Source organism: Pseudorasbora parva, chromosome 2 (assembly GCF_024679245.1).
Source record: "Pseudorasbora parva isolate DD20220531a chromosome 2, ASM2467924v1, whole genome shotgun sequence".
NCBI lineage: Eukaryota > Metazoa > Chordata > Actinopteri > Cypriniformes > Gobionidae > Pseudorasbora > Pseudorasbora parva.
Genome location: NC_090173.1, coordinates 43,263,126 through 43,485,386, shown reverse-complemented (window position 1 = coordinate 43,485,386; position 222,261 = coordinate 43,263,126). Strand labels below are relative to the sequence as shown.

General features: G+C 39.2%; 6 protein-coding genes and 1 long non-coding RNA gene across 19 annotated transcripts in view; 3 read left to right on the top strand and 4 right to left on the bottom strand.

The window, feature by feature from the left end:
- The first annotated feature begins 6,165 nt into the window (after positions 1-6,165).
- LOC137044567 (uncharacterized) lies at positions 6,166-8,730 on the top strand. The gene is made up of 2 exons (XM_067420624.1): positions 6,166-8,032; positions 8,559-8,730. Exon 1 carries the CDS (start codon positions 6,308-6,310, stop codon positions 7,697-7,699), a length of 1,392 nt encoding a protein of 463 aa, XP_067276725.1. The 5' UTR covers positions 6,166-6,307; the 3' UTR covers positions 7,700-8,032; positions 8,559-8,730.
- Positions 8,731-14,341: 5,611 nt separating this feature from the next.
- On the bottom strand, positions 14,342-34,856 carry LOC137044581 (intercellular adhesion molecule 1-like). Of its 3 annotated transcripts, none has more exons than XM_067420666.1 (5): positions 34,719-34,856; positions 18,164-18,424; positions 17,742-18,068; positions 15,221-15,277; positions 14,342-14,921 (listed from the first exon to the last, which is right to left on the bottom strand). In XM_067420666.1, the coding sequence occupies exons 2-5, from the start codon at positions 18,318-18,320 to the stop codon at positions 14,851-14,853; spliced, it is 612 nt and encodes a 203-aa protein (XP_067276767.1). In that variant the 5' UTR covers positions 18,321-18,424; positions 34,719-34,856; the 3' UTR covers positions 14,342-14,850. The 3 variants fall into 3 exon arrangements, with proteins under 3 accessions (XP_067276767.1, XP_067276749.1, XP_067276758.1); XM_067420648.1 differs by having other exon boundaries at positions 34,602-34,808; XM_067420657.1 differs by lacking the exon at positions 34,719-34,856 and adding an exon at positions 19,266-19,429.
- An 8,204-nt stretch (positions 34,857-43,060) lies between these two features.
- Positions 43,061-60,275, top strand: cdip1 (cell death-inducing p53 target 1). 6 transcript variants are annotated; one of them, XM_067420609.1, is made up of 5 exons: positions 43,061-43,214; positions 51,428-51,548; positions 52,236-52,394; positions 55,168-55,435; positions 56,450-60,275. In XM_067420609.1, the coding sequence occupies exons 2-5, from the start codon at positions 51,464-51,466 to the stop codon at positions 56,559-56,561; spliced, it is 624 nt and encodes a 207-aa protein (XP_067276710.1). In that variant the 5' UTR covers positions 43,061-43,214; positions 51,428-51,463; the 3' UTR covers positions 56,562-60,275. The 6 variants fall into 6 exon arrangements, with proteins under 6 accessions (XP_067276710.1, XP_067276707.1, XP_067276711.1 ...); XM_067420606.1 differs by having other exon boundaries at positions 52,233-52,394; XM_067420610.1 differs by having other exon boundaries at positions 43,062-43,214; positions 51,455-51,548.
- An 80-nt stretch (positions 60,276-60,355) lies between these two features.
- On the bottom strand, positions 60,356-62,334 carry polr3k (polymerase (RNA) III (DNA directed) polypeptide K). Its single transcript, XM_067420613.1, has 3 exons — positions 62,078-62,334; positions 61,041-61,128; positions 60,356-60,602 (listed from the first exon to the last, which is right to left on the bottom strand). The coding sequence occupies exons 1-3, from the start codon at positions 62,186-62,188 to the stop codon at positions 60,475-60,477; spliced, it is 327 nt and encodes a 108-aa protein (XP_067276714.1). The 5' UTR covers positions 62,189-62,334; the 3' UTR covers positions 60,356-60,474.
- A 175-nt stretch (positions 62,335-62,509) lies between these two features.
- snrnp25 (small nuclear ribonucleoprotein 25) lies at positions 62,510-70,071 on the top strand. Of its 3 annotated transcripts, XM_067420602.1 has the most exons (7): positions 63,462-63,480; positions 64,376-64,413; positions 64,586-64,770; positions 64,911-65,021; positions 65,158-65,211; positions 69,184-69,331; positions 69,452-70,071. In XM_067420602.1, exons 3-7 carry the CDS (start codon positions 64,626-64,628, stop codon positions 69,558-69,560), a joined length of 567 nt encoding a protein of 188 aa, XP_067276703.1. In that variant the 5' UTR covers positions 63,462-63,480; positions 64,376-64,413; positions 64,586-64,625; the 3' UTR covers positions 69,561-70,071. The 3 variants fall into 3 exon arrangements, with proteins under 3 accessions (XP_067276705.1, XP_067276704.1, XP_067276703.1); XM_067420604.1 differs by lacking the exons at positions 64,911-65,021; positions 65,158-65,211; positions 69,184-69,331; positions 69,452-70,071 and adding exons at positions 62,510-62,942; positions 63,062-63,152; positions 63,226-63,331 and having other exon boundaries at positions 63,406-63,480; positions 64,586-64,723; XM_067420603.1 differs by lacking the exons at positions 64,376-64,413; positions 64,586-64,770; positions 64,911-65,021; ... (1 more) ...; positions 69,184-69,331; positions 69,452-70,071 and adding exons at positions 62,510-62,942; positions 63,062-63,152; positions 63,226-63,331; positions 63,555-64,149 and having other exon boundaries at positions 63,406-63,480.
- A 1,343-nt stretch (positions 70,072-71,414) lies between these two features.
- On the bottom strand, positions 71,415-136,029 carry mrtfbb (myocardin related transcription factor Bb). 4 transcript variants are annotated; one of them, XM_067420589.1, is made up of 17 exons: positions 135,893-136,029; positions 117,846-117,897; positions 108,906-109,143; positions 91,812-91,877; positions 90,063-90,118; positions 89,302-89,377; positions 89,016-89,156; positions 87,194-87,354; positions 86,792-86,917; positions 80,846-81,093; positions 79,062-79,230; positions 78,244-78,984; positions 78,026-78,157; positions 74,977-75,123; positions 74,051-74,185; positions 73,310-73,370; positions 71,415-73,212 (listed from the first exon to the last, which is right to left on the bottom strand). In XM_067420589.1, the coding sequence occupies exons 3-17, from the start codon at positions 109,057-109,059 to the stop codon at positions 72,755-72,757; spliced, it is 2,871 nt and encodes a 956-aa protein (XP_067276690.1). In that variant the 5' UTR covers positions 109,060-109,143; positions 117,846-117,897; positions 135,893-136,029; the 3' UTR covers positions 71,415-72,754. The 4 variants fall into 4 exon arrangements, with proteins under 4 accessions (XP_067276690.1, XP_067276691.1, XP_067276692.1 ...); XM_067420590.1 differs by having other exon boundaries at positions 74,051-74,149; XM_067420591.1 differs by lacking the exons at positions 108,906-109,143; positions 117,846-117,897; positions 135,893-136,029 and adding an exon at positions 97,590-97,857.
- A 7,185-nt stretch (positions 136,030-143,214) lies between these two features.
- The window catches only part of LOC137044478 (uncharacterized), a 379,696-nt gene continuing 300,649 nt past the window's right edge, over positions 143,215-222,261 (bottom strand). The window contains exon 3 of the long non-coding RNA XR_010898610.1: positions 143,215-144,139. This is a non-coding gene — a long non-coding RNA (uncharacterized lncRNA). The remainder of the gene's footprint in view (positions 144,140-222,261) is intronic.

The window sequence follows — 222,261 nt, the reverse complement described above, 5'->3', positions numbered from 1 at the left end:
ATATTTTAAAATATTGAATTTGATGTTTTGAATTTCTTCTTCATCTAAAATCTTGAATCTGTATTTTTAAAAACTGATTTTTTTCAGTTCATTAATTCAGAACAAAATATCTGCTGTTTGAAAATACATCTCTATACAATTTCAACATAAAAACATTTTAGATGTATTCAATTTCAAATGTTCTACATTCAACATTTAAAAATTCAAAATAAAAACTATGTAAAATGCAACATAATAGGCCTATTCAATTTTGTTAGATTACACTTGTCAGTAATTCAGAAAATTAGCTGGAAAGTAAACCGGAGATTGTAATTAATAAAACGCGACCTTTTATTGTAATAAATGCATCTCCGTGCGTGCTTTTTGAAGGTGTATCGGGAGAGACTCCACCACTTACCTCAAAGCAGAGGTGGTAAAAGTACTCAAAAGTTATACTCGAGTGAAAGTATATATACCTAAATAAAAAAATACTCCAGTAAAAGTAGAAAGTCCTCCATTCAAACATCACTTGAGTAAAAGTACAAAAGTATCAGATTTAAAAGGTACTCAAGTACCGAAAGTAAAAAGTAAATATTCAAATTAACTGTAAATATCAATAAGCAGATAAAATCTTTTGGGACTGATATGCAATGCTTTAATTGAACAAATGTTAAGATTAGATACTGCAAATACGAATTTGTTAGATTTGCAATTAATAGGAGACAATGAAGCACCTTAACGCAGTATAGGGGTTAAAATTAAAATAGACATGCTCCATAACATTAGCTCCATCAAACAGATGAGGAGCAAGATACTATTAACTAATTCAAAATTAATTCAAAAGCCATAACCACAATGACATATTACGTAACAATTAGTTAATAGTCATGTGCCTCAACAAAAAAGTTATGATATAATTTTGCCAATTGTTATGATTAATGATTAATTAAACAGACAACTGAGAGTTGGAATGCATGGCTTTGAATACAAAAATTTACATTATTTGTAAAAAAGGCTATGTTTTGCTGTCACTAAACTCTCTCTCTTAAATCTCCCCCTCTGTATTCTGAGGCATACACGCATACACCACACCTTGCCTGAGCCAATCAGCAGCCGGACACATGACCAGGTGATCTCCCCCACCCTCACAGAGACGGCAGTCCAGTGCAGCGGTACACACGAGACGCCTCGCTTGAGTTATGCTGAAGTTTAATAACTTGATATCGCCTTTTTGGTCAAAGTGTTGTGCGTGAATACAAAAGTAAGTTTGCTCTTTTTAATTATATAGTCGATGAGACCTGTATTCGTTCCTGTAAACAAGCTAAAACGCACGTGAGGTGACGATGTAGATGCGTGTATTCATGTCTATAACTTGCTAGATAGTATGCTTGTGTACAAATCTTTATCATCGTCAGTGCTAGTGTTACTTTTCATTATTATTACATGTTATGTTCCTATTTGAGGCAAGGTTCGCAGTGATACTCTGTATATAACGGGAGACTTGTTGTAAACAAATTGCTTTGTGCATGCGCACTCAGACCTGATAATGCGTTGCTCTCATCGAGCTTTGCAGCACTAACAAGGTGTCAGGTTACAGCTGTGCACCGGCAATAATGTAGAAGTTATAGCTGCTTTACATTTTGCTTCCAGTTTTGGGACTAATGTTCATGTTTAGTTATTAATCTTAATTTATTGTCCTGTATTATGGTCAATATGTTTGATTATTGTAATTCAGTGCTATTATTGTTATGTATATTCATGTTTATGTTACTGTTTGTATTTTATAGAAAACCACAGATTAACACATTAACACGGCCCAACCAGCCAGTCTGTTGAGTGGTGAAAATAAATGGGTTATTCCCGGAAACACCTGAATCTTCGTGTGGTCTCTAATCGGACCGTCTTTGGTGGGTCAGTTCCCTGAGCCGGCAACTTGGCGTATAGAGTGACGAGCCACTTAAATCTAGAAACATTTTTTCATGGTCCTTCGAGCCGGAGTGTGGACTTACCAAAGAGATAGAAGATGTCACATGCTACAGATGTTGAGCCAACTGTGCGAGTCAGGAGGAAAAGCGTCCTTCCCACACGTTATGATCAGTATGATCTCACTGGCTTCACCATCCATAAGCCTGTTTCACAACCCATGTCATCACTCACTCATTCAACCAGACTGGCTGATGGCGATGAAGAAGATGAAGGTGCCACAGGTTTTACACCGCTGCTACCAGGATACGAGGCCGACAGCCCTCTACAGTGGTCCGATGAGGAGTGCGAGTCTACATCAGACATTGTACGGAGAGAGAATAAGGATCTCCGCCAAGCCCTGCATATGATTCAGCAGGAAAGGGACACAGTGCAGAGTGCAAATAACCAATATGCAAATGAGCTTTCTCAGCTTAAGCAACAAATGAAGCGGCTACAAATTCAAATGGACCATCAACGTCCTGGAAGTACGCCCCTTTCACCTGTCACCTCTCCAAGGCAGTTTAGCTCCAGTCCTATACCTGCACCACGCACCCAACAACAGGAACGTTCTGATGATACAAGCTTCAGACCTGTACCAGCTCCTCGTTTCAAACTTCAAGGAGAGCACCCGACTGAAGGCAAGCTTCGAAGTCTTCCACACCCCCCACCTCCAGCATTTGCCTCCATTATCAAACCGAGCTCTTCCTACCATTATATGCCACAAGGGGGTCAGAGATCAAAGGTGCATTACTCCCACAGAAATGATTCCTCAAATTCTCCTTACAGAGACTCTCAAGACCCTGCCAGGCATCCACAAACGCCACGCCGGTCGCTTACTCCACCACCTTCCCCTGAACAGGAACTGATTTATCGAGGTCCAACTCCCACGATTCCTGATTTCATACATCCCAACCCAAGAGAGTTCTCACGATTGAAAATTGCTCTGGATAATATCCTCCCAGCTCATGCAACGGAACGGTTCAAATTTCAGGTACTGATGGACCATCTGAAATTAGAGGAGGCTCTACTAGTTGCTGACTCGTACTGCCATTCGCAACACCCTTACACCAGGACAATGGCTGCTTTAGATCAGCAGTACGGCCAGCCGCATCAACTAGCTCTACAACGGATTGCAGAGTTAATGGACGGCCCAAACATTTCTAGTGGAGACCAGAAGGCCTTTAGACTTTTCGCTCTCAAAGTCCGTTCCCTGGTTGGCATGTTGGAGCAATTAGGTAGGAAGGGCACTTTTGAACTGCAGTGTGGGTCTCACGTGTCTCGGCTGCTTGGGAAGCTTCCACACGATCTGAGATCAGGGTTTCGGAGGTTTGCACATCCGCATCGTGTACCCATACCTACACTTCTGGATTTTGCAGAATGGTTAGAGTTCGAAATTCAAGTTCAAGAGGACACGACCAGGTATGCAAGCAATCAACGTCGAGGGCCTTCGACACGTACAAGAGAGATTATCAGAGACTCTAAGCCAGCCACTAAAAGCACTACGATCTTTCTGGGCACTGAGAATGTGATGTCAGAGTCTACACAGTCTGCTCCACCATCTAAGACATCTCTGAGACCCTACTGCCCCTACTGCGACAACAGTAAGCACTCTCTCAACCAGTGTACCAACTTCAAGCAGCTTACTAAAGACCAGAAACGAAGCTGGATCAAAGACAACAACAGATGTTGGCGCTGTGGTAGAACTCATAAGTCAGCAGAATGTAACTTAAAAATGCGTTGCAGACAGTGTAACAGTCGACACCTCCTGGCTCTGCATGACATCAGTACTGGAAAACCAGAGAATCCAAGGCCGGTTCAAGATGAAACTGCTGATACCAACACCTGTCTGCTCAACACCATGAATGAGATTCTCCTGATTCATAAGCCACCTACCAGCCGAAAGGTTCTACTTAAAATCAGCAAAGTGATTCTCAGAAATGGAAAGAAGAGGATGAACGCATACGCAATCCAAGATGATGGATCCGAGAGAACGATTCTCCTCCATAGTGCAGCTCAGCAGTTGGGCCTCAAAGGCCAGCCTGAAGACCTTCCGTTAAGAACAGTCAGGCAAGAGTTACAAGTTCTCAGAGGAGCAGCAGTCTCATTTACTATCTCCCCTACCGCTCAGCCCGCTAAACGGTATCACATCAAAGGTGCCTTTACTGCTCAACAGCTAAGCTTAGCAGAACACTCACACCCAGTGAAGAAGCTGAAGGAGAGATATCGACACCTTAAAGGGCTTCCATTGCACGATTTCGAAGCGGTCTGTCCTGTGCTGCTCATTGGGTCAGATTACCTCCATCTGATCACTCCTGTGGAACCAGTAAGGCTTGGCCCTCCAGGGGGACCAGCAGCTATAAAGACACGTCTCGGCTGGACATTACAGGGCCCGGTCCAACACTTGTGGAAGGACTTGACTGAACAACACTGTTTCTTCACTTCAGTTTCATTCCCCGAATCAGATCTCTACAAGCAAGTGGAGAAATTGTGGCAGATGGACATACTACCCTGGCGCAATGAAAAGATTTGCATTCGGTCCAGGCTGGATCAGGAGGCGGTGGAACTTCTGGAAAGGAAGACAGTAAGGGTCGAGGTGGATGGCATCAAGCGATACGCCACCCCTCTTTTACGAGTCAAGAACATGCCCGAACTCAGAGCACCGAAAGAAGCAGTCTTGTCACAGCTGAGGGCAACAGAAAGGAGGCTGACAAGGATCCCAGAGCAAGCAGCCGCTTATACTGCAGAGATTTCAAAACTGGAACAAGCAGGCTATGTTAGGCAAGTGCCACAGAATGTTGAGACAGACTCTTCCTGCTCCTGGTACATCCCGCATCACATGGTGCATCACAATGGGAAAAACAGGATTGTCTTCAACTGCTCATTCCAATATCAGGGACAAAACCTGAATGAGCTTTTGCTCCCTGGACCAGTGTTAGGCCCATCCCTACTTGCTGTTCTGCTCAGATTTAGGGAACATTCGGTGGCAGTCAGCAGCGACATCAAGGGGATGTTCCACCAAATTAGACTGCTCTCAGAAGATAAACCGCTCTTGCGCTTTCTCTGGAGAGACTTAAACACACAGGAACTACCCCGAGTGTACGAATGGCAAGTCCTCCCTTTCGGGACTACCTGCAGCCCCTGCTGTGCCGTCTTTGCACTTCAGAAACATATACTTGACCATAGCCAGCCTGGAGATGATGTCCAGAATTCTGTGCGAAAATCCTTTTATGTAGACAACTGCCTACAAAGTTTCACCTCAGCAGAGGAAGCAAGATGTTTCGTTGACCGGATAAGGAACCTGCTGGCAGACGGTGGCTTTGAGTTGAGGCAGTGGTCCAGCAATGCTCCTTCAACAATAAGTCACCTGCCCCAAGATGCCATATCAGACAGTGCAGAACTCTGGATCTCACAAGGCCAAACAGACAGCAAGGAATCGACATTGGGGCTTCTCTGGAACCATCAGTCTGACACAATCTCCTACAAATACCGTGCCAAGGGCAGTAGTGAGACTACCATGCGCAACATATACAGAATCTTAGCCAGCCAGTACGACCCGTTGGGTTACCTCATCCCTTATACCACTCGTGCCAAGATAATTGTACAGCGACTGTGGGACAAAAAACGGGATTGGGACGATCCACACTTGCCCACAGATCTGTTACAAACTTGGATTGAATGGGAGGAGGAGCTACCAGCCCTACCAAATATTGTTCTTCCACGATGCTACTGTAGCCCCACCAAAGACACTGGAACAAGCCTACGAGACATACACGTTTTCTGTGATGCCTCCGAACGTGCATATGGCTCTGTGGCATATCTTCGAACAGAAGATCAACATGGGCAAACAGAGGTAGCCTTCTTAACAGCAAGATCACGTGTAGCACCAAAAAAACAACAATCTGTTCCCAGACTGGAATTGTGCGCTGCATTGACAGGAGCTCAACTTGCCAAATTGCTCAAAACCGAGTTGAACCTGCCCATACGGCAAATAATCTTGTGGACCGACTCCACCACCGTCCTAACGTGGTTACAATCTGAATCTTGCCGATTCAAAGTATTTGTAGGGACCCGGGTAGCAGAGATTCAAGATCTCACAGAGCAACACAGTTGGAGATACGTACCATCCGCAAGTAATCCAGCCGATGACATCACTCGGGGAAAGAGTCTACTCGAGCTCAACACAGGAAGCCGCTGGTGCCAAGGACCGCTGTTCCTGAAAGATCCACCCAATCTGTTGCCGGAATGCCCCAGTCCAAAGGTACTAGACAATAAAGAATTGCGTAAAACAGATTCTAGTACTCTGGTCTGCTTTACATCAACTAATTTCAGTCAGTTTAAGACTCTGAAGGAGCTAATCGAGTCCATGGCTCTTCAAGGGGCGGCCGATGGTAAGCCCACAGCCAGTGACTACCGAAATGCTGAGATTGGTGTTTTGCAGCAAGCACAACAGGAATGCTTTCCATCAGAATTGGAACAACTAAAAACCAGTAAACCGCTTGCCCGCAACAGTAGACTAAGAGCACTGTCCCCAGAACTCGATGTAGAAACTAACTTGATCAGAGTTGGCGGACGTTTACGACATAGTCCCTACCTTGAACCTGACAACATACACCCTATAGTACTGGACCAAAGGCATCCCATTACCAAACTTATCATCCAAAGTTATGATTCCAAACTTTGCCATCCAGGTCCTGAGAGGGTGTTCGCTGAACTCCGGCGGAAGTACTGGGTTCTGCGTGGTAGAGAGGCCATAAAGCATCTGCAGCGAGGGTGTGCGCAGTGCCAAAAATGGAGAAAAAACCCAGAGGTACCTAAAATGGCGGACCTTCCCCCAGCGAGACTACGTCTTTTCAAGCCCGCCTTTTACTCCACTGGTGTGGACTGCTTTGGTCCCTATGCTGTCAGAACGGGTCGACGCAGTGAGAAAAAATGGGGGATAATATTCAAATGCCTCACCACCAGAGCAGTATACATCGATATCCTCCATAGTCTGGAAAGTGACTCCTTCCTTATGGCCCTCAGACGGTTCACAGCTAGACGAGGGAAACCCCATGAGCTCTGGTCAGATCAAGGCACAAACTTCAGAGGAGGTGAAAGAGAGCTAAAGGAAGCTTTTGCAGCTCTTGTTCCAGACCTTCAGAGACAGTTGGCTGAGCAGCAGATTGAATTCAATTTTAACCCTCCAAATGCGCCACACTTTGGAGGTTGCTGGGAGCGAGAAATTCGCTCATTGAAAAACGCACTGAGGGTTACTCTTGGAGCTCAATCGGTGACTATTGAGGTCCTTCAAACTGTGCTGGTGGAGATTGAAGGAATCTTGAACTCCAAACCACTGGGATATACATCATCTGATGTCTCTGATCCTGATCCGATCACTCCAAATTGTCTCCTGATGGGGCGGCCAGATGCTTCGCTTCCCTTGACAGTATACCCCCAGTCTGAGCTTGTCAGTCGGCGACGCTGGCGTCACAGCCAAATCCTAGCGGACCAATTCTGGAGGCACTACCTCAAATTCTACCTCCCTGGCCTTCAAAGCCGTCAAAAATGGCAAAGCGACACTCCAGAAGTCAAGGTTGGCACTACGGTTTTGATCGTGGATCCTCAGCTACCCAGAGCTCTCTGGCCAGTGGGGAAGGTGTCAGAAGTTTTCCCTGGAGCTGATACCAGAGTGAGAACAGCAAAGGTTCAGGTGGGAGAAAAAACTTACACTCGGCCAGCTGCACGCCTTATACAATTACCTGCCATTCCTGACTAAAGTAATTGTAAATCCATAGTAGATTAGAAGCCCTTTTGCAGATGTACATATTTCCTTGTGGAAATCTGGGGGCGGCTGTAAAAAAGGCTATGTTTTGCTGTCACTAAACTCTCTCTCTTAAATCTCCCCCTCTGTATTCTGAGGCATACACGCATACACCACACCTTGCCTGAGCCAATCAGCAGCCGGACACATGACCAGGTGATCTCCCCCACCCTCACAGAGACGGCAGTCCAGTGCAGCGGTACACACGAGACGCCTCGCTTGAGTTATGCTGAAGTTTAATAACTTGATATCGCCTTTTTGGTCAAAGTGTTGTGCGTGAATACAAAAGTAAGTTTGCTCTTTTTAATTATATAGTCGATGAGACCTGTATTCGTTCCTGTAAACAAGCTAAAACGCACGTGAGGTGACGATGTAGATGCGTGTATTCATGTCTATAACTTGCTAGATAGTATGCTTGTGTACAAATCTTTATCATCGTCAGTGCTAGTGTTACTTTTCATTATTATTACATGTTATGTTCCTATTTGAGGCAAGGTTCGCAGTGATACTCTGTATATAACGGGAGACTTGTTGTAAACAAATTGCTTTGTGCATGCGCACTCAGACCTGATAATGCGTTGCTCTCATCGAGCTTTGCAGCACTAACAAGGTGTCAGGTTACAGCTGTGCACCGGCAATAATGTAGAAGTTATAGCTGCTTTACATTTTGCTTCCAGTTTTGGGACTAATGTTCATGTTTAGTTATTAATCTTAATTTATTGTCCTGTATTATGGTCAATATGTTTGATTATTGTAATTCAGTGCTATTATTGTTATGTATATTCATGTTTATGTTACTGTTTGTATTTTATAGAAAACCACAGATTAACACATTAACACGGCCCAACCAGCCAGTCTGTTGAGTGGTGAAAATAAATGGGTTATTCCCGGAAACACCTGAATCTTCGTGTGGTCTCTAATCGGACCGTCTTTGGTGGGTCAGTTCCCTGAGCCGGCAACTTGGCGTATAGAGTGACGAGCCACTTAAATCTAGAAACATTTTTTCATTATTAGTTCATGTAATATGTTATTAGGGAATTAATGATGTCATATTTAATTAATAGCAATTCATATATTACTTAATCTATTAATCATAGAGAATGTTCAATAGTTGCTGATGCAGTAATCATTAATAAATGGTTTAGTTCTTCATTAGTAATACATTAACTCATGATTATCTGTGCATTAGTTAGGCATGAATTATAATAGTGCACCTGTATTGTAAAATGTTACCGATGTTTTCATAGTAAATTGTGTGCCGCAAAATAAAAAAGTTGGGGAAACACTGAGCTAACGTTAGTGTGGCAAACCTGACTTGTCAGCTTTTCCAAGTCTATACCCGACTGGATCATCAATGACCGACCTGACCGGTTTGGAAATCAAGTGTAATAAATACTTAATACTTGGAGCGGGCATGGGGAAATGTATTGGAGTAAAAAGTACACTTTGCCTTTAATATTGTAGTGGAGTAAGAGTAAAAGTAGATGCAAATAAAATATACTCAAGTAAAGTACAGATCCCCGAAAAAAATACTTAAGTAAAGTATCAAAGTATTTTTACTTGAGTACTTACCACCCCTGCCTCAAAGGGCTAAACAAATTGAAAACCAAGACTAGCCTGAACATATATATATATATATAATCACGCCAGGTTTTTACCTTCTTTGGCGGAAGTATAGATATTTGTCTGCACCTCAGTGGTAAAACCATAGGATAAAACCTAAAACTTGTGCATTCAGATTGTGATTTATTCACCCACGGTGGAGGAAAGAGTTTTGTGATAGGGACCGCGCCGCTCACGTGGTCCGGAACATGATTGTTATGGTGTAAGATCACTTTCAAAAAGATGTATGCACAACTTTAAGCATTCGTATTTTTAAACATTTGTGCGTTAATTAACTTTTTTTAAACGCAAAATTAAGTTTTCATACATGCCAGTCAATAAAATTACATTTGTGTTTTATGTGAGTGTGGCTCTAAAAGCGATGACTGTAAAACGACTGTGAAAAATTATACGACTACGAATTCTTATATGAACACAAATTCAAGTTTGTGGGTACGAGTAAAAAAAACACTGAAATGACGTCACTGCTGTCCCAGGGCAGGTAATCGAACCTCGATTCCATCAAACGTGTATGCGTCAAACTGTTTATAAGACATTCAACATTTTTATAAGATTTTACTATTTTGATAGCACTTTATAATGGTATACATTTCTGCAAGTCATAGACGTTATACGTACAAAGACGTAACGTTATAGTTAGTGATGTTAGAACTAAACTGCTCTGTTATCATATGTGTAGCAATGTCGAACAAATCAGTAAAATAGTAAAATCGTATAAAAATGTTTAATAAACACGTTATTTACTTTACCTGTGATGCTGAGCCTAGGCTAGCAGCCTCAGGTCTGTTGACGCATGCGGTTTAGATGGAATCGAGGTTCGATAACCTGCCCTGGGACGGCAGTGACGTCATTTCAACTGTTTTTTTTTTTACTCATACCCATAAATGTGAATTTGTGTTTATGAATGAATGAATGAGGCATTTATATAGCGCTTTCAAATGTACTACTGTACAACCAAAGCGCTTCACACTCATGTCAGGGGTCTCTCCTCAACCACCACCAGTGTGCAGCATCCACTTGGATGATGCGACGGCAGCCACAGTACAACGGCGCCAGTGCGCTCACCACACACCAGCGATAGGTGGAGAGGAGAGAGGGTGATAGAGCCAGTTCAGTGGATGAGGATTATTAGGAGGCCATGATTGGTAAGGGCCAATCGAGGGAATTTGGCCAGGACACCGGGGTTACACCCCTACTCTTTTACGAGAAGTGCCATGGGATTTTTAATGACCACAGAGAGTCAGGACCTCTGTTTAACGTCTCATCCGAAGGACGGTGCTCTTTGTCAGTATAGTGTCCCCATCACTACACTGGGATGTTAGGACCCACACAGACCACAGGGTGAGCGCCCCCTGCTGGCCTCACTAACACCTCTACCAGCAGCTACCTGGTTTTCTCAGTTGGTCTCCCATCCAGGTACTGACCAGGCTCAGCCCTGCTTAGCTTCAGTGGGAAACCAGTCTTGGGCTACAGGGTGTTTATAGTGAAGAATTTGTAGTCATAGTTGTTTACAGTCATCGCTTCTAGAGCCACACTCACATAAAACACAAATGTAATTTAATCGTGTTTGAAAACTTAATTTTGCGTGCCTAAGTTAATTTATGCACAAATATTTAAAAATACGAATACAAATGTTTAAAGTTCATGTTGCATTCATCTTTTTGAAAGTGATCTTACACCATAGATTGTATGCTGTAAATAAAATGTCATATGCTTGGTATGATAATAAATGCTGCTATAATCCGAATGAGGCTTCAGCCAACTCCTTCAACCACTAATGGAGCGAGATGGAAAATCAAACTCTTTCCGAATTCCCCCTGTTGGGGAGGAGGGCCACAACATCATGGCCACCAACAAACCCCAGCAAAGATTTGTATTGCTCCGGCTTTAACTTCTGGACATTCGACAGCGGTGCTTTTGTTCGCATCTTTCTCCGCCACCGTTACTGAACTACAACTCAAACTAGCGCACGACATCAACGTCATCGTTCTCAGCCACTCCCTCTGTTCGCTGATTGGACCGCTAAAAATTTGTTAAAAGCCTAACAATACACCGCAGTCCCAGACTCCCAGACTACAGGAAAATGAACATTGAGTGGAAGTACGTAGGAGGGCAGAGCCAAGCTAGTCTAAAACCAAGGGGGTAATCTAGCGCTCGGAAAGCGTTCCACCCCTAGGGGCTGCCATTGCTAACCAAGCCATCACCTGCTGTTAGCATCCCATTGACTCCCATTCATTTTTGAGTCACTTTGACAGTGAATAACTTTACATCTGAGACGTTTAAAGACTCCATTTGTCCATTGTTTATTTCTAAAGAAACACGACAATGCATAAAAGGCTCCGTTACCTTGTATCTTACACTATCGCCCCGCATAAGCTGTTTTTGTAAAAATAGGCTAACGATTGCGTCATAACCAACGCGACTCTGTCGCACAGTTGAGAAATTACCGTATAGACCTGAGGAGACGCTCGCAGGCAATCTTTTACTGTCTATGAGACAGTCGGGGGGACGTGGAGACATAAAGTCTGATAAAGTCAAGGGAGAAGAATGGGGAGAAGCCCATAGTGAGCCAAAAGCAACGGGAGAAAATATTTAAACAACGTGATTCAGCTTTCACTTTCTACAACTACTAGAAGACCTACAGCTGTCCGACAGGAGGCTCACGTCACATCTACGTCCTCAAGCTCAGTCTGAGCCTGCGCAGTTCGCTCAGCCATCAGGAAGTGAGTGCCCCTAGGTTGACTTCATTATTTAGCCGTTGACGTCAATGGGGTCGCTGTGTCCATTTCTTTTACTGTCTATGTCTAAAACACTGTTTAGGTGAATTTAAACAATGGCTATCCGTGGCTAAATGCATCTAGTTGTAATGTGAGGTCCCTGTTCATATTTGGACAGACATTTTAATTGCATTTTGTGTCTGTTAGAGGAACTAAGGCACCCTTTACGTGTATGTCCCCATAGCTGCCATTTTAGCTTAGGGGGGGCTCTGGGCATTAACTGTAATAACTCTGTGTTGCAAGGACCAATCCGGTTCGTTTTTTTCTATAGACTGTACTCACAAAGATATAACGATCAAGATAAACCCAAACATTGGCCGGAGTTGTTTAACCCGTTTAATCCCACCGGTCACAATTGTGACCGTAAATTTTCCTCGAATATTTTAGTGTTGTATTAAAAAGCAACTTCGATTATGAAGCAAATTTTCATTTATAATACCCATTTAAGATGTCTACATGAGTTCTGGGCAGGTTTAACATTGCTGTGTAGTTTGGTCGTGTGACCACACACACTTATTTCTTGGTACTGCCATCTTAGCACAATGACAATGTGAAAGCACAGAAATGACAGGAAAATTTAATGAATTAATCAAAGTTAATTTTTGAATAGCTCATTCATTTTTTGCACACATCATCATGAAAGGGTCATCTATACATACATATTGAAATTATATGAATACATAGTTTATTCTGCTGTCAGGATGCATATAAAAGAAGACGGTCACAATTGTGACCGGTAGTATAACACAGAATATGTCCCCTCTATGTCATTCTGTGTTATTCATATAAACTCTCTCACAGACTGAACTGAAAACTATCCATCCGTCCATCCATCCGTCCATCCATCCGTCCATCTATCCGTCCATCTATCCATCCATCCATCCATCCATCCATCCATCCATCCATCCATCCATCGTACTTCTGTCTGTACTTCTGTCTGCTATACCTTTGTCTAGCTATACTTCTTTCTGTCTGTCTGTCTGTCTGTCTATCTATCTATACTTCTGTCAGTCTAACTAACTAACTATACTTCTGTCTGTCTAACTATACTTCTGTCTGTCTATACTTCTGTCTATCTATCTATCCATCTATCTAAACTTCTGTCTCTCTGTCTATACTTCTCTCTGTCTGTCTATCTATACTTCTGTCTGTCTGTCTGCCTGTCTATCTATCTATACTTCTGTCTGTCTGTCTGTCTGTCTATCTATACTTCTGTCTATCTGTCTATCAGTCTATGCTTCTGTCTGTCTGTCTGTCTATCTATATCTATGAGATATACCTTATAAACCTTATAAGATATACCTTGTAAACTTCCAAATTTCGGATTTACCAATTGGTGCTTCAATGTTCAAAGTTGCTCTTCCTAATATTTAGGAGTAATAACAACATGTATGTGCCTAGATCTTTTCAAGGTTTGTTGGTCACCTCTTCCCCTCTCTTTGGCCAGACATGTTATTCAGTGAAAATGAACGTGTTACCTAGATTTTTGTATTTATTTCAATGGGCTGCAATTTTCATACCCCCAATTTTTTTTTTTTATTGTGTATCATGAACAATAGAAATAGTTTTGAAGTAAATCCTAATCATATCTCATTCTTATATGTTGGATATTTTATTGTTATTTTAAGTTTCAAACCGGTAAATAGGTCTAATAGAAGAATTTGTATGAATTCTGTCTATGCTGTTTCCCACCGGTCACTATTGTGACCGAGTATAAAACCTAATATTTCACTAACTTAACCAACATAAAATCAAAGAAGGCATACCATTTGTGTGTTAGGGAGGTCTAAGGAGTAAATTGCATGTACTCACATTGCAGGAAAAAATTTGGGATTAAACGGGTTAAGTTAATTGAGTAAATTAATACAACATTCACATCAACATATAAAACTGAAGAACAAATAAAAAAAGCCCAAGTTTAGTTTGCCGGAATTGTCCTGTGTTCTCGAAAACATCATGTGCAGAGCTGCAATAGCTTTCACAATCTTTGAATTCTGCTTACAGGAAGTGGCAACTGAACTTGTGCTCAGCTCGCACCCACACCCACACAGAAAAAAATGTAAAAGATGTTCTGAGCAATAAATATTGCTTAATACCTTAAAATGAGGTATTACAAGGTGACAAACAATCAAATATACTTGAATACTGATGTTATGAACAGTAATGTCAAAAAATACAACTGATTAATTATTCCAGCTTTGTTTTTATTTTATCAGTGTCATGTACATCAGTGTGTCATGTACATCAGTGGTTCCCAGTTGCTTTTTCTTTCTTTAGGATCCATATTTCACATTGAACCGACCTCAATACTACTAAATTTGTTTATCATATTATATATTTGTGACGGATAAATGTTTTTAAAAATTAAACAAATGATATATAAACATAAAAAAACATTGGTTTAAGGCAATACTATTTTTATGTCCAATAGTAAAAAAACAAAAACAAAATTCACAACATTTTTTAATGAATGTTCAAGAAAATGTACTTTTCAGTCACTATCATATGTTAAATTTCATGGTAACAATTAAAGGCAGGATTTTATTTATAATTAAAAGTGATGTGTAATAGCAGTTTTCCTGAACATGCATATCAAGTCATTAATTTATATTGAATTCATACTCATGATCGGTAAAGCACTACAAGTCAACAGAATAATACAGATTCCATGCAGACTAAAAATACAACACTGTGTTTAAATCTCTTCTAAATGGCAATCATTATTGCAATTATCAACTGGACGAAGGTAAAAACGGTGCAGAATGTGGGACGACTACCTGTGGAAGAAGAGCAGTGTTAATTAATGAGGGTACACTAAAAACAGAAACACACACAATGTTTTCAAAATTATAGATACAGAAGAGTGCTTCAGTGGTTTTACACTCAGTGATGAAATGTATGTGTCATAAATCAGCACAAAGGACTCAAGTCATTAGATATTTCACATGTACTCAAATTCCTTCCTCATTTTCAAAGAGAACAAATTGACTAAGCTTAATTATTTTAAATCATTATTATTTTTTAATTATAGAACAGACAGAGGATATGCAGTTAATTTTTTTCATCTATAACGGACCTGTGGATTCGAGGATGAACACTTTTCTGCCTTGTCCCTGAGAGTTTTTGCCTTTATCTGAGAAGGACAGAGAAACATTTCTCAGCACGACAGCACCATGATGAGCAGCTCTCATTTATAGATCAGCAGAAATCTTTTTTGTATGTAAATTCCCTTCACACTAATCCTTAAAGAGCATATTGCAGGTTAAATTTTTTTTGAGATAAACATATAACCTTGTATGAAAATGCCATATGAAAAGGTAATGCAGGATTTAAAATGTTTTTAAAAGACATAAGAGCACAAATTTAGCAGATAAAGTGGCCGTTTCGTTGGCTGTTTGTAAAACCGCAGTTTTTTTCAACATCGCGTCATATTACGTCACGAGAGGGAGTCGTCTGCCAAGCTCTGCATTGGCTCAGTGCAGAATAGGTTGGTATTCTGTAGTAATCAGTGTATTTTCGGTAGTTTTTCTATTTAAATTTATCATTGTCATGGAAAATGATAGTGTCCAGCCTGTCAGGACATTGAGTCCACAGGTTTCCTAAAAAAAAAAAGTAAGAAAAGCTGCATTGTGGCGTTTTGTGCAGGTGAAGAGACGGTACTTCACTTCTGCATCTGCTTTGACACACGCGGCGGTGTGTGTGTGTGTGTTCACTTTACACCGCGGATTATCAGCGATATGATGAAGTTTAACATTGCAATACTCATGTAGTTAAAGGATAATATTAAATGATTAAATACTCACACGCAATGCTTCTTGGCTATTGTTTTTACATTAATCAATTTCAACATTGATTAATACAAAGTATGTAGGCTACATAAACACACATGCATAGTCTCACACTTTTAAAAAAAAGTCTGGAATTATGTGCTGATAATGTATATTTTATTCAAGCGTATACATCGTTCATTCAAATACATACTCAAAACGTCATACACCCTCACACTATCGACGGTGAATCATCACAAAATAAACCCATAACACAGAATGAGTGAATAAAGGATCACAATAACACGTTATACTGTCTGTGGCTCGGCAGCGGCGGAGTGTGGCGGCCGGTCGCGGATCCGTCAGACGATCAGCTCGGAGAAACCGCGTGAACTGAGCACTGTAACTGAGGCGATCCGGGCGAACACACACACACACACACACACACACACACACACACACACACACACACACACACACACATGTTGGTCTATGTGGTTTACAGGGACTCTCCATAGGCGTAATGGTTTTTATACTGTACAGACATTTGATATGTCCTCATAAACCACATTTATAGTGTAATACCAGTGTAATACCCATGTAGTTATACAAATTTGTGTCCTCATAAACCACATAAACAGGCTCACACACACACACACACACACACACACACACACGAGCGTTTGCGTTAAACAGAGACTAGAGACTCAAACCAGAGACTCAATGTTGCTGCTAGCTTTAGATAGAAAACATTACTTGTGTGCAAAACAACCAGAGAAGGAGTGAGGGCGCACGTGCGTATGTATGTGTGTGTGTCATGGTGTGTGTGTGTGTGTGTGTGTAAAAAGTCACTGTAATGGTTGCAGCAACTGAGCTATAGCATAATAATACTCATAGATCTAGCCTGTGACATTGTTGTGCATGATTTGGCAATAGGGGACAGCCATGCTGGTGAAAATCAGGCCGACTTCCGATTTTTTTTTGATTTTGTATGTTTAAAAAATATCGTGAGAGAGGGAGGTGCGAGAAACGTGCTCGGCTCGTCGTGTTTTTCCTCACATGCTGCGAGCACGACCATACGAGCATCCACAATGTCCACGCGAGGGAAAAACATCGTCTGCGAGCTCGTAAGGTTATATCAGCAAAAACAGCACCGGGTAACATTACGCCCCCCGCGCCTGGCTTTAACATCTAATGTGGACGGCGAGTGTGACTTAACCAGATGGTCTGAACTTATTATCAGTTTCTGTTATTGGTATCAATACTCCTAGATGACCAATAGCAGCTTTGCGATTGCCTGATACATGATAATTATCTGCGAAGTATTGTAATCTGAGCACAGTGTTAGCGTATAATGTTATGAGCCGACTCTCTCACCTGCTCTGTTTTCCACTGTTTCTCCTCACACAACAACTCAAATCCTCTCTTCTGATCGTTGTTCTGTCTAATCCTGGCCTGTCCCTTATTGTGTGTCATAATTGCATGGCTGTGGTCTGCTATATGAGTATTAATAAACATTTATAATTTCCTCAGCGTCCGAGCTGCCATGGCGATCCATTGTTTTCCTATGGTTGAAAGTCACGGCACTCCCTCTCGTTATGTCACTTCCGGTTTGCGCATTTTTAGATGCGGAAGTAAAATTTTCTCACAAAAACGACTCAAAAAGCCTTATTAGCGTATTTACAAGTATATTTTAAAGAAATTCTAGGTACTACATTAGTTTTCTATACACTGACTCACTGGAGTCTCTAACCTGCAATATGCTCTTTAATCAATCACACTAGCAGGACTTTCAGAAAATATTAAATAAATAGCAATAAATACACTTACAATGAACTTCAACACTGAGTTTTGATGTGACTTTAGGAGGAGGTTGAGGTCCTCCTTCTCCCAGTTCCAGCTCTGCTTCACACCTGTACTGAGCTCTATCATCAGCTCTGTCTGGACGGATCAGGAGTTCAGATGTTTTATTGACTGGAGTCTTGATGGTGTCATTGAAGGTGGTTTTATTCACCAGAGTCGGTCCTTTGTACCATCTGACAGTGAGATTCTGAACAGGAGCCACATTGAGAACGTCACACTGGAGCTCATACTGGTTTCCCTCTATCATCGGTCCGTTGTGATTCACAGTGTTGATGGACACACTGTCTGGGGTCTCTGTGGAGGAAGATTTACACACACTGCAGTCATGAATGTACATGTTTGATATTTCTGAAAATGAAAACATAAAAGTATCAATAACAGAAACTCACTGTAAACAGTCACTGGGAGATCTAATTTGCACTGTGTATCATTGTAGTTTATGAAGCAGAATGGCAGAATCTCCCATTCTCTCAGGTTTGAGACTGTCCATGTGATCAGACTGACTTCTCTCATAGGCACTGCTCCCTCACTGGCCTCCCATCCCATCCCATCATGCAGGACGGAAGTGTTACAGTCGGCGGAAACAGAACTGTTGTATCTCACAACAACTCTCTGTGGGTTCAGCTGAACAGGACATGCAGCATGTGTACCTGTTAAACACATTAAGAAGGATGTGGTTTGAAAAGGATGAAGATTCAGCATTAAAGTATTAGATTACAAGCAGACACAAACTGGTGCACAGGCCTGTAGAGTTTTGTATTTTATTAAGGGTGGCCGATAACATTTACTTAAAGGTACCCTATGCAACTTCTTTTTTTGTCTTACCCTGATTCACGGTTAATCAGCTTGAGATGCTTTCCATCTAAACTAGTTATTCTATCTCTTAAGCCCAGTAATATTTTATGAGCAGTAGCAATAATCTCTCTCTCTTAGAGAAACACATTCATCCACACAAAACAGAGCTAAGCATAACCAAAACAATGTTCTAAGATTCATGAAAAGTCAGTAAAAATACAGTATAATGTACTGTATTAACTCGAAGGAATTTTCCGTATTTGTTTTACACAAATCTCAGTCGGCGGGAAACGCATGAGAAATAGAGTGCGGATCGGGCCGCATTTTTCTGTCCGAGCCCGGCCCGCGTCCGACAGAGCAGTTACCGAACTCAACCCGAGCCCGACAGGCATTAAAATATTTATCTCCGAGCCAGACCCGAGGCCGACAGTTAAAATCTATTATTTCCCTCATATACTAATGACACGTACGTTTGTTTGTGTGGAAAGCCCGCTTTTCTTAAGCAACTGTAAGGCATTCTGAAATGTTTACAGACGAGCGCATCAGCACGCGCATGGGGCATCAAACGTTACACAGAGCCCAATCAAATAGCCAACTGAAATTAAATGAACAAAGGTCAAATAAAAATGGCCCAAGCTAACAGAACAAAACATTGTAACAAAATTAAAATGCTTATTGAAATAAAAGTCATCTTACCAATTTTCTCAAACTGTCTGGTTCCTAAACTGCAACATGGGATCTATTTACACAATCCATCCATCAAAGTTTAGGATAATCGAGGTTTTATTCAGAAAAAGTATTGCATCAACTGTGGATGGCTTCAAGGCTGTCCTGCTGCCAGCAGCGCTGAAGTTGCGCTCATGACAAGGATGCCGTGGGCAATGCACTGGGCAATGCACTCACGTGTTGCGCGTTGTTGTCATGGTGACATAAACAAATTTCCGCACGCAGGAAGACGGATGTTAGGGTAATATTTTACATTTATTTTAATCACAAAAACAAACCATTGCGTCAAGTTAAACAGGCCCATCGGCTACTTGCATAATAAGCAGTTTTAAATTTAAAAGGTTCAATGCCTTATCGCGCTGACGTGACCGAGCCTGACCCGAACCCGAACGTCATTTCTAAATATCTGTCCGAACCTGGCCTGACCCGTCGGGTACCGTCGGAACCCGTCGGGCTCGGGTCGGGTATCCATCCTCTAATGAGAAACACATTTCTTTACACACACTAGGCTGCAACATATTTCGCAAGAACAGAGAAAAAAGTTCTCGCTCCCAGGGCTGCGAGAACAAAATGACGTCATGTTGTTCTCGCAGCCCAGGTATGGAGGTTCTCAACACATAGGGTGCTTTCACACCTACCTTGTTTGGTCCGGATTTTCGGACTTTTCAGTTTTTTCAAACAGACGAAATTTGGTCCGACGAAAAGAGGTAGTCTCGGTCCGGACCAAACAGAACAAAGGTTCGGTTCGTTTCTTGTGTGAAAGCATTTTCTGTATAGTTCGGACTTTCAGACCATTTACACAAAATACAAAGCTTTCTACAAAACAAATCTTAATGAAGTGGTCAAAATTATTTCTGACTCGATGTCTTTGACATATATTGCACATCTGTGCAGGTTACATCAATAGAGAGAGAAAGAAAAGCATAATGATAAGGTTAAGACATATCTTTGAATTATTCTTCATAATGCATCAAAAAAGATTCACTTTTTTTTGTTATTTATGAGTTTAAGGGATGAAATAATAGAGTTAAATTCAGTAAGAAAGAGGGGAAAGCTTAAAGGAGATTTAAGCCATCTTTGCTTGTGGATGAAGAATTTGGCATACAAGATACAGAAATTAACGATATATTCAAGGGACAGCAATTTTGGGTTTTCATAATAAAAGATAATCTCTTTGTGTATAAAGTTGTGAGTTATATTTTTGGGGGTAAAAAGGAAAGAACTTAATTCAGTCCAAAAAAGATTGGTTATATTACAATCACAAAATAAATGGGTTATTGTTTCTTCAACAAAACCACAGAAAGAACATGTTTCATCAATATCAGAATATTTAGAAATAAAAGAGTTAACAGGATAAATCTTATGAGGGATTTTATAATGAATTTCCTTGACTTTGTTAGATATGCAAAATTTACTTGGTAAAAGCCAGGCTTTTCTCCAGTTTATATCTGTTACAAGAACTCCAATAGAATTTAACCCTTGGAGTAATCTTTCTCTTCATTTGAAAGGTTTTGCGTATATGTTTTTTGTTGCACTTCTGATCTGAAATGTCAATACCATCTAAAGATAAAGCCGGATAAACGCTGTTACCTTTGCTAAACTTAAGGTGATTTTTAATTAATTGGATTAAACCCATTGGGATTGCTTTTATCAAGGTGTTGTATTCCTTTGGCGGAACTGGGAAATTATGGAGGATCAAAAATTGCTTAGAATCCAAAATATTACCAAAGTCATCAAGAATGGATAGAATGCAATTAAAGTTATTATTAAACCATCTATGGAAAAAAGGACAAAACACAATTTCCACGAGAGAAGACATTGTTGATGAAAGTTAGATAAGGAAATGGGTAATTTGCCTGGCAAAAAGTTACATTTTAATAGGAAGGATAGACCACCAAGATTGTTAAAGATCTTATTTTGAATAAAAAAACATAATGACATTGGGTTCATAAGGCATCTTTTCAGCCAATTCACTTTAAATGTGTTTATAGTATCTGCGAAGTCCAAAAAGTCAAGGCCACCTTCACTCCTGGAGTTGGAGAGTACTTCTCTTTTTAATTTGTGAGGCTTATTTTTCCAAACGAAATCCAAAAATATTTTGTTAATTTCTCTTATAGTTTTATCATTTATAAACAGAGAGAGAGCAGGGTATACAAAGCCCTTCCACCTTCGATAAAAGGACTCTACCGTATAAAGAAAGATCTCTCTGAAGCCAAATGTTAAAGATGCTTTTGGTTTTTATCATTTTATCAGAAAAATTTAATTGATGTCTGTTAACTGGGTTTTTAGTAATATAAATGCCTAGATATTTTACAGTACTTTTAACTGGGATACCTTCCAATGATGTCTCAACCATATCATGAATTGCAATAATTTCACATTTTAGAATATTAAGTTTTAGACCTGAGGCGCATGAAAATTGTTCAATCAAATTCAGAGCATTAAGTAACTGTTTTTTATCTTCTAAGAATAATGTGGTGTCATCGGCTAGCTGTGCAATTTTAAATTCCCAATCAAATATAGAAATTCCTTTCAACTTTTCATTTTGGTTAATCTTTAGGCAAAGCAGTTCTGTGGCTAAAAGAAATAAGAAAGGTGAAATCAGACAGCCCTGTCTGACTCCACGATGGATATCGAACCTTTTGGACGTCTCAAAGTTAACGATCACTGAGCTGTTAATACCTCTATAAAACATTGATACAATATCTATAAATCACTTACCAAATCCGAATAACTCTAAAGTATGAAAAATAAATTTGTGTTCTATGGAGTCGAAAGCTTTGTGAAAGTCAAGAAAGAGTATGAGACCATCTGAATGAATAAAATCAGAATAGTCTAGCATATCTAATACTAATCTAATGTTATTAGATATGTGACGGCCTTTCATGAACCCCGACTGAGATTCTGCGATAATGTGATCTAACCCAGTATTTAATCTTTTAGCATAAACGGAAGCTAATATTTTATAATCTAATGTTAATAAAGTAATAGGCCGCCAATTGTCGATTAATAAAGGGTCCTTACTTGGCTTGGGTATAAGGGAGATAACTCCCTGTTTCATAGTAGCAGTCATATCTCCCTGACTGATACATTCCTTGTACGTATGAAATAAAGGCAGTTTAATAATCTCCCAGAAGTGGAGATAAAATTCTACTGAAAGCCCGTCAATACTGGGGGATTTACCTTTTTTCATAGATTGCAAAGCTTTCTTAATTTCATCTAATGACAAATCAGCATCACAAATTTGACTATAATTACGATCAATAACTGTAATACTATGTTTAATTATATCAATAAATTTTTCACAGATGTTAGTGTCAAATTTAGAGGTATAAAGATTGCTATAAAATTTGGTAACAAATTCTGATATTTTTGGGGGGTCTTTAGAGATAATTCCATTATTTATGTGCTGAAAGAGCTTTTCATTGGCCATTTCTTTTTTTCCAGGGCAAAAAAATAACTAGAATTTCTCTCACCCTCCTCGAGCCATTTAGCCCGAGACCTTATACATGCACCTTTAGCCAACTCTAAATATGCTCTATCAAAGGCCATATTTAATTTTTTTATTTCCAAGTGCTCTTCATCTGTAATCTTATCTTTAGCTAGTAAAACATTAAGTCTATTAGTCAAGTCTGAGTCATTTTTATGTTTAAGATTTTTAAGCTCCTTACTTCTTTTAACTGCTATGTATCTGGCTTTGTATTTAAAGAACTCCCAATTTTTTTTATAATCTCCATTTAATCCGGTAAATAATTCACGGGTAAGATTAATGATACTGTCGTAAATTTTTTTGTCTTTTAATAAGGCATTATTAAGCTTCCAGTAGCCTCTCAGTCTCGGGTTATCATTGATGTCACTCAATTTTATTTCAACTAATTTATGATCTGATAAGGGGGCAGTGATGTGAGAAGTATATTTTACATAGTTAAGGAGAGAAGATGAGATTAAAAAAAAATCCATCCTAGATCTAAGAGATAAATTCCTATTGGACCAAGTAAAATCTTTGGTAGAAGGATTAAAGAAACGGCATACATCAGTGAGGGAGAGATCAGCGCAAAGGGAAAAAATGAGATCGTTATTCATCCTGCTATCAAGTCTAGGGGGATGTCTATCCAGGTGATCATCTATACATTCATTAAAATCTCCTCCTAAAATAAAATAAGAGTTATTGTATTTTTTGTTTAACTTTTGAAGTTCATCCACTAGATGAGAGAACATTACTCTGTTGGATGCACGCAAGTTGTGCCCATATACACAGCAAGCTATAAAAGTGGCATTATCTTGTTTTATAACGGCACAAACCCATCTGCCTTCCTCAGAGCACAAAGTTTCCAATACAGTTCCTTTAAACTGGTGTAACATAATAGCAGTTCCAGCTGAGTGGTTACTTCCATGGCTAAAGAAAATTGAGTTTCCCCATTGCGTCCTCCAAAACCTAACATCCGTTTCCCCTAAATGAATTTCTTGAAGAAAAATAAGATCAGCAGCACTTTTTTTACAAAATAAAAAAATTGCTTTTCTTTTTAGACTGTCCCGCAAACCTCTAACATTTAAAGTTACAACCGACAAGGATTTAAACATATACTCCATAACAAGAACTCACAAAACAAATTGAACAATTATAACAAAAAAGTTTCCTTGATTTACCCTAAATGTGAAGGGAGAGGTGGGAAATAACCCATAAAGAACTTAGTTATTGAGGTGATAACTACATAAGGAGCTTAATAGCAAGGTGACAACAATTAAAGAACAAATATAGTAACTTAGTTATATTGTGCTTGCATTTTTTGTACAGATTGTCAATCAATCGTCATCTTTTGATTTTTGCGTGGGAGGAACTTTAAGTGCAAACGGCTGTTTATCTTACATGATATCCGAATAGAAAATTTGCTTCCCGTCAATCAAAGCAAATGAATTACAGAAAGTTGCTTTCTTGCCATCCTCCCTTGCTTTTTTAACGAGAGGCCACAGTTTGTCCCGCGCTGCTCTGTCCTCCGGAGACAAAGGCTCTGAGAATCGCAGTTTATTGTCAATTAGAAACCGGCACCCTTTAGCAGCACCCCAAATGATGTCACGAATACGCCGCTGTGAGAAGAGAATTATGATCGATCTGGCCTTTCCATCTGCCCGCTTCGGACCCAGACGATGAACGACGTCGACACTGTCCTGGAGCACATCTCCGACTCCAGGAGCAATCTTCCCTAAGATGTTGAGGACCACACTTCGGACGTCCTCGTTTTCTTTTTCCACAGCACCGTGTAACTTTAGAAACCATCGCCAACTGTAACGCCTGGACTCCTGTACACTTGCTTTCAGCACTTTATTTTCCTCTTTCAGAACACGTACCTCAGCTTCCAGATGATTGAGAGCCTCCTTGTGTACACCGACATCTAAAATAAGCTGTTGTACCGTCGCTGTCAGATTTTTTATCTGTTTGGAAGTTGCCTCGGTGGTAGTTTCAATCACTGAAATCTTCTGGTTTGTTAATTGGAAACTATTATCGTGTTTTGAAGCGAGCTCACGAATAGCCGTCAAGACATCTTCACTCCCATTCACACTAGACTCCACGCGTTTAGTTTTTTTTGCGGCTGGTTTCTGAGGAGTATCCGGGAGCGATGCAATAACAACCTCATTGTCGAAAGACGGACATGTGTCGAACCATTGTGACTCGGCATCTTTCTGAATTTTCAATCCAGCGCTACTCGCAGTTGATGCGGAATCCTCAAACTGATCGACTGTATTAGACGCGTTGGAGGACATGGTGTCAAGCCAAACTTGTTCAACTTTCTTCTTTCCTTTTATCCCCATGCATACAAAATGTCAAATCGAGGTCGTATAACTTGTTTGTTTAATTTTTAACGTTATCACCGGTCAAAGTAGCAGGTTATTTCACCACTTAACCTTAGTTCCCTGAAGAGCAAACACACACACTACCACCTACATCGCCGCCATCTTGGCCCTCTCTCTGTTCATTCATTCTTGTCAAAGTTAGCCGCTGAATTGACAACACACTGACGTCAGACGCACGTCCGCTAACAAACCAATCAATGTTAAGATGCAGCCCACATAGATTATGACGACAGGGCGCCAGTGCGTCATGTAAAGTTTTTTTGTGCGCTGACATAACTGCAATGTGAAAGCAAACCAAAAAGAACCAAATGTCCAAACACGAACTTTGGTTCGGACCTTGGTGCGGACTTTCAGGTGTGAAAACGCCCTATATAGTCTGAGTAGAATTTTTTTCTTGCGGGTGTCCGAGAACTATTGTGTGATTGGTCAGACATTTAAAGTGGGCGTGGTTAATGCGGAGAAACGCAGATGATCGGCACCTGGTTTTCTCGTGAAGTAGGCCTATGGCATGTACTGGCCAGAACGAACTTTGTTCTTGTTCTTGCCACCTCGAGAAAACTGAACAAATTTCTTTGTTCTTGCAAAGTATGTTTCAAGCTTAATTGCCATTACATGCACTGATCACCATCACGTTTCAGTTTATACATGTCACATAACCTGTTTTAGAGCGTTAATTTGGTATTGTATTTTAGGTGCTATCTGACTCGTCTGTCAGACAGACCCATCGTGTTAACCGTCTTGTGTGTTCTCAAATTGTTCTCAAGATGTTCTCAAGAAGCTTTGAATGTATTTCTTACTGTTCCCTCGCTGTTTTATTTATTGAATTATCAACTTATAGTCGTTTTTGATGTCGTTTAAACTTTATGTAGGCCTAGTATTGTTCCCAGCTAGGCATAACATTAACTTTTGTAACAACGTTAATCAGCTGTGGAAAATGAACTAACGTTACAATAAGTGGTGGGTGGGTATTGGACAGTTAGGGCTTTCATCGCACGATTTTTTCCAATCTTTAATGAGACTTTATATTGACAATATCTTCGAAATACACCATTAAAATGTCCTCAACGCTAGGTGTGTGTGTGTGTTGTGATGAGCTGCAGTGCCTGTGCTTTCAGAGCTGCGTGCTTTTATTCTTTTGTGTTATTCAAATATCACACTTGAATCATATTTATAGCTACTAACTGTAGATTTGTAGCCTATGTGTGATGTAGGCCTACTTTATCTGAAAACACATCTCTCGCATTTGCTTACACTCCAGCAATTAGCCTACTCCTCCCATGTGATGTATAGGTTGTCGACCCTGGCTTAGGTTAAGAACCTAAGGTTAGGTTTTTTTTTGAAGCAAACTACTTCAGTGTAGTTAAAGGTCCCATGGCATGGGTTGTTTTATTGTTTTATAATGTCTCCTGGGGTGTACTTATATTGATAGTATGGTTTTTACATCAAAAATTTCATAATTTAGAAATAAAAGGCATTATTTCTTTATTGATATTAGCCCTCTGTTTAGAATGCTCTGTTTCAAGGGGTGTGACTGCTGTGAGTCTTCAGTGAAAACACTCACTGTTGTGATTGGCTGAAATCTTTGCATTTAAATTAGATAACGTGCGGATGGGGGTGTGGTTTAGTTAGGCGCGACTGGCGAGCAAGGGGGTAATCTAGCACTCTGAAAGCGTTCCACCCATAGGGGCGGCCATTGCTAACCAAGCCATCACCTGCTGTTAGCATCCCATTGACTCCCATTCATTTTTGAGTCACTTTGACAGTGAATAACTTTACATCAGAGCCGTTTAAAGACTCAATTTGTTTATTTATAAATAAACACGACAATGCATAAAAGGCTTCATTACCTTGTATCTTACACTATCGCCCGCAGAAGCTGTTTTTGTAAAAATAGGCTAACGATTACGTCATAACCAACGCGACTCTGTCGCACAGTTGAGAAATTACCGTATAGACCTGAGGAGACGCTCGCAGGCAATCTTTTACTGTCTATGAGACAGTCGGGGGGACGTGGAGACATAAAGTCTGATAAAGTCAAGGGAGAAGAATGGGGAGAAGCCCAAAGTGAGCCAAAAGCAACGGGAGAAAATATTTAAACAACGGGATTCAGCTTTCACTTTCCACATCTACTAGAAGACTTACAGCTGTCCGACAGGTTGCTCACGTCACATCTACGTTGTCAAGCTCAGCCATCAGGAAGTGAGTGCTCCTTTACTGACATCACTTAATGCCGTAGAAGTCAATGGGATCGCTCCGTCCATTTCTTTTACTGTCTATGCTCGCGAGCAGAGCAACGCTGCCAGTCGAGAGAGAGACAGAGATAAACTGAGCTGGGGAAAGATTGCTGAGGAAGTGTTATTGTACCGAGTTTTTGAGAGCTCTCAAAAATCTAGAGTATCTGAGAGCTCTGAATAAACACGAGTGAACTTTGCAACGTTATTTCTCTCACAAAATGCTTTCACCACAGCTAACAACAAACACGACATCGCCATGATACAGTAAGAGCTTCTGTTAAGCATAAAGACCAGCGTCATTCAAACGTTTGAATGCTCTCTGTAGTTTAATAATTTAAATAACAGATTTGTTTCATGCTGCTAACAGAAATTACGTGAGGTTGATGGTTTTAGTCACTGGCTTGATTTACTGATGCATCAAGATTGCCAGCTGCAGGACTGACAGTATTAAACGATTTAGAAAGAAAGTCTGAGTGAACTTGAATGATTAGCTACACATCAGAGCTCACTGATCCCAGATCAGACATTAATGAACACTGTTACTCACTGTTTGTGGCGGTGCTGTTGAATCCGTATCCACTGATAAACTGACTCCTTTCTCTACTAATTCTCTGGGCGGGCAAAGCAGAGGAAGGGGAGGAAACCTTTCCTGGTATGACGTCATAACAGGAGAATTCTAGATCAGCTCGTCTGAGCTCTCATTTTCTCACAGGCAGAGAAAGACACCCTGAACTCGTTTTATACTGATCAAAATTTCTAGCCACTTGGGGACAATATTCAGGCTAGGGGAACTCTTATTAATGTTGAAAAACCTCATAAAATAAAAATGTCATGCCATGGGACCTTTAATATGTGGCGATAACATCACGCTTATCATGGAAGATTTGAAGTTGTGACGATCGGGTGTGAGTGTAGGCGGTTTGTTTTTAACAGCTGATACGGTGATGTTAGAGCTGATCCGAACATCACTTGTTCATTTCAAGTAAGCCTACCAAGAAAGCCTACAAAGCTTTCAGAAGACAGTAAAGGTTTATGTCATGCCTGAGCTGAAACATGAAAGTTTAGTTGCACAACATAAATATAATGTTTAGGAATTATTGCTATTTATATTACTATTATTTTGGTTTATTAGTTGTAGGTTTAGTTTTAGATTGAACTATGTTTACCTTTTTAAAGTAATTTGAAATAGATTTTTATATATGATAATTGTATGCATTAAATTTGTTTAGTTTTACAGTTATTATGCAGTTTCAGCAATAAAACTTAATTTTTAGTATTGCTCTTTAAAAAAGAAAAAGTAATTATCTGACTAATCAAACGATTAAATGCTAGATTAAAGGTGCACTATGCAGCTTTTGTCCACTGGAGGGCGCCTATGCAAAACAAATGCGTAGTTTGATGACGCAAAGTGTGAGCGCAGCATCTTGGGAGATGTGGTCTTCTCATCACAACCGGTGAAAAATAGGACTCGGGCAGAAATCACGTTCATGCATGTGGTTATTAACGTTACTGTAGTCTAAAGCAGAGCAGGATCGAGTGTTATGGACCTGAGCACAGCTGCTGGAGCGATTGTTAAACAAATACCCGCCTTGCGAATACCGGGACTTTTATTATGACGGGACGGGACTCATTTGCCGGGCGCCTGCACAGATCCGCTCTTCCGGTTATGATTTTGAGGTAATGGAGCTCTGTTTATCATATTAGATACATTAAAGTGTGTTTAAAACGATGTTATGACGTTACTCCGTGCGTTCGGTTGTTCACACTGCTAAGAGTAAAGCGCTCCTGCCAAATAAAAGCCGAAACCGAGGGTAACGCAGATATGACGCAATTGACAGGCGACTCCCTCAAATGCAATGCTGCAACGTCCCTGTCCTTAGTTAAAATAGCAATTTTCTCACAATTTACAAATAGTTGGAAACATCTGGGATATTGTAGGTACTCAACTGAACAAAATATATAACACTGGCATAGTGGTTTTTGGATATTTTACTGCAAAAATACTACATAGTTCACCTTTAATCCATTACAAAAAGAATCGATAGCTGCACCCTACTAACATCATTAAATGTATGCATAATTTTTCATGTCAAATTTGATTAAAGAATTTTGGTTATAAGACACTATATAGTATATATATATATATATATATATATATATATATATATATATATATATATATATATATATATATATATATATAATACTTTGCGTGCTTTATTTATTTCGGTAGTGAAGTTAAACAGGCAACTTGTCCTTCAATAGTCCTTCAAAATAATTCACTTATCCCAGATCTCTGTCAAGCCCTGATTAAATAAGTATTTTCAACACATGTCTGCATGTTACTCAGTTTCAGTTTCATTTATTTCATTACTTGTGTTGCTAAAAAAAAAAAACGTGTTCCTTTCTTTAAGAGTTTTCCTGGCAATAAACCCTGAATGAGGATCAAAGGCTGAGATGAAGGGATCGAAACAACATCAACACATTCCTCCCAAGATTTCAGAGGTTCCTATATAATTTTTTTTTTTTTTGAAAATCCATGTACAATTTTAGCTTTTTTTCCAAACTTAAACTGAGCAGTAATTGCTTCAAATAGGCACATGGAAAGAGGTAATGATCACACACAGATACATGGAGCCCTGCATCCCACTTAATGCTCTTATTTTAAGGAAAATTGCCACAAACACTGGAACATTTTAAAGATGTCTAGCAATTGTTAATGATATTGATGGGTTGGTGCTGTGGTGTTGTTGTTGTTTTTTTTTTTTTAAATGGTTGTAAATCTCTAAAATTCGCTTGTTTTGAATCGTTACTTTGTTACCAATCTTTGGTGTCAGTATCCTACATTGTTATATTTGTCTTTTGCTCTTAAAGGGTTAGTTCACCCCAACATTTTAATTGTGTCAATAATTAGTACTTATCCTCATGTCGTTCAACACAGCAAGACTTTTGTTCATCTTCAGACACAGATGAAGATATCAGATGAATAACTAAATAACGACTTGTATAGTGATTGGCCGATTTCAAAACAAAGTTTCAGAGTTTCAGAGTTTCACAGTTATGAAGTTTAACATTTTGACAGTGCAACACTTGTACACATATGCATGTTTATAGTTGTCTTGCTGTTAAGTGTATTTTTTATTTCAGCTTAAGATTCATTTCATTTGTACAACAAAATATATTCAATGCATTTAATAATGTTTACCAAAGATAAAAATAAACCATGTTTGGTTTCTGTATTTTGGTTTGTGCTGCATTTATTTGACCATGTTTATTGAATCAAAAAACAGCATTGCTGGTAATGGATGCCATTTTAATGTATTTTGGCAAAACTTTAGTGATTTATATACAAAACTAGTACAAAATTTCAGTTTTCAAAATTTAAATTATTAACGGAAGTGTATGTAAATGTTATGGAGGTTGTCCTGTAAATCTACAGAATTTTCTGTTTTTTTGACTGACAGAAATGTCTGTGAAAGTACAGTAGGTGTACTGTAAATCTACGGAATCTTCCGTTTTAGAGTTGAAGGAAATGTCCGTAACTACAGGTCCTTCTCAAAAAATTTGCATACTGTGATAAAGTTCATTATTTTCCATAATGTAATGATAAAAAATAAACTTTCATATATTTTAGATTCATTGCACACCAACTGAAATATTTCAGGTCTTTTATTGTTTTAATACTGATGATTTTGGCATACAGCTCATGAAAACCCAAAATTCCTGTTTCTTAAAATTTACATATCATGAAAAGGTTCCCTAAACGAGCTCTTAACCTAATCATCTGAATCAACTGATTAACTCTAAACACCTGCAAAAGATTCCTGAGGCTTTTAAAAACTCCCAGCCTGGTTCATTACTTAAAACCGCAATCATGGGTAGGACTGCCGACCTGACTGCTGTCCAGAAGGCCATCATTGACACCCTCAAGCGAGAGGTTAAGACACAGAAAGAAATTTCTGAACGAATAGGCTGTTCCCAGAGTGCTGTATCAAGGCACCTCAGTGGGAAGTCTGTGGGAAGGAAAGTGTGGCAAAAAACGCTGCACAACGAGAAGAGGTGACCGGACCCTGAGGAAGATTGTGGAGAAGGACCGATTCCTGACCTTGGAGGACCTGCGGAAGAAGTGGACTGAGTCTGGAGTAGAAACATCCAGAGCCACCGTGCACAGGCGTGTGCAGGAAATGGGCTACAGGTGCCGCATTCCCTAGGTCAAGACACTTTGGGCCACAGAGAAGCAGCACTGGACTGTTGCTCAGTGGTCCAAAGTACTTTTTTCAGATGAAAGCAAATTTTGCATGTCATTCGGAAATCAAGGTGCCAGAGTCTGGAGGAAGACTGAGGAGAAGGAAATGCTAAAATGCCTGAAGTCCAGTGTCAAGTACCCACAGTCAGTGATGGTCTGGGGTGCCATGTCAGCTGCTGGTGTTGGTCCACTGTGTTTTATCAAGGGCAGGGTCAATGCAGCTAGCTATCAGGAGATTTTGGAGCACTTCATGCTTTCATCTGCTGAAAAGCTTTATGGAGATGAAGATTTCGTTTTTCAGCACGACCTGGCACCTGCTCACAGTGCCAAAACCACTGGTAAATGGTTTACTGACCATGGTATTACTGTGCTCAATTGGCCTGCCAACTCTCCTGACCTGAACCCCATAGAGAATCTGTGGGATATTGTGAAGAGAAAGTTGAGAGACGAGAGACCCAACACTCTGGATGAGCTTAAAAGGTCCCGTTCTTCGCGATTCCATCTTTCAAACTTTAGTTAGTGTGTAATGTTGCTGTTACCTGTAAAATTATAAAGCGCAAAGTTCAATGCCAAGCGAGATATTTTATTTAACAGAAGTTCCTTTTCAAAGCCTACAGCGAACGGCCGGTTTGGATTACACCCCTGCACTTCCTTCAGAAATGACGTCACTAGAACCGTTTGTTGACTAACCCTTCGCCCACAAGAACACACAATATAGGGGGCGTGGTCTTGTTGCTCTCCCACGTGGAGAAGAGCGCACATTCAGCGCTTGCATCTCCCTGTTATGGTAAAAGGCGGGACCTTTCCGGGCAAAGTGCGCTAAGCTGCTGTCCAATCACAACACGGGAAGCGCTGGCCCAATCAGAACTCATTACGTGTTTCTGAAGGAGGGACGTCATAGAACAAGGAAATCATCAGGCCGCTTTTAGGACAGCGAAACAGCGCTGTACAGATAAGTCAATTGTGTGAAAAATACTGTTTTTTTTACACGCGAAACATGAACTCATGTTATATTGCACACTGTAAACATAATCAAAGCTTCGAAAACACGCGAAGAACGGGACCTTTAAAGGGGGGGTGAAATGCTGTTTCATGCATACTGAGCTTTTTACACTGTTAAAGACTTGGATTCCCATCCTAAACATAGACAAAGTTTCAAAAACTAATGTTGGACGTTTGATGGAGTATTTCTGTGTCAAAAATACTCCTTCCGGTTTCTCACAAGTTTCGGCGAGTTTTTTTCGAGTATGGGTCTACTTGACGTTAATAGATCGGAAGGTCCTTGTATGGGCCGTACGGGCTCTTCTCCCGGTAGGGTGCGCGTTCGGGTGACTAGAGCGAGAGAGGACATGCATGCCCATCAAGACTCTCTCAGGTCCAGATCCAGGCGCCGCGCTCCACTTTATTCCTTTGGGTGACATCAAGCGACTTCAACGCTTCAGCACAGCATTCCGGGAAGGCAGCGCTGCATTTGAACCGATTTGAACGCAGAAATGACGGGAAGCTTCACAACATCGCGTTTCTCCACGGTCACTGCTGTCAGGACTTCACCAAATCATACCAAAGAAGTGTGTTTTTGACGGAGCGGTCCCAGCGATAAAGGTTCAGTCCTGCTTTGGAAGCAGCTGGTGAGTAAAATTGCTTCAAATGTCTATGCTGTTGCCTCGTCGCGTGAGTAAACATCAGTAAACGACACGATCGCGTGCTTCGTCATTCAAATGCGCTAACGCACTCTATTGTGTTGTTCTATGTACACTAGTCTGACGTGCAAAGAGACAGTAAACACACACAAATGTTGACAGGCCACTAAATACAGTACATACCACAGAAACGGACGTCCTGCTGTTGCTGTTTCTCCTGTTCAATTTATTTCAGCCTCCGAATGATTCTGGATCAGTATCTGTATAAGCTGAGCTGGATAGCCATGAGTTTCTCCACGCTTGAGGACGTCACCGCTTTGCGCTCGTCATTCTTTAGCTCCGCCCACTCGATTCGCCTCCAGGCGCTCGGTTTTTTCCGGAAAGACTCGGTACAACCCATATTTCTTTTATAAATATAATAAAACTAAAGACTTTTCAGAGATATGAAGGATGCAATACTACTCTATAGGTACTCAAGATTGACATGAGATTGACTGAAACTGAGTGTTTCACCCCCCCTTTAAGGCCGCTATCGAAGCATCCTGGGCCTCCATTACACCTCAGCAGTGCCACAGGCTGATCGCCTCCATGCCACGCCGCACTGAAGCAGTCATTTCTGCAAAAAGATTCCTGACCAAGTATTGAATGCATAACTGAACATAATTATTTGAAGGTTGACTTTTTTTGTAAACACTTTTTTATTGGTCGGATTACATTTTTTAAAATAGGAATTTTGGGTTTTCATGAGCTGTATGCCAAAATCATCATTGTTAAAACAATAAAAGACCTGAAATATTTCAGTTGGTGTGCAATGAATCTAAAATATATGAAAGTTTATTTTTTATCATTACATTATGGAAAATAATGAACTTTATCACAATATGCTAATTTTTTGAGAAGGACCTGTATTAAGATGTAGTTGAAGGGTCAACAGTCTAATTATTGATGTCATTAAATAAAATAACTACAGATGTAATTACCTGCAGTTAATTTTTTTTTAAAATAAGCACTATGTAAAACATCCATGACCACAATAAGAGCATTGTATAAAATTATTAATTTAAATATTAGTGCTTAGTAGTTAAAGACAGTGATAAAGTGGGACCTAAAAAGCTTTACTATTAGCAAGACAACATTTCAAAAGGGTTAGTCCAAATTTGAAGTCAACTAAACAGAAATTAATATAACGCTTCAAAATCTGGTCTTAAGACAGAAACAAAGTTATAATAACTAAGCCTACACAATAAAGAAAAGCTAATTTTTTAAAACATAATTTAGTCTAATTCCAGATAACGCATCAGAAGAATAAAAGACATAATGAAGTCAACATACAAACCTGCGAAATACAGAAGCTGTGAAGCTGCCGAGAAATAAACAAGTCCAAAGAAATGTTGAGGCATATTTTATGCTCAGAGAAAAACAACTGATCAGAAATGCTGTAAATAAGACGCACCTTTATCACTGTGACTCTGACTGTAAGTCTGTGACTGAGTAGCTTTATCTCGAACAACGCAATAAGGAATACAAAAAATAAACTAACCACCTCCCCCAAAAAACGGAAAACTAACAGACCCAGAAACGAAACAAAATGAAATTAGAAAGAACCTGAATCTTTGGGTTTACAACAGCTGTAGATGACACTGATGTTGGTTGACACGGAGTTCTTTGATTCGTAATAATTGTATGTTCTCACATTCATTTAACATCATTTAAAAAATCTAAAGTTTTTCTGAAAATCACATTGTCCAGAAAAAGATATTGTTTTAATGCATACAGCGCCCACCTGCGGCAATTGAATAGGACGCAGAGACATCTGAATGACATCAACTGTAAGGGTTTATCACAACACTTCTTACAAGATCCAGGTTGAGAGGTCAGATTGTTGCCTGGGATCCTGTGAAATGTACAGTAACGGTGTTAGGGCTCTGAACCCAGCAAACACAGAACGTTCCCCTAACGTTAGTTTTTGGTTCCCATTTGGTTATTTTTTGGGAACCAAATACTAACGTTAGGGGAACGTTCTTTTTAGGTTTTATTTTTTAACAACCATAAAATAACGGTCCCAGAACGTTGCAGGGTGGTTACTTTTAAATAACCAAGAAATAACTATTAGAGAACGTTACCTAATGGTTATTTTTAGGTTATTATTTTGCAACCATAAAACAACGTTCCTAGAACATTGGAGGGTGGTTATTTTTTTAATAACCAAGAAATAACTTAAAGAGAACGTTCTCTAATGATTATTTTTAGGTTATTATTTTACAACCATAAAATAACGTTCCCAGAACGTTGCAGGGTGGTTACTTTTAAATAACCAACAAAATAACTATTAGAGAATGCTACCTAATGGTTATTTTTAGCTTATTATTTTGCAACCATAAAACAACGTTCCCAGAACGTTGGAGGGTGGTTATTTTTAAATAACCAAGAAATAACTAGTAGAGAACATTACCTAATGGTTAATTTTAGGTTATTATTTTGCAACCATAAAACAACGTTCCTAGAATTGAAGGTTATTTTTTGAATAAACTAACAACTTATAGAGAACCTTTCATAATGGTTATTTTTAGGTTATTTTGTAACCATAACATTCCAGGGTGTTTTTTTTATAACCTATAAACAACTTACATTTTTTTTTTATTACTTATAAAGCATAGATTACCTAATGGTATTATTATTATCTGCACACTTTAGCATTGCCAGGTGTGAATAACAAAACGTGACTTTTCATAGCTGAAATAAGCTAGGGTTAAGCAAAGTGAAAAGACAACCATAAATTCATGTTTGTATTCATTGCAAGCAAGCTCTCCAGCACGCGTTTTCTCCAACAGCACACACTTCTCCTCACCTCACAAATCTGCTTTGTTACCCTTGTGTCATACCGTCGTATAAGAGAACATTTATTAAATAGTATTAAAGTCTGGACAGAATAATAGATTAAAAAAAACTATACCATTAGGTGTCAGAATATTTTTGTACTCAGCTCACTAGGGGGTTAAATGTTAGGCAATCAGGCAAGGTTTTTTTTTTTAATCAGGTTTTTTAAGGTATACACATTGCTGAGCAATCTTTTGATCAAGAAAAAAACAAAACACCACAATTACACAGTGTTGAACAGTTTTATTAAAATAGGAACAAATTAAACAAACCACAGTTTTACAATGGACATTTATACCTCAGATATATATATATATATATATATATATATATATATATATATATATATATATATATATATATATATATATATATATATATATATATATATATATGATCAACTAATGCAGAGAACCAACCAATTCCAAAGGTTGAGGGTTTACAGCTTTTTTTCCCACTGTACTCTCAAATGTACTTATTCTGCTGTAAAAAAAAATGTTTTACACATTTAACTTAACAGCTCTCTTTACATATACACAATTATAATATACTCCTAAATCTACTAAATAAATGTACTCCTATCCGGCTAGCTGGAAAAAACACAATCACTTTCTGTCACATGCCTGTCCTGTCGTGTGTGCACTTGTGGGTTTTGTTATGTTGAGCATGTGCTCGTGTCCCTGTCAGTTCCCTCCCCCTTGTTATCTGATTATTGGTTAATTTGCCCCACCTGTTCTCCCTCATTATCTGCCTTGTTTGTTCCCTTTATAATCTCCCTGTGTTTGTCAGTCTGTGTTGGATCCTTGTGTAATGTCTGCGTCTCCCGTTCCCCCAGTGACTTCTGTTGGTATGTTTTGAGTTTTAGTTTATGTTCTATTATGTGTTTTGCCCCCTCGTGGGTGTTTGTTTTGTATATATGTTTTATTTGTTATAAATATATATCCTTTTCTGCACTTGAGTCCTCGCACCATTTCCTTTGTCTGTAACGTGACAGAAGGATCCAACCATACAATGAGGACTCAGCAGAGAAGTTCTCCCTCGGTGCCAGTCCCGGGGGTCCCGAGTCCGGGAATCCCGAGTCCAGACATGGCCTGGAGGGCTGTTATGGGAGGCTTTGTGGTGGCAGTCCTGCAAGCTTGGGAGAAGCACAGGGTGTCATCCACAACTCCGGTGGTCCCAGTTCCGGTGGATCGTGTTCCGGTGGTCCCAGTTCCGGTGGTCCCTGTGCCGGTGGATCGTGTTCCGGTGGATCGTGTTCCGGTGGTCCCTGTGCCGGTGGATCGTGTTCCGGTGGTCCCTGTGCCGGTGGATCGTGTTCCGGTGGTCCCTGTGCCGGTGGATCGTTTTCCGGTGGTCCCTGTGCCGGTGGACTCCGTTCCGGTGGTCCCGAGTCCGGAAACGGCCTGGAGGGCTGTGATGGGATGCTTTGTGGTGGCAGTCCTGCATGCGTGGAAGGAGCACAGGGCTTTATCCGAAGCCCCGGAGGCAGTTCCGGTGGTCCCAGTTCCGGCGGATCGTGTTCCGGTGGTCCCTGTGCCGGTGGATCGTGTTCCGGTGGTCCCTGTGCTGGTGGATCGTGTTCCGGTGGTCCCAGTTCCGGCAGATCATGTTCCGGTGGTCCCAATGCCAGCAGATCGTATTCCGGTGGTCCCAGTGCTGGTGGATACTGCTGGACTGGAGAAGTTTCCCAAACGCCCTGCCTGCGCCGCTGAGGCGTCCTGCTCTCCCTGCGCCGCTGAGGCGTCCTGCTCTCCCTGCGCCGCTGAGGCGTCCTGCTCTCCCTGCGCCCCTGAGGCGTCCTGCTCTCCCTGCGCCCCTGAGGCGTCCTGCTCTCCGTGCGCCGCTGAGGCGCCCTGCTCTCCGTGCGCCGCTGAGGCGCCCTGCTCTCCGTGCGCCGCTGAGGCGCCCTGCTCTCCGTGCGCCGCTGAGGCGCCCTGCTCTCCGTGCGCCGCTGAGGCGTCCTGCTCTCCGTGCGCCGCTGAGGCGTCCTGCTCTCCGTGCGCCGCTGAGGCGTCCTGCTCTCCGTGCGCCGCTGAGGCGTCCTGCTCTCCGTGCGCCCCTGAGGCGTCCTGCTCTCCGTGCGCCGCTGAGGCGTCCTGCTCTCCGTGCGCCGCTGAGGCGTCCTGCTCTCCGTGCGCCGCTGAGGCGTCCTGCTCTCCGTGCGCCGCTGAGGCGTCCTGCTCTCCGTGCGCCGCTGAGGCGTCCTGCTCTCCGTGCGCCGCTGAGGCGTCCTGCTCTCCGTGCGCCGCTGAGGCGTCCTGCTCTCCGTGCGCCGCTGAGGCGTCCTGCCCTCCGTGCGCCGCTGAGGCGTCCTGCCCTCCGTGCGCCCCTGAGGCGTCCTGCCCTCCGTGCGCCGCTGAGGCGTCCTGCCCTCCGTGCGCCGCTGAGGCGTCCTGCCCTCCGTGCGCCGCTGAGGCGTCCTGCCCTCCGTGCGCCGCTGAGGCGTCCTGCCCTCCGTGCGCCGCTGAGGCGTCCTGCTCTCCGTGCGCCGCTGAGGCGTCCTGCTCTCCGTGCGCCGCTGAGGCGTCCTGCTCTCCGTGCGCCGCTGAGGCGTCCTGCTCTCCGTGCGCCGCTGAGGCGTCCTGCTCTCCGTGCGCCGCTGAGGCGTCCTGCTCTCCGTGCGCCGCTGAGGCGTCCTGCTCTCCGTGCGCCGCTGAGGCGTCCTGCTCTCCGTGCGCCGCTGAGGCGTCCTGCTCTCCGTGCGCCGCTGAGGCGTCCTGCTCTCCGTGCGCCGCTGAGGCGTCCTGCTCTCCGTGCGCCGCTGAGGCGTCCTGCTCTCCGTGCGCCGCTGAGGCGTCCTGCTCTCCGTGCGCCGCTGAGGCGTCCTGCTCTCCGTGCGCCGCTGAGGCGTCCTGCTCTCCGTGCGCCGCTGAGGCGTCCTGCTCTCCGTGCGCCGCTGAGGCGTCCTGCTCTCCGTGCGCCGCTGAGGCGTCCTGCTCTCCGTGCGCCGCTGAGGCGTCCTGCTCTCCGTGCGCCGCTGAGGCGTCCTGCTCTCCGTGCGCCGCTGAGGCGTCCTGCTCTCCGTGCGCCGCTGAGGCGTCCTGCTCTCCGTGCGCCGCTGAGGCGTCCTGCTCTCCGTGCGCCGCTGAGGCGTCCTGCTCTCCGTGCGCCGCTGAGGCGTCCTGCTCTCCGTGCGCCGCTGAGGCGTCCTGCTCTCCGTGCGCCGCTGAGGCGTCCTGCTCTCCGTGCGCCGCTGAGGCGTCCTGCTCTCCGTGCGCCGCTGAGGCGTCCTGCTCTCCGTGCGCCGCTGAGGCGTCCTGCTCTCCGTGCGCCGCTGAGGCGTCCTGCTCTCCGTGCGCCGCTGAGGCGTCCTGCTCTCCGTGCGCCGCTGAGGCGTCCTGCTCTCACCGCGCCTCCCTGGCGCTCCCTGCACTGACCGCACCACCCAGGAGTCCTGCTCTCACCGCGCCTCCCTGGCGCCCTGCTCTACCCATGCCGCCCTGGCCGCCTGAACTCTGCGGGCCGCCCCGGCCACCTGAACTCGGTGGGCCTCCCGACTTCGGCGGGCCGCCCTGGTCATTCGAACTTTGTGTGCCACCATGGCCTCCTGAACTTTTTGTTTTCCTCGTTCCTCCCTTGTTTACCCCTCCCTTGTCTGTACCTTCTTTGTCTGTCCCTCCCGTGCCCCCCTGGTCTGTCCCTCCCGTGCCCCCCTGGTCTGTCCCTCCCGTGCCCCCCTGGTCTGTCCCTCCCGTGCCCCCCTGGTCTGTCCCTCCCGTCCCTCCCTGGTCTGTCCCTCCCGTCCCTCCCTGGTCTGTCCCTCCCGTCCCTCCCTGGTCTGTCCCTCCCGTCCCTCCCTGGTCTGTCCCTCCCGTCCCGCCCGGGTCTGTCCCTCCCGTCCCTAGTGGAGCGTCTGGTAGCCGCTCCTTAAGGAGGGGGTAATGTCACATGCCTGTCCTGTCGTGTGTGCACTTGTGGGTTTTGTTATGTTGAGCATGTGCTCGTGTCCCTGTCAGTTCCCTCCCCCTTGTTATCTGATTATTGGTTAATTTGCCCCACCTGTTCTCCCTCATTATCTGCCTTGTTTGTTCCCTTTATAATCTCCCTGTGTTTGTCAGTCTGTGTTGGATCCTTGTGTAATGTCTGCGTCTCCCGTTCCCCCAGTGACTTCTGTTGGTATGTTTTGAGTTTTAGTTTATGTTCTATTATGTGTTTTGCCCCCTCGTGGGTGTTTGTTTTGTATATATGTTTTATTTGTTATAAATATATATCCTTTTCTGCACTTGAGTCCTCGCACCATTTCCTTTGTCTGTAACGTGACACTTTCTTTTACACAGCTAAACTTTCTGGTCTTGTCTTGACCCCATAATCTTTCTGTTAAGATTGTTTATGTTTTTCCTATGCTGTAACAAACATTCAAAACAAACTGCACACTCAATTGCTGTTTAAGATTAGTTTAGTTCATTAACATGATCATTTTATGTCTCTTTTGAAAGTTTTCACAGAGTATGTGATCACTAGTTTTTGCCATGTGCTTTATTTTACCACTAAGATTTTCTTGATTTTCTTTCCTTTCAGACCTGGATTTCCTCTAAGACCAGATCTGTCAAAAGCTGATGTGGGACGTGTTGGCTGTTTTTTTGCCTCTTCCTACGTTTTTTCACCCATTGGTTCTCTTGATTATGTCCTCTCAGATCTGGACTTCCTCCCAGGCCAGCTGTTTTAAAAGCAGGTTTGGGATGTTTTGACAGTATTTTTTGCCCTATCAAGGATTTTTGATCCATTGGTTTTCAATGATTTCTAAAACAGTATTTAAGGAAAGAAAGTCAGAGAAAATTCATTTTAAAATGCAATGAATGTATTGTTAAAACCTGTTTTAAATAAATGTCTGTAAACATTATGGTACATAGGGATGTTAATAGATATCAGACAATAGAGTAAATAGAAAACAGTATTTATTTTAACTTTTATACTGTAGAATTGTAGTTGGAACCATTGCTGCCAGTACTTTTTGAAATTACAGAACAGCCATACAAATTAAAAACTGTAAAATTACGGTAAAGGGCTGGAACCACAGCTGCCAGTACTTTACTGTGAAATTATAGCATTATGGAAACCGTAAAATTACGGTAAATGACTGGAACTTGCTTGCCAGTACTTTACTGTGAAATTACAGCATTGTGGCCTTCTCACCGGCCTTCCCAAAAAGACCATTAGACAGCTGCAGCTCATACAGAACAATGCTGCCAGGATTCTGAGCAGAACCAGAAAATATGATCATATCACACCAAAGGTCAAAATCCTCAGGTTACACTGGCTTCCAGTTACATCTAGGATCGATTTTAAAGTACTATTACTTGTTTATAAATCTCTCAATGAGCTAGGACCTCAATACATTGCAGATATGCTGATTAAATACAAACCCAACAGATCACTCAGATCAGCAGGATCAAGTCAGTTAGAAATACCAAGAGTTCACTCAAAGCAAGGAGAGTCTGCCTTTAGCTATTATGCCAGCCGTAGTTGGAACCAGCTTCCTGAACAGATCAGATGTGCTCCAACAGTAGCCACATTCAAATCCAGACTCAAAAAACACATCTGTTCAGCTAGGCATTTACTGAATGAGCTCTGAGCACTGTATGTCCGACTGATTGCACCATTTTTTAAATTCTTTTTATAACTGTTTTAGTTTAGCTTTGTTCTTTTCTTTGGTTATCATATTATTTTTAATTCTCTTTACATTGTATTCTTTTTCTTATGCATTTTTTTTATCCCTATTTTAATTCCTTTCTATTTAAAGCACTTTGAATTGCCTTTGTGTATGAAATGTGCTATATAAATAAACTGGCCTTGCCTTAAAGTGTGTATAATAATTTTAACTATTATGAGTACCTGACATTTCTTTTTAAATCAGCATTTTTATCAGGCTCTCCAATTGGTTCAGTTATTTCACTTTAAAGGCAATATCTGATCGCTATTACTTAACCTAAACATTGCAGCCTGATAAAGTGCTTTAAAAGATCAGTGAGCGCGAAGTGGAGCAATGAAAGACAAGTTCTTTTAGGCTATTTTTTTCAGATGTTGATATGATTTTTTTTTATAGCTTTTAAATGTTGCCGTATGGACTGTTGAGTGAGCATGGTGATGAGATGATCATTTTGAATTAATTTTCATAAATGTTGCTAAATTTCTGACAATATCATGGACCACATCTTTTTAGAGTTTGTGGTTTTATGCAGATTTTATATAGGCCTAATGTAAAATTGGATAAATGGGCCTACTGGGTATTTTTTTTTTTTTTTTTTTTTATGTTGAACCCATCATGAGAGCAGCCCCTATTTTAGAAATGTATCATGATAACATTTATAATAATTTGTCTGTGGTGTTAATGTATTTCATGGTAACAGAGTATACAACCAAAAATGTTACATTTTTTATAAATTTGTTTTATAAAAAAAAAAATTATTAAAAAAAAAAAATGAAAGCGTAAAACTAGCTTTTTGTTGTTGTTGACATTATCATTTCGTCATACAAAATGACCTGCTGCTGAACAACGTATTTAAACAGCGTTCATGTAAAACTTCTGTGGTGTTACTTCAAAAGTTAAAAATGTATCTGAATTTTCTTTCAGCACGATTTGATCGCCTGACGCACGACTGACCAATCAGAATCAAGTAGTCCGCTACAAAATTAGGCCTATTTAAATGAAACCTCAACATTTGCAGTGTGAATTATTGACTTCTTTTAAAATGTGTAAGTGCCTCACAAGCAGCTCTTGTAAAATTAAATAGAGAACGGGCTCAACACTTACCTACTTAAAATTCCTACTACGGCGAAGGCTTACAGCATGAATATTAATTACGTAATGCTGACGTTGCTTAGTAACCTGGAAAGAGTGTACACTCACGTAGCCTACTTAATATTCATAATGCAATCCTTCGCCATAGTAAGATAAATAAAATCGCCAGTGGGATTCACGCAGACACTTTCTACACCTCCCATTTCTACGTCAAATCCTTCCCATCAGCGGATGTTATTGGAAAACTGGGGCTACAAGCATCAACGTATAAGCTAGAAAGCATTGAAAAGTTATCAAAACCTGATATCGTGATTGACGCCGTGGATACAGAAGGTAACAGCACGTTGCCCGTATGACTATTGCTTTGTGTTTTTGTGCGCTCGCAGCATCTCTGCAGCCGCAGGCCTGTGCTTGCATCACTCACAAGTAACTAGCCCATCAATCGCCGACAGATTTTTATCGCTAACGATGTTTGGTTTCTAAGAGTTGTTACGTTTTGTTTGATTTCGTGATTCATATGATTCGTTTTATGTTAACGTGACTAAATGACAGTGAGATATGTTAGCTAGCCAGGCTTGTTGATGATTGTATACTGCAGATTAATGCGAATATGCAAAATAGTGCGAGTCACTCTACACTTATGTGTGCTATATTTGTCAGTGTAGAGTCCACGGGACTTATTTTTAGCCAGAAAAAGTAACGACCCCTTTTCTTACACTGACGATAAGTCCTGTAACTAATGACACGCATAGCTATTTGCAACACTATCGTTCTATGTAAGGGTAAATCACAGTAAAAGTTGAGTAATAGTAAAGACATGAAGGTTAGGGCAGTCTTATGTAATCAGTGCCAGCGGCGGTTGGATAATCGCTGATCTCTGAGCGCAGCATCTACTTTCCTCCAGAAAATACCAGAACAATCCTGTGGTGGTCTGTCATTTGAGCAAGTTTAAAAGTTAAAAATCATTCGCTAATTTTCTTAATATTACATAACTGATAAAAGACCTTTTGATTCCATTCAACAAAATAAAAATAATGCGTAAAACTATGCCAAGCGTATGTTTCAAACACATTCAAGTTGTAAGACTCGACTCGACCTCTCAATTGTTTTTACCAAAACAAATGGTTTCCAGCTAACAGGGAACGTTCTCAGAACTTGTCAAGGTTCTCTCAAAGTTACGAACAAATGTGCTTCCATTAACTTTTTTTAAAATGTTACTTGTTTCAGAATGTTCAAAGAACAGTGCCATAATATTTTTTGCAAAGGTATGCAAAATCAAAAAAAAAAAGGCACAATATGTAAGATTTTATTATTATTTTTAAAATATCCAAGAACCACTAGAACAATGTTATATATTTTGTTGATTTGTGTACTTATATGATCACAAATGTTTCCAAGAATGTTTAAATTCAGAGAAATTTAACCCATTTTTACCAGGAACCAGACCGAACATCGCCTATTAATGACATCATACCTGCGTTACCCTCAAGTTCCGATTTAATATGTTGTTTTCTTAGATTAGTGAGAAACTGTTTTTATACATTAACTGACAGAAACCAATTATTGTTATATAGTTCAACACAGTTAGTCTTATCGTTTAAATCTAGTTTTCTCGATTTACCGCGAGTGCCATGTTTTACCATGCCTAATATCACTTTGGTCATTGTTTTAATGAACGACCTGTAGTTTTGAAAATAACTATGTATCAGAGCTTTAATGGCTTTTTTTTTTATAACCAAGAAAACATTTTTTAAAACAGGATATTTTGAACATTTAGAAAACATAAAAGTTTTAACAACTTAATGTGAAAACGTTCTTGGAACATATTTTTGTTGGGTTACTGTTTATCTGCTGTACAAAAATCACCACTGGCCTATATCCACCATTTTCTTGCACCCCATGACTTCAGTTATGAGAGTAACTCCCGTTAAGCTGAAAACAATCTGACAGACAAACAATCTATCACAACAAATTGTAAACAAAGGTTCACTCTATGAATGCAATAATAATCATTTCCAAATACTAGGCCTATGTACAATGAGAGGATGACATTATTCTACTCACCCTTCAACCATCAAACATTAAAAGTACATTTAAAAGGGTTAAAAGCATTAACAAATTAATACAACAGACCATGATGTACTCAAAAGCTCAATTATTCGTGCAGCAATATTATGTCACTGTAGTAATATCAGGGTGTGGTAATCTTACGAACAAAAATGAAGAAACTGAAGATCAAATGAATCAAACTTGAATTCTAATGTTCAGGGACAGGCAGACGGCCAAGATAAACACTATAACTCACCGTATATACATAACGGTGACTGGATCAAGAGTAAATAACAAACTGAAATACGATAAATTACACTGTAAAAAAAAAAAAATCAGGGCTCCAATTTAAAATGTTCTAGTTTTTCATCTAGTTTTTCAGATCTAGTTCTGATAACATCTACATTTTTTCAGTTGGCTAAATTTAATTTCTGTTAATGAATGCAATTTAAATAACAGAAATTGAATTTGGCCAATCAAAAAAATAGATGAATTTGGATTTTACAGTGTAATTTTTTTTTTTTTTTAACAGTGTAACAACACAGAGCTGAAACAACTAATAACAACGGTAACCATGGAAACAAATGAGTGGCGGGAAACTGAACAAAGGAACAAATCAAACACACACAAACAAACTGAACATGTGACAAGTAACATATGCCTGTATTATGTAACATACGTTGCCTTAATCAAAAACGTTCATTAACTGGAGATCTGAGTGACAATACGCTTACTAGGTATTATTCATACTTTACAGCTGAATAAAAAGTGGGGAAATGAGGAAAATAGTGCAGTGACTGAAGAGCTCTCGTCAAAGATATTCTTGCTATATAATGTCACATTAAAATACCAAGTGTCTGAAAAATAGAACATGAAGGAATTTACAGCTTATTCAGTCAGTATTTGTACTGCAACCTTATGTTTTGAAATAATTTGTTTCCGCCTCTTTTCATGAAACAAACCATTACGAAATTCTCTATATGAAATGATAGTGTATAAGCTGGGGTGTAGTGTTGAATTTAACGTTCAGGTGTATGCAATTCTAATGTTTTGATATTCTGTTTATATTCAGTGAATCGGATATGTTGACATAATTTGTGGTTATATGGAAAAGCATTCTGTGTAATTCATTTCCATGATCCTAAAGTAATACAGAATGTGAACTGGGCAATGAGTTACTCTGACTACATAAGCCATTAGACATTGGCACGCAATATTTATATGCTCCACATATAGTAGTAGTCACATGGTTTTATTTGTGCATTTCCTGCTTAGTCCCTATTGGCTTGTAATCATTGCAAGAAAATGCAAATAAGATTATAGTGGTCATCACCTGTTTACCAGCTGGCTCATGAAGGGAACATGCCTATGACTATTCCCTTAGGTGGACATGCTGACTATCTTATTAAAAATATTTGATGAGGACCATAATAATGGCGCACATGTGCAGTTATGCCACTATTATACCTAAGGAAGAATGATTGAAGTTCACTTAAAAGGTCAAAACATGTCAACACTTTAATTTGGTTTTCAAATGAGGCAAGGTTTCTCCATTGATCTTGTTCCTCATTTGCATTTATTTTCCTTAAACTTTGACAATTTTTAAAGGACACCCATTTCACACAAAGGACACAATTTTTGATGTCTGGGTAGTCTTGACCTACATATCTGAGGTTCTTATGTTTCTGCTGTAAATATTGTTACTTAACTTCTTAAAGGCTAAAATGGACTACTTGAACCAAGAGATTACACTTTATTGAATAACATTGGGCGGTATCGTTGTTTACTTTTTTTTTTATACGTAGTAGCGTAATTATTATTAGTAATGTAGTTACTACACTGAAAAGTGTAGTTTTGGGTTTGGATGCCTCTTTAATCAAATGACAAATTTTAAAGTTTATTTTATTTTTGTGTCTTCTCTACTATGGCAACCCAGCATAATTTAAATAGTTCTAATAATTCCGACATAATCATCAAACACTATAAAACAATATAAAGTCTCTTTTCTCATTTTGCCCAGAAACACATAAAATAACACTTTTTTTATTTGTACTTTATACTTTATACATGATTATCAGTGATGCCAGTAACGCGTTACATAGTAACGCGTTACTCTAATCTGACTACTTTTTTCCAGTAACGAGTAATCTAACGCGTTACTATTTCCAAACCAGTAATCAGATTAAAGTTACTTATCCAAGTCACTGTGAGTTACTATTTTAGTCATTTTCCTTTGTAAAAACCGACAGCTTATCAAAGTTCTCAGCCCGAGGGCTGGAGCCGTGTTTTTTATTTATTTATTTTATTTTTTACATTGTTGCAGCCATTAAAATAGTTCAGTTTTGTTTTTAATGTCAAAGTAGTTATTTTTCGTTTCGTTTTTTATTATCCTAATTTTGTTTGTTAAATTAAAGTTTATATAGGCAAGACAATTCAAGAGTTGGTTTGAGAGACTAGGCTATTAAACATGCGGTTAACTCACTGGGTCGTCACATAAAAAAATTAAAACTTTAATTTAACAAACAAAAATTGCTCCAAACATTTTTCTAAATGAACTTAAAAAATAAACGAAACGAAATATAACTACTTTGACATTAAAAACAAAGTAGGCTAGTTATTATACCACCACAAAGGCATTTCTGACGAGCTGAGGCAGCTGATAGATTAGCCTACTGCTCACAACATGCTCGCAACGGTGCTCAAAAAACCCGAAACGGGCTACACAATCTAAACAAACAAAAAAAAAAGTACAGGCAGGTTGTCTTATAGCCTACCTTACACTTCAGCAAAATTAATATAAATCCGATCTTCAATTCCCGCGGTATATGCTCATTTAACGGAGTTCACATCAAAGCAAAAGATTCCAGCATTTTATTCAGCAGCTCATTTTAAATTCAATGATCGCAATATGAGAGAGAGCGACCTAAGCACTGGTAAGATCATTAGTCTCATTATTTTATATTGAAGATGATTGTGTTTTGTGTGACTTATTTTAAAGTTTCATTTACGGCCATATGCGTTGGCTTGCTTTACTCATCTGCAGCGATGTTGCAGTAGCACCGTCATATCTATCTGACTACAACATAACACGCTCTTACACATTTATTTTTTAATTATTTGCCAGGAGTAAAATTTACACATGTGGTTTAAACAACCAGATATATTTACATTTGTCCGGTTTAGTTTGAAATGCTTTCATGCACCTTCTGAATTGGTTTGTTTGAGTGATCGGAATTAAATACGTCTGGAAAGACTCTCGGAAGGCATTTAGGCCTACTCCTGGTCATTTCGCAATCAGATAGATACCTGGTCAGAGAAAACGAATGAAGGAACCAGTTGTAAAAAGGCCATAACTCTAGCAGCTGCACTGAAGAAACTCTTTATCCCTGCGCGAGCCATGTCTTGACAGTGGCGCAAGCTATCATGGTCTCATGTTGTTTCCACCAGCACATCTCATTGTTCATTTTAATTATTAAAATAAATATAAAACGAAGGAGAAGCCTAAAAAAGGGGGCGTAAAAAAGTCGGGACCGTCAGTCTCGGGCATAAATACAATAAAGTGTGTTGCCAAAAACGGTTGTCATTTCTATTTTGAGGCGGCAGCGGTGTTGTCGGCAACTGCTGAATGTAACTAATAAAGTAACTTGTAATCTAACTTAGTTACTTTTAAAATCAAGTAATCTGTAAAGTAACTAAGTTACTTTTTAAAGGAGTAATCAGTAATCAGTAATCAGATTACTTTTTCAAAGTAACTGTGGCAACACTGATGATTATATAAAACACATTTTTTTTTTTGGAAAGTCTCTTATGCTCACCAAGACGGCATCTTTTTAAATAAAAAGTGCAAAAAAAGGAAAAAGAAAATGTATATAAAAAGTAAATAAATTGTTATAATTTAAAATAATGGTTTCCTATTTTAATATATTTTAAAATGTCATTTATTCTTGTGATCAAAGGGGAATTTTATTGGATTGGATTGGAAAACTTTATTAACCCCGTTAGGGATTGCCACCAACTTTGTTCAACACACAGTTAACACAGATAAAATAAGGGTGCTTTCACATCTTTAGTTCGGTTCATTTGGTCTGAACCAAGGGCAAACAATTATACATTGTTGCATTTTTCAGCTTTTTTGGTTCCTTTTCACACCACACTGATTGCTTTGGTCCGAACCAGTTGAAACGAACCAAAACGCAGGCACGTGACAACATCCACATCACTCATTGGCCATGGCGTATTTCCTAAACTGCTTTTCGATTGGTCAGAATTTACGTGTGGGACAATTCCAACAGAAGAGGCAAAGCCAGCAAACTATAATAACACTATGGAGAGACGACTTTGCGGGCCAGTTTTGTCCCTGGCCATAATCTACATTGTGTGTATTTACCACAGTATGCAAATACATTTCTATAATGACACGCGGATGCGACGTGAAAACAACGTTCTAATGCACTGCAGACGGCGACCACGCATCGCTCGTCACTTCAAGAGGAGCAGTGCATTAATTATTAACTCTGACATGCTCATCTTCTGAAAATATTGCCAACGATCTATCAGGTAATAATATCATGCACACAATGTCAGCGCAGCTAACTACGGCAGCTGGTTCAGTCCAAAAATGATCAGTACTTTTGCAGTTGGTTCTGTTCGAGGTCGGATCACGTTCTCACCACAAACAAACCGCTCCAGAGTTCGTTTGAAAGCGTACCGAGACCAGCTCTTCAAGGAGGTCTCGGTACGCTTGTTTGGTCCGCTTTTGGTGCGCACCCGAGTGCGATTGCTGCTTTCACACCTGACCAAACGAACCGCACCAAAGAGGGAAACGAACTCTAGTACGATTCAACCGAACTAAATGAGGCAGGTGTGAAAGCACCCTAAGAAACTATACCTATTTAAGGTGACATGACACAATATCACAATTCAAAAGTACAAAAAAAAACAAACAAACCTATCTATCCATACATTAATTGTGTTCATTGAAATATCTAACAGCTGCAGGGACAAAAGACCTTCTCATTCCTTTAATAGAGCACCGAGGCATTACCAGTCGTTCACTGAACGAACTTCTTAGACATTTAAATATATTGTGGAGTGGACGGCCTTCAAAAAGCAAAACTATTTTTAGTTTTGACCTTATCCTCTTCTCTTGTGCATCATTCCTATTCTTATATGCTGATGTTCTGCTCAAGAACCATTTCTTCTTATTATAAATTAATATTTTGGACCATTTTTTTTCCATGATAAAAAGAAAGTTCAAAAGAACAGCGTATATTTGAAATATAAATCTTTTGTTACATTCTAACCTGTCACATTTGATGAATGTTATGCATCCTGAATAAAAGTATTTCTTAAATTATAATGACCCTAAACTTTTGAACGGTAGTGTATAGTATATAAATCATATAGAGTATTGATGTGATGTGTACGCAGATGAGTAGCTACGTTTACATGGTCACTTCATTTATTTTATTTTATTTAAATCATTCCGATTGATGAATCCAAACATATTGTGTTACATGAACGCTAAATAAAGTGATCAGGTTGATGTGCACGTTTGTGACAAGCTTCAAATCAGAATTGATCTTTTGACTTGCGCACACTATACAGTTTCCATTGGTTTTCACATAATCATCCTCCTAACATTTCTGTTTTAAAAAGCAGACTTAATATTTAAGACAAGCACATGAAGCGGTGTGCTTCTTTTATTTATCAAGCAGTAAAAAGGCCAAAACAAGGCGTCTGCTGCAAGGACTGCTGCAACACTTCACAGATTTAGGACAGTTGTCCAATCTCACTCCCGGTGGGCGCGCCATCTTGCCTGCATGGAAGTTTAGTGTGCCTAGTAAGACTTTGATTAGTTTGTTCGGGTGGGTTCTATTGGGGTTGGAGATAAACTCTTAAGGACAGTGGCCTGGATCAGACACCTGATTTAGAAGGACACAACAGTCATGACACTTCAGCAACAACAGCTCGTTCTGTGAGTCATACGTCAATACGCCATTTCTACGTCACTGCACATGCTCAACTTTCCAGTTTCAGCTTTCACTCCGATCGACATGTCCTATCGAACAGATTAGATAAGGTTAAGGTACCCCTTTCAAGCAGAATATAAATCGGATTTAGCCAATTAATTACGACTGACGTGGCTTTTTTTATTCTGACTGGGATACTAGTCCGATTACAAGTGGATTATTAGGGTATGTAAAACCAGCTAGACTTAAGAGTTAGGATATAAGTCCATATCACTGAGGCACATACTGAACCTGCTGAACTTTATTAGTCTAAAGTGCAAAGAAAATCTATCTATAAGGCTAGACAAATCATGTTTATAGATGTGTTGTTTTTATGTGTGGGCTCAGGGGAAAGTTGAGGCATTGAGCATCTGCAAATCAATGATAATTGGATATGAAATGCCTCAGCAACAGTAGTCAGGGAATGTGTGATCAACATTTACACTGTGCTTATTGAACCATGCGGCCTGTCTGTGTTCACCTCAGAAGCTCCCTACTCTGGCCTCCTTCCAGGTAACCAACATGTCCAGTGACCCCCCTCCTCCTTACCCAGGGGGCCCCAATGCCCCACTTCTTGAGGAAAAAACTGGACAACCTCCAGTTTCTGGTAAATACCTAGATATATTTCTCTTCTCTTTAGACATTTGAAATTAAACTGTTTTTAACACTAACTCACAATAAGTAAATGGCTTGAAGAAATTCTCGGCACCATCATTAGCCCATTGTTGCTAAATTTCTTTAAAAAAAGTTTTTTAGGAAATCATGGACACTTGAATGTAAACATTCAAGACCCTTTTTAATGGGCCACTAGAATTTCATGAAACTAGATTTAGTTTGTTTTCCTTAATTATAGCAGCATATGTTTAGTGTTGTAATAATAATAATAATAATAATATAGTGTAATAACTAAACTCATACATCAATTCTAAATTTATTTTCTATATATCCTCATCATTGTTAACAACATATTCTTTACTTCAATTAACCCATTGTTTCTGCCTTAAACTATTACATTGTTTATTAATGCATTGTTAGCTAACTGTGTATTATGTGCTATTCTGAAATCCAACAGTCTCCTGATAACAAATCACTTTAAATTGTATTGTAGACTCATGCATTTTCTGAAACGATATGTATTGTAACATAAAAACAAATTAGTATTATATATTTCACTGTTGGTCTCAGATGTTTGGACACCGCTGCATGTTTATAATTAATTATGAGAGGAGCAGGTGGGATACAGAAATTCTGTAATTTTTCTTTTTACTTGACACAAAGCTGATTCTCTCAGCAGCGTCTGCCCCTGTAATGACGGGACCTCCACAAGGACAACCGCTGCCTCCAGAATACGGGCCTCCACCGTATGAAGCCACGCCTGGCTTTGTTCCTCCGCACGTCCCAGGCGAAGGTCCCAAGCCTATGCATATGCCCATGCCCATGCCTCATCCTTACGGTGGGTGTGCCAACCAAACTTGCAGCTTTCAGCAGCCATTCACAAATCATTAGCATGTCAGAGAGTAGAGATGGCAATAATGTAAAATCAAAATGACATGATGCAACAAATTTCAAAAAAGTCATTTTTCTGTTCACAATGAAACCGAAAGTGATGAGCATGATTACATAAAACATTATCACAGTGTAATAATACATTTATTGCTATTATGCAATTATAATAGTTGTTATTATAGTAAACTGTTAGGGGTTAACAACTTATGACCCAGGACCAGTAGTGAAGAAATGAAGACCAAGAGTCAGGAGTGTAATTAATTAAAAGAAAAATGTACTTAAGAATAGTTCGCAGTTTCAACATCAGAAGCCAGCTTCAAGTCACACAAGGAGTTCGTAGGCCACGCTCCCTCTCTCACCATCTCGTTGCCTCGCCCTATCGTACATACAGTTGTCCCAACAGTTATACCGTTTTCACGGTCTATCCACGTCATTACTGCAATGTGGATGGTTCTGATTGGCTCAGATAAACTGCACAGTCATGGTAAATTTCCACACATCAGTTAATCTGATGCATGTTTCCATAGACGTGTCACTTGTTGACGCTTTCACCCCGGAAGTAGGCCCATAGTGACCGTCCAGATCTGGAACAGGCGCCATCTTGCCCAGAACAACAAGTCCACCCATCTCTTAGGGTGCCCATTGTAATTGTACACCATTTTCAACACTTATCTGTAACATACAATATTGAGCACATACACAGATACACAGGTTGGAGCTGATTAGGCTCCAGTTCTAACCAAAATATAGTGATAACATGTGCTTTCTCTCAGTGAGAGGTACAGACTAGGGCTGGGTGATATGGAGCAAAAAATATATCTCGATATATTTTGTTATATCTCGATATCTTTACAGGAAAAATAACCCCCTAAAAACTACAGCAAAAACAAATATGCGAAATATCATAAAGTCATAATATTTTTATTGAAGTGCAAAGAGGTAGTCAGTTCATGTAGGAACAATGTGCTTTTGACATAAAAAAACCTCCCTGATTACATAAATAATACTAATTTAACTGTAAAATAAAAGAAATAATACATATAGCCTACTTTTCATTCATTTCATGCCTTCAAAACATGAATCAAAGACTCCCTTTTTTACAGTTAAAGTAAACAGTAAGCATTTTGCAGAAAGATTGGGGCATGACTGAGATAGAAATAAACTGATTTTGTCATAACACCACTTCCTGTTAAATTTGTATCAAAATTCAAACAGTAGGCTAGATGTCGCGCTCTTTACTAATATAAAGTGTGAGCGCCTCATAATGCAGATCATGTAGGCTACACGTGAGGCGAGCTTCCCTTCTTTTCCAGTTACAGAACGAAATATGAACGTCCGAAGGTAGGCTATATAATACAGTACAACTTACAGAAGAGCACTCCACTGTGTCTCAGGACACCCGGGATGTCGCGTCTTTCCCTCTTGATTAAAACATGCATAGACCTATTCATCATAATCCCGTGATAAAGCTGACAAAATAATAATAATTATGATATTGCAATAATTTTTAAATGTTTTTAAATAATATGCGATCATTTTGACATTTTAACCGAAAACCATGCGATCAGTTAGACACAAATCATAAACTGACATGATTGCGACTGAGAGTGCGTCTCGCACCAATAATGTCAATCACCTGACTGTGGGTGAAACTTGCGATTTGAACTATGATGAACATTAATATTTCTTTATGAATTTAAGCAAGCAGTTGTGTTAGAAGGAAAATCGTGGTCTCTAAACTAAGTCTTAAACAAAGCACGCGCTTGTCAACATGATGACTAATCCTAACCTGGTTGTGGACGCTGCCGTGTTCAATGAGACAACACTCGAGAGGAGGGGGAACAAAAGCAAGGAGGCGGGAGGCGCGCGAGCACAACACAGAGAAGGCAAACATCCAAAGTGGCGGAATCAGAATTAAATATAAACAATATATCGATATATACGATATGTCAAAATCCATATCGAGTTTAAAAAAATATCTCGATATATTTAAAATATCGAGATATCGCCCACCCCTAGTACAGACAATAGTATGGGCAATATATATCTTGACTCTTTAGTTTTTCTGTAAAAGGCAATATAAAAGGAATAAAACATAATAAATTCAATGAAAGACAAATCCATATTTCATATCTGGAAGCTAGTCTACAGTAAGTGAGCAAACGCTGTTACTGCACTCCTGATATGTTAGGGGTGTGTGATGCCTCAAAAATTCAAACACACTAAAATGGAAAATAGTGTTTCCAAAATCTTTCATTAAAATGTAATAACTGCCTCCAAATCGACATGCTCTAAAATGACAAAAGTTTTAGGTTACTGTTGTAGGTGCTGCTGCCTTTCTAAAATCTTGTTAATAGTTAAAACGGTAATTTAAAAGGGTTAGTTCACCCAAAATGAAAATGCTGTCATCAATTACTCACCCTCATGTTGTTCCAAACCTGTAGGACTTTTGTTCATTTTTGAAACACAAATGAAGCAGATTTGAATGAAAACAGAGAGATTTCTGTTCTTTACTGACAGCCCACAAAACTTTGTTGCTTCAAAAAATTTTGCTGAATCTCAAACGCCCTGTGTAACATGAACAAAACTGATCGGTTCTTGCTGAAGCTCAAACGTGCTGCTTAACACACGAGAATGAACCTCTGGATCCTGCACATCAAGCGAACACAAAATTTTGTTTTGTGTGAAATAATTTTAACCTCAAAATTCATGTGCTGCAGGTGGTTACTATGCTCCCCCTGGGCACTTTCCTAATCCGATAATGGAGCACTATGGTCCGGGGCCCAGTCACTTTGGTCCAGGCAACACGGCCACAGTTCTCTCCCCTCCTGGTGCCACCACCACTGTGACTGTTCTACAGGGGGAGATGTTTCAGTCGACTCCAGTGCAGACGGTTTGTCCACACTGCCAACAACCGATCGTCACCCGCATCAGCCACGACATCGGCCTCATGAATACTCTAATCTGCATGTTCTGCTTCTTTGTCGGGTAAGTAAATGAACGACACAGAATATATGACATGACCTCTCTCTCTGAAATGCTTTAACTACTAGTCTTTGAGTTGGCAGACATACATTTTTATAAGAAATAATAAAAGGGTATGCTAAACATTTATAAATGTAATAAGTGTATGCTAAACCGCTAAATAAGGGTTTCTTAACATGAAGAGGGTTTATGATGATTTCAGGACAGTTGTATCACGTTCACATTTTTCAGTGATTTTTTTAAGAGATTTGTAATGTTTCTGAAAGAAGTCTCTTGTTCACCAAGGCTGCATTTATGTATTTGATCAAAAATGCAGTAAAAACTATGAAAGCCTGTTTCCACCATTAGAAAAAAAAGAGTAATTGCGAGTTATAAAGCCAGAATTGTGACAAAATTGCAATTACTCTTAATTTTTTTATTTAGTGGCGGAAACGGGCTTCCATAAAAAAACAGTAATTTTTTGACATTACAATTCAAAATCACGGCATTCTTTTAAACTGTATATATTAAAATGTAAGATATTCCTGTGATCAAAGCTGAATTTTCAGCATCATTATATTACATAATTATATTAGAATGATTCAGAAATCATTCTAATATTAGGATTTGCTGCTCAAGAAACATTTCTGATTGTTATTATCAATACTGAAAACATTGTGCTGCTTAATATTTTTGTGGAAACCAGTGATGAATAGAGAAAGTTCAAAAGAATTTTTTTTTTTTTTTTGTGATGTTATAAATGTTGTGACCGTCTCTTTTGATCATTTTAATGCATCTTTGCCAATAAAAGTACTAATTTTGTATCTTTTTGAATGGTAGTGTAAATTAATTTTAATACAGAAATTAAAAACATGTGCATGTTACAAGAGGTTTAGATCATGCATGTATGAATAATTTTTTTTATTTTTATTTTATTTTTAAATACTAAAAAGTTTTAAATACTGTATGGTTCATCTCAATGATGAACCATAAAGTACATGCTTGAGATCCCTCATGACCTTTGTCTTTGTCTTACAGTTGTGATCTAGGTTGCTGCTTGGTCCCCTGTATGATTGACGAACTCAAGGATGTGACACACACTTGTCCCAACTGCAAGGGCTATATTTACACATACAAGCGCATATGCTAACAGTTTATCCCATTAACGATCGTGCTGTGACCTCATTGTGGTGGGTGTTGACGACTCACTCTCATTTTTGTCTGCTCTGTGATGACTTCGCCCCAGCTGACAGCTCGTATTTCTAGCCATTTCTCACTTTATGTAACACTTGATTCTCTCAATTAATTTTCAGGCACTTGATGTAGTTACTGACGCCTCTAAAATGAAGCATAGGGCATGAAGGATATGTATTTTTTTTATATATGCACAATGGTCAGGGTTACATTGTGTCATCAAAGCACTATTTCATTTTAATTATTTTTACAATAGTGTATACGTGTAGAAGATATGTGAAAACAGTAACCGTAAGCTCATTTGTGAATATTACTGAGTAGCGAAACTAAACGAATTTCACTACAAGGTCAGTATTTTTTGATTTGTAGGATTTTATTGTTTTATTTGAACATATTAAAATGAAAGTCTTTAATGGCTGGGTCTGGGACTGTTTAACCTCGTACTGGAGTAACGCTGTTGCTTCTACATGTGAAAATGCGTCTCTATATTTGGCATTTTATGCAAATGTTATGGATTTTTTTTTCTTTCACTTTTGTTTTGTTTTCAGTTTCTCATGTTTGTCGACAAGACTCATGTGAAGTTGATTTAATATGCTTATCTATGTAACATGCATTGTTGTGTAGATGTGTGATTTTAGATGAAAGGTTTCTACTGAAAAAGGAATGTGTATGTTCATCTTAATCTCCTTTTAGTAATTTAGGGATAACTTTCATTCAGGCTCATGGTGTTTTAATATGCCATGCGGTTCATGTTAGGGTCATATTTGTGGAATTCAGCCAGTATACATTTTAATATGTTTTTGAACTGTGAATCAGAACAATAGCCATGGTGCTTTTCAATCCACTATACTAGCTGTTCTGTGTTTTCAATAAGATGTCTGAGTCTTCTATAAACTATCGTCGGTTATCCAGGTCAGTTTACCAGTCATTAATAAGGTGGGTTTGTGTTTGCTGACCAGTGTAGAATCATCTACAATCCCAGATAAGCATCCTTTAACGTTTATTCTGGCCAGCGCTGCTTGTTTTTTCCTCTGTACTTAACGTGGGGAATCTGTCTTCTTCAAAAAGGGAAGAAATCTCTTGTAAAGGCTGTTCAAAGCTGCTTTGCTGTTGGAGTTCACCAGCATGATGAAGTGCACTGCATGGCATCACTGTAATCTTCCATAGCGCTCTATTGGGCCATATGTCCCCTCAGCGTGTCAAGCTGTGCTTGTTGCTGCACTGGGCTTCATAACTCGAAGTAGATTAACCGTTCACTTATTAATACTGTGTGTAACCGGCCACAAGGACTTAACAGATGATTGTCCTGATTTTTCCTTTTTGTGGTCAGATTGTGATTTCTGTGGAATCATCCAAAGAGATTGTTTCTGTTCTTTGAGGATTTTGGAATAGGTGTCTGTTCTGGTTGTGAAATGGTAAACTTTCCAATCATTTTGCTCTGTCCGACAATGTGATTTACTGCTGAAATGGTACGAAATACAAAAGCTACAACATTTGCAGTGCTCAAGACACTATATCTCAACACTGTATTATTAATACTGTGTGCATCAGACCTCAAGGATTTAAAGGTTGATTGACTTTTTTTTTTTTTTTTTTTGTGGCCAGACTTCACTTCTCAGGATACATTCGAAGAGGTTGTTTCCTTTATTTGGTCTTTTCTGAATAGCTCTGACCAAATCTGTGATTTAATGGGAAGAATTTGAAACGCTACAACAACAGAAGTGGTTAGACACTATCCCCTGGTTTCACAGACAAGGTTTAAGATAGTCCAAGACTAAAATGCACGCTTGAGCCATCTGAACTGAAAGCAAAGTGCACAGACATAATATAAAATATGTCGGTACCAATGTTTTGTGTTAAGATGTATTTCAGGATTTTTTTTTCTTTCTAAGGCATTTTTATAAAAGACGCTAAAATCCCAATTGAACTAAGGCCTAATCCTGGCTTATTGTAAAGGCAAAGTGTATGCGAACCCGGTGGTGAAATTCGAGTTACGCGCACTGTACGCTGACCCTCGGGTAGGCCTACGCATAAAAAGCGAAGTATACTTTGGCCATTCGCCCTGTCGTGAAACCAGGTCTATATATCTCAATATGAGTTAAACCTCTACTTTTGCCTAAAGCTACACTATGTAACTTTTGATCCTGTCGCTTATACATAAATAAAATTGTGCTTTCGCTGTTATTCTTGGGAGGTTTGCTGTTTTGAATGATTCATGGTAAATTTTCTCTCGTTGTGGCTACTTTTCTTAGCCTGACAAGCTAGACCCACATCAAGATGTTTGGTCTGGAAACTCACCATAAACAGGGCTCAATCTGAGGGGCGGGATAAATGGTTGTCTTTCAAACTCCCTCTGCATGCGATAGGATAGCGCTCCAACCACAGATATGTATATGTATCTATGGCTACACCAACCAGAGCAACGAAGGTGAAGCGGAGCTCGTTGATAGATTAAACATTCGCCATATCCGGTCGGCTAAACTCTGAACACATCTTCCCTTTTTAAGAATGACTTCAGTGCCGTTCTTTGTTCTTTTCTCAGAGAAAAGCTTAACTCCATGTCTTCCAGAGTCGCGGTCAAAGCTGATTCAAAAGACCGCCGTTCGCCAGCTTCTGTGTTTACTAGAACCACACAAACGCAACTCGGCCGTCGTCATTATGGCCCCGCCCACCGACAGCTCAGAAGGGTATTGAGAGTTGCTAGACACTGGCGGGCAGATTAAATTTGCTGCCGCTAGAGTGTGTCTAGATTTCTAGGCTATACTTTTCTGTGAACTGATATAAATTGTGATATGCATGGGTGAATGATACTTACTGTAGTATGTATACCATTTTTATATGTATATTTTTTTTTTAAACCATAAAATCCGTCCCGACAGCTCAAATATAAATAGTTATAATGGATTCATCAAAGTTCTATTGGGCTAATAACATTGAAAGATGTTTTTTTTTTTACTCTTTCATATAACAGGTTCATAAACAAAAGTTATACAGTGTAGCTTTAAATGAAGATACAGATATGAATCACTTTTTTTCCTGTGCAGACATTAGACAATATACTAATATTATAGCGGTTTAAGAATCAGAATCTCCATCTTTCCATTGTAGTATTTAACATTAAGGAAAATGTAGCAATTGCTCGTGTGTACATGTATTTAACCTGTCTCCTTGTAAATGATTCTTTTGAATCTGATCTGTCCAACGAAAACTGAATTTTTCATTGTATTTTCCCCATATGTGTATATATAGGTATTACAAAAAGACATTAGAGCCACATTCAATTGCATTTTCAAAGTATACCCTGCAATACCATCAAGATACCTCTCCATCATCAGCACATCAAACTATATGATGTCCGTTTGATTACTGAAAGATAATCTCAAGTAAATATGCATGTTTGTGGGGTTTACTTGCACAATCCAGGCTGGCTCCCTTTAATCTAATATGCTCTTGACTACATAGGTCTACTTGCTTTGTGAAGTGACTTGATGCTGTTGCAGACGGTAGATGTCAAGCTTGTGTTACAGGAATGCAGTTGTAGATAGATGCCTTGAAAATAATCTGTGGCACTACACCAGATGCCACACTCAACTGAAGTCTCAAATGTGTATGTAAAACAAAACTTGTGGACATAATGATTATTTGAACAAAATAAAAAGATTATATCATATGTGAGAAGTCATTTTATTACTTGCGCACACACACACACACACAAAGCCCAGAACATCCTGCTCGGTATTGCACACAAGGAATGATACATACGCATTCAACATTTTTAATCTATATTAATGGCATAGTTTTGTCACACACAAAAATAAATATAACATTTTCTATATGAGTCCCAAACAATGTCCAGAGGTACTTGAGATTTAGTCTCTCCAACGATGCCCACATTGTAGATTGCAGCACTTGTAGAAAGTTGTCATTGGTTCATCAGCAGACCTAGTTTGAATCTGCATAAAGTAGGCCCTTGGGTGCTCACATTTTGGACAAGTTTCTTCAAAGAAAAACAAGAAAGAAAGTAAGTTATCATGGGTGTAACAATAAATCGTTACAATATACCATAAAATGCAACAATTTGTATTGTGGTTACTAACAATCTGTATTTGTGTATAGTTCACACAAAATCAATTGCTGCATTTTATAGTATCAGTACTACTGATACATCAAACTACTATATATAATGTTTAATGCAATGGGGGCATATTTGTGGGTCCTGATAATGCCAAACCATTAAAAAAAACTATATCTAGTCAGTGACACAGTGAGCTGTGTCTAAAATAATAGTTTTCAGATGTAGAAACATGTTTATTCTGTCACATTGTGAGTTCAGTATTACATGAGGGCATTTTTACACCCTTAAATGTGTTCAAAAAAAAAATTCAAGTACACTTATTATTTAAAGGAGCATTAGTAATAGGATGCACTGTTTTACCTGCAGTGGAATCCACATTTTCCCAAGCAGCAGAGCCCCCGAGAACATCATCAACCTCCTTCAGCTTGGGGTACTTTCTGTTATTTACCTGTCAGAATAACCAACCATTAACACACATCAGATATATGTTTTATGTTGGCAGCACCTCAAATCAGGGTTTGAAATTAACCTTTTCACTCACCAGCCAATTTGGCTTAAAAAACTATTTAAGTGGCCAGCCATTCATTATGAAATCTGAATTATTACATTGAAAGCTTCGACAGATAATTGCTTTGTTTGCAGATACCATGAGAACAGAATAGAAACAAAATTCTCCAAAACTTTTTTCTTTTCAATTTTAAAACCAGTGTATTCAAATTTTAAAGACATTTAAAGTCCAGTGTTTAAACCCTCTTTATGCTTTGTTTTGCTTGGAACCTCCTTTGGAGGAAATCACATAACTTGCTATCTAGTTTGGCAGGTTATTTTGATTGAGATGTTGCCCACCATGGTTGATTTTAAAACCAGGGATTAACTTTAAACCTGAGGTCTAATTCTAATCCAGATGTCTTTTATCAACCCTTGGTCGACAGAAAGCATGTTTTAGTATGAATGTAATTCAGACATACTACATCCATTGTTATTGCCATGCGATCTAGTGTGTACTCTTTTTCGCTTTACTAAATAGTAGGAAAATATGCATATTTTGGATGCAGCCACTAAATGACAAATAAATAAAGTGAATATTCGATCTTATTTTAAATAAGCTTACACATTGTTCACATCTTACATCAGTTCAAATGGAACATTCACATAGTTTAATGCAAATTAAGTGTCACAAATTGTAGGCGTTATCCTTGTCAAGTGTTCAAAATCACATGTTGTTCACAGGCTACATTTGCATCATTCATCATTTGCAAAGCAATGTTTGAATCAAATGGCCCCCATCACGTCATACTTTAATTTGATCCGAATCGAACGTTAGATTAGTTTTATGCGTTCTATTATCACGTGTCCAAATCAAATGCGTAAATGTTGCGGTGGTAACTTCACATTACCTTCCTCGTGATGTTGTGCACATATGGGCATGTATTACACGCGAATCTGAAGCATCGTTGTCCCTCCTCCACGATTAACACATTACCACAAGTTGGACAAAACAGAAGCATTTCAACGGTTATATATAATATTGAATATTAAACTGGTATTGTTTTTCAGATCCAATTAAAGTTGGTGTTTAGGTTTAGACACGTTCTCATCTCTAGATGCTACCTTACAGGAAGCGCATGATGGTGAATGTGCCTCACATTCTAGGCTCGACGTGAAACTTAATAGAAACACAACGAAACATTGATTATCTGGTATATTCATTTGATATATACCTGGAAATGTCAGCGAATATATAAAAATGTTAAAGTCAAATATTAAAAATGTAAGAATTATGTAGCTAATACCGGAAACGTAGGCGGAACTAAAGTTTGGTGCATCACAGAAGTGTTCCGATAGCATTCCGTGTTTGTAACGTTAACGTAAATAGATATGAAGAAAACTGTTGATGTTACAGTTTCATCAAAAATAATTTCCGCAAAATGCCTAGTGTATTATTTCTAAATTATATTTATATTCACTGATAACTTAGGAACGAGCCTGGCACTTTTATAAGTCGTTTATTTCTGTATATTCTCAAAACAAGACGTTTTCGCTTATTTTCTGCTAAAAATGGATGAATTAAAGGAAGAAAGCCTACAGCATGCCGCCGTGGCTGATTTGGGGGAGAAACCCGTTGTAGATGAAATTAAAGGGGAGCCAGAAGAGGAAGAAGAGGATGAGGAGGCATTGCCACATTCTGAATTTCTTGACATCTTTGAGGAAGGCTTGGCTCTGATAGTCCAGGACCCTTTACTGTGTGACTTACCAATTCAGGTGTGCCATAAAATAGCAGTTTTTATTTGAATAATGTTAAAAATGTTAATTACTTTCTACAGAAAATGTAGACTTTATCTTTTTCTGCTCTCTGAAATCTTGATGTTCCACCCGCTCAGGTCACACTGGAGGAGGTGAACTCTCAGGTGGCTCTGGAATATGGTCAGGCCATGACTGTTCGCATTTGTAAACCTGATGGAGAAGTCATGCGTGAGTTTTTTTGGAGTCAGTCTGACTTGTTATATACATTTATTGATTCTAACTGGAGCAAATCTCTTCATAGCTATTGTGGTCGTGCAGTCTGCTACTGTTCTGGATCTCAAAAAAGCCATTCAAAGATATATGGAGCTGAAACAGCAGCGAGAGGGAGGTGTCAAGCACATCAGCTGGTAAGACATAAAAAATGTGCCGGCTAGGTTTTATTTTGTCAAAACGTTTTTCCTAATCTACTTGCCTGGTTTAGGAAATACGTGTGGAGGACATTTCATCTGGTCTTCAACGGGGAAAAATTAGAAGATGACAAGACAAAGCTGAAGGAGTGAGTCCATGTGCTTTGAATTACTATGATCGTTTTTGATGTGATTAAATATTACTGTTTTCTTCTATTCTCAGCTACGGGATCAGGAACAGAGATGAAGTGACGTTTTTGAAGAAATTGAAGAAAAAATGAACAGGGACCATTGCCAGGCCCTTTTTTATCACGCTAATTTGTAAATAAGTATTTAAATGTAAAGATCATCCAAAAGTTAAAACTCATCCTCCTGGCATACCAAACCCTTTAGGTTGTTATTTTGCGTGAAACAAACGTTTTGCCCCCAAATGATTTTTAACCTCTTTTCCACACAACAACATTTAAGTGACCAAAGCTGTCTAACTTTAAAAATAAAAATCAACCAAAGGAAATTTTTTGATGAACAACGACCTAAATAAGTCATATAACTTAAAGAGATTTGGAATGTAGTGTAGTAGCCATTTTGTTTTACTAAACAAACAGACAAAAAAAAAAAAAAACAGACATGCAAATGGAGGGATGCAAATATTGGCTAGACCTACTTAATGAAGACACTGTTATTAATGTAAACATTGTACATCCACAAAACTATATCTTATTCACTGTATTTACAGGTCTTATGAAGTGCTTTATATTTGTGTGATTTAATGTTGCTTTTATATTGATCAAAATAATAAAATCTAAACATGATTAAAATAGTTTTTAAGAGTGCTGTTTTTCCCCTTGTTGTTGTTATTTTAATATTATAATAAACAATATAGTGACACCAGACCTGATGCAAAACGACCCCTGTAATGTCATGACATGACATGATATGAATTTAGTCAAATACAAGTAAACCACACACTTTAAATATTGCAAACATGTTCCTTGTACTGTTACACTACAGTATGACCATCCTCTTATTTCCTTTATACTGCAGTGTGAAGAGTGACTGATGAGACATAACAGCTCACATGGGTAACTACTTATGTCATTTTTACTTAAAGCAGATACTTACTGTCCCTTCACATTGTTAAATAGTGTTTTTTATATAAGAAAAAAATACAATTTCTGTTGAATAGTTCTCCTGTATTACTGACTAGATGCTCTCATTAAGTTCTGTTGTGAAGCCGTACTGCATCTCTTTCAGAGAGGACACTGTATGAAGGTTTGTGAGCTGTCGTCTCAACATGCCTCAACAATCTGATGATCATTTGTCGAATGTCTTTGAGGAGCTGAACAAGCTGTCCTTCCGAAGACAGCAGCTCACGGACAGACGCAATGTCCTGGCCTTGCTCATCCAATTTAAGCGGAACAACGGCCAAAATGAGCAACGTTAGTACAATTCGATGGAACTATTCATTATCCGATTTACAAATGAAGCCAATGGAATATATGTGAATATGATGGTTTGAATATAGCAGACTTACAGGAATGCACTGATCTTACTCTCAATATGTCTTTGTGACCAACAGAGTATTCCAAAGAAACCGGAGAACTTCAAAACATTGACGAGGAGCTTAAAGTTCTCTCTGAGAGGAAGATTGAACTCGAGAAAGTGCAAGAAGCGGACTCTCATTTAATAGGTAAAATGACACTTCATTATTTTGCTATCTTGAAACGTTTTTAGCCACGTACACTAAAACATTTGGAAACTGACCTTCGTATTCAAAGGACTTTTTAAAAGTATAGTTGTCATAGGTTTGTATGTTTTTTTTCCAGACACAACTAAGTCCTCTAGCGACATATTTATAGACAATCCACCTTCGCATCCAGGTAAGTAAACTTTTAATGTAACACTTAATAATGTTCTATTTGTTGACATTAGTTAACTACAATAGTAAACATTATAGTATTATAGTTTGTAATAAATATAGTGGAATAAAGTATCCACATATTATTTGCAAATAGTTAATTAATAGTTTATAAACTGTAGTTATTACATTAATAGACTATGTACAAATAGTGAGTTCCTTATTCATTGTTACTGTAAATAACAGATTATTATTGTTTAATTAGCTCATATGTATAGTTCTCACTTCACATTCATATTCAGTGTTCTTTAAAATGTTTAAATATATATCAAGCCTATCCCCAAGGCTAAACATAACCATAAATAACTAAAAGAATTTTGTCAAAATGAATTACATACAAATACATCAAATTTTTTTTTTTTTTGTATTTATATAGCACAAAAACAGCAAACATGTTTGACCAAAGTGCTGAACAAAACACAATGATAAGTTCACAATGAATTAAAAGCCAAAGGAAAAAAAAAAAGTTTTAAGAGAAGACTTGAAAACTGTTAAAGACTGTTCCGCAGCCTAGGAACGGCAATAGCAAAGGCTCTTCTATGCTTTATTCGTGATCTGGGGACAGACAGAAGTCTCTTATCACCAGACCTCAGATTTAGTGTGGGATTGTGTGGATGGAGTAGCTTGGACAAATAGTTCGGTGCCAGATTACTTAAGGATTTAAAGCCAAAGAGTAAAATTTGGAACTTCGCAGCGGCATTTTGTACTAATTGGAGTCGAGCAATAGAGTATTTGGACATGCCATAAAAGAGAGTTGCAATAATCCAGCAGGATGAAGTAAAGCAAGGTAATTCATGTCAATGCGTCTGCTCCTGGAGTTTCCATGAAGGCCAAAGACTTATAATCTCGGTTTAAGATTCATTCAGGAAGTAAATACAAGGAAAAACGAATGGGTGTGAGAATTGAACCCTGCGGTACTCCACAGGATAGTTGAGCAGCTGAGGAAGAATAATTACCCACTCTAACAGACAAACGTATATTCTTTAAATATGATTTAAACCAACTGAGGACAGTTCCCTGAATGGCCACAAAACGGGAACGGGATCTAGTCGGGATAGGAGAATTTTTGGTCAACTAAAAGCCGAGGTTAGGTCTAACAGTACGAGTCACCAGAGTCTAATGTGATTTCATGCATTCTGACTTATTTACACTTTTAAAGAGTTGGATTTTATGTGGTTTCCGCCACTAAATAAAAAAAAAGAAAATAAAAAAGATTAATTGTGAGTAAAGAGTAAATTTATCTCAGAATTCTGACTTTTTTCCCCTCACAATTGCAAGTTATAAAGTCACAATTCTGATACAAAAACAAAGTTAAAATTGAAATAAAGTTAAAATTCTGACTGAGGAAAAGTCTGAATTGTAACTTTATATCACGCAATTGTGAGTTTATATCTCAGAATTCTGACTTTACAACTCCAATAAAGTCCAATTACTCTTTATTTTTTATTTAGTGGCGGAAACAGGCTTCCATACCTTTCGGATTCAAACAGGTTTCGGAACGTGTATATGGCCATGTACTACGGAGCCCCGCACATCACCTATAGGAGAAAAAAAAAAACACTCCGTGCCAACGGTTTTGCAATCCGTTCCTTCGGTTTGTAAACTGTGATCATGATTTCTTAAACTGTTCCCTTAGATTAATCCAATCTTTGCAGCAGATTCAACCAGGCCACCTATTACGGTGCGATGCATAGACTATTGTAAATAAATAATCGTTATTTTACAAAATGGAGATAAAAATCGCAAATTTAACACTTAAAATATGAAGAATTTCTTCATACTTAGACCAAGGTCAAAGTATAATGTTGAATTTGTCCAAATCTGTCCATCCTACAGGAACGAATGTGAGTTTGAGTTGAGAGAGAGAGAGAGAGAGAGAGAGAGAGAGAGAGAGAGAGAGAGAGAGAGAGAGAGAGAGAGAGAGAGAGAGAGAGAGAGAGAATTTTAGTCATTATTTTTATCTTTTAAAGTCCATTTTGGGGAAAAAAGCATAGTATAATAAAATCACCAAAACAAGTCTTCATGTTAAGAATGAATATGTATTGAACATCATCCTGCCCAGGGACCGCAGATGCAAATTAGCTATCTTAGCTAACTCTGCCACAACATTTGTGTTGTGTATGGTCCCTGTTAAATAAATAAACTAATAGTACACAAACATTTCTAAAACTGTAAAAACTTTTTTTTTTTATAAATAAAACATCATGTATTAAGTGCACCCCTTTATAATCATACATTAAAAATAATTAATAAGTAAAAACATGTGTTGTTGTTGTTATTATTATAGTTATTATTTGCATATTGTTGCATTTAAGCTACATGCCTTTAGAAGAAGAAAAGAGGAACAAAGAAATGAAAAGTCAGTCATAATACACAAGCCATGCAGGTTTATTATAAGTTATAAGATTATTACAAGTTATAAGATTATTACAATTAAAGATTTTGGCGCACAAAATTCTTATTAAATCGTTGTATTCCAGAGAATCACTGCAGTTATATAATTTGATGAATAATACACAATAAAACAATAAGATTTATTAACACCTGGGAGTTTGCTGTTCTTCTTCTTAAATTAATCCGTAAGTACAGTTTTTACAAACCCGTGCGTACGGATTGTGAAAGCATGTGCACGGATTGTGATTTTGTGGGAACGGATTTAAAAACCGAGGGTATGGTTTGCAAAATCTGAACGCACGGATCGGAAATTCGTGGGTACGGTTTATTAATCCATGAGTACGATTTATTAAACCGAGGGAACAGTTTAAGAATTCGTGTTTACGGTTTATAAACTGAGGGAACGGATTGCAGAACCGTTGGCACGGATTGTTTTTTTTCTCCTATAGGTGACGTCCCGGACTCCATAGCCATGCATTAGCTACGTCAAAATGAGTGGAATTCCAAGTATGGACACTTCTCTATAAAGAGCGCGAGCGACTGCGAGAGTGAGAGTGAGAGCAGCGCGCCCATCAACGAGCTTATTTCGGGTCATGGGAGCTGTCGTCAGTGCTTTGCTTTGCAATTGTGTTTGTTTTTGTTCCCTGTCACGAGATGAAACTGCATCAAAATATCTGTTTCGTTGACAATCGGCGCACAAGTGCATAACGTTATCCAGGGAGGGATTGCTACAAATGTATCGTGTGCACGTGTTTGTCATGGGTGTGTCTCTTTAGCTCCGCCAACTTCAGTCCTCCACCACGAGCTCGGTCGTTTTCGGAAAGAGTCGGTACAGCTTATCTTTTATGACTTTTATAAATCTTATAAAACTAAAGACTTTTTTGAGATATGAAGGATGCAGTACTACTCTGTAGGTACTCAAGATTAACTTGCGTTAATGAAGTAAGTACAGTGGGAAAAAAATATGAATAGCTCATTGTTAGTTAATGCTGGTTATGCATTAACTAATGTTAACTAAATAGTTAGCATTTTTACAATCATTTTAAATTATTGAGACAAGTGACAACTATAGTCAAACCAAAAATTATTCAGACACCAGATATAATTTTTTACTAATGTGTGCAGGACACAGGACACTATAGTTCATATGTAAGTGAGGATGGCAAAATAAAGGAGACATATTATACCCAAATATTCTGCATCCAGTGGACCACCAGAAAAACTGATAACAATTTGTGACCAAACTTGTTTTTACACCACAGACTGCACAACATGAAGCATTGCTTTGTGATTGGTTGACCTAAATTGGTATTGTGTGGTATAATTTTGTGCTTAAATTTAACAGTTGACAGCTGATTGTAACCCATTAAATAACTTTCTATCAAATATAGGCCTATCTGACATTATCAAGATAAATTTGTTCTGACACAGTTTGCCATATTTTATCACCATTCTCTAAACTAGCAAATAAACAATGTTTTGACTGTACGTAAATACAAAATACAAGCTTCCTGAAAGCGGCTTTTGTTTGTTTTCTCAGCTCCGGAGGTTATTTTGGATGTCAAGCAACTTCCTCGACACTCCTCTCAGACACAGTGTCCGTTCTGTCGCCAATACATAACCACAGAAGTCATGACCAAAGCTGGTAGTGTGACTTATCTTACGTGTTTCATTTCTATTGTTTTTTGGTGAGTTGAACTCTGATATCTGCCTGATATTTCGCTTTATTTATTCTCGTTTATGTCCATTAGCATTGTCTTTCAATCATATGTGACATCTTTTGTTGTTTTTGACCGTTTCTTGTGTAGTTGTGTAGCTGGCTGCTGTCTAATCCCGTTCTGCGTGGATTCCTGCAAAGACGTCATTCACAAATGTCCAAAATGTCGCAGTAACATACACACGTGCAAAAAGTTCTGAGGTGTGGAACTTTTGATAATGTCAATTGAACTGAATCATCAGCATCTGTGCTGTCGCACACAACTAAGGCAGCTGGAATTGTTTCGGAGACGTCATCCTAGACTTTTTACAGGGACAATCCCCATGGAATTACCTGTGTGCCTTTCTAACAGGATGCAATTGTGATATCCGATATTGTTTACTCTCTGCAGGGACCAAGCCAACCTTTCGGTTAACCTTTAAACAGTCCAGAACTATCCAATCCGAAAGGAAAACGGAGTATGTCTTCCGGTTTGAACTTCAACGCTACATTTTTATTTTGGGTTTTTATTTAAACAACAAACACTATCAGGAATATAAAAACTGGACGTGATACTTTGTGAGAAAATTCCTGATTGTTTATGGATGTAATGGAGTAGGAGTTCTTCATCTGATAAAAAGAAATTCTAACTTTTTCTATCTTGTTTTGTAGACCATAAGTTACGAATTCCTTTGAGAAAAATATTATCCCTGGTAAAATGTCAAATGTTAAGTTTATTTATTGTGTTGTTGGCTTTCTTTGGACCATAACTGAGGTTTTTCGGGGCTAGATCATGGTTCCGTGCTTTGGAGGGACAAACAAGTCATTTCAGTGGCTTCATATGGAAACATTTTAATGATAAAAGGCTGTATATATACAATAAAGATATGTACAAAGATAACCTCAAAAGATATATACAGTTGCACAAATACATTTGAATAAAAATGTATATTGTAAAAATATATACACTGTGCAAAATATGAGGCATATGTTCCACATCGCACTTCAATGGGTAATTTTTCAAATATTTCTCTTTTTTTTACCTCTTCAAAACAAATAGCAATTAATCTGATGGCCTAATGATAGAATTTTCTATTTTTTCCACAGCAGAAAATGTGAGATATATATGTATATATATGTCAGAACTGCATAAATGCAGTAAAATGCATAAAAAATTGTCCTTTGATAAGATTTACACATTTCAATTAATAGTAAAATGTCATTACATTGATTTAAATAATCTACATATTAGAACTGAACAATCCTTAATTCAATTAAATTTGATAGTTTTGATATTTTACTATTAATTAAAATGCGTAAATATAAAAAAAGGCTACATTTTTATTACAAAAGTAAAGGTTGTTGGTCTCTGACAGAGACAGAATTATGGTAAATTCATTTCTAAATATAGAAATACATTTGTTCATTTTGACGTTTGGATATAAAAATGATTGTCTGAGTTCATGTTCAGAACAAGGTCAAGTAAATGCATTATTTGGCATATTTTCACAAAGTGCCTAGGGGAAAATCAGTTATTATATTATTATCTGTTATTTGTGAAACACTGCAAAGAAACATTTCTTAAGAGTAATGCATCCAAAGGAAGATTAAAAAAATCTTTTTCAAAACGTTCCAGCAGATGTCGCTACATTGTCACATTTCATAGAAAAAAAACAACAAAAAAACATACTTTAATCTTAGAAATAACTAGAGAACATGAGGTTTAGGTACATTCACAAAGGCATGTCATCTGCCAGCTGTACTTCAGTGGTTTTGTAGAAAGAAGATTGAATTCTGTGAAATATAGTGAATTTAGACCAGCAGTTCATCTACATCCAAAGGAAACGTCATCTCATCTGCAGTAAAGAGTCTGACCAATCAAAATTCAGCTGCTCTCCGATGTCATTCTGATCGCTTCATATGAATATGGACATTTCACTGGTCCAGTTAGTGTTGTTTTCCTGGTCAAGTAACAACAGTATCAGTTCAGCTGGTCTGTAAGAGCTAAATTGTCTCCACACTATCTCTACTATTTTGTTAGAGATAATAATGGCCCCTAATCTCCCTCCCTCCCTCCCTCTATTTGGCCCCATGCTGGGTTTGGTAAACAAACTTGCTCTGACCTTCCCCAGTTCATGGATTAAATAAATGCGAATGTTTCAGACAATAAATGTCATTAGTTAGCTGCCACAATTTCGAGTACCCTAATGCAACGGCTAACAGGTCATTGACCATGGAAGTTGATAGTGAATGCAAATGAGACGCTAAACCGGGTGATGTCACATTTGGAACATTTTCCATGGCACAATGTTTCTATCAAAAAACTCTAAGATTCACAAACTCTGTGTTAAAAGGGATAGTTCACTCCAAAATTACAATTCCGTCATCATTTACTCACCGTCATGTTGTTAAAAACTTACATGGCTTCTTTCTTCAGCACAAAACAAGATATTTTATAGAATGTTTCAGCTGCTTTTACCAGCTGGGTAGCCTTTGGGATTTCATTGAACCATTTAAGCTCCAAAAGGGACATGAAGGTAATGTGAAATGGATCCACATCAATGACTTTTTATGATCGAAATTTAAGTCATGTTGTTTACATAGATCAGACTTAAGCAGATTATAGAAAAAACAGGAAATGTATGGGTTTTTGATCAAAAATGTACAAAATTAAATTGTATTTGAATTAAAAATTAACCTACACATAGCTGAATCGTTCTATATTGCATTTAGAAAAAAGTAGTTGAATGCCAACCTGGTCAAGTCGTATGGATACCGTGCTACCTTATGTCCTCTTTGGAGCTTGAACATTTTGAAACGGCTGTGTTCCAGATACAAATTTAGAATTTACAAATAAGAATAATAGAGCTGGATGAACTATCCCTTTGATTTCCAAAACTAGAGTTTATAGACAACGTAACTAGCAAAGGCACAATGATTGTACGTATAATCCTTACTTTCCCCAAAATATGTGATATGAATCTAAAATATATTCCATCGATTCAAAGTAGTTATACTAATCACAAACTAAAAAAAGCAACATTCTAACAATCTATATAATATAGGCCAGCAGTTTCAAAGACTGCTTCAAAATATGAAAAGCAGAAGTTCACTGCCTAAATACATAGGTGAAAAAAGTGTCTCTACATTCTTTTTCTGCCTTGAAAGGTGTTGGTGACAATAACAGCAAAACAAACCTGCACTTATAGGCACAAATGAGAAAAGCAGATAACTATTGATGGTCACATCCGTTTGGATTGTGGTTTGCGCACAGAGAATCACTCCAGATCCACGGATGCCAAGAAGGCTGAACTACTGAGCTCTACAAGAGTCTGACTGCTCACCGCATGTCAGTTAATGGTCCCTCAGGTCAAGAGATCTTTTCAGTGTCTCCAGTCTTGATCCCTTTGTGAGCTCAGTCCCAGTGCAACTGTAGATCAGTCGAGTCCAAGAAATCCGATGAAAAGACAGTCGGAGAGGAGATTCCAGCAGGACCTGGGATTGTAAGGTCCAACCACTCCATGTTGTCAAGACCTGTGTCTTGTAGATGGAGGCTGGATGGCCCCATGTCACTGAAGGTTAGATCTGAAGTGTCCATAGGGGAGTGGGGCCGCTCCAGCAGCTGGCTTTTGAGTTCCTCCATCAGTCTCTGGGACTGTGACTCAGCGTCCTCCAGCAGGGCCTCCAACTGGTTATCAGAGGCCAGGGCCACCTGGCTAGGTGGAGGTGCTTGGGTCTGATTAGGCGTGCGGGCTACGTGTATCTGTGGGGGAGGACGTGACAGCACAGTGTTGATGGGCAGGGTGGTGATGTTTACCGTCACTGGCTGAAGTTTATCCAGAGAAGGATCATGCCTGGCTAGAGGGGATATTTCTGGTAGGGAAAGCACAGAAAATGGTTCAGTTATACAAATCTATTGCAGCTACAATCAAAGACCTGCTCTGTGGTTATTTCTTTACACAGGTCTCACCTCCACTCTCAATCAAAACGTCAAACAAATCGTCCATGTGCTGGCTGGTAGCAGTGGGCACCTGTGTGGAAGAATATTAGGTATTAAGACAGTGGGTAAAATGTTCAAAATACATTTAAAATTATGCAACATTAGTATTTTGACCTTCAAGTATAGTTGGAAATATCGTAATTGCGAGTTCCGAGCACTTGAATGGGATAGAGTGGGAAAGCCAGCTTGCACTTGTACCTTGAATTTGTTTGAACTAATTATTTTGTCCACAAGGTGGCAACACTGCCATGGCCTGTTGTATTTATGGTTGAAAAAGAAACGGAAGAGACGAAACAAAAACGACAAACTAGTGGATACGGCAACAACGACAGACACAACTCTAGTTTAAATGAGTCCGAAGACATTTTTGTCTGTCATAACTTCTTGAGAGAAATACCGCAGACACTGGATAAAGACTAAACTTCCCAGTGTGCATTTTTTTCGGTTCATGCATGCTATCAAATGGAGTATTCTAAGGCTAAGTGTTTGCATCAAAACTTAAGTATACTTTGGGCTTAAACTCCCAGTGGACCGGAAAGGGAATGCCATTCCAGAACGGAAGTTACTTTTCTGATTTTGATGAAAGCGGCAAACTATTTTTTTCTGTGTATTAACTTGCACGGATTAATTGTTCACCCTAAGACCTGTAACGTGCTAACAAAGTAAATAAGGTTGATTTTTGATTTCATGTGGACTTTAACTTTAAATTACCTGCATTGTGGCTTGTAGACCTCTTGTCTGTTTGACGGCCTCCTCATAACGGGGTGGGTCTTTGCTCTTCGGGCTATGGTGATTGGGGAACGTCGATGGCTGAAGAATATAGTTGAGCTGACAAGGTGAGGGAGGCTGAACAAAACAATATACATTTCAAACTGTGTAATACGAGTTATGAGCAAACAGTGTAATATATAAGGGATAATGGAGAATTATAGACAACACTCGTACACACGTTAGCATGTGTCTATGTAGTTTATAGTGTTTTCTGAGTGGTTGCCAGGGTGTTGCTATACAATCATTAAAGATGTATTGAGAGGTTGAAATGTTGCAAGCTTGTATACTGTACTGTTTTCATTAAACCCGATATTATGCTAAAATGATAGCTGAGAAGATAGTTTACTCTCTCACTAAGTCAGGGGTGTCCAATCCTGATCCTGGAGGGCCACTGTCCTGCACAATTTAGCACCAACCCCAATTAAACACACCTGAACCAGCTAATCAAGGTCTTGCTAAGCATGCTAGAAACTTCTAGGCAGGTTGAGGCAAGTAGGAGCTAAACTCTGCAGGACAGTGGCACTCCAGGACCAAGTTTGGACACCCCTGCACCAAGTAGACTTGGGGTATGCAACCTATGGCACCTAGAGAGATAATCACAGTAGTGTCGTGTGCACCTCTAGTTTCACAAATGACTTGTCGGATCTGTGCTCTAACGCAGGTTAAAATGTCACACTTTAATAGGGATTTATAGCTCTTAAATTAATAAAATTGGCTGTGTGACTATGAGGAATGATTACTTCAAAAATGGTTTTACCTTTGGAAATATTGAACTTTGGGTAAAACACATGTTCAGCAGACAAAAATGATTTGGTGGTCACACAACCATACAGAACAGACTTTTGTGAATAGAGAGTTTGTCTTACTTTGTTAATTGGTCCGTTTGGGGTTGCGTGTCTGGGCGATACTCTAGGTGAGTTGTCGAGGAAGCACTGGGGCATGTCAGCCATGGGCTGGTTCTGGTTCTGCCTGTACTCAAACCCAGAAGGCGAGCTTCCGCACAGGGGTAAAGCCTACAACACATGCATCAGGAGGCAGATTTAGACCCAGTGCACTGTGCAAGTAAAAAAACGTGTGTATCTCAGTGTGTAAACAGAGGCCTCTTGTTCTCGAACCAACTCTCTGTCTTCTTGATAAGTGCTCTTTCTGATTTTCTCTGTACTTTTTACTTCTGTCACCTATTTAGTCAGGTCTGCGTTTGATGTTGAGAGGGTCATGCATCACCTGGACTCAGCTGCTATTGCCAGGGCAACATCAATGATAAGTACAGAACACATTGCAGGCCTCCAGAAAGTCTTTCCATTTCAAGCTACGTGCCAAATCAGAGAGAAATGCGTCTGGGCCTTGTCATCACAATAGTGAGCTGAACTGGATTTATGAAGTGTCGGAACACTGAGAGCAAAAGAAAAGGTTAAGATCTACAAGCAACCTAAAGTATACATGCATAACAAAACAGAGCATACAATTATTTTTTTAATTGCTCTATGATTCTTATTATTTTACTGCATTGTAATGCCTTTTTAATTAGAAATATGCATAATGCATATCCTAATTACCTTGTATGTCTAAAGTAGCATATAGAAAGATTCATATCAGTCAACCACTTATTCTTATATGGCCAGGGCATTGTTTAATGTGGTTTGTTTATTTGCCAGTTATGAAAGTGTTGTGAGTGGTTGTTTGAGTGCTAGTTTCCATGCAGTTTAGGGTAGTTGCCATGGTGTTGCTAAGAGATTCAGATAAGATCAGATTGCTAAGGTTCTTTAAGTAGTTGTCAAGGCCCAGACACACCAAATACACAGAGAGTGACAAAGACTGCATGTACAATCGCAAACTTCCCTACTATGTAGTAGGTGGAAAACTCTATGTGACAAAAGAAGTATGTCGGAATTTACAGTACTCATAAAAGAGAAGGCAAAAAGTACCCGGATGACCTACTAATCCCTGTGAGATTCTGAAGTGTGCATAATGGACACTTTACAATCCCATAAGGCCACAGGAAAGAAGTTGAGAATAACAACATAGCAACAGAATAGCAACACAACTGATGCTGGTAGGTGACATTATAATGACAGTATGGTGAAAGTAGTATGTCCAGATTCATATTGCATAGTATAACGTACTTTTTGGCAGTTGTGAAGAAATACATTTTTCAAAATAAGTACCTGCTTAAGAGAGTATGCAATGGTCGCTAAGCTGAACAGCCAATCAGAGTGATTTTTCTTACCAATGGGCTATGCCACCGATTCAACATGCTCAATTCACCCTTTGCCAGGAATTTGATTATAGCCAATCTGACCAATCATAACGCAGAATTCGCCATTTTGTCCAAATAAAAAAACCAGACAGTAGCGTTAGAAGATTAACATCGGTGGACTTGAACTTGCAAAATATGTGTATTGATGTCTTTTTGCAGTTGATGCTCAATCATGTTTTTAACTAGTAAGAGTTCACATGCCGCTTAAACTGAGGTGCTACAGTGATCTTTCTTGACACAACATACCACACAAAATGGTATTTATTGTCTGCAATGTATTTTTCACTGCATGCGAACAAGATGGGTGGCGTCAGAGTGTCATGGCTTGTCAGATATAGCAACAGTAACTAAGAGGGTAACTCAGTAACAGTAACTCAACGACTGCCCAATATTGGTCGATGGACAACCGTCGGCTAGAGCCCTGCACGAGCCTCAAATCTAGGCCCTAGCCTGGCCCTGGCCCCAGATGCTAAGGCCCTAGCCCGGCCCGTGTCCGACAGCTTATCAAAATTCTCGGCTCGATTCAGACTGGAGCCCGTGTTTTTATTTTTTTGTATTATTATTATTACATTGTTGCAACCATTAAAATAGTTCAGTTTTGTTTTTAATGTCAAAGTAGTTATATTTAGTTTAGTTTCTTTATTAAGTTCATTTAGAAAAATGTTTAGAGAAATTTTTGGTTTGTTAAATTAAAGTTAATTTTTTTTTAAGTTAGGTGGCCAGCGGCTGACAGTGAGTTAACCGCATGTTCAATCAATTTAGGCTCTCAAATCAGCTCTTGACTTGTCTTGACTATAATAAAATCCATAGATATAAAACACTTCAAGCATCACAATGTTTGTTCATTTAGCCTACTATTACCACCAAAGTAAAAAGCCATTTTTGACGAGCTGAGGCAGGCTGATACTGTGAATGGCTCACACAAGCGAAACGAGCTAAACAATCTAAAAAAAATAAAAATAAAAATAACATGCAGGTTGTATTATACCTTACACCTCCGCACAATTAATATAAATCTGATCTTCAATTCCAGCGGTATATGCTCATTTAACAGAGTTCACATCAACGAAAGCAAAAGATTCAAGATGCATTTTATTCAGCAGCTCATTTCAAATTCAAAGACCGCAATATGAGAGAGAGCGACCTACTGGTAGGATGATTTAGTCTCATTCATTTTTATTAAAGAGGATTGTGTTTTTTGAGCATCTAAGACTTATTTTAAGTTTCATTTACGGCAATTTGCGTTGGCTTACTTTACTCATTTGCAGCGATGCGTGTTGCAGTAGGACTGGTCATTTCAGTACTCCTGGTCATTTCGCATTTAGATAGATATCTGGTCAGAGAAAACGAATGAAGGAACCATTTGTAAAAAGGCCATAACTGTAGCAGCTGCGCTGAAGAAATACACGCTGCTGCTGGTGCGGACTCTATAACTCTGTGCGAGCCCATGTCTTGACAGTCGTGTAAGCTATTATGGTGTAAAAAAGTCGGGGCCCGTCGGGCTCGGGCATAAATGCAGGACTCTACCGTCTGCCAAGGCAGTTACCATGCAATTTCTCCAGTGCAGAGGGTTGCTGTATGACTGCTAAGGTGTTTTTAGTGCTTGATAACACATTTCCATTCGCTAGAGGAAAATCGCACAGATGCAATTTGCTCACCTGAGGTGGAGATGGTGCCTGAACTGAATGCTGTTGCAACATTGTATTATTGGACATCTGTGTTTGCAGAAGTGGTGTTTGTATGATTGTTTGGGCCAAACTGGGCATTTTTGTTTGGAGAATGGTCTGACCCTAAAAAATAAGGAGAAAAACTCTAAGTAAGATATGACATTTTCTTAACTGTAAATAGTACTGGCATGTCATGAATGTTAAGAGACCTGTGTGCTGATAGAGTTGCTGGGCTGGCTGATGGGCAACAGGATTTGTGAGGCAGGCTGAGTGTTGATCAGTGTCTGCTGATGCAGCACTTGAGGGACTTGCTGGGTGTTGATATAGAACTGCTGGACTGGGGTGTGGTGGTGCATCTGGGTATGAGGCTCTTCCTGTTTCACACCAGTAGTTTGTGCCATGGGACTCCGCTCGGAGTTGCAGCTAGGGGTGGCGCCTTTCTCCTCTTTGACCTGGACTGATGGATTGGGTTCAGGCTGCTGCCCTCCACCCTGCTGACTCCTTTTCTCCACCTCCAGCTGCATCTTCAGCTCCTCCACCAGCCGTTGCTCCTGCTCCAGCTTACGCATCAGCTCCTCAATCTGACGCTCCTTCTCGTGGAGGCGCTGGTCTTTTTCAGACACCTTGATTTCCATGGTCATGTCTTCAGGTGTGGGTTTTAAGTGTGAAGTGCCAGTTGGTGGGTGGCCTGGAGACAAAGTGCATTGAGCTCTTGTGGGACTGTCTCTGCTGTCTTCCATACTGATGTTGGAGGCCTCGGACCTCTCAGGAGACACAGGTGGAGTTGTGCTCATGGTTTCGGGCTGCAAAGCAGATTTGGAGATGTTTGACTCCATGTTGTTAGTAGACTGAGAGCTCTCCTGGTGGGCCTTAAGCCTTTCTATGAGGTCTGTTTTAGTGCCGGACACAGGAAGTCCACGCAATTTCAACTCCATCTTAAGCTCAGCCACCTAGAAGACATAAGAACAACTGTACTTATGCACATATATCTTTTTTATGAGGAAAAATGAATGGGCACATTACCCACCTTCATCTCATCAAGGTTAGCAGGCAGAGACCCAGTTTTACGACTGGTCATGGTGTTGTTGGGACGTGAAGGAGCCGCACTCTGCAAAGACACCATGATGGGAGAGGGAAGATTCGGGCTGGTGCTCAGGGTGATGTTGGGGCAGCTGTTCTGACTCTCAGCTAATGGCCTGCAGGGGAGTATGGGACATTTTAAATGCAATAGGAACTTCCTGTTCCATCATCATTCACAATAAGCAGCCCTTCTACACAATAGAAGCAGAGGTATATCTTGCGGCAACAGGAGCCAAATTGGACAATAATGTGAGGAACTGCCGTGCTACAGCTGTGGTGATGACAGGTCTGTTAGACTAAATTAATATATGAAACCATTATTTAAAGGCTATCGCTCACAGCACACAACGCTCGCATTCCTTTCCGAGTTGCGTACTTCTTTTTGCAAAGCAATAAGGTTCACTGTAAATCATTACAGTGTCAGAGCTAAAAGTGATATCTCAGAATTATGTGCGAGTGTACTGGTCCGTAATCAATGATACTTAACTGACATCACATAAGAGTAAGTACAGTATTATGTTTTTGTGTATGCATCCCATGAGTTCCCCACTTGAACAGTTTCAACTTTGAAAAGGTTGCTGGGGACTTTTTGAAGTGCATCACAACAATTATGAACAATTCGCACAACGTTACACATTATATACATTTTTTTGTATATATTAAAAAACATGTTCCACATTTAGCCCAATGCTCTGCTCCAAAATAATGTGAAAATTGAAGGTCCAAAAAAATCTAAATGTATAACTGTAGGATATGTTATTGCTACATTATGTGTACAAACACTGTCCTAAAGAGGGATAGAGAGAAATCTCTAAATAATAATAAGGTTACACTTTATTTCAAGGTGACATAGTTACATTGTAATTACTCAAAGAAGTACTATGTAATATTAATTAACTGTATGCACTTACTATAGAATTACAGTTAATGTTAGTGTTTGTTTTAGAGTTAGTTACTTGTAATTATGCATAATTTACTGTTACGAATATAGTAAGTAAATGTAGTAATGTGTAACTACGTCAACTTAAAATAAAGTGTTACCAATACTACTACTACTAATAAAAAGAGGTATGATGTTCTGTCTACAGGAACACATACATTCACTCTTCTGAACAGTTACATGCTACTTTCATTTATTTATTTTATACATTAAACAAAAGGAATACTTGTTATGAGATTCATAGAAAGTATGTAATATATATGATTAAAATTAAGGGTTTAATTTAAAAAAAGTCATAAATTTAGTCTAAATTATATTATCAGTCTGTTCATTGTACATGCAAGTCTTTTTGCCGAAGGGAAATACATTTATCTTAATATAGCTGTGGGTTGTCCAATGTGTTATTTTTTCCAGAAATGTGTTTTAATGATATGCAAAATGACACCACTGACAGTTTTCCAAATAATCAAATTACATTTTTTGTCAATTTATTTAGTTATCACTATCAAGAAGTTATTTTTTATTTATTTATTATTGCTGGCAAAAAAAAAAAACACTATGCAAAAGACACTCTATCTAGATTCATATATCCTATTATGACATTCAGATAATAATAACCATATTATATTTAAATATTGTTTATTTTATATTAAATACTCTGAATTATAAACAACAAAATCACCTTTTCATTGTGAGGTCAAAGTGACACACATGGTGCTTGTGATTAAGGGGTGCATGTGATGTGAAAGGGCCTTAAATGTTGGAAAGTTCATTGTAAGTGTGACACATACTTGAGTGGTGCTGGTAATATGGCCTGGTAATTGTAATGCTGTTGCTGTTGGCTGAGAATCTGAAGCTGTAGGAACTGCTGCTGTTGTTGAAGAAGCCTGGCGTACGCAGAGTCCATCGGGGCTTCATTGGGTTCCTGCTTCTGGTCGGGCGGGATGTACTGGTGATACTTGAGCTTCTTAATCCGCGGCTTGGCTTCTTTACTCTTCTTGCTTCGAGTCTTGTCACTGGACTGTTTGGGCTGACTTTGCTACATGGAAACAAGGGGCGGAAGAATTAAACACCTGAAATCACACAGCAAACGTACGGACCACAGTCAACACCCTGTCGCTTTGGAATTATATCACCAGTCTGTTTGATTTGTGTGATTTCAGGCTATTCCCATAATGTTTCAACTATCTCAGTTCTCTTGCTATCAAGAGGTGTCAGCACTATGAGAATAGCAGGAGCCGAAAGATTTGTGGTCAGAACCGCAAGTATGCAACTGCTGTGAATAGGTGGGACATGTTTGAATACTACCTAAAATCACAGGAAGAGGAAACAGGATGCGTGGAGGGGACATGACTCTCATTGTTCCTAAATATTGAGTCAGAGGATACACATGAAAATGCTTTGGCTTGTGAGGAAGGGAGTTGAAAGTCATCAGGATGTAATAACACCATTTCAAGCCGGGGTATGTGTGCACAGGTTTCCCAAAGCACCACTGGGAGAGGGGGTCAGCAGCGTCCCTCTGTCACGTATGCGGTGTATGCTTTGAAGGCTTGGATTATGATAAATGCACAAGTTATTGCCTGACTCCTGTTTCTGAGATCCCAGCATCAGTTTGTTCTTCTCTGCATTATGAGTGTGAATGTTTTATATGACCTCCAGTTAAAGACAGAAGGCAGCTGCTAGCACTTCCAGCTCTGCATCTGCTGCTCTTCTGAAACTGATTTGGCCTAAAATACTTTTGACAAGTTGTTCTAAACAAGCTGTTTAGACTGACAAACAACAGCTTTACTGCTCTCCTGTCTTTACCCTGTGGTACAGAATACAGATTTACACTACTGTTCAAAAGTTCAGGAATTGTTTTTATTTTATTTATTTTTTAAAAGAAATTAATACTTTTATTCAGCAAGGACATTAGAAATCTAGACACACTCTAGCGGCAGCAAATCTAATTAGCAGTGAGTGTTGTCAAGCAACTCACCATAGACTTGCGAGCTGGAAAAAACAAACTCTGGTCAGACCAATCACATTGTGTATGGTGTCGGTGGGTGGGCTTAACATAATGATAGCCGAGTTGCTGAGGTTCTGCATGCTACTAGTAAACAAGTAAGATTGTCTTGATGACATAAAGGCCTGAATGTCTCTTAATTTTTTAAGTTTTAATGCAAATAAGACAGAGTACCACTGGGAGCCCTCCTGTTGAATTGGGTGCATTGGCCAAACACTTGAAGCCAACCATCTCAAACTTAGAGGTTAAAATTGATTCTGACCTTAAGCTCGACTGTCAGATCAGGGCAGTCGTTAAATCAAGCTTTTTTCAATTGAGGCAGCTGGCCAAAATAAAGCCTTTTCTTTCGAGGCAACACTTTGAGAACGTAATCCACGCCTTTGTTACCACTCGGCTAGATTACTGCAATTCACTATATGTGGGGGTTAGTGGGTCTTCTGTCGCCCGTCTCCAGTTAGTACAAAACGCTGCGGCGAGTCTTTTAACTGGAACACGCAAACACGAGCACATTTCACCCATTTTAGCCTCACTCCACTGGCTGCCCATACATTTTAGGATTAATTTCAAAGTTCTTTTATTTGTTTTTGTTTTTTGTGCTATTTTGTGTTTATTTTGAGTATTCGTGAGTACACTCTTTCAATTTACATATAGTGCTCAATGCAATCACAGTCTCTTTACAATGTATATACATGTACAGTTACCTGATTCTTTTAAATCAAATGTTGTACTCCATATTTGTTCAATTGTTTCAAAATATAGCCTTTTTTCCTCTTTCTTACAAATAGAAAGAAAAAAGGAAAGCATTAAAAATAAGAAAAAGAGAGAAAAGAAAAACTATGTACATCCTGGGAGAAAACATGTGTCTTAGTTAAATTCCATCCAGAATAATATCAAATGTCTTATTATAACTTCAGCTGGCTTTTTATTTGAACATATACATACATCTACATGTATTTGAATATTAAATCTGATTATATATACACATATACCCATGTACATCCATATATCAGTCTTCTATTTATGCAGCAAAATCAGGCCTTTTTTCTGATATATATTCCACCCATTTCCTCCATTTTTCCAAAAACACATCCTTCTTTAAATTAACAATAAAAGTGATCTTTTCCATCATATAAATCTCTATAGTCACATCTATCCAGTTATCTAATGTCGGTCTCTCCCGTTTTAACCATTTGCGTGTGATTGCCTTTTTACTGGCTGTTAAAAGTACACCCATCAGGTATTTATTATCTGTTGATAATATATCTAGACTTTTATTTGTTTTTAAATCCCTGAATGGTCTTGCCCCACCCTACATCTCTGAGCTGCTACACCCTTATGCACCCACCCGTTCTCTCAGGTCAGCTGATCAACTGCTCCTGAGTGTGCCCAAAACAAAGCGTAAGCTGAGAGGGGACTGTGCCTTTGCTGTGGCAGCTCCTAAACTTTGAAATGATCCTCTTCGCTGTCTGTTTTTAAACTGCGTCTAAAAACCCACTTCTACTTCTTGACCTTTGACACCTGACGTTGACATTTTGACATCTGTTTTAGTTGCATTTTATGTATTGTGAGATTATGGATTTTTTTATTTTTTTTTATTTTTGCTGTACAGCACTTTGGTCCACTTCGGTTGTTTTAAGTGCTTTATAAATAAAGTTTGATCGATTGATTGAACACAAAAGCTGGCAAACAACGGTCTTTTGATTTGGCCATGACTCTGGAAGACTTGGAGTTAAGCTTTTCTCTGAGAAAAGATCAAAGAATGGCACTGAAGTCATTCTTAAAAAGGGAAGATGTGTTCGGAGTTTTGCTGACCGGATACGGCGAATGTTTAATCTATCAACAAGCTCCGCTTCACGTTGATCTGGTTGGTTGTGGCTATCCTATTGGGTGCAGAGGAAATAAAAGACAACCGTTTATCTCGCCCCTCAGATTGAGCCCTGTCAATGGTGAGTTCCCAGACCAAACATCTTGATGTGGGTCTGTCTTGTCAGGCTACAAGGACACATTAAACTGATAAAAATGACAGTAAATTAGCATGTTAGTAGCATGTCTTACCAAAACACTAATATGTTGCTAGAATGTTTTAGCACATTGCACATTGCACATTGCTCTTTAAGCAGATACTTGTTAGTGTCAGAGCTAAAAAAAGTTTTAAGGAATATTTTTTTTATTCAGCGGACAAATTAAATGGATCCAGAAATTATAATAAAAACATTTAAAATGCAACAGATGCAGGTTTCTATTTTAAACTAGAAAGCAAAGCTCAGTGGGACAAACTTTATGTTTGCTTGACAATATTAGCTTCCTAGCATGATTTATCATGTTGTTAACATGTGTCTAGCATCATTTTACATGTTGCTAACATGTTTGTAGCTTGTTTTGAAATGTCATTAGCATGAATTAGCATATTGAAAACATTTTAACACGTTACTGGCATGAATTAGTATGGGTACGTTTACATGCACGTTCTTAAGCCGATTATGCCTAATAAACCGAAAACGAACATGGCCATGTAAACGAGGTAACCCGTTTTCTTTTATCAGAGTAAGGTCATAAACAGCTTAAGCATAAACTGGATGGGACAGGTAGTTTTTGGCCTCTTACTCCGATTTCGCGCGACATGTTAACCTGCTAGTTAATGCTAGAAAGCATTAACCTGCTTTCTGTCGGCTTATTGAAGTGTGCATGTGATAGGTGACAAAAACCGCATACTTTGAGCAGATTTCAATGCGTCCAGCAAGTGTTTTGCATGAAATAAGGACATTTCTCTTTTAAGAGAGAAAGAGATACATTTTAAAAAATGTGTTTTCATCTCATGCAGCAGAAGTATAATGCAGCATATATAATGCATCTCATGCAGCAGTCTGCATAGAGAATAATATGATCCGAAAATCTCCCGCTGACACGGTGCAAGCTTTATTTAACATCACAACTGATGTTACATTTAGAATACTCTGAGTCAGATATGAAACGTATTATTTTTGATGTCACTACAAGGAAATAATCCGATTTATTAATAAAGTCATGTAAACGCGGCTTACTTACGTTGTCAGTTTACCAGTTTGCATGTAAACGGGGAAAACTGGTTATTTCAATAGGCTGATATTTGTGAGTTATCAGCTTATCTATCATGTTAACATGCTCTATGTTAGCATGTCTTACCAAAACAATAATATGTAGCTAGCATGTTTTTACATATGCTGTTTTAACACACTGCTAGCATGACTTAGTATGTTGCTTGCATAAATTGACATGTTGCTTGCTAGCAAGTTTTAATGCATTGCTATCATGTCCTATGTTTTGGATGAAGACCTCAACTGAATAGACCTACAACCAATCAGAGCAACGGAGTAAATGATGCATGTTGAGTGGGAAGTGTGGATGATTCTTCGGGCTTGGATCTTTGAATCTTGTTCAGCAAAATTAACAAATGTTTTTTCAACAAAAAGTCATTTTGTTGATTTCAGCAGAATATAATAAAAATAACCCTAACCCCAACACATATAGTACTTATGCAGACATTGATCACATTTGGAATAAAAAATAACTGATAAGCTAATGCAGCCAAGGCCAAACTTTAAGAAACAATTAATGAATCGCTTAACTGTGTCTTCAGGCTATGCAATATGTTAGTTAACCTCCGAATCAGAGTCGAATTCGAGTCTTTTGTCACTTCACATTTAATCACGACTGTTCCCTGGAAAGATTAGTAACGTTACACCTCTCCTGTCTTCAGTTTGAGTCATTCATTTCGTCATCAGTGTCGAACAGCCCTGCAATGCATGGTTCGGATTCCAGTCATTCGTTCTCACAGCCCCATAGGCTGAGTGCAGAAGATCCTGTACAGAACCTATGGCCTGTAGCGCATGCACAGTCAACACAACATGAACAAATCACTCTTGGAGACAACTTGTTGTTCCCGAGTCATATATAAGATTAGTTCAAAATGAACTAATCGTTCATAAACGACGCATAACTAACGCATAACTTAGATATGAACAGAACTCAACTGCACGCACACTGAAAGAAGTAGAAGAAGATGAGTGTAAACGATCATTGCCGATGTTGTAAAATTTTTTTTAAGGATACATGAAGTATTTACTAACAAAATCATCATTTGAGAGTAATAGTAAAGTTGAATGCATTCGCAAACAAGCTCTCCATTTAGGATTAGGAAGAATTTAACCCAAACGTTCTTTGGTGACGTGAATGATTACGTCGCGTTATCTGTCAATCATCGTATAAAGCCCGTCCTGATGATTTGATTGGTCCAAACAGTTTCTGTTCGGGTATAATTACTCCACAACGGATCAAGTCCAGACCGAATTGCCCAACCTCAAATGTTGTGGGCGGGGCTAAATTCAGCTGGCATCCAGGCTAATAGAAAATAAAAATTATTTAGATTTCACAATATTACTGTTTTTTTATGTATTTTTTTTTAAATCAAATTACCACAACCTTTAAAAAAACGAGTAGTGTAGTGTATATAATATTCTTGTATTTGTAGGCATTTTTAAAAAAAATCAAAATTGCTAGTGAATTTCTGAGTTCAAGAGCATTATTCTTTTATTACTTCTTCCTCTTTTAGTTTCACAACCTGTGTGGTATATATTGATTTAGCTGGAGTTGCTATTGTGAAATTAGTTGGTAATACTGCGAGTCACTGACCATTATCTCTGAAAATAAACATTGACAGGAAATAACATCACTGTGGTTAGGCCATATGGTGTACCTTCACTAGAGTGGGTCCTGGCTTTGTGGGAGCAGCAACAGTGACAAGCTGAGTGGCGGTCATTACTCGACCTTCTTCTACTGAGGTTTTGCTCAGGAAGTCTGAGCACTGGGTTGTAGGTGGACACTATTGAGATAAAAAGAGATTAAGAGCCATATGGCCATGAGAAAAGACAGACATTTAAATCAAACCAGCATCCAAAGGGCTAATGTGTGGATAATTAACAGTGAAAACATAGACATAGAAGTAATTAGCTCTTCTTTAGAGCAGAATATTTTTTGCTTTTACTGTTATTCTTTTTTTTTTTTTTTCAAAATGTAAAACTGTAAAAAAAAAATATCACAGAATATTCCTAAACCGATCATCAGTTAATAGGGTGTGGATGTGAATCTAAGGACTGACCTGGAGTTTGGAGCCAATGGGAGGCGATACAGGGGATGGATCAGGCAGTCTGGCTTCTATAGGAGAAGATGCAGAGCCCTGAGACTCATGACTAGCTGGCTGCTCTGGAGACAGAGCTTCACTGCTGTCCTCATTGAAGTTATAAACATCCAGTTCACCAACTGCAGTGTCAAACGAAAAACAAAACAAAAACAAAAGTTAGGGTGTTTTCACACCTGTAGATTGTGGCTTAATTTATTAGAATGTTCTGGGAAAAGAAGAAAATGTTCGCTTTCACAGGCAACATTTCAAAGCGTACCAAAATATGTTTATGCAAGTCACATGTGAGTAAAACATCCTCTTATTGATCAGAGTTCACCCGTTTACGTTCCTTTGCATCATCCATGAAAAAGGATTGACAAGTTTGCTCTGCGGGTTTATTTTGGCTTCATCTGCAGTGGTCATGACACATGCAAATGTAACGTAGGTCAGTAAGAGCTGTGTGTGTAAACCTCACTCCCCTGGCCTCAAGAGGCGATCTAGCAACTGAAGCTAGAGGCTGCATTCTTTAGCGTCCTTGTTAATGAGCCTACCACCCACGCCGGAGACCCCGGTTCGAATCCTGCTCGGAGCGGGTCGAGTAGGACCAGCTACAGAAACACTTACTTGATTCCCGCTCTGACAAACAAATGATAAATACGTAGGCCTTACTCGCAGTCTCCGCTCTAATTCATCCCAAAAGTGTTCTAACGGGTCAAGGTCAGACAAGTTTCTCCAAACCAAACTTGCTCATCCTTGTCTTTATGGACCTTGCTCTGTGCACTGGTGTGCAGTCATGTTGGAACAGAAAGGGGCCATCCCCTTTTCAACTGTTCCCACAAAGTTGGTAGCATGAAATTGTCAAAAATGTCTTGGTATGATGAAGCATTAAGTGTTCCTTTCACTGGAACTAAGGGGCCATGCCCAAACTCTGAAAAACAACCCCACACTATAAACCACTCTACACCAAATTTTACACGTGCGCAATTTTTTTTACACAATGCAGTCAGACAAGTACCATTCTTCTGGCAACTGTCAAATCCAGACTCGTCCATCAGATTGCCAGACAGAGAAGTGTGACTCATCACTCCAGAGAACACATCTCCACTGCTTTAGAGTCCAGTGGCGGTGTCCTTTACATCACTGCATCCGACGCTTTGCATTGCACTTATTGATGTAAGGCTCAGATGCAGCTGCTCGGCCATGAAGCTCTCTACGCACTGTTTTTCAGAGCTAATCTGAACGTCACATAAGGTTTGGAGGTCTGTAACTATTGACTTGGAGACTTCTGCGCATGTGCGCCTCAGCTTGTGCTGACCTCGCTCTGTGATTTCACGTGGCTTAACACTTCATGGCTGAGTTGATTTTGTTCCCAATTGCTTCCACTTTGTTGTAATACCACTAATATTAAGTGTTGGAATATTAAGTAGTGAGGAAATTTCACAAATGGACTTATTGGACAGGTGGCAATCTATCACAGTACCATGCTTGAATTCACAGAGCTCCTGAGAGTGACTAAAACACCTGAATTTAATGATTTGGAGGGGTGTCCCAATGTCACAATAGTATATTTATATATAATATATTTTTATTATTGTTTAGGCATATATATATATATATATATATATATATAATATGCCTAAACAATCCAAACTAAGGGAGAAAACACACCAGGTTCCAAAACAAGGTGTGAACACGCCCTTAGACAAAAAAAACAAGAGTTTGTTTGTGTTAGTCATGTAATTTGCCTTGCCGCATAAATGTGAATATTAAGCATGCAAATACATTATTTCATTGCTTTTACCAATGTCAACTGGCAGGATGTTCTTCTCCACCAGTTCCATTGGTCCCGGCCTCTGTGCAATCTTCTCATTGAGATCATCTGCTAGACGTGCCCTCTTTAGTTTCAACTGAGTGGCTTGCAAAGAAGGCTCTGCATGAGTTTCTGAAAAACATTAACAACTTCAGAACACACTAAAGCTACATCACAAAAGAAGTATCCAGGAAGTTAAACAAAAGTTCTTCAAAAAGTATAAGACTCTGACAATGCTCCTTAGAGCTAAATCACTTCTTTTTGGTCAGGTGCGTACCTTGTAAAATGTGCATGCGGACAAGTTCAGCACGGGCAGGTCTGCTACGGATTTTATGTTTCAGGAAATTCTCAGTCTGTATATGAAGAAAATGCAATGAATATGAAACTAGTAAATTAATAAAAAATTGGAGTATCTACATCTCAGCATGTTACTGTAATAATTATAAACTAGTAGCAGTTAATTAATTTCATTGCTTAAAATGTCTGCACGTCATTGCATTATAACAAAATATTAAACTAAAGTGGCATCTGCAAACTATAAATGTAATATAGCACTCAATAATGCAATAGATATAATGCTATTGTTGTGATTTTTCCATAAACATCCTTATTGTTACAGGTGGTTTCCTCTCCGCTTCCTCCGGATCATCAGAGGGAGCGCTCACCAGAATGTTGACTGTTGCTATTCGGACTATATGATCTTGGACAGTTCCTGTTGTTTGATTCTCTGCTGCCCGTCCTGACACTGCTAGTTTAATGGATTGGGATTGTAAGCCGCCCGTCCAGACCTACTACCTGTGTTTTTGGACTGTGTATGTTTGCTGCCAGCCTCTACCTAAGCCTGTCCACATTTACGATTCTGTTTTGCCTTCTGCACTGCCATTGCTGTGTCTCGACCCTGTATTGTTTGACTCTGACCAAAATAAAGCAGCAGCTGGATTCTGACTGCACGTTAAACTTATATTATTAAACCTGTGTAAAGGCCAATTCACTAATGAATGGAAAGTGTGAGAATATTTCTGATCAGTAAAGTCTTACCCTTGCCCTCTCCAAACTTCTGACCTGCTCATGAAAAACTCCAGGTGTCTTCAGTGCTGGGAAGAAAAGAAAAAAAAATCATTATTTAAAAACAACACGACACAATCTATAATATCTTATACATCTATAAAATCTTAGTACGTCATAATATATCTTACACTCTAAAAAAACAACAGCTGGGTTAAAAACAACCCAAGTTGGGTTGGAAATGGACAAACCCAGTGATTGGGTTGTTTTAAGCAAACATTTAATCCAACCGCTGGGTTAAAACAACCCAATTGCAACCCAAAAAGCATTTTTTTTTTTAGAGTGTACGACTTTTAAATCTGAACAATTCTGACATTTTTTCCCCCTCAGAATTGCGAGTTTATATCCCAAAATTAAAAAAAAGGTCAGAATTCCAGGATAAAAACTCGCAACTGCAAGAAAACAAGTCAGAGTATCTGAAAAAAATTTGAGGGGGAAAAAAATTAGATATAAAAATTGCAATTGCAAGAAAAAATTGAGATGTAAACAAAATTGGAGGAAAAAAATAGAAATGTGTGATCGAGTAAAAAAAAAAAAATTCTAAATTTTGTGACGGAAAAAGTCGTAATCACTTTTATACAAACAAGCTTCCACAAACCTCTTGTTTACATGGTGCAAAACTCTTTTAAACAGTTTTCTGTGCTCTAAAGAAATTCTGCTTAAAAGCAAGGTACACCCTAAAAAACAATCTAAGACTGTATTAACTACTTAAGTTAAACTAGAAAGTCAGCATTTTGACCCACTTTAGAGAATGTGAGATTTACAATTTGTTGGATTAGTAAAATAATATTCAAGACAGCCTGAAACCAATGCAGTTTCACACAATTTTGCTCTGGGTAAATCATGTTTTAAGAAAGTTTAAAAAAATGTTCCAGTCAAGTCGAGACCAAAATATTAATTAAACTTAAATAAACACTGTACAGCAGACAAATACTTCTACCACGAGTATTTCAGAAGATCTGTGGGTGTTGAATCCACGGTCAACAGGAAATGAGTGCTCTGACACAGTGGTTGTATAGACATGTTTTGCTCCCCCTGACTAGTCGTATATCACTAACCAAACTTAGCCTCTTAAACAGTTTGCTGCATTTTCAGTAAAGGTATAATCTTGACATGAATATGATTAAAGAATGCAAGAATTGGTCTTTGTGGGAGAATCCAAACCATTAACCATTGACTATAAAGCCCGGGAGGTAACCACAGATCTTGCTGAGCAAAAGTGCAGGCCCAGCCGCTGACTCACTCTTGTTACTCTTGGAGCTTGGACCATGACGTTAGGGGCCCTATGCAGACGGTAAGAGCTGAGAGAGCAGGACAACTCCTGCTGTTCCAGACAGACATCAGTCACACCATTGTTCTATCTCTCCTTCCTTATCAGTTTAAATCCTCAACAGACGCTTGCTTTTATTAGAACCGCTCTCTCCTTACCGACATACATAACTTACTGCTGCCGCCAATGAGTAATCACAAACAAACTCTGGCTGGAGGTGAATGTGTTTCACTCTATGAAGAATAAGTACAGTATATGTGCAAAGCTTAGACAATAATGTGTGTGTGACGCTTTGTCAATGACGCTGGATTAAGAGTTAAAATAACAAGAAGATAGAACATTTGTCTAATATATGGTTTTGGTCTTAACAGAGTACTTGATGAAAGTCTAGGCTTATTTTGTCTAAACATTGACATTTAAGAGTTATTTTTCCATGAGGCACGCATACTCACGTGGCATGATGCCCTGGTCTGCAAGCTGCTCGCGTGTGCGCCTCTGCTGTAGTCTTAACTGTAACACTGTGGAGTAAGCAGAAACAGAACTCAGTAAAGACTAAAAATGTGATTTCTTGTCCTTCTAATACTCTCTGCAAAGGCACTAGATACAGTCCAAAACAGGTCTTGACCTACTCAAGAATGACACAAACAATCACTCATTGTCAGATACTTCATACAGTGTTCAGCAAAGTTTTAAGAAACAATGCCTTTTGTGCCTAAAATCTATATTATTTTAATATTTAAAGGGTTAGTTCATCCAAAATTACTTACCCAAATGTCTCTTGTTACCCATAAGACCTCCGTTCATCTTCGGAACACAAATGAAGATATTTTTGTTGAAATCCGATGGCTCAGAAAGGCCTCCATTGACACCAATGTCATTTCCTCTCTCAAGACTCATAAAAGGCACTAAAGATGTCGTTACAAAGCTCATTTCACTACAGCGGCTCTACAATCATTTTTTTGAAGCAATGAGAATAATGTCTGCAAAAAAAAAACTAAATAAGGACTTATAATAGTGATGGGCCGATTTCAAAACAAAGTTTCGAACCGTTATGAATCAGCATATTGAGTCATGTTTCCAATTGCGTCTCAAACCGGCAAACTGATGAAATCACGTGACATTGTCGATCTGAATCATGAACACGCTGATTCATAACCACTTTAATCTTTGTTTTAAAATCGGCCCATAAGTCGTTATTTAGTTTTTTTTGCGCACAGAAACTATTTTCGTTGCTTCATATGATTGTAGAATCACTGTAGTGAGAAAATAGTATTTGTAACAACGTCTTTAGTGCCTTTATGGCTCTTGAGAGAGGAAATGACATTGGTGTCAGTGAAGGCCTTTCTGAGCCATCGGATTTCAACAAAAATCATTTGTGTTCTGAAGATGAACGGAGGTCTCACGGGTGTCGAACCACATGAGGGTAAGTAATTAATGACAGAATTTTCTTTTTTAAATGAAACTAAAACCATAAACAACGTTAGGTATTTTAAATAAAATGCACTTTTTAACAAATAAAACAAAAAAATTCTGAAATAAAAACGATTTGCTAAAAACTATATAGAAATATATATAATTTTTTTTGTTGATAAAATCACAAAAAATTACTAAAACACGATTTAAAATATAAACAGAAAACTCAAATTAAAATAAAATATTATAAAAAAATATTAATAAAATCAATATAATAACACTAAAATACACTTGTTAGTGCTGAACAAACAAAAATGGTCAAACTCCATAATAATATATATTTTTTTAAAAATCCCCAAACTTCTACTTACTGCTCTTACACTGCTCAATATGTGTTATTTATCTTAAAAAGGTATTTAATATCAGAGCATTGAATTAATTCAACATTATTTCAAGTATATTTGGAAATCATAATTCGATTATATAGTAAGTAATAAATAGTGGTAGTATTGCTCAATTTTAGTGCATCATATTTTTTTTAATATTATATTTTGATTTATTGCAAACAATAATCCATGAAATTTTGCCTTTCATCCCAAATGTTTTGGGGTTGAAGTTCAACCCATGATTTGTACTTTATGACATGTAATAAAAGTTTCAAGTGGTCCAAAATCTTAACAGTACTGACCTCAAAAGCAAACATACAACAGAATGCTGTTTATAAGAGAGATCAACAACGGAACGGCGTCCAAAGCACAAAATAATAAACAATGCTCCTATCAACTCCTCAAGGTGATGTCAGCTTAAGGCTTGGCTTTGGATTTGCTGCCCATAAAAAGCGAGGTGCAAGGTGTTATGCTTTGGATGAGGAAGCACTGATGCATTAACAACCGGGAACATCAAAAAGACAGTGAATGCCTGAGTGAAAGGGTGAAATGCGGGGCGTTTTGCACAGCCTACTACACCCTGGCCAGTGCTGAATGCTATTTCACCATCCCACTAGACGATTTATACATTTCGAAAAAACACGCAAGCGTGGGCATGTTGGTTCAAGTGAATAACACAACTCCTCTGCAAAACATTTGAAGAGGAGGCTGACAGTTCATGGTGACAAATGGGACCATGCCCAGCAGACCCCCGCTTCCACCCATCGTCGGCACTGGGAGCACAGAGCCAATCTGATTGGCTGCAGAATGAGGCCTAGCACACCCAGTTATGCTGAAGTCCCAGGAGAGTGACCACTCTGTCTGACTCACCACTGCTAAAATAAACCCAGCCGTTGTGAGAACAGGCCTGGGAAACTGAAGATTTTGGAAATGGCATGTGGTACATACATTCTGCATCAAGCCCTTTTAAAAATAAAAGGTTCCAAAAAGGGGGGTTTAGCAGCAATGAAAAAAAAAAAACCTTTCAATGGACAGTTTTGAAAAGAACCATTTTTTCTTAAGCTATCTAAAAAACTACATAAAAGAAGCATTTGTGCATTACAAAGGTTCTTAAAGGGTTAGTTCACCCAAAAATAAAATTGATGTCATTAATGACTCACCCTAATGTCGTTCCACACCTGTAAGACCTCAATTCATCTTCAGAACACAGTTTATGATATTTTACATTTAGTCCGAGAGCGTATCTAAGTGTATGCACACTATAATGTCCATGTCCAGAAAGGGAATGAAAACATCATCAAAGTAAATCAGTTAGTTAATTAGAATCTCTTGAAGCATCGAAAATACGTTTTGGTCCAAAAATAACAAAATCTACGACTTTATTCAGCATTGTCTTCTCTTCTGCATTTGTTTTCAAACCTCAAATAAAGATTCAAACAGTTATGAATTTTGACGGTTATGAATCAGTTTGGCAGTTGGACATGCGATCCGAATCATGAATTGATACGATGATTCATGACCGTTTGAATCTTTATTTGAGGATTGAAAACAAATGCGGAAGAGAAGACAATGCTGAATAAAGTCGTAGTTTTTGTTATTTTTGGACCAAAATGTATTTTCGATGCTTCAAGAGATTCTAACTAACTAACTGATGTCACATATGGACTACTTTGATGATGTTTTTATTCCCTTTCTGAACATGGACAGTAAAGTGTGCATACACTTCCATATGCTCTCGGACTAAATATAAAATATCTTAAACTGTGTTCTGAAGATGAGGTCTTACAGGTGTGGAACGACATTAGGGTGAGTCATTAATGAATGACATAAATTAAATTTTTGGGTGAAATAACTCTTTAATAGAACCGTACATGACAAGAGCCTTTATTTTTAAGAGTGAGCTGAATAAAGTAGGGGACCAAGTGCCCCTCCTCGAACCCTAAAAGCTCAGAACACTCTGTCCCAAACCATGTTTTCCATTATCTATGTGCGCCAGGAAGTCCTGTAGTGGTTTTCAATATTAAAGTGGTTAACCATTACAAATCAAGATCCATGCCACCACCAAGTGGCTTTTTCAAAACAATGTGATGAATGAAGCTTGATGAAAGAGTAATCATCTTCATCTCAGTATGACGGTACATGACATGCCTGCAGTCATCCCAGTGTTTGTTGAGCTGATGTCATACCTTATGTTCTCCGCTGAACCCTGACTGACCTTTATGTGGCTCCAGGCCTCACTTTCAATCTGTACAATAAACAAAAGGCAGCTTAGATCCCTGTAAATCTCACTTCCCTAAAACCGTCTTTCAAGATTCAATCTAAAACCAAATTCAAGCCTAAATTTGTATTCACATTTACCAATGTTTGGCGAATTTTGGCAGACGGAATCATGTTATTTCAACAGGAATCCGTGCAATCTGGAATTTTGCATGATGGTGGAAGACTTTCCCACACAGATTTTGTTTACACAATTTTACACGTTGAGCAACAGCAAGCTGCTTGATTTAAAGGCCCTGACATAAAACAGGTGAAAACAAAGAACAAACTGGTGTGACGACATTTCAAACAAAATCATGCCAAAACAAAGTTTGTTTTCAGAGCTTGCCAAAGTTAACTTTCTGGAAAAATGTGTTATGGTTGGTAAACACCTTCAAACTACCATTATTCTTTGATGATTACACAATAGGTAGGTTTGGTTCTGAGAATCCGCTTTCTCTGATGTAGAAATCTTCTCTGGTTAATTTCTTCTGTTCAGTCTGTTGAATTTGAGTTGAACTTGAGATGCGAGTCAGAACATGAACACACTGGTAAGCAGCTTTATAGAAGAAACTGATGTTGTAATTCTATCCGAGAGCGAAACTGCTACTACTTTTTCGTATTTAATACTGTAAAGTTGCTTGCATAAGCTTATAAGCAAATAAGCTGGTGTGTTCCAAAACAATGACAACATTTGCATTTAGGAGATATAAGCATTCAAAACTTACAGTCTCTCACTTCCGCTAAAATGTATGACATGATTTTTATGACTTTACCGCGGACTTTAGCTTCTCATCACATCTTCTGTCCAATCAAATGCTCTCTAGAAAGCATCCCGCCCCCTAAACTATAAATAGAAGCCGACGCTGCGGCTGAAATCGGTCAGTTGTTTCCACATTTACTATTTTCTACATGGTGAATGGCACATAGTGCACTATATGCGATAGGAAACAATTCAGACTGTAAATACGCTTTCAGTTGAGGCGAATTAAGTCTGGTTTCACGCACACTGAACACATTGAATAATGCTGGAGGTATCAAGGCGTTTAAAGCAATCTGTTGTATAACGTCCTATATACATAAATGTGGCGTGACTAGAGAGCTGAATTGACTAGTTGGCGCAAACAAATCTAGATCACATTGATCAGATGCTTTCTTAACTGCCGTTTTCTCACTGTCATTTTTTTTGTATATCGTTATTGAGAGGAAAGCATTTTTACTTATTCATCTAAAATTCCACTTCCAGCAGGGTGCAAAGTTTCAAACTTCTTTTTGTCCCTAAGTGGACAAAAAGTATATTATCAGGGCATTAAAAGTGACATCTGTGTGAGTTGTGCTTCGCACATTTCCAAAACACTGACAATAAACACTGGACCTTTTTTGCCTGCAAAATTTCGCTAACATGGCCGCACCTTAGTAACCAGACGCTACTATCGTAAATTAAATGAATGGGCTGTGTTATGGCTAACAAGCTTGTTAATGTTGACTAAACTGAAGTTGTTTAAGAAACACTCTGACGCTGACCTGGACTGTGTTGACATTACTATTTCAGCAGCTCGACAGATGACTGTATCTTAATGGGTGCTCACAGAGGACAGCAGAGACTGCATGTTGGCTCAGGTTTGAGATCTAATAAATGAATTACGGTTCATCGATGGGCACCATCCCAACAACCAATAACTCACTTGAAACTCTCACAACTGAAGCCATATATTAATCACAGTGAAGGCTGCACAGATATCCCCATGCACATTAAAATCTTATTGTTAAGAAACCTGTAAAGAGGTGTTACTCCCATAAGGCATTAAAAGCAGATACATTTTCAAAAGAGGCATGATAAGCCAGCTAAATGATTAACTGAATGGTGAGGTAATGTTTGGTTGCGAGTTTGAATGAAACCTAGATGTTAATACAATAATATATTACAACCCACATCAGACAGCCAAACAACAAGCCTCATCATTACTCTCATGCTCAACCCTTCAACAAAAACTTTGGCCCTTCTGTTGAGCTCATTTGTACAATAACATTTGCATCCACTTCAGAACATGTGTTCCAGATATAATTGCCAGCTGCTATGTGCTAAACTCTGGTTTCCCACTGTCCTTCACTCATGTTTAGCATCAACTTCAATTTTTTTTATTTGTTAAGAGAATTCTAAATATTTGCATTTACCCCTGCAGACATTCAAGGTCTCCACTTCAAGGCAGGCCATGGAGCTAAGAGACGGATCGGACAGTTTCTGTGTCTGGAGTCCCATGGATTGCTGTGGGAAATGAGGACCAAGGCAAAATGGCGAGATCTGGCAGGAAATTCCCCAGCGCGGAGTTTAATTCCAGACCGTTCTGACAAGTTCCTTCACCGGCTCTGTCTCTAGACTGCCTGTGTGAGTGTTTGTGGGTGTGTAGTTCTCAGCGAGTGCGAGCGCTCTCTGCAGCGGTTCAGCTCCGGCTCTGTCAGTGACTGAGAGGAGAGGCGGGACTAAAGAGCTGTAGCTGTTAACCCTCAACAGCACTGATAATAGAGTAAACACCAGAGGAGAGTCAGGGCCCTCTAAGCCCTCAGAGAAGGTTTAAACTATGTAAAAAATAATAATATTTACAAACTTTTAAATAATAGTTTAAAAAGCAAAAACTTTGTTAGGAATGTATAATTTGACAATAAAAACCTAAATCTTTTTGAGGAAATAAACCTTTAAAATCTGCCTATCCAGTGTGTTGTGTAGATGCCCATTTTCTCCATATTATGATTTTTCCGCCTAATTCTTTCAGTTCTGCGATTGTTAGTCCAGCTGTGATATTACAGAGGGCCACCCCATAGGAATGCCGCATTCCAGTTCCAGTTTTTATTATGAGCTTCACTCGCTAACTTCACTCCATCTCATTTACTCGGATGTGCGTCATTGCTTGCGTTGCATGAGTGCCCACTACTGGCAGAACATTTGCAATAGGCTGAACTGGAACATTCTAAGCTCTTGGAATCCACTGTGGAGTTGATTTATTATCTATTGATTTCCCCTTGCAAAATTGTTTAATCCAGCATTCTATATGTATATAGGTGTGTTTGGGTTGTTTTAAATCTAAAAAAAGTAAAATATCATAGAGTTGTTTGTGGTGGAGTAAAAAGTTGTGACGTCACAATTGTGTTGCCTTGTGGTATATGAAGCTGCCTAAAGTGTATATGTAGTATATGAAGTATATGAAGTAGACTTGCTCCCTCAGTCAAAATCCAGGGAGTGAGGGTCTATCCATATAAACTTCCCTTGTCCAATTCAATATGGGACAGGGATTCCCCCAAAGGGAAGTGCTAAGGAAAGTTAACATGTGTGTGTCTAAAAGTGGAGTGTAACACAGCTTAAATCAATGGCCCTGTCGACAATTGGCACACTTCAATGTACACTTGCGGTCTTGTGGACTTACAACGGTGGCTGTGCGCGTGTGTCCGTTAAGTCCGTAGGGTGTCCCATTCGTCATTTAAGCTTAAAGAAGGGTGCTCGTGGGCGCCCCCTTTGTGCCCCTGATGCGCACTTCAATAGATACCCTTGAAATGACAGCATCAAGATGCTAAAGCTTTACTGCTGGAATTTTTTGCTTTTTGGGTAAATTATTTAAAATCTCATAAGTCACATGACTGATTTTATCCTCACTGCCAGTGATGTTAAGCTTTAGTTGAGAAAATAGCTATTTTGCAGAATTACTGGTCAAATTTGCGAAAAAGATTCCGAAAGATTCACGAAAAAGTTGGGACAATGTACACATTTTTAATAAACACAGACAATTTAGGAATAGGAATGTTGTCCCATTCTTGTCTAATACAGGCTTCTAGTTGCTCAACTGTCTTAGGTCTTCTTTGTCACATCTTCATCTTTATGATACGCCAAATGTTTTCAATGGGTGAAAGATCTGGTGCAGAAGGTGCCGGCTGGCCATTTCAGTACCTGGATCCTTCTTCTATGCAGCCATGGTGTTGTAATTAATGCAGTACGTGGTCTGGCATTGTCATGTTGGAAAATGCAAGGTCTTCCCTGAAAGAGACAACATCTGGATGGGAGCATATGTTGTTCTAGAACTTGAATATACCTTTCAGCATTGATGGAGTCTTTCCAGATGTGTAAGCTGGCCATGCCACACGCACTCATGCTACCCCACCATCAGAGATGCAGGCTTCTGAACTGAACGCTGATAACAACTTGGGTTGTCCTTGTCCTCTTTAGTCCGGATTACATGGCATCACCGTTTTCCAAAAAGAATTTCAAAATTTGATTCGTCTGACTACAGAACAGTTTTCGACTTTTAATTTTAAATGAGCCTTGGCCCAGAGAAAACGTCTGCACTTCTGGATCATATTTAGATATGGCTTCTTTTTTGACAAATAGAGTTTTAGCCGGCAATGGCGAATGGCACGGTGGATTGTGTTCACCGACAATGTTTTCTGGAAGTATTCCTGAGTCTATATTGAGATTTCCATTCCTGTATGTGATGCAGTGTCGTCTGAAGGCCTGAAGATCAAGGGCATCCAGTATGGTTTTCTGGACTTGACCCTTATGCACAGAGATTGTTCCAGATTCTCTGAATCTTTGGATGTACTGTAGATGATCATAACTTCAAACTCTTTACAATTTTTCTCTGAGAAACTCCTTTCTGATTTTGATCCACCATTTTTCCCCGCAGCATTGGGGGAATTAGTGATCCTCTGCCCGTCTGACTTCTGAGAGACACTGCCACTCTGAGAGGCTCTTTTCATACCCAATCCTGTTGCCAATTGACCTAATACGTTGCAAATTGGTCCTCCAGCAGTTCCTTATATGTACATTAAACTTGCCTGGCCTCTTATTGCTACCTGTCCTAACTTTTTTTGGAATGTGTAGCTCTCATGAAATCCAAAATGAGGCAATATTTTGCATGACATTTCAAAATGTCTCACTTTCAACATTTGATATGATATCTATATTCTATTATGAATAAAAATATTAATTTTTTAGATTTGTAAATTATTGCATTCCTTTTTTATTCACAATTTGTACAGTGTCCCAACTTTTTTGGAATCAGGTTTGTAGGTTCAATACATGTTACATACATTTAATCGGCTACTGTGCCGTTATAAACATATGATTTATTATCAATATATGCGGAAGTGTCTGTCTCTAATGTGCTTTGGTCTTAACATTGTAATGAAGGCTTAAATTAAAATGAGTTGGTTTTGGTGGGCAGTTATCACCATATACGGCTGAAATGACACACCGATTATGATGATATTTGCTTGTGGCATTTCTTGTCAAAGGTAACACAGTATTTATAGAAGAAGACACAGATCGATTTAAGGCTAAATGAACCTTTTTCCATGAGTTTCGCTGCTGGTAAGCACAAGAGCTCATCTTAGACAATACTTCATCTTAGACAATAAAGAGGAACTATGTATGAAAAACGCAAAAACGCAACTTCCTATAGTTCTATTATATGCTATTTCATTTTTAGCAGTGAGAAAATAAAGTGTGTCCCTTTTTTCCCCAATGACATGTTGTCATGGAACAAAAATGACAAAAACAACCAAGCAGAACCCAGGGGATATTCCTGTTTCTCTTTGTCACATAGTGTCGACATAAACAATTCATATTCAGGGTTTACAGATGAAATTCAACATTTCACTGTTTCTCATTTGTATTCCAGCAATCTTCCTTTCTAATGAAGCACTATTGTGTCTCGAGGGGCAAAAATTCCATTAAATTTCTTATCTACATCGAGTGATGTTTCTTTCATAGCTGTGGAGATTAATATTGCAGAGAGGGAAAGAAAATATTTAAATCCTATCTGAATCAGCCAAAGTGATTAAAGACAAACAGGAACGTCCCAGGGGAAGCCAATAGGGAACGCTGTCCAAGGCCCACTAAGGTGCTGTATGGTTTTGTCTACTAGGAGCCTACATACGGATGTGCATAAAGTATATACATATTTAGTTGCCTGAAAGATTAATTGGTCTTAAATAAGCCTTAGATGTATAAGCTGGTTTAAGGTCACCTGTCCCAAATTGGACTTTCCTTAGAGGTGTTTGTAGGATATGTTCTTATTTAAAATAATAATAAAAAGAAAACACACAAGTGTCTTCAGATTTTTTATTTTTTTTAAAGTTAGCTTAGTCTACCATCTGAAAAACAAATCCATCAAGACATTATAAAGGCTTGAATACCCTACACAATTTTGTCCAGACTAGGATTTTACAGGTTTGACCGTTTTCACAGAAAATTGTATAGTGTATGATGGGCACAGACTGACTTTCCGTGCATCATTGGCAAGATTCATATGTTAATATTATTACTATGTGTAGGTGATGAGATAACTTTGACATAAATGTTTCAGTAGGGGAATTTGTGAACAGTGGTGACGTTTATTTTCTAGAAGGGTGGGTTGAAAAGAGGAAGGATGGGTACAATCTGTCCTCCAGCCTGGGCAGGAACAGATCATGTTGATTTAGTCCAGTGTAACAAACTCTCTATGAGCTCATAATATCTTTAGGCGGTAGTGGGCAGGAATCAATTATGAGAAAATACAAGAGTGTTCCTTTAAAAAGTATTTATTGCTGCAGTTCTTCCGATAAATGAAGAAATGTCAACTTAGTATCTCCAAGCTGATAAAAAGCAGAAATTCTGCCTTTTATTAGGATTTATTTTGAGATTCTTTTAAGTTTATCACTTTATGCTGAATGTTATGAGGTGGTCTGTTGCAAATGATGTTCTCATTAAGCACACCTTGTATCAGCTCTGGTTGTAATCAACCACACGCACTGAGAGTGGATCACCCCAATAATCAGAACTGTGGTTTTTATGAGTTTTTCAATGAGCACCATGCATCATCTCTTGAAGATTGGCTTATACCTTTGCTTTTTGCATATGTTTATATCTAGTGATTTGTCAAGGTAAAACATTCTGGCCGTAACCAGAACCAAATTTCTGGACACACAAGACAATATAAACAATTAAATATATATATAATCAATAATGTAAACATTTGAAGTTTAATTCTTCTGTCTAAAGATGGTCACAAATCATAAGATTAAACAATTATTTTACTCTATATACAGCCACAGATTTCGTAGGTTTTATAGATCTAAAAGTCATGCCAGCGCATTAGAAACTAAATATTTTCCAAGAAATATGTCACTTTATACATAAAAATATGTAGCCTTTATATTCTTGGAAAATATCATAATTTTAGGAAAATATCTTCAACAACAATTTGCAAATCCCCATTCTAATTATTTAAAATACTACTACTACTACTACTACTAATAATAATAATATAAAAATCTCCTGCAAGGTTTCCTGAGATTCTTGGCATGAGGGCTTTCAGGCAAAACTAGGAAATGGAAACACTAACTGAATTTGCAATAGTGTTTGCGTTTTGGCAAAATATTGCAAAATATCTTGCAAGTAGCAAGAATTGTAGCATACAAGAATCTTGGATTAAAATAACTACTGACATTTGTGATAGTCAGCAAATTCAAAGGGTAATTCCCAGGTTATGATAAGTGTCTGGGTGAGTCACCGATTAAAGTCTATTTTAGTGCAAAAGGTCTGAGAAATCTGTTGATTAACACAGAAAGTAATAAAGAAAGTCATCATGTGGTGGGATCAGAAATACACGCATGCCTGGTAGGGTCTCTGTTTACTTCCCTTGTGCAGTTAATTAGAGAGCAGCCCCAAGGACACACATTCTCAAGGACAAAGATGTCCGTAGGGAGTGGGACATGAACTCCTTCTGTGGTCGGACAGAGTCCCGAGTATATCGACAAGGTTCAATGCCTGCCTGCCCAATGGGTCAGAACTAGTACCTTCTTATTAGGGTTCATATACCAGTAAAACATTTCTAGAATGTAACCTTTGGCCAGAATTGTGAGAGCCAGAAGGAAGAAAAAGACAATAACATCAAAATGACCAGCACACAAAATTCAACCTAAGTCAGTTAAAGGGATAGTTGACTCAAAAATTATGTCAACATTTACTCACTCAGACCCATATGAGTGACTTTCTTCCTTGCAGCACAAAAAAAAGAAAGAGATACTTTGAAATATATACCAGTCGCTGGGTCGCGAGACCATTCTGAGTGGGTCGCGGAGTGCCTGAAAAAAACGTATCTGCAGTCAGACGAGATGTTGTCAGGCTATATGTCAGTGTCATTATTCTAACGTTATTTTCGTAGCTTGTTATGAAATAAGTCTCTCATCTCATGAAAAATAACTTTCCTGTCCTGTCCTGTCAGACATTATACCTCTTCAATTGCACTCGCAAATGTGGTGGGGTACTGTGTATCAGTTTGTATATAAAGCAAGAGAAACAAGCATGCAACATTGTCAATTAGTAATTCATGAAATAAAAGAAAAGTACCAATAAACCACGTAGCTGGCATGACGTGTTAGCTGGGAAGAATTTGCATGCAGGTATGATATTCATTGTGTTCATCAGGAGCAGTTGTTATCTTTTTTTAGAAAACAAGCATTATTTATTTTCAAGGCATTGGCGATTGTATATAGTTTGAAAAGTTATGGTACTTCATATACATGAGTACACCTGTATATCATTTGGTATAACATGTACATTTTACATTTTGTGTTAAAAGTAAATAAAAAGTTGATCACAATTTTTTTTTTTTTTTACATTTTTGGGTCATGACTTAATGCCCAAACCAGTTGAGAAACCTGTTCTATGCAATGAAAAGACTACAATTCCCAGAATGCTTCGCTGCCCTGTGAGGCCACTTCCAAAGACACCGCTATTGAATCACTTTTACTTTCCCAACACCGCGTTCATCTTCATAAAATCAGTTCAGTTAGAGAACAGACACTACAATTAAAAACTGAAAGGGTCTGTTCAATATACTGTGATTTAGCCACTGAGGAAGTGTCAGCACACACGCAGCAGGAGTTTTACATGCATGATGAGAGCTGAGGTAAACGCGTCCACGCTCGTGGCAGTCGTTCTCAGCGTGTTCTGTCTGGCACGTTTTCAGTTCATGCCTTTGGAAGATTAACTTTCATAGGAATTAACTTGAGAAGATAAAATACTCACTTTGCTCCTTCGGCTGCACCGTTTCCATGAATGCCTGAGCCGAGCTGAGCTGTGAGTGCGACCCCATCCCCATGTGCGAGTTGAAAACATGCGGAAATAGCTCCCTCTGCTGGCTGTAGTCTTTAGCGACTAGCCAAACATTTTACCGATGACGCAAATTGACGATATTTGCGTCACCGGAGTAATTTTTCCAGAAATAAAATGCATAAATCTCTCGTCTCAGGGGGATATGAGAGGGGGGAGCATGATCATTCGAATATACTCCAGGGTTTCTACTGATACAAATAGCATAATTGCCTTAGTCATATTTCAATGTTTTTGGTAAACAAGAAAAAACACATTTTTTAGAAATCACATTGTTATTTTGTATTGATATTATAACAGTACATTCAACCAGATGTGTGAACAAGTATGCAAAAAGAAAAAGATCCATCATCAATTGCCTAACCAATAAAAGTGACTTAGGCAGAATATGCCATGACTTAGGCATTTTTTCTCTTACATAAAAAATGCAAACATAACATAACAAAAGTTGTTTTACTCTCCTAAATATAACCAAGATGTGTAACTTGTGAACCCTAACCAAGTTGTTTCTTATTAATGTCTAACCTTAACCACTGTTTTCCTTTTCCACCCTTAATGGAAGTTCCACTTAGGTGCTGTGCAAACATAACATAACCAAAGTTTTTTTTTATTCTCCTAAATATAACCAAGATGTGTAACTTGTCAACCCTAACCAAGTTGTTTCTTAATGTTTAACCTTAACCACTGTTTTTCTTTCCCACCAAGTTCCACTCAGGTGTTGTGCACACTCATTTTCACACTGTCTATTGATGAGAGAGGTTGTCATAGTACTGGTGGGCTACTCTTGGTAGTACTGGTTTCATTGCCTGCAAGTCATTGAATTTCCTGAGAGTAATTGGCAGTTGGGCAGGAAAGAGTGGGACCCAGTGGAATGGTTCTTTGGGGATGTTGATTCGCTGAGGCAGGTCCTCCCATTCAGACTCAAAATCCAACTTGTACCGGATTCGACCATCAGACAAGTACTGGAGAGCCCGGAGGCCATGGACTGTGGGGTCACCAACTTTTTTACCTGGTCGAATATTGGTGACGTAGGCCCCAGATAACTTCATGAAGTCATTGTGGTATAGCTGGGCATGAACCAGAAATTGTTGAAGATATCTGTTCTATGCTCTTCAGTCAGTAGTTCACAACTTCGTTTCTCTGACTTTAAGCAGTGCTGTGATGTGCAGGGTGAGCCCATGGTCTTTGGTGGTCTCTCCTGTCCCATTGGATTCTTGTAATTCTCCCCCTTAAGACGCTTCTCCTTAATCAGCTCTCGCTTCCACATATCTGGCCTTGGGCGCCTATGACGTTGAACAGCAGAAGTTTCAAGTACATCTCCTGCATCTCCTACACTGACAGCTCCTTGAGCTGTGTCTGTATCACTACCATTATCTGGGCTGTCATCTTTCTCAGGTCTATAGTCCTCATCCAAGACAGTGTCATCGATTTCACTATTTGACGATAAATCAGGATCTGATTCAGCTCTGGAGGCTTTACTGGCTGTTTCCTCTTCTATCTGTTGCCCCATGTCTACGTCATTACCTTCTTTCTCAGGTCTGCTCTCATCTAAATCCTCTAACTCCACTACATGGGTATCAACTTTATTTCCTGACATTAAAGCAGAAAATGCAGTGCTGTTTAGTATTTTAATTCAGTAAATCAAGTTAAATTCATAGGTTCACTGCAAAAAAATCTAAATCTTACCAAATACTTCTTATGTCTAGTCAAAATGTCTAATTTATATATAAAAAAAACTATTTTACTTTTTTATTTTACTATTTTTACTTTTATTTGCACTTAAAATAAAAAGTAAATGCTTGAAAAATTACTTCACTTGCCTAAAATTGCCTAAATGTCTTTTTAATGTGATGTTTCTTAACTGTAAAGATTTGTTCTGACCAGAAATGAGGTTATATTTTGCTAGTGTTGGCTAGTTACTTCATCATATCTTGTAGCAAAAAAAGTCAAGTTTATATACACAGTTTATAATCCCTTTGATTGACTGAAATTACATTTAGTGTCTAGAAAATTTAAGAAATATGAACTCTTACCAGATGAAAACGAATCAAACAGAAGAGCTAATACATCACTTCTGGACATCTGTCTTCCATGTTTTCTGCCATTTTGTTTGTATCAAAACTGCCTAAGTCAAAGAGATGACTTAGGCAGATAGTGTTTTTGGATTCTAATAAGTGTTGTGATTGGCTAAGGACATAGGCAGAAAGGCAGGATGATGCAGCAGTGGTAGGACAGTAAAGTTAGGCAGATATCTCAATTGGGCCAAAAAATGACTTAGGCAATTATGCTATGAGGCTAACGCTAATCACTGAAGTAACCCTTTAAGAGATAATTCACCCAAAAAATTCTGTCTTTTACTTACTCACTTACTCAAGTTGCTCCAAACCTGTAAGAATTTCTTTCTTCTGCTGAATACAAAAGAAGACATTTTAAAGAATGCTGATAACCAAACTGTTGATGGTCCCCATTAAAGCAGCACTAGGTAACTTTTCAACCTTCATAATATATTTTTTAAGACTCTTGTGATGATAAATCGACTTACAATAGGTTGAATGACACGTCTGCCATAGCCTGATGGGGTCTGTATCGTTTTTAATCGTACTTTTAAACTTCGGGTTTCGGGTAGTAACCCGAGAACAAAAAGAACTACAAAATTCGACTGCTTTACGGCATATACGTCACTTCCACCAACACCCACACTTTGTTCGACAAACTTTGTTCGTCGGATAATATAGTCATGTGCGAAGCAGCAGAGGCAAATAAGAAAGAAAAGGTTTTGTTGGAGGAAAGCAATAAGAGGAAACGAGAAAGTGATGGGATTAAAGGCAGGACGAGGATCAACATGTGACCAGCGTTTGCTCGTCGGCGTGAGCTGAAGGAGGCGTGCCCGACCGATGCTGTCCTGCTTGTTATGGTGATTACCTACCACTCAAACATTGAACTGAAGTATCATATAGATTCTGTAAAACGGTAACCAATAGACTACTATAATGACGCTGGCTTGTAAACGTGAGCATCGTGATTATTTGGCGTTTGAAAAAAATAAAACCCATGAAATTATATTCATATGACATGCTGAAACATATGGCACTGACTGTAACGTTACCTGGGATGAAGACATTTCACACGCGACGCCAGAAGAACTCGAACTCCTCTTGCAGTGTTCAGGGGAACTGTTAGCGCTGCACCGACCCGCGGCGTCACTTTTATGAAGTTATTTGGCCCGCACCGCTGTATATATTTTTACAACCCGCCGCGCACCCGCGACCATTAAATAGACATACGGGGTCCGCGGGTTATGAGACGACCCGCGCATAACTACTTCAGGGCTATCAGGGTTGTCATGTCAACAAATGCACGCGCGATGGCATCCCCTGTTGTAGGATGACAGATCTTACGACAGTAGTTGAGGACATTATTTTTTCCAAACTGCAGGGGGACCCCGAGAGCAAAAGTAGCCAAGTGCGGCTTTAACTTCCACAGTATCTTATTTCTCCATACTATGGAAGCTCTCTAAGCTTAAAACGTTTTTTTTTTTTTTTTTTTTTTTTTTGCGGTTCAGAGTGTTGTGTTCTAAGTTGATAAATTAAACCAGTCATAGTAAAGTTCTTCAAAAGCCACCACTTATTTCAGCTGCTTCACACTGCTGACATTTCCCAGCTTATCCACATTATGTGCACAAAATGGATGATGACAGTTAAAAGGAAGGGCTACTTAAATGCCACATTTTCAGCCTTACAGAACTATTTCACCAAATATTTAAAAAAAAAAATTAAGATACCGAAATTTCGGTGCATCACTAGACAAAATAGTATGGCATTTTACCAGGCGTAAAATTAAAATAATTATTATATTGTCATCATTGTCCAGAATTCCGCTTAAAATTGACATTAATAAATAATGAATCACCTTTGTTTTTCCACAAAAGAAAGTCATACAAATTTGGAGCATAAAATTCAGTTTTTAATGGTCAACTGTTCCTTTGAGTTACAGCCAAACAAAAACCACAACATGACTGCAAGCTTAAGAGCCTTCTACATCGAAGACTTTCGGCAATCATATTTGACACTAAAATCTATCACATTAGCTTACCAGTTGTACACCCTGACATGAGCCAAGAACACTTTGAAAAAGAGTTAAAGGGAGCACTTAAGACATGATTACATGTTGGCATTCACATACAATTCCTGTGTAATTCCCCATGTGTTACCGCAAACAAATTTCTCAACCATCTGGCAGGCCTTATTTTCTCAGTGTCAAATTGGGGCGGTAGTTTAATGGATGAGGAGGAAATAGGAGCTTGGGAGCAGAGTTATGGCCTGAGGGCCTGACTGAATAGGCTTACTCACCGTTCTTGCGCTCTTTAATGGGTGGAAGGTTCTGAGTGTGCTGAAGAGACAATTCCTCCAGGTCATGGGTCACCGCTTCACTTCGTGGGCTCGGCACCAGCACCCCTGTTGCGCCCGGGTCGCCCTCCACTCCCAGACTCTCATGGGGATCCATATCTTCTGGGGGGAAGAGGCAATGGTCTCTCCCTGGAAACTACCACAGCAGTATAGACGACTGGTGGGAATCTTGGACTGCAGCCTGCCAGAAAAACAAAAGGCTTTCAAGTGTTTTGCAGCCCTTGTAAACATTAGAAAGCCCTAATGGAGCTTAAAGTTGTTGTTGTTGGGGTGTGGTGACAAAAATAATTTACTTGTATGTGACTGATTGTTAATAAACTTTAACTGGAAAAAAATGCAGCTCAAAGGTTAGTGTCTCCATTTGTATCACATTGCTTAGATCCAGAATATATTTAGTTGACTGGTGATGGTAAACTTAAGAAACGCTCTTATTTCACAGAGCTTTTTTTATAGTTTGATCGAAATCTGCCTAACCTTGTACGGTCCACTCCCATGTATTTAGTCAAAAAAGTTTGATAGTTCTCCCAGTTAACCTGTAAAAGAAGCTCTTAAATCCTTATGGCTGATGTTAAAAGTGCAAGTTGTATAAGTCTTGTTGTGGCACCAATCCAAGAGAAGTTACAAGGGAGTATATGCAGGCAGCACGTCTGGTCCAGTTGTTTAATGTGTTATTCTGACAGATGCTTTACATCTTGGTACATAGAAAGGCCCTTTAAGACAAAGATGTCTGTAATATCTGCTCGATCTAATTTTGCAATGTACCGCACTGGAAAATATATGTTACCATATTTCACACTTCAGACATGGAGATTTATAAAAAAAAACATTTTAAAAGACTATAGGGCTCCATAAAGTACAAGAAACACAAGGTGCCAAAACATTTCACATTGCAAATGTATGATCAACATATCAGGAATACCTGTATATATGTAGTTATAAACTACTATATAAAAACATTCCTTTAAAGAAACTTCATTGGCTGTAGTTCATTTTGCTAGGAGACTGAACTGATATTTCTTAAGCACATTATTTCTACAAATACCCAGTCAACAATACAAGCTAACACAGCTAGCTACCACAGTGACACCATTTTGTGAAAAATAATTACGAATGGCGCAGAAAAAGTGACGTTAATTCTGAGTAAAGAGCCATCCTCGTTTGGTTCCACATCCAAATTTGACATTTTAGGTGGAAGAGTTTAAATGATATATTTTTGAATGTTAGAGTGTAAAGTCAACTTATTTAAAGGGGTCAGAGCATGACAAATCTAACAGTTTGTTTGGATATTCTGGGATTTGTGACATCACATGGGCAAAAACATTTGGATGTGACTGCATCCAAAGCAAGACATTGACGAATAGTTATACATCATTCCACCATAGGCCCCGCCCACTGATGTTCAGTGGCTTAAAGGGTCATGAAACCCCCCTGCTGCAGCAGTGTTTTTTCACACCTTCGATTTGAAAAGGCTTCCAAAAAAAGGCGTGGTCGACTGCAAAAAGGTGGGATGGTATTGTGTGGAAAGTGGGAATGGTTTGTATAAATAGGGGAGCGTCATTAGGCGCATTTAAATTAGTGATACCACCAGCAGCAGTTACAGCGGTTCTGAGACATGTCCGCACAGGTTCGCACGTTGGCATTGTCTACAACAGAGAGATTAGATGAGGGATGAGTATACTGAATGAGAGAGCTCTGAGATCATAAGTGGTGTGTGGAGCAGGAAGAACAAAAGAACAGAGCCATTCAGCTCTTCAAATCAGTATAATTCAGTGAGAAATGAAAATGAATGTTATTCTGTATTTTGCAGACATGTGATAAAACTATATTTGTCCAAATATGCACGCTGTTTGGCAAGATGAACAATGCACCGACATGGCTATGCTCTCATAAGAGGACATGGACCACCCACGAACACATGCTTGCGATGCGATAGAGGAGTGGGCGTCCCACGGACATGTACTCGCCGGGGAAGCCTCACTGTAGTCCTAGATCGGGGTATAAGTGAAGGGGTTTGAGGTTTCATAGTGTGCATCTCAATCAGCTCCCTGGTTCAGTAGTCAGGACACTGATCAGGACATAAGTGGGCTGACTCCCTGATCAGTGCCCTGACTACTGAACCAGGGAGCTGATTGAGACGCACCCATAGTCTCGACCGCGCATCTGAAGCACAGAGCGATGCGCGCTGGGTGGCGGTGACAATCTGCGCTGTTACTCAGCAGACAGAATAAATCTGCAATTTATCCAAATATGCAAACTGTTTCACTAAGAGCCAGAACACATGCAGTTCAGTGCATGCCTGTGACCACAAATAAAATGGAGAAGACATGGCTTTTGATTCTTGTTGATATTTCATTATTATGACTACCTCTATAATACCTCATACCGATACTAAATCGATACCACTGTAAAAATTATATTATAAAAACCCAGTAAAAGTAAATGAATAATATGACAACATAACTTATTGTTCATTGTTTTATTTATTTATTTTACTAAAAATTAACTTGACCAGCATGTTCCTGCCCTGATTTTTGATTATTTCCTCCTCTTATTGCTATAATAACTGCCAGTGTAAACATCCTTACAGAGATCACGTTATCAATCATGTTATCATTCACTAACCTTTTACTTCTGAACAGGTTGGGATGATCAAAATCTTATTTCATGATATGAGTAATTTAATATTTTTTAAATTGTAATTTTATAATTATAATATAGATTTTTATTTGTATCTTTGTTTTTAAAAATAAGCACCAAAAAAATGCAAATTACAAACAATATGACAATAACTGTTCTTTATTTTTCAGCTACATTAGGTCTATTTAACGGTAAGTCGAGAAAGAAATGAATAATATTAAATTATATAAAACTGCTTAGTTTTTCACTCTGTAATTTAACTATACACTGATACATATATTTTAGTTATTTAGCCAAGCATGTGGTGGTTTTCTATTTTTCATTGTTGTTTATTAAAGGGTTACTTCAGTGATTAACATATGGCTTTGTATCAATAGAAACACTTGAACAGACACGTTCAGTATTTAATTGTAATGTCTGTTCTCTAACTCAAACTCAGTCACTGTAATCCAGTAGGTGGCTTTAGGAATGGCCTCACAGGGCAGCGAAGCATTCTGGGAATTGTAGTCTTTCATCCCCATTAGACAAAAATACATTTTCGCTCTTTTCTAAGTCTAGAAGGCCCTAAATTCAAAAATCATTTCACATTTCTACTACATTAATGACCTAGTATAAATGCAGATTCATCTTTCCAGCGCTGAAGTACCCCTTTAATCACAGAATATTAGGTCTGTCTTAGGACCTGCATGGATCTAATTACCTCAGCTGTACACGTTCACTAAAGACATATCCCACTGTGTTTACCTGAATACTCGCCAGACCGTGCATTTTTACATATTTTTGACCATTCAAAGCCAAACAATAATCCATGAGAGAACTGAATCGCGATCGCATGTTGTCTGAATCCGTGTGCGCTTCAGGTCAGAGTCTGGCTCGAGCACGTCCCGCCGCGCTTTATTTTCTCATGCGTGGATATTTCCGTCGTTTTTTTTGCCATGCGCTGCGCGTATTTAACTCTGTTAAATCTGTATTCAATGTTTAGTGAACGGCTGAAGCAAAGCTCACACACACGACCTGGCAGCTGCTGTCACACATCGACACAAATTAAGAAATACAGCTCATATTAGCGGTCCTCCTTAAAGGACCTGTACTAATACAATTCCAAATCATACCGTTTGTAATAGCAGGGTATCGCAATACTTTTCTAGTACCGGTATATCGTGCAACACTATTGCACTCGTGACATAAATGTCACATGTAGGTTCGGCGTGCGATTCCTCAAGTTCATTTTACTTTACCGAACCTTTGTAGCAATGGCTTCCACAGACGGTGCCCAGTTTTAGCTCGCTTAACGCCCTTACTTTACTTCGTATCAGCACAACGCCTCACTTTCCTCTCTGACTTTTCCGCAGCTTCCAAAACTTCCCCACCATGACTCTACAATAATGATGGAAGATGAACCTGACAGAAGTGACTGTCTCATTCATATGATCTAAATTATATTTTACGCATACAGCGCAGTGATTGGATAGAATGAGCTTTATGTCATGAATATATATTGAGAATCTCTCGGAACGGTCAACGTCAGTATGTTCCCACAAGCCAATACATGGTTTGAGAAAACGTCAGATTTCGTGACGTTGCTCTGACTCAGCTTTTCAAACCGGAAGACAGAAATCACTCTGAAAAATGTGGGACCTCCATGGATTAGACTTGTTTGTTTAGCACATCCCACAGATGCTCGATTGAATTGAGATCTGGGGATTTAGGAGGCCACACGACACCTCAAACTCGTGCTCTTCATACCATTCCTGAACCATTTTTGCTTTGTGGCAGGCGCATTATCCTGCTGAAAGAGGCCACAGCCACCAAAGAATACCGTAACCATGAATATTGTATCCATGAAACCGTACATTATCTGCACGTGTTTGTACATGTCAAAGTAACATCCACATGAATGGCAGCCAAGGTTTCCCAAAAGAACATCACCCAAAGCATCACACTGCCTCCGCAGGCTTGCCTTCTTCCCATAGTGCATCCTGATGCCATGTGTTCCCCAGGAAAGCAATGCACACGCACCAGGTCATTCACGTGATGTAAAAGAAAATGTGATTCATCAGACCAGGCCTTCTTCCATTGCTCCATGGTCCAGTTCTGATGCTCACATTGAGCCACTGTTGGCTCTTTCAGCAGTGGACGGGGGTCAGCATGGGCAATATGACTGGTCTATGGCTATGCAGCCCCATACACAACAAACTGTGATGTACTGTGTATTCTGACCTTTCTATCAGAACCAGCATTAAAGGTCCCATTCTTTGCAATTCCATCTTTCAAACTTTAGTTAGTGTGTAATGTTGCTGTTAGAGCATAAATAATACCTGTAAAATTATAAAGCTCAAAGTTCAATGCCAAGCGAGATATTTTTTCCCCTTTCAAAGCCTACAGCGAACGGCCGGTTTGGGCTACACCCCTGCACTTCCTGCTTTAATGACGCAACTAAAACCGTTTGTTGACGAACCCTCCGCCCACAAGAACATGCAAATTCGGGGGCGTGGTCCTTTTGCTCTCGCAGGTCGAGAATAGGAAGCGTTGTTTTTGTAGAGTGTGTTTGTCGCCATGCCATTGAAACGCTGTTATTTTCATCCCAGAGTCAAATCACCTTTGTTTGGCCTTCCCACGGACGCTGTACGTAGAGATCAATGGCTACAGTTTATGGTTAACTCGGTTCCGGAAAATTATAATCACAATTTAAAACTATGTGCAGCACATTTTGCTGAGGACTGCTTCCGCAATCTCAATCAGTTTAATGCCGGATTCACAGAAAGATTATTCTTAAAAGATGACGCAGATCCCTCTTTGTCTGGAGAAGGCGTTGTTTATGGTGGACAACCGGTAAGTGTATTTTATTATTTAAGTTAGTCCGTTTAACAGTTTATGTAACTCATTACACAAAGTGCAACGCTGTTTAGCTTTGTTAACTAACGTTAGATGGTAATTGAAACTAATCCGAAAAACTTAGTATATAAAAGTGTAGTAATTCATTCAGACGCACTAACTAATAACATTGAGCACTTGCATCTCCCCGTTATGGTAAGAGACGGGACCTTTCCGGGCAAAGTGCTCTAGGCTGCTGTCCAATCACAGCGCGGGAAGTGCTGGCCTAATCAGAACTCGTTACGTGTTTTTGAAGGAGGGACTTCATAGAACAAGGAAATCATCAGGCCGTTTTTAGGACAGAGGAAACAGCGCTGTACAGATAAGTCAATTGTGTGAAAAAAACAGTTTTTTTTACATGCGAAACATGAACTCATGTTATATTGCACACTGTAAACATAATGAAAGCTTCGAAAACACGCGAAGAATGGGACCTTTAACTTCTTGAGCAATTTGTCCTAGCTAATCTGTTTAATCGGAACACGCGGGCCACCCTTCGCTTCCCACATGCATAAATGAGCCTTGGCTACCCATGAATAGGCCTGTCGCGATAGTCGATAAATTAATTAATCGCACGATAAAAAAAATGAGCTCTATAATTTTTCCGGCCGTGATAATTGCCATTTGCATGCTTTTTTATTTTCCTTGTCTCTCTCGTTGACTACGCGCGCCTCGTCCGTTTGGGGAGGTGTTTATATTCGACGCGCAGACTGAGTGCGGCGTGATGAAAAGTCATTCTAGGCCAGCAGATTCACTTGACACTAATGGCTCTTGGGTTGTGGAGCCACACACAAAGTTATGAAATTTGACGTGCACAACGGCAAGCGAAATGGGGTCTCGCGCGCTCGAGCGGACGCGTCGTGTATAAACAAGGCTTAAAGCTACACTGAAGTTTGATAAATGCAAGTTAATTCTTCAGTTCAATCTTTGTGTGCTAAAGGCACATAAGTTCCTGTAGAGATAGCAATACACATTCTCCTTTTTTGCCAAATAAATGAAAAACATGTCATGTCAATGTCTTCTCTCTTGCTGTATCAAACTATCACTTTCCTCAGAGATGGTCAAGTTCAGTTTGTGCATTATTAGGCTATGATATAACTTTTTTTTTTTTAATACTGTATCCTAAATTGTGGATAATTTATATATCATAGGCTGAAAAATGCTGATGAAAATGGTCTCAGAACGACAATATTATTGTTTATCACAACCATTTCTTGGCCAATTTATCGTCCTGCAAAATTTGTCATCGTGATAGGCCTACCCATGAACCTTTTGCCGGTTCCCCTTTGTTCCTTCCTTGAACCACATTTGATAAATAATAACCACTGCAGACAAGGAACACTCCACAAGAGCTGCAGGTTTGGAGATGCCCAAATTGTGATGCTATATTATATATTATAATATATAAAAAAATAAAAATAAAAATAAAATAAATAAATATATATATATATATATATATATATATAATATTATGCAACAAATCTTTTATAAAAAGTTATATATCATTTATATACCTTTGTAAACCTTAAGGAAGATTAAAATAATGTTCTATTAAGCCCTAATGGAGCTAAAGGAGGATGAAAAAATCCTCATGGTTCCAAATGTACAAGAAAATAAAAGTTTAAAATTACCCAAACATATTATAGAAAAGTTTACCAGAAGATGTCCAATTCATTTACATTCACTGTAGCAAAAAAAAAAAAGAGTCTAAAGAAAATTTCTATAATATAATTACTTCTTTAAAATAAGTATATTCAAAATGTATTGTGCATTAAGTCTGCTCTGAAGCTGGTTCTCTTAAAACCTACAGGGTAAAACTACAGAGGTGGCATTAGAGTAGACAGACTGACTATAGGTATCCAACTATGCAAATGCTCCTGTCAAAGACAAATCCTGCTCTTGGACGCTTCATCGCTCCATGCCAAGCTAAAGACAAAGTGGTAAATGGACTGCATTTATATAGCGCTTTTATCCAAAGCGCTTTACATTTTTGCCTCACATTCACCCATTCATACACCGACGGCGATGTCAGCCATGTAAGGCGCCATCAGCTCGTCGGGAGCAGCTGGGGTTAGGTGTCTTGCTCATGGACACTTCGACACTTGGTCAGGTGGAACCGGGGATTGAACCACCAACCTTCTGGTTTGTAGACAACCTACATGAACCACTGAGCCACTGCCGCCCAAAGTGGAGTTTTGCAAAGCCGCCGCATCTGCTTATTCTACCCTGACTGAGTCTGTCTGGAAAACTTCACATACAGTTTTTTTTTTTGTCTCTGCATGTGGAAGAGGTTTGCCTGTGAGCAATGTGATGGATTGGACAAATAAAAGATCAAAATCAAGCTTTTAAATCAACCATATGATAGATGGCTCATATGGATGCTTTGTTGTGAGAGAACTCGTACTTAACTGATGTCCCAAAAAACCTTGTCATGGTGGTGCTCTTTTCTTCAGCAGGACTGATGGTGAAAACGCTATGGGTACCTGCTTTTGTTCTAAAGTCATGCGTGTCACAACCACCCAAGAGTGATTATAGGTTGCTGTTAACTTGGCACAAGTGTTCAAAACATTCTCCACCCACAATAAAGTTATCTAGAACAGTCTTTCTATAATATTCTTCATAAGCAAAAATACGATGTAAGAAAGATAACCTCAGTCAATAAAACATTGCCTTTTTAATAGGTCTTCCATGAAAGCTTATTTTATAGTTTTAGTTAATCAGCAGATGGCACTGTAGTCTTTATGTGACAGCTGGGCCTTTAAAACGGTTACATTTATGGATGGATGGATGGATGGATGGATGGATGGATGGATGGATGGATGGATGGATGGATGGATGGATGGATGGATGGACAAACTAACGGACAGATGGATGGATGGATGGATGGATGGATGGGTGGAGGGATAAAGAGACGGACTGACGGATGGAAGAAGAGATGGATGACTGGATGGATGGATGAAGAGAAGAATGGAGGGAAAGATGAATGGATGGATGGACGAAGAGACGGATGTATGGAGGGAGTGACGGACTAAGGGATGGACTGACGGATGAGGAAGGGATGGATGAATGGATAGATGGACAGATGGAGGGATGAATGGATGGATGAATAGATAGTTGGATGGACAGATGGATAGATACAAAGCCACAGGCAACAATCATGCAATGATAAAATAAAATACAATCTATCCCAAAATAATTCTCAATTGTATTTTTAATCCCAAAATATTAAATACAAATCACAATGATAAAATCACTGTGAATGTGTGCATATGTAATTTTGCTTTACCTTAAACAAGACTGTAATCAAAATGGACAACAGAAAAGCTACCACGGTAACTTTAATTCCAAACTCGTCTAGAAGATGAGATTTACCTGTCAAAGGAGAAGGATGCTTTGTGATGAAGATCCCTAGGTCATGGTGCCTCTGAAACACAAAGGAATATTCTGTCATTAAATAAAACAGAATTACAACTGGTTTAAACTACATAAACCTTCCCATTTGAAGTTTTCCATAGGTGAAAGCAGAACTATTCTACCTCATCCGACTGCAAAACAACATGTGAAGATGAGTGCAAGGAAAGGGAAGGGGAGGTTGGCTTGCATCTAATCAATGTAGTTGCTGTGGAAACGCTAATCTGCTTGTGCACTGATTAATGGCCAAACAATAGGATGACAGATATTTATGGATGTGTGCCACTTAACAGAAGAGGCCATAAAGAGATATGGAAAACAAGCTTATGAGAGTCTGTACTCCAGCCTCAAACACAAGCTCTGCAAACAGAGCATTAATCATTAATATTCATTAAAGTACAACTAGGCAAACATTCAACGCATTGCTCTCTTCTGCACGTCTGAAGTTCTGGGTTTACCGGTTATCAGCTGTGTCATGTTTGAGTTTTAAATGCAGCGTCCAAACAAAACAGTTTCTTTGTATTTTTATGTGATTTTTAAGCACAACTATTGTTGAGTTTTTGTTAAAAAAATTTAAACTAGGGACACATCAATATTGGTAAGCTGATAATTATATGGATGTTTTTGCAGATAAATGACTATAGATGGACAGTATTAAAAAATATATAATATTTTGTAGTATCAAAAATGTATATCATTAAAACGTTTTGAAAGCAAACCATATAAAATGGTTTGTTGGATTTACATGATTTAATTGTGTACGTTTGTCCCACATGAATCAATAAAGTTAAATAAACATAATATTCTCAATTTTAACTTTATATCTCTGTCATGATTCAGGCATTCAATTTTATAAATTCATTCATCCACTTCAATTTCATATACAGCCAGTTAACAAACTTTTAGCTAGTAAAAGCTCATGTTAGCATCTTAAATGCTAAGCATTAAAAGTTCTTTCAGCAAAGCTGTTATGACATTAGTTGTATTAGTCCACAGCCTGAGCAAATGCTCCACTCTTCTGCACAATGGTAACACAATGTAATTTAAATTGTTCTAATAATTCCAACAAAATGTTATATTAAAAAATAATAAACACAATCAAGTCTCTCCTTTTTCAAAATACATAAAATAACACGTTTACATATAAAATAACATTTACTCTCTCTTGATTTAGCCATATGCAAAGCATGCTGGGAACTAACAAGCTCCGCCCAGTTTCAATTAACACAACACAAATCATTCATGTAATGTCAACACAAATGGATTAAGTAAACTTTAATTTGACTTATATTTGAGTGGATTGAACAAGGGATGCTCATTTTGGTAATTTTCCCGACCAACAACCGATGCTCATTATTTGATTATAAACCATTAACTGAAAAGATTCTAATATTGAATTGGCATTACATAAAAATACAATTGACGAGTGTCTGTGACCCGTTAAAAATACTTTTTTCACGTGTTTATTTTATTGTGCAAACAGCAGAACATACAGAACCTAGATTCACACTAGGGACCGTCTTTTTTACGCCCCTTTGGCCGGGCTTCGGGTCAATTTTCACGTCATGCCTATACGCGGGCCGGGCTTCTGACCTTTTTTATGCTTCTCCTTCATTTTATATTTGTTTTATTAATTAAAAGAAACAATGTGCTGCGCTGGCGGAAACAACATGAGCTTACGCGACTGTCACGACATGGCTCACACATAGGGTCCAGCAGCATCGCGCATTTCTTCAGCTGCTACAGTTATGGCCTTTTTACAACTGGTTTCTTCATTCGTTTTCTCTGACCAGGTATCTAATTGCGAAATGACCAGGAGAAAGCCTAAATACCTTCCAAGATTCTTTCGAGATGTATTTAATTCAGATTACTCAAACAAACCAATTCAGAAGGTTGCCTGAAAGCATTTCAGACAAAACCGGATAAGTGTAAATGTATCTGGTTGTTTAAACCATGTGTGTAATTTTTACTCCTGGCAAATGGTTAAAAAATAAATGTGTGTGAGTGAGAGCGTGTTATGTTGTAATCAGATCAATATGATGGTGCTGCAACCGGCATCGCTGCAACTGAGAAAAGTAAGCCAACGCAAATGGCCGTAAATGAAACTTAAAATAAGTCTTAGATGCTCAAAAACACAATGAGCTTCAATAAAAATGTATAAATGATCTTACCAGTAGGTCATTTTCTCTCATATTGCGGTCTTTGAATTTGAAATGAGCTGCTGAATAAAATGCATCATCTTTTGCTTTCGTTGATGTGAACGCCGTTAAATATAGCTATACCGCGGGAATTGATGATCGGATTTATAGGCTATTCATTTTGCAGAGGTATAAGGTAAGACAAACTGTAGGGCCCTATAAAATCTGTTTTATTTTTTCCCAAATTCCGTTTTATTTTTTCCCAAATTGCGTTTTTTCCGTTTTAATTTTTGTAAATTCCATTTTTTCCGTTTTAATTTTTGCAGATTGCTTTTTTTCTGTTAAAATATTTGGCAATTCAGTTTGTTTTACCCTTTACTGTTATTTTGGTGAAAAAAGAGTGTGCTTTTAATGTTAATATAATAGAACATAAAACAAAAAATAGGAATGACCTTAAATTTTTGAGGTAACAAACATCACATTTACATTTTAGGACAAATATGATGCAACATAACACTGCACTTCAAGTACTTCAAATATTAATGGTTATTAGCTTTAAACTTTCTGGTAAAATACATTATAGTAGTTTATATAAGTTAAAATGAAAGTGCTCCATTACCTTTTTCTTTCAAGTAAAAAAAAATAAAAAAACTAAAAAAAAAAAATCATCAGAATCATCTTTTACATACAGTACTATTAAGTAAAACATTTAAAGCTGAAAATTAACATGAAAAAATAACACATTTCACCATGAAATCATGTAGTGAAATGTTCTGTGTGTTTAACAATCACCATTATGATATCCAGAGCTGTGAAAAATAAAAATACACGAAAACACAACACTGCCAGAAGTCCCCCAAGTTCAAAGGCCCCTTTAAATTATTAAAACTAGATGCTTATCTTAACTTTAAGGTTACTTTTATCATGTAAACTACCCATATGTTAAATGCATGTTTGGAACAGAGGGGAAAACGGTCGCATTTGCAGCAGATATGCATTGCTGCCTAATGTGCCCATTATAAATCAAAGCACGAGATGACAGGGGTCGAGCAGAACACCGGAATATCTGACAGAATGGACAATATTTGTCTGTCTGTGCAATACACGAGCCGCGGTTCAGGTGTGCGCGCGACCAATGCTGCCTGAGCACACCGAGCGCGCGGCTCCCGCTCTCCATACGCAAAGCTTCAAAGTCTCACTAAATTGTATTTATTTGACAAAAATGCAGTAATATTGTGAACTATTACAACTTTAAAAATCTGTTTTCTTTTTTTAATATATTGTAAAAATGTATTTATTCCTGTAATTACAAAGCTGAATTTTCAGCATCATTACTCTAGTCTTCAGTGTCACCTGAAGAAAATCATTATAATATGAAGATTTGCAGTTCAAAAAACATTTCTGATTATTATCAATGTTGAAAACAGTTTTAGCTTTGCTGCTTAATGTGATAGTTCACCCAAAAATGAAAAATAGCCCATGATTTACTCACTGTCACGGTTCATGGATTCCCTGTCTCACTCTTGGGTGCGTGTTGAATGTAGGTGAGGGCGGAGCCTGGGACTGGCTCATCACGCACCTGTGGCTGATCACCTGCACCAGCTGCAACTCATCACCTTCACCCTATTTATTCTCTCTGTTTCTCTCTTGTCTTTGTCAGAGCGTTGTTGGATGTTTCCCCTTGTGTCTCCGTGTTGGTTGTCGTTTCCCCCTTCCGTGAAACGCTGGATCCCTTCCCGGATTACCTCTACCGACCTCCCGAGTCACAACTGCTCACAGCCTGCCCGTGTCGCCAACGGAGCCTCTCTCACTGCTCCGTCTTACCCGGACTTCTTCAGTGTTCTGAGTTTAGACTTCTGTGACACTATCTGTCTAAATAAACTGAGTTACTTGCAATTGAATCCTGCCTCTGTGAATCCGTTACAGAACGCTCTGACCAACCATGGATTCAGCGAGTATCAACGCCCTACTGACCAGCAGCAACGAGAGACTGGACCAGCAGGAGGCCAACTTAACTGCCACAGGACAAGCAGTACACACCTTGGTGGCACGGGTGGCCGAGCTGACCCAACAGATGCAACAACTCGTCGGTCCCACTGTGCCCGACCCACCGCCGATCCCCCACACACCATCCGCATCGCGGCAACCGGAACCACGTCTGCCTACCCCTGAGAGTTATGCCGGTGAGAGCAATTATTGCAGAGCCTTCCTTACCAAGTGTTCCTTGTTTTTCGCTCTTCAACCGCAGACTTTCAATACGGAGAGATCCAAGGTGGCATTCGTCCTCACCCTGCTCTCCGGACGAGCCGCACTTTGGGGAACGGCGGTGTGGGAAAATCAACATCCTTGCAGCTCCTCGTTCCAGACGCTGGCGGCGGAGATGAGAAGGGTGTTTGACCGAGCGGTAACCGGAAGAGAAGCGGCACGTCAACTCGCAGAGCTCCGTCAAGGTAACCGCTCGGTCTCTGACAGAGGTTCCCAATTTGTGTCCAAATTTTGGCAGGAGTTTTGTAAATTACTAGGAGCCACGGTAAGTCTGTCTTCGGGTTATCACCCCCAAAGCAACGGTCAGACCGAGAGAGCCAATCAGGATCTGGAAAGAGTGTTGCGATGTTTGGTATCCAAGAATCCTTCATCCTGGAGCCAGCAACTCTCTATGGTTGAGTACGCTCATAACTCGTTACCAGTGTCATCTACGGGCCTTTCGCCATTTGAGTGTAGTGTAGGTTACCAGCCACCTATTTTTCCTAGTCTGGATTCCGAGGTCGCGGTCCCCTCTGTTCACGCCTTTATCCAGAGGTGTCATCGCACATGGACCAGAGCCCGTGAGACTCTGCTCCAGGTGGGAGCGCGCACCAAGGCTAAAGCCGATCGCCACCGGTCTAAGCCTCCCGTTTACGTCGTGGGTCAAAAAGTGTGGCTTTCTACCAAGAACATTCCTCTCCGCTCCGTATCTAATAAACTTGCTCCCAAATTTATCGGCCCGTTCACTGTCACCAAGATCATTAGTCCGGTGACAGTCCGCCTCAAACTCCCTCCGGCGTACAGGAGGATTCATCCCGCCTTCCATGTATCCAAAATCAAGCCTGTTTTTCACTCCCACCTTAATCCGCCAGTCCCGGTTCCCCCACCGCCGCGACTCGTAGATGGGGAACCAACGTATTCGGTTAATCGCATTCTGGATTCTAGACGGAGGGGACGCGGTTTCCAGTACTTGGTGGACTGGGAAGGTTACGGTCCGGAGGAGAGAAGTTGGGTTCCTGCTAGGGACATTCTGGATCACTCCCTTATTGATGATTACAATCAACAGGTAAGGTCGGCTGGGAGCGTCAGGGGACGCTCCTAGGGGGAGGGGTACTGTCACGGTTCATGGATTCCCTGTCTCACTCTTGGGTGCGTGTTGAATGTAGGTGAGGGCGGAGCCTGGGATTGGCTCATCACGCACCTGTGGCTGATCACCTGCACCAGCTGCAACTCATCACCTTCACCCTATTTAGTCTCTCTGTTTCTCTCTTGTCTTTGTCAGAGCGTTGTTGGATGTTTCCCCTTGTGTCTCCGTGTTGGTTGTCGTTTCCCCCTTCCGTGAAACGCTGGATCCCTTCCCGGATTACCTCTACCGACCTCCCGAGTCACAGCTGCTCACAGCCTGCCCGTGTCGCCAACGGAGCCTCTCTCACTGCTCCGTCTTACCCGGACTTCTTCAGTGTTCTGAGTTTAGACTTCTGTGACACTATCTGTCTAAATAAACTGAGTTACTTGCAATTGAATCCTGCCTCTGTGAATCCGTTACACTCACCCTCATGCCATCATAGGGGTATATTACATTCTTCTTTCAGACGAATACAATCAGAGTTGAATTAAAATATGTCCTGGCTATATAATTGCAGTAAATGGCAGCCCAGAATTTTAGGTCCACAAAAACTGCATTCATCCATTATAAAAGTAATCCACACAGCTCTGGGGTTAATACACCCATTAAGCATTCATTTGAAATAGAAATCCTGTGTAACCTCATAAAAGTCTATATTGCCACATTTGATCAGTTTAATGCATCCTTCAATGCATATTCGTGAGGTTATATACAGTATCCTGTAGTGCTTATTTCCCTTTGGGCATGTTTTATCTAAGCTAGGGAACCAAGTGATCCAATACTGACACTGGAGCCCCCTCAGAAAAATATGTTCATGAGTCATGACCCCCTCTGCAGAAATATTCACCCGCTTCATCTTCAGCATCTATTGCTTTTGATTTTTATCATGAAATCATTAAAACTTGAATCCTAAATATGTGTACTTGAGGACTATATGCTTGTTGATTTCACAATCACTTTTTATGGAAAGCAGGGAAAGCATATTAAGTGACTCTGGGAGCACTGTGATCTTGTTATCTTGTGCAAATTAAAAACAACAGGCTGATGAATGTCTTAACTTTTCCAGATATACAAGCCGCTGCCTCGATGACTTGACTAAGTCTTGGCTGGCGTTCCTGCCTGCTCACATTCTCTGCTTTCAATCTTATTCAGCTGAGTTTAAGGACTTTAGGCTGTTTTCTCACTAAGGATCAGCGGTAAGCCCCTCTCAGTGACACTTTGAGAATTCATCTTTGTCCAGCGTAATTTAAAAACTTCAAACAGAATTATGTTTTCAGTTTTGAAGAGGACAAATGGGGACATCACTGTACCACAGTCGGCCAGTAAACTCAACGGCCAGTTCACTGCTGGGGATTCTTTGTGTTAGGATGCATTTTCACTCCACCTAGAAAAGGAAGTGAAGATGTGCATGACTGAGAACTCGGTGTAAACAACTTGGCTCTCCCTATGGAGGAAGATTAATTCTGTAGCTCCTCTAGAGTCTGTAGCTCAAATAGTAGAGCATGGCATTAGCAATCCCAAGGTCATTGGTTTTTAGGCAGTGAAAGCATTCAAAAATGTAAAGCTTGATCGCATAGCCATCTTTAGAATTTAGTTTTTTTCTGTATATTTCTATGGCATTGCTGAGAGTGAATATAACTAATTAATATTATTAATAATAAACATTTATTTGTATAGCTTTTTTCATACATGAAATTACAATATGCATGAAATAACAAATGTCAGTAGACGGAGAAGATTTTAAAACTAGCGGTTCATTCATACATCCATAAGATCTTATCGTCATGCTGTGGAAATATTCATGATTCGGATCGCGTATCAAACTGCCAAACTGCTGAAGTCCCATGACACTGGCGATCCGAATCATGAATCAATACGCTGTTTAATCTTTATTTGAGGTTTAAAAAGAAACGCGGAAGAGAAGACAATGCTGAATAAAGTCGTAGTTTTTGTTATTTTTGGACCAGAATGTATTTTCGATGCTTCAAGAGATTCTAACTAACTAACTAACTAGCTAACTAACTAACTAACTAACTAACTAACTAACTAACTAACTAACTAACTAACTAACTAACTAACCAACTAACCAACTAACTAACTAACTAACTGATGTCACATATGGACTACTTTGATGATGTTTTTATTCCCTTTCTGGACATGGACAGTATAGTGTGCATACACTTGCATACACTTTCGGACTAAATATAAAATATCATAAACTGTGTTCTGAAGATGAACGGATGTCTTACGGGTGTGGAACGACATTAGGGTGAGTCATTAATGACATGAATTTCATTTTTGGGTGAACTAACCCTTTAAAGCTACACTGACGTTTACAATTTGATAAATGCAAGTTAATTCTTCCGTTCAATCTTTGTGTGGCACATAGGTTCCTGTAGAGACAGCAATACACAATCTCCTTTTTTTGCCATATAAATTAAAAGCATGTCATCAATGTCTTCCCTCTCGCTAGCTTTCCTCAGAGATGATCAAGTTCAGTTTGTGCATGACATCATGATATAACAATTGTTTAATACTGTATCCTAAATGAAGATAATTAAGCTATATGTCATATACTGAAGAACATTTCTGGAGTGTTAACGATTAAAAGAAAAAACAACGACAAGAACCTCACAGAACCGAAAACCGTGATACGGGCTGAACCGTGGGTTTTGTGAACCTCGCTGCCCCTAATATGCACCTAAAACACAATCATTCATTGCAGTTTTTATCGATTTTATTTATTGTTTTTGGTATTTATTCAAGTGCATTTTGTTAAATGCGACTGAGAGTCCATTGCTTTTATTGTTTTTGGTTGTTTTGTTAATTTATTGTGTGGATATTTAAAATGTTTTCAGTGATAAATAGTCTTTAGAAATAATAGTTTATTGGTCTTTGAAAAGGTGTACCTGCTTTATTATGCCACTATCATTATTTTAGATGAAAATGGTCTCAGAAAGACAATATTATTGTTTATCCCAATAATTTATTGAACAATTTATCGTCCAGCAAAATTTGTTATCGTGATAGGCCTAGTGACAACACCATTAATACTGGTATCACTGATGGGGGCTTATAAATTGTTAATTCTAAACCGAAAGTAAAATGCGCACGGTCACTCAGACATTCATAATGGTGTGGCAAAATGCGAGTGTTTTCAATTAACTCCTATGGAAGTTGAGCTTCCATTAGCCTAGAAATCTAGACGCACCCTAGTGGCAGCAAATCTAATTTGCCACGAGTGTAGTCTAGAAACTTTCAATAGACTTCTAAGCTGTAAAAGCCTAACTCTGGTCAGGCCAATCACATCGTGTATAGAGTCGGTGGGCGGGGCTTAACATAATGACGGCTGAGGTTCTGCGTGCTACTAGTAAACACAGAAGCTGGCGAACGGCGGTCTTTCAAATCGGCTTCGGCTGCGACTCTGGGAGACTTGGAGTAAAGCTTTTATTTGAGAAAAAAAAAATAACGGCACTGAAATCATTCTTTAGAAGGGAAGATGTGTTCTGAGTTTTGCCGACCGGATACAGCGAAAGTTTAATCTATCAACTATTGATTCATTTTATAAACAAGGCCCAGTTCGACGCCCGATTTGTAGCTTGTCTAATGCTAAAAGATGGAGCTGTCCCAATGATAAAAGTTCATGGTCGTGCATTGTAACCGCTAAAACTGGAGTAAAACTGCTTCAAATGTCTGTGTGTTGCTGGCTATCGGCGTGCAAGTGCACATCAAGGAAACAAAAGGTGTTTGTGTGTGTTAATTGAAAAAACACTCCAAACAGCAATACACAAGGTAGGGCTGTAAACGATTAATCACGATTAATCGCATCCAAAATAAAAGTTTGTGTTTACATAAAATGTGTGTGTGTACTGTGTATATAATATAAATTATATGTGATTACGTGATTAATCGTTTTTTGTCTTAACAGAAAGAGTGGGAAAATATGTGGATTATTTCATATTAAATGTCACAGCTTTCAGACACTCACAACACAATAGCTGCACAGGCAGCATTATCATTAGTGTTACCACATTAATTAATATTGCAATGGCCTTGATAAAACACATTTAGCTATTTAAAAAAAAAACTTTGTTACGTTGAATGGAAAAAATCTTAGGTGTGTTTTTCAATTCTGTTTATTTAAAAAAGTTAACAGTTGTTCCGTAAAGTCCAAACACCAATCCAAGTGGCATTTGGCAGAACACTTTATGGCCGTATTACAACATTACTACACAATGAGAACTTCTCCTCACACAAACACAGAATGACTCAACCACAGTAAACTGGAGGGGGTCAGCTGTGCTACTAAATATAGCTGTGAGACCAGCCAGAATAAGCATCAGAAATATAAAAAAGAAACCCCTCCAACGCTTTTCCATGTGCATGCGGAGAACGCAATCTGCACAAAGAAAACACTGTGAGACCTGCTTGAGTGAGGAAAGGAAAGAGAGGGAGGAAATTCTTTTACCAATCCCAAAAATTATCCCACATTTTAACTTTCCCAGAAAGCCAGCTTATTCCCAAGAGACTGTCCCCTGAGTGCAGTGCACATGGCCTTTGCCCCTCCCACTTCCCCTCATGCCATTGGCCCAGCACAGGACTCACCAGGGAGTCAGAGGTGAGGGATCACTAAACCAGAAATCAAAATAGCCTGCTGTCAGCCAGTCGGCATATAAAATGTTTTTTATTTTATTTTGTTAACAGATTTAATTTAAAATCAATCCATCAAAAAAATGCAGATTCACTTAAAAGTAATGCTCATAAATGATTTAATCCATTTCAGAAGCTGTCTCCACACGACTATACACTTACCTCTCAGGAACTACTTCCCATTTTTTGACAATGATTCAACCCAATAAGTGAGACAAGCAGTTATTATGAGTTTCAATAGGTTTCATTGAAACTAACATTACTGCAACCATTACATATTTTTTTTCAGAACTACGGATGTTTTTTTCAGTCTGATTCATAGTGTTCATCAAGCAACAATGTGGCAAACAATGACATAAACTTGATTATTTCGAACAATGGTCAGAGTGATGAAATAAACACTTATATAATGTTCTTTTTGGGTAAGCAAACATATCAACACCAGACATCAGTACTAGTTCCTACTCAAAAACAAACTGAAACAATGACAGCTGGGGCAATGACAAACAAAGGGCATCCAACATAAGTTACATTTTCAACAAAAGTTTCAATTCAATGAATCTAAAATGTCATCTGGTGTAACAATAGTATAAAAAGTAATATGTGCACATGACCCGTGCTGGAAAAACGAGTCACAATAATCAGAATGAGTTATCTCTGTTAAACATCCTTTAAAATGATGAATGATTGGTTTAAATCAGACAAAAAGTGACAGACCTATTTGAAGTTGATAGAGTCAGCAAGGTCAATCTAGTTCGTTTTCAGAACAAAATCACCTAGCAACCATACTTTAAAATCCCTGGTAACAACACCAAATATGGCACACACCAAGTCAAAACCAATTTTTATAGGAAAAACATTTATTCAGCTTTTTCCCCATGATGATACCACACTTGTATGATTAACATAAATGAAACAGTCTAAGACCGACAGTACCGAATGGACCTAATATTTGTTACACATCAGATGTTTTTCCCCATCAATTTAAACAAACATTCACATAAGACATAACAGATAATGTTTGTGTGAATACTCGCCAAGACTGCTATTTTGAAATAGTGTAAATCTGTGTATGCGTGTGTGTATATCTTTGTGCGCACCCTTCTTATGTGTCAGTCAGTGCGAATAAGATTGTTTTGTTTACATCAGTATGAGTTTGAAAATCACATTTCATTGGCTCAGACTCATGCCATGGAGAATTCGCTATAAATATTCACAAAGTCGGAATGCTGCGCTTTACAACGATACCAAGCTTGTGCTGAGAGGAAGCTTGTTGAGATACGAACAGAGAAAAACTGCAATAATTAAAAAAAAAAAAAAAAAAAGTTAAAACAAAGGAAAGATTTAGGAGATTTAGTTTACACCTCTTAGAAAAAGTACAAATACAGACAATTTTAGATGTTTAATCACTCTTTGGATCATTGGGATTGCACATTTTTGTGAAAACCTCTAATTCGACCCCCCAAAAAGTGACATTTTTTACTTGTTTTGCCTGTAGCTCGTAATCAGCCTGTGTGCATTCTGACCCATTTTGCCAGCAAGGATAACACATTTCCACATGTATTTGAATACAATAGATTTTTTTCTTAATTGCTATTTAGATTTTTTTTTTAAAATGTCATAGGTAAAAAGCACTTGTACTTGTACAAGAGTGTACCACATGACATTTTGCAGCCTGAACTAACCTTATCCTGCATTAATAAGGTCAAAGCATCTGATATTTATAGATGACTTTGGCTTGACATACAGTCATGACTTGAGGGCACTTTTGTGATATCATTTCCTATTTTATGCCCCCCCATACCGACCCTCACTTGCATATTTCTGCAAGTCGCACCGCATGATTAGGCATTTTTCAGATATTTACATTTTAACGAAACATGCTGAACTGCCCTTCTGTCTCGTTCTGTAATATACCAATTTTACTTGAAAAAAAAAAACTTCAGAGAGAACAGATGTTTGTCGGAAACAAGCGCAACCCCACATGTAATTTTGCGCAATATTATCACAGCGCATCCTACGCAAGTTTGTCGACCATTTGAGAGGCTTAACATTTGGTTGGCAGTGCTGACTTAACAAATTATGTTGACCGCTTTTGATCTTAGGACACTTGAGCATGGATATGAACCTGGTTCATCAGCATCAAAGCCTGCGAGGTCACATCACATGACATCCCAGTGGAATGTTGTTGTGTCATGTGAGCAAAGTAAGGGGGGAAAAGTTATTTGTCCCGATTCTCTTTTTTTCCAGGCATTCGTTTGAAATGCGAACTAAAAAAAGCCAGGAAGATGTTTGGCTTAACGGAATACTGATATCTACAAAAGCAATGATCTCATTCTTGTTTGTGACCTTTAACTTTCCAAACTACAGTTCAAATGCACAAAATAACATTTACCCGATGATAACAGGTAACGATAACAACGTTGAGGCCGCAAGCTTTAAGTCAAACAGGCGACGCAGCAGACTAGGCAAACAATGTCCAGACCACCAGGGACACACTATGCTTACAGTCACTATAAATACCAGGACCTCCAGCTTTCAAGTTCTGCTTGAGCACAGCTGTAGTCTAAAGGTCTTAACTGTAGAAGTGAGGACATGGACCAGAGGATGGAAGCCAGTATCAAAACACGGGCCGTTGTTTAAGACAAAGTCAGAATTCCTTTAAATTGATTCAAAGACAGGGAACAGTCCTCACCATTCATCTTTTCAGCACATGCTGCTTGAGGAATGACACATGTATGTGAAATATGCTGTGGTGAACTGACAACTGCGGTTGGTAAGATTCAGCCTGTCATCAATGAAGAATGCTTTATTTTTCAAGTCAACGTCCATAACATCTATATATAGGTGAGAAAAACTATTTTGGTCAAAGAATAATGAAATAAAAATACTACTGAGATCATTAGACTAAGCATGTTTGTGTTCACATTTGTAGCTCGGTTCTCTTTAGACATTTTGTCCTGCTTCACTCATTGATTCTCTTGATACATGTTAGCCCTGCTTTAGCCATTTTTAACAACAATTCTAAAGATGCAAAACAAAACACAAAAAACAGCTTTTATGATATTTTGCGACAGAACAAAACAATGCTTTTATATGCGTATATATATGTTGGCATTTTACTAGCTGTGTTGCACAAAAATGAAGATCTGCTGCAAGGAGACAATTGACAAGAAAAAATAGTATGCTTGAGACACTATATGCTCGACACTATAGTTCAAATTAACATCCTCGTTGTGCAAACATTTTAATTATTGCCGGAAGGAAAGGTGATTTATCTTCTATATCTTCTGTCTTCTCTCAGTGGTTTCGGAAAATGAAACGAACCAAACCCTTATTCAGTATGATCCGGACCGGACCTCTTTTCATTTGACCAAATATCATCTGTTTGGTTCGGTCCGGGGGAGGTTTCACACCTGTAATTTTGATTTAGATCAAACTAAAAAGTCAGAAAATCCGGACCAAACAAGGTAGGTGAGAAAGGGCCCCAAATGTGGCCAAAAAAGTGACATTCATATAAACATTATGCACCAGGCCTTATTAAAGGTGTCATGAACTGGCTTTTGAATTTTTTTATACTGTTGTCTGAGGTTTAACTTATGATGCTTGTGTGTTTTTTCAAAAACATCATAATGTATAAGTAATAGTCTATTTTCTAGCCTGATTTTGAGGCTCTGTCCAGCAACACTTTATGGGTGAAAACTTTGAAGTAATCACACATGGCTAGGATAGGAAGGATCAGATTAAGATTTGCATATTTAATGAGCTTCAGCTTCCTCGTCAGTGCATATAGGAATTGTTTTCCTATATCCAAAACCTATTTCCTATTTCCTGTAAGCCAAAACTTACTCAGAATCTTATTATTATTAATCAATCTTTGTATATACTATTCCATATATTTATGATGTATTGTTTTTTTATACAAATGTTTGACAATGTTAAGATAAATATGTTGCAGTTTGGCATGGTTTTTGACTTATTTATGAACTATTTATGGACATAAAATACAATTAAAAATATCCTGGATTTGAAGAATATTGTGTCCTTGGCCTGCACTGAGCTCAAGTAATAGTTTAAGTACAAAAAATGTGAATGAACTTGACTGTTGATGTCTTAAATAATAATGTCAAATAACCAACATTTCTCAAAATGGATATATCTCGTTTTGCAACGAAACTCTTCACTTGTAGTCTCGTGTATCATTTGAATCAGAAATATTAACGAGTGCGTGTGTGTTCTGTTCAAAAAGGGGCATAATTTCAGCGACAAAAAAACCCCAGATCAACTCTGTTCTTCACATGAAGATATCGTATGACTTCAGTCTCTTTTTTACAAATTAATCATGATCAGAAATGAAGGAACAAATGCCCAATGTCTTTCTCAAGTGAGCTGTATATTCATTAAAAATAAAGTCCACCCATGCATTCATAATATTGGAATCTGAATGAATCTTATGCGGTATGTTTATTGCTTAAAAAGCTGGATCTGGTTTAGCTCTATGTAGGCCTTGTCATGTCAGCGGCACGAGTCGGTGGGCGGGGCTACAGAATCAGGCATCGTTCTTCTTATGTTGAGACGGCATTTCACCACACGATGACGTCAAGGTGAGGCATATTCTGAAATGATCGTTAGCCGGGCCTGGTGTCAATAAAAGCTTTTCTTTGAGTAACAAGGAAGTATTCAGCTCTGACCCCTTAAACCATATGCAAGTAGATGCCACATTCGACCACTCTAGACACATTGACACATGATCCGCTATCTTGGAGCGATCAGTTTAGTCACTCACAGAAAGAATCGATTAAGGTGTTTACATGAGTTGCTTTTAGAGTACTCCGTTCATGTTCCCGTTTTACATGTGATAGAACATAGGTCGATTACGGCACGTCATTACGTCCCCATGCCACGCTATGTTCTCCAACATCCAATCATAGCGTGACTTTGGCAGGTGTGTTAATTTTATGGGCTCAGGAAACCCGCTAACTTCACCTGCGGGTGTCGCTGTTGGACAGTGTTACTTTACATTAAGAAGTATAAAAAACATGCGTTTTTATATTATTTTATATACATTTACGTTGATTTATTTTTGTAAGTCTCTTTCTGTTTTTTTGAAGAGACACTACCCCTCTTTCCTCATTGACAGCCTACATTTAGAATAATAGCTTTGATTAATGATGAAAAAGGTTTAAAAATCGTGACTGTTTGGATTGTTTTTCCTGCAGTCGAGCCACAGGCGTTCACTGAATGACCCATCTGGTTTGCGATTACAGATACAAACTTATTGTATTTTACTTTTACAATAAGCATAATAATTACAACAAAAATAAAAATAAAAATATAGAGAGAGGACGCAGTGTTCAGAATGAACAGTCAAGTAAAACACACACCGCCCATAGCAACGCGTTATGACAACGACATTTCAGACTGACAGATACGTAAAAGATAAACAGGACTTTTCCGCCCTTTGTTACTGTTTTGTACACGTTGTTATATTAATTATAATTACAATTCTGTTTTATTGGCCACAGTATTATCGATGATTGTTGAAAGGGGCACTTTTGATTAATTTTCAAAAAGGGCAGAACCCATAAAGCCTCCCCTCTGCACTTCCCTATTGTGCGTAACGTTATGTGCCCTGTCACAAAATGCCCCCACACGACATTAATAGTTAGATTAAGGTGTGTACATGTCTGTAATGCTCTCCGATAATGCGACTAAAATAGGCATACTCCACGTCTTAATCCGATTTATGTTTATTTAGATTATGACTTTAATCAGATTAAGGTAATTAGAAATCGCCGTCTACATGGTAGCCTCTTAATCAGAGTATTGTCTTAATCAGATTAATATCGGAGTATTGTTGTCCATGTAAACATAGTCAATGTCGCCACAACATTGCACAGCTTCTGGTTGTGAAACTGTCGAGATTTAAATTCCAGAAGAAATGGTAAAACCTTTCACAGGGTTTTTTTTTTCTTTTTCTTTTTTTATATGTATTAACTCAATATTACAGGTTTTTACTGTAGTACTGTTTTTACTTTTACTATGGCAACTTTTTTTATTTTGTGTTAGCTGATGCCTTCGCCTTGTGGTATTCTGTTGGTTAAGTAAAATCATCATCTTAAGTCTTTTGCAGATATAGACATTCTTACATGCATCTAACTATAGTTGCAGACACTCATGCTGTGGAAATACAAACCGGAAGACCGAATATGACAAGCGCAGCACTGAAAAGGGATGGGGATACAGAGAAGCTGTGAAAAAGAGATGGCATTTGATGCTATGCAGGCAAACTGGCACAGATAAACAATTAAAGCGCACGGCTCTGGCGTTTAAGAGTTGCTTGCAAATATTATTCTCAAATCATAACAAACAATCATTATTTTTGACAACTTTGTTTGTCAGTCACATTGTAGCGAAGCCCAGCCATTAATATGAGAAGCTTAAATAAATATCAATAATAACAAACTGGTTCATCCAGTTTTTGGTTATGTTCTCCTTGACGACAATAACTGCAAATAGACATTAACACAATAACAGTACAAATTGTAAGTGTACAGTGACATTGTGGGACAAAAGGACGACCTATTTAACTGAATTTACTGATTTATAGTGAATACGTATTGCAAGAAAAGGTGGCCTACGATCCAGACTATATTTAGGCATAAAGCTGCACTAATTAAGGATTTTCCACCTGCAGTAATTGCTCACGCCTGTGGCAATAAACACTGGGCGTGTTTCATGCACTGTGCCTCCACACAAATAATACTAAGACTAAAGGTCACTGCATGGGAACGGTCAACAATGCTGTATTTCAGACACACCCATAATGCCATGAGTGTGTACATACTTAACAACATTTTAATGAGCTATAAAGACTGTTTCAGTTGTTTGTAGTAACAAATACACAGCTCAAACTTCACTCAATGCCCACCCACCTGTTTGAGTGAGGCACACAAAATATTAATTTAGCAGACGCATGTTTTTTTTTTTTTTTGTTTTTTATTTTTATTTATTAGAATTCTCTTTCATCACTTGCAGTGTACAAAATATGCCACTGTTACTTTAAGAATATATTTAAACTTCCAGACTCTAAAATTAATGATGTTGGTGTATGTGTATCCTAATGTAGGCTAGTTTATTTTTTTTAATTTTTTTTAATTAATAAACTTAAAATATATATATATTTTTAAACAGTTTATTAAAACCAGTGTATGGTACACATGCAATCAATCAAACAATAATTAAGATAATTAATTAATGTTAAATTAAATAGGTTTACCAAAAAAACAAAAACCCAGTAATAACTAGACAATAATAACCATTAATAATAACCAACAATAACCTAATTATTTAATTTATTAAATAGCTATGCTTAAAAAAGTTATTTATTATTGTGTGATTATTTGAAATTACATTTATGATTAATGAACAAGAAAAGTAGAAAGAAAACTTGTTTGTTTTTTATCTGAAAAAGTCATATATAATATTGTATATAACATAAAATTATTACATATAGAATAATTTGACAATTATAGAATAATTATAGAATAGTTAGTGAATTGGCGTCGGTTTTATTAATTGCAAAACGTTCCTAAATATCCCTAAAATATTCAAAAGAGTTAAAGCTAAGCTAAAGTGACATGACAGTGTGTGTGCAGCGAAAATATCCATGATTTCACAGTCCACCCGTTAAATAAGAGTTCGGGTTATGTCTAATTCTTCTGAATTATTGCGCAGGTATTTCATATATGTGTCACTTGTAATGTAAGACTGTTTGGAGTGTCATTCACTCACCCGTGCGGCAGCATCTTAAAGATGCGCAAGTAAAACGGGATATATATCGAACTTACCGTTTCTTGGCTTCCAAATTAAACGTGTTCCCTTGAATGACACATCTAGAAAAGCAGAGCAGAACATTTATTTTCTTTCTTCCCTGAAGTATCAGTTGTTGCTGTTAGTAAAGATGGCCGCTCTCATTGTGTTTAGCCGGTGATGTAATGAAGTTGTGTTAACCCTTCGTGAATCGCAACACTCGGAGAACACCTCATCGACAATCGACGCTGCTAGATTAGAAAGTAAACGGAATAAAAGCGATTTTTAGATTAGCATTTGATTATAACATCTCATTCTCAAATATGAACGTAAACACCAGTCTACACCCAGCAATGCGCATTATAAAGGTGATAAATACAAATAACCTAACATAATAAACTAAGAGAAGTAGCCTATGAATAATTTAAAACAAAAAGTTTAAGATACACACTTATGTTAGTGTATGACACTGCCATCTGGTGTACTCTCAAGCAAGGTCAATTCATAGCCCACTCGACATGTGGTCATATCCAAAAATAAAAACAGGATTAATTCTTAAGAAACTGTAGGCTATACTGCTGTAAAAGCCTAGCCTATACCAGCTCACTCAACTGGAGATTCAAGATCCAAGAATTTTTAAAACGTTAATTAGCCTATTTTGCGTGTTTCCACAAGTTTGTTGCATGCAGTTCCTAAAAAATTATAAAATAACCACAAAATGATGCATATCCATGGACTTTATTCAAGATTTTAGGTTAAAATGTATAGTGAACGTGTTTAAGCCTATAAATGGGTACTTCATTTTAGTTTTACCTTTTAAAATCAGTACCTTTTAAATTTTGCCTTGATTAGCTCATTTTAAATGGCCTAGCTGTGTGAAACATTAATTTCAATTAGGTAATAATAATAATAATAATAATAATATTAATAATAATAATAATAATAATAATAATAATAATAATAATAATAATAGGCCTATTAATAAAGTAATTTGAAAAATTCTTGTTTAACATGGTTAGATGGAGTTTAGCATGTCATATGGCATGACCTAGAAAGACTATAAAGTTCTCAAAAGTAAATCCTGCCAGCGGAGCAGCGCTATACTGATACAAACAAGCAAAGGCAAATACAGAGACAGAAGATATTTAATCTTACATTATTTACAAATAAAACACAATGCATTGCTGATTGTAAGCCTGTGTTTATGGAGTCGAACTGTGCGCCTTAAGGTAACAAAGCAAGTTGTGAACTCAGCAGGTATTTCTTAAAAGTTTGTTACTTTGTAGTTCAGACTGCACCACCTTAATGGACTTTGTGAGTGTCCTTATGTTTCAACCGCATTTTAGAATGTAGTAGATCACAGATCATTTGCAAGCCAAACTGGTGCCAACATAACAAACTTAAGTAACACGGTGTGAATCATAAGAAAGGTTGCTCCTTTCCCCTCTCTCTCTCTTTCTGTTTCTCCTGCTTCCGTTTCTCATGTCTGCTCCCACATAGTTGGTCCTGGATGATCATGTCCCACATTGCCCACACTTCCCTGCTGATAGAGGTGTGAGGCTTAATCACGGCCCAGAATAGTGTGTGGTTTGGAGAAGGAGGGTGTGCTGGGGGAGGCAGGCTGGATGCCAGCCCTATCTCTGAGAGCACTGGCGTGAGATGTGACTCATTGAAATGCTGTGTGTCTTTACATTCTGCTTCACACACAGTGAGATGATGGGCAGGACAGAGCCCCAGCTGCCTGAGAGACTTTGGAGCACCAACCACACTTATTATTCATTTCGGTTAGAATCTATGAATGCAACTAGAACACAATCAGCTTGTGTTGCAGCTGTGCCCTGGTGGTCAGTGCATGCACACATGTTGATGTGTTCATGTGTTTCTTGTTTTTGTGAACTGTGGGGACATTCCATAGGTGTAATGGTTTTTATACCGGACAAACTTTATTTTATATCCCCCTACACTGCCCCTATCCCTAAACCTACCCATCACAGGAAAAATTCTGCATTTTTACTTTTTCAAAATAAATAAATAAATAAATAAAGCCATTCGGTATGATAAGCCTTTTGAAAAGTGGAGACATGGGTAAATATCCTCATAAGTCACCCTCTCCAGTAATACCAATGTCAAACCTATGCCATTATACACATTTGTGTCTTCCCCCCCCCCCCCCCCCCCAGGTTTGACTTTTAAAGCAATGCAAGTTTCTTTGGATAAAAGCCAAATGCATATGTAATTACAAAATATACTAAATAACATAGTATACATTAATAAGTATGTTTTTTCAGATTTCTGATGTTTTCTGTTTTGTTTCTTCAAGGCTAAGTCCAGTATATTGAACTTATAAAAGGGTTTGGGCAAAGGAAAAAAAGGGAGAAACCGTTTTCTTACCCTTTTGTCTGCCATTTATGGATAAAATGTATTGATTTTTGAGTGACTTCTGTGACGAGCCACTATAATACTTGTGAAGTTGCGTTACTCCCCAAAAAAAGTAACTAATTATGTTACTTACTTATTTTTTATGGAAAATGTAGGTGTTTTGTAGTGCTCATGGAATAGCTGAGTGTTTTCATACAAATAATATAAATAATGTAGAGATACTAATATCAATGATATTATGGCAGACTGCTGCTGATTGCGGTCGAGGGAGGAGATCAATCAAGCAGAGCAGAAACTGTTCTTGAGCCTAACTATGGAGATGCTGAATGACACTGGGCCTTCTGGCAGAACTAGACCAGAAGATGAATGAGTGCAGTTCTTCTTTTTTATGCACATATTTGAAGCTGAAGTATGATGGTGAAGATTGACCAAATTACTTTCAACACCAGCTCCAAAAGGCATTCTTTTCTGGATGACAGTTTGTGTTCTTTCGGAAACAGTAAAGTAGGAGAAGACTGTATGCAGAATACAGTTTACAATTTACCGTTTACCACTGCATAAATGGAAAAACACTTGCGGGTCGTCAGAATGGTTGAACCGAGACTTAAGAGACTTCCTTTACTCAGACTGTTTTTAATAGTACATTTTAAAAAGATCAAACTTGCCTCAAGTACCGTTTGCGATTATTGATTGGTTCTGTTAAAATAACACACGTTGAATTACTGAACATACCTGGATAATACATATATAATTATTTTCATTGATACTGTAGGTATAAATTATCCCTACCATTGATACAACAGAGATACGTTTACTTACATTCTAACGTGCAATAGGCCATTATTTACATAAGAATGACTGCACATGGACCTCCTGCGCATTTACAATGCCAGTGGCAGCAGAGGGCAGTATAGTATCTCTGTTTGGTCTCATGAGCTACTTTTTTTTCTTCTTCCAACATCACAAAATTAGACATTCTGTTTTGATCCATTAAACCAGAGCAAAATGCATTTCTCGCTATTTGAGGAACTGGGGAAATCAAAAGGAGAGTGCGGAGGTCCAGTTTTCAGTGTGTAGCCTACTTAGAGAATTCAAAACTGCAAATTTCACTTGTTGGTCACGTCTTGTTAAAAACAAAGCATCATTGCCAAATGATTGAAATTAGCCAGTCAAATTAAGGTCTGTGTTATGTCTTTGACTGCATAAACAAAATAACAGATTATCACATTCTTGTTGTAATACTCACCATATATACCTAGGACAACAATCAAAGGTGAAACTATCCATGACGTGAATTCCTAGACAATCTTCCGATAATATGTCTCCCATTTCTAATGATAAAATGGATACATTGTCCAGTAGCCTACACACATGTGCAAACACTCCATACTTTTGAAAGCGAGTATGGGGGAGGTTTGGGGAGCTTTATTTGGTGTGTAATGAAACCCTTCTCAATGGGTGGATGTTGAAAGCTGAACATCTGCATCTAATTTAGTGTCCCTCCTATGACGCGAGTACGTCGCCGTTTATAGCTGAAGCGATTATGCCATCAGTGTATTCTTACAGTGCAACAGTTAAAATCCTGCCAGCCTTCAGAATTCACACCGCATCTCGCAAGCGTCCATATGACATCCCATGCTGGAGTGAAATGTCGCATTGTAATTGACATGCAGAAGGGTGTGTGTGTCCCTCATGCCAACCAGAACAAGAAGCTCTGACCTTGATAGATTTGTCTAAGTGAGAGAAGAAATATGACCCAACTGCGAGGTTAAAAGTGTTGGATTGGTGGTGATGTATTAAAGCCTAGAGCATTAAAAAATTACACACTGTAAACCTGAATAAGTTGGCAAAAATCGAGGCAAACTGTTATTATCATACATTTGAACTCCATCCATCCATCCATCCATCCATCCATCCATCCATCCATATACAAATATAAATCCCAGCCCAGTTAAATTTAATGTATATTTTAAAAGAAACAAGTTTATAAAATTCAAAACAATGAAACACTTTAGATTATTTAAAGGGTTAGTTCACAAAAAGAAAATTCTGTCATTAATTACTTACCTTAATGTCGTTCGACACCCGTCAGACCTCGTTCATCTTCAGAACACAAATGATTTTTGTTGAAATCCGATGGCTCAGAAAGGCCTTCACTGACACCAATGTCATTTCATCTCTCAGGACCCATAAAGGCACTAAAGGCGTCGTTACAAAACCCATCTCACTACAGTGATTCTAAAATAATTTTATGAAGCGATGAGAGTTTTTTGTGCACAAAAAACAACAACTAAATAAATACATTTATTCATAACTAAATAATGACTTATATAGTGATGGGTCAATTTCAAAACAACGTTTCGAACCGTTATGAATCAGTGTATCGATTCATGATTCGGATCGCCAAAGTCACGGCAAAGATCCGAATCATGAATCAATATGCTGATTCATAACGGTTCAAAACGTTGTTTTGAAATTGACCCATCACTATATAAGTCGTAATTGATTTATTTTTTTTGTGCACAAAAACTATTCTTGTCGCTTCATAAAATTATTGTAGAGCCACTGTAGTGAGATGGGCTTTGTATTGACGTCTTTTGTGCCTTTTATGGGTCTTGAGAGAGGAAATGACATGAAATGTCTGAGCCATCGGATTTCAACAAAAATATCTTCATTTGTGTTGCAAAGGTCTTATGGGTGTAGCCTAGAAATCTAGACGCACCCTAGCGGCAGCAAATTTAATTTGCCCGCAAGTGTCGTCTAGCAACTCTCAATACCCTTCTGAGCTGTGTTCCTCAAAATCTGGACGGCCCAATCACATCATGTATAGAGTCGGCGGGCGGGGCCATAATGACGACAGCCGAGTTGCGTTTGCGTGCTTCTAGTAAACAAAGAAACTGGCGAACGGCGGCGGTCTTTCGAATCAGCTCTGACCGTGACTCTGGAAGACTTGGAGTTAAGCTTTTCTCTGAGAAAAGAACAAAGAACGGCACTGAAGTCATTCTTACAGTTTTTCTCGATTGCTTAAACACTATAACCAGGGTTTTGAACTAAAATTTCAAAACCATAACGCCATTTATCAAAAAGCACACCCATTTCACTAAACTATAAACACTATTCCCTGTTTTGACACATGAGTCAGATTTGTTGAACTGTCACTGCAAAACTCTACACACAAATCCCTTAATTTCTCATTGCCTAGACCATGTGGTCATTTAGAAAGCACTAGCATTCAATATAGTTCACTCAAATCAGCATAGTTTCAGCTCAATTAGCACACAATTACCCAGGTGAAAACACTAAGAGTCAAAATTGAACACACATCAATCAGAACTTTCAAGATACATAAAAGTGCCAGAGTCAGTTCATTTGAGATTTGGAACAATGGATCCACAAAGAAATGAAGGAAGAGGTCGAGGAGGGAGAGGAAGAGGACGTGGGTGGTGAAGGAGGAGGAAGAGGAAATGGTGAAGGAGGAGGGAGAGGAAGAGGATGTGGTGAAGGAGGAGGAGGAGGAGGAGGAGGAGGAGGAGGAGGAGGAGGAGGAGGAGGAGGAAGACAAGCAGTCTCGGATGAAATTAGAGCCAGTTTAGTTGATCATACGAGAGAAGTGCCAATCATATGTATATTCCATATTTTATCATAAGTGTGGGGACATGCACTGGTCTTGGTCTTGACTCGGTCTCGGCCTGTCTTGGTCTTGGTCTTGACTTGGTCTCGGCCCTTCAAAGTCTTGGTCTTGTCTTGGTCTCGGCCCTTCAAAGTCTTGGTCTTGTCTTGGTCTCGGCCCTTCAAAGTCTTGGTCTTGTCTTGGTCTCGGTTTAGGTGGTCTTGACTACAACACTAGTGGAAAGTGTATGATCGAGAACCTTATATGCTTGTTCACCTCGTCCAGGCCATGTGTCAGTAGATGCGTGCCAGGGGTGGATCAGGCATGCAAGAGGATTTTACCCCCGCTGCCAGGCTAGGGCTAATATAGCCTGTGATGTGGATGAGATTCTCTGGCCTGACCCAGACCAAAGACGGGAGGCTGAGGCGGAATACAATTTTTTTTTTTTTTTGTACTGTGTAGTATGAATGAATGAATAAAAATGTGCCAATGTACCCATTGGTTGTGTCTTTTGTTCATCATGTGAAAAGGTTTGTTAGGAGGGGAACCACAAGTAACATAACTTACCAGTTTTGGAAATGTTGTTTTGAATTTATTGCACCAGTGTGTTAGACTATGTTGTAGTGTGTGTGATTTTGAGGGCTTGTGTGTCTTGTCTGAGGGCAAAGTTTGGTTTTTCAGCAAGAGTGAATGGTTTTGATTGTAGAGCTTCATTTTGACCTGAAAATAGGTTGTTTGGGAAACTGGGTGAGATGTTATGGATTTGTTTTTATAGTTTTGAGAATATGAGGCATAGTTTCAAGAAATGTGTTTAAGCAATCGAGAAAAACTGTAAAAAGGGAAGATGTGTTCAGAGTTTAGCCGACCGGATACGGCGAATGTTTAATCAGTCAGCGAGCTCTGTTTCACCTTCGTTGCTCTGGTTGGTGTAGCGCTATCCTATCGCGTGCAGAGGGAGTTTGAAAGACAACCGTTTATCCCGCCCCTCAGATTGAGCCCTGTCTATGGTGAGTTTCCAGACCAAACATCTTGATGTGGGTCTGGCTTGTCAGGCTATTATGGGTGTTGAACGACATGGATTTTTGCCTGAACTAACCCATTCAAATGTGTCAGTTTGGTAAACTAAAAATAAAAACACAGTTTTAAATACTCATAAAAGTTAATTTGATTTAACTAATTTGTTTAATTTGAGTTGGCTCTACTCAAACCAATTCATAATTTTAAGCTTTAGGGTATGTATATTCTCAGCCTCAGACGTACCGGACCATTGGCTGAACATCTGATATATAGGGGAACTTTTTGAAGTCATCATATGATATAAATTCCACAGAATGTCCACAAGACATCTATTGTGTTCTTTACCGATTCGCCTAGAAACAAAGACAGCCCAGACTCCCTCATGGAAGACGAACGTCACCTTGTTTACAACTGTGACAATGTGCACTAACCAGGATCAAATAAACACTGGGTTTTCAAAAGTATGTGAAGTTTGCAGCTCCATTGTTGCCATAAACTTGCACATCACTCTTGAAGCAATAATTTACAGATGCATGACGGTCTGTTATGGCAGGGTCTTTGTCTTTACATTTTCGCAGAACAAATCAAACTGTGATGGGTTGCGTTACATGTCAGTCAAATGTCCTTTTGGGTAGTCCCTGACCAATGAAACCTGTGAAAGAGTCCAGACCCTCTGCTGTCAGTCTGAAGGTCTGGCTATGCGCGTCTAGGGTTTACAGTGCATGCAGCATTAGTGAGATATGGTGTAAGTGTAAAATAATAGTTCACTAAGAAAAGACAATTCTATAACTCAATGTCATGTTCTAATCTAAAGCATACAGTTAAATTTCCTATCTATCCCAGATTTAGGTTGAGATTGGAAGGAAAAGGAAGAATGAATGAGATTATCAATAATGATTTAAATTTCAGCATACATTTATGATACTTTAACTTGTGTGTTATGTTTTTTTTTCAGGATTCTCGAATTGAAAGTTAAAAAAAGCAAGATTCATTTGAAAACAAAAAACAAATCTTTCAATGTAAGAACAGTCTTATCAACCCCGATCTTTTGAAGCAAGGGTGACATAAACAAGATCAGTGCCTTCCACAATGGATGCCTCAGGAGGATGTGTCATATATTCTAGCCTATGAAAATCACAGATGAATAACTGTATAGAAGAATGAAGATGAGATCAAGCTTTGTTCACTGAGATCAAGCGTTGTTGCATCTGATGGCTTGGACATGTTCTCAGAATGGACCAGGACTGAATCCCAAAGACTGCCTTGAGATAGACACCACCTGGCAGATAAAAAAAAAAAAAAGCGACCTTAGGCACACAGTGCTGGCAGAACCGAAGGAGATGGGTCTGAAATGGGGCGAGGCGCAGCACGTCGATAGGGAAGAACAGGAATAAGTACGTACGGAAACTTTTGAAAGAATTTAGAGCCACTGTCAGTGGACAATGTCCAGGAACATTGTCCTAAAATTTGGGATAGTAAGGCGGTTTGCAGTTTACACACTGGGCTTAATTTTGACTTACAACCCTCTCAATTTAAGTGACGGGTCTACATGAACACACACGAGGACCAGCAAACTGATCATGTGCAGCAAAAGCAGCTATGAAACACCCTGAGTGAAAAAGGCTTGTTCGCCTTAATGAAGTGAAACAAATCAGATTGAATTCCTTTAGTTTGAGGCAAACTTTAAGTTTGAATTAATCTTATTTTCTTACCATCAGTACCATTTTCTTCATTTAGTGTTGTTTTCAGGTGCACTAATTGCGGGGACAATTACCCAGGTGTTAAATGGGGTTAAGCACCTTGCTCAAAAGCCCAGCGGTGATAAAGCAGAGCCATGATTTTAAGACAATTTCTGGGTCTTGTTGTTATTTCACTCTTTCTTCTGAAATAAAAAGCTGAACTGTTTTAATAATTAATCTTCAGATAAACAAACCTAGCACCTGCAATACTTATCTAACTGTCAAAAAACAAACAAAGAAAAAAAAATACAGTGAAAAACATCTTTTAGAGATTATAGTTTATCTCTATGGTAGATGCTGTTGTTTGCTGCAAGTGTAACAAGCCTGTCAGGTTTGATTCTGCCGAAGAGACTGGGGCAATAAAACCTGCGAAATATTGTTTGCAGGCAGGATCAGGGAGATATATGACTTGAGAAAGTAAATTTACTCGGAGAAGAAAATGGGAGCAAAACAAATAGACATCCTAGCTCAGATGAAATAGTGCATTCAGTGGAATAGAGAGGCTGAAAAAAATGCTGGAAAAATAAATTGTAAGGTCTGCCAGCAATGAGACAGATGGGGCATGTTTGAGGGTGCTGACAAACGGTGACAGTATCAGTTGCTTTGAAATGTAGTGCTGGTGTCACTGTCTCATTAAAATAACCCCAAGACATCTAGCATGATAAAATATATGCATGTTTTATGGGATGTGAATTTTAAAAGAAAAGTAAACTTGATCTAGTGACTGATGAGCGCTGGAAATAAAAACACACCCAGGGCTTGAGTAGGTGCAGATGAAGTTAACTAGCTGCTATTTGATAGAGGCCATTGGGATTTGTTCTACATGAAAGATGCTTAAGGGCCTCATGCGGTCAGGGGTCGTATCTATTGAGTCTCGCGTCCTTGAATAATTGTGTATTTGCTAAATGTTTATGTCCCTTGTGAATGAAATATGACCATAGTGTTTGTTGCCAATGTCTTGTGAAACTTGGCAAAGAGTGTCATTTGAAAGAATAATGAGCAATTTAAAATACAGTCTCTCCTAGGAGCTGACCTGATCTAGCATTGCTTACTCTCAAGCTAAAACACTGCGGGGGTTATGAGGAATGGTTTTGAGAATTTTTTTAATTAGTTGTAGTATATATATTTCAATCAACTCTCATAATAGTTTTAGGGTCAGATTTACTAAACAGGGCAAATTTGTGTGAGAGCACAATTCCAAACCTCCAGTTAGCATCTGGTTTAAATGAATTTACCAGCATAAACCTGTAAATTACCTCGCGTGATTCATTTAAATACTTTCCTTCCATAGATTTTGTGCCTGAAAGGGATGCAATAACGTCAGCTGCAAAAATAACTGTCCACACCTTCTAATTTATGTCTTTAGTAAATCCTGACAGTAGTTTTAATGGCAAAAAATGGTTTGTCCTGGTGCAAGCTGTTTGTAAATCTGGCCCTTAGAATGTTAATAAATATGGAAATGTTAATGTATTTGGACTATATCTGCTACACTGCTGCTGCGGAGCAAGTATGGACTTGCTACTGCTATTTGATACACAGAACAAATATCTGGACATATATAATTCCTTTACCTTGCAGATCTAGGTGGAGCTGAGGGAGGTGAAGGGTTTCAAAGGACTCTGAACTAGACAATACTATTTAAATGTTGATAACACAATCTGCTCCACAGAGGCCAATCAGCATGTGCCAAGAGGTAATGTTTTGATCGCTTGCATGCAGATTGCATGTAAATGACCTATCAGCCTGCGCCCTCTAGACCAAGGGTTTTCAATCTGCGGAGAATGGGGAGTCAGAGGCGAATGGGCCGACTGAATCAAGCTGATAGAAGAGCAACTTTGACTGAAATAACCACTCATTACAACCAAGGTATGCAGCAAAGCATTTGTGAAGCCACAACACGCACAACCTTGAGGCGAATGGGCTACAACAGTAGAAGACCCCACCGGGTACCACTCATCTCCACTACACTGTAAAAAAATGTTGTTGGTTATTGTTGTTTTAACTTAAAAAAGTAAGAAACCTGGTTGCCTTAAAATTTTGAGTTTATTGAATTTTTTTTGAGTTGATACAATGAAGGAAATTTGTTTAATAAATAGAAACTCAAAAGAGTATTGTATCTGAACCACATAAAAAATGTGATAAATCATGAAAATAGCACAATTTGGCATGTTTCAATGCGTCATCAGGAATAAAACACACACAGTTACCCAATATGCTTACAAAATCCTTTAATAATATTTTTCATGAACATCAAAACATTTTCATTGTATTAACTCAAAAATTTTAATTTCAATGAACTCAAAATTAAGGCAACCAGGTAACTTTTTTCTAAATATTTTTTTTACAGTGTACAAATAGGAAACAGAGGCTACAATTTGCACAAGTTCACCAAAATTTGACAGTTGAAGACGCTGATCTGATGAGTCTCGATTTCTGTTGAGACATTCAGTCAGAATTTGGCATAAACAGAATGAGAACATGGATCCATCATGCCTTGTTTTCTCTGCACACTTTAGGCCCCTTAGTGCCAATTGGGCATCGTTTAAATGCCACAGCCTACCTGAGCATTGTTTCTGACCATGTCCATCCCTTTATGACCACCATGTACCCATACTCTAATGACATTTTTTTGACATGTAGTTGCAAAGTTATTTATAGTTAGTAGAATGTCTTAAGTGGACTATCAAAATTAAGTGTTACCGTTATGTTTTTCTCAAAACAAGACTAATTTTTGATTGTCCAGTAAATGTTTCTTAATGTAAGAATTTTTTTGTTGAAATTTTTAAAAGAAACAAGACAAAAATACTAAGTAAGAAAAGCATTTTTTTGCAGTGCAGCTAATCAGATTCAATACTAATAATAATTATTATCATTATCTTCAACTTTTCTAGATTCAAGTTGCCTTCCTAAGTATTCTCTTAATAAAAGAATGTGATGTTACCGTTACTGATTCTGTTGCTCTGCTCTTGTGAGTCATGCCTGCCTGGATAAGTGCCATCATCCTGTCCTACATGTCACCACTATCCCCGATCCCCTCTCGCGTCCCTCTTCAGCTCCACTGTCAAACTACACCTGAGGACTCTCTTCTCACCTCTACTCAATTCTGCCATAGTATTTTGAGAATATGCTGCTATCAGAGAGTTTTTTTTAGACTTGGGTTGAAGATGTGATGGACATTTACTCTGTGATGGAACAAAGCCTCAGAAGTGTCAGTTTTGCTATTTGCTTGAGACAAAACATGCTGAATTTGTTTGTCTGCCATTGTTTTGAATATATGAACTACTTCATTAGACTTGACAAATTAGAAAGTAATGTAGCCCTACTGTCTAAAAATAAATAACTAATGCAACAATAACTGACAAAACCAGTCACAGCTTGACATTTTCAGAGACAAACAAATACAAAGCAGATGAATATTTATTGAAGTAAGCACTGTTTAGTTTACAAATGGTTTCTTAATTTTAGCCCTGTATTTGTCATAGTGAGCAGGGATGAGGAGAGATGAGAATCCAAACATTTGTTTAAGAAACAAACAAGACAAGATAGTTCTGAGCTGAGGCAGAAACATAATCCAGACCACAAATGCAACAGTTTATGAAGACTAGCAAGAAAAAAGACTACAAACAACAACTAAAGTGTACTGGGGTATAGAGGGTGCATTGCCATGACTTTCCCGCTGGAACACACCACCTCAGATGAGTTCTGAGTGGAAGAACAGCTGCTGCGTGACTGCAGTTAATAGGGGAAATGTGAATAAAACAAAAGTTTAGCGGTCTAAATTAACGCTAGGACTCAATATGTGTTCCTTACAACTTATCAAAGATCCAGTGATTTATGGATATTCACATGCAGCCAAAAATTGTGTATTCCTGTAATTTATGAGCCTTATTTCGATACATACATATTTATCACTGTCAGTCATCACAATTTCGAGAGTCAGTCCTACATGTATGCGGATGGGCCTATGTATTAAAGCGGGTCTGTGCCGCTTATCAAGAATGGAAAACAAAAGTTTTATTAATAATTTTTATATTGCCGCCTAGACAGCACGCAAGAGTGCTTGATAATCCACTCTTAATCCAAAGAAGCTGTCACTTGAATGAATGTCTTATTTACATAATATCCATACTTAGATAGGATTAGTGCACATGCAGAACTCAGCAACCTCTCTGGAAACGGGCCTGGTTTTGTGAGGTTTTCATGGCATTCACGCTGAAAACCAGTCCTGCCTCTCAGTCTTTTTGCCACTCGGTGGGGCGTAACCACAGTCAGTCCAGATGCCGGTGACGTCATGTGCATACCCCAAAACAAGGAAACACAGGCTGGAATCATTCATGACATTCATGCCTTGCCTATTATCTAGAGCAGGGGTTGGGAACGTTGATCCAGAAGGGCCACTCTCTTGCAAAGTTTAGCTCCAACCCTAAAAAAAAAACACTCACCTGCCTGTGACTTTAGTAACTCCTAAAGAACTTGATTAGCGTCAGGTGTGTTTGATTAGGGTTGGAGCTAAACTCTGCAAGAAAGTGGCCCTTCTGGATCAACGTTCCCCACCCCTGACCTAGAGTTTAAAAAGACATTCACATATAGGGTTTAGTGTAGCATGAAAAGTTAATTTTCCAAAAAGCTTATCCATAAATCTTGTGGAATAAACACAAGACATTAGCCTGAACACTTTGCAATGATTCTCCTGTTTATATTTATCGCGCCGTGCTACTGCTCACACGTAGTGGGTTTAATCTACATCTTGGACCAGAGATAACTGACCTGAGCCATACATTAGAAACCCCACAGTTACTGAAATACAGCCTTATAACAGAAAGTCACAGTCTCAAACATGATGGGTTTTATCCGTTTTACAAACACAGCCACTGTAACAATCCTTATGATAAAGGTCTTAATTTGCAAACAATTTGTCTAAACAAACTGCATTGCAAAACTAATATATAAAGCTTCCAGACAGATTGCTTGTTGGAGCAAACAAACTGTGTTTTGTTAATTCTGTCCACATTTAGTTATGAATGGGGCCTCACACACAGCTTGATTCACGCTTTGCATTTCTCCCCAGGAAAAAAATTCTACCCTCTGTCCAGACTTTTAGGATACCAGGTATAGATTTGCACAATTCATAAGCACAATACTTCAGCATGTTTCCCACGCCCGTGCCTAGTTACGGTTGCTAAGGCATGATTGGCCTGTGGCGTTTTTTTGGGCGGGGCTTAGCGAAGGATCAATTAAACTTGTTATAACACAAAGATGACCTTACTGGAAAGGTTATTTGAAGCTTAATCAATGGCTCATTGGTGACCTTCTCTGTTTTCTCATTAGCAATTTCATTGGTGATGTCGGCAATGGGTAGCTACTTAATAAACTCCATGACCTCATCTATTAAATGACCATTAAGCTAATCTCTGATCTCAGAGGTGAAACATGACAGTAATGTTTTTCGTATTTTCGCGTACAGACGACAGCGTTTCAAACTATTGCCACAGAATTAACACAATTCACTTCAAAACATAAAACTGGTTCAAAATAATGAATAGAGAGAACACAAGAAAAAAAGAAAGAAAGAAAGAAAGAAAGAAAGAAAGAAAGAAAGAAAGAAAGAAAGAAAGAAAGAAAGAAAGAAAGAAAGAAAGAAAGAAAGAAAGACATCTGCAAATATCTTGTTGAAATGAGGGCAATCACCACATTTCTGAGTCCTTATGAGCAGATCCTTAAACAGCAGAACCTGTCTATATTCCTGCATGGCTCTGCTAATAGGAAAGTGTATGTCAATCAATTGACTGTATCTCTGTCTCTGGGGTGAGACAGAGTGGAAAACTCCAGCTGAGACCAGAAATTACAGCATAGCCATCAATGCTTGGCAGTGTTGGAAAACTTTTTTGAAACTCCCAAGCTACTCCTTTTAAGTAGTTAAACTTTAGTCTAGCCACCCTTTAAAAAAGTAATAAAATAAACTAATAGCATAATATTACTAACTACAAGCTATATTAAAAATCAACAATATACAAATATTAAACAAACAATCTCTGCTAGAAATGTTATGTTCCAAGAGCATTCTCAGAACATCCCCGCTGGTGTCAAGGACGTCGCCTATAGTAACGTTCCCAGAGCTCTATAAAGGGTTCGGGGGCATTAATCAGCAGACCTTCATGGAAAATTCAGGACTGTCTCGGAAATGTTTAGGGGACCATATTTTATTTGCAAATTTGATGTTCCCAGAAAGGTCTCAGAACGTCCCTGTATTCACAGAGACCAGGGGCCGGTTGCATAAACCACTTATACTAGTCTTAAAAGTAAGTCTTCTAATTTTTTTCTTCAAGACTGGTCCTAACTTTTTAAAATGAGTTACATAAAATGGTAGATCAGTTTAATTTAAATTAGAAAAGTAAGACTGATTACATTTTGGCTAATTGCTAGTTGGACAAATTAGAGCTTAAGACACAGTCTTAACATGGTGGCTATAGGTTTATGCAACTAGCCCCAGAGCTTGTTATTTTTAGCCCAAAAATGCTCACCGCCTGTACAATTCAGAAATGTGCTTTTAACATATGACATAGCTCTGCATGATCTCTGTGAATACAGTCAGAGACATTGGTAACTTTAGCCACATTAGCTGTCAGCTTGCTAACAAAGGCCCAAAATATAATCTGCAGTATGTACATGTTCTGAATATGAAGTTGGACAAACAGTTGGTATTGATCCATATTTGAGGAGCAACTTGCAAATCCTGTGTTTTACTGACCCTCATTTGCAAAGCAGCCCAGTGTACATTGATTCACTCAAACATGTTCTGAAGGCGTTCAGTATATGTGATGGAAGGACCTAAATAGGACATATTTAACATTCTAATAATAACATTCTAGGTTTGTCCCCTAAAGGTCCTGCAAACATTATGGGAATGTAGTGTTGATAGATGCCACTGCACTGAACAAGATTTGTTACAGCACAGTCGTGAACTAATCATCCCTATCCGACTAACAGAGAATGGTCCCACTTTTGTATTAGGTGGCCTTAACTATATGTCAACATGTACGATGTACATCAAAAAATAAGTACAAAATACTTATTGTGTTCATATTGTTTTGCAAAACACTTCTGCTGATATTGAGGTGGGATACGGGTAAAGTTAGGGACAGGTGTTGTGGTTTGGGTAGGTTTAAGGGTATAGGGTTAGGTGTAAGGGAGGGGTCAACAGTCTAATTATAAATGTAACTACAGAAATTAATTACAGATGTAATTACATGCAGGTAATTTTAAAAAATGTTAGTACAATGTAAAAACATGCATGTACACAATAAGTGCATTGTATCAAATGACTAATTAAAGTGTTAGTACATAGGCCACCTAATATAAAGTGGGTCCTAGACTCCCAGGGAACCATATGAGAATGTTCTGTTAATATCCCATATTTCCAAAATAACTAAATCATAAAAGGAACCTTGAACTTCATGAACAAAAGAGGACGTTTTTGGAACTTCCCTAATGTTCTATAAATGTTCGGGATTTTATAGGCAAGATTGTGAGAACATCACCTCCTACGTGGGATATCTTCTTAAATAGACAAATTTACACCCAATGAAACACTCTCTCCCAGTTTATTGATTGTGCACTTACTTCCATTCAAATCTTAAAAGTACATTTTTAATGTACTTAATAGTGGAATACAGTAGTAATAATAAAAAAAAAAATCATTGTTTGAATATTTTTTTATATTTCTAAAAGTATTTATTTTGTTTTGGTTTAAAGAAATGCACTTATTTTGATGTGTTGACTAATACATTACATATAAAGTACTTGGTTAGGTAACCGTTTTGATAGTTCACTTTAAACAAACATTCTAATAACGGTAAATGACTGGATACACTGTGGATTCAATCCATGACTAAGAGGTAGAGCAGGAACAGGATTTTAATAACAAAACTCAGGAGATAATCACAGAATACACTTCATACACGCTTTGGACTACAAAGACTAATCCAGAACTCAGTGTATATAAGCATGGAGATAATTGATGAACACAGGTGAAACAGAATAACAGATCAATTAACACAGAGAAACTAGGGCGCGTTTCAAAAAGATCCCTATGTCCCCTATGTCAGGGCACTGATAAGGACATAAGTCAATGGACTGACTCCCTGATCAGTGCACTGACTAGTGGACTAGAGACACACCCTGGGTCACGGAGTAGAATACAAAGAAAGCACAATGGGAAACATAGTAAAAAAATCTTTAATATTAACTAACTCTCATTAGAGTATTAGACTGGTGCTCCCCAACAGACACAAATAGCCTATTTTTAAAGGAACACCCTGACTTTTTGTTTTCGGAAAAATGGGCTAACTTTCGTCAACATAACCAACGTGACAACCTGCTTGCACAGTGTGCTGGGGACTATTTTCAGGCTCTGCGTAATATCATTGCACCGCTGCACGCATGGTACAGCAGCAAAGTTCCCGGATTATTACGCAGGAATGAGAGTATAGTCCCAAGCCATATCGGTCTAGAAAATCGCAACTTTTCATTTTCCGTCGGTCTTAGTACACTACTGTCACATGCCTGTCCTGTCTTGTGTGCACTTGTGGGTTTTGTTATGTTGAGCATGTGCTCGTGTCCCTGTCAGTTCCCTCCCCCTTGTTATCTGATTATTGGTTAATTTGCCCCACCTGTTCTCCCTCATTATCTGCCTTGTTTGTTCCCTTTATAATCTCCTTGTGTTTGTCAGTCTGTGTTGGATCCTTGTGTAATGTCTGCGTCTTCCGTCCTCCCCGTGATTCTGTTGGTTTGTTTAAGTTTGTATTTATATTATTCTATTATGTGTTTTTCCCCCTCGTGGGTTGTTGTTTTGAGTTTATGTTTTATTTTATAATAAATGATCATTTTCTGCACTTGAGTCCTCGCACCCTTTTCCCTTGTTTGTGACGTGACAGAAGGATCCAACCATCTGAGGACTCAGCAGGACTTGTTTTTTTGTTGTTTGTTTTTCCCTTTTTTTTTTCTCCCTCATGGAGTTTGGGAAGAGACTACGAGTGATGCGACACCTAAACTCGAAGTACATCCGGCAACAGGGGTCGGATGTACAAGAGTTTGCAGGACTGTTCCTCAAGGAGGTCGAACATTTTGGGCTCAACGAGGCAGAGTGGAAGGAGACTTTTAACCTCTGCCTCGACATGCCCCTCTCTCCAGGGGTGATGGACAGGATGGGGAGTCTGGGGTTCTGGGAATTTGTCTACTGCCTGGGCCCCAGTCCTTCCATGGTGCGTGTTCCGGCGGATCGTGCTCCGGTGGTCCCTGTGCCGGTGGATCGTGTTCCGGTGGTCCCTGCTCCGGTGGTCCCGAAACGGAGGAGGAGGAGAAAGGCTCCCTCCGTACCTGCTCCGGTGGTCCCGATTCCAGGGGTCCCAGTACCGGTGGATCGGATTCCGGTGGTCTCTTTGCCGGCGGATCGTATTCCGGTGGTCCCTATGCTGGCGGATCGTATTCCGGTGGTTCCAGTACCGGCGGATCGTGCGCCGGTGGTCCCTGTGCCGGTGGATCATGTTCCGGTGGTCCCTGTGCCGGTGGATCGTGCTCCGGTGGTCCCTGTGCCGGTGGATCGTGCTCCGGTGGTCCCTGTGCCGGTGGATCGTGTTCCGGTGGTCCCTGTGCCGGTGGATCGTGTTCCGGTGGTCCCTGTGCCGGTGGATCGTGTTCCGGTGGTCCCTGTGCCGGTGGATCGTGTTCCGGTGGTCCCTGTGCCGGTGGATCGTGTTCCGGTGGTCCCTGTGCCGGTGGATCGTGTTCCGGTGGTCCCGAGTCCGGAAACGGCCTGGAGGGCTGTGATGGGATGCTTTGTGGTGGCAGTCCTGCATGCGTGGAAGGAGCACAGGGCTTTATCCGAAGCCCCGGAGGCAGTTCCGGTGGTCCCAGTTCCGGTGGATCGTGTGCCGGTGGTCTCAGTTCCGGTGGATCGTGTTCCGGTGGTCCCTGTGCCGGTGGATCGTGTTCCGGTGGTCCCAGTTCCGGCAGATCATGTTCCGGTGGTCCCAATGCCAGCAGATCGTATTCCGGTGGTCCCAGTGCCGGTGGATACTGCTGGACTGGAGAAGTTTCCCCAACGCCCTGCCTGCGCCGCTGAGGCGCCCTGCTCTCCCTGCGCCGCTGAGGCGCCCTGCTCTCCCTGCGCCCCTGAGGCGCCCTGCTCTCCCTGCGCCCCTGAGGCGCCCAGCTCTCCCTGCGCCCCTGAGCAGTCCTGCTCTCCCTGCGCCGCTGAGGCGTCCTGCTCTCCGTGCGCCGCTGAGGCGTCCTGCTCTCCGTGCGCCGCTGAGGCGTCCTGCTCTCCGTGCGCCGCTGAGGCGTCCTGCTCTCCGTGCGCCGCTGAGGCGTCCTGCTCTCCGTGCGCCGCTGAGGCGTCCTGCTCTCCGTGCGCCGCTGAGGCGTCCTGCTCTCCGTGCGCCGCTGAGGCGTCCTGCTCTCACCGCGCCGCTGAGGCGTCCTGCTCTCACCGCGCCGCTGAGGCGTCCTGCTCTCACCGCGCCACTAAGGCGTGCTGCTCTCACCGCGCCTCCCTGGCGCCCCCTGCACTCACCGCGCCTCTCTGGCGCCCTGCTCTCACCGCGCCTCCCTGGCGCCCTGCTCTACCCGCACTGCCCTGGCTGCCTGAACTCTATGGGCCGCCCCGGCCGCTTGAACTTGGTGGGCCTCCCTGGCCATTCGAACTTTGTGGGCCACCATGGCCTCCTGAACTTTTTGTTTTCCTCGTTCCTCCCTTGTTTACCCCTCCCTTGTCTGTACCTTCTTTGTCTTTCCCTCCCGTGCCCCCCTGGTCTGTCCCTCCCGTGCCCCCCTGGTCTGTCCCTCCCGTGCCCCCCTGGTCTGTCCCTCCCGTGCCCCCCTGGTCTGTCCTTCCCGTCCCTCCCTGGTCTGTCCCTCCCGTCCCTCCCGTCCCTCCCTGGTCTGTCCCTCCCGTCCCGCCCGGGTCTGTCCCTCCCGTCCCTAGTGGAGCGTCTGGTAGCCGCTCCTTAAGGAGGGGGTAATGTCACATGCCTGTCCTGTCTTGTGTGCACTTGTGGGTTTTGTTATGTTGAGCATGTGCTCGTGTCCCTGTCAGTTCCCTCCCCCTTGTTATCTGATTATTGGTTAATTTGCCCCACCTGTTCTCCCTCATTATCTGCCTTGTTTGTTCCCTTTATAATCTCCTTGTGTTTGTCAGTCTGTGTTGGATCCTTGTGTAATGTCTGCGTCTTCCGTCCTCCCCGTGATTCTGTTGGTTTGTTTAAGTTTGTATTTATATTATTCTATTATGTGTTTTTCCCCCTCGTGGGTTGTTGTTTTGAGTTTATGTTTTATTTTATAATAAATGATCATTTTCTGCACTTGAGTCCTCGCACCCTTTTCCCTTGTTTGTGACGTGACAACTACACAGTGACTATACACATCACAACATTTAAATAGGAAAATGTTGGTGTTATTTTTAAGGAGTAGGGTAGATGGAGGGGTTTGCCTCCACTCTTTGTGCTAAGCTAGGCTAGCGGTAGGTGCGTCAGACAGAGTTATGGCACGCCCAGAGATGAGCATGGTATCTATGGACTTATCTAACTCTGGGGGACACGGTGAATAAGCTAAAGTACCAAAAAATTCCTACATAACATCAAATTTCAGTACATTCTGAAGTACACTTTAATAATCAGTCATCTTTTTGAAAGCTTTTTGAAAGTTCAATAATAATGAACTTAATGAAATAATGAACTTAAAACTTAAAAAAAGTGGATCTAACATTTGACTAATTGCATTTAAAATACATTTAAACTATACTATATTTTAATGTAATTGCTGTTCAGAAAAAAATTCAGTTCAAACTTAATTACATTTTTACAGTATATTGTTTCTTTAATAAAAGTTTGCAGTTTATTTTAAGAAGTATATGTTAAAGTGCAGTGCCATTCTGATAATATATTTTGATATATTCCAATGGTGGTATTAAAGTTATGCTTTGAATGTGATTTATTTTTAAATGGATGGATTAAATCATACATTCTGGTGTTATTCTGATTGCCCAAATGTCTTGATTATTCTCATTTCACCTTCTGCTGTGTGAAAATGAAGAGTACAAATATACGCTTGAAGCCAAAAAGTGATGATGTCGTGATAGGTAAAAGCACCAGGGGAACAGCTTTTTCAAGCACATTTTATATTTAAATTTCATTTCTCATTACTTATTCTTAAAATAGACATTTTTAAGCAGATTTCTCATAATTACATTCTATATAATAATCCGAGGTACAGAGCATCTGGAAAGTATTCACAGTGCTTCACTTTTTCCACATTTGGTTATGGCTTTATTTCAAAATGGATTAAATTAATTATTTTTCTCAAAATTCTACAAACAATTCCCCATTATGACAACATGAAAGAAGTTTGTTTGAAATCTTTTCAAATGTATTAAAAAATAAAATACAAAAACACAAAATCCAATACACAAGTATCCCAGCCTTTGCCATGACACTCAAAATTGAGCTCAGGTGCGCCTGTTTCCACTGATGATCCTTGAGATGTTTCCACACCATGATTGGAGTCCACCTGATGTAAATTCAGTTGATTGGACATGATTCAGTTGATTTGAAAAGGCACACACCTGTCCATATAAGGTCCCACAGTTAACAGCTGTGTCTCATTTTGTTAAATTTCGAAGGTTGCGTCCTCCGGAGGACACGTCCTGTGTAGGATGCAGTATACGAAGTGTCCTCAGTCAAAATTAAACGAGACGTCCTTTGTAGGACACACAGGCAGGAAGTATCACGTTGCTATGCCATTACGTATATAATATAAATACAAATAATGAAGCACTGTTCATACTTTCAGGATGCACTGTAAATAAATTTAGAAAAAATACCATAAATACATAGATTTGCCAATTTGAATAAGGCATAAAGTTTTGCTTTCTCAAATAAGGATTATCCCTCAGAGCAACACTTGTTTTTCCAATTCACGAGAGTAAATTCATTCAGTTACACTTAACTGTGAGCTTTTAAGCTAGAGAACATCTCTGAGACTGTCAGAAAGCCCCATCGGGTACCACATTCCCACCCAACATTGCAGATTGGAGATCAGTTCAAAATCATTCCTTATTCTGAGTGCTGTAAGAATGCATGAATGCAGGCTCGGGGATGAGAAAGCAAGATGGTTTACATCTTTATTGTAATGAGATGGGATGAATCACATTTCTGTCTCCATTCCCTAAGCACAATTAAGCAGCTGAAACTGTGTCAGAATCAACAGTGTTAGATTAGCTCCACAACAACAAAACATCAGAAGCCTTTTGGCTCTGCTGCTATGAGGCAATACCTTGTTAGTCTTCTAATAGTGCCTTTGTGCAGAACAACTCAAGGGAAATGTGGGTACTTGTGACTGAACAAATCTCTGCCACTCTTTAGTTTGACAAACTGGCATACTGGTGATCACACACTTTCAGGATTTTCTAAATAAAAAGTTTGTGAAAGCAATTTGTGCACCAATATGCATGCAAATTACATAGTTCTTTTAAATAATGATGGAAAATTACATGCTATTTTTTATACCACATTTAGTTCCAGTCTTAGAATTTGACTGGCCTAGTGGTCTTCCAAGAACTGGAATATATATTCCAACAGCACTTGGACTTTCTATCACATTGTATGCATGACTCTTTCTAAAGATTACATTGTTATACCGTCAGGCAACTGAATGTCTTATTGAATTAATTATTGATTCTTTATACATGTGCCATTGAACTGATTTGCTCAAAAACACTGATTTATTCGGAAACAAACCGAACAAACAAAACATTTATGAAACAGATGAATCATTTACTCCACAGATGTGTTAAAATATACAGATTGATTCAACAAGTGATTGTTTTCATGAGTGAGTCAAAGCTACACTATGGAACTTTTCCATACGCTAGAGGGTGCCTATTCAAAGCAAACGTGTAGTTTGATGACGCCAAGTTTGAGCTCAGAATCTTGAGACATGTGTACATGCATGCGACGCCGCTGGAGCGATTGTTGAGCAACACATGCCTCATGAGCAGTGGGACTTTTATTATGAAGGGACACAGTCGCTGGCGCAACTTCCACTTTCCCGGTCATGAGTATGAGGTAACGCAGCTCTGTTTATCATATTAGATACATTTAAGTGTGTTTAAAATTATGTTATGACGTTACTCTGTGTTTATTCAGTGGCTGCTGTGACATTTGTTCACACTGCTAAGAGTAAAGCGCTTCTGCCAAATAAAACCGGAAACCGAGGGGAACGCAGATATGACTCAATTGACAGGCGACTCCCTCAGACGCAATGCTGAGATGTCCCAGCTCCTTGGTTAAATAGAAATTCTCACAATTTACAAATAGTTGGAAACATTGGAGATATTGTAAGAACTCAGGTGAACAAAATATTCGAAATATAACACTGGCCTGGTGGTTTTTGGATATTTTACTGCAAAAATACTTTGGTGAACTTTTAAATCATTTATTCAACTGATTTGTTAAAAAACACACTAATTGATTTAGGAAAAAAATTATGAACACGGTTATGAGTGAATCATTTAGCCTACTCCTATGATTTGTTCAAACACACTGATTTAGGAACAACACATCACTTCCGTTTGTTTACTTGAGGATAAAGCAGCGGCTCAGCTTTGATTTCGTTCTGAACAATTTTCATTGGCGGAGCAACATTTTAAACAAATCACTAGCAATATTGTGCATAAAATGTAAATTCCCTATCAGTCAGTCGTGTTCGATGGGATAAAGAGGGATAAAGAGATTCATTGGGATAAAGAGAATAGCTGGTATGCCTTCGACCTTCCCCTTAGAAAGGTCTGTCCTACCGTCCTGTCAGGTACAGAGGTCTATATGACTCACATGGTGTGCTATGAAAGGTTAAAGGACAACTCCGATGAGAAATGAACCTATAGGGGTAATTAACAGATTACTGAGTAGATCGTTCTCTGGGATGCGTTTTCATAAAAAATCGAATGTAAAGAGTTTTATCTCTAAAAACAGATTAGTTTATAACGCTAGACTATGGAGCAAAGGGTAAGTGAAATAAAATAAAATAATATTTAATCTAGTTAGTTAATACCACTAACAAGGCTCAAAATGACCTCACACTAACACAGTGAGGGTCCTTACATGCAAACCGAAGAATTGAGAACTTTGTAAGTGTACAAACAGTTTAATAAGATGATACTTTATAAATACAGTACATTATGCAGTTACGGACAGGCGCAATCTTGGAAAACAGTCTTGACTAGTCGAGCCACGAACGCTGTGCTAAGTGATGAACAGTGACTTGGAATCTCATATGTGTCGTTGTTTCCGGAAGAAAGCACTGAACGCGACAGAGAAAATAAATAAATAAAAATAAAAATGTCCACGTAATTAGATTTCACAAACTTAATTCCTATCGACCAGCTCACTAAGAACAGTGTTCATTGCTCAACAAGTCGAGACTGTTTTCCAAGATGGCGCCTGACCATAAACACGTAATGTACTGTTTATAAAGTATCTTCTTATTAAACTGTTTGTACACTTACAAAGTTCTTAATGCTTTGGTTTGCATGCAGGGACCCTATGCTACTGTGTTAGCGTGAGGCTATTTTGAGCCTTGTTAGTGGTATTAACTAGCGATTTAATTTCACTTACCCTTTGCCCCATAGACAAGGGTTATAAGCTCTTTACATTCGATTTTCATGAAAACGCATCCCAGAGAACGATCTACTCGGTAACCATATGTTAATTACCCCTAGGTTCATTTCTCACCGGAGTTATCCTTTAAGCAGTTTAGGCACTTTCCATAGAGATCACATAACATACGTCTTTTCCATGTAATGTCGACCGTGACTGACTGATAGTCTTGGTTACTAATGTAGAACTTGTTCCTTAAGGGAGGAAACAGAGATGTTGTCACCTGCCATAACCATGTACAATTGCAGAATAACTGGGACCCCCAATCTCTCAGGCCCACAGCACAAACCTGGATGAGTGAGTTGCATTTGAGCCTAATATGCCCGTATGTACAGGGAGTGGCTTTCCATGCAATTCTCATTAGCCAATTTCCATTGGCTTTTTTTACGACTTGAAGGTAATTAGGCTCTCAAGCAAGATCACATCACAGTTTTTTTCATTGTAATGTCTCCGTTCCCTCCTTCAGGGAACGAGCGTTACATCAGTAACTGAGACTCAATATTAACTTCTCTATTGAATAGTTGTATAAAAGCAACATCACGCATCTTACACTGTTGGGCTGAATATTTCGAACTTGATGCTTGCTGTTGGTTTCATTTGGATAAGCTGTCTCATGAAAATGACTTTTGAGAATATTGTCAGGATGATATAATGTGTAATGATGTTAGGTCAAAGGGAACATCTCACAACAGACTACCTAATAGGAACCTCTTACTAATGGTCATCTAGACTGTTTTTCAGCTGTTGTCATGACAACCACTTTTTTTCTCCTCCTGCATTTTGAGTGTGGCAAATAGCGATACAAAAGAAAAAAAAAAGTGGCTTGTCAGCCCATCTGCAGACACCCCAGATCCAATTCCCTTCATTGCAAACAACTCTAGTTTGTCAGTTTTATGGAAAAAGCATTGAAAGCCAGGAACAGCTTGCATCCCTTCTATTTGGAGGTTTAAGACTTGAACATTAACCATATAGTGTGCCCCAAAAAATCTGTTGGACTCTAAAAAATGCTTTTAAAGGGACACTTCACCACTTTTTCATATTATTATTTAGGGCACTTTTTGTGTTTCTTTGCCTCTTCATGACCGATCGCTTCCTGTACTCCTCAGTTGTAAGTCGCTTTGGATAAAAGCATCTGCTAAGTGCATAAATGTAAATGTAACCCAACCACTGGGTTAAAGGGATACTTCACCGCTTTTTAATATTAATCTATGTTATTCCCTTAACTAAAACGAGTTGATACATACCTCTCTCGTCTCAGTGCGTACACTTAATCTCTCTGACGCGCGGTGACAATCTGATAGCATTTAGCTTAGCCCACTAAGCCCACTTCATTCACTATGGTACCAAACAGAGATCAAGTTAGAATCAACCAAACACCTCCATGTTTTCCCTGTTTAAAGGTACTTGATCATTCAACTATTCGTGTAACTGTATTTAAATAGGGAAAACGTGGAGGTGTTTGGTCGCTTCTAACTTGATCTCTGTTTGGTACCATAGTGAATGAAGTGGGCTTAGTGGGCTAAGCTAAATGCTATCAGATCGTCACCGTGCGTCAGAGAGATTAAGTGCACGCACTGAGACGAGAGAGGGATGTGTCAACTCGTTTTAGTTAAGGGAATAACATAGTTTAATATGAAAAAGCGGTGAAGTATCTCTTTAACCCAGCGGTTGGGTTACATTTACATTTATATTTATGCATTTAGCAGATGTTTTTATCCAAAGCGACTTACAACTGAGGAGTACAGGAAGCGATCGGTCATGAAGAGGCAAAGAAACACAAAAAGTGCCCTACACTGTAAAAAATTATTGTTGGTTTTTGTTGGTTTAACTTAAAAAAGTAAGTAACCTGGTTGCCTTAAAATTTGGAGTTTATTGAAATTAAAAATTTGAGTTGATATAATGAAGGACATTTGTTTAATAAATAGAAACACAAAATATTTTTGTATCTAAACCACATAAAAATTTGTATAAATCATGAAAATAGCACTATTTGGCATGTTTCACTGCGTAATCAGAAATAAAACACACAACATTACCCAATATGCTTACAAAATCTTTTAATAATATTTTAATAAAGGTTGTCGAATCTCAAAAAATGTTCAGTGTATTAACTCAAAAATTTTATTTCAATGAACTCAAAATTTTAAGGCAACCAAGTAACTTTTTTTCTAAATCATTTTTTACAGTGTATATACAAAGATTGGTATACTAAAACCGAAAAAGGAGGAAAAATAGAAAAAGTAGTGGAGGAAGACTTTAGATATTTTTTATTTTTTATTACTTATTTAGTTTTATGATAAGATTAAGTGCTCATGAAAGAGATGAGTTTTTACCTGTCTTCTGAATGAGGGTTAGCCTACATGGTTGCCCAACATGCTGGGCAGTTTTATTGAACCCAAATAGGCTATTGTTTAAAAATTACTAAATGGATGGCTTAAAGTGAACCACAAATAGATTGGAAATTAAAAGTCCGACACATAATTACTAGAGGCAACAATACAAATTAAAAGGTGAACATTAATTAAAAGCAATTTAATCCATTCACAGGCTTTAAACAAACCAATTGCTGGGTGTCTATTTTCAACCCAACTTGAGTTGTTTTTATACCAGCATTGTTTAGAGTGTATAATTGAACAAATATTACATATACAATATAGAAAAAAAGTCTAAGCCTGACTTTAAACAACCGAAAATATGTGGTTAGCACCTGATGAATACCAGGCCCAACACTAAGCAATGGCCTGCACCTTTACCAGGCTATGGCATTAACAAACAACAACCTAAGCCTTTGAAAACAATGTGAATACGATGTTGTTCTCAAAGAGCCCGGTACTCAAAAGAACAAAAGCTTGTTGCACAGGCTCTCCACTCATTTTGCCATGTGGGCTGAACACCCACTCTTGGCCAAAATGTGTCATACGTTCTGAACTCGCATCCCCCATCAACAAAAACAACAGAGTCATCAGAGTTACACATTTGCCAGCGTTTCATACAACACAGCCATATGTTCAAATATACCGCTTCGTACATGTAAAATCAATCTAAAGTCTAGTAATGAACATCAATGATAGGACACGTCTCAGATTTTCAACCAGTTTTTGTATAGTTACAATGTCAGTGTGTAAATAAACAATGTGCACTCTTTCTTCATTATTCCGGGACATTCCCTTTGTCAGCAAAAGTCACTTGTCCACGAATGCATCATCTGTGACCTTTTGACAGACTTTTGTGAAACACAGATAATGCTTCGATATGTTTCTATCCCTGATCACAGACAGTCAGATCAAGACCAGTGCATTATGGGTGTTGAGGTGTTCTTGCCTTTTTGGTAAAAGGGAACACAGCCCCTTTTCTCCATTTTCAGTCATGTAGCACACACTTAAAAAAATCGCCTTGCTACTGCATAGACAGCCAACTTTTATTGACTAGCATGTGAATGTACCCTTTAAAGAAAGACTAATAACATTCTAATATTTAGTGGTTGAACAACAACAACAACAATGAATTAACAATATGAATTAAACTAAATAAAATGTAAAATAAATCCCCCATAACTCATAACAAAAATTAAAAGACATGTATTTAAAATAAAATTTAAAATATCAGATGTGACATGCTGGGACTTCTGGGAACATCCTTTTACCATTTTTACAGTAAATCATAAGGTGGTTTGGACATTTTACATAGTATACTTTTCCACTTTTTATTGTTGCAGTTTTACTTTTTTACTTTTTTCCTCTTTCATCAAATCATGTGTTATTTGGTTAACAGAAGCATTTAATTATACATTATACACCTTGTGAGTTGTCCAGTCTATATCATGCTGCATTGTGTTCAGTTAATGGTAATATTAACATATTTTTAGTGTTGTACAATAAAATATTCTGGTAGCCTAATGTTTTTGGTCCCCACTTAATATTCAGTTGGAGTCCTGAAGCAAAACCAGCTGAGAATCATATGGTCTAGACAGATGATACATTTCACAGTATGTGACATGTCAGTGTCTTAGAATCTGAGGATAAAAAGACCTTAATAAATTGAAAGGGCAGCAGTCTTTTATATTAAGACAGTGGAAAATGTAACAAAGCTTTAACAGCTGGCATTATGTCAGAGATGCTGAAGGGTGCTTTAAAACGGATGCATGTTAAGTGAACAAAAGAGACTTGACACCTTCAGTCACCAAAAAGCTCTAGAAAGGTTGAATTAGCATGACATCTAAAAGGAATGCGATTCGTTCCTCCAGTGCATTAACTGATCTTATGTGATCGTAATATGGAGGGAGCTGCTCCACAATGCCGGGTATTCACACATGACTCGCAGGGCTTATGGAGACAATAAACAAAGTAATGAAAATTCAACACACATTTTATATATATCACAGTGGGTGCCCTAGACTCAAAGAACAGCACATATAGAAGGGGTTTATAAACCTGTTCATTTGCTATGTGATCCAGATTGCCTCATTGCTTAACAGCCTGTAATTATAGGGCTGTTGCAGTACTAAAAGTCCTGCATATCAATCTATATAAAGTGAAAACACTGCACAAACCCCCACCCCCCATCCCCAAGAAGTTTGTAAATGAGAGCTGTACCAGTCTGTGATGAAGTACAGTAGCCAATGACCATTTTATGTTATTAATGCTAATATTGTATAGTAAATGACACATAATCAGACTATCACTCCAGATGCTGGAACTAAGCCCAACTGATCTGAACATGTCCCTTCAAAAAATATTCTTGTTCTTCTAATACTCGCTGTATAATTATCATTAAGCTCAGAATAAATTGTATTTCTTTGATACATTTTGCCTACTGTGTACGGTGTCTTTTTAAAGAGTATTTTTGGAGCTCAAAATAACCATTCTGTGCACATAAATGTCATTGGCTGTCATGTTTGTCAAGAACCCTTTGGCTATCAATCTAAGCACTACCAGGTCTGAAGAACAAAAACATTTCTGCCCACTAACCCTGAAATTTTATATATTTTTAAAAACAAAGAAACAAAAACAAAAACAACAACAAAAAACCTCTCTAGAGAGAGAACAACAAACGTATTGTTATGTCTGGAAATGTATTTATATAAAGATCAGGTCATGAGATTGAGAGACTGCACCACCAATACATCAATATTTTAAAAATACAGAAGTACAAATAATGCTTTTACAGATATTTTTGAGCACTTACCCCAGAAAATAATTATAAGTGATTAATGTCTCTGTGTGTTAAATACACACATATTATTTAGTGTCCCACCAAAGAAAATGAGTATAGTTAGTGATGAAAGTGTTAATTTAATTCAACCTGTAAAGCCTGACATATTGTATGAAATCATTGTCAGGAATACATATATATATATATATATATATATATATATATTAAAAAAAAAAAAATATATATATATATATATATATATATATATATATATATATATATATATATATATATATATATATATATATATATATATATATATATATATATATATATATATATTAAAAATGGAACAGTTTTTTGAACTTTAGACAAGATAAAGACCACTTGCCTGTTTACAAACATGATGACGTGTTTTCCCATATGAAAAAATATAGTATATTATAGTAAAATTACAGTAAAATTACTCTAGTAAATACCACACTGTAAAAAATTATTTTGAAAAAAAGTTACCTGGTTTCCTTAAAATTTTGAGTTCATTGAAATTAAAATTTTGAGTTAATACAATGAAGATTTTTTGAGATTCGACAACCTTTATTACAATATTATTAAAAGATTTTGTAAGCATATTCGGTAATTGTGTGTGTTTTATTTTTGATGACGCAGTGAAACATGCCAAATTGTGCTTTTTTTATGATTTATCAAATTTTTTTATGTGGTTCAGATACAAAAATATTTTGAGTTTCTATTTATTAAACAAATTTCCTTTATTGTATCAACTCAAATTTTTAATTTCAATAAACTTAAAATGTTAAGGCAACCAGGTTACTTAAACCAACAAAAACCAACACAATTTTTATTACAGTGTAGTGTTTTTGAGCTATACAGTATTAAATATACTACAGTAAATGGTAGTATAATATAGTATTTTACTACACTGTTAATTTAGTGTAGTATGTTTACTATAGTATGGTTCAAAAACACTATAGTATTTACTAGAGTACTTTTACTATAATATACTATTGTATTTTTTTCATGGTGCCTACCTGGTGGCAGAAAATGGTACAAAAAGGACAATTTTGTCCCAAATTTACAAGTTAACATTTCACAATTCTAAGAAGACATGTCAGAATTGAAAGATATAAACTTGATATTCCGACTTTTTTCACCTCAGAATTGTGATATAAATGTTTTAAAGAAAAAAAGAATTTTTTTCCTCTTATTCCATGGATTTCACCCATTTTGCGCCAGAACGCTCACCACACACCAGCTGATTGGTGGAGAGGAGACAGAGTGATGAAGCAAATCAGGAGAGGGGGATGATTAGGAGGCCATGATGGACAGCGGCCAATGGGCAAATTTGGCCAGGATGCCGGGGTTACACCCCTACTCTTTATCGAAGGACATCCTGGGATTTTTAATGACCACAGAGAGTCAGGACCTTGGTTTAACGTCTCATCCGAAAGACGGTGCTCTTTGTCAGTATAGTGTCCCCATCACTATACTGGGGCATTAGGACCCACACAGACCACAGGGTGAGCACCCCCTGCTGGCCTCACTAACACCTCTACCAGCAGCTCCTGGTTTTCCCATTTGGTCTCCCATCCATACTGACCAGGCTCAGCCCTGCTTAGCTTCAGTGGGAAACCAGTCTTGGGCTACAGGGTGATATGGATATGGCCAAAAGCCTGATGGATTTTTTTTATTCTCATATTTTGTAAAAAAAAAAAAAAAGAGAGAGATGTATCATGGCCTGAAAGTAGGCATTTTTACAATTATACTAAACAAAACTTCTTCCCTTTTACTTGCTAAAAAATATAAACTATTAATCAGACGACAGGCATATGGATTGTGTACAATAGGCTTTCAGTAAAGTTTTCACCATGTTGATCATTTAGAGGACTTTGCAATATGATTGAGTAGAAGTTAACATTGGGTAAAGTATAAATACAAATATATATAAATATATTTTAGGCTTCACATGAGGCATAACAAAAAATTAAGGCTGAATATGATTAATTACATAACTGATAGATTTTAGTTTTTTTAAAATATTGCTCCGTCTTCAAATTAACTGGTTATATTACTCGTTACTACATTAGGATGGACATGAATACATAAGCATCTACCCTGTTTATCTTGATACGATCTCATTCACAGCATTAACATTCTCTACAGAAACAAACCTTCAATAAATATCCTGAATAAAATAGATGGTTTCGTTTTTTAATGTTTTGAGCTTATTAAGTACAATTAAGCACTGGGTGAATAGAAATAGCTTGTGTCCAGTTTTGCTTGGATTTAGCGATAAACACAAAAGCCATCAGGGAAATATTAGGCAAAGTTTGCATAAAATTATGGGGTGAGGGAGACAGCTTTGAATGCCCTGTCAAAAACAGGCCATTAACATGATGAAAAGGCAGAGCCTCACTCCAAAAACAAACGCAAATATCATTAAAAAAACCCTGAAATGTGAGCCAAACGTGTCTCATTTGAAACTGAGCCAAAGATAAGAGCATCCAATGAAGCAGATGAAATAGAAAAAAAGAGAAAAAAATCATGAGAGAGAAATGGAATGTGAAAAGGTGACTATGAGTGAGAGCAATTCCAATACCCAATGTGATAAGAGACTCCAGCAAATGACCAAAATGGCCTTTAGGGCACAAAAAAGGGAGAGGATGCACTTCTTATATCAGGCTAATAAAAATATCGCTTCAGTCAGAGGATCGGATCTCACGGCAAAATTAAATCGAGGCTTTCATTAGAGTGAGAAAATTAGCTTAGTGGGGCCAATTCAAATTTCACATCCCCAAATCCCCACTCTGCATCAGCAATCTGGTATTGCTAGAGCAGCAATATTTGAGGAAATGTCCGAAAGGAACAGGCTTTTGCAGGTCTGTTTTCTAACATGTGTGTGTGTGGCATGAGTGTGAAAAGGCAGAGACTGTTACTTGCCAGAAAGCAAATCCATCAACGTCTCTTGCCGTTAATAAAATCTGTCACAAAGCAAAACCCTGGGATGGGTTTGGGAAGCTCCATGCTGAATAGGTGGTGTCAGCAGCCAGTGCGTTTTCTTTGAGTCTTGCACATTGGCAGACAAGACGGGTCCATTGTCACAATCTGAGAAGCCTGAAAGGTCAGCTAATGCGAGAGAGGGAGTAAAAGAGGATGGGCACGATGGCAGATGAAGTCATTTCTCGAAGTGTAGCAACTATTAGCCATATGAAGAGACTAATTAAGATGATAAGTTTAGGATGAACTTTGCTGAGAGCATGGAGAGGCAACAGAGGTGATGTGGTTCTGCTTAAGGCTTTGCTTACACCTATTGGTATTAAAGGGTCCACTGAAGTGCCTTGAAACACACAGCAATATTCAATGTGGTGATGTAATTTCCACTGAAACACGAACAGCTCCTCCCCCCTTTTAAAAATTCTCAGCGTAGCGTTTAGTTTGTATCACAGCTCGACCTGAGCTGTTGAGCTCAGTAAAGCCGCAGTTTCCTCCTAATCTCTAACCGTTTCTGCTCTTAACTCCTTTAAAATCCATCATACTGTACATAATTCAAATGGGTTTGAATCATTTTCTGGTCTGTGCCAACTACAAGTGACTGATTTTAGCTTCAGTGTCTATTTACAATGTAGGGGGTGGGAGCTTCAGATTCTAGAGAGCATTTGATTGGATAGAATATTTGATCCGAGCCTGAAAGGTCAGCTAGTGCGAGAGAGGGAGAAACAGAGGATGAGCACAATGGCAGATGAAGTCGTTTTTCTCGAAGTGTAGCAACTATCATTATTACTGATTATATGAACTACTATATTATTTTAACTATTACTGGTATATAAATTGATGCATTGATGTATATTAATTCATTGCATGAATTGTATGATATAATCTCTATATTATTGCAATATAACAATTAGTCTAATGCATAATTATACAATTTATAGTGGCTTCATAGATTAATTAAAAAACATAAAAGATTAAAACTCATATGATGCGCATTCTTTATTCTTCATTTTCCGTAAGCAAAGTTAACAAACCTTGCCGTACTTTTGTGAAGTTTGTAAAAATAAGGTACTCTGCCATCCAACCAAAGAGATTTGAACGCACAGTGATGTCTTAAACACGACTATGCACCTCATAAATATGAACATCCCAGAAGGATGTGTGAATTTTGTGAATCAGGCAGATTTTTCTTCTTTTTTTTCATAATTGTGACTCACAATTATGACTTTATGTGATATAAACTTGCAATTGAAGTGTGATATAAAGTCAGTGTGACGTAAACTGAAAATTGCCAGTAATTACGTCAGAATTGCGATATAGACTCTCAATTGTGATCTTTTTCTTGCAATTGTGAGTTTTACTGCATATCAAACAATTCTGACTATTTCTTGCAATGCTGTTTTCAACATTGATAAAAATTATTAATAACTAATAGCAATATTAATTGGTAATAACTGAAAATCAAATCAGCATATTTTAGAATGATTTCTGATCATGTGACACCAAAGACGAGTAATGATGCTGAAAATTCAGCTATGCATCACAGGAATAAATCTGCCTATTTTTTATACATTTTTAATATATTAAAATAGAAAACAGTTATATTAAATTGTAATAATATTTCACAATATTACATTTTTACAGTATTTTTGTATTTTGAGACTTAAAAAATAAAAATCTTAATGATTCCAAACAGGTAACAGTAGTGTAACTTTTTGTGTGTGTGTGTGCTTCAAAGCATGCCCCTGCAGTTTTAGTTTCATTCAGACTGCAACTTAATTACGCTACTACATAAAGTACAGTTTTGGCCAAGTTGTGAAATAACATTTGATGTGTCATTTTTGGTGATGGTAATGCGTCAATGCGACAAGGTCAGTACTACAATCCAGGCAGCAGGACGCAACGAGAGAAGAGGGATGAGACATGACAGTTAAAATGTGAATGTCCACCTATAATGTTCAGGGATCCGACATGTGGGAAGCAGCATGAGCATGCACAGGAGATGGAAAAAGGGCGAGAGGCCAAATCCTTGATTGATGTGCCTATCCGTCCTGGGACTGGGATGTGTTTTGCTAGGGATAAGGCAGGATTAGCATTCAAGCCTTTCACTGGGAATGCATGTAGTTCTGGAACTGAAAACTCAGAAACTAAAGGTGTTGACTGACTTCATTGCAGGCACCACTCAATTCCCCGTTGGCCCGCTGATCCTGCTCAATGCAGCCACCAAAAACTCAATATGCAAAGTTAAGGTGGAGAAACATAGGAATTGTGGGTATTACAGATTATTGGCTGCATGTCAACAGCAAAGGATTTACAATGTGGAAGTCAAACAATATTAAAATAAAAAGCTTAGGCATTAGTGAGTTCATTGCATTGGAAAAAAATAAACAAAAATGATTTTCTGAAAAAAAAAAAAAACCTTTTTAATTTACTAAATCACATTGGTGTCTGGAGAAGTAGACAGGAGGACAAATAGCAGAACACACACTTGTGCGACTGAAAGATATAATTAAAACGCACCATGGTGGCATCTTAATCAAAAGGAGATTAAAATAATCACTTGACAGCGCTCCTGTGCTTATTATGCCTGCTACATATTGTGCTATTTCCGAAATCACACTGTACGACATGGATCTATTAAACTTGGGTACAACATGTATGTAGACTGTATGGTGATGGTGATGGCACCTATTGAATCATAGGCTATGTTAAGTTACTATAGAAGAATAAAATGTCAACGTCATTAGCATGCGGTATAGTGAGCCAGATAAATTGCACTTTGGGAATTGTGTTTTTTTAGCCAGAGATGCCAGACCCACATCAAGATGTTTGGTCTGGGAACTCACCATTGACAGGGCTCAATCCGAGGGGCGGGATAAACGGTTGTCTTTCAAACTCCCTCTGCACGTGATAGAATAGCGCTACAACCAACCAGAGCAACGAAGAAGGCAAATGTTGGTCGGTAAAACTCAGAACACATCTTCCTTTTTTCAAAATGTTCTTTTGTTCTTTGTTCTTTTCTCAAAGAAAAGCTCAACTCGGAGTCTTCCAGATTCGCGGCCAATTCGAAAGACCGCTGTTCGCCAGCTTCTTTGTTTACAATTAGCGCAACTCTGCCGTCATTATGTTAAGACCGCCCACTGACTCTATATGCGTTGTTATTGGCCTGACCAGAGTTTGCTTTTTCCAACTTGCAAGCTAACGGAGAGATGCTAGATGCCCTGGCTGCAAATTCCATTTGTTGCCACTAGGGTACGTCTAGATTTCTCGGCTAGTGTTTTTTATGTCTGCTGAGCGAAAGAGCAGATTATGCATGTGGTCATGGCTAGGGAATACTCGGCATGCCAATCTTGCAAATGGAGCTTGAGGTAAGTAGTTTTAAGATTCAGCACCATGAAGCATAGATCAATAGGCAATTTCATTATACATTTTTATTGGCTAGTCAGTAGACATATCTTGTTACCGATCTCAACCGCTCTGAGCAGGACTCGTCTTACAATCTCCGTATAGCGGGAGTCGGGCACGCTAACAAGGAGGCTAAAGACGGCAGCCTCTATCATCAGTTGTATGCCTCTCGAGATCAGGGGACTGAGGTAAATGCACACAGCTCTTTCTAGCCTACGTCTGTACAGTAACAGAAAACACTCTGTGAGATGGTCGTGCTAAATTCTGCCAGTGGATGGTAGCTTTGACTTCCATAGTATTTTTTCCTATTATGGAAGTGAATGGCTACCATTGATTTCCAACAATCTTCAAAATATCTTCTTTTGTATTCCACAGAAGAATGAAACTCATACAACTTGAGTAAATAGTTTCAAAAATATGTTTGGGTGAACTATCACTTTAAGACAGGAAGGATGTGCTGCTGATTGTGTTTATGAAAGAATAGCAGGCTATGCCAATTAGTAATTGTGTGCTGGATTTTGAAGAGGATGTTGAACTTGAATGGTGGCTGATTTAAATCTGTTGTCTCGGATTGTGACACAAACACACTTGTCTCCTTTCTGCCCTCTTTGTATTTCACATCCCTGACAAAAAGAGATAAGACACGAGAAGCCTGTTGCTTGCAAAAACACCTCGTCACTTATGAATAAACATTCTTCCAGTATCGCATTTATTCAAAGTTATCTGTTCTTTAATAATGTTTTCAAAATGATGGCACAAAAACATTATTAAAAAATATTCATGGAACATGTTTGATGTTCGTCTAACTGTTTTAAAATGATACTACTTCAGAGAACATTCTAAACTAAAATATCATTCCAATAATGTTTGCAAAATGATTGAATGGTACATTCCCTCACATTTCATTATTTGCACAATGAGAACATTAGCAAAATGTTCTTAGGACATATTTTTGTTAGCTAGGACATGGGATGAATGGGAAATAAAACAAAGCAAATAGAATTAACGATTTGAATGAATATAGTTGCTCTGTAGTGCTTGGTAAAAAAATCACACATTATAATAATCACACTTGTGCTTAAGATTCATTCTGTCACCGAATTATTATAGAGATAAAAATCTTAATATCATACTTCAAATGTTCACATTTTAAAATCGCATGCACAGCAAACATAAACCAAACTATTCATAACCTTTTAGGATCTCTGTTATGATCTCTGAATTTATAGTATTCATATTCATACTCTAGATATGCATGCAAATACAATCATTAACAGTGCAACTAGGAAAATATAGGAGATTATATTTACAAAAAACATAATTGGACCCACTTCATACTAGGTGGCCTTAAATGTACTTACATTTCAATTAATAATTTGATACAATCACGTATTGTGTACATACATGATTTAAAGTTGTACTAACATTTTTAAAGGGGTCATATAATGCCATTTTTGTACAAGTTAATATGATTCTTTAGTGTCTAAATGAAAACTTTGTAGTATACTTTAATTAAAACTTCGGTGCATACGGCTTTAATGCTAATGAGCTTTGCTCACCCTGCCCCAAGAAAGAATGGCAAAGCGAGTCTCTGAGAACTGTGCAACTTTATCGGTTGGAGTTGGACCTATCAAGTTTCGACAATTAAGGCTCGTGCTAGACATTTCGGAATGGTTGGTTAATGTAATGTCACTTTGATCTATCTTTATGTACTGGCAGGGTAAACATTAGCGTAGTGAGATACAAATGCTATGTGTTTACTTATGTATACGTTAGCACGTCCACGTTAACTATTCACCCTATTTTTTATGACCCCTTTTTATGACCCCTTCCCTTACTTTACCCATATCCCAAATCAATATCAGCAAAAGTGTTTTGCAATACAATATGAACACAATAAGTACATTGTACTTATATTTTGATGTAAGTAGTAGTTAAGACCACTTAATATAAAGTGGAACCACATAATTCATAAGGTCCATTGTCTATTGTCAACACTGCAGTGATGTATGAAGCACAACTCACACAGTCACTTTTCTTTTGGTCAGCACTGCAAATCTCTGAAAAACTCGAACCTTTTGGAAAATCTGTGCGGGGAAAACTTTCAACCTCATGTGAGATTCCTGATTGTGTGGATTCCACTGAAATGACTGGACTGGAACATATGATCACACCTTTAGCATACTGAGTTTCAGTGATTATTTTTCTTTGCAGTGCTGCACCTGTCCAGACATCCATCATAAGATGTTTCCACAGCCCTTTTTCCATCAGTCTTGCCAAATAATCACAGTATTCAGAGTCAAGTGACTGATGGTTATTGAATAGAAAATGGTTTCTTTTTTTATTTCGAAAGGGATTTTTGTCCTTTAAAACATCATTCTAAGATTATAGCTCATGAGAACCGAGTTGAGAAATCCTCGCTGTCATTAAAACACACTCCCTCTGTAAAATGTATTGGGAAACATCTTCCGAAAGCTTTTTTTTTTTTTAATGCCATTTCAATTAGTTTGTATTAAATGAATATTACATTATTATGCCTGGATCACAGTTACTTCTGATTGGAGTGCTAGTTTTATTTTTAACTGCGGCGTACTGAATAAAAAAGATTTTCCGAGGCATTTCTAGAGTTAATAACTTGGCCATTATTCCTGACCACTAGTTTTTAAAAAGAAGCATTGCCACTGGCATATTTAAGAGGTTCCTAAACTCCTGAACTTGACCTTGGAATTAACTTCATTTTGACTTTAAAGATAGGTGACCTGACCCGTATTGTTCAAAAAGAAAGTGCACATTCTTTTATAGGAGACTGTGAGTGAGATCTGAAGTACATTAATTACACTTCAATTTCTGTACTCCCTCAGGGACTTGTTCACACAGTTTACATGTTCAAAGGTTCTTGTCTTCACAAGGTCGAACATGTCATATACTGAGTATCCGAGATTGAATTAGACTTGGACTTGGCCCAGATCTTTGGAGTACATGACAGTTCATGTTGAAATAGAAGAAAGGCTGAGAGCTTGGATCAATCTGCAGTGTCTGCTCACAGAAGGCATCTGTTCCAAAGATCACCTCTACAATCAAACATAATTTACATTTGCTGAGGAGAATCTCCACAGTGACTGTATGTCATCGATCAAAATTTAATGAGCAAAAGTGCTGTCATGAAAAACATGATGCTTCACAGGTCAGTTCTTGACTTGCTTTTGTAAAATACGCAGCCATGAATAAGATTGAAGAGCTGTGGTAAAGGGAAATGTTTTAAAGGTCTCAGTAGTTATTTTTCATTCCTTGAAATAAAAAGATGTTCAAAATACGTTTGCATGTTAACACATACACTAAAACAAAAAGAATGGTGATTTCGTGGTTCTTCAGTGGTTCTTCACCAGTTCTTTGGATGACTGAGGTGCTATACCACCCCCCTACCAAACCAGAAGCTGGAGAGCTAGCCATGGCCCGGGATTGGAAGATGCTAGTTGATATTGGCCAGCAACTAATCTTCCCACCTGAGATAGCAGTCACCACCCTTAGGCCAGACTTGGTACTCTGGTCCCCTTCATTGAAGTCTGTATACATCATTGAGCTCACAGTCCCATGGGAGAATTTAGTAGAAGAGGCCTATGAGTGCAAGAAACTGCGATATATAGAACTTGCAGCAGAAGTTCAACAACGAGGATGGAAAGCAAAAGTCTATCTGGTTGAAGTGGGATGCAGAGGTTTTATGGCTTCTTCCACCATTAGACTGCTGAAAGACCTTGGCATCCATGGACAGACTCTGCGGCAGACAACTAGATCAGTCTCTGAAGTGGCCGAAAGAAGCAGCCAGTGGATATGGATTAAGCGGAAGGACCCTTGCTGGGCTCAAAGAGAGACAACATGACCCACTCACTGATCCCCCCACCCTACACCCCACTTGAGAACCCAGGTCACAACCCCAGGTCAGCTCTAGGCTTGAGTCAGGGAAGAGGACGCCCCTGCCAAGCAAAGTCCTGTGGGCTGTCCAAGAAAAAGTTTTTTTTTTATTTTATTTTTTTGGGCAAGGGACACAAGCTCAGGTTTGATCACCCTGTAGCTGGCCACCTTTGATGAGGGTGTATAGTGTTGAATGGCCAAAGCACCCCCTGATTCAAGGGTACGCTACTGATGATGTGTCCGCCCCAGAAAAAAAAAAAAAAAAACTTACATTCCCACTTTTAAGATACAACTCTTACGCCACTCTCAACATCGAGGCAAACCTCATGTGCATACTATCCATTGGCACAATGGACAGTTAAACATCACGTCCCGTGTTTTATGATTCTATACAGAACCTGTTAAGTCCCTGTATGGTTCTTCAGGGGTTTTTCAGTGGTTCTTCAGTGGGGTGGTAAAGGTGCTTTATAGCACCACTGCCATACAAAGAACCTTTCATGCCCCTTTAAAGGTTCTTTACATGCCAAAGAACTATTGTTGGTTTAGCACCATTATTGAGGAAGAAATAAAATGCCATATGGCACCTCTTATGGATTCTACATAGCACCATTTGACAAAGGAGCTGTAGAGCACCTTTAAAGATATGTTGCTATTTGGCATTACAAGCCAGTAACCACTTTTAGTGCCAAATAGCAACATTTCTATTTTAGAGTGTAGCAACCTGTTATGATTTACTCTCAACAAAAACTCCCCACAAAAATTAGAAAAAGTGGTGCAGGTCACAACAAAAGCGGTGAGAAAACATCAGTTAAGAAAGCAAAGGCTCATAGCAACAAGTTAATTTATAAACTTATAAAGCTGCTCTACAGTGTGTTTGTTTTCACTCGTGAACAGAAGAAATGACCCAGAGAAGATTTCCATATCAAAGACAGCGGAGTCTCAGAGCCACACCTACTAATTACATAATCCCCCAAGACCAAAGGCAGTTTTTTTAAAGGTGTTTACTAACCGGATTTTTCTGGAAAGTTTGCTTTGGCAAGCTGTTTTGAACTCCCGAAACAAACTCTAAACATAGTTTGCCATGACCGGATTTTGTTCGAAAGGACATCGCACCAGTTCTTTGCTTACACTTAAAGTATATTGGGGCCTTTAGTTAGAAATGGCTTAAATTTCATTCTGTTACTAAACAGATTTGATTCTGTTAAAAAGAAATCAATGAACCGAGCCACTCTGACACACTCAGGGCCGTACAATGAGCTACACACGTGACAATGAACACAGTGCCGTGCCACTTAAAACCTTTCTTCACTTTCACTTTTAACCATGCACTGCATTTATGAAGCGGAAAATGGCCAAAAAAGCTTAATTTCCCCAGTAAAAAAAAAAAAATATACCAAAATGTATTTGAAATACATTTATTTTATGCTAAGTATACTATATTATGAAAGTGAACTAACAGAATATGATGCTATTATTAACATCTTCAATTCAAATCCCAGCCAACTCCAATTTGTAAAGAACAGACTTCAGCCATACAAGGAAAGCTATGGGTAGGGTTTTAGCCTGGCCCGCCGTGGCATGGCATGTGCATGTAATATTTGTGAGAAAGTGGGTTCTTTAAATGTACATAACCCACATGCACTGTATTAACAATGGCAGGTTGTCAATAAAGGATTCAGACATTGTGATTTCTGTTCGCGATATAGTTATCAGGACTCGGGTTGTATCTCTCTTCTGTTCACATTGCACCTGCTTACACTTGATCACACAGAGCTGAGTGCTTACAGTATTTAGTTCCTGTGACAATGGTATCGGATTTAAAAAAATAAAGCAACCTTGCAAATGGTCCTTCCGGGAGTTGCGCTCAAACATCACAAACACAGCTCGTACGGGAGCTTCACAAGGCATCAACATCTAGAAGTAGACTATATTAGAAGACAATAGACAATAAAAGGTCCAACATTTGAGGAATAGCCTACTTTTTTGCTGCTATATTTCAATAGGATCTTGGGATTCTTTTTTTTCTTTTTTTCAAATTAGGGGGTAATGCAAATATCCGGCCCATTCACACTATTAGGGGCCCACCCATCATTCACTTTCAGCCTGTACGCCACTGATTTACATATTTATGTACTTAATATAAATATCCTGCAATTTTACTTTTGGTATACCAAATTGTTATACTTAGAATCCTAAAGTGGAACAACTGAATATTTTATGGTAAAAAATTGTAACTATTGCAAGAATACTTTAGGTACACTTTAATTATATTGCATTATATATTACAGAGATACAGAGGTCATACTATCCTTAATAATCGTGATATTTAAACACATTTTAGGCTTAATATTAAGAAATGTGTAATAAAGAAGTACTCCAAATAAAGTTTAATTATAATATTTACTGTATAATATAAGTGTATTTTATATACATTTTGGTAGAAATTAAGACATAAGTAGGCTATTAGTATTTGTATTATCATTTAAAGTTGTACAATAAAAGAAAAAGTTTTATTCTGTTGATCAAATACTTGACTTTTTATTTGACAGTGTAGGCAATAAAATAACTTGGACCCCGACAAAATATCGCAATGTCAGTTTTTCCATTGTGTGAAAAATATGGTAATCAATAAATGGATGTATATCTAAAGGCTTTAACATACTCCGCAAGAACAGAGAAAAGAAGTTCTCGCTCCCAGGGCTGCGAGAACAAAATGACGTCATGTTGTCCAAGCAGTCCTGGTTTGGAGTTTCTCGCAGCTTGTTCTCGATACATCGCCTGAGCAGAACTTTTTTCTTGCGGGTGTCAGAGAACTATTGTGTGATTGGTCAAACATTTAAAGTGGGCGGAGTTAATGCGGAGAAACGCAGATGATCGGCACCTGCTTTTCTCGTGAAGTATGGAATGTACTGCCAGAATGAACTTTGTTCTTGTTCTTGTTCTTGCCACCTCGAGAAAACGAACACATTTCTTTGTTCTTGCAGAGTATGTTCCAAGCTTGTATGTACCGTTATTCCACTGACAGACATTCTACTTAGACTGCATGCTGAAGTATCTTTATTAAGCCCTTTATTCTCAATCATTATCTAGAGGCTGCCTGCAAACGTCCAAAGCCGTCTTTCATCTCTTCATTTAGGACTTGGTCGCAGCATTGAGGAGCAGGAAAGCATAAAAGACGGTTCCTAAGGGAACAGATTGCACTCTCTTACTCTTACATAGGGATTGGAATTGTGGAAGGGAAGGTGGGTTAATATAAGAGCAAGTTTCACAGGAAATATACGTCTAATGTGTGATATGTGGTGGTAGGATGGGATTTTGTCCTTGCTTGTTGATTAAATAATGCATATGGAAAATTTCATCATTGTTTTTTTTTCTTCTTTTTTCCCCTGTAGTTTCCTGATGAGACCAACAAGAAAATGCTTCCTCCTTCCTCTATTGCAGCTCAGCTTCTCTCTAGTGTAAATATGTCTTGATTTACTTTACCCTAAACACATAGTGCACTTCTGACTACCATCCAACTGAGGTTCAACCACCAGAAAAGCTTTAATCCTCACCAGCCACCTTCACTATAAGCAATGTGTGACTGAATCCTGGTATGTGAAAACCTGCTTATCTGCTTTGGACCATGCCTGTGGTTCAACACCATGACAAAATAATCATGAATGGTTTTATACCTAAATGTTTCAGCTTGACAAAACAAGATGTCATATTTTGGTTAGTAATCTGGGCCACCTATATCATAAAATGAAGACATTGCGGACAGAAGCATCATACATCATCCCATTCAGCTAGGTTTGTCAACCATGACTCCATCTAGGACAGCCAGGAACTGTGAAGTTGTGATTGATGATAAGATTAATTTCACAGACCACTGTAGTAAAGTTCAGTGATCAGGGAAGGAGGAGGTGGGAAGGGGCGAACGCTTCAAACACTTTAATCTTATAAAATAAAAAAACAACAAAACGAAAAGATACACATAAACAAAACAAATTCAGGCCAATCCTCTCTCGTTCTTCACCATAGTTGCTCCTACTTTTATGCATCCGTAGCTCCTCTGTGGAAGACACGAGACTGGTTTGGCACACAGGAGACACCCCTTATCAGTCACACCCCCGGCCTTGTGCTGTGCTCTCATGGCTCTCTGACCCTCCCTGTTTGCCACAACCACATTGCTAGAACTGCATGGTCCTGAAGATTTGCCTTATATAAGCAAATGAGCTCTTAACACATTATACTACTTCACGTCTATATTGCGGTCTCAAAATTCTGGTCAGATGGTAATACCTACACTGTAAAAAATACAAACAAAATTGTACTGCTAATTTTCTGCCCGTACATTATCCAGTAATTTAATGGAAATTTCCGTTAACCCTTAAAACACAAACTAATGCAATGTAATTCAAAATACAGGTAAAACACCTGTAAAAAACAATACATAAAATTCCTTCATATTTATACAGTACATTGTGCCCTATTTTTACAGACTTTTTTTTTTTTTTTTTTTGCAGTGTAGAATATCAAAATCAACAGGTGATGGTCGATCCTTTTCCTATTTAGCACCTAAACTTTGGACTTTGGTCTTCCTAGCATTGTTCAGGAAGCAGACGCACTCTGCCAGTTTAAATCTAGACTAAAAACACATCTCTTTAACCTGGCATACACATGGAACATTATCAATTAAAATCAGTTATATTATTAAAATCAGTTAAATGATTGGTATATGCATTACTAGGAACCGGGAACACATAAATAAGAATGCCATCTACACTAATAGTCTCGCTGCTTAACCCTGAGGGTTTACTGTAGTCAGCTGGATCTGGATGAATGTTCCGGTCAAATCTGACTTCTGACCTGTAAGGCTGCCTAAATCATAATTATACACTGTTAGTTCATTGGCCAACCTCGTGTTCATTCCAAACTGGACTAATGGTGCTCTCTTGGCAGACTAAAATTAATAATACTTTAATAATACATATTAATAATAATGTACTAAACCAAGTAGTTTGTTTTTATAATATGTTAGAGCCCAGTGGTACTGCAGATGTGAAAGTTTTTTTATTTTTTTATTGTAGCCTCGGGGTGGAAGAATGATGGCGATTGTGAATCAAGTTACCTGAAGCAAAAGTAAATCCCAAAAAGAAAATCCAAACTCCCTGACTGATTTAAAACATTTGACTTGTGGCCTTTTTACTCATCACTGACACACAAAACTTCATCTGAGGGACAGTGATTGTGAAATATTCAACCCTCACGATGCCTAATGAAAACGCAATGAAATTGGCCAGCAGCCACTGTATCCTAAGGCTCCCACCGATTGGTGGTCATGAGGGAAATTGTGAAGAGTGTAATGAGAAAACACAAGTGAAATATTATACCAATAATATTACTCCAAAGACAAGTGAAGTTTTGTGGGAGAAGTGAGTCTGGCCCCCTGGCACAGCTGTTTGCTGAGGTAAACAGATGAGTCAGGAGATGATTGTGACCTCACACAGCCTAGAGACAGCACAGAGCATCCTGCCAAAATCTCCATCCACAGAGAACAGCGCTGCAGAAGGTTTTAATAGAAATCAAATAATATATGTACTCCTGATCAGATTTCTTTTGGAGGTCTATTTTTTTCTATGAGAGGTCTGTGAAAGACTATTTGATAAACCCTTCGGAAAATTGCATCTAGCTTTGTAAAATCGCATTCATATTTGTAACCTCCATTACACGTTTTTATATAGTCTCTAAGCCTGTGATTCAGATTGTTGAAGGCCTATTTCTATCCCTCCAATTCTTTACCCTTGCAGAATCCTGTCCCCCTTTCTCAATGCATGGTAAAAAAAGTTCTAGCTAATTAAAAGAGCTTTTCTTACGCAGTTAGTGCTATTCTAAGCTACTTTGCTATTAGATCTCGAACTGAGAACTCAAAGAGGGGATTTTTTTGCTTTGTAATACAATATATAGTATGTGATGCATACTACTCAACAGGTTCATCGTCAGTAAGATTTTATTTTTAATCAAATTAATACTTTTACTCATGCATTAAATGGTGACAGATAAGACATTTGTAATGTTACAAAATATTTATATTTCAAAGAAATGCTGTTCTATTCATCAAAGAATTTTCTAAATGTATTACAGCTTCCACAAAAATATCAAGCAGCACATGTGTTTTCAATACTGACAAACAATAATAATAACTGTTTCTTAAGCAGAAAATCATCATTTGAGAATTATTTCGGAAGGATGATCTCTAAAGACTGGAGTATCGATGCAGAAAATTCATCTTTAAATCACAGGAATAATTTATATATTTCAGTGTATTACAATAGAAAACTGTTATTTTAAACAGTAAAAAATTAAATTGTATTATAATCAAATAAATGCAGTCTTGGTGAGCATAAGATTTTCAAAAATATAAAAAAAAATTACTTTTGAAGTAGTGCATAATTAAGATATCAATTAACATATTTTTATGATTTATTATAATTATGAATAAATACAAAGTAAAGCTTATATTTGTTTTATTCTATTAACTTCTAAAAAGGAACTGAATAGAGTTCCTTAAAGTAATTGTTTCAGCCAATAAAATGATTTTGTTGAGAAAATTCAAAAATGTATTGATCATGAACAACACCAGTGTTATGTCAGTATGTCCAGCCAGGACTAGCAAATCTTTCATACATTCATGAAAAACAAAACAAAACATTTTATAATGTAAAGTAATTTGGATCATCTGAAATTGAGTAAACAGCACCAGAGAATGAAGACAATTTCTGTTATGCTATATGCATCAGTAGGGTCAACACTCGTATGTATTTATGAGTCTATGTTTGAGAAAATGCAAGATATATTGAGGTCAGTCTTAAGGTCAACACCGGTAGAATTCTCCAGCAATTATTTCGACGCTCGCATACTCCATCCGAATGAATCATGCAGAGTGGGTTGGCTGAACATGGTTCGCTCAAGCACAGCATCACACCTATTCCAGTGTATGTGTGTAAACAGTCAAATTCGTCAGCTGGATGGATAAACGTACCACCTAAATTACTAGGCTGAATCACAAGTGATGTTTCTGAATTATAATTAATGAGTGGAGAGCATCTCACATTTGACATGAACTACTGAGATTTACCAAGCACACAAATAATAATCCACATACACAACAAAAACACCTCCCCTACCCCAAATATAGCTGCATTCTCCCGACTATTTTGTTTTTTAAAGTGGTCGTGTCCTCTTGTAATTAAAAAGCCATCAGTCAGTTGAGACTGAAAGTGTCATACTCTGCAGCTGATTTATTAACTTTACCTCTTGATTAAAGCAAACGTTGCATGCTGCTGTGTGTCAAACAAGTATTTTGAAATAATAATAAAAATAACATGTTTTAAGTAGGCCTATTTTTTTAATTGTGGACTTATGGTAAGCACACATGAAACCTACTTAGTATTTAAAGGGGATGTCTAATGCTATACCATGCATTCTGACTTACACTGAGTTGGACTCTCATGCTAAACATGGCCAAAGTTTCAAAGAACGAGTTTGAAATGAGTATTTCTGTGCCAAATACACTCCTTAAGGATTCGTATACGTTTTGGAAATTATGTTTGGTTTACAGAAGTCACCAGCAGCACTCACTCAGAAAAAAATATTTGTTGAATTTACTTTAAAAAAAAAACAGCGTCAAGTGGTTCCACACAACTATATTGCAAGTTTTACAAATGACAATTTAGTTATATGAACAAAAGAATGTCAAGTAAAGCTGACAATTTTTTTAAGCAATACAAACCATTTGAATTTATCACCGTTACTATTTATATGTGTAGTTTACTTAATGATGTTACATTTATAAAAGTCTATTATGTGTGAACACATTTACCAATTTATTTTGCCTTATTAAATTAACTACTTCTACAAGTGAATGTTTAAAAACAAAATTGAAAAATAACAAAAATGTGTTTATATGAGTGCCCACAGCCTAAACACAGGCACCACTCTTCTGCATAAAGGTTGTCACAATTCACCAGTGTGAGTGCCCGTGATCACTCCACCACAGACTGTCACTCCATCACAAACTACATTACCCATAATCCTTTCCCCGGACTCATTAGCACTCAGTGTTTACACCTGTGTCTCATCACCTCATTACCTCTGCCTATATAAGCCTGGTTCCCTTTCGAGAGAGGTTCCTCGTATTGCATATGGGAAAAACTCCTTTTCTCGGGAATGTGAAGCAAAACTTCCTTAATAAAGGTATCTATGTAAAGCGCAGTGCAGCTACACGGCCATAGCCCGGCGCGAGGAGCGCTCTGATTGGCCGGGCCGCGACATTCGCCCCGGGGATTGGGTTTTCACAATAGATCTGAAAAACGCATACTTTCACGTTACGATACCCCCCCCCCCCCACCACCACTACAGGCCATTCTTGAGATTTGCCTTCGAGGGGCAGGCTTATCAGTACAGTCACTGTCATAGACTCAAGACTCAACGAGCGTCTTACGTCATAAGAACCACCACGTCTTGATAACGTACATAAAATCGCTAGGGCAGCCGAGATCAGACTCTCTTCAATGCATGGCTAAGCATCTCCTTTTATGGGCAGAGCACAATCTGAGCTCCCTAAGGGCGGCTCACGTGCCAGGTATTCTGAATCAGGGTCCGGACATGTTATCCAGAGGACCCATGCCCCCAGGGGGATGGTCCCTTCACCCGCAAACGATTCAGCTCGCACAGCACACGCTGCCCAATATTTTTCTGCAAACGCAGGGATGCCCTGGCCCATGTTGGCCCAGACTCCCTCTATATGCTCCCTCCGATCGCGATCGCGATGCAGCTGCAAGCCTGTGCTTTTTAATAGCCCCACTTTGGAAGAACTGCACATGGTTCTCCAAACTGATTCAGCTGTCAGACACAGCCCCATGGCCTATTCCGCTGAGGAAATACCTCCTTACGCCAATGAAAGGGAAGATCTGGCATCCCAGTCCCGAGCTGTGGGCCCTCCACGTATGGCCCATCAACGGGTATCCGGGAACCTCTCTGACAAGTTATGAACACTATTTCGGAAGCTAGAGCCCCCGCTATCTGGCAGCTCTGCTTTGAAGTGGTCAGTGGTTTTCTAACCAGTGTGCTACGCGAAACATCGACGCACACTCATGCGAACTGGCGGAACTGCTCGCTTTCTCCAAGAGCTAATGGACGCGGGTCGTCCCCCCTCCATGCTCAAAGTATATGTCTCCGCCATAGCAGCTAACCACGCTCCGATCGCGGCACATTCACTAGGGAAAAGTGATCTTATTGTATGTTTTCTTAAAGGGGCCAGGAGATTCAACCTGCCTTGCCCCTTCCTATTTGGGACCTCGCCATGGTTTTAGAAGCCGTGAAGGGTTCCCCCTCCTAACCACTTCAGACCACGAGCTTGAAGCACATATCACTCAAAACCGCTTTTCTGCTGGCTGTGGCCTCGGTTAAGCGAGTGGGTGGCTTACCTGCACTCTCCGTGAGCCCTTCCTGTCTTGAGTTTGGGTCCAGCAACTTCAAGGTTGTGCTCAAACCGAGGCATGGTTTTATGCTGAAAGTGCTATCAACCCCTTCAGTATGCAGGTCTTTACACTGCTTCCTTTACCCACGTCTCAGAGAGAATAAGACGCGAACCTATTCTGCCCAGTCAGAGCATTGAGATTGTATCTAGAACGCTCCGCCCCCTTCAGGCAGTTGGATCAGCTCTTCATTGCTTCGGTGGCCACACTAAAGTTTGTGTTGTCATGAAACAGACTCTCATACTGGATAGTGGATGCAGTCCCACTAGCATATAGGTCTAGAACCTAACCTGTCCTACAGGCATTAAAGCCCACTCCTCTAGAGGCATGGCTTTGTCTTGGGCTTGGTCATGTGGCACTTCCATGGAATATATTTGTGCGGTGGCAGGCTGGGCCTCTCCGCCCACTTTTATCAGATTCTACAATTTGGAGGTCCCAGCTTTACAAGCAGTGCTTTTCTCCGTCTAGGGCGCTATCTGCAGCCCTGGCAACACAATTGCTTATTGCATTCCGCTTATACACAATCGTTCATAGCCCCATTACACTCTACCTTAGATCCGACTATGTCCGGTCAGGTGTTCAAACAAACCGACTCTTCCGGTTCTTTCATTCTCCTTTGAAGCCCGCCTGTGTCGGTCTCTCTAAAGGTTTTTTGACTTTCCCTCATTCAGTTGGGGATTTTGGGTCAGTCAGCGCACACGGCATTTTACATTGTGTTCCCATACACAATACGAGGAACCTCTCTCGAAAGGGAACATACTCGGTTACTTTCGTAACCTCGGTTCCCTGAGAGAGAGGGAACGAGTATTGCGCTCCGTGCCGTGTTCGTGCTTCTCAGGTGTCGTTTTTAGTCGATTTTAAAACCTGACACCTATGGTGAGTCAGGGTCTTATATAGCCTCCTGTATGCTATTTTTAGCCTTCTTTTTCGGCGGTCTCTCTGGAGCGCCCCCATTGGTTCGCTCCTCTCAGCCGCCTCACCATAGGTTCCTGCAGTTGCCGCGGCCTGGCCAATCAGAGCGCTCCTCGCGCCGGGCTATGGCCGTGCAGCTGCACTGCGCTTTTCATAGATACCTTTATTAATAAAGTTTTGCTTCACATTCTCGAGAAAAGGAGTTTTTCCCATACGCAATACTCGTTCCCTCTCTCTCAGGGAACCGAGGTTACGAAAGTAACCGAGTACGTTATCTCTGTAATTCATTGCGAAGTCTTGTTTAGTGTCAACTGCATTTCTGAGCGGTTCTATGGTTTCATGTTTCTTGGTTCTTTGGATTTCTTACCTGTCTTGGATTACCCTTTTGCCTCTGTCTCTTGTTTTGTTTGCCTGATTGAACTGCCTACCTGTGTATGACCTTTTGCCTGTTTTATGGACTACGACTTTGGATTACCCTTTAATAAATACTGCATGTGGATCTTCAACCTTCTGTCTCAGAGCAGTTCGTAACAATGGTAACCATATTTACAGAAACTCCTCTAAATGTCCACCATAACTGAACATTAAATACTAACATACACTAAAAATGTATTTTCTTTTACTGAAAAACACATAAAATAACACTTTAATCCCTAAATTTACTCTCGTAATGCAGTCCTTTGCAGAGCATGCTGGGAACTACAGATCCACTGCCCAATTTGTTTGTTTCACTCAATAATGTTAAGTTGACCGAACAAACACTTATTAAGGAAAGCTGACAATACTCATTTTTAGTAGAAACAACTCAGTAAACTTAAGTTGATTTAGATACATTAATTTTTAAAGTAATGTGAACAAGTATGATTTGAGCGCAGCTAACAACAGTGCAAGTAAAGTTTTTTGAGTGAGGTGGGAAGTAATGAAGAACATTTACTTTGTTACATTTACTTGAGTATTTTTTAGGAACATTTTTACTTTAAAGAGTAGATTTAAATGTGGTTACTTTTACTTTATCTCGAGTACATTTCTGTACTTTTTTTTGTTACACTGGGCAACGTTCCTACCATTACATTAGTTTAATTGTTAATAAATAAATATAGTTATTCCAAATGCACACTGCACACTGATGTCTCTTTTTTCTTGGGCATGAGGGATGCCCCATTCACAAATGAATCACTCTCTTGATACAATTCTGTTCAAAGTCTTGTTCAAACAAATTAGCAAAACTAAAAATCATGGAAATGTCTGAAGCATCTTCTCAGTCGTAATTCAAAATTTCAGAACATCAAGTATTGTATTGGAAGAAGTTGCAAATTGAACGTAAATCTGCAAAGGCATCCTTTTGTTTGCCAGCGATAAATACCTTCAATTTCAGTTCATTCAGGTAATACATTTTACATATTATGCCACTACTAAAAAGTATGACATTACCAGTTATATAAGGACATATACCTCAATTTATACATTAGATGACTGAAAACCCGCCAACCCGCAGTGATTTGTTAGTTTACTATTATACACGTGCCTGCAGAAACATACATTAGATTACATTTTCCATAACAGATGGAAGAAAAACTGTCAATGTGTATTTGATCATTGTTTGTGTTCAGATATTCAGTAGCAGTTATAAGTGTGGGCACATGTGAAGTGTTTTCATTGTCAGTGGTTCCTGATATGTTTTAATACTGTTCAAATAACACAAATAAGAGTTGGGACAACAATGTTCTTCTTTTGGTTTACTGCGCAATATTAATGACCAAACTCTATGCACACCTCATAGACTGTAAAAATATAAATAAAATAAAAATATGGACATAAATAACAGAAAATGGGCAAAGAGGCAGGACGTGGGTGGAGCTGAGGTGACGTGATGACCATCAGACAGCGGATAAATAAAAATCCTCTATCACTCAAAGTGGCCACGTCCTTAATTATGCAGAGTTTTAAGGCTTTATATAAAGATGAATGAGTTATGAATGAGGCCTCCAAAGTACTCTCCAGGCCTCCAAAGTACTCTCCAGCCTTTATTGAGGAATTTACAGAACTGTTATCAATAATTTCCTCAGAGTTTGACTGTTTTGCTATTGCTGGGGATTTTAACATTCACATAGATAATATTGAATCCAGTACAACAAAAGAGCTCATGACTGTTCTTAACACTTTTGATTTGACACAGCATGTAAATGGACCCACACACAATCGTGGACACACTCTAGATTTACTTATCAGTAAGGGTCTAAACATTTCATCGATTGTTATTAAGAATGTGGCACTGTCTGATCATTTCTGTATTTTCTTTGACATATCAATCACTCCTGCCATTGAAGCTAGATCTATCTCTGTCAAAAAGAGATGCTTAAATGAGAACACTAATGTGCTGTTTATGAAGGCTTTATCTCTAAAACCAAGCATATCTGCAGACTCTGTTGATTTTCTCCTTGACTCCTTTAACTCAAAAGTTAAGAGTGTAATGGATGATATTGCCCCTCTGAAAGTCAGGAAAAAGAGTGGCAAACAAAAGGCACCATGGAGAAACTCAACAGCAGTTCAAATAATGAAAAGACAATGCAGAAAATCTGAACGAAAGTGGCGGAAGACAAAACTTGTAGTCCATTATAACATCTATAAAGACAGCCTTCATGCTTTCAATGTTGAACTAGGCAAAGCTAGACAGACCTTCTTCTCAAATATTATAAACAAACACATAAACAACACGCGCACTCTTTTTGCTACTGTAGACAGACTAACAAACCCCCCGAGTCACATTCCCAGAGAAATGCTCTCAGACAGCAAATGCAGTGAGTTTGCTTCCTTCTTCTCAGAGAAGATCAAAAATATCAGAAAGGCGATCAGCACATCCTCTAGTTGCTCTGGGGTCAGTCAGATCAGACCAAACCCTTGGAAAATTACTATGTCTGATTTCGAAACAATTGACGGTAAAATTTTAGAAGACACAGTACAGCATCTTAAAACATCAACCTGCACCCTTGACGCACTCCCCACTTCTTTTTTCAAAAGTGTGTTTAACTGTTTGGAAGCAGATCTCCTAGAAGTGGTGAACTCCTCACTTCTCTACGGGACTTTTCCAACCGCCCTTAAAACTGCAATAGTTAAGCCTCTTCTGAAAAAGAGAAATCTAGATAACTCCATACTGAGCAACTACAGACCAATCTCAAATCTCCCCTTCATAGGCAAAATCATCGAAAAAGTTGTTTTCAATCAACTAAACAAATTCTTAAACTCAAACGGATTCTTTGACAATTTTCAATCTGGTTTCCGACGGCATCACAGCACAGAGACAGCGCTCATAAAGATTATAAATGATATTCGCTTAAATACTGATACAGGCAAAACATCAATTCTGGTTCTACTCGATCTCAGTGCTGCATTCGACACTGTTGACCACAACATACTTCTAGACAGGCTGGAAAACTGGGTCGGGCTTTCTGGGATGGTCCTCAGATGGTTCAGATCATACTTAGAAAGAAGAGGTTATTATGTGAGTATAGGAGACCATTAGTCTGAGTGGACGTCCATGACATGCGGAGTCCCACAAGGGTCAATTCTAGCACCTCTCCTGTTTAACCTGTTGTAACGGATTCACAGAGGCAGGATTCAATTGCAAGTAACTCAGTTTATTGACAGAAGTGTCACAGAAGCCAAAACTCAGAACACAGAAGAAGTCCGGATAAGACGGAGCAGTGAGAGAGACTCTGTTGGCGACATGGGCAGGCTGTGAGCAGCAGTGACTCGGGAGCGCGGTTGAGGTAATCCGGGAAGGGATCCAGCGTTTCACAGAAGGGGGAAACGACAACCAACACGGAGACACAAGGGGAACATCCAACAACGCTCTGACAAAGACAAGAGAGAAACAGAGAGACTAAATAGGGTGAAGGTGATGAGTTGCAGCTGGTGCAGGTGATCAGCCACAGGTGCGTGATGAGCCAATCCCAGGCTCCGCCCTCACCTACATTCAACACGCACCCAAGAGTGAGACAGGGAATCCATGAACCGTGACAGTACCCCTCCCCCTAGGAGCGTCCCCTGACGCTCCCAGCCGACCTTACCTGTTGATTGTAATCATCAATAAGGGAGTGATCCAGAATGTCCCTAGCAGGAACCCAACTTCTCTCCTCCGGACCGTAACCTTCCCAGTCCACCAAGTACTGGAAACCGCGTCCCCTCCGTCTAGAATCCAGAATGCGATTAACCGAATAAGTTGGTTCCCCATCTACGAGTCGCGGCGGTGGGGGAACCGGGACTGGCGGATTAAGGTGGGAGTGAAAAACAGGTTTGATTTTGGATACATGGAAGGCGGGATGAATCCTCCTGTACGCCGGAGGGAGTTTGAGGCGGACTGTCACCGGACTAATGATCTTGGTGACAGTGAACGGGCCGATAAATTTGGGAGCAAGTTTATTAGATACGGAGCGGAGAGGAATGTTCTTGGTAGAAAGCCACACTTTTTGACCGACGACGTAAACGGGAGGCTTAGACCGGTGGCGATCGGCTTTAGCCTTGGTGCGCGCTCCCACCTGGAGCAGAGTCTCACGGGCTCTGGTCCATGTGCGATGACACCTCTGGATAAAGGCGTGAACAGAGGGGACCGCGACCTCGGAATCCAGACTAGGAAAAATAGGTGGCTGGTAACCTACACTACACTCAAATGGCGAAAGGCCCGTAGATGACACTGGTAACGAGTTATGAGCGTACTCAACCATAGAGAGTTGCTGGCTCCAGGATGAAGGATTCTTGGATACCAAACATCGCAACACTCTCTCCAGATCCTGATTGGCTCTCTCGGTCTGACCGTTGCTTTGGGGGTGATAACCCGAAGACAGACTAACCGTGGCTCCTAGTAATTTACAAAACTCCTGCCAAAATTTGGACACAAATTGGGAACCTCTGTCGGAGACCACGTCCATCGGGAGGCCATGTAACCGAAAGACGTTATCTACTACAGATACCGCTGTCTCCTTGGCTGAGGGTAATTTGGGCAAGGGAATGAAATGTGCTGCCTTCGAGAATCGGTCCACGACGGTCAAAACGACCGTCTTGCCCTGGGAGGGCGGGAGGGCGGTAACAAAATCTAGAGCGATGTGGGACCAGGGTCTCGAAGGAACAGACAGCGGCTGAAGTAACCCCTGGGGAGGTTGGTTAGATGTCTTACCAACCGCACAGACCGAGCAAGCCAAAACGAAACTGCGAATGTCGCGAGCCATAAGTGGCCACCAAAATCGTTGCTTTATTAAACTGCAAGTGCGGTTTACCCCTGGATGACAGGCAATGTTGGAGCAGTGACCCCATTTGAGGACCTCGGATCTTAACCCCTCCGGAACGAACAAACAACTCGGTGGGCCGCCGGGCGGGGGCGTTACCCCTTCTAAGGCCACTTTGACCTTCGATTCGATCTCCCATGTGAGTGTAGAGATAACTATCTTCTCTGGCAAAATACACTCGGGAGTAACCGGGCGTTCGGAAGCATCAAAAATACGAGATAAAGAGTCGGGTTTGATGTTTTTAGACCCGGGGCGGTACGAGAGAACAAAGTCAAAACGTCCGAAAAAAAGTGCCCACCGAGCCTGCCTGGAGTTGAGTCTTTTAGCAGATCTAATATATTCAAGGTTCTTATGATCCGTCCATACAATAAAAGGTACCCCCGACCCTTCAAGCCAATGACGCCACTCCTCCAACGCTAACTTGACGGCCAACAACTCTCTGTTACCAATGTCATAATTGCGTTCGGCAGGAGAAAGACGATGGGAGAAAAACGCGCATGGGTGCATCTTGTCATCTGAGGGAGAGCGCTGTGAAAGAACCGCTCCTACCCCCACCTCTGACGCGTCGACCTCTACCACGAACTGACGTGTGGAATCAGGGGCGACTAAGATGGGAGCCGAAACAAAGCGGCTTTTGAGTTTGGCGAATACAGCCCCGGCTGTATCGGACCACCTGAACGTCGTTCGGGGAGAGGTCAAGGCAGTCAGAGGTGCGGCTAGTTGGCTGAAATTGCGAATAAAACGCCGATAGAAATTGGCGAACCCCAGAAACCTCTGTAAGGCCTTACGGGAATCTGGACTTGGCCAATCCATCACAGCCTTAACCTTGTCGGGATCCATGCGCATTCCCTCCGATGACACGATGTACCCTAAAAAAGGAACAGACTGTGCATGAAAAGCGCATTTCTCCGCCTTGACAAAAAGCCCATTCTCTAGCAACCTCTGAAGCACTCGTCTGACGTGTCGAACATGTTCCTGGAGAGACGAAGAAAAAATCAAAATGTCATCCAGGTAGACATATATGAATTGGTCGACCATGTCTCTCAACACATCATTGACGAGTGCCTGGAAAACCGCTGGGGAGTTGGAAAGGCCGAAAGGCATGACCAAGTATTCAAAATGCCCCCTGGGGGTGTTAAATGCGGTTTTCCATTCATCCCCCTCCCTGATGCGAACCAAATGATAAGCGTTACGTAAGTCCAACTTCGTGAAGACGGATGCTCCCTGTAACCTCTCGAAAGCTGAAGACATCAACGGCAAAGGATAGGTATTCTTTACCGTGATGTTATTCAGCCCTCGGTAATCAATGCAAGGTCGCAGAGAACCATCCTTCTTCCCCACGAAGAAGAACCCCGCCCCCGCTGGAGAAGAGGAAGGGCGGATGAATTTGGAGGCTAGAGAATCAGAAATATATTTCTCCATGGCCTCCCTCTCTGGAATAGAAAGAGAGTATAGTTTGCCCTTAGGCGGAGACTTACCTGGGAGTAAATCTATAGCACAGTCATAGGGACGATGCGGAGGGAGAGAAGCAGCTCGGGACTTACTGAACACTTCCTTCAGGTCGAGGTACTCCGGAGGCACGTTAGACAGATTCACCGTCTCACTCTGAAAAACAGAACGAGAAACAGACGAACAAGCAGACACCAAACAAGACTCATAACATTTATCACTCCACGCAGACACAGAGTTTTGTCCCCAGTCAACCCTTGGATTGTGTAACTCCAGCCAAGGGTGACCGAGGACAACAGGAGCCAAAGGGGAGTCCAGGATGAAAAATGAAATGCGTTCGGTGTGGTTGCCGGAAGTGATCAGTGTAAGTGGTTCAGTGGTGAATGAAATGTCAGGGAGAACTTGTCCGTTGAGTGCGTTGACAGAGATGGTGTTCTTGAGTGCAATGGTGGGTATGTTAAGTTAGTGAGCAAGGGCAGAGTCAATGAAGTTACCTTCCGCTCCCGAGTCGAGGAGGGCGAGGCTGGAATAATCCTGTGCTGCCCACAGCAATCTCACCGGGAGGAGAGTGGAGGATGAGGTCTTTTCCACGGAGATCCCGGCCGACAGTAGCCTTCCTTTTACCGCCGGGCGTGGTCTTTTACCGGGCAGGAGTCTAGCAGGTGTCCGTTCCCGCCGCAGTACAGGCAAAGACCACGGGATCTCCGTCTCGCCTTCTCCTCCCGGGAGAGCCGAGCTCGACCCACCTGCATGAGCTCCGGGTCGAAGGTGTAGCTGACCGCATCCGTAGCGCTGGCCTGAGGGCATTCGACACTCCCATGCTGAGGCTCCATCCTGGACCTCAGCCGACTCAGACGAGCGTCCACCCTCAAAGCAAGATCAATGAGACCGTCAATCTTCTCCAGAAGGTCGATGGCGAATATCTCCTTCTGGATGCGGTCAGCCAGCCCATGCAGGAACATGTCCCACTGTGCCTCCTCGTTCCACTTGCACTCGGCGGCCAGGGTGCGGAACTCGATGGAATAATCCGAGACCGAGCGGCTACCTTGGCGGAGATCTGCGAGTTGACGTGCCGCTTCTCTTCCGGTCACCGCTCGGTCAAACACCCTTCTCATCTCTGCCGCCAGCGTCTGGAACGAGGAGCAGCAAGAATGTTGGTTCTCCCACACCGCCGTTCCCCAAAGTGCGGCTCGTCCGGAGAGCAGGGTGAGGACGAATGCCACCTTGAATCTCTCTGTGTTGAAAGTCTGCGGTTGAAGAGCGAAAAACAAGGAACACTTGGTAAGGAAGGCTCTGCAATAATTGCTCTCACCGGCATAATTCTCGGGGGTAGGCAGACGTGGTTCCGGTTGCCGCGATGCAGATGGTGTGTGGGGAATCGGCGGTGGGTCGGGCACAGTGGGACCGACGAGTTGTTGCATCTGTTGGGTCAGCTCGGCCACCCGTGCCACCAAGGTGTGTACTGCCTGTCCTGTGGCAGTTAAGTTCGCCTCCTGCTGGTCCAGTCTCTCGTTGCTGCTGGTCAGTAGGGCGTTGATACTCGCTGAATCCATGGTTGGTCAGAGCGTTCTGTAACGGATTCACAGAGGCAGGATTCAATTGCAAGTAACTCAGTTTATTGACAGAAGTGTCACAGAAGCCAAAACTCAGAACACAGAAGAAGTCCGGATAAGACAGAGCAGTGAGAGAGACTCTGTTGGCGACACAGGCAGGCTGTGAGCAGCAGTGACTCGGGAGCGCGGTTGAGGTAATCCGGGAAGGGATCCAGCGTTTCACAGAAGGGGGAAACGACAACCAACACGGAGACACAAGGGGAACATCCAACAACGCTCTGACAAAGACAAGAGAGAAACAGAGAGACTAAATAGGGTGAAGGTGATGAGTTGCAGCTGGTGCAGGTGATCAGCCACAGGTGCGTGATGAGCCAATCCCAGGCTCCGCCCTCACCTACATTCAACACGCACCCAAGAGTGAGACAGGGAATCCATGAACCGTGACACCTGTATATGCTGCCACTGAGCCAAATAATACAATATTTCTTACCACAGCTATGCTGACGACACCCAGCTCTACTTAGCACTGTCACCTAATGACTACAGCCCCATTGACTCGCTGTGCAAATGCATTGATGAAGTTAACGACTGGATGTGCCAAAACTATCTTCAGTTAAACAAAGACAAAACTGAAATCATTACATTTGGAAACAAAGATGAAATTCTCAAGGTGAACGCGTATCTTGAGGCTAAAGGTCTGATAACAAAAATCAAGTCAGGAATCTTGGTGTAATTTTGGAGTCAGACCTGAGTTTCAGTAGTCATGTCAAAGCAATAACTAAATCAGCATACTATCATCTGAAAAATATTGCAAGGATTAGATGTTTTGTCTCCAGGCAAGACTTAGAGAAACTGGTTCACGCTTTCATCACCAGTAGGGTGGACTATTGTAATGGACTTCTCACTGGCCTTCCCAAAAAGACCATTAGACAGCTGCAGCTCATACAGAATGCTGCTGCCAGGATTCTGAGCAGAACCAGAAAATATGACCATATCACACCAGTCCTCAGGTCTTTACACTGGCTTCCAGTTACATTTAGAATCGATTTTAAAGTACTATTACTTGTTTATAAATCACTCAATGACCTAGGACCTCAATACATCGCAGATATGCTGATTAAATACAAACCCAACAGATCACTCAGATCAGCAGGATCAAGTCAGTTAGAAATACCAAGAGTTCACTCAAAGCAAGGAGAGTCTGCCTTTAGCTATTATGCCAGCCGTAGTTGGAACCGGCTTCCTGAACAGATCAGATGTGCTCCAACAGTAGCCACATTCAAATCCAGACTCAAAACACATCTGTTTAGCTGTGCATTTACTGAATGAGCACTGTGCCACTGTACGTCCGACTGATTGCACCTTATCTATGCATCATTTTTTAAATAATTTTTTATAACTGTTTTAGTTTACCTGTTCTTTTCTTTGGTTATCATCATTTTATTACTTTTAAGTCTCTTTACATTGTATTCTTTTTCTTATGCATTTTTTAGCCCTATTTTAATTCCTTTCTATGTAAAGCACTTTGAATTGCCATTGTGTATGAAATGTGCTATATAAATAAACTTGCCTTGCCTGCCTTGCCTCATAAAAAAAAATCCCTAACCCCCTTATACATCTTTCATTAGGGACAGCCATACAGACCAAAACCACAATTAGTACCAGGTAAACTGTAGTACAGATAAACTGTTGTTTCTGCTTGAAATTTGGACATTTTAACATTGGGCTCAATGAGATTCTTTTCCCTTCTGGCGCCTGTCCCTAGTGGCCTGTTGATGAATTGCAGTTTAATTAACTTCCTTATTGGCTTCAAGAGAGTTTGCTGCTTGGTGAACACAGGTCTTTTGGACAATAAACTGGCCAACCAAAAACGTTAATCTCTAGAGTGGCCAAACAGTACTTATTCCTGAGATTACTTACAACTCAAAACACTAAAGTTCCCTTTAAATGCCTTTGAATGCAATGGTTCACTTTATTTCACCATTTTCTAATAATTCAGTCATATTTTTGGGGCTAAGGATGCCAGAAATAATATTTGTCTCCTCTGTGGTTGTTGCAAAGATATATAATTATGAAAATAATAACCCTTTAAATTAAATATCTATCAACATTTTAACGTAATTGTTGTTATATAGGCCGTATATGATTCTGGTTATTTTGTTGCACATCACAATGGTCTTGTATTTCTCACAAAGGAGTGACGGAAGCATAAAAGCAGGAGTGACGAAAGTGAAGCATGAGAGAGGATCAGGCCTGGACTTTATGTTGTTTTGTCTGTTTTATAATGGGTGTGTGTGGCAGCCGGCAGTGAGGAGGCTTTTTTTAAAACTTTTTATTTTGCTTATTTTAAGATTAAAGTTTGTTGAACATTCACCGTTCCCATAACAACATATCTTGTTACAGTGATTAACCTGTGAATGGTGAGAGAATAGTGAATAAGTGTGCATGTAACTATGGAAACAGGTGTAATGATTGAAACCTCTAATAATGGGACTGGGAATTTCTACGTATGGATCTATCATACACACAAGCCTTTAGGATGAACTGTTCTAAGGTTCTGCTTTAGGAGCTGGATGATTTGTAAACCACTGACTGAATATGGGTTCATGTCAAAAATGTGTTCTGCTGGTTGTCTTGATGGTTGGGTCCAAAACCCATAAAATTATACTGAAATTCAAAAGCTAAAAATAAAAAGGGATTTGCAAAATGGACTTCGCAAAATGGTCAATCAGTGTTGTCATGACATCGGTGTGGAATATAATCTGTGGAGCGTGTGGGTGTGCTGCCTAAAGCTGAGACCACATTTTAGTGATTTTCATGGGTTTTGGTTGTAGGTCTATTATTTATGAGTCAAGTATTAGCACAGTGTAGCTCATGGATACACGTTTTGAGTGTTGCTGCAATCGGAGTGCAAAAACTGGCCAGTCACCAGGTACAGTACAGTTGTTACACCACTCCAATTGTGTGGAAGTCAAGCAATGAAATATTTTTTTGGAAATCAGTCCTTAAGATGCGAGGCAAGCCTCAGGTCAGTCATAAAGCACTGTAAAGTGAGAGTACGAGCGATTAACGATAGATAGACATTCCCAGAATCACTTAGATTGTGCACAGAGAGGTTTGACATTTACTTAGGTTGACATGTCCTTGACTGGTGATGACCACCGAAACTTCCTAAGAAGGATGCGTGTTCTTTTAATAGCAAGAGAAATAAGGTTCAAGGATGCATGCGGCCAATACATTTCAGAGACAAAATAAGAACATATAGATCGCAGGTGCAGACACAGCGTGGGTTTTTCCGATGAAAGCGGGATGTCTTCAATTATGTCTCTTTGTAGGGTTGGGAGGATGTGGGCAACAAGGCTCAAATAATATGGAAAGAATGTCACCATGACCTTTGGTATTCACAGAGTCTGCTCAATAAGTTAGTGAAGTTAAGTCTTCTTTAACAACCAAGAACTGTTTAACCCTTTTGCACCGGTGTGATGAGTCTTGGCTGGGGTCCCTGGAGCGTACAATCACACAGGTGTGATTACAACATTCATTGCTTGATCAACGGCTAAATTCAAACATACTTTTGCTCTTTGGCTGGATGAGCCAGAGGCAGACAGACTTAGCTTATGTCATTTTACAACAACTATTCAACCACATGTTTATTTTAGGTTTTCAACAAAATAATGTTGATTTTAGGTTTTAGACATTAAATATACACAAGTATCAGCAAAACAATACATTTAGAGTTTATAAAAAACAGTGAAGCAACAATAATAATCCTTTCCTTTATTAGACAACAAGTTTTATTCATATCAGATATTGTGTAAGTAATTTAAGTAAAGTTTTCTCTGTTCTTCTCCCAGTTCACTTGCTTTTATGTATTTCAGGAGAAGTGGATGAATTTATGTGTTGTAAATCCCATAGATCTGATTTTCTGAACTGTGGCATAAACTAAAATGGTGACACCACTCGCGCATATCTCAACTAAAGCGATCGCAACGTGTTTAAACTACAAAATATCAATCAGCAATCGACAATCGGATTATCAGGTGTTAGATTTTTCATGCTATTGGTAACACATTTGTGAATATTTTTAATAAAAAATAAAAAATAAAAAAAGCAGATCATCAGTCATACTGCATTATTGTGACTGTGGTGTGTCATGTGACAAGGAGAATATTTTAAACGTACATGTGAAAGGGTTAAAGCTGTTTTAAATGCCTCATTTAATAAGGGTAATTTTGTATCTTTGTGTCCCTAAATACATTTTAATGTCACTCATCACGCTAATAAGGCATTTATTTTTAGGCATTTTAATAATTAATTTACACAAAACAAAGGCATTTTGTTGGCCTGCAAACACAAACTTTTGAATTTGGGAAAGAACAGTGACCCCATGTGCATATATATTACGTGTCCAGCCTATGTGCATCAATTTTATTTACAAAGACATCACCAGTTTTTAAATTTTTTTTTATTTCATCTGTGCGAACGGTTTGTTTTGACGTTGTCTTCTGTACAAGAAAAAAAAAAGTTTTATGTACATTGTTGTTTTGTAAGTATCCATAATCATCGAGTCACAGCTGGGGAATTTAGTCCAAGTAAGTTGAAGGGCGTTCCAATAAATAATAATTATGTTTATTAAACAAAATCCAGTAGGGAGTAAACAAACAAAGCACTGTGAAACTCAATGCCGGACAGAGAATGATAACTGAGGAGGAAATTATATAGACATGGTGATGAACTCATTACAGACAGGTGTGATTGTTAATGAATGTCCAGGCTGACAAATGACTTGTGGGGAACCATGGAACAACGGAAACATGTGACTAAAGACAAACGAAGTCCATGAAAATGAAACTAACTGAAAAGTGGAACTAATTGCAGAAAGTGGTTGATTTAATTTATTTTACTAACTGCTGTATAATTTGTATAGGCCTATAAATAATTTATTTTAATGTGATATATTGTTTGTTGTTGTTGTTGTTGTTGTAATTATCCATCAACATATGACACTGGAGACTGATGAGTAATGATGCTGAAAACTCAGCTTTGCCATCACAGGCATAAATTGATACGAAAACTGATACGTTGGATGTACTTATTTTTTATGTCAACTGGTTCCACGTAACTGGGTTATGTTGAATTTAATTAACATTGTTTATTTCAGTAAACTTAGTTTTTTTATGTAAGATTATTTCAATGCCATTTATTTGAATCAGGTTAACATTCTTAATTTTGTCCAAAACTATTAGGGGGGGGGGGGGGGGGGGGGGGTGAAACACTCAGTTTCAGTCAATCTCATGTCAATCTTGAGTACCTATAGAGTAGTATTGCATCCTTCATATCTCCGAAAAGTCTTTAGTTTTATTATATTTATAAAAGAAATATAGGCTGTACCGAGTCTTTCCGGAAAAAAAACGAGCGCCTGGAGGTGTATCGTGTGGGTGGAGATAAAGAATGACGATCGCGAACAAAGCGGTGACGTCCTCAAGCATGGAGAAACCCATGGCTATCTCAGCTAATAGATATATGATGATCCAGAATCAAATCTGAGGCTGAAATAAATTGAACAGGAGAAACAGCAACAGCAGGACCGTCCGTCAACATTTGCGCTTGTTTACTCGCAGTTTATGAGGACATGATTCGGTTTATGGACTATTGTATGCGACTAAACCTTAGCAGTAGCAAGCAAAACGGTTTTGCACATCAGACTAGTGTAACGTTATACATAGAACAGCAATGGAGTAACGTTAGCGCATTTGAATGACGAAGCACGCGATCGTGTCGTTTACTGATGTTTACTCATGCGACAGCCAACAGCAGACATTTGAAGCAGTTTTACTCACCGGCTGCTTCCAAAGCAGGACCGAACCTTTATCGCTGGACCGCTCCGTCAAAAACACACATATATGGTATGATTTGGTGAAGTCCTGTGACAGCAGTGGCATGGAAATTCACTTTGAGACGCGACTGAATCGATGTTGTGAAGCTTCCCGTCATTTCTGCGCTAAAATCGGTTCAAATGCAGTGCTGCCTTCCCGGAATGCTGTGCTGAAGTGTTGAAGTCGCTTGATGTCACCCATAGGAATAAAGTGGAGCACGGCATGGACTATAACGACATAAGTGTTCACGGACGACTGGATCTGCACCTTGAAAGAAGTGTTTATGGGCGTGCATTTCCTCTCTCGCTCTAGTCACGCGTCGCGCGCACCCTACCGGGAGAAGAGCCCGTACGGCCCATACAAGGACCTTCGGCTCTTATTAACGTCAAGTCGAGCCATACTCGAAAAAAACTCTCAGAAACTTGTGAGAAACCGGAAGGAGTATGTTTGACACAGTAATACTCTATCAAACGTCCAACATTAGTTTTTGAAACTTTGTCTATGTTTAGGATGGGAATCCAAGTCTTTAACATTGTAAAAAAATCAGTATGCATGAAACAGCATTTCACCCCCTCTTTAAGTTAAATGATCATAAAATGAATATCAAACATAAACCATAACAAGTGAATGAATAAATGAATGAATATTTTAATAATATTTAATATTTTATGAATATTTTTATTTGTGTCATGCATTCAGAAGATGTTTTTTTTTCATCCATGGCATGCCCAAAGTAACTTCAATTGTTATTAGCAGGTCCTCACCCTAAGCACATGCTCTACACTTCACCACAGTGGTAACCTCCAAAAACACTAACATGACACAAACTTTTAAATACCAACACTAAAATCATTAAAAAGTCTCTCCATTTTCTCATCTTGTTATGAGAAATGTATAAAATAGCACTTTATCTAAATATTTACTCTCTGAATTCAGCCACTTTGCAAAGCATGATGGGAAGTGAAATTCCTGTTTGTTTGAGTTACTTGATTGGAACATGTTATTTGAAAATAAAAATATCAAGTTAAGTCAAAGAGTAACGGTTTTAAGTTAATATAACATAAGGTGATCACATTTGAACCAGAAACCTGATATAATTGTGTTAAATCAAGATGAATTACTTAACAGCATCATATTTTTTTGAGTGTAATTTTAAATCCATATATAGCCTACTGTATGTAAATCAAAATGTATATACCTATATATACTTATATTTTATATAGAGAAAGCGTGAGGGAGAGGACACTGGCGTTGTCTGTTCGCTGCTTCTCCACCCACAAATCATGTTACTGGACAATTAGATTTAGATTTTATTTTATTTTATTATGTTTGTGTCTAACAGTCAGAGCTACAATTGGGACTGTTGCTGATTGCTGGCAGCCACTGAGAAGACGTTGTTCGTCGTTTCGCCGTTCTTCACCGCTTCTCTGATGTTTAACAGTTATGTTTGAATTGCTGCGGTTGGTTCTGGTTTGAAGGACATTTCATGTTGCTTGCTGCGGCTGCTCTCTCTTCTGGGTGTCTGCTGCTCACTGGTGGTCTCCCTCGGGCTTGTACTGCATGGTGGCTGAAGTTTGAACCGGGCCAGCGTCATCAGCATCCGGCATGATGTTGGGATGTTCCGCTTCTCGGCTGCGCTGCTGTTTCGTCTTGCATTGCGGCCGTGGATCGGCTTGGACTTCTGCACCGACCCCGGTGTGTCCACAGAATTGCCTGGAAAACTTTATCTGCCTGCTGCATGGTGCTGCGGCAATCCCCATTGTCTGAATCGTCATGAAGACCCATCATCTGGTCTTCAGCTGTTATGCCTCGACGATGTCATCAGGACACTGCCGCTGGGAGAAATGTAAAACCTGGAGTGGACCACAGTGTGATGCGGAGCTTACAGAGACATCCACCATCATAAAGAGGCGCTCGAGAGACATCAAAGCTGGTGGGAAGGGCTTATAGTGCGGCTGGTCGCGCTGGTGGGTGCCTGCACACTCTCGCGGTTCTGCAGGCCTACCAAGCGGACTTGCTGAAGGAGCTCGATGAGGGCGAGGGTCCCTCTCCGGAGGATGTGACTGAGCTGAGGAAAGCCACAGATTTGTCTCTCCGTGTCACTAAGGAGGCGGCCCGTGCCATCGGCCGCTCCATGGCGGGTTTGGTGTGCGCGGAGAGGCATCTCTGGCTTAACCTGTCGGGGATCAGGGAGAGAGATAGACACTTTCTCCTTGATTCGCCGGTTTCGCCTTCTGGCCTTTTCGGCGGCGCTGTGAGCACCGTCGTCGAGAGGTTTCAGGAGGTGAAGAAGCAGGTGGCCGCCCTCAGCCATTTTCTCCCTCGCCGCTGGGGCTCCTCCAGCAAGGCTGCCTCGAATGGCCAGTCTCATACCAGCACCGGGCTCCTCGCACCGTGAGGTGCAAAAGCAGAGCATTGCTTCTCGCGCCCCTCCCGAGGGAGCCTGGCAAAAGAAGTGACGCTCTCGCGGGAAGTCTTCCAAGCCGAAGACCGACCTGAGGGAGGCAAAGAAGGCTTCCAAGCGGTCCTAGCTGTGGCAGGATCGCTGAGAGCTGTCCCCCACGGGGCGGAGCGATCTAGGTCGTTCTCCCCACGGAGCTCTCGGGGAATCGATGTTGTGCTCCCGCAGTCAAAAGGGCTCCGGGCCACATCATTCACGCGCTACTTAGGCCGTCTCATACAAAATCTGCGGCGAAGCAGCGAATGCGTTCGCACACCGAAAATCTACCTTGGTTCAGGATGCTAACTATTCCCGTCATCGTGAGTCAGATCCAGTTCGAGGACTGGTTCGTCACGATAGATCTAAAAGATGCATACCTCCATATCTCCATCCTTCCCAGTCACAGGAGGTTCCTGAGGTTCGCTTTCGGGGGCGAAGCGTACCAATATCGGGTTCTTCCCTTTGGCCTAGCTCTTTCACCTCGCAGCTTCACAAAGTGCATGGATGCTGCTCTGGCTCCGCTAAGACTCCAGGGGATCCGTGTACTAAATTATATCGACGACTGGTTGATCATGGCCAGGTCGTACGATATGGCGGTTCAGCATCGAGATGCTGTTCTAGCCCATATGAGGTGCTTGGGGCTGAGACTCAACGCGAAGAAAAGCGTGTTGACGCCCTCCCAGAGGATTACGTTCCTGGGGGTAGTATGGGACTCGGTAACGATGCGGGCACACGTCACCCGCACGTATCGAGACTATACGGGCGGAAGTCTCCAGAATAAGGCTGGGCCACAGCATCACTGTCAAGTAGTTCCAGAGACTGCTGAGTCTTATGGCAGCAGCGTCCAGTATAATTTCACTCGGCCTGCTCCAAATGAGACCTCTACAGTGGTGGCTGAAAATCAAGGGGTTTTCCCCGAGGGAGAATCCTTTCCGTATGATCAGGGTAACGCGCAGATGCCTTCGTTCCCTCATCGTATGGAAGAAACCTTGGTTTCTGTCCCTAGGACTGGTATTGGGAGCACCGTGTTGCCAGAAAAATGTTTCAACAGATGCATCCCTTACTGGTTGGGGCACAGTCATGGAAGGCCGTGGGGCAAGAAGTCCGTGGGCAGCTCAGCATGCTTCTTGGCATATCAATTGCCTAGAAATGCTGGCGGTCTGGAAAGCCCAGAGGAGTTTTCTTCCGGACCTCCGCGGCCACAATGTCCTGATACGATCCGACAACACTGCCGTGGTATCGTATCTAAATCATCAGGGGGTTCTGAGATCACATCCTCTGTACAGACTGGCACATCAGGTCCTCCTGTGGTCTCAGGGGAAACTGTCGTCACTCAGGCATCCGGCTCCATTGGGCCTGGATGCCATGTCACAGACGTGGCCGAGGCTGCATCTGTACGCATTTCCCCTGATCACTCTGCTCCCGAGAGTTCTGGAGCGGGTCCGCCGGGAAGGCATTCGCCTGCTTTTGGTATCACCCCGGTGGCCGTCCAGAGTATGGTTCTCCGACATCATAGACCTGCTAGACGGCCTTCCATGGCAGATTCCTCTGAGGAGGGATCTGCTGACTCAGGCAGGGGGCACGATATTCCACCCCCAGCCGGAGTTATGGAACCTATGGGTCTGGCCCCTGAGGGGGCAGAGCTCATAGAGGAGGGTCTGTCGGCAGGTGTCATTGAGACCCTACTCAGCTCCAGGGCTCCTTCCACCAGGAGGCTGTACAATCTGAAGTGGAGGGTATTTTCCACTTGGTGTAGAGACAGTGAGGTAGAACTGCGCTGTGGCTTCAGTACTGGAGTTTCTCCCAGATCGGTTTTCTGCCGGGCTTACCCCGTCCACACTTAAGGTGTATGTGGCAGCGATAGGGGCTTTCCACGCACCATTAGGTGAAGGACCTCTGGGGAGGAACCATTTGGTTGTACGGTTCCTCCGAGGAGCACGGAGGATGAGGCCTGTGGCTCATTCCAGGATTCCAACTTGGGATCTGGCAGTGGTGCTTGAAGGGTTGGTTGAGGCCCCCTTCGAGCCGCTGGAGTTGGCCGAGGCCAAGAACCTCATGCTAAAGGTGGCCTTTCTCCTCGCCATCACTTCTCTGAGGAGAGTGGGGGACCTCCTGGCATTGGCAGTCACACCAAATTGCTTGGAGTTTGCCCCAGGCAGAGTGAAGGCCATCTTGCGTCCGACCCCGTGTTACGTACCCAAGGTGCCATCTAATACGGTACGGTCGGTGGTTCTCCAGGCATTCCATCCCCCGCCTCATGTGATGGCAGATGAGGGCAGGCTTCACCTCCTCTGCCCGATCTGGGCATTCAGGATTTATCTGGAGAGGTCTGCCCAGTGGAGGAAGTCAGACCATTTGTTAGTGTGCTTTGGTCCACCCAAGAAAGGGCTGTCTGCGGCAAAACAGACTATTAGTAACTGGATTGTCCAGGCAATAGCCATGGCTTATCAGGTGCGCAGCTTGCCTTCACCGATAGCCGTGAGGGCACACTCTACCAGAGGTATGGCCTCTTCGGTAGCCCTCCTTTCGGGAGCTTCTTTGCAAGAAATCTGCGAAGTGGCTGGGTGGGCCACTCCGCATACTTTCATTAGACATTACAGTCTGCACCTTCTGGCGACGCCAGGTGCCAGGGTTCTCGTCTCCTGAGTATGCACTGCCGTTCCCTGAGAGGGAATGAGACACTGCGTCTCGTAGCCCTGCCTATCGACAGAGCGCCCCGCTTCATCGCAGTAAGCTGTGTATGCTTGTGCCGGCGTCCCTTTATACCTCCGGGTATGCCGTCACTCGTTACGTCATGACGCAACATCAATCAGGATTGGGCTTTTTTAAATGAACTTCAGCAGCGTCATGCCGAGGGCGTTCCCCGATGTGTCATCTACGATGACACAGTGTCCCTCTCAGGGAACATGGGTTATATGCATAACCCGAGACGTTTTCTGTTCACCATCAGCTCTGTTTTCTGTTCACCATCAGCTCTGTTTTCTGTTCACCATCAGCTCTGTTTCTGTTCACCATCAGCTCTGTTTCTGTTCATCATCAGCTCTGTTTCTGTTCACCATCAGCTCTGTTTCTGTTAACCATCAGCTCTGTTTTCTGTTCACCATCAGCTCTGTTTCTGTTCACCATCAGCTCTGTTTTCTGTTCACCATCAGCTCTGTTTTCTGTTCACCATCAGCTCTGTTTCTGTTCACCATCAGCTCTGTTTCTGTTCACCATCAGCTCTGTTTTCTGTTCACCATCAGCTCTGTTTTCTGTTCACCATCAGCTCTGTTTTCTGTTCACAATCAGCTCTGTTTCTGTTCAGTTTTCTGTGTTGGTTGATTGTTTGTAGTATTCTATATTTTTGCTTGTTATTCATTTTTTTGTTATTTTTTTCCCTTTGTTGCACTGAGATTCTTCGGAATGAAAAGTGCATTATAAATAAAATATTTTCATTATAAATAAATCTATTATTATTATTATTATTATTATTATTATTATTATTATTATTATTATTATTATATTTAATATAAATATATACTTATATTTAATAACTTGTTGTTGTTTTTTTTGTCTTAACCGCAAGGACATTGTGTTGATTTCTTGGTTTCCTCTTATGCGGTACAGTCCCTGACAAAAGTCTTGTCGCTTGTGTACAAATTGACCTAAAGTGCCGCTGAAATATATTTCTAATCAAGATATTTTTACAAGAAATGGCTCATTTTAATCCCACCAGCTTTTGTGACAATGTTTCAGTGAAAAACTAAACTTTCAAAAAGTATTCTAATATTCACAGCTTGGTAAAGCCCATTGAGTCAATTGTTGCAAAGACATAAGTGTTGTCGCCTTGTCATATGAGCTTCACCTGTGACTAATATTGGATCAATTAGGTCTCAAGTGTGTATAAAAAGAACCCCAGTATGCTAGACCTTCACATCAACTGCAACTAGACCTCTGCAAACATGCCTAAGATTCACCCTGAGACTAAAGTTTTGATTATCAAGAGGCTGAAGACCAGATCCAATGCTGATGTGACAGACACCTTCAATGTGTCTCAGCGTCAAGTACAGAGGATAAAAAAAAAAGATTTGAAGAGACTGGAGAAGTTTTTGACAAGCCCAGGTCAGGCCGACTCCACAAGACAACTGCTCGAGAGGACCGTTTGTTGGCTCGAAAATGGCCAGCCCATTTTCCACTGCAGCAGAGCTCCACAAGACCTGGTCACCTGAAGTCCCTGTGTCAACCAGAACAGTTTGTAGGATTCTGCCTCGAAATGGCCTCCATGGTCGAATCAGTGCCCAGAAGCCAGCACTAAACAAAATACAATTGAAAAACCGTGTGGCATTTGCCAAGGCCCACAGCCTGCTAAAAGGATGGATGCTGGAAAAGTGGCAGAAGGTGGATTTTCAGATGAATCTTCTGTTGAAGATTCATGATGTTGAAGATTTACACCACAGTCGCCGCAAATATTGCAGGATACCTACTGGAGCCAGAATGGATCCGAGATTCACCCAGAAAACAGTGAAGTTTGGTGGCGGAAAAATCATGGTCTGGGGTTACATCCAGTATGGGGGTGTGCGAGAGATCTGCAGGATGGAAGGGAACATCAATAGTCTAAAATACCAAGAAATCTTAGCTACCTCTTATATTCCCAACCATAAAAGAGGCCAAATTCTGCAGCAGGACGGTGCTCCATCGCATACTTCCATCTCCACATCAAAGTTCCTCAAGGCGAAGAAGATCAAGATGCTCCAGGATTGGCCAGCCCAGTCACCAGACATGAACATCATTGAGCATATGTGGGGTAGGATGAAAAAGGACACATGGAAGACGAAACCAAAGAATATTGATGAACTCTGGGAGGCATGCAAGACTGCTTTCTTAGCTATTCCTGATGACTTCATCAATAAATTGTATGCATCCTTGCCAAACCGCATGGATGCAGTCCTTCAAGCTCATGGAAGTCATACAAGATATTAAATTTGGATCTCACAGCACCACAACTTAATTTGCTGACATATTTTTGTATTTGCAGTAAATTTGTTACATTTCTGTATAGGCGACAAAACTTTTGTCTTGCCAAAATTTTACGTTTCTGTCTTGATTAAATGATAAATATTTCTTCTGTGAAAATTATTTATTTCAGTGCATTAAACATCATTTGGGAGGGTTTTAGCTTTTCATATGAGCTATTTCTAACACCAATTGATTAATTAAAAGTCAGGTTAATATCAGGTATTTCTACAAAATAGATAAGCGACAAGACTTTTGTCAGGGACTGTATATTAACCATCCAACATGTTCTGATTGGCTGTTATTGTATTGCAGCAAAAGCATTTTGGCTTACAAAGTGATAAGGCAAACTGATTATTACTGGAAACTTACCTGGTTAGGATTGTAATGGTGTGATCTGGTGACACAAACATCCCCCAATGCATTCCACCATTCAACTCTTTTTCTTGTTTTCCATGAAAATATTGAAACTCACATCAGCACAATCCCTCAGGTGAGGCAGTGGGCTCATGTAGAGCAGGCATCACATTTCATTTCCTTTTCAATTACTGGCAGAGTGGCAGTGAGCTGTGCCCTGGTAAGCCATCGGAGAAAGGCCAGCTCTGATGGTGAGGTTTGGCTACTCAATCACAGTCCGGTGGAGCAGAGGAGCACAGACAGCACGCCAGATGAAACACAATAATGACTTCTCAAATGCTACAACTGCACCGAGGAAATAGAGAAAGAAAATCGGACAACTTGTTCTGTGTGTTTTTACATTTCCACGGAAAAAGGCAGATGTTAAGGAAGAAGGATGTAATAGGAAGTGAAGGACAGATGAGGAAAGGAGTAAAAGAGAGCCGTATGGAAATCTCGGACGGAACAAATGGAAGATTTTGTTAGGGCAGAAGAATTTGACACTATATCCGTGACAGTTTCCTCATTATAGCTGAGATGTGCCCTGCAAGTATTATAGAACTGTCAGTCAGAACCACGTTAATCAGAAGCATGAAATATTTGATTAATAAAACATTACTCTGCATTATGTTTTGTCTGTGACTTCTCTTCAAAATATAATACAAAACCTATTTTGTTAGAGAATGTGTTAAAGACATTCTGAATTGAACCAGTATAACTTCTGTAATGTGACATTTTTAAGCAAAAAAAGGAATTCAATTAAAAATGCCAGAACAAATGCAAGTTTGCTCAAACATTTTTAAGCTGTGATATAATGGAAGGTGCGACAGATATTGCAGATTTTTTCTTTTATATTGCAAATTACATCTGAGTGAAAAAAACAAACAACAACAACACTGAACTTTGGCCGATTGGAGACGTTCAGTATACGTCACCAGAGAGAAGTATGATGTTTCACTGGAAGGTCAAGCTTGGTGTAGATGAGCATTTTGATTTTTTTGTATTAAAAAATGGCGGCTATTTGCATGAAAAAAAATTGTATTTTTTGTGTGATTATTTACACTGTGAAAATAGCGATAGATTCTTACACTATGTAAAAATTGCAGTATTTTCTTTGCAATAAGTGTAAGTAGAAGATACCATTTGCATCTCATTATTTTAGTAAAACCATATTCAATAATAGCTGTAAATTATTATTGTAAAGTAAATGCTGCCTTATGGGACAATAAAGCCCTCTGTATGCTTGCCTCTAAACACCTTACTATCTGATATGCAATGGGAAAAATTAGAAGAATGTGTTTGGCAAAAGGCAGGTTAAAACTCGGCTAAAGCATCTGCAACACACCTCCCTATATCACTGCTGGTCACAAGTGTTTTTTGTATTTTTGTCTGGCCCAACTAGACATCGGTGGACTTTGCCAAGGTGGGCTTTTTGCACCAGTGTTGCCAAGTCCTACTTTTAAGTTGTTGTTGCAGTTACATTTTATTTCCACATGTTGATTTCAACCCCATACGTAAGCTTTTTTGTGCTCCGACATCCTCAAAACACCACCCTGATGTACAAATTCAGTGTAGAATTCGGCCGCCCAATGGAGAAAATCGCATACTTTTATTGCACAAACCAGGCAACCCTGATATGCACTTAGTATAAATAAACACTTTTTGTCAGGTTTTAAAAAATGAAACACATTTGGCTACAGAGAAATCATCCAAAATAAGATTAATAACATGCATTGTAGAAAAAAATTGATTAAGAAATGTATTTTCATTTCATGTCAGCTTTAACCAATAGCGCCCTATGTGACATAAGAGGAAAATGAAAGTTGTTTAAATGGTTCACATTAACACCAGAAACACGCACTAGGAAAATATAATGTCAGTTTTGAAATATGAAGTTTATATGCACATGAAAAACGCATTTCATAAACTGGCTATCTTCTAAGACTTTGTAGTTAAGATTAATGGCAATCAGATATTCAACGTTTTATGTTTGCTCTAAGAAAAATCGCACGAGAGTGCTCATCAAATAAAACCCAATGGGTGGAATAATATTGGCACTGCAGACTGAAGGAAGGTTTGAACTGTGGCTCAGGTGCAATATATCAGACAAGAGATTTTATCTAAATGAATTCTAGAGACAATATGCGATATAATAACAATCCTAAGAATGAAATGAGATTCCATGTTTTACACTTATCCATATATAGACAAATTGAATTATTGCAGTCATCTTTGGCAGATCTATTGTACAATTATTGTGCTTTATACCATATATGTTTTGTTTTAAAACTGTAGACACATCCAGTAAAATGAGTAATATAAAGAACATTCACCAGGCACTTTTTTTTAGATACTATTGACACGTTGGCCTTCAGAACTTCCTTAATTGTAATTCAACAAGGTGTTGATAACATTTCTCAGAGATCTTGGGCCATATTCACGCAGATCTGTCGGCTGCACATCCATGATGCAAATCTCCCAATCCAGCAAATCTCAAAAGTGCTCTATTGGATTAAGATCTGTTGACTTAGGAAGCCATTTGAGTGTATAGTTAACACGTCATATTCAAGAAACCAGATGATTTAAGCTTTGTGACATGGCACGTTATCCTGCTGGAAGAAGCCATCAGTAAACAGTACACTTTATGGTACACATAAAGGAAGCTAAGCATTTTGGCATGTCAAAAATCTTTGGTTTGTTTACTAGAGGGGCATTACAAGCTTTTGAAACGTGCAAATACTGTTTGTTTTATCTTGAGGAGCCAGCTGCTAAAGGAAGGCTGGATATGGGAATTGAAAACAAATGCAATTTGCAGATTTATTTTCTCCTCTGTCACACAATCCCCTTCAATGTCACTGTCATTTTGTGCTCACTACAAGTATGCTTTTTTTAAAACAAAATAACCAACCAAAAAATCCATTCTTCTCATGAACTCATGCTATTGAAACCAGGTTATAGGCTTTGTCAAGTGCAAACCCTCACAGAATTGTAATCGATATATATTTACAAGTTGAAAAGAACTAAATCATATGGTCTGAACTTGTACAAAATTGAAAAGCACAATTTGAATGTGCAAAGACAACTAAACCACTCAAGGATTGACTTTCATGAAAAGGCTACTGTTACTACTGGTGCTTTCACTTTTGTATGTCAAGGTTTGGCTGGTTAGCATGACTGCTATCTACAAATAAAAGCAAATGGTTTCAATTCTTTTTAAAATAATTTATATTAATTACACATTATCTTCTTCTGAGTTAAGATAGTTAAGCTTCTGATGTTGCTTAACTGTAGGCTGTCATATGTTGTCATAAATATAAAACACAATTCAATTTTTTTTCACAATTTTAAAATTTAACAAGGATTTCACAACTTTACAAATTTTATCCATGTTTCTCTGTGTAAGCTGCTCTCATTTAGCCTAGAAATGAAGTCGTCTAGCAACTCTCAATACACTTCTGAGCTGCAAACGCCAAACTCTGGTCGGGCCAATCACATCGTGTATAGAGTCTGTGGGCGGAGCTTAAAATAATGATGGCCAAGTTGCGTTTGAGTGCTACTAGTAAACACAGAAACTGGCGAACGGCGGTCTTTCGAATCAGCTTTGACCGCGACTCTGGAAGACTTAGAGATAAGCTTCTTTTTGAGAAAAGAACAAAAAAACGACACTGAAGTCATTCTTAAGAAGGGAAGATGTGTTCTGAGTTTTGCCGACCGGATACAGCGAAAGTTTAATCTTTCAACGAGCTCTGCTTCAGCTTCGTTGCTCTGGTTAATTGTAGCGCTATCGAATTGCGTGCACGCCGTGCAGAGGGAGTTTGAAAGACAGCCGTTTATCCCGCCCCTTGGATTGAGCCCTGTCAATGGTGAGTTTCCAGACCAAACATCTTGATGTGGGTCTGGCTTGTCAGGCTAGCGCTCATTTGTTTTGATGCTTCCTCTAGAGGCTGCATCAGCATCAACAGCGCAACCTTGTAAAATGCTCTTTCACTTGCCCCTTCAAAAAATCCACTTGCCCCGGACAAGTTGAAAAGCATTAATGTCGAGCAATACCAATATGCAATACCATATTTCAAAAACATTCGAAGTAATTATGAAATTACATGTAAATATTTACAGTACTTAAAACCTCAAGTTCAACTCATTTATATTTAATAAATATATTTTAATAAATGTGTATAAATAAAGTTGTATACTGTAAATGTGAAAATACCATTTTGGGGCCATTCAAATGCAAACTTTTGGAAACGGGGACGTCGTGCACATGTGTATGACAAGTTTAGTCTTTAAGTGCATTGTTTTTCTTTGACATCGCCAACTACTGGCCTGTTGTGAATAATACATCGTTTTTAGTTATTTTTGTCGATTTGTGTGAACGGGGATCACTTTGACAACATTGCTGCTTGTATGTAAAAAAATACATCTGTAATACATTGTTGTTATGTAAACATACACTAAATTTAAAGGCACACTATTTAGTATTTTTGCAGTAAAATATCCAAAAACCACCGATCCAGTGCTATATATTTTGTTCAGTTGAGTTCTTACAATATCCCAAATGTTTCCAACTATTTGTAAATTGTGAGAAAATTGCTATTTTAACCAACGAGCTGGGACGTCTGAGGGAGTCGCCTGTCAATTGAGTCATATCTGCGTTCCCCTCGTTTTCCAGTTTTATTTGGCAGAAGCACTTTACTCATAGCAGTGTGAATAAGTGTCACAGCAGCCGCTGAATAAACACACAGAGTAACGTCATAACATCATTTTAAACACACTTAAATTTATCTAATATGATAAACAGAGCTGCGTTACCTCATACTCATGACCGGAAAAGCGGAAATAGCGCCGGCGACTGTGTCCCTTCATAATAAAAATCCCACTCAACTCCACAACACTCGTTCCTGCTCTGATTCATACTACAGTAATGTTAAAGGGGTACTTTGGGAAGCTGGGAAGATGAATCTGTATTTAAACTGGGTCATTAATGTAGTAGAAATGTGAAATTATTTTTTGATTTGGTGCTTTCTAGACTGAGAAAAGACTGAACATTTATTTTTGTCCTATGGGAATGAAAGACAACAATTCCCAGAATGCTTCGCTGCCCAAAGAGGCCACTTCCAAAGCCAAAGCTACTAGATTACTGGATCACTTTCACTTTCACAATCATTCAAATATACTCCAGGGTTTCTACTGATACAAAGCCATATGCTAATCACTGAAGTAACCCTTTAATTATCGCATCCATGAACATGATTTCTGCCCGAGTCCTATCCCAGTTCTTTTCCAACGGTTGTGAGGTGAAGACCACGTCCCAAGATTCTGCGCTTAAACGTGCCATCATCCGATTAAACCTTTGTTTTAAATAGGCGCCCTCTAGGGTACAGAAAAAATACATATTGTTGCTTTAAACAACAGTTCATTTGGAATTAACATGTAATTAAGTGTACAAAAGCATTACATTCAATTTGCACTTAACTATTACAAAAAAAGACTTCATTAAGTATTATTTTTGCTTTTCACAAGGGTCTGCATTTTAAATAATCTATAAATGGGACCCATTTACTTGCAGGGTAAACGTGTCACCATAACCTATGTTTTTTCTTTTAAAGGACATGCAGAAGGTTTGAAAAGAATTTGTGGTTATCAACAATGCCACATGCTGTGAACTGGGGTTATCTTGAGCACAGCATTTTTCTGTAAGGCGATTCATTTTATTTAGCCACAAGGCATTAGAAGCAATGGTGATAATGATGTCACTGATGATGTAAAGAGACAATCTCCACAATCTCTTGACACATATTCACTTTAAATACTCCTCTGTGGGATGCTGTTACATATCTTGAAATCAAATTATTAAACTGAGTCACTGTCTGGTTCTTCTTCACAAGGGAGAGTCACGCACAGCTTGGTGTCCTTTTCTAGCAAGCAGCAAGTGATCAAGGGCTCACGTCACACTCCACATGGCCAAAGACAGAGATCAGCCAGGCCTGACAGAAGGTTGGGGGAGTGACGGCTGCATCTCTCCAGACTATGAGCTCATGGAGTGAAAAGTGGCCTACAAACTATAAAAAATGTTATTAATATGTATATATTTATTAAAGAAAATGCACAGACAAGTAAATGTAGGTAATATAATTAGCATTTTCTGTAATATACTAATGTTTTAATTTGCAAACAGTATACAATCATTATACAAAAATATGATTTCGCGTGAAAAGGTTTTGTGACGTGATTCGTCTTATGAAGTGTCAAAACAAAACATTGCTTTATTTATATTTTATTAAAAAATTACTTAAAAAAAGCAACGAAAAAAAGAAAAAGAAAGAAAGAAAGAAAGAAAGAAAAGGTTCTGCTATTTTTTGTCAGTAAACAATATGTATTTCCAAGAAAACTTAAGTTGCTTTTAAAGTTTTTGTACATCTGCAGCTGTTTATCATTCAGAATATACAGTCAAACCAAAATTTACATTTACATTTACATTTAATAATTTAGCAGACGCTTTTATCCAAAGCGACTTACAAAAAAGTGGAGAGCAATAGAAGCAACGAAACAAACAAGGGCAACAACCTGTAAGAGCTGTAAGAAATCTCAATTAATTAGCTCAGTACACAATTTTTTTTTTTACATTATTATTATTATTTTTTTTATAGCCATCTACAACAAAAACTCACATACGCAAAATACAGAACACTGGATTTTGATAGCGAAGATAACAACACATTAGGACTAAGGCTGTTTAAGCAAAATGAATTCAGACGCCTTCAACATTTTCTCACATTATCACAATTTATTCGCTATAGAATATGGTAATAAAATATGACAAACTGTGTCAGAACAAATGAATCTTGATATTGTCAGATAGAAAGGTATGTAATGGACTTGTAAACAACCAATCAGCTGTTCATTTGAAGTATACAGTTATATAATAGCAATTTAGGTCAACCATCACCAAGCAATGCTTCATTTTGTTCAGTCTGTGGTGTAAAAACACCTAAGAAACCCATGGTCAGGTCAAAGTGTCTAATTTTGGTCCCACATTTTTGATCAGTTTTACTGTTAATCCACTTAGTTTTAAAATTGTTTGGTATAAAGTGTCTTTATTTTGCTATCATCACTTACATGAATTATAATGTCCTGCACCCACTAGTAAAAAATTATATCTGGTGTCTGAATAATTTTTGGTTTGACTGTATAATAGCTTAATTCCCCCATTGTTTACACTTGCATGAATAATGAATGAACCTAAGCAGTAGGGATACAAGAGCTTTAACTTGATCTATGGAATGACTGAAGGCTATAGTGACTTATGTGAACGCATTGTGAGAGCAATGATTCAAAACTTGTTTAAGATTTGGTTTTATCTGTCAGGTGACCTTTTCTCAGTGCTGCACAGCTGAGCTCTATTCTATTGCAGCCAGAATCCATAAAACCTACGGTGACAATTCATTTAAGATATACAGCCAGATCTTAAACAGTCTGGCCAAGAAGTAAACTATTGACATGTTAAATTGGGCGTGATGTTTCATTTCTCGCCAATTGCTATTCTTCCCAAGTCAAAGTGATGCAGTCAGGGCTTTTTCAATGTGACCGTCTGATCAGGGGCCGCCAGCTGTGCTCTCTGAGACACTCGTGCAGAGTTTTGTCTCTCTAAACAAACTTCAGTAAAATCCCAGAGGGACGACTGAACTATTTACAGCAGTCTTTAAAGATACAAAGAGAAAAGAGCCATGATTCCCATGACAGGCAGCTATGAATAAAGAAGCTTTCTGTAGCTCGGACTAACATCAAAAGCAAATGAGCTAGATTTCTCAGGTGGCAGATGGTGCTTTCAAAAACACTGTTAAAATACCAGATTACCACCAGCTCCAAAAATAAATGATCTATGACAAACTTTGCGTAAGTTTATGCATGATCAAGGCCTCTCACTGTGATGATAAGGGAGGACTAAAAACAAAACAGATATCTGAGGATGCAAAAGGCTTAGCCGTTTGGAGTTTATAAATACAGTGGGGTACAAAAATCTGAGGGGCCGTTTACACAACACAGTTTTCAATGTACTTTTTATGTGTTTTGGCCTTTCATTTACATGACGATGTTGTTTTGAAAATTATTTTCGAAGTGCAAGTTTCATCATCTCTGTGTAAACAACAACAACAACAACAACAACAACAACAACTACAAAAACCGTGAATTTGGAAAACTGTGCATCATGACATCACCAACTACTGGTCAGATATGAATAAAAATATTATCAATTTTGACTATATAAGTGAGGACATTTTAGTCCTCACAAGTATTGCCAAATAAGGAACACACACACACACGCACGCACGCACGCACGCACGCACACACACACACACACACACACACACACACACACACACACACACACACACGTTGGTCTATGTGGTTTACAGGGACTCTCCATAGGCGTAATGGTTTTTATACTGTACAAACCGTATTTTCTATCCCCTTACACTGCCCCTGCCCCTAAACCTACCCATCACAGGAAACATTCTGCATTTTTACTTTCTAAAAAAACTCATCCTGTATGATTTATAAGCATTTTGAAAAGTGGGGACATGGCCATTGTCCTCACATTTCACCCTCTCCTTGTAATACCTGTGTCATACCTATGTCATTATACACATTTGTGTCCTCATATGTCACAAAAACATGTCCCCCACACACACACACACTCACAATGACTACAAACTGTATTCTATCCCATAACCCCAAACCTGTCCCTAAAACCTACCTATCACAGAAAAAGTTCTGCATTATTTCATTACAGTTTTTTTTATTCGCTTTGGTACTATTATCGCATGTATGTAGTAAAACCTCACAACTGTTATTACAAAACTCAAAGCAGATCATCAAAAAGTCTGTTTTTTCAAACATGTAATCACATGTTCAATTGACTAAGTACAACGCACAAAATTACACATTCACTTTTTCACCACACTTAATCAGTGTGTCCTCAAGAATTACCTTTCATATGAAGTAATTGTCTTTCACAATGCAATGCTCACAATACTTTTGATATGCTTCTCATCTGATTTGTGTAAATACATTTGACCAACACTTATTCCAACTGATCTTAATGGTTAATCACTGAACCATTTGGTAGACCTATATATTTCCATTTCAGCAATACAGTATGAACTACAGAAATAAAATATGTGTTTGTACGAACATAAAAATTAACCACACCTGATGAAAACTCGTTCTTGCTAATTGATTTCAGATGGGGTAACCACAATTGGACATTACATATAAAAGTCAGGGTGTAAACTTTTTACACTGGCAATTTCTTTCAACATGGACCAGGATAGACAGCAAGGAATTGGAAGAGCTCGTGGACGAGGGATCCATCAGAGAGGTGGGCATGGGATCCATCAGAGAGGTGGGCATGGGATCGGTCAGGGAGGTGGGTATGGGGCCCATCAAAGGGTTGGTCATCGGAGAGGGGGAGGCAAAACTGTTGTCTCTAATGAAGTCCGGTCCATCATCGTTGATCATGTGGTGAACCGAGACCTTTCTATGGCAGAAGCTGCCAGATTAGTTGAGCCAAATCTAAAAAAGATCAACTGTCAATTCTATCATCCGAACCTTTCGCCAAGAAAACCGGTAAGTGTGGAAGATGTATACTACTGTATTACGTTCACAGTAAATTGTAATGCATGTAAACATGTTATAGTATTTGTACAGCATGATCTATTGATTGTATTCTCTGTTCTATGCTTAGAATTAACAGAAAACCCCATAGCGGTGGTCGTGGCCGTGTGCTGACCGACCAGCAAGAGTTGGCAGTGGTGGAAATGGTGAGGGCCAGGAATGATATATGGGTGTCAGAAATAAAGCAGGCAATTGAGGAGAACAATGACACCTTTGCCAATGTGGTATCCATCAGCCTACCAACAGTAGCCCACCTTTTAAAGCAGCACAAGGTGAAACAACTAAGGGCTGAGTATGTTCAGGTACAGCACCATACTGTATATTGTTTTACTGTTACTATTTGAAGCATCACATATTGGAACAACACTGTAAAAAGAACAAACCAAAATGTATATTTTAGAGGGTTATGGTGCTTGATGCTGATGTGAACCATCACAAGTACGTTTTTGTTGATGAAGCGGGCTTTAACCTTGCCAAAACTCGTCGCCGTGGACGTAACGTTATTGGCCAACGGGCCACTGTCCAAGTGCCTGGACAACATGGAGGAAACATCTCTATGTGCGCAGCTATCTCTGAAGATGGTGTCCTAGGACGTAGGCCATTACTTGGCTCCTACAATGCTGCATATCTTATTGAGTTTCTCAATGAAATTGAGCTAGCCTGTCAAGGTGAAGGGGTCACATATGTAATTGTGTGGGACAATGTCAGTTTTCACCACGCAGAGGTAGTTCAAGCATGGTTTCAGGCCCATCCTCGATTCATGACCCTCTACCTACCCTCTTCCTACTATTGAGGAATTTTTTTCAGCATGGAGGTGGAAGGTCTATGATCGCCATCCACTTGAGCGTGCCACCCTCCTTCAGGCCATGGATGATGCATGTGATGACATCAATGTAGACCAATGTATAGCATGGATTCGTCATGCCAAAAGGTTTTTTCCATGGTGCTTGAACAATGAGAACATTCATTGTGATGTGGACGAGAATCTATGGCCAAATGCTTAAGACAGGTTTGATCCAAATTAATGTGTGCACTAATTGTTATGTTTTGTTCTCATTTAGTTACATTATAGAAAATATACCTATGTTACAACTATATCTGAAAAATAAAAACTAATTTGCCCAAATGATTGTAGAGGATGTCTTCATTGATTCTTCACTTGATTACACATAGGATGGATATTTTGGAAATTATAGATTATGCAAATGTAAGTGATGTAAGCATATTGCCTAATGTGAAACTGTGTAATATGTATTTTATAGTACTATAGCATATTAATTTCAGCACTTCTAAGGCTGATTTGAAACGTGTATCTTGCATTGTTTGCTGTTGGATGAACTGACTGTTAAAAGTACTAAACTGAAACAAGATCATACTGTTGGGTGTCGGTGATTAAACCAAATGTTCTCATTACATATTCCAATAATCTTGTGTTTGAAACAATGATTATGTGTACTGAAAACATTGCATCAGGTTTTGAAAGAATGACCAGCTGCGTTACAAGTGTGATCAGTTTGGATTTTTGTACTAAGAGTTTTGAAAATGTACACCTTACTTGTGAAAATTGTACCAAAGCGAATAAAAAAAAACTGTAAAAAATTTAAATAATGTAGAATGATTTAGAAGCTGATAGATATCACCACAAGGTCAAGGATTTTGGATATTGTCATTTTTCAGGGACATTTTGTCTCCATAACGTAGGGTTTACCTGAACCGCACGCACGCAGACAGACAGACAGACAGACAGACAGACAGACAGACAGACAGACAGACAGACAGACAGATAGACAGATAGATAGATAGATAGATAGATAGATAGATAGATAGATAGATAGATAGATAGATAGATAGATAGATAGATAGATAGATAGATAGATAGATAGATAGATAGATAGATAGATAGATTTACAAGACATTGTATTCAAGAAGATTTTTTATTCATGAAATTCATGAAAAATTTGAGCTGACAAAATCTCAATTTTAATTTCTGAAAGACACATACAGTCTGGTCTCCGGGTAGAAAAAAAAACATGCTGGTTACACAATAGTATGGCTATGTATTGACCTTTAAACAATGGGGTGTATATCTTGCACAAACCATCATTCAGCTTCAGCTGTCCTTTTTACAACTTTAAGCATTGTGCTGTAGAAGAAAAAAAAAGGGGGGGGGGGGTGGAAGTGACAGAAAGACACTACTCTTCTCTGGCCTTCTGTACGTTTTTAAAATCACTCTACTAAGTCAATAGGAGCTGGATAATGAAATTAGGCCATTACGCACCTGGTTACCATGGAAATAACAAGACCAAGTGATCCCTTAGTGTCTCTCAAGTACTTTACGGATGGCCTCATTGACTCATGCATTCTGATAACCCTCATTCCTGCAACAGTTCCGTTGTTTTCATCAGATTTTATGAATTTGCGCAAACCATGAATATTCCAAAAGGAGCCGTGAGCCTTGTTTTATCTATGCATTAGTTATTCTTCCTCCCCCTTTCATGTTACCATTCCTGCCACCTTAGGCAGGTCTATTTGTCCTCCCAAAGACAAACAGTGCAGATTGCTTGTTCATCTGCATCAGTATGTAATTAGCTTATTGTGAGCTGTGGTCTTGTTTGCTGTGCCAAATGCCCAAGGACCAACTGTGTCTCAGTTATCATGTAATTCGGTAAATACAGACCACACAAAACAAGGGATTAAACCAGAATATAACACAATAAAATTGATTTATATTATCCCTCTCGAGATATGCAAGCTTGTCTGTTGTTTGAAGGTCCAGTTGAAGACCCTGCATCTGCACAATAAATGGAATAAACTGGCTGGATCTTATCACTGCATTAGTCTCAATTATATTTAGCTGGCAAGTTTAATAGTGCGAACTGTGATCAGACAGATCATGTGCTCATAATTCCCAGAATGACCAACGAAAATAATTCAAATAAACAAAAAATTATTAATGGGAGATATAATGATACTCTGTTGGATTAAAGGGTGCAGAATATATATATATATATATATATATATATATATATATATATATATATATATATATATATATATATATATATATATATATATATATATATATATATATATATATATATATATATATATATATATATATATATATATATATATATATATTTTTTTTTTTTTTTTTTTTTCACGTATACCATTTTGGGATAAAATTAAGCCCTGTGAATCAGCATTTTCTCCATTTTAAAAAATGATTACATATCTAAATCAATAATTACAAACACCATAAAAAAGATGCTTATGGTAACATTTCTATTAAGAAACGCATCATCTTGAAGAATTCTTTATGCTGAAATGGTTCTTTGTGTTAGAGTTTAAGGTTCTTTATTCCCACCTGTTTGTTTCGCAAATCTGTAACTCAAAGCCACCTCATTACTGATTTTCTGGAGCTCAGCTATACAACACTGTTAACACACTCTTGACAGGTAACTGATTCCTTTCTTAAAAATATCTATTCATTTTTTACTATTTGGTTCCCTACTAACCATGTCTATTTCTCTTTTAACAGAACATGCAAGTGTGACTTGTTCAGGTAACGATCTTCTGCACCAAGCTCAAGCGAGTAATATGCATAAACATTAAACCTATCCCATGCATTTACCTCATTGTTACCCTTTAACACAGTAAAGGGCTCACATACTGTCCATCTTTGCTCATTTTGACCTTCATTAACTATTGTTTTGCATAAACAACTGGAAAAGATACACTGTAACCCTAAACTCAATTATGTATTTCAGATGCAGTCACAACTTGATCTGCCACCGAATACACAAATAATGATGGATTTAAAGAGGATTATGATATTTAACTGGAACTTGGGTTTATCTATATCATTTTCAATTGTTGTATTTAGCTATATCATTTAATAAACTATCATTTGCTGTGTAAATAAAAAAAAATGAATGTACCTAATTGAGACAACATGATGTTTTTTTTTACTGTACTCTTTACTGATTGTTCACATTGCTTCACATTGATTCGACAATGCAACATAATATTATTTAATTCAGTTATGCTATTTTAAAGTTTCCTAATTTAGTCTCTAACAACAGGTTTACATGCATCAAATGTCAAAAACTGTTTCATTTTCATCATCATCCTGTATCAATGTCAATCAATGTGAACACTCATTAAACGTTCGATGATGGACCAACGGCTCCAACGATTCGATTCAACGTTTAAAAGTGGTTTAAAAAACCCGACAATATTTGTTTTAAATCCATCTTTGTGAAAAACACAATTCGCACATTGCATGCGTATGAGTTGCGCATTCATTTGCGCGCAACGTGTCCTTTATGTGAGAATCACAGTATTGATTGACATGTTCTGCTCTTCTTTAGCTGCTTCCTTCCATGTGC

Coding starts and splice junctions, on each gene's coding strand:
- polr3k (XM_067420613.1), bottom strand. CDS start 62,188: ATGCTTCTGTTTTGTCCAACTTGTGGTAATGTGTTAATCGTGGAGGAG. Junction 61,129..62,077: donor TGCACAACATCACGAGGAAG/GTAATGTGAAGT, acceptor TTATTCTGACAG/GTAAATAACAGAAAGTACCC. Junction 60,603..61,040: donor AAATGTGGATTCCACTGCAG/GTAAAACAGTGC, acceptor TTTTCTTTGAAG/AAACTTGTCCAAAATGTGAG.
- LOC137044567 (XM_067420624.1), top strand. CDS start 6,308: ATGGCTCTTCAAGGGGCGGCCGATGGTAAGCCCACAGCCAGTGACTAC.
- snrnp25 (XM_067420602.1), top strand. CDS start 64,626: ATGCCTCAACAATCTGATGATCATTTGTCGAATGTCTTTGAGGAGCTG. Junction 65,022..65,157: donor AGCGGACTCTCATTTAATAG/GTAAAATGACAC, acceptor TTTTTTTTCCAG/ACACAACTAAGTCCTCTAGC. Junction 65,212..69,183: donor CAATCCACCTTCGCATCCAG/GTAAGTAAACTT, acceptor TTGTTTTCTCAG/CTCCGGAGGTTATTTTGGAT.
- cdip1 (XM_067420606.1), top strand. CDS start 51,464: ATGTCCAGTGACCCCCCTCCTCCTTACCCAGGGGGCCCCAATGCCCCA. Junction 52,395..55,167: donor GCCCATGCCTCATCCTTACG/GTGGGTGTGCCA, acceptor CATGTGCTGCAG/GTGGTTACTATGCTCCCCCT. Junction 55,436..56,449: donor ATGTTCTGCTTCTTTGTCGG/GTAAGTAAATGA, acceptor TTTGTCTTACAG/TTGTGATCTAGGTTGCTGCT.
- LOC137044581 (XM_067420648.1), bottom strand. CDS start 34,665: ATGCCTCAACATTTCTTTGGACTTGTTTATTTCTCGGCAGCTTCACAG. Junction 18,069..18,163: donor TCTCCCAGTGACTGTTTACA/GTGAGTTTCTGT, acceptor CTTCCTCCACAG/AGACCCCAGACAGTGTGTCC. Junction 14,922..15,220: donor GTTCATCCTCGAATCCACAG/GTCCGTTATAGA, acceptor CTTCTTCCACAG/GTAGTCGTCCCACATTCTGC.
- mrtfbb (XM_067420589.1), bottom strand. CDS start 109,059: ATGGATCCCCATGAGAGTCTGGGAGTGGAGGGCGACCCGGGCGCAACA. Junction 81,094..86,791: donor CAGGACCCACTCTAGTGAAG/GTACACCATATG, acceptor GTTTCCATGTAG/CAAAGTCAGCCCAAACAGTC. Junction 74,186..74,976: donor CAAACGGACCAATTAACAAA/GTAAGACAAACT, acceptor TGTTTTGTTCAG/CCTCCCTCACCTTGTCAGCT.